Source organism: Amblyraja radiata, chromosome 11, assembly GCF_010909765.2.
Source record: "Amblyraja radiata isolate CabotCenter1 chromosome 11, sAmbRad1.1.pri, whole genome shotgun sequence".
Lineage (NCBI taxonomy): Eukaryota > Metazoa > Chordata > Chondrichthyes > Rajiformes > Rajidae > Amblyraja > Amblyraja radiata.
Window position 1 is genome coordinate 16,506,582 of NC_045966.1, and position 243,793 is coordinate 16,750,374.

The 243,793-nt window shown below is 41.8% G+C and overlaps 1 protein-coding gene and 1 long non-coding RNA gene across 2 annotated transcripts; one reads left to right on the forward strand and one right to left on the reverse strand.

The window, feature by feature from the left end:
• Positions 1–3,312: 3,312 nt before the first annotated feature.
• Positions 3,313–229,120, reverse strand: LOC116978330 (A disintegrin and metalloproteinase with thrombospondin motifs 2-like). Its single transcript, XM_033029419.1, has 22 exons — positions 228,675–229,120; positions 227,988–228,346; positions 167,949–168,108; positions 103,017–103,216; positions 70,301–70,384; positions 61,746–61,902; positions 60,467–60,572; positions 55,465–55,608; positions 52,239–52,371; positions 49,189–49,302; positions 45,947–46,092; positions 41,272–41,447; positions 31,642–31,775; positions 26,762–26,885; positions 23,881–23,961; positions 23,299–23,462; positions 21,116–21,275; positions 19,858–19,990; positions 13,525–13,732; positions 7,801–7,930; positions 7,180–7,284; positions 3,313–4,939 (listed from the first exon to the last, which is right to left on the reverse strand). The coding sequence occupies exons 1-22, from the start codon at positions 228,754–228,756 to the stop codon at positions 4,485–4,487; spliced, it is 3,555 nt and encodes a 1,184-aa protein (XP_032885310.1). The 5' UTR covers positions 228,757–229,120; the 3' UTR covers positions 3,313–4,484.
• Positions 49,406–68,613, forward strand: LOC116978331. Its single transcript, XR_004413437.1, has 3 exons — positions 49,406–49,455; positions 59,571–59,572; positions 68,602–68,613. It is a non-coding gene; the product is annotated as an uncharacterized LOC116978331 (long non-coding RNA).
• Positions 229,121–243,793: the final 14,673 nt, after the last annotated feature.

The following is a 243,793-nucleotide window of genomic DNA, read 5'->3' on the forward strand; positions in this document are numbered from 1 at the left end:
GACTATGTTGAAGACTAGCTTCGACTAGCTATGACTAACTTCGGGAAAATTGGACACCGAATAGTAGAGAGTGAAGACGACCTCCTTCGACCTCCTTTCGACTATGAAGACTATCTACGACTACCTTCGATTACCTTTGACTACCCTCAATTACCTACGACTAACATGCCGACCTACTACGACCTACTACGACTAAACCTACGAGTAATAAAAGCATCGATTTTTTCCATGGCGACCTTTTTTTACTCGCGGGCATCTTTCAACATTTTGAAAAATACGCCGCGACCTAGCTGAGTACACGGGGACTACTCTCGAACATGAAGGAGAGTTACAAAGACCTCCTATGACCTCGTGTCGACCAGGCTGCGAGTGTGAGTTGAGGGCAAACTCGCCAGAACTCGCGGATGTCAGGATGTCAGGACTTTCATATGAAGAAAGACTGGATAGACTCGGCTTGTACTCGCTGGAATTTAGAAGATTGAGGGGGGATCTTATAGAAACTTACAAAATTCTTAAGGGGTTGGGCAGGCTAGTTGCAGGAAGATTGTTCCCGATGTTGGGGAAGTCCAGAACAAGAGGTCACAGTTTAAGGATAAAGGGGAAATCTTTTAGGACTGAGATGAGAAAAACATTTTTTATACAGAGAGTGGTGAATTTCTGGAATTCTTTGCCACAGAATGTAGTTGAGGCCAGTTCTTTGGCTATATTTAAGAGGGAGTTAGATGTGGCTCTTGTGGCTAAAGAGATCAGGGGGTATGGAGAGAAAGCAGGTACAGGATACTGAGTTGGATGATCAGCCATGATCATATTGAATGGCAGTGCAGGCTCGAAGGGCCGAATGGCCTACTCCTGCACCTATTTTCTATGTTTCTATTAGGTCACCCAAGTGGGACAGCCTCTGAAGAAATAAGAAGTGTCATAATTTCCCAACTCTGACTTGAGCTCCATCAGTTGGTAGTAAAACAACAAATTAATCCCCAACAAAAGCTTTTTACTTTCCCCAACAAAAGCTTTTCACTGTACCTTGGTACACATGACAATAAACTAAATTGAAATGAAACTGAACTGAACTTGGCACAGCGCCTGCTATTATAACCTTCCATTATAGCTTGACTACAAGCACACGTAACCTGACAGTGCAATAGACAGCAGTTTTACTTCTTTTTCTGGGAATTGCAAATGAACAACTTATTCCTTCTTTCTATTGATGTGCGATGTCCTCGCCCTGAAATAAGGAGAAATAGCTGGACCAGGTTACCACACAGTGTCACAGGAGGATTACGAATCAATATCAAGTTGTAATTTGAGATGCCTCCCTCAGTTATCAATTGAAAATTGATAAATAGCTATTTATTCCAGTTCTTCCACTGAACCAGCTAAATTTACCTTGAAAGAAACGTATCTCGTACTCACCTGCATGCTTTGAGATAACTTACCAATTGCCGCATGTCCTTCAATCCCAACAAATTCCAATTATCAAGAAGCTTTTTATAATGAAGTACCAAATAAATGACAGGCACTGTAACATTGGGAAGGAACATTAGCAAATCAGTTACGGCTCTGAGACAAAAGGAACAAAATGCCACAAACGTTCAAGTTTAATAAATAGTAAAAATAAATATCTAACTCTTATATACAAATTATGTACAAAAGAGACTCTTCAGTGGAGCTGCTGTAGTAATTGTAAGTGTAATTGGTGCAGGTGATGCTATTGATACATACAGTTAAGGCCAGTAGTTAATGAGAAAATTAATATATGCAGTGAAGCACAAAGCATTGGATCACAACTTACAAATCATTTTTACACATTAAAGTACAATGTCTGCATTGAGTACACAACAGAACATTTAATGACACGGTGAACTCATTTTGTCAAATCTGTTTCCAGTTGGGAATAAGAGGGTTATGAATGTGACGTTAAGTACGTAACCCGAAAATTTTGAATGAGCTTTTTATGAAACTGAAAGCAACCTTTAATTAAACCAATGGATTTCAGTGAGCAACTGGGTTGTTTTCAGATGCTGCCCGTTTTTGGAAGTGATTTGCAAGGAGTTTGTTTTTTCTGGGATAATCTGACATTCATGTTGCTTTGAACTATAGAAAAGCACTTAAGCCTACATCTGGCACGTACATTGTGCTGTAAAGGTATATAGCAATCAGTACATGTCTGACAAAAATGGGTTTATCTTTCACGTGAGACGTGTAGAGATGTAGGGTCTCATCCTGAGATACAGACCCATTTTTTTTTAAAGACCCAGGCCCATCATATCAGTTTCATATCATCTTTGATGATGTTTCCACGATTTCCCAATAGCTGGAAAGATTGAATCATTTTTAGATGTTGACTAACTTCACCCCTTTCAGTAAATTCACCATTTTGACTTAGGTACAACATTTGTTTTTGTAAGAATGCAATTAAATGTAGAATCCAGATGGTGACAATTCTTGTATGTCTACCATGTGGCATAGTTATTTTTCAAATAATAGTCTTTAACATAAGAACAAGCCATCTGTAAAATATGTAATCGCTACTTCTTGATAATGATCATTTTGTTCTGAAACCAGTTGCCCTCAATTTAGAAGTGGTGGAAACATCACAAAGATGTAACTAACCTGGAGAAATCTAACGAGACTTGGAACTTATGGTGAGTGTGACTAACCAGGTGATCTAACATTTTGAGAAAAGATGCTTTGAGTATAGCCATAAGAAATATTACATCAGTTTATAAATGATGCAAAATATATGGTGAAAAGAGTAATGCTTTAAATACTGAAGTTTAGTCTATCTTAAAAATTTTTAGAAGATGAGAAGGGGTTAACAGGCTAACAGCTCTGAATTCAAATGGAATGACTGAAAATGCAAATCAATCGTGCAGTGTTTCTAGGCTATTTTAAACCTGAAGTTTTGACATTGCATAGAAACTTGCTAATTGTAATAATTATTGAGGACTTGCCTTCCATCTACCATCTTTTCTGTTGACATAAGGTGAAAGAATGGATCGACTGGGCTTATATTCACTGACATTTAGAAGGATGAGAGGGAATCTTATAGGAACATATAAAATTCTTAAGGGATTGGACAGGCTAGGCGCAGGAAAAATGTTTCCGATGTTGGGGAGGATCCAGAACCAGGGGTCACGTTTTAAGAATAAGTGGAAGGCCATTTTGGACTGAGATGAGAAAAAACGTTTTCACCCAGAGAGTTGTGAATCTGTGGAATTCTCTGCCACAGAAGGCAGTGGAGGTCACTGCACTGGATGTATTCAAGAGAGAGTTAGATATACCTCTAAGGGCTAAAGGAATCAAGGGCTATGGGGAGAAAGCAGGAACGGGGTACTGATTTTGGATGATCAGCCATGATCATATTGAATGGCGGTGCTGGCTCGAAGGGTCGAATGGCCTAGTCCTGCACCTATTATCTATGTTTCTAAGTGCTGTAGTTTGCTACAGCAATTCCTTTAGTCCCTTATAGCTTATTGGAATAATCTTTTTCTATCAAAAACAAATATTTAGAATTTTGTATAAAGTAGTGCAAATTATCATGTAATTTCATCCAAGCACAAACATTATTAAATAATTTTTTTAAACAGATTTTTCATGTTCTGCAATTTGTTCGGGTTGAAAAATACACATAAAACATTCAGCACCATATATTTTGAAATTTAGGAAGTGAATTTTCATCAGCAAAAGTATTCTCTGCACATATGTTTTCGATGTTAATATGCTTTCAATGTTAATAATACAAGTGATTTTTACCTTATGTAATCATACAGACACAATTTGAACAATTTGAATCTGAGAAAATATTCCATGTGGGTACCAAAGACCTGAGAAGACCCATCTTACATGTCAATAATACAGTATGTAGTGAATATTCAGCACCATTATTTGAGAAAATTGACTGCAATTTCAAAAAAATGCTGCAAATATGTTAAATACCACATCATGAAACACTGAGCTACAAAGAGGAAATTAGCACCAGGAATCCACAACTGATTTTGGGGAAAAAGATTATAAGATGAGGTGGGGAAAACAAACTGCTGGATGAACTCAGCGGGCCAGGCAGCATCTGTGGAGGGAAATTGTCAGAGTATTTTGCATTGGGGCCCTTTTTCAGTCTTAAACATTGTCTGTCCATTTCTTTCCACAGATGCTGCCTAACGCGCTGAGTTCCTCCAAGCTCAAGAATCCAAAATCTGCAATCTCTTGTATCTTAATTATAGAGGTTTACAAGGTGTTGTTGTGAGGATGGAAAGAGCACGCAGGTATGTGCGTATGCTGTGATTGCAGCCTGCCAAAGCTGTGAGACATATGCTCCATGCTGAACATTCTACAAGATTGATTACTAAAATTCGAAGTGTTTTCATTATAAATGTATTGATGAATAAAGTCTGCCATTCATTTCCAGTCCAGTTTTTGTCATAGAGCAGGTGAGGCACTTTATAATATTTCCCTTCCGTTGTTCATTGGCAAATGATCCATACTCAATTCTCCGCATGAGGTAAACGGTTGTCCTTTACGGATGAAACATCTTTGTCTGAGGAATTGTTCAGCATTTCCTTTCTATTCTGGTCAAGCAGAAATTGGAGTCTGTGGTTGCTGACTAAATTAGGACGTCTTGGAATTATAACTTTATTTCGTTGTATGTTACTGTTACCATTTTTTCTCTTGTGTGTCTGTCGAACTGCATTTTTCTCAGCACTGTCCTGAGTTGCATTTAATTTGTGAGAGGTAACAACCCTTGGCTTCCTTGTGGTCTCAGGCAATGTTGTTGGAACAGGACGCTGCAGAGTATCTGTGTTATTGGTCTTATTTGTAATCAGTTGAGACAGTGAATTGCAGGACTTGCAACAGAGCTTGTTGTAGTTAGGAAAGGAACAATACCGGGAGAGTATATCCATACTGCAGAAAATTGACTTGTCCCCGTGACAATTTGCTTCTGCAAAGATATTAAGATGAAAAAGAAAATTAGAACTGAAAAGAAGATGAAATCATCATTTGATAGGTTTAATTTTGTTTTGTAGCTGAATTCATTCAAAAACTGTCTTAGTTGAAACAGTTGATTTATTTGTTTTTTAAGCAGGTAGATATCTTAATATTAGTATCAGTATTAGTGTATTATTATAAGATGAGTTATATTAGAAAAGTAGATTCAAGTCATCAACATTGTAATGTTTAAAGCACACTCAGATTTTGTATATTTCTTAGTAGATTTGAGCTAAGCTCTAGACTGTGATGCAATTTTATAATATTAGTCTTGTAACTGGCCCACAGAAATTAAACTGAGTGCATGCATCACGTGCGGCCTTTCAATGACGTAAATCACCGCATTAAACCTTTTTTGAGATGACTTTCCTTTTAGATTCTAATATCCATTTTTTTCTGTTTGAACAATGTGAAAGCTACTGTTTTTTTTCCTTCACATTTTTACCTATATCCTCAAATTCCCATGAGAATATCTACTATTTGGTTAGAAAAATGCCTTTGACTTTCAGAATGTATGTGTTTGAATGTTTTCTGTCAGGAATATTTTCAGTAATCAATCTCTACAGATGATATTTCTGGGGCTTCTTGATCCAGTGTTAATATTTTTTTTATAACAGAATATGAGATTGTTTAATAGGTCAAGTTGGAATCGCAACACTATATTGGCATTTTCTAGCGACTAGCTGGTTTGGGTAAAAAAACTGAAAAATAGACGATGTTTTATTTCTTGACATGTTTTCATTTATTTGCACAAATCAATGACAAACTGGAGGTAACACAAGACCCCAGATCTCAATTGGTAAGAAAATGCATCTAAATGTACAGGATTACAGTTACCTTGGTAAACATTGCCACCAATCTCACAAAAGTAAACTAAAAATGAATGATAGAAACTGAAATGGCACATCCTCACGATTTATATTTTTAATTGGCAATAAATTATCCCTGATAAACCAAAGTGCATATGAATATAGTGCACATTACTGAGTACCCTGATTGTACTGTATGTGGCCACTGAACATGGTGAACCTGTTTTAAAACTTTCTAACTTTAAAGTAACATAATTAATAGTAGAGTATATCTGTACAAACACCAATTGGGTCACATGTAACACTTTCAGTGCAGCAACTGTGGCTTGTCAGTTCTCCTTGTTTATATGACTCATCACACCTCAAAATTTCCACTAAAAGGCTCACAAAAGCAGGTTATGTGATCACATTACAACGACATGGTCAAAGTGCTTTTCAATTTCCCCTCATAAGCTAAATAACTGCATTGTTTCTGGGCTTGTGTTTTCAGTAACACTACTTTCCAAAATAATTTAAAATGAACTTTTTTGACTGATTTTTGTGGACCATTTTCCATATTCCTAGCGCTGGTAACTGTTTACATCTACAACCATATGTGGCGATGACTTTTGTTGCTTGTGTTTAAGCAAAGAAATAGATAAGGCATTTTTCTAAGCAAAATAAACTTGAGGTATTGTATGGTAGTTTAGCTTTGTCAAACTTGTGTGGCTGACCACATTAACCATTTAACATACACACATACATTCACGCAAAATAATCAAACATGCAACAGATGAAAATGAGACCATTCACTTGCTACGTAGAAACAAAGTATAAGCCATTAATCTTCCCTCAGTACTGTGAAATGCAACAGCACAATCTAAAGCAGTAGAAACCTAACTTGGAATGCAAGAATGAAAACAACTATACCCACTAATCATTTAGGTTAGACTGTAAATTAGCATCAGAAATCCTAACACAAAGTACAATATATCTAGAAAGTAGGAAGTATTAGCACAAGAAGATGTCAGTATTGTGATGCGATCACATTCACAATACATTTCTCGGTCTCTGTCAAATTGAGACTGTTCCACTAGAGTCTGTTTTCAAGCAAACCAAAACAGTAAGCAAGCTGAAGACAGCTCCCATTCAGAGACTTGCAACGTACTGTGGGGTTCCTCCATCGATGTGTGAAGTCCTCACCTTTGGACCTCCACCACTAGTGCTGCACAAGCTCTGGAGAAGAGGCAGGCTCTGCACCAGACCCAGTAGAAGAATTAGAACCAGGATACAGTTGCTAATCAGAGAAATGCATTATGAAGAGAAAAGGTCACAGAGAAGGGTACAGCCCAGGTCAGAAATTGCATGCATTTACAGCCAGGATCAGAGTTATACTGCGATTTACTTGTCAAAATATTCCGAATGGGATATTCTGGATCTGGACGCGAGAGCCATTGGATTATGGATTTTCCATTGGTGGAAGTAAGTGATGTTTGCTGTGAGGAGTTTTCTGTAAGAAATGAAATATAAAGATCAAAACCAACATAATAACATATATAATCTGTTGGTTTGTACCAAAGATACACAGTAACATAACTTATTTTTAATTTTGATACAAAGTAAACAGGAAGATAATAAACAAATTTCAGTGGTACGAATATTGATTTCTCTAACTTAATATGACCCATGCTTTCCCTCTCTCTCCATCCGTCCCCCACCATAGTTCAACGTTTCACTGTCCTCCCGGTTAATTTTATTGTTCGTATGCCTCGTTGTCACCTTCTCCTCATCTAACAATGGACGATTAATACATTTCCTTAATCATCGTTTTGCTCTGATCTGTCCTTTTCACACCTTTACATGTTCTTTGTACCCTTCCATATCTCTCCCCTGAATCTCAGTCTGAAGATAGGTCTCGACCTGAAACGTCACCCATTCTTTCTCTCCAGAGATGCTGCCTGTCCCGCTGAGTTACTCCAGCATTATGTGTCTGTCTTTGATAAACATCGATACAGGAAGGACTTACTGTGACACAGGATCATTCTACATACACGTATTGTTTCTGGCTTTTCGTCTTCACATTGCCCGATCATATTGTCCCTTGTTCGGCACACGGCCAGTCTCTCTTGTGTCCCGTTTCCACAAGTCACTGTGCACTAACAAGACAACAGGTTCCACAATTGTGAATGTCAACGGGAAAGGCAGAGGCTATTCTACCTGCCATACAAGAAAATGTTAGTAAAATCCAAGCAGATTGCTTCAGTGTAAGTAGTATATGGGCGCAAAGAGGGTGAGCAGACATCTCCAATTAAGTATTATGATTGCACAGCATATTTAAAACATTGCCAGCACCAGACTGGATCCTATCACTGAGGCTATAACTTTAACTTTGATTAACCTTGATCTGGATTCCTTGCTGATTAAAATTATTGCTCAGAAATGGAAAAATAGATGCAAGCGCTTGGAACAAAAATGATCACTGTAATTGGTCCATGGCTTGATTCAATGGATGCAGTTACCTGCAAAGTTGGATTGTTGTTTTTCTCCCTTTGGTCGAAAGAAAAAAAAAGCCCAGATTTAAAATGGAAGTTGTTCTAGGAGCCAAGAACAAGTTGTTGCCCATCATTCTCTCACCAACACTGTGCCAGTAAACAGTAAGATTAAACGAGAACTTACCAGTTTGAAGTTTGATCTGTATTTTATGAGGAGTTACGATGAGGGATTACGTGAAGAAGCCCGCCAGGACGCATGCGTGTCATTCTTCAAAGCAGCGGTGTGAAATCACAGATAACTGTAATGACTAAACATAGTAAGATTAGAGAAGAGATACCAGTTAAGTATATGATCAAGGGTGGGAGCGGAGGGCACGTAATCCCTCATCGTAACTCCTCATAAAATACAGATCAAACTTCAAACTGGTAAGTTCTCGTTTAATCTTACTATTTTACTTCGGAGTCACGTGAGTGACTACGTGAAGATTTTAAAGCTCTGTGATTTCATGCCATGGAAACGAGTCCATGCATCACGTCTGCCTTGATGACTGTAGGAGGAATTGTGTTAACATAATTTGGACATGAATTCGACATTGAAATCATAAAATTTGTTAACACAAAATTATAACCCCTTTTTATGGGTTTAAATTAATTTACAGAACTTAAAATAGTTTCTGCAAACGTTCCAGGTTTCATTACTGGTTTGTTGTAAAATAATTGGAATGTGTTTTCCCCAGACCATCCTGCTGCCTTGAGGATTTGGTCCATTGGTACATCCAACTGTATCGCTGCCGATGTAGCTGCAGCCCTGGTGGAATGAGATTTAAAAATATTAGTATCCACCCCAGCCTGTGTTAGCACCTGTTTCAGCCATCTTGAGATGGTCTGGACCATCACTCTTTTGTGGTTGCTTGTGGCTGACCAAAAGTGCCTTCTCATTGCCTCTTAGGATTTTCGTTGTCTCCATGTATAACGACAGATGTCTTACTATACAGAGACGGTCATCTGTTGGGTATGACCTAAATTGTATATTGAGGCCTGCTGATCCCTGTCTGTTCTGCTTTACTAACTCATAGATATGAAACGTAATATTTTCTGTTGAGGAAGTCATGTTGTCCAGTCTTAGTTTATGCAGTGACTGTACCCTCTGTGCCGTGACCAATGCCATTAGCATGACTGTTTTTAATGTCAGTCTGTGTAGGGACAGAGCTGTTGCTGGAGACCAATTCCTGAGCATCTTCAGGACAATACTTACATCCCATATTTGGGAGTACCTGGTTCTTGGGGGATTAGTATTAAAAATTCCCCTCATAAGTTTTGTTACCAGTGGGTGAGTCCCAACAGAGTAACGCTCTGTCCCCTGCCATAGGTAAGTCGATAGGGCACTTCTGGCGCAGTTGATGGCACTGTAACTGAGCCTCTCATCATAGTGGAGGCCTGCCAGATATTCCAGAACAGACGGGATGTTCATGTCTCTGTAGGGGATGTTGTTTTTATGGCAGTACATCTCCCACTTCCTGATATAGACCAGATAGTGTTTTTTGGTTGACTGTCTTTGGGCCGCCAAGATCATGTTCACTGTTCGGTCCGTCAGTCCCAGTTGTAGTAGAGGTGTTTTTAAACTCTACAAATTAATAAGTTCAAATGTTTATGGCATGGATGGCTATCCCTTGTTACGGGATGTAGCAATAAATCTGGCCTATGTGGGATGGTGATACGTGGTTCTAATACCATGTTTAATACCACTGGGAACCATGGTTGAGTAGGCCAATCGGGTACTACCAAAATACCAGACGCAGAGTCTTGTTGTATTTTCCTTAATACCCGACTGATGAGGCAGAAAGGAGGGAATGCGTAAATAAACAATTTCCCCCCCAATGCAGCGAAAATGCATCTGTCGCCGCTGCCCCAGGGTCTGGTTCCCATGAAACATAATTTGATAACTGGTGGTTAAGTCTGGATGCGAATAGATCGATATCTGGTGTTCCATATTTTGCTGTAATATCAGCAAATACTTTTTTATTCATCATCCATTCGGTGTTTTCATTAAATTTGCGTGACCTGGTGTCTGCCACTAAATTTAGTCTTCCTGGTAGGTAAGTGGCTGATATCCAAATATCTCTCTGGATACACCATTGCCAAATTGTATTAGCCAGATTGTCACATGATGTCGATTTGTTTCCACCCATGTGGTTAATGTATGCTACCACGGTGGTATTGTCTATCTGTAGTCTAATCATGCTGGTGATATGACCCAGTACAATATGACTTTAGGCCATGGAATGCACCCAACATTTCCAGGTAGTTTATGCCCAGTGTGAGTAATAATTATGCCTCCTGAGCAGTCCATCTACCTCCACAGCTGGTGATGGTATTGGTGGCTCCCCACCCAAGTGCACTGGCATCAGTTTGTAGTACCATGGAAGGGTTACTGACAATGATTGGATTGGAACAAAGCCAGATCTATCCACCATTTTAGTTCCATTTTAGCTTTGATTGGTAGTTTCATAGGTCTGTCAAAGTGACCCGCATTAATTTTGAGTGCTTGTATTTTTGCTCTCTGTAAGTTTTGGTAATGTAGAGGTCCAAATTGTGTGGCTGGAAAGGCAGCCACCATTTTGCCAATTACTTTTGCTACCAATCTGATGGATGGTTTGCTGATGTCAATGAGGTTATTGCAAGCCTCTATTAAATCTCTAGCCTTTCCCTTAGGCAGAGTCACCGACATGTGAACTGAGTCAATGGTGAACCCCAAATAGTCCATAGTAGTGGAAGGCGTTAGTTTAGATTTAACTGGATGGATAATAAATCCCAGTTTTTCAAATAACTGTTTTGTGGCTGTTACAGTTTGTTTAGCCAATTCCAAAGTTTTGCCCACAATGAGTATGTCATCTAAATATGCCATGACCATGTGTTTACGTTTCCGTAGAAACGCTAGGGCTGGTTTCAAAATTTTTGTGAACAGCCTGGGGGCTGATGATGAACCATTTGGCAGTGCTTTATACTGCCAGCGTTGTCCCATCCAGTTGAATTTTAAGTAACATCTGTGGTCACCTCGTATAGGCACTGAATAGTAAGCATCTTTTAAATCGATGCTGGCCATGAAGTAACCTTTGGAAATTAATTGTTTAGCAGCAACAAAGGTTTCCATTTTGAAGTGAATATATTGTACAAATGTATTCAATTTTGTCAGATCTATGATGATGCGACAACCACCATCTTTTTTGTTTTTGGTAAATATATTGGACACAAATTCTAATGGTTCGTGTTGAGTTTTCTCAATTACACCTTTTACGTAAAGCCGCTCCAGTTCAGCTTGCGCTTTTGATTTTTCTTTATCAGAAAGCACGAACATTCGGTTCGGTATATGTTGAACTGGAGGGCTGTACTTGTGTATAAACTCTATTGTATATCCCTGGATACTGCTTAAGATGTAAGTATCGGTTGTTAACATGCTCCATGCATTCAGAAAAGAGTGTAATCTCCCCCCAACCTCCATGCTCCCTGTATTTTGTAGGGAACCAGACCCACCTACCTCCATAGTTACCAGTGGCAGGATTACTTCTTTTTTGTAGGTTCTTCGCTGCTGTTGTTGCGCTGGTGTCTGGATTTTCGGTTTGGTTGGCGTTGGAGGTCCCCGCATCTTCCAAGAAGGCCGGCCTGGGCCATGGCCTAAAAAGACTCATGTTTTGAGTACCGGGCCTTCGAGCTTTCACCAGTTCTGCTGGTGGGTGCGTAGGGGTGCTGTCTTTGGCTGTAGTGGGTTTTTGTTGGAGTCCCTTTTATTAGTCCCAGGGTTTTTGCTTCCTCATCGAGCTCCTTGACTTGCTTCGATAGGTTGCCTCCAAACAATAGTATTGGTGGTTTTGTGGTCCCAGGTTTGCACAGTCCCTGCACCCGTTGCACACTTGTCTTTCCTTCTGCGGACCCCTCTTCCAGGTCAGCCCAGAACTGACCCGCAGTGCTCCCCTCTGATGAGGTAAAAGCACTGTGCAGCCCTTCAAGAGGTACTGCTGTGGGTTTATCATAGGGCCCACAGTGACCCGACTCCATCTCCCGGAGTCTGTCACGTTGGAGCAAATGCTCCACATACCGTTCCATCCGGCTCCAGCGCTCTCGGTCGCTGGCCGCCCGCGGTTGTTCAAAGTCGGACTCCTCTGAGTCCACGACCTTGTTTGTTTTGTGTCTAGCCTTACCGCCCGGCTGCGTGGATCTGGCCGGTGCGGAGGCGACATCGGGCACAGCTGATCCCACTATCGGTGATCCGAGTGCCGCTGGCTGCTGCTGGCTGCCCGCTGCTCCGCGGTCCTCCCTCACCAGCTTTGTCGCAGCCCGTTGGTTTCTCCACCTGTAATCAGCATGGGAAAACACAAAAAGACCGCAGGTCCTGGTTTAAATTGTCGCTACGGGGGAACGTCGTTCCACCCCGCCTCCTCCGTTTTCGACTTGTCAAAAGTCGACGGCCCCATTCTGAATAGTCTCCCGCCCGGCCGTGGTGTTCTGGCCGGCACGGGACAAAAAGTCGGCACAGCTGATCCCTTACGGGGCTTGTGCCTTCAGCTGCTGCTGGCTCCCGCAACTTTGCGTTCCTCCCCAGCCAGCTTTACTCGCAGCACTTGTGGACACTATTTTGTCCAGCTTCCCCCCCTGTGTAAAAACAGCGCGGGGACAAAAACTACCACAGATTAAATTACTTACCTGCAGGTCGCGGTTTCAAACTTACCGCTGCGGGGGAACGTTCCACCCCGCCTGTCGTTTCGCAAGCGTGAAAGCGATATGACACACATGCGTCCTGGCGGGCTTCTTCACGTAGTCACTCACGTGACTCTGAAGTAAAATCTGTAGCAGATTCTGCATGGCTTGCAGGTGGCTTCAATTAGTTTAGTTTAGAGATACAGCACAGAAACAGGTCCTTGGGGCCCACCATGTTCACGCCGGCCAGCGATCTCCCCACACTAACACTATCCTACACACATTGGAGCCAATTTACAATTTTACCAAGCCAATTAACCTACAAACCTGTACGTCTTTAGAATGTGGGAGGAAACTGGAGCTCCAGGGGAAAACCCACAGGAGAAGGTACAACTTCCATACAGACAGCAGCCGTAGTCAGGATCGAACCCAGGTCCCTGGCACTATAAGGCAGCAACTCTACAGCTGCATCACCGCAGATGAAAAGGGTGATATCATTATCCACAGACAGATTTTCTGGATTGAGTAATTTGATGCAAAATAAAAAGCAGAATGTTTCAATATACCTGTGACCAATCTCCTATTCTCCACTGTGCAGGACAGAGCTCTCGATTACAAGGTTTTCTAGTATTAGGCCGATCCTCAATGCAATATTTGCTGTGCACTGAACGATTGGTGCCATCGTGCAGTGGTTGGACGCACCGCACAGACCGGATTGAATATCCAGATTTGCCACATGGTCTGGTACATGCCTCCCATTGCCCTGTAATCCACCTGTAAATCAGAAGATAAATAACCATGTAAAAGACAGCAATGTGTATTGTGAAATTAACAATTCTACCTGTTACCCTGAGCATCATTTTGGAAAATAACATTTTGAAGATGTATCAACGAAAATGGGACTCAATGGTGTTGCAACTCCTGTAAAAATAATGCCAAACTTTAACATTGACTCAATGGAAACCTCATGCTGCCTCGGCAAGGCCAGCAGCATAATCAATGATGTGTCACACCATGGCCACTTGCTCTCTCCCCTCTCCCATGGGGCAAAGAGTATCGAAGTGTGGAAAAACACCCCTCCAGTTTCAGGGATAGTTTCTTCCCAGCTATCAGGCAACTGGATCATCCTATCACAACTAAAGAGCAGTCCTAAACTACCCCATTGGAGCCCCTTGGTGTATGTTTGATCAGACTTTACTGACTTTATCTTGCACTAAACATTATTCATGTTGTTCCCTTTATCAATACAATACAATGCAATACAATACAATACAATACAATACAATTTATTTGTCACTTGAACCTCATAGAGGCTCAAATGAAATGTTGTTTCTGCAGTCATACACACAAGAAAAAAAGACCCAAGACACAACACAATTTACACAGACATCCATCACAGCGCATCTCCTCGCTGTGATGGAAGGCAAAAAAACTTATCTCTCCCCTGCACTCCCCATTCCCCTCCCAATGTCAGAGTCAAAGCCCCCGTCGGGCGATGGCAATTGTCCCGCGGCCATTAACGCCGCGCCGGGCGATGCAAGGCCGCGCTCCGGGTCTTGTTGTTAGAGACCCCGGCGGGCGCTAGCAAAGTCCCGCAGCCGTTGAAGCCACGCCGGGCGATGTCAGGCCCCGCTCCAAGTACTCCTTGACCCCGCGACTCGGGCGGGAGAAGTCGCCATTGCGGAAGCCCCGAAAAGCGGTCTCCCAGCAGGGACCCGCGGGCTCCCGATATTACTGTCCACCGGACCTGCGGTAAGCCTCCGAATCTCCGAGGGTCGGGTCGCAGCAGCGCGCCACCACCGCTCCACCCGCTCTGAACTCGGCCAGCTCCGTGATGGTGAGTAGGTCCGCAGCTCCGCGACTGGAGCCCCAGGTCGTTCCTGCTGGAGGCCGCTCCACGTTGCAGCCCCAATGACAACGGAGACCCGACAGGGAAAAGGTCGGGTTCTCCGTGCAGGGGAAAGATTTTAAAAGTTTCCCCCCCACCCCCCGCCCCCCACACACACACACACACATACCCCATCAAAAAAAAATAAAAACTACATTAAAACGGGACAAAAAATAACAAAAAGACAGACGGACTGCAGAGGCCGCTGCGACGTGAGTCGTGCCGCCCACTGGAGTATCTGTATCTGTACACCGTGGATGGCTTGATTGTAATCATGTATTGTTTTTCCGCTGACTGGTTAGCACGCAACAAAAGTTTTGGACTGTACCTCGGTAAACTTGACAAAGTAAAGTATCCTTTATTGTCATTCAAACTTGTTAGTTTGAATGAAATTAAATACCTTGCAGTCATAACAGAGAATAAAATAACAGAACACACAATGAACAATTTAACATCCACCACAGTGAGTCTACCAGGCACCTCCTCACTGTGATGGAAGGCAAAAGTCTTAAAGTCCTTGTCTCTTCCTTCCTTGTTCTCCCTCTGCGTTGAGGTGATCCAGGCTTTCGATGTTGGGCCCCCCGCTGGGAGATGGTAAGTCCCGCGGCCGAATACGGGCCGGTTCAAACTCCGCGGCCCGGGGCGGACGAAGCTGCCACCCTCCAGTCCAGCGGACGAAGCTGTTGTTGCGGGAGCTCCGGAGAATCGGTCACCAACCTGGGACCTGTGAGCTCCCTTCGCCCACTGGGCCCGCGGCCGAAGCCTCCGAGGCTCCGAAGTCGGGCCACCGCCATAGCGCCACCACAGCCCCGAAGCCGGCCAGCTTCGCGATGGTGAGTCCTGGCTCTGCCTCCGGAGCCTCGAGATCGGTTCCAGTTGGAGGCCGCCAGCTCCGCGATTAGGCCTCAGCGCAGACGGAGACGGAGACGGGGATACCACAAAGAAAAGGTCCCCAAAGGAAGAGACTAAGAAAAAGACAGACAGACGGACTGCAGGCGAGCCGCAGCTGTTGGGGAGCGCCACCACTGAAGTCAAACTAAACTGAAAATCATAATGACAATCAATTGTAAACACAACCCTAACAGCCATGGATGAGTGTACTACAAGATTGCTTTGAAGAGTCAACGATTTATAGGAAATACAACTGGAAGTAATCTCCATACACAATTTTTGCCAATTCAAAACATAGACACAAATTGCTGGATTAACTCAGCGGGTCAGGAGGCATCCCTGGAGAAAATAGATGTGATGTTACGGGTCAAGACCCTTCTTCAGATTGAGAGTCAGGGGAAAGGGAAACTAGAGGCATGAAAAGATACAGAACAAATCAGAGCTGGTACCCATGACCTTGGAGCCCACAATAGAGTCAGAGTCATAGAGTGTGGAAACAGGCACATCGGCCCAACTTGCCCACACCAGCCAACATGTCCCAGCTACACTGGTCCCTCCTGCCTGCGCTTGGTCCATATCCCTCCAAACCTGTCCTATCCATGTATGATCCATTATTGGCTGTGGAGGAGGTGACAACGAAGGGATGCGAGCAGTGAAACTTGTCGGATGATTGGGGTGGGGGAGGGACGGAGAGAGAAGGAATGCAAGGGTTAATTTGAAATGAGAGAAATCCAATCTTTATACCGCTGGGTTGTAAATTGCCCAAGCAAAATTCCAACTGCATAGAAACTGAGTGAGAATTTCACTGCAGTGATTCTCACATTTCTGAACCAAAAACCAAAATCAAAATCTGCTTATTTTGAATAGGGTGAAATTTGCAATCAACAAAGTGATAATTTTATCTTGACGTGTTTTATTTGGAAAGGCAGAACTAAATTGAAAGGAAGGAACATTTGCAAGATATTCAGATAAGCATTAAAGGTGCATTAGATTTGGAGAGTGAAAATCAGTGAGAAAGGTTGGAAGTGGGGAGGATTCCCAAAAGGTATTTGATAAGTTGCTGTATGAAAGGTTGCTGCACAAGATAAGATCACTGGTGATTGAAGCCAACATATTGGCTTGACGAGGGAACTGACAAATGAACAGACAACAGAGAGTTTGCATGAATGACTCAGTTTTGGATTGACAATCAGACAGTAGTGGAATGACACAGACATCAGTGCTAGGGTTGAATTATTTACAATCTATATATTGATGGCTTCAGTGATGGGATCAGGTGTACTGCATGCAAATTTGCTGTTGAAGCAAAAGTAGGAGGATTAGCAACTCGTAAAGGAGAGACAAAGAACCTGCAAAGTATTAAAGATGGTTAAGTGGGTCAGCTAGATGTTGGCAGATGGAGTATAATGGGGAAAATTGTTATTCCTTTTGGAAGAATGAATGAGAAAGCAAATTACTATTTAAATAGAGGGAGGCGACAAAACATTGGAGAAAAAGGAAATGAAATGAATGCATGAAATATAAGCAGATGTCACATTGGTGTAGCAGGTAATAAGAGCGGATAATGGGATGATTGCCTTTATTACAGAGTTTATTTGATGCAACCTTACAGAGTGCTGTTGAGACCACACCTGGAGTATTGCATTTCAATTTGGTCTCCATATTTAAGGAAGGGTGTTTCTACATTGGAGGCAGCACAGAGACGATTCAATAGGTTAAAAAAGCAGATAGCAACAAAAAATGTTAAAGGTAAAACCATGGCAATCTTTAATTGATACGTCAGACGGGAGTGGCAATAGATCTACAGGAAGATTGTTCCCGATGTTGGGGAAGTCCAGAACAAGGGGTCACAGTTTAAGGATAAAGGGAAAATCTTTTAGGACTGAGATGAGAAAAACATTTTTTACACAGAGAATGGTGAATCTCTGTAATTTTCTGCCACAGAATGTAGTTGAGGCCAGTTAATTGGCTATATTTAAGAGGGAGTTAGATGTGGCCCTTGTGGCTAAGGGGATCAGGGGGTATGGAGAGAAAGCAGGTACAGGATACTGAGTTGGATGATCACCAATGATCATATTGAATGGCGGTGCAGGTTCGAAGGGCCGAATGGCCTATTCCTGCACCTATTTTCTATGTTTCTATGAGCACAAACATTGCTCAGTGCTTCTCGGGCTCCCACTCACAGAATAAAGAAGAGTTAGTACAATTATACATTTTTCTTATCAGTAAAACACTCCTACCAAGTCTGAATATGGCATGACTGAAAGATTCTGCAGCCTTTCAGAAGATAGGAAGGCTGGGTCCAAATCAAGCTCATCCAATGACATTACTTATCTCTGGAGCGTCAGCTATTTTTTCAATCTTTTCAATTGTGGCTTCTTTATGGCCTTGAATGAAGCACATGTCATTACTGCAGGCTGCCATCTTGATGTCTTTATTGAAAAAACAACCAACCTGTCCTCCATATTGTGTTCATTCAATTTACAAAGTCATTCAGACTTGGCACCGAGCCATTCTTTTGTTCTACTAGATCATGCTTTTGAAGAAGAACGACTCCATTTTAGATTTGACTATTAGATTTGACTGTTAGCTCTTTCACTATTTCGGACAGAGATGAGGAGGGATTTCTCTTAAAGGGCTGTGATACTTTGTGGTACTCGATTCATTGACTGCATTCAAAATGTAGGTTAACAGACATTTGAACCATGAAGGTTAGAACTTTGGGAAAAGTGATGCAGAGGATTAAACTAGATCAGCCATCGTCTTGTTGAATGGTACATCATGCTCAAGGAGCTGACTGCTACACTGGTGCTCCTCTTTCTTATGCCCAGCATGTTAAAAGAAAGCCAATTATTGCAGAACAACTGGGAATTTAGCCTGAGCAATAACAATCTCTTAATCAAGCTCTTAACCACCAGATTGCCTGGATTTTTCCTCTCCGCTGGTTATATTTATTTTATTATTGGTTTATTGTCATATGTACCAGAGTGCAACGAAACACCTTGTTCACATGAAAGTCATAAACAGTGTTCATGGTAACGATGATACAACAATAAATGCAATGGCAAAATGGCAGATTATTGTGCAAGATTTTAGTGAAATCTGATCTAGTTCAAATAAAAGGAAAGTAAAATAACAGAATAAGGTTGAATTAAGTGTAAGAGTACATGGCAGCACCTCCGGGAAGTGGGTGGAAGAAGTGATTGTCGTGGGAGTCTGACACCAGTGGGAAGAACTGTGCTGCCTCGAAGGGCTGAATGGCCCACTCCTGCACCTATTGTCTATTGTCTACTTAAGATTGGTTGTCTAGGTTTTCAAGCTCCTGCATGTTTTTCCCAGAAGGTAGAAGAGAGAAAAGGGAATGGCCAGAGTGAAAGGCATTGACAATACTATCGGCCATTCATAAATTCGATTCATCAAATATTGATTAGATTTAATTCCATTAACCCACATCTATTCAAAAGGGATGTGAGTCATTCTACGATGTCCAGAAGTTATGAAAATCCATTTATTTCACAGCCGTGACGTGCTACATGGAAGAGAGACATTGATCTAACATTGCTGTCATGACTGATGGGGCAGATCTGTTGGGCAATGGGATCAGAACAGGGACTTTTCACAAACTTCCATGACTTGGCTTTGTTTTCTGTGTCAGCAGTAGTTGATTGTTTTTGTCAGACTTCCAGCCAGAATGTGCAAAACTACTAAGGGTCTCCCAGAAAATGAAGGCAGAGGTGTGATGAGAGGGTGAAGGGACTATTAACCAGGGAACAAACATACCAGTTTGTTTCATTGAAGGCTTGATGAGACCAAAGTGGGTGAAGAGAGCATTGGAATACCTGGCTCTGGAAGAAACATAAGAGTTTTAGTGGCAAAATGGGCTGAGGTGAGGGTGGAAACAACTGGCGATTATATCCTGCCCCTGAATGACGTGACTGAGGGGCACATGTAGGAGAGAAATGTGTAGAAAAGAACTGCAGATGCTGGTTTAAATCGAGATAGACTCAAAATGCTGGAGTAACTCAGCAGGACAGGCAGCATCTCTGGAGAGAAGGAATGGGAGACATCTTGGGTCGAGACCCTTCTTCAGGATAGATTGTAGGAGAGAAATGACACTTACACAGGCTGGGAGCACTCCTGCAAGTTGCACATTCGGCGAATCGCCTTCGGTTTTTTTCTTCCTTCACAGAAATTTCGGTGAATCATCTTGGAATCGGCCTTCCTGCGACAGCCGTATCGTGTAAACTGAGAACCTTAGCAAAATCAATCACTTCTATCAGAATAAATGTCAGAAATCAATCTTTTCTAGAATACTCATATTATATTGTGCTATTAATTGTTTAAATTAAATATTGAGTGCCTACTTATTTAGCTGACAATGTAAATATCATCTTTACTGTAAAACTAATATTTGAAATTGAATGTCTTGATCAAATATTACACCATTTTTCATCATAGTGTAACATTACATCAGTTGTATACAAGCTTACTGTATTTTACTAGTGCAAACAATGATTAAAGTTTACTAGCTTATTGTGATTTTTTTGCTCCACAAGTCAGGTAATACAAAGTCAGGTTTAGTTCTGTTTTGGGTTTGGCCTTGAAAAGGTGATGGTTGGGTCCCTTGAAAGGGAAGCTTGAATGTTAAAATGATATGCTAATTCTAAATGTTATCGTTACTACCTCTTGTAAATGTTAATGAAACGAGTTGAAAAAAAGTTCAATTTCAAATTGCAGTGCTATTCAGAGAGCTACTGAAGCACCTCCATGTTAAACTACCATTACTTAAATAACACAAGGTCATTGAGCACCACCCCCAATAAAGCAGAACCATTCAAACATAAGCTTTGCTGAAATTTCCTGAATTTGACCCAGCTTTGAAATTGTGTGCTTCCTCGTTATTTAATTAGGAACAAACTTAGTTTGAAGTGAGGAACGGCAAATTCTACAGAATTCTTTAAAACATCATCTATAAACTGATCTTTGTAATTCTTTACAAATCTTTTGTTAACGTAAAAAATATATATAAATGTACACGGGCATTTGTTGTAATAGAGTTAGTCACTGCATTTCCCAATATCAAATAAATTAACATTATTTCTAGAGTGTAAATAAAATCAGCGTCCGGTAAAGACCTGATCCTAAAATAGTTGTATAACAAATGGAAACACTAGGAACTGCAATGCTGGAATCTTGAACAAAGAAATAAAGTAAGGGAGTAACTCAGCAGGTCAGGCAGCATCTCTGCAGGACATGGATAGGCGACGTTTCTGGTTGGGAATGGACTTATTTATGAATGATTTATGAATGATAATTCACTACCAGTAATCATTCTTTGGTTCACTGTTATATTTGTACATTATTTAGCTGCAGATTACCTCCTCCACAGTGTTTGGAGCACTGGGACCATCTCTTCAAAGCCCATTCAAATGTAGCCATGTCTTCTTGCAAAACTTCATTGGTCATAGTAGCCAAATAGTCCTCATGAATTGTGTATTTATATGTCAGGGAAGTTTTGGCATTATCGCTAGGCATCATCTAGTTTTAGTAAAGAAAGGCACAAAGATGATTTAGTATTAAAATACAATCAAAATACTGTAGAAGCCTGAAATCTGAAATAAACCATAAAATGATTTTAAAATCTCAACAAGTTAATTAAAGAATAACAATGAAGAGGGAAAACATTTCAACTCAGTGACATAACCTTGAACTAATCATTTTTGAAACTTTGGGCCAAGCTTTGCTGATGAGCAAAGATCATTGCAACAATCTATAAAGGAATAGGAGTTCATAAGTGTCACTGGATTGTTTTTATACCGTTGTCCACCTTCTTCGAATGCTATTTGAATTTTGAGCTATTGTTTATCTCCTTCCTGAACGCCAACCTATGGTTACCAAAAGTTTAATAAATTAAGAGTTTTTAAGAGGAAATAGGAACAAAGGCCGAGAAATAGAGGTGTTTAGTCTGAAAATGGAGGGGCACAAAGTCTTGTCACACATAAAGACACAGCAGACTCTCAGCGCTCAAAGGAGGATAGGATATTCAAGGAGGTCGAGAGTTCTGGGATGCTTAAAGAGCTGAAGGATATCTCAGAGATCCTGAAACTATTCTAAAATAAGGACTAGAATTTGAATAATAATACCAATGGTGCCTGCAGTGTGAGACAATGTAGATAAAGAATGGGGGTATACATTGGAAAGATGTTAACAAAGAGTAGACTTTGGGCATAATGTTTTCAGATAAGCTGAAGCTTATACAGGATGGGAGGCATGCCACTTTAATTATAATTATAGGACCAATGATAGAAGCTAAGCAAGAGGAACAAGCTAAATGGAAGTGTAAATAAATTGCTGTGGATAAAAGGTGAAAGACTGGTTGAGAAGATCGACAGTGGCAGGAATACTGCAACAAATGGTAAGCCCATAGGTCAGCAGATGGGAGATTGCAATTTTAAGTGACTTGTTGGGGAGTTTCCTCCAGGAATTGATTCAAGAGGAATACAAGAGGTAGACAGAGCATGGATTCTGAAAATTACCAGGGAGTATCCCGACTCAAGCCTGGGGATCAAAGAAAGCATGTGACATGGTTAAAGGAATTTCTGTTAATATGGGCAGAGGAGATTGTTTAATGGGTTAGATGGGGCTATAAACTAAAACAAGTGCAACATGAGTTAAACAGAAGAATAAAACAACTTATGAAGAATTAGGTCTAATGGCCAACGCAGAATGAAGATTTTTTAAATGACTCGAGGCATTTAGAAAAGATTAAGTAGTTTAAAAAAGTCTTGGGACCAGGAAAGTACAGGAGGGTAGTCTGTGGCAGATTGTGGTGGTTAACAAAACTAATGCGAGAGGCAAAGGTAAGCAACACATTGACATGGGTGTATTTTTTGCGTTTCTGTTCTAGGCTGGAATGGTCATGCAAGAAAAAACAAGGTGTCCACACTCTTTACTAGAACTGTGGAGAAGCTGGTGCATTTTAATGGAGAGGAGCCATGTACAGCCCCTCTGATGGTGAGTTAGAGAAGGGGGGGCGGGGGGGGGGGATCAAGAGCATTTTTTCCAGGCACGTTGGAGTACAAAAGGCCTGGATCATCAAATGAATTAAGCACCACTTCATTAGTCATAATAGCTGAATAGTCCTCATGAATTACAATTGTATGTCAGGGAATGTTTGGTATTGTCATTGACAGACAGAGAGAGAGAGTGAGGGGGAGGGGGGGAGAGGATCAGAAGGAACAGGTGCAAATTGAAATGAACTACCTTTGGGGCCTTACATTGTTGCAGCTTACTTCCCAACTCCCTTTCATTTAGCAATCATGTACCAGCCTCCAGCAAACTATGCAACCACTGAACAATTACTTCATATTCACTGGTATCCTCAAAATCTATCTCTGTAATCTTGTCCCTGGCCACCTTTCCCAGATTTTCTCCCAATTCCTGTTTGGTGTCCATATTTTAGCTCCCTCTAGTGAAATGCTGTGGGATGTTTCATTATGTTAATACTTCTACGCAAATGTAAACTGCGACTCTGGGTGTGGTAACTGGAACGTAATCTTACCAGCACTACTATTCCATCGCGAAGGGGTCCAATAGTTTGTAAAGATTCCTTGTCATCATCATTGGTATACTCCCAAATTACACCCATTTCAATGAAAGTTTTAGAATCAGGAAAATCATTCTCTCCATTCAAAATAAAAAGTCCCGTGGCTTGGTTCTTGATGACTTAAAATAAACAAATATTTAATTTCTGGTAAGTATATGTTATAATTAGATTAACTTCCAATTATGAAAATGTAAAATCTGAACAGCATTTAAGTCACATGTTAAATTTCTCCTGTAATAGCTTTTAAATCATTACACTTTAAAAGTATTAAACACAGGACACTTTGAAGATATCCTTCAGCTGTTACAGCTGCATATTAAACAGGATGAAGTTTTTTATACTATACCGGTGATGTAAACTGCTCTTGACACTTTTAAATTCGGGAGAGAGGGTAATTATGCAAAAAAAAATTATTATATTCAGAGAGAATTATGTTTAAATAGCGAGGGCAACTCAAATCGTCTCTTTGGGCCGGATTACTTCTCGCAACAGTTCTTTGTACTTTCATACTTGAGGTTCATTTTGGAGAAGACTTACCAATAAAATGAGGAGATGCACTTAGTTCTTGAATGGACAAGTGATTTGCTCCAGCTGGTATTTCAAACATCTTCAGATAACCTGTCAGAGCAAATCAAAGACAACACTCTTAGGTATAAAGACTGGAGCAAACTTAAGTGGATTTGTGTTATACCATGAAATAAAATTGTAAGGAATTGTCAAAATGCCCTGGCTAATTTTAGGTAGATTTGAAGTTCAGATAGGGTTAAAGTTAACAGTTGATTTAACTAAGGACACAGATTCAAAGTGATGGCCAACAGATACTGGGGAACTTGGGAATGTACACATCGCAGTTAGGATCTGGAAATTACTGCACGTAAGTGTGATGGGAGCAGTGTTAATCAGGAGTTTAAAAAAGAAATTGAATAGGCACTGGGAGAAGGATAAATTGAAGGGCTGGTGGGAAAGAGGTGATGACTAAGATTGGATGTTTGTACAAAAGTTCAAGTTCAAGTTCAAGTTCAAGTTCAAGTGAGTTTATTGTCATGTGTCCCTGTATAGGACAATGAAATTCTTGCTTTGCTTAAGCACACAGAAAATAGTAGGCATTTACTACAAAACAGATAAATGTGTCCATATACCATGATATAAATATATACACACATGAATAAATAAACTGATAGTGCAAATAACAGAAAATGGTTGGTAATAATCAGAGTTTTGTCCGAGCCAGGTTTAATAGCCTGATGGCTGAGGGGAAGTAACTATTCCTGAACCTGGTTGTTGCAGTCTTCAGGCTCCTGTACCTTCTACCTGAAGGTAGCAGGGAGATGAGTGTGTGGCCAGGATGGTGTGGGTCTTTGATGATACTGCCAGCCTTTTTGAGGCAGCGACTGCGATAAATCCCCTCGATGGAAGGAAGGTCAGAGCCCACAATGAACTCAATGGGTTGAATGGCCTGTGTGATAGATTCTATAATTTTCTTTGAAGATATGGTGGAAACACTGCCCTGAATATCCACTTTCTTCATCTTTTTCAACACTATTACGCTGTTACTCAACATAAGGATGAAAGAGGGGAGAAGGGTAAAGTAGCATACCCTTGTGAGCCTGTTCCGTAATAAATCTTTGCTAATCTGATTTTTTGGCCTCAATTTTTCTTTCCTAGCTGATCCTCACAACCTTCAACATAAATAATTGAGAAAAAATAATTTAATTCTGTGTTTCTATGTAATTATTTAAGTGATTAGCCCGGTCTGGGCAAGCTTTCTTGGCCTTTTTAACTGTAGAAATATAACAAAATGCCTATGGCTAATTGACATAACTGTGCCAGCCAAACACACAGTAGTTTCCCAGATTTATTCCAGGCTTGGTCTTGGACAAATGATCCAAACTTCGGGAGATGACTCGCTGAAGATGGAACCAGTTCTTACTAATCAGAGGTTCCAATCATTATTTCATATTGTAGATTTGGGGGAAATTACATTTCTTTATTGGATTGATTGATTCTTCAATTCCAGGAATTGTTTCAAAACTACTCATTTCTAATATTTCCGAGCATAGTGCTTCCCCTCCGACCTAACCATAATTTCCTGCTTTCTAACGCAGTGCTTAGTCAGAGTTTCCCCAGCTGTTTCAGGATCTACAAGGAATAGTTTCTAAGAGAAAGCAAGTGTATCTTTGAAATACAGTCATGGGGAATTTGGCCACCATATACATGCAAAACACTCAGATTACAAAGAATGCAATCATGAAGAAGGTGTACCAACAGCTCTATTTTTTAGAAGTTTAATGAGATTCAGCAAGTCATTGCAATCACCAACTAATTTTTAAAGTTACTGTAGAAAGTATCCTGACTGGTTGCATCATGGCCTTGCCTGGCAATTGCAACATGTAGGAACACAAAGTCTGCAGAGAGCAGTGGATTCAGCACAATCCATCACAGGCACAGACCCCTTCCCATCTTCAAGAGCATCCACATGCGGCATGCCTCAAGAAGGGTGACATCTATCAACAAGTATCCTCACCATGCTCTCTTCCCACTGCTACCAGCGGGTAGGAGGTAAGAAACCTGCAGTCCCACACCACCAGGTTCATGGAACAGCTGCATCCCCACAACCATTACGTTCTTGAACTGACTTGCTGAACCCTAATCCAGCCTTGGCAACGGAACTGGATGGGCCACCTTTTGCACTACCATGGACTTGTTTTCAAATTATGTTTTGCACTAATGTCCTGCTTCTTGCATAGTCTCTTTCTTTTCACTGTTTTGTAGAATGTATGTATAATTTATGATTTGGGTGCTGTTTGAATCTATGCACCTGTGATGCTGCTGCGAGCAATATTTTAATTTACCTATACCTCACCATGTTTGTGCATGTGACAATAAACTGGACTTGGTTGGGTATATGCAATCCATTAAGCCCTATTATTAGAACTGCTTGCAGTGCCAACAGTGTGAAAGATACATCTTCTAGATGCGCTGGAATGCATCCTCAGTGATGTGACCTGGGGTCATCGGGTGTTTCGGGTCTCACAACATCAGACACCCTCGCCCATACGACCCAGCCGGGGTTGATCAAGCCCCGACTTGTGTCCCAGCAGCAACTGCCCACGGATCAGCCCTCTTAATCCAAAGCCACCTAGTGGCTTTCTGTGCGACTTCACTTGCGGATTGAATGGCCCTCTTCTCTGCCAGCCCAGTAATGCCCAACTGGTTGAGGACTTAAACATCCCTGTTGTATTCAGGAATCACCGTCTCCTGCTTCACAGAGAGGAACTGTAGGCAAGATGGACTGTTCCTGATTTAAAAAAAAGGTGGGACTAGCCTACAGATAAATGCAAGTGATTGCTTCTTTATCCAAAGTGATTTGGGACAGTGTGCTTGTTCTTTGTGCAAATTAACAATAACATGCACTAACCTGGTTTCTTCGCTGCTCTGGAGAACGTTCCCTTGATCACTTTGCATTGAGAATTTTCTCCACCACATACTCCACACTTGTCTTCCTGTTTACTGGAACCCAGTATTTTATCACAGCCCACTTTCTAAAACATTAAAATAGCACTATTTTTAATCCTCATGGCATTTTTGTGTTATATTAATAAATTCTTCATAAAGGTAGGAATTATTAAAGAAAGATTTAAAATAACCAAGATTCAGATAAAAATATATTTAATTAAGGGGTGTGCCCATACATATAAAGACCCTCCTCTGTTGTTTTGCAAAAGTATCCATTTCTTTTCTAATGTGTTTTACACAACATTAAATAAATCCTCTGACACCGCTGGGAATTAGCCATTTTGTCACATTACAAAGATGGCATAGGTGACTATCCTTGGATTGTGTTTCTTTAATAAATCTTTATCCTATTAAATTATTAAAACATTTTTTTTATCTGAATCAATGATCAGATTTTAATTTTGATTAGGGCAAATTCAAAATCTTTTAAAAACATTTCCAATTTCTATATATACAATTCTAAATTATCTACGGGTTTTGAAATGCACTCAACAATACACATCTCATTATAGCCATGGAAATCCTAAATGCATATTAAAAAAAACACAAACTGGTGTAAACGCAAACTACTGGATGAACTCAGCAGATTGAGCAGTATTGTGGGGACAAAGGGTTTGTCGGCATTTTAAGTCATGACCTTGTATCCAAGACAGAAGCATCGGCCATCTCATTGCCTCCACAGATAAAACTCGATTCACTGAGTTCTTCTAGCAGTTTGCTTTTTTGCCCCCGATTCCATTATCTGTTGCCTCACGTTTCCCCAATATTATGAATTATCCTTTGTTAAGGGAAACATGAACAATGTCTGATGTATTTTATTCACCTGTGAAACTGCCCAAATTGACATTGGTTATTTAAAAACAAACATTTTACAAGTTTAGAATGGGTGACACTGTACATCAACAAGATCTTAAATAATCCTTCCATCTCCCGTGGAGAAAGAGATAGCTTGAGTTTGCGCAGCAGTGTGAGAAAGATTTGGTATTTGCATGCGGCAGCATTACATTGATAAATTTCAGTGGGATTGTGTGGGCCTGTGATCTGTCACTTAAACAAGATCAATTTATATGATTTGCAAGAAGGAAAATTTAAATTGAAACTTGTTAAGAAAAGATTTGGATACCAATCAAACTAAGTTTGCTTGATGTTAAATTTTATGAAGTTAAACTGGACCAGTGAACATCGGAAAATAAATTTAAAATTAGTTCTATTGTTCTCCTCTTTAACTATTTCTCTTCAGCCTTCCTTTCATTCCAAGTAAGCCGAAAGTAACAGCGAACTGTCAATCTTCACAGGAACTGAGAGTTTCAATGGGTATGCATTGGTGTACTCAGCACCAGAACGCAATGCAATGGTGGGCTCAGCACGGTCCACCACAGGCACAGCTCTACCTACCATCTACATGCATCTACATGAGGCTCTTTCACAAGAAGGTGGTATATATATTGTCGGATCCCTACCATCTGAGCCATGCCCACTTTTTGCTGCTACCATTGGGCAGGAGGTGCAGGGCCTGAAGTCGCACGCCACCAGGTTCAGGAATAACTTGAAATTCGATTCACTTACACAACCCAAGTCTCACAGAACCCTACAGACCACCTCTTGCACTACGATGGACTTGGCTTAGTTTAGTTTAGTTTAGAGATACAGCATGGAAACAAGCCCTTCACCTAGCCTGTGCCGACCGAAGCTCCCCTCATATTAGGGACGATTTACAATTTTACCAAGCCAACTAACCTACAAACTTGTACGTCTTTGGTGTGTGGGAGGAAACCCTGGGCTCCCGGGGAAAACCCACGAAGGCCTCAGGGAGAACGTATAAACTCCACACAGACAAGCACCCATAGTCAGGATCGAACCAAGGTCTCTGGCGCTGTACGGCAGCAACTCTACCACTGCGACACCATGCCGCCATTATTTTCAAATTGTCTTTTTCACTAATGTCTTGCTTTTGCAGTCTTTTTCCTTTTCGCCATATTATATCTTACAGTATGTTTTTAATTCATATATAATTTATGTTTTGTGCATTTTCCTATCAACTGAGCCCAGGTTCCGGCATTCCTTGTCAACTCACCGGGGACTAGTTTTGTTCAGAGTTCCCACAATCTCTCTCAACTCACTGGAGCCCAGGTTCCTCAGCTCCCTTTAAACTTAATTGATACACTGGAAAATGTATCATAATACTATACTATACTACATTTAAAATAATTAGATGAAAAATCTGTTGGGTTATTATTAATCTGATAGTCCTGAAAATCTGCTTGTAAATTGAAAGTTCCGAGAATGCAGCATTTTCAGAGTTTTATTGTACATAACATTTTTAAAGATTGAGGCAATGTTGGAATCGTCCCACTCAGCTTCGGGGGCGCCAACAAATGATGCAAGTTTTTCAACATAAACTTGCCACAATTTTCACCATTGCCACAGTCAACATTTTTCCTGGAATTGATCAGGGCCACTGCCAGCAACCCATTGAGTTCTGTTGAGATGCGAGCTGGCCGGTGAGGTGTGACAGGTGCCATCTGCTCACCTCAGCAAGGAGATGAGGCCCAAAGCCAGCTTCACAATGGTCTCCATTGGCATTTCAGACTAAATGTAACACCCCTGGAATCTGGGGGAGAAGCACTACTGTGGTTGCAAAAGGTAGACATAAAAAGCTGGAGTAACTCAGCAGGACAGGCAGCATCTCTGGAGAGAAGGAATGGGTGACGTTTCGGGTCGAGACCCTTCTTCAGACTGATGTCAGGGGAGTGGGCGGGACAGAGATGGAATGTAGACAGAGACAGTAAGACTTGTGGGAGAACTTGGAAGGGGAAGGGGATGGAGAGAGAGGGAAAACAAGGGCTATTTGAAGTTAGAGAAGTCAATGTCCATACCACTGGGGTGTAAGCTACTCAAGCGAAATATGAGGTACTGTTCCACCAATTTACGCTGTCTTGACCTGAAACGTCACCCATTCCTTCTCTCCAGAGATGCTGCCTGTCCAGCTGAGTTACTCCAGCTTTTTATGTCTTTCTTGGGTTTAAACCAGCATCTGCAGTTCCGTATTACACAGTGGTTGCAAAGATACCTCAAACTGGATGGTAACTTTTAACAGACCAAACCCAATATTTGAAAATCTTTTATAGCTTAGGTGTAAACTTATGCCTGGATTTGAGAGTTATTTAAATTATTTTGTTTCCATCTTTAATTAGAGATGACAAGGTTTTCTCATTTTTCTATTTAGATTTAAATAGTTTTTCAGTTTTATTATTTGCAGATGGCAACGCGTGTGACAGGATGCTGAATATACCTGGCTGCAGGTGGAGGTTGCATGATAGTCAGTTTTCTTCTGACCCAGTGAATAAAGAATAATAATTTGAAATATATGTAGGATGCTAGATTTTGGTGACTGAAAATCTACTAACCCCCACGTTCCATTAATGCAAGACATTAACCTGACCAAATTAAATTGATAGCCCACTGCCCACAAATTAAACTCCACCTCTTCCTTTCTTCTTCCCGCCCCCCCCCCCCCCCCCCCCACCACCACCCTCACAGTCTGAAGAAGGGTCTCGACCCGAAACTTTGCCTATTTCCTTCGCTCCATAGATGCTGCCTCACCCGCTGAGTTTCTCCAGCATTTTTGTCTACCTTCGATTTTCCAGCATCTGCAGTTCCTTCTTAAACAAATTAAATTGATGTTTACTTTTCTCCCTTGGAAATTGCTAAATGGTGTCACTGACACAAGAGGAAAATGGGAGAAGATCTACAAGAGAGATGAGTATAGAACTTGTCTTTGGTATCCACCACTCAACAGGTGCAAGGATTAGCCTCTGTTAAGTTTTCATGGAACTGAATGTGTAATGTTGAGCGCAACTGATCGACAATAATCATTGATCGCAACCTCAAGTTAAATCAGAGCCTGAATGCACAACTAGTAGCAGTACATCATTTACTGACGGCTGAAGAAAATATCTGCCATTTTCCTAAGCTGAAAGAATTTTTGCCCTTGACACAGAAGGAAGACAAGGTTGTAATCTATTCCACCTTAAAAAGTATTGGAAATTAAAGCAGAGGTTCAGTGTGCTGCAGTGGTGGCTGCAGACACAGTCCTTCCCATAGGGAAAAAACATAGAAACATAGAAAATAGGTGCAGGAGTAGGCGATTCAGCCCCTTGAGCCAGCATCGCCACTCAATATGATCATGGCTGATCATCCAGAATCAGCACCCTGTTCCTGCTTTCTCCCTTTCTCCCTTCAATACCCTGAAGGAGGGTATTGGATGGACTGAAGGGGAATTCCCAACACATTTCTGTCAGGCTGTGATGGGGGTGGATAGTTAAAATTCTACTTGCAATGCTTTAACTTCTCTAATCAATCCCGCGCTTTCCTTGAATTCCACAAAATTGCTAAATATGCCCTTCAGACTTCAAGCTAATGGATCTATTATCGAGCAGAGTGAATACCTCTTAAAGACCAAAAGTTTGTACAAATAGAAATTTCCAATATTAAACTGGAATAGATTATGACCTTGTCTTCAGTCTGTACAAAAGGCAAAAATCGCTTTAGAGTAGGAAAATGTCAGATTTTAGAACTTAATCGTTTACTGCTACTGCTTGTGCATCCGTGCTTAGGCGAGCAGTAGCACAGAGCATATACAGAAGAAATCCATGATAAATTTTAATCAAGTCCTTGTCTGCGTTAATAGCATGCTCAAATAATAAATGCAACTGCTTAAAAAGTTATCTTCAGCAAGTTTTATAAAAGATGTGAAATGACAATAAAATTTGGTTTACTTACCACACAAGCACCTCGAACACAAATATCATAGCGATTTGTGTAGGAACAACGAGTTCCATCATGTACTAGTCTCTTCATGTAGACTATTTCCCGAGTTTCTTTTGATTCACAGGTGAGATAGCACCTCTGGGTAGCTGTTGGGAAACATATTTATCATTTCATTTCTAGCTTATCCTTGGATGTTATTCTTAAAATATCTTTTGTTACTGTAAGTACATTTTAGTTGGATTAGAGATCAATTCCTATTTGGACTGTTTTTCATAAGAATCCAAATATTTCTGCCAGAATATTTGATTTAGAACTAAAATGGTACAGATGGAAGTTCAAAAAAGTTTTAAGAATAGAGGACAAAAAATTCAAATCCATCAATCCCATTCTTTTGATCCTATGGGGCCCCATTTTAGCTCCAAAATGGCTGCAACATGCACCCTCATTTGTAGCGTGTGCTCATTGGATTTACTAGGTATTAGCGCACATTACTGCAAATAGCTGATTGTGACATCAATATGTGTGCAATGCTGGTTTGAAGCCAACTTTTCTATTACGAAGTTTAAGGTTCCAAATAATTATAAACTCTTAATATGAGGTTGCTGCAATAAGGACCCTCCGACCAGTTGTCGACTGATGTCGATTGATTATTGGTACAATGCTGCAAGTATCATTCATTCTACGCTCCAATTTCTTTCTATATTTCACACACTCAGTCCACCTTCGGCTACACAATCTTCTGGTTGTCAAGTATCTTAACTCTTCTTCCCATTCTCATTGTGACCTTTTGGTCCTAGGTCCCCTTCCTGCCAGAGTGATGCCTCATGCATATTGGAGGAACATCATTTCATATTTCACTTGGACATTTTACAGCCCAGCTGTATGAAAATTGATTTCTCCATTTCCTCCCCCCCCCCCCCCCCCTATCTGTTGTTTTCACACCTTACCCATCCACATATCTCTAGTCTCCCTCCCCCCTGACTCAGTCTAAATGAGGGTCTCGACCTGAAACATTACCCATCCCTCATCTCTAGAGATGCTGCCTGTCCCGCTGAGTTACTCCAGCATTTTGTGTCTATCTTCTGAGGAATGGTATTAGATGTCTGCCTTTCAGGCAAGAAGTCTGTTCAGGAATTTGACACTTGCGTCTGCAACAATGTACGTCTCTGCTGGCTTCAACTATTACTGGCCTTGACAATTTTGGGCATTGAGTTGAGCTGAGCAGTAGTCACTGAACAACATGGTTTGCACTTGCGATGCACTGCGATCGTGTTATTTAGAAAGCAGCAAGAAGTTGCCATGCTACCAGATGCAACAGTTATGTTAAATCTGCACTGTGATCATCCTGCTCATCTTCAAGTCAAATCGCTCACATAAAAATGATGTTAATGGGCATCAGGATGCATCATGTCAAGACCGCTGAGGCCTGGATTTCCTTGTGGCTGGGAGTATTTTACAACAGGCCTTCATCCTGTCCCTCAGCTTCCACTCTGACCTCAGTAAATCCCACACAGCAGACACATTTCTGGACTGTTGGCAACCTTCCAGCAGCATTTCAGGGCCCCTGATTAGCTGCCTCTGCCTGGGCAGAAAAAAACCCAGCTTAAGTTCTTCCTGCAACGTTGCATAACTTTGCTGGCAGAAGAAATGTTGTCTTAGAGTGATTTTGAATCCCTTGCGTTCCTGTATGTTATTAACTTCAGCCCTTTTGTTTCGGAATCCTCCTACCCTTAGTGCCGCTGTACATTGTTAATGGTGGCAAGGGTTCAATAACAGGAAACACATCAGATGATACTTTTTTCTCTATAAACCTATAATCTTCACATGCCTTCGGATGTGTTCAATCCCTGTTGTCATTTGAGCTAAACATCCCAGAAGCTCCAGAGCAACTGAGGATATCTGTGTCCATTTTCCACAGGAGAGTGAAGCTCCAGCTGTGGGTTTGGTTTGCCGGCTTAACGTTGGCTGAAAGACTAACTCTGGCAATTCTCACTGACGTGTTCAGTATTGTAACAGTGGGCTGAACTTGATTATATTTTCAGTAGAGGAAGGTTGTTGTGGCTCAGAACCTTCTGTGGGACAGGGAATGTGATTTCATTGATACTTTTTCCATGAGATCCATAGGAGCAGAATAAGGCCATTTGGCCCATCGAGTTTGTTCCGCCTTTCAATCATGGCTGATCTATTTTTCCCTCGCAACCCCATTCTCCTGCCTGATCCCCGTTACTTTTGACACCCTTACTAATCAAGAACTTAGCAATCTTTGTTTTTAAAATGCCCATGACTTGGCCTCCACTGGCACCTGTGGCAATGAATTCCATGCATTCACCGCCGTCTGGCTAAAGAAATTCCTTCTTTATCTCCATGCTAATGGTATCATCCTTTTATTATGAAGCTGTGCCTATTTGGAGAAGAACCAGGAACATTTCACCCTGTCTGCCTTCATTGAAAATTGTGGGATTCCTGTGTGTGAGCCAGTAATGCACATACCTGCATTGCACCTGCAGTAATGCACATAATGCATTGTACAGGGTATTGGTGAGACCACACCTGGAGTATTGTGTACAGTTTTGGTCTCCAAATCTGAGGAAAGACATTCTTGCCATAGAGGGAGTACAGAGAACGTTCACCAGACTGATTCCTGGGATGTCAGGACTTTCATATGAAGAAAGACTGGACAGACTTGGCTTGTACTCGCTAGAATTTAGAAAATTGAGGGGGGATATTATAGAAACTTACAAAATTCTTAAGGGGTTGGACAGGCTAGATGCAGGAAGATTGTTCCCGATGTTGGGGAAGTCCAGGACAAGGGGTCACAGTTTAAGGATAAAGGGGATATCCTTTAGGACCGAGATGAGAAAAACATTTTTCACACAGAGAGTGGTGAATCTCTGGAATTCTCTGCCACAGAAGGTAGTTGAGGCCAGTTAATTGGCTATATTTAAGAGGGAGTTAGATGTGGCCCTTGTGGCCAAAGGGATCAGGGGGTATGGAGAGAAAGCAGGTACAGGATACTGAGTTGGATGATCAGCCATGATCATATTGAATGGCGGTGCAGGCTCGAAGGGCCGAATGGCCTACTCCTGCACCTATTTTCTATGTTTCTATGTTTCTATGTTTCTTCATCTCCATGCTAATGGTATCATCCTTTTATTATGAAGCTGTGCCTATTTGGAGAAGAACCAGGAACATTTCACCCTGTCTGCCTTCATTGAAAATTGTGGGATTCCTGTGTGTGAGTCAGTAATGCACATACCCAGAATTGAAAGGCATGCTATATTCAAGGTATCAAGGTTTCAAGGTCAGTTTATTGTCACATGTACCAATTAAGGTACAGTGAAATTTGAGTTACTGATATTCTGATATAAGGTGGAGATACTATAAGCATAGCGAGCATGACACATTCAATGTTGCACGGGATCATTTATTCTCCTGCCTACATATGTGATGACAGTGGAATGGGAGAGGGGATAAGTTACCCCACTGAGAACGATGGGGGGACCTAGCAGGAGGTGGTCCCCAGAACAATGGGGGGACCCGGCACAGGGGAGGGGGTGCCTGCCGAGAACAAAGGAGGGACCCGGCATGGGGGTGGGGGCGCCGAGAATGAAGGAGGGGCCCAGCGGGGGGGGTCGCTTGTTCCAGCGTGCGGCGGTAGGCAGCAGATAGGACTGTTCGGTGAACTCTCGTAACTTTGTTAGCGCCAGAAACATGGCGACACTTGTGTACTGCCTAGGTGAGGTCTGCTACATGGGTTGTATGCAAAAGAAAGCATGTCACTGCAACTAGGCACATGTGACAAGTAGCATTGAATCATTGAGTGGCTGTGGGTGGAAAGGTAGCAGCCCCCAGCTCTGCAATTAATGTTGATGAGCCTCATAGTTGTCCAAACACCTCTGCATTGGGCCCCTAGAATGAATCCACTGGCATGAGGGATTAACTCCATCACACCCTACCCCATTTACACTTCAGACACTATAGAATTGGCATTCAACCCAAGGCGGAGGTTCAAAACACCAATATGCACCGAAAACAGGGTAAGTCGATGAAGCAATTGCTTGGTGCATTGTCAGCGCAAGGTTCTAGCACATTCTGTCTTGAACCATCCAGACGGAATTAAACTGGCCTGGCCTCTGGAATTTTCAATGAAAGCAAGAGGTGAAATACTTCAGGTCTGAACTCTTCCCCAAATGGTTGCAAAGAGAGCAGCAAGGTCAAAAGAATTTTCAGGGATATATCATTCATACTCTATTGAAAACACATTTCTTTCCTCATAAAATGGTTCCACTTTCAACATAAATCCTGTCAGAAATTCCCTTCTTGTCGTTTTAATTCAACAGGGTGCAGAACCATTTTACCAGAATGCTGTCTGGGTTAGACGGTGTTAGCTACAAAGAAAAACTGGACCGACTTGTATTGTTTTTTTCTGGAACCCTGGACGTTGAGAGGAGACCTGGTAGATGTATTTAAAAATATGAAAGGCATAGATATAGACAGCCAGAACCTTTTTCTCAGGATGGAAATATCAAAGTCAAGAGGGCATAACTTTAAGGTGAAAGGGGCAGTTTAATTGAGATGTGTGGGGCACGTTTTATACATGGGGTGGTTGTCTGGAACACGCTGCCAGTGGTGGTGGTGGAGGCAGATATGATAGTGGCATTTAAGGGACTTTTAGATAGGCACAAGGATATACAGGGAATGGAGGGACATGGATCGGGTGTAGGCAAATGAGATTAGTTTATCTCAGCATAATGTTTGGCACAGACATTGTGGGCCAAAGGGCCTATTCCTGTGCTGTACTTTTCTATATACCATAAAACGTCAAATTCAGTCCACTGTTCAATGCTTAACACTTAAAAATGAGTGTTAGTGGTCACTTAGGCATGGTAGGTTACATCCCAATTTTCAATAAATGATGTTCAATTACTTGTGATTTCAGGAAGTAGAAATGAGTACAAATATAAGTTCTCTTTTACACTGGATCCAACTTTTGGGGGCTCGCCAGGGGCTTTGTCTAGGAAAGAAGCCGTCCATGCGGTTCTCTAACCATTATTCCCAATGAATTAAGAGTTTTTAAGTTTACAGCCATGTGTTCACGTCCATCGCAGCTCACTAACTCAAGTATCATCAAAAGGTATGAAGTATAAAAGTGAATAATTTTCACAGGTACGGAATGTTCTAAAATCTGCTTTAAACTGTAATTGTGAATAAAAGTACGTGGTGCTAAATGAACATTATATCCAAACGTTTACGTTTTGTTTTTTTCATTCTGTGCCTGCGGGCTGCACGTGGAACTGATCTGGGTGCGGAGGCAGCATAGAAATTTGGGAGGGGTTGAATATCTGATGATGCATAATGGGGTTATTCCGTCTGCTTTTTCCCAGCCTGACTATGATGAGTTCACAGAGAGGTCACCCAGAACTTTTAAATTCCCTCCATGAAGGATATAAAAACCATGACGATTAAAGCAGGGCTCTGTACTGTCCCTGCTGCAATAGCACAGTGTGAAGTGTACATTTGCAGCTCCTTTTCAGACTTCTAACAACCTTTACTAATAATACCTTTGCCGTTAGTTGTTATTTTATTTAAGTTGATCAGCTCATTTGGAAGTGAACTCGCTTATACGGCAGATGTGCTGTGCTTTTATTTAGATTTGTTTGCATTGCCTTTTGATTTCTATGTGTTCTTCCTAAATTTTTCTCAATCAGTTTTACTCTTTAGCTCTGTTTTTTTAGGATTTTAACTATTTCATTTTCCACAAGAATGATTAAAAAAAAAGGTATTGGTTTGTGCTGTAAGGCAGTGTTCTCGAAGCCTGTATGTTACAGTCTTGATGGAGGGAAAAAACACAGGCAGACATAGAAAGCCAGCTGCTCTCTGCCTGAAACATGTGGATTTAAAATGACTACCAGAACCTAAATGTGCATAAGATTATGGGAAGTACTTTTCCATGAACCCTTGCAGTGACTTCATCTGATCCCAAGTCAATGATCTGAAGAGTAATTTCTTCAAGATAAATAACGGGTTTCAAATTAAGATGCTGCTCTGTAAGCAAGAACAAATATGCAGCACTAATATGGAGTTGCAGGAAACATGGGTGGGCCGATGATTCAGTGCTATTTTGTACCTTTGGACAGATCAGTGCTACATCAGACACCCAAACCTGAGGTAACAACATTTAATCCATCCGGTACAGGACATGTGGAGAAAGGGACAAGTTCTCAGTTAACACATAGAATACATTCCTTCCATTCCTGTCCTCATCGGTATGTGTGTCAGTCTAGACGAGAGACTACAACTCATTTCATTTTGTTTCTCTTGAGCTCTTTTCTCATATCTTTCGCATCCCAGTCACCTAAATATAAATGCTCATTTTCCAGTCTCTGTACTTTCCATCCAATCCCCACTCCAAACATTCATCACTCATCTGCCTTTCTGATTTCCTGTCAGGCTTCAGCTTGAATACCCTTACAATAAAATACTCATATGATACAGGCCACATCTCTGGAAAACATGGATAGGCGACGTTTCGGGTCGGGACCCTTCTGATGTAGTTGGGGGGGAGAAAGCGGGAAGAGAGGTCGGGTGGAATAAAGCCTGGCAAGTGATAGGTAGATATAGGTGAGAGTGGCTGTGATTGGCAAATGGGTGAACAAGTGTGAGACAAGTACATAAGTGGCATTAAACGTGGCATTAGCCAGAGGAAGGAATATAGGGGGAAGAGGGTGGGGGGAGAAGGAAAGGGAGAAATGGGTGCATATCCAGGTGGGTAGAGGAAAAGGCAAGGGGAAGATGTTTGTAGCCAAGTTACCTAAAATTGGAGAATTCAATGTTCACACTATTGGGTTGTAATCTACCCATGCGGAATATGAGGTGCTGTTCCTCCACTTTGCATGTAGCCTCTTGGTTCTTGGTTTCTTGGTCCTCCAAAATATTCCAAATGGAATTTAAACTGGAGGTGGTTAAGGGAGGACTTAAGCCAGAAAGGGTTTTGAAAGAAAGAGCTACTTTAAATTTAGTTGCATCTGGTTGGGTAACTATAGTAGGGTGGAGATTATTCCATGCTTTAATTGTGCGGGGGAAGAACGAATTGCTGTTTACATCTGTCTTTGTAGCTGGGATCACAAATTGGATCGAATGCCCTCGTCTACTCCTAATTGGTTTGGGATTGGTGTAGGTCTTGTAGTCTATGTCGAGCTGACCATTTAACATTTTGTAAAAACAGGTCAAACGGTGAGCTTCACATCTGTCTTGGAGAGGGTTCCACCCCAGAGAATCGCCTCACTCGGGCAATGGAGGAGGCCCAGGACAGTACGGATAGTATGGGAATGCGGAGGGGAGTTGAAATAGTTTGCAACCAGGAGATGCAGCCGGCCTTTATAACGTACAGTATGTTGTCTGACACCTATCATTGTTATTCATTTCCAACTAGAAAGTCCTTTGATGAAAGACCAGGATTTTCAGTAAAATATTATGTAAAACTATGAGTGTTTGCTGTCATTATCCAATGAAACAGACACATAAGCATAATATAATAACATGCCAACAATTATATAGGGAGTAGGCTGATGTGATGATGCCTAGTTTCATGGGCTGTTCCATTTGCTGCTTTATCTGATCAATAATGAGGACAGAATACCCCTGACATGCGTACTAATCATGAATCCATCAATCTCTGCCTTATAAATATCCATTGACTTGGCCTCCACAGCCGTCTGAGGCAAATTCCACAGATTCACCATGCCAGTCCTGGGGTAAAATGGCCTGAAAGTAGTTTGTTTTTATTGCAGGGCCATAGTAAGTTTTTAAATGCTTTGAAATAAAGGGATTTAGCATTTAATAGATCTTTCTATAATAAGAATTATCTTGATATTTCAACTTCAACACTAATCTACAATTATGCTCCAAATTCTATTCTGTAAAATATTCAAAATGTTAATTAAGAACTCTGCTTTTTCTACCTGGTTTGCTGTCCGTGAGAATTATTTACTGTAATTGGCTGCTCTGCTGACTGAATGACTTCGCAGCCAGAGGTTCTCTGATCTGATGCCTGGGAACAAAAGAGGTCAGAAAAGGAGAGCCTTATGCAGCATCAGCAAGTGCTGTTTCTTCACTGCCAAGTGCAATTTCTGAGCCATTGTCCAACCCGTTAAATCTTAAATTGTGATTGTGACTGGGCTTATATTTACTGGAATTTAGAAGGATGAGAGGGTATTTTATACAAACATATACAATTCTTAAGGGATTGGACAGGCTAGACGCAGGAAAAATGCTCCCAATGTTGGGGGAGTCCAGAACCAGGGGTTACAGTTTAAGAATAAAGGGTAGGCCATTTAGGACTGAGATGAGGAAAAATGTTTTCACCCAGAGAGTTGCGCATTTGTGGAATTCTCTGCCATAGAAGGCAGAGAAGGTCAATTCACTGGATGTTTTCAAGAGAGTTAGATTTAGCTCTTAGGGCTAATGGAATCAATGGGGGGAAAAGCAGGAACGGGGTACTGATTTTGGATGATCAGCCATGATCATATTGAATAGTGGTGCTGGCTTGAAGGGCCAAATGGCCTACTCCTGCACCTATTTTCTATGTTTCTATGATTTAAAGTGGAGTTTCAATTTCACTCTGCACCAGCATATTTCACAAACATTGACATATTAGGTTATAATAGGCTTGTTGCCGCAGGTGCTGCTGGATTCTTACCATGTTTGGATATTTTTTGGGTCTTGTGAGGTGCAGAATATTCATCAATTCCTGAGCAGGAAATCCAGAGAGTTCTAGACCTCTAGAAACTGAGAGATGAGCTCCCGAAGGACGCATATGATGAACAATGCTTCCCGGCATAGCAAACAGGTGCTGGATTTTCCAAGTGGCTGGCTGGCACTTGAAATATAGTCTTATGGACCTCCAGTGACCTTACATGATTTAGGTCCCTTGCACCAGAACCTGCAATTTTAAGATAGCCAGTGCTGAGGAACATTTGAGGATGTGATCAAGATTGCTACAAATCTTAAGGGACTGATTTTATTTAATGTTACTTCACAGAGTCATAGATAGAGTCATAGTCATACAGCATGGAAACAGGCCCTTTGGCCCAACATGTCCCATCTACATTAGTCCCACCTGCATTTGGCCCATATCCCCGTTCTATCCATGTACCTGTCCAAATGTTTCTTAAATGTTGTGATAGTACCTGCCTCAAATACCTCCTGTGGCAGTTTGTTCCATACACCCACAACCCTTTGTGTGAATAAGTTATTCCTCAGGTTCCTATTAAATATTTTCCCCCTCACCTTAAACCTATGTCCTCTAATTCTCAAATTCCCCCACTCTGGGCAAGAGATTCTGTGCGTCTACCCAAACTATTCCTCTCATGATTTTGTGCACCTCTATAAGATCATCCCTCATCCTCCTGTGCTCTAAGGATTAGAGTCCTATCCTGCACAACCTGCTCTCCCTATAGCCCAGGCCCTCGAGTCCTGGTAACATCCTTGTAAATCTTCTCTGCAACCTTTTGGGCTTCGTAGTTCTTTAAGTATATATATATATTTTTTGTTATGTTTCATACTGGCTGAGCAAATGTTATATTGTACATAAGCTGACCAGAAACACTATAGACACTGGATAACATTAAAAAGCTTCCTTACGGTCAGGGTGCTCATATGGCAACCACTCATGCTTGATGTTATTATATTCAAAGTTGCCATTCCACTGCCGGCACTGCCGTTCTCTGAAGTCTTCAAAATGCTCAGGGCAGTCTTCTGTGTTACAAAGCTGATAGTTGTAGCTTGATCCTGAGCATTCTCGGCCACCATTAGAGGGTCTAGGGGGATAAATGTTGATATCTAAGCTATTGCATTCATTAAATTACAATCAAAATGAATGATCGTTGATGTGAAGCATTGTGCAATATTTACAATAACACTTAAGCTATTTTCTCATGGAACACAAACCCTCGAATCATTGCTTAAAAGGCAGATACAAAAGACTGCAGATGCTGAAAGCTTGAGCAAAAACAAAGTGCTGGAGGAACTCAGTGGATCAGTGGCAGACAACATTTCAGTCTGAAGTAGGGTCCTGACCCGAAACATCGTCTGTTCATTTCCCCCCACAAATGCTGCCCAGCTGATTTGAGTTCATAGAACATAGAACATAGAACAGTACAGCACGGGAACGGGCACTTTGGCCTACAATGTTTGTGCCAAACATGATGCCAAGTTCCTCCAGGAGTTAGTTCATTGTTTTGAATGTTAACTGTTACAGAGTAATGGTTTAGTTGTAAGATACAGCGTGGAAACAGGCCCTTCGGCCCACCGAGTCAACGCACACCAGCAAGCCCCACACACACTAGGGACAATTTACATTTATACCAAGCCAATTAACCTACATACTTGTATGTCTTTGCAGTGTGGGAGGAAACCGAAGATCTCAGAGAAAACCCACGTAGGTCACGGGGAGAACGCACAAACTCCGTACAGACAAGCAACCAAAGTCAGGATCGAACCCGGGTCTCTGGCGCGGTACAGCAGTAGCTCTACCGCTGCGCCACTGTGTCACCCTAAAATGCTGTTAATGGGTTATTCTAGTGTGGTTCAAATTGTCAATCACTAATGTTAGAAGATGAAAGACTGTTAACAATAGTTGAACTAAATGTAAAATCTGCCATCAGTGAGAAGAGCATGATTTGTGTACCAAAGTTTTGCAAAATAAAATCTGAACTTTGGCGAACTGTATTTTCCTATTTGTCAAAACATACTGGAAGATTCAACAACTCCAATATTGTAGCAGTTGCCAGGAAGTGGAACATCTCACAGGCACAAAATGCAAACTTTAATTCGTATTGCCTGCATTTAACTGCATTCCCCACTGCCAAGCAATCTTGCAGTACGAGGCAGTTGTGGGGCAGGAGCATTGCATGGACTTGAACTCGGCAACAGTCATGTGGGTGAGTCAGACTGAGCCCCACCCAACAATCCCTCGGCAATTCTTTGTCAAGAGCAATCAATTTTTGTTTTTACCGCTGTTCTTCTGAATATCATTATCATTCCGAAATCTTTAAAGATTATTAAAAATAAAAATAAGATGTATTTACAAATATAAAGAATTATATACAAACATTAAATTACCTAAAAACTCTAGGATCTGTTTTAAATAGGGAAAATATAATATCGAGACCTACCCCTATTAATATAACTTACCATGTTCTTAATTTTAAAGGGCACAAAGTGCTAGAGTAACTCAGTGGGTCAGGCAGCATTTCTGGAGAACATGGATAGGTGACGCTTCGGGTCGGGACCCTTCTCCAGCCTTCCACTGTTACTCCAGCACTTTCTGCCCTTTTCTCTAAACCAGCATCTGCAGTTCTTTGTTTCTACTTTTTTCTTTGCAGCATTACAATTGTTATTGAAGAGATCAGGCTCATAGATTCAGTGACAGGTCTAACCAGGAGCAAGATCCAAAAGCAGATTCCTTGGCAGCAGTACTGGGAAATTCCAATGCTCCGGCTCCACTCCAGAGGCAGTGCAGAGCTGGAACTTTGAAAACTCAGCCAGCAAGATTGGGACTTCAACACTAGTAGCGGTGTTGGGAAACTAGCTTGTACATGTGTCTCCCAGGAAAATAGCCCATGGAAGCTTTCACGAGCACAAGTGATAGTGTCAGTTTCCATATACACGTTCAGGTTTGTAAGTTAATTGGCTTGGTAAATGTAAAAATTATCCCTAGTGTGTGTAGGATAATGTTAATGTGCGGGGATCGCTGGTCGGCACGGATCCGGTGGGCTGAAGGGCCTGTTTCCTCGCTGTATCTCTAAACAAAACTAAACTAAACTAAACATGCAGAATAAGGGAATCTCAGCGACTGCATTTTCTGATACAAGTTTATTCTGGTTAAGTCTCCTTCTGTCTGACAGGAAATTACAGGCAGCATTTTCACTTATAAATGGTATCGAAGTTCGAGTAAGGGTCCATCGTTATCAACAAATATTGGACTATATCGCACTCTGAGCTGCCCCATCTGTAGTATTTTAAAGGTCTTTGTAGTTTAGTTTAGCTTGCAGATACAGCATGCAAACGGGCCCTTCAGCCCATCAAGTCCATGCAGCCATCGATCACCCACACACTAGTTCCATGTTATCCACTATCGATTCCTTCACAATGGGGGCAATGTGCTGAAGCCAATTCATCTACAAATCTGCACGTCTTTGGAATGTGGGTGGAAAATGGGAGTGGAACCAGTATCTGGAGGAAATTCATGCAGTCACAGGGAGAATGTACAAACTGTGCATGTACAGCACCCGTAGTCAGGATCTAACCCGGGTCTCTGGCACTGTGAGGCAGCATCTCTACTGCTGCGCCACTGTGCCGATCCCTATACTTCTATTTTCTGACCTTATATATTTTATTTCTGCAATACCTGGGAATATGTTTTAAATTGTAAGACATGTGTGAAAGATATGAATACCTGACAAATATATCTAGCTGACCTTTCAGTATTCGGCAGAGTAACTTTCATCAGACAAGATGTTCGGAAACTAGTTTAAGGGTAATGCTAGTGGAATAAGGGGGAGGAGACACCTCACATCCCCCGCCCAACAACAGGCACACAGGACCTTCCTTGTGACCAACATTTTCATGCCGCTTTGGGTGACTGTGGAGCCGTTCTCATCTCCTCTGTGATCTCAGCGTCCTCCATGATAACCAACAAGTTCACAGGATATAGGAGTAGAATTAGGCCATTCGACCCATCGAGTCTATTCTGCCATTCAATCATGGCTGATCGCTGCCTCCTAATCCCATCTTCCTGCCTTCTCCCCCAGGCACAGAAATCACTATCAAAACATGTGGAGGACACGATTTCTTGGCGGCCGCGCGCGCACGCACACACACGCACGTGCACGCACAACGCGCGCATGCGCACACACGCGAGGCTTCGGCCGTGGGCCCTGTGGACGGTAACATTGGGAGCTGACTTAGTTGGTGACCGACTCCGAATTCCAGCAACAGCAGCTTCATCCGCCCCGAATCGTGGCGCTTGAATCGGCCCGTTCACGGGGTCTTTCATCGGCCGGCGAGGGCTTCAACATTGGGAGCCTCGATCGCCTCGATGCAGCAGTTTGATTTTAAGCCGCGCCGGGCGCTGAAAGGCCCCGCGAATGGGCCGATAAAGTCCGCATTACAAAACATGGGGGGGGGTGGGGGGGGGGGAAATCGTCCCCCACCTCTCAAAGCAGGGAGGGGACATCCTCCCCCCAGGATTTCCGCCCCTGTTCCTTGACACCCATTCTAATCAAGAGTTTGTCTATCTCTGCCTTAAAAATATCCATTGACCTCCACAGCCCTCTGTGGCAATGAGTTCCACAGATTAACTACCCTCTGTCTAAAGAAATTCCTCCTCACCTCCTTTATAAAAGAGCACCTTTTAATTCTGAGGCTATGGTCCAGTGGAAATATCCTTTGCACATCCACTCTATCTAAACCTTTCATTATTCGATAATTTTAATGAGGTCCCCCCCTCAAACTTCTAAACTCCAGCGAGTAAAGGTGGAGTGCTGGCATGGTGGGAGGGGTATACAAAGGAATTGTGCAGGTTCTGTGTTAGCGCTGTTCTGGGTGCAAACTATCCTGACAGCTTTTCGTCACAATTTTGGCCCATGTTGTGACTTTTTTTTATGGTAACACATTCAATCCAATTCGTAGGGAACTGAGTTGTAAAGGAATGCAAAAAGAACATAAACATTTGATTTGTTCTGAAGGTTGAAATTCTTTCATCTCACATGCTCGGTTTGGCCAAATTGCAACTGAAATGCTGATGGAATCTGAGCAGAACTGCAGGTCACTGGGACCTTAATTTATTAAATAGAGTATCGCAAGAGATCCATGAATTCTTTGTAACGTATACAGGCGCAGCTTATTTGGGGTTTTATTCTGTTTCATAACAGTTGTTTATTGTTTTTGATATCAGACTGTTGAAAGATAGGCTCCATGATCAATTAATTATTTGGACGGCTTTAAAACTATTTTGGATTTTGATCCTTGCAGAGAACATTTGGCAATATTTCACGAAGATGATACGTACGTATTTTTATTCTCGAACTGCCTGGAAATAGCATTGGAAATTATATGCGACTTACAAAATTCAAATGTTTCACTATCTTATACAGCCATTTCTATAACATATATTTTATGGATTTTATCAAAAATGTTGCTTGCAGCATTTCCAGAATGGATGATATATGCACTATATCTTTGCATTATATTTTGCCTCAAGCATCCTCAATGGTAATAAAATATAAAAGGTTACTTGTATCAAAAACCTACTTACAATGGGTCATCACACTGCCGGGTCCGGAATCGTACACCAACTCCACAGGTTCGAGAGCAGGAGCCAAACTTGCTCCATGATCCCCAATTTCCATCATGTCGCAGTATGTCAGGAGTTAGCCAAATACAGTGACCTTTGAAGCAATGCTGGGGAAGAAAAGGAAAAGATGTAATTTATGCCTAATTCTTAACTTCCTCAATTCACATCCATATATTCTTCATCTAAGATTATATTATGTTAGCTAATTGTGTTTAGCCTCTGGGATTACATAGAGTTTCGATTTATGATCTGTATAATGGGCTCACTGTATCCCAATGCAACCAGCCAGTGCAAGTAGGACAAAGCTTTGGCACAGAGTGAACATAATTAAGTTAGGGAGTCTGTTTCTAATCTGTGTAGGTTGCTATTCTGATATATGCTTAATAATTATTTGAACACTGAATGTTATTCATGGTTTTATACATCAATAAAGATAGCACTTGCTATCCCTATTGATACATAATATTTATATTGACTCTTCATAAACCAGTTGATTTTGTTTTCTGTGGCAGTGCTACTGACAGCAACCACTTTAGAGCATTGAACATGGCGCTCAGCATCATGTTCCTTGGGTCTACTAATAGAAAGAAAACTTCAGACAGTAGTACCGAACGGCACCTTAGGAACCAGTTCATATGGAGACTCATTTCACATCCCACATATTCGTTCGCATTCACAGTTAGGTTGTTGTTCCTGATGACGCTATTGTTTTTTTTGATTACTTCCTTTCTCTGGATAAAAGTTATCGAATGCAGGCCCGCAGTTTCCTGTAATGTGCTTCTGTTAGCAGAACATCCCCTCTGGGAGCAACATTTCACAAAATCTCATTTTACTTGTTATTCAGAGAGTACACCAAAGTATACCACTGATACCACTTTCAGCTATTGTCAATCCACCAGCATGAGGTGCTCCGCTCTTTAAATGAATATACACTCTCGATGCGCATAATAACAATATCCACTTGCTAGCAAAAGAGAAAAATAAATGGAAACGCAGAATGAAATTAGTATTACAATCGTATTAGATTATGGCAGTGCTGAATGAAATGAAGAGCAATTACTGACGGTACACAAAAAAGCTGGAGAAACTCAGCGGGTGCAGCAGCATCTATGGAGCGAAGGAAAAAGGCAACGTTTCGGGCCGAAACCCTTCTCCAGTCTGAAGAAGGGTTTCGGCCCGAAACGTTGCTTTTTTCCTTCGCTCCATAGATGCTGCTGCACCCGCTGAGTTTCTCCAGCTTTTTTGTGTACCTTCGATTTTCCAGCATCTGCAGTTCCTTCTTAAGCAATTACTGACATCCTGTTTTAGAGTAAATGTATGCCATGTGGACTGCATAAAGAGCATAAAGTCCAAACATAGATTTTGTTTTTAATAAAAAAGTAGTGTTGTCAAGAATTTGACCACCATCTGAATACTGGGCATGACTATTCACTAAAGCTTGTTATCTCTATGGAAACATAATATTTATATTGATTCCAATGCTACATTTTCCAAACCAAGCATTCAATATTTTTTCATAATCTTAATGAAATACAGCAGTATTTGGTCTTGAGTGTGCATGCTATTGTCAGGAAAAGTACCAAGAACTTTAAATAAAAGCAGTAAAAGCAGATCCACCATCTTATGTGGGTACGTGAATATTTATTCTTACTACATCTATATTACTAAAAGTCTGTTCTTGACCGGTTGTGGCCATCTGTGCTGCGATTTCCGAGAGAACGCCGCCACCTACGGCCATCATTTTTGGCCACCTCGCTCAGAGCCCCCCTCTGCTGCATGTGTGCTGAGGAATTTTCCCGTTGATGAAAAATGACAGAGATATTAATGATTTTACAAAATTCCCCATTCTCTCTGCTGCCCCTGCTGGCGGCATGGGAGAGGGACTATAAAACCAGGAAGTGGTGTGCCTCAATCAGTGTCTACAAGCTGGAGGAAGGCAGAGGGTCACGTTTCTCTGAGCTGTGAATAACACTGAATACATGTCTACTCAAATGTAAGTGTCCTTAGTGGTTCTAAAACCTTGCAGAATGTGTCTATTGGCTCTAAATGTTTGCAAAAAGTGTTTATTGGTTCTAAAATGTTTGCAAAAAGTGTCTCTTTTGGTTCTACAATGCTTGCAGAATGTGTCTTTTTTGGTCCTAAAATGTTTTTAGGTTCTCCCCCCCTTTCCTCTCTCCTCTCCCCCCCCCCCTCTCCTCTCTCCCCCCCCCCCTCTCCTCTCTCCCCCCTCTCCTCTCTCCCCCTCTCCTCTCTCCCCCCTCTCCTCTCTCCCCCCTCTCCTCTCTCCCCCCTCTCCTCTCTCCCCCCCTCTCCTCTCTCCCCCCCTCTCCTCTCTCCCCCCTCTCCTCTCTCCCCCCCTCTCCTCTCTCCCCCCCTCTCCTCCTTCCCCCTCTCTTCCCCCCTCTCCTCTCCCCCCTCTCCTCCTCTCACCTCTCCTCCTCCTCTCCCCCCTCTCCTCTCCCCCTCCTCTCCTCTCCCCCCTCTCCTCTCCCCCCTCTCCTCTCCCCCGCCTTTCCTCTCCTTTCCCCTCCTCCCCCCTCTCCTCTCCCATCCTCTCCCCTCCTCTCCTCTCCTCTCCCCACCTCACCCCTCCTCTCCCCCCCTCTCCTCCCCCCTCTCCTCTCCCCCCTCTCCTCTCCTCCCCCCCTCCTCTCCCCCCCTCCCCCCTCTCTCTCTCCCCTCTTTTTCTCCCCCCTCCCCTCCATCCCCTCCCCTACCATTCCTCCCCTAAACCCCCTCCCCTCCACACACCCCTACCCCCTTCCCTCCACCCTCCCTCCCCCTCCCCCTCCCTGCTCCCCACCTCTCCCCCCCTCTCCCCCCCCCCCCTCTCCCCCCTATCCCTCTTGCCCCTCTCTCTGTGTCTCTGTCTCTCTCTCTGCCTCTGCCTCTGCCTCTGCCTCTGCCTCTGCCTCTTCTCTCTCTGCCCTCACTCTCTACCCCCGCCCCCCCCCCCCCCCCATCTCTAGATGTGACTGCAAGTTGGGGGCTATGCGTCAGTAGATAGGGTGGTTATGGGGTAAAAGGAGCAAATTAATAATATTAATATAATATCAAGGGGGTAATTAGCGTGAGTGCGGGGGGGGGATAGTTAGTGTGTGTGATGCTGCGTGCCGCCTCCCCCCCCCCCCACAACCGCACGTTGGGGGAACAGACCCAACGGGTCTGCACTTGGTCTAGTATATATATATAAACCAACTAACCTTGCCAAGAGCACACATTGTTCCATCTAATGGAGGTCCTTTTTTAGTTTTGCAGAAGTATGGATTGTCAGGATGGTTACACCACAGTTGCTTGCAGGGGTCAAAGGTGCGGAACTGAAACCATGAAAATATAACAACTTTATTCAAATAAGATTTTTTCTAATATGGTTTCATATAAAGAAAATAGTGCACCATATACTGAAGAAGTACTGAAGGATTGCTGTCTCACTGTGCCAAAGACCTGGGCTTGATCATGACCTTGTGTGCGTGCGTGCGTGTGTGGTCTCCACATTCTCCGTGATCGTTTGTGTTTTATCTGGGTGCTCCGATTTTTTTTCCCACATTCAAAAGATGTGCGGGTTTGCAGGTAAGGCAGAGGTTCACATGCACCTCCTCTAACCCCATCTACTGCATTCAGTGCTCCCAATGTGGCCTCGTTTACATCGGCGAGACCAAGCATAGACTAGATGACTATTATTGCCGAACACTTGCGCTTCGTCTGAGAACTAACCATTTTAACTTCCCTCTGCATTTCCATACTGACCTTTCTGTCCTGGGCCTCCTTCTTTCCAGAGAGTGAGACCACATGCAAACTAGAGGAACATCCCCTCATATCCTGCTTGGATAACTTTCAACCCAATGGTATGAACATGGAATTCTCCAATTTTAGGTAACTAATTAAGAAACCCCTCTCCCCCTCCCCCTACTCCTCCCCCCCTCCCCCTACTCCTCTCTCTCTCCCTCCCCCCCCCCTCCCTCTTCCCTGTGCCCCACCTGGCCACACACCCATTTCTTCCACAATCCCACCCCCCCTCTTTTCTCTTCCTCCCACTCCCCCATCCCCTTCCATCTATAACCCTTCCTCTGGCCTTATCTCACGGACCTTTGTCTTTTCATCTCTGTCCTTTGCCCAACCATCTACCAATCAAACCTTCTCACCTGTATCTACCTATCACTTGTGGAGGAAGAAACTGCAGATGCTGGTTTACACTGAAAATAGGCACAAAAATCTGGAGTAACTAAGCGGGTCAGACAACATCTGAGTCTGAAGAAGGGTCTCGACCCGAAACATTACCTATTCCTTTTCTCCAGAGATGCTTACCTGACCCGTTGAGTTACCCCAGCTTTTTGTGACCACCTATCATTTGCCAGGCTTTGTCCTACCCCACCTCTCCTCCAGCTCTCTCCCTTCTCCCTCCCCACTATAATCAGTCTGAAGAAGGTTCCCAGCCCAAATGATTGCCTCTTCATGTCCTCCGAGGGATGTTGCCAGACCCGCTGAGTTATTCCAGCACTTTGCTGGCCTGCAGGCATGAAAGGTTACATCCTGTGAAGTTTCAAATGCACTGATGGTTTTACTTTCGTTATTTGGGAGGAATGTTAGGTGGAGAAGAGAATTGTGCAGTTTGAGGTAGTGTGTGGTGGTTAAACCTCTTCTGATGCATCATTTTCCAAATGAAACCAGTATAGGAGAGGCTAATTTTGGCATATTTACGTAATTTCATCCAGAAATTTACAAATTTCCAGAGTGTGTAGATTTTCTTTTTGGGCAACTGGCAGTAGAATTATTACAGTCATATGTATCACAGCTAAATTTAAAACAAGCACAGTGTTGGCTCTGAAAAATGCCACACATTTCTTCAAATCACATAGTGTGAATGTATCAAGTTTCTGTTCTTTTTCAGGTATTGAAATGTTAATACCAATAATTTTAATATTTCACAAAAGTGAAAGGTATAATTTCAAATTTATTTCCAAGGAGACCTCTAGCAAAGTGCCGCATCAATGCAGAATAGTTTTGAAAAATTAAATCAGGTAATTGTAATGTCTTGGTACATCATTTTGATCATTGCATATGTTCAGTTTAAACATGACTGACTAAAAATTGTTTAATAAAATGAATCATGATTACTCAGTAAAGACAATACAGAAATCTGTTTGTTGAATTTCAGTCATAGTGAATTTCTATTGTATATACCTTTGTAATAAAGTGTTTAATCACACTTATTATCGACCTAAATCAAACTTTCGGAAAGACGCAAAATGCTTGAGTAACTTAGCAGGTTAGGCAGCAGATTGAGTTCAGACTGGGTTCTGACTGCAGAAGGGTCCTGACCGGAAGCATCACCTATCCCTGTTCTCCAGGGATGTTGCCATGACCCACTGAGTAACTCCAGCACTTTGCGTCTTTCATTGGTGAACTAACATCTGCAATTCCTGTTCCTATTAAAAAACAGTTTAGTTTAGAGATACAGTGCAGAAACAGGCCCTTCGGCCCACCGAGTCGATGTTGACCAACAATCTAACGCTAGGGATAATTTACTATTATCCTACAACCAATTAACCTCCAAACCTTTAAGTCTTTGGACTGTGGGAGGAAACCAGAGCACCCGGAGAAAACCCACACGGTCACAGGGAGAACGTACAAACCCCGTACAGAGGGCACCCGTAGCCAGGATTAATCCCGGGTCTCTGGCACTTTAAGACTACAACTCTACTGCTGTGCCACAGTTCATTCCCCACAGAAGCCGTCTGACCACTGAGTATTTAGGTAAAGCAAAACCCACCCTCCCACATTGGCCGACGTAAGCTATTAATTAAACCTGACAGCTCATGAAAAACTTGAACATCTGGGTCTGTGCAACAACCTGTCATCTGAATATTCAGTCTCAGCAAACTGTGCATGGCCAAGTTTCCTCGAATGAGTTGTAGCTGGTATTCAACATGACCAATCGCAGAGAAAATAGTGCATTTCGCATATTTTAATAACTCTTGCTTGCTGAGTTTAGGCAGCTCTACAGCGCTTAATGGAAATGGGTATGATGCCAAAATATGTTTAATATAGGCCAAGATCAACCCCAAGCCATTTCTATTTAATTCAGCTGTTACTTCACTTGTATTCACGATGTAAATCATATTTACTTTGGAAATCAATCAGTTTGCGAGTATTAGCAATATACTATTGTCATATTGTCAAAATCCAAACCTTTGTATTTTATGTATTGTCTTAAAATGGTCTGTGGGTCTGAAACCACTCTGATCACACTTACTGCTGTACACATCATGTAGCCCACTCCAAAGTCAAAGCGGCATTGTTCATTCATAGAGTAGTTAATGCCGGGAAGTTGTGGAAGCAATGGCCAGTCGTGTTCAAATGGATCGTCACGAAGACAATCATAGGAACTGCAAAGAAAAGCGTAACTTAATATGAGGTACTTTCAAATTCACCGCTCCAGCGGACAAGATTCAAAATGTCAAAATAACTTTTTATGAATTTTATCTCAACAGAACCGGCCTGGATTCTCATAGCCTGCCCCACAATCCAGTGCCCTTGATCTATCTCCTAGGCCAGATAATCAGTGTTGGAGGACCAGTTTCTGGGAAGATCTTTCCTAACCCCTGGGAAATCTTAGCCATAACCAAGAGAAATGTCAGGAGTCCTGCAATGGAACAAGCTTGATGGACCTTTAGTTTAGTCTAGTTTAGAGATGCAGCACGGAAACAGGCCCTTCGGTCGACTGCACACGTTCCACGCACAATTTACAATTCACGCAGGTCACGGGGAGAACGCACAAATCCTGTACAGACAGCACCCGTAATCAGGATTGAACTGCCGCTGTAAGGCAGCAACTCTATCCCTGTGCCACCGTGCCGCCTACATGGCTTTACAATCAGAAACTCATCATCTTAGCATAATGGTTCTAAGGTAACGTAAGCATTTTTATTTTCCAGATTAAAATTTGATGCATTAGAAGCGTGAACTTCCGATTATTGCAAAGTTATTACTGTGACAAGTCTTTTTCTCTGAGCTTGCTTGACAGTAATCACATTTGGTGAGCTCACAGCAATAAAAGTGCCTGTCCCCATGAATTGCTATGAAAACTGTTTAATACGATGGCATTAGGAAGTGTGTTATTGATTATCGACCCCTCTTGTCTACAAATGGAGGCCATGTACTATTGTATGCACGTTTTGATTCATTAGATGAAAGCTACTCAAAATCCTTCCATATCCATAGTCAGGATCAAACCCAGTCTCTGGCACTAAAGGGCCTGTCCCACTGTGCGAGGTAATTCAAGAGTTCTCCTGAGTTTCCCCTGATTCTAACTCGGTAATAGCGGTTCGTCGGCACTCGGGGCTCTTCTGGACATTTTTCACAGTGCTGAAAAAACTTCACGAGCTTACCGCATTTCCCGAGTACCTGCCGTTAGAGCATTACGAGCCGCTACAAGACATCCACGAGCTCCGACGTAGCCGCTACGTACATTCTACATACTTACCAAGAGTTAGATTTTTTTTAAACTCGGGAGAGCTCTTGAATTACCTCGTACAGTGGGACAGGCCCTTTAGTGCCAGAGACCGGGTTTGATCCTGACTATGGATATGGAAGAATTTTCATAAGAATGGAAGAAAGGGACAGGCCCTTAAGGCAGCAACTCTACCACTGCGCCTCTGTGTTCTCCATCCTGAAAATCTACTAAGATCGGTGTATACTTCAACCTCTGGGCTGGTTTTACAGACTCTCTGACTAGCTGCCGTCCTTTCAGGCTCTCCCCAAAACCCTTCACCTTGCTACCTTTCCTTATTAGAATGTTCCTGACTTCTTTCTCCAAATTTAGCTTACCTGTGTGAATACCTCCATATTTTGGCCATTACTTGAATAAATAAAGAGCCTGAGCTAAAGATGTTCCCAGAGCAGACTTTGAAGTAGGAAATTTACCTGTTCAATTAAAGAACAATGTCCTGATTAAGCCAAGAGCTTTATTCCCATTAGGGCATAATAAGAAATTATAATTTCAGGAGTAGGGCTTATGAGGTCATATTCATAGCTTTCTTATATTATACTGCTCTCACATCTCAGAATCCTTTCACTGTTACTGCATCAGGATGGTTCAAACACCCTGAAGAAGGTTCTCGACCCAAAACGTCACCCATTCCTTCTCTCCAGAGATGCTGCCTGTCTTGCTGAGTTACTCCAGCATTTTGTGTCTATCTTTGGTTCAAAAATGCTCCTGTTGGATGTCCTCACAATTCACCTTGATCATCCACTCGTACCGTTCTTATTTCAAATGCACATGAACAGTCATCTGATAAGGGAGTTACAATAACCAGAGGGGGAAGAGGAAGATAACTACTGGTCACTCCCATTCCCAGCTCAGACACTGTATGGTAGAGGATAGTTTGGAGATTGCGCTCAAAATTGCTCTTTTGGTACTGAAGCAGAATTGTATCCTAATTCTGTGGAAGTTGCGGATCGAGAAGATCAAGAACTTCAATTACGAGGTTCTAAGACGTATGTTGTCAGGTTCCCTGTGTAACACATACTGAAACTGACGTGGTTGATATCAGTGCAAAATTCTGAATATCTGAACTCACTGAAACATACAGAATAGTGAAAGACTTGGATAGAGTGGGAATGGAGAGGATGTTTCCACTAGTGGGAGAGTCTAGGGCTAGAGGTCATAGCCTCAGAATGAAAGGACGTTCTTTTAGGACGGAGATGAGGAGAAATTTCTTTAGTCAGAGGGTGGTGAATCTGTGGAATTCTTTGCCACAGAAGGCTGTGGAGACCAAGTCAATGGATATTTTTGAGGCAGATATACATAGATTCTTGATTAGTACAGGTGTCAGAAGTTATGGGGAGAAGGCAGGAAAATGGGGTTAGGAGGGAGAGATAGATCAGTCATGGCGGAGTAGACTTGATGGGCTGAATGACCTAATTCTACTCCTATTCCTTGTGACCATATGACGGAAAAAGAGAGTGTTAGGGCAAACAGGGAACCCATCGAAAAATCAGAAGCTGGATTTCCCAATGGATGGCAAGATGCCAAGAAATGTGCACAAGTTGCAACATGCCAGACTGTCTATTTTCAGCAGCATAGTGCTGCCTGTTTTAGAGCTGTGTGAACCCATTTCTAACCCCGGGTTTCCAGGCAGTGAGTCACTAGACAAGAGGGAATATGATAAATAAGTAGCTCTGATCCTCTGTGGGTAAGCTCAGATGCCAACGGCTATTTATTTTTACAGGCCCTTTCGGGAGCACAACTAAAAAAACTAAATGGACATTTGAATACTTGCAGCTGTTTTTCTGTTGGGGGGGGGGGGGGGTAATGTTATTGTGCACAGGAAAGCAGATTTATCTGTAATATCTTTGAACACAGAAATACTTATTTTTGAGTAAAATAAAAATTGGGCAGCATTTAACTGTTGGGCTCTATATTGTTCGCTTGTAGACCAACTAAACGTATGCAACTGATTTTTAGCTCTCCCACTCACTGTAGGTATCGGTTCAGCTCCTGTTGACTGCAGCGTGACCAATGGAAACGATGAAATGCAGCTTGAACCAAAGGTGCCATGATGCTTCCCATTTTGATCTCATCTCCACAAAGATTGCCTTGGCCATCATGTTCCATGCCCAAACTAATGGATGGAAAAGAAATGAAAAGCATTCACCATATTACATTTGAACACAAATGTTGGCTTTTTAACCATATATGTTTGTACACTAAGTGCTTGAGCACAAAACAAATGTGTTGAGCATGAAGAGAGACCACAAGTCAGGATAGTAATGTTTACGTTTATGTTTATTATTGTCACGTGCACTGAGGTAGAGTGAAAAGTTTTGTTTTGCATGCAATCCAATTAAATCAGATAATAATCTACATCAATACAATGTCCTAATTTGATGACTATCTAGTTCAATGTTTTGGTATTTCATACTGTTGAATGTTGAATTTTCTATTTTTTTCTCATTACTTTGTTTAAAAACTGCAAGTTCGGCACTTAAAGTGCATCTAAATTACATGGTTAATGCATAAGGGAGGGCGATTTAAAGAATGATAAACTACCCGTGTTAGAATGGCAGGACGTTGTTTCTTGATATTTCAGATTTTATGCAAATGCTGAATTGTGGGGGGAGGACTCCTAACACAAATATTAACGTTCTTCTTCTTCTTCTTCTTCTTCTTGCGTATGGTGTGCACAGCCTAAAGTTGTAGGACAACTTGGTCTATTTGATCTTATGTTATGATCTTATTGAATGTTAAAGTTAAAAATAAGAGACTGGAGAGATGAAAATATGGCGTTGGGAGAACACATGGCAGATGAAGAACACATGAAAAAAAGTTTTAATATCAAAGTATGGAATAGATTTTAGTGCAAGTGAAGGAATTCTGCAGTCCCATCTCCTTGCATGATGTAGATATCAGGAACTGCAGATGCTGGCTTACAAAAAGAGACACAAAGTGCTGGACCCTTCTTCAGAAGATTCCAAATTGTCACCTATCCATGTTCTTTAGAGATGCTGCCTGACCTGCTGAGTTACTCCAGCACTTCGTGTCTTTCATTGTGTGATGGCTGGTGATGTGCTTATCACCTAGAATATCCTCCTGATAGGATAATAATTCTACTGTATCCAGTAGCAGGTGCTGAGCACCATGTACAACGGACAATGGAGATGAAGGGACAGCTATATGTTTTTGGTTATGTGTATTAAATGCAAATTTAGGAGTATATACATGTTGTACTCCAATTCAAGTCAAGTCAAGTTTATTTGTCACATACACATACGAGATGTGCAGTGAAATGAAAGTGGCAATGCTCGCGGACTTTTGTGCAAAAGACAAACAACCAAACAACCAAACAAACTATAAACACAATCATAACACACATATTCTTTTACATAATAAATAATGGAAGGAAAAACGTTCAGTAGAGTTAGTCCCTGGTGAGATAGGCGTTTACAGTCCGAATGGCCTCTGGGAAGAAACTCCTTCTCAACCTCTCCGTTCTCACCGCATGGCAACAGAGGCGTTTGCCTGACCGTAGCAGCTGGAACAGTCCGTTGCAGGGGTGGAAGGGGTCTCTCATGATATTGTTGGCTCTGGAGTTGCACCTCCTGATGTATAGTTCCTGCAGGGGGGCAAGTGAAGTTCCCATAGTGCGTTCGGCCGAACGCACTACTCTCTGCAGAGCCTTCTTGTCCTTGGCAGAGCAATTCCCAAACCAGATGGTAATGTTCCCGGACAAGATGCTTTCCACCGCCGCTGCGTAGAAGCACTGGAGGATCCTCGGAGCCACTCTGAATTTCCTCAATTGCCTGAGGTGGTAAAGGCACTGCCTTGCCTTCCTCACGAGTGTTGAGGCGTGTGATGCCCATGTCATATCCTCGGAGATGTGGACTCCCAGATATTTAAAACAGTTCACCCTATCCACAGGATCCCCATTTATCCTCAATGGAGTGTACGTCCTCGGATGATGTGCCCTCCTAAAGTCCATGATCAGCTCCTTCGTTTTTTTGATGTTCAAGAGGAGGCTGTTATCCTGGCACCAGAGTGCTAGACCAGCCACCTCCTCCCGGTAGGCCTTCTCGTCATTGTCTGAGATCAGGCCCACCACCACCAGTGTCATCAGCAAACTTAATTATTGAGTTGGAGCTGAACCTAGCCACACAGTCATGTGTGTACAGGGAGTACAATAGGGGGCTGAGGACGCAACCCTGGGGCGATCCTGTGCTCAGGGTGAGGGACTTCGATGTATTCCCTCCCATCTTGACTACCTGGGGCCTGGCGGTGAGAAAGTCCAGGACCCAGGCACACAGGGAGGTGTTGAGCCCCAATTCCATTAGCTTCCCGGCCAGTCTGGTGGGGACTATCGTGTTGAAGGCTGAACTGTAGTCTATGAACAGCATCCTCACGTAGCCCCCCCTTCTGGCTGTCCAGATGGGAGAGAGCGGTGTGCAAGACCTGGGAGACCGCATCGTCCGTGGATCTGTTCGGACGGTATGCGAACTGCAACGGGTCCATGTTCCGAGGGAGGAAGGCGCAGATGTGTTTCTTCACCAGCCTCTCAAAGCATTTCATGACTACCGAGGTAAGTCCAATTCAGTTTCATTGACTTCAATACCGGAATGAACACTTGTCAATTCATACCACTAAAAACACAGTTTTATTCCAGTATCTTCTGGTACAAAACCTGGCAATGTGAAACTCTGAACAAAATTATTTAAGTGTACAAAGCTGATGTAATATTGTGTATATTCGGTCTCACATAGACTGGTTTCCTATATCGTGTCACCACACTTTCTTTCTGCCATTATATTTCAGATATATTCAGCACTTAAATTTAAGCAACAATTTACAATGGAATGGCTTCTTGCGCTCAAATCGCCCACAAGTTTCATAAATCAACCCAATGTGTTCAAGTCAGGCAAGCATACTTTGTGAAGATTGCTAGTCATACTCAAGCTGGTAAATGATTGAAAAAAAAAAGGACACAAAATGCTAGAGTAACTCAGCGGGTCAGGCAGCATCTCTGGAGAACGTGGATAGGTAACGAAGAAGGGTCCCGACCCGCATCCCAGAGACGCTGCCTGACCCGCTGAGTTACTCCAGCACTTTGTGTCTTTTTGTGTAAATCAGCAACTTCAGTTCCTTGTTTCTAGTAATTGATTGACTGTCCCCATTTAACAGGTGTAAAATAGATGACTTAGCGTGCAATAAGATGCACATTCTGCAACTGAACTGGTCCCATAACCCATGGATCAAATCAAAGCTTGATGACATTGCCATATCCAGACACAAATGCAGATGTTAATTAACCAGCTTATCAGAAGAGGCTCCCTACTCTAAATGACGGCCTTGGTGATTGCCAGCCTGCCTTGTGTTTTCTGCTTTTATATCAATGTATTGCTTGTAAGGTATTTTCTGATGCTCGACAGAAATGTGACACATTTCCTCCAATCAAGTGTGATGTTTCTCAGAAGGAGAATAGATGTAAGTGTGGGATGTAGCTGTTCAAGCTATAGTTCTAGCCATATGCCTGTGGCACATTAGCTAATGTTAGCCAGTATCTGCCGCAAACACGATAGCTGCGATGCTACAGTTTGCCTGCGAGTGTGATAGATGGCAAAGCTCCACCACTGCTGACCGACGAGAAGTTGAAGCAGTTGTGCGCAGTGCTTTGCAGGTTGGCTGTTAATACCCTCAGGCACCTGCCGTCTGCCTAACATCCCCCATTCGTGTTGGAAAACCATGAGTGAAATACTGCAGTTCAAGACAATTTACAAATAATACTTAGCATAAAGCGAGGAAAAGATTAGTAGCCAAATCAGTTTCTTCAAACCTTAGTTTCTTCAAATATTGGTGTAAAACAAAATCAAATTTATGACGAAAATGTTAATAACAGAAATATTGCACAACATGTAATGTAAATGTTAAAGAAGTACAGATCTTTTGTTTCTTTAAGGACCTCTGCATCAATTGAGCTTGCCCTTCTTTCGCTATAAATGCTTCCATTTACAGAAACCTCTGCAAATGTTGTGTAATAGTCTTTCAATATACTTTTACAAATGATCAAGGCCCTTATAGAGGTTTGGCTATGAGTGGTGAGCAAGCCTCTTCTTCAGACATGGTTTCATTTTGTTTCAGAGAAGAACACATTCTTATGACCCTTACATCTCTTTATTAGGGGCAAAAGCAAATTGTGGGACCTTATAAAATGTTACAACAGATGTGTACATCTGAAGCATTAAATTATCACCAAAGCATCCAGGAACAATATACTCAACGGTTTAGTCTGTCTTTTGTTGAGCCAGTGTCTTAATGCCATTAATAGTGCACAACTTCACCCGTTGGACATGCTTTAGCAGCCAAAAGTGAGTAGATTCTGCCAGCCCTACACTTACTTTTGTCAAAACTCCATAAAACCTTACTCACTATCATCTTAAAATCTTAGCTCTTTCCGATATTCAACTCCATTTGCTCATCATCACAACTGGCCCCTGCCACAATTTCAAATCCATGTCCTTATTTCCAATCTGAAGAAGGGTCTTGACCCGAAACATTACCCATTCTCTCCAGAGATGCTGCCTGGCCCGCTGAGTTACTCCAGCATTTTGTGTCTACCTTTCTTATTTCCAATTCCAGCTTTGGAACTTGCTCTGATCGTTCTTCTCTGACATTTTCCAATTGTCTCACTCAATGCAACTTTGATCCCTCATTCTACTGTTCCAGGCAGAGCATGTAACTTGCCCCCCTCTTTTTGGAACACACCTGCCCTCCTTTCACCTGTAAGTGCCATCTGAAATACACCCCATTTTGATCAAAGTTCCACTCTGTATTTTTCCAATTGGCTTGGGTACTGTAAAATATACGTGACGTATACTGGTATCAAATTATTCAATTAGTGCAAGTTGCTGTTCTAATGCTTAACACTGTTAATCTTGCTCTTTGGATGAGCATTCTTTGTTTGCTCTGTAACTGCATGGATTAAGACTTACACATGTCCAGTCTCGTGAGCAACTACAAATGCTGATGAAAAGCCATCCTCATGATTCAGGGTGCAACTTCGCACTGGATGGCACATACCTGTAACTGGGGCATAACCTGCAATGACAGAACACCGTAAATATCATACAAGCACCAAAAATGACAATTGTGTTTCTTTTCAACCATGTTGGTGATAATTACCACATTTTTCTCTAAGTAAGATTATATGAATGCAAGTTTTTCTTAATTATCTCTACCAGCGATATTGTTATGGTTAGAATATGACCAAATATCTTTCATATTTCATTCTGCTTTAATTTGTAAAATATTCCACATCATGTAAGATGGTATTTGCTACACCAACTCTGAAAATAAACACAGAGGAAATTTAACTATTTATTGTGTCAGGCAGTTTAAAATCAGTAAGCTAACAAACGCATGCATGACAAGTCACCAATAATTAATAACTAGATTCCCTCTACCGAGCATAGAATATGACAATAAGCAAAATCTGTGCAACAATGCATTTATTTTTTCGAGTTAGACTATTTTCCAGAGGCTTATATTTTATGTCTATTATTACTATAAAATATCTAACAATGTTTGTGAATAGACTTCGCAAATTTGTCATTTTATAAGCATCAAACAGGCAGCAAAGTGCACACCAGTTTGCTATAAACATTTGATGATGGTGGTTACGTATCAGCTCAGATATCCTAGGCGGAATATATTTAATCAACATATTTAATTCTCTTTTTGCTCTCAATGCAACTTGCTTACTTTCTGGAAAACCTGATGTAGACGAGCTAGCTTGTGCTTTGTAACGTCAGACCACCACTGGACAGATGTTCTTGCTAAAAAAATAACTTATTTGAAATGCGGCTGGGAAATACAAATCACATTTCTACTCAGAGGATAATGGTGACTCTCCATCCTGATCATCACTCACACCTTACATCCACCCCCACAAAACCAACTTATCCACATCATTATATTCATCGTTTTCTTCCCTCTGATTGGTGACAGTAGCACAAAATTCAAACAGATGTGACTGGCTGATTGCCTGTGGATAAACTGTAAGGTCTGTGCTCATCAGGCTGAGACTCGAATTCAAATGGACCTCACATCCCCACCCTCTACTCCCCCTCAGCTCCTTTTTCATCAGAGCATGCACTACTTTTGAACTGGAATGCCGATGACTTTAAGGTGAATTATTTATCAACATGATACTCTATACTGTATCTGATCAAATAAATAAAAATCATTGCCAGTCTGAATGGAGTACAGTACCTTGCATTCCCGATGGCCCAAAATCTTGCCTTGTTAGAAAGATAGCATGATCGTGATATTCTGCGTGACTCGTATCAGACTTCAGCTGGGAATAGGCCCATCTGCACACGTTCTCCAGACTTTGAGTGGGATTTCCAACTTCAATCAGGCTAGCAGACTTTGAAAAATAATGATTTTCTTAAAGTGCAATTTCAACTGGGTTTCACCACAAGAACAGTTATCATTTTTCAATATGAGAGACAACTGGAAATGTGGTATTATTACACAATGTTTTCAAAACCAATTATTAACAACTTGTTTTTCACTTCCATCTAATACTTTTTGAGTGAGTTTGGACTGATTAAACATCTTCATTTATTTTTTATCGTTTCCACACACAATTTTTGCAGCTTGTCTCCCGCTCTCCAACACTCTTGGTATTCTATCTGTCACTGATTAGTGTTCCAGTCTGCCTGACTCCTTTTTCTTTCTCATATGGATTCCAGACATTTTGGCACTGAGGTTATGCTGCTGAATACTCACAAAGGAATCTCTGAAATTGTTTTCTTGCCCATTTTGGCACAGGTCTTAAACCAGTGGGCTCAATTTTCATTTTCAATTGATGACAATAATTGGAACAGTTTACCTGCCCAATGCAGAATTTATCAGAATAAATCAGGGCTCCTGGTCTGGAACTGTCTTCCTGCAGTGGGTATCAGGAACTTGGCATATACTCTCCCTGGCTCTTGAGCCAATAACTTAAATAATTGGAAAATCACAAGCAGTGTGTGCCTGAATTTCTAGTGTTTTCTTGGCAAAAATCCTCACTTGCAGATTAAAGTCGGAAAAACACAGTTTTAATTCTTTAGAAAATGTTTGTCATTGGAAGTTTTGTCGATGTTTCTCCTTATGGTGCAAGTGGTTTTGCACTAAGAACACCCAAGGGGCAATGTTAAGTTGACAGAGGTGAGGTGGTTTGAAGGAATGCTTGAATATAGGGGAAAATACATCTGCTTGGGGGTAGGATGTCAACTGCAATTATGCATTAAAGCACAGACAAGCAGCTGAACTATTTGTCACCGTGACATGAGTACAGATAAGGGAAGTAGTTGTAACACAGTTCTAATAGCTCTCACCAAGTACCTGCTCTTCAAATAACATCATCTTAAACTGCTCAAGCATTAACTATGTACAAAATCTAAACATAAAATCTCAGATGTAGATATACACATTTCACACTATTTCTATGCATTTTGTACACTTAACGACATGCCTCTTCTGATCACCAGTGTGTTGCTGCCAATATCCAACCGCCTAGTCCTGACCTTGGCACTCATGGAACATACGCAAGTTTTAACAGCTACTTTAGTGTTTGCTTTGATGCTAGACATAACATGCCTTCTGTCAGCATTCTCACTCTCTGCCACTATCAGCATCTGGTTCAGAGGTCTAGGTCCTAGGTAGTAAATTACCAAACCTGTAGTCTGGATTGTTAAGATGGGTCCTGGCAAGAGCTAGAAGATAAACACTGCTAAGAAATGAGAGAGATGGGAACCAAGGTCCCAGGGGTTGACATATACTCATGCCACCACTGTCCTCCTTGGCAATGTAGTCACACGTTTCCCACTTTCCTGCTCTTAGGCTCACATTAAGGGACCAGTCATCTCCCTTTTGACCCCTTGCACAAGATTAATCCAAATTTTCGAATGAATGTTAGTTTTATTTTGGGCAAGAATGTACAGGCTTCAAATTGATAGATGTAAAACAACCTGAATCTAATTGAATGATTCGTAGAAAAATAGTCTGCAAGTTTCGAGACCAGCAATGGGTGGGATGGCCCAAATTCTTTAACTGAACACTTTATGACCTATTTTGGCTTCTTGCTTAGATTCTTGGCTTGTTCATGTTTGAACACTCCAGGCTGAAAAGGAACTTAAAGGATTGGGAACATCTCTCCTAACATGTTGGCTTAGAATAAATGGGCCACACCTTTCAAAGACACAACAAACTCAACTCTACATCGCGAGGATGTGGAGAATAGAGGTTTGAGGCCTGCACGCCTTCCTGATCTTTGCTTTCAGAGAATGGACATTCGATAGGGAAAATATCAGGGAATTTTCCCACACAAACAGTGATATAGTAATAATTTTCTGTTAAATCTTTGTTGGAACCCTTTGAAGGTCCAATGATTATATTCCTAATTTTGGCAAAGAGCGCAAAATTAATGTGATCTCTCCTTTGTACACCTCATGTGCAGTGCTTTCAAAGTAAGTAAGTCAAGTAAGTGCAGGGCCTAGGAAATGTGGGGAACAGGGAGGGTGGTGGAGGGTGATAAAATGAAAGGGAACTGAGGCAGCCGTAAGCCGCCAACTATCTATAGTATTAGGGGATTGGTAGAGTGATTGTAGGTTAGGATGTGTGGATGGGAGTTAGGATTGGTGAATGAATGAATGAATGAATACGTTTATTGGCCAAGTATTCACATACAACGAATTTGCCTTGATGCTCTGCCCACAAGTGACAACATGACATACAGTGACAGTTACGAATGACACATAAAACACTAAACATTAATAATAAAACACCATTGATCAAACATGTGAACCAAACAAAATACCAGAACAAAAGGAGGCTCCAGATTTTTGGCTATTGAGTAGAGCTACTACTCGTGGGAAAAAAAGCTGTTTTTATGTCTGGCTGTGGCAGCTTTGACAGTCCGGAGTCGCCTTCCAGAGGGAAGTGATTCAAAGAGTTTGAGGCCAGGTTGAGAGGGGTCAGAGATGATCTTACCCGCTCGCTTCCTGGCCCTTGCAGTGTACAGTTTGTCAATGGAGGGAAGGTTGCAGCCAATAACCTTCTCAGCAGATCAGACGATTCGCTGCAGCCTCTGGGTGTCGTGCTTGGTGGCTGAGCCAAACCAGACCATGATGGAGAAGGTGAGGACAGATTCTACGATGGCCGTATAGAATTGGACCATCATTGCCTGTGGCAGATTGTGCTTTCTCAGCTGTCGTAGGAAGCACATCCTCTGTTGTGCCTTTTTGACTGTGGAGTCGATGGTAGCCCCCCCACTTAAATCATAGAAGAGATTCTGTAACTGCAAGTCAAAGGTAATGTTCGGTGAGTCAGGGTGCCACAATTGTTCAGCATGGCTGTGTTAGAAGACTGAGGGAGATAGCTGCCATTGGCAGTCAGTGGTGGGGGGTTAGTGATTGTGGGGGAGCACTTGACTTTCGGGGGGTACTGTCAGATCAGGCTGGGGTGGGTGTGGGCAGAGGGTGAGGGAGGTTGTTGGGCACAAGTGAGAGTTTGAAGATATGGGGTCTCCTACCATGAGAGTTGTGGGGGGAGAGCAGGGTAAGTAAGCAACTTGAAGAGGACCCACCTGGGTCAGGTTTTCAGTGCTGGGCTTGAGACCTGCTTTGGAAGGTCTCCTTTAAGCCAAGTAGAAGCTGACTATACAAGAATAGCGTGTGGATGGTGTGGGCCATTGAAGCTGGGCGTGGGATCCAGATGTGGGTTGCTCGTCATTGGACACCACTGCACGCCCGCGGTTCCTCACATGTTATGCATCAGAGCCAAGGTGGGGGACCTGGAACGGAAATCACAGATTTCGCGATCCATGCTGCAAGTCCCAGATTTTCATTCACCTTTTATTTTTCATTGGAATGGGATCAAATAGCACACACATAGCAGTCCGTGGTCCAATTTTCGAGACATGTATCCTTAAAACTACCCAAAAAAAAGAACACATTCCACAAGTGTCTTTTTCTTTGGTGAGTCAAGCACATTGTTGGAAGAAATGGATGGAGGATTTTGTATAATCCACACAGCTGCCCACACGTTTCCTGGTGCACCAGAAAGGAAATTGAGGAAGTACTTTGTTGGCATAGTCTCTGCCCACAGACCAAGGCGTTGTTGAAGTACTACCACTGCCTTAATACATTGCAGCAAACGGAAACTTCTTGAAAATAAATAAGTCGGGGAAGTTTATAGAAAATGAGGTATATTTTAAATATTTATTGGGAGAATTTAGGGATGAGCACATGGAGTTATGGATATATTTTATCAATTTCTCTTATTTCTCGTTACTGAAATCATTTGAGAATGCTAAGCTCTGAATTTCTCTTCTGGGAGTTCAGTTTAGTTTAAAGATATAGCATGGAACCTTGCCCTTCAGCCCACTGAGTCTACGCTGTTATCTCATCTTTCGCATCCTATGCACTAAGGGCACTATGTACAGAAGTTAATTAACTGAGCAGCTCTACCCGCTGCGCCACTGTGCCGCCTAAATGGGAGAATAAACTCCTTTCAGCTCAGTGCTAGTGCAAGGTTCAAAACTGTGAACATCATTCTGTCAACTTAAAATATCACGTTTCCCCTAAAATCCAGCCATGGTATGGGATGCTCATTACATTCCTAAAGATATCTAAGCTTCCCAGCTTAGCTGGTGGGAGCTCAGAAGTTGTCTGGCTTGAAAAATCCAGAGACGATAAATGTGGCTGCATTCAACAGGCATTGCATCACATTTGGAAAAAGGGATTCGGAATGACGAAAAGCGGAATATGATATGATCCAAAATACCAGATGGAGGATTTGCTGAATCTCTTTCATGGAAATGATTTGGAAACCGTCCATATGCCAGTTTAATTTTTAAACTGCTAAAAACCAAGCGTTTGGATTTTTTTCAAATTTTATCAAGGCTGCACCAAGAAAAAACATGTTATTTTCATTTCTAACACTGTCCGTTGAGAAAGAGAACCGAGAGCAAAAATTACACCAGGTGGAAGTATCAGGATCTCCATTAGATGTAATGTTCAAGCCAATCTAAAAGAAACTTTCTGAAAGTAGCAGGGGAATGCCGTAGCAGGGGAAAGTAGCAGGCTTTTGATTGCCGTATTTAATTCATTTAATTTATTTCACTGCCTAGTACAGGTATCCATCAGCAGGGCCATTTTTTAACCCTTATGCAATAAAGCATTTAAAGAGCTGAAGAATTTCCAACAATATTTGTTAATAATTGTTGACATTTTTCTTCACAACTATATTTATTAATGGATAATTAAGATTTCTTAACCTAGAAATTAAAATGCAGGCAAAGTGTGAATTGAATGCACTTCGAGCAAGACACCGGTGATCATTTTATCTACTGGCACCAACAACAACTGAACAGGCATTGTCATTAATGGGAAAAAGCCAGGGTTCCAACTGTGCCTGTAATTATGGAAGGTTGTGTGGAGATTTTCAGTTTAGTTTAGAGATACAGCGCGGAAACTGAGATCACACACAAATGTGACCTTTGTGACAGAGACTGTCACTCCCGTATTGGTCTCTTCTGTCACAAGCGACGCTGCTCTAGCTGAGGTTTTGAGCAAGCAGCCAACAACTAGGATGCATCACCCATGGTCAGTCATGACCGAGGGGGGCCTACTACTACTACAGCTTGGAAACAGGCCCTTTGGCCCACCAAATGCGCACCGACTAACAATCCCCATACATTAGCCCTATCCTACACACAGCAGAGACAAATTACATTTATACCAAGCCAATTAACCTGCAAAACTGCACGTCTTTAGAGTGTGGGAGGAAACCGAAGATCTCGGAGAGAACCCATGTGGTCACGGGGAGAACGTACAAACTCCAGATAGACAGCACCCGTAGTCGGGATCGAACCCAGGTCTCCGGCGCTGCAAGTGCTGTAAGGCAACAACTCTACCGCTGCGCCACCATGCCGCCGGAAATGGGGCAAGGATGAGATGGTGATGGTGGAGGAGCATTAAAGTTTGGATACTCTGCTAAGGAGTTGGTGAGAGACATTGGAATCCTCTATTTCATGGGGCACACTTTGAGAAGAGTTACGATCCAGTGCAGCTTTCCAAGTGAGCCTTGTTATGCTCACTGATTGGATCTTCAGGGACAGCATGGTCGAAACTACATCATTAAACTTCAAAGATACTGTTCCCTGGGGGATGACATAATCCTGTGCATGGCTGATTTGAAATCCGTCAGGGTTACAATGGTAACTCACACCTTGAAGTACCAAGTTCAATTTCTGGAGAAATGTAAAATGACTGGAAATGGTCAATATTGTGTTCACTGCAGGGAAGATCAATTTACAGTTGCAAACCGCTGAAAAACATTAGCAGCTTCATGCTTGAATTTCAGGGACTTCGGTTTCTACCAAAAATACAATATTTAAACAGTGGAACATTCTCTAACAATTCACTGGGAAGTTGACAATAATTAAGCATTTCAAAGCTTTACCAGAATATCAATTAAAATAGTGACAATATAAATATGCCAATGAAATCGATGTATAATAAGGCAATCAATAAACTTTGAATTAATTGGGAGCTGATGAAAAGTTAGGAAATATGGGCTTACAAATTCAAGCACCTTTTAGTGATCTTGTTCAGTGCCAACCAGAAGAAAATGGGTTATCTCCAGATTGGAGTGCTATTGCAGTTATATCCAGGTCAAACTACAAGCCTCTGTAAAGTTGATTGGGGTTTTCTGGGCCTGAATTCCTCTTGTACATGACTTTCATCTCCAAGGCATATGTATTGCTAAGGGAATTTGAGTCAAAGAATCTTAAAGCATGGAAACAGGCTCTCTGGTCCAACTCATCCATGCTGACCCAGATGGCCTAACTAAGCTAGTCCTATTTGCCCATACCCCTCTAAACCTTTCTATGCATGTACCTGTTCAAATGCATTTAAATATTTTTGTTATACCTGCTCCAACTATTTTCTCTGGCAGCTCCCTCCATATACACACCACCCTCTGTGTGAAAAATTTACCTCTCAGTTCTCTTTTAATTATTTCTCACTATAAACCTATGCCCTCTAGTTTCTGATTCCCCTTCCATGGGAAGAAGTCTATGTGCAGTCACCTTAACTATGCCTCTCATTATTTTATACACTTATATAAGGTCACCCCGCAGTCTCCTACACTCCAAGGAATAAAGTCCAAGCCTTCCCAAACTCTCCCTATAACACAGCCCCTGAATCCCGCCAACATTCTCGTAGATCTACTTTGCACTCTTTTTACCTTAAGGGGCTGTCCCACTTGGGCGACCTAATCTGCAAGTTTAGAAGAGTGTCTTCGACCTTCAAACTCGCAGCATGGTCGACACGTGGTCCTGGGAGGTTGTATGAGGTCGCTGAATGAAACTCTCCTTCATGCTCGAGGGAAGTTCCCGAATACACGTGGCCTCAGCTAGGTCGTGGAAAATGTTTCAGCATGTTGAAAATTTTTCCGCGAGTAAAATTTAGTCGGCATGGTTCTTTTGAACTCGTAGTGCAGTGGAGTGGGGTCGCTATTTAGTTACAGGCAGTCGAGGGCAGCCATAGCCAATCTCCTTCGCTGACCGGGCATTTTAATTGGCTCATTGGAGTTTTCAGGACCAAGGAAAACCTACCGGTAGTTAAAATGCCTGCTAAACTTTATTATACTTCCTAAAAGTGTCTCCACTCCTGCTCCCCCCCTTCAGCCCCCCCCCCCCCTTCAGCCTCCCCCCCCCCCCCCCCCCTTCAGCCCCCCCCCCCCCCCGCCCTCTGCGCTCTCTAAAGGACTTACCATTACTGTGCAACCATTTTACCCTCCACTTCCTCGTGGGTGTGAATTTCAGACAGCGATCCCCCGCTTTCCCTGGCCCCCTTCTTTGCGATGTGTTTGTGTGTGTGCGGTCGGTTGATCCAGCTCGCGGTTTCAATGCTGACGGTCGATCCAGCTCGAGGCTTTCCAGGTGAGTGCCCTCGAGCTTGAAGATCGAAGACACTCTTCTTAACTCGCAGATTAGGTCGCCCAAGTGGGACAGCCCCTAAAGAATCATAGTCATAGGGCATGGAAACAAGCCCTTCACCCTAGCTTGCCTATGCCAACCAAGGCACCCCATCTACACCGGTCCAACCTACCCGCATTTGGCCCATATCCCTCTAAACCTCTAAACTTTTTTATCCATGTAACTGTCATGAAAAAGTGGCTCTTCGTAGTCACAAAACATTCAGTTTTGCTTTATTATGGCCTGGTTTTTTCTTATTAAAGTTTTACTGATTATTGTAGGGCTCATGTTGCCGACCTCCCCGTGGTGAGCTCTGTCAACTGACCTCAGTCAGGCATACGGCAACAAACAGAGACAGCAGCAGTGCCGCAGCTTGGCGCCAAGGGCATGCGCCCTTTTTAGGGTGGGCACCTACAGATGTCGAACCGGATGGCATCACCCTGCTGCGGACTTCTGCTGCCTCAAACGCACAAAGAAGACTGATTATTGTATATTTATTTGTTGTTTATTGTGTTAATAGACTTGGAAAGTAGCAGTAAGTAAGAATTTCATTGTCCCGTTGTGGTACATAAGACAATGAAACATATTTAACACTCTTGTTCCACCAACCCCCGACCAAGATGACCTTCAGAGCATCTGTAATGCCATGAACCCCCCCACTGGCAACTGTGAAGAGACTCCTAGCTTCCAAGTATGAAAATAACTCGCTGATTTATAGGGACCATAAAAAAAGATCATTTCTTCTCTACTGAAGGCTACATAAATGCTCAGTTAGAAAGAGATTTTCAATTACCTTTCCATAACTCAGCATGATTATTCGCACCAGCACAACATTGACGTGAGCTCCCAGAGACTCATCGTGGTAAATCTCATTAACCTGTGAGAAAATAAAAACAGAATGTATTAGACAACACAAATGTTTATATGAAAGCATTTTACAACTATAAATTATTGTCCAAAGATCAGATTTATTTTTCAACTATTCCTTCAGGATCCAAAACTGAACAGCAATTTAAAGTTGATCATACCATTGTTAGGAATGTTACATAATTTTAAGATTAAAAAAATCAAGCTTGTAACTTATCCCATCAGATAAAGCATAGAAATAACTAATTTGATACCTAATTCACTTTCATATCTTCAGTATTAAAAAAGTTATGGCCATTTTCATTCTCAGAAATTAGCATCTTGTTCCCTATTGCTTTTCCATTGACTTAACACAAAAGCTGTGATTGAGGACAGTCAAAAGCCCATAACTTTCTTAAAAATTAAGAGAACTGAATGAAATTTTCAGTTATTATAGATTGAAGCATTCTGAAACAAATATGAAACATCTTAGTTGGATGACCTGAAATTTAAGCATAGAATTAGTTAGTTACCTAATTATAGCTAATTGCAAAATTGACCGTTGTGACAGAAATAGTAATAAACACCCAGACTGCCTTGAAAATTCAAAAATGTGATATTCTCAAGATCAGAACTTTAATATTATTGTATTATATGCTGTAAGTCCGCAACAGGTAAAGAAATTACAATTTCTAGCAAAAGACCAAGTCTTTATGGAGAAGATCAGTTGCTAGCTGGTACATTGGCATATCATAATCAGTAGCATCATCATACTCCTCAGATTGTAACCAATAAGCAACTTTGTACACCTTGTTTTTCCACAACTTTTCAATTTTGGCATTGTAAACTACAAGTTTTTGCTCTTCAAACCACGCATGACATGCCTTTCTGCCCACTACTTTCCCATGTCCTGTAGATCATCACATTTGGAGTAGTCCAAATTCGGATAATCTCTGCGAATGCTGTCTAAATCAGTCTCTTTTGCTGGGCATTTGGATTGACAATTTTGCATTTCTTCTTCAGAAACATCTGTTTAAAATGTAAAGGAAAAAAACACTGAACAGCATTAACAGAAACAAGTTAATATTTGCAGTTATAGAAAAAAAGGTAGCAATGATAAAGTTAAACGCTAAAACAAATAGTAATTATCCAAAAAAACATTTAAAAAAAAATCATATTCATCAGTTTCATCTAATCAATTAAATGAATCTAAATGCAATTACTAGATATAGACATCTATCAATTTCTTAAGAAAAGGCAATTTTTTTAAAGTAGCCTAAGTATCCAAATAACAAATAACAAACTGATCCCATTCACACAAGAATTCACAATATAACATGATTTTTAAATCTCACTTTATCATGAATTTATATGCCATATGGAAGGAATTTAACGTTTAATTTCCATAAATTAATCCAGAAACATCCACTCTCAAGATAATCAAAATCATTAGTTTTTTGCACAATGCATCTGACTAAAACTGTACTGTGAATATTTAGTATGAAAATATTGATGATTTAGATGTTCTTGTGACATGATTGTGCAAAAAAACAATGAATTTGATTACCTTGAGAGTGGATGTTTCTGGAATGTGATCGATTGGAATGTTGCTGTTGCCATAAATTTTAAGCCCATATCGGCAGACAAGACATGGCCGATTCGTATGGGGGCCTAAATAACATTTTTCGTGTCATTAGATTAAAATGAAGTCACACCAGAAAGCAAGATAATATGTGAAATAAACAACATACCTTTTGTTTTGTCCTGATATTGCGATCCGTGATGTTGAAGGCATTAGAAGTCGCGTTTAACTTCAATGCAGCGGCGCAATCGTCCAGCAAATTAAAAAAAAAACAGGAACAGAAGCGCGAACGATTTTTCTTCAACAGCTAGCAGCCCGAGGAAATCCCTCTCCGACAACCAATACAAACCTGCATTTTAATTCCCACCCCCCCCCACCCCCAAAGCCTCCGGAATCGCACGCACAGGCAGTGGCAGATCTGTAGCGCCGCTGATGGTAGGTTTTGTAACAATGCTACTATTGTCCCATTACAATTCTCAAAGGAAATTAATAAAATGTAAACTATGCAATTCACTAGCAATAATATGCCTGCATTAATCAATAGGAAAAACCCTGAAGGTTATTAAATTGAAATTTTGCTAAATGAGCAATCCATTTGCAACAAAATAAACTAAAAAAAAAGAAATGTCATTAAGTGTTCCTTATTACACTGACTTTATCCAAATATTTTGAGGATCACTGTAACGTTCAAAGAATTTTGTTATTTACTAATTCCATTATATCATAATTTAATGGCATTCTAAAAGTTTCAATCAAACCCTAGAAATGACTCTATAACGTATTAAAAGTGGCTTTGACTCACTAGTACTAGCAAACTGAAAATGTACTAAAAACCTACCACTGTTCTATGAGGTTGGGAGAGACCGGAGTTACAATGCCAATAGGGAGGAATGTTGGAAATATCATTAAATCTGCCTGTCACATTTGACAGCTTTGGTGTCAAAACTGTTCTTAGCTCTGGGCTACAAATTGGTAAAAAGTTCCACCTCCTTAAAATTGCTCAATGCTGATCGTTTGTCCAGCTCATCTGTACCTGAAATCCTTGGTGACTTCTTGATTGATCTTCATTAATTCTTCATTTTCATTGTTTATTCTCTGTACATCTGATGGCATCCAAAACCCCAACACCTTTGTCCGATTTCACACCGTTCACAATTACCTCTGCTTGTTGAACCATAATGATTCCTGGCTAAGCAATATATTAATATTAAATTTCTCATCTATATTTTAGCATCCTTTCATGGTTTTGCCTTCCCCATCCAAATAATCCCCTTCAGATTTAAACTCTCCAGGATATCCCTGTACTTCTAATGTGGTCTATTGGGAGAAAACACTTTTTATCACAGAGAGTTGTGAGCCTGTGGAATTCTCTGCCTCAGAGGACGGTGGAGGCAGGTTCTCTGGATGCTTTCAAGAGAGAGCTAGATAGGGCTCTTAAAAATAGCGGAGTCAGGGGATATGGGGAGAAGGCAGGAACGGGGTATTGATTGGGGATGATCAGCCATGATCACATTGAATGGCGGTGCTGGCTCGAAGGGCCAAATGGCCTACTCCTGCACCAATTGTCTATTGTCTATTATTCAGGCACTTCTTCAGTTACCAAGTTCCGATGCTCTGAAATCTTCTCTCTAAATCTCTCGATCTTTCCAGCTGTCTTTCCTCTTTTGAGACATTCTTTAAAACCTACCTAGGCGAGCATATCTTTTACCCTAACTCCTCATGTGACTTAGCCTCAGTTTAAATTTGACAGCTCTTCCATGGAACTCTTGGGACACTTTGGCGTGATAATGGCATTGAAGTTTTTCTTTTTAATATTTCCAAAAAATTTGGAATCTTCCTATTATCAGATTAATCACCATGAAACAAAGTATGATTTTAGCAATTATCTGCGTAACACTTTTTTAATGAGATTGTTTTAAAAATATCAGGAATTCACAGACAAATTCTAAATTCATGTCTGAAACATTCTGGAGTCAAGCATTGTAAACTGTTTGCATATTCTAGTCACATCTACAACACAGTGGATTATCTGCAAGCTTAAAGAACAGCCGTTTTTGATTAAATGACAAAACCATTGGGAAGCTTAGAACTGCACAATAAAATTACATTGCGTTAAGGACTTATGATCATAGCACCGAACTTTGCACTGAAATAATAGGCCTTTTTTCAAATAAATATTTAAAAATTCAGATCTCAGTTAAAAAGGTCACGGATTGCCCTTGAAAACATTCTTTAAATGTGGCAGATTGCTCAAGATGCTTCCATACTAAAACTTTAACAAGGATTTTAAGATTTACTATTTTGCTCAAATCACATTGTACTGAGCTAAACTTCACACGGGGAGGTTTAACCAAATACAATAGAATTGCAGTAAAAACATCTGCAATTCTATAAATTGTGTCCAGGTGCAGCTCCTGAATGAACATGTTAGGGAACTGGAGCAGCAGCTGCAAGACATCAGGACCATCCAGGAAAACGAGAGTTTCCTGGACAAGACCTACAGTGAGGTTGTCACACCGAGGATACAGGAAGAGCAAAGTGGTGTGGGCTCCTGAATGAACCTGGACTACAACCCTGGTGCTGAGGCTCAACGGGGAAGAGTGACGTCAGGCAGAACCAAAGTGGTGGTGGCTTGATAGTCAGAGGTGCGGACAGGAGATTCTGTGGCAGCAGGCGAGATCTCCAGGATGGTATGTTGCCTTGCTGGCGCCAGGGTTCAGGACCTCAGAGTCTCAGAGCGATGGCACGGCATCCTCAAGAGTGAGGGGGAGCAGCCGGAGGTTGTTGTGCATGTTGGCACGAACGATATAGGTAGAAAGAGGAAGGAGGTTCTGCAACACGAGTTTACGGAATTGGGTATAAGACTGAAAAGCAGGACCAGCTTGGTGGTGATCTCAGGATTGCTTCCAGTACCTCGTGGAAGTAAAGGTAAGAACAGGAAGATAGGGGAAATGAATGTGGGCTAAGGAGTTGGTGCAAGGGGCAGGGATTTACATTTCTAGAACATTGGGATCTCTCCTGGGGCAGGCGTGACCTGTACAAAAGGCATGGGTTGCACCTTAACTGGAGTGGGACCAACATCCTAGAGGGAAGGTTTGCTAATGCTACACGGGAGGGTTTAAACTAGAGTGGCAGGGGGATGGGATCTCGTACAGGACAGAGGTACGTGAGAGGCTAGAAGTTGGTACGGAGGGTAGTGTGGGACAAGTTAGTGGACAGAATAGGCAGGTGAAAGGCGGAGAGCGAGGAAGGAGGGTTGGTTTAAACTGCACAAATTCTAATGCAAGGGGCCTGACGGGTAAGGCAGATTAACTTAGGGCGTGGATAGGTACGAGCGACTGGGACGTTGCAGCCATGACTGAAACCTGGTTAATGTTCCGAGGTACAGGAGCTTCAGGAGAGACATGGGTGAGGGAAAAAGAGGAGGGGTTGCATTGTTGGTTAAGGAGAATATCACGGCAGTGATCAGAAGTGACATTATGGATGGTTCGTCTAGTGAGGCCATGTGGGTGGAGCGGAGGAACAAGAAAGGGATGATCAACTTGTTGGGTGTGGACTACAGACCCCCGGATGGTCAACAGGAATTAGAAGAACAAATATGCCGGGAGATTGCAGACAGCTGCAGGTCAAATAAGGCTGTTGTAGCAGCGGATTTTCACTTTCCCAATATAGACTGGGAAAATCATAGTGTGAAGGGTTTAAATAGGGTGCAATTCCTCAAAAGTGTTCAGGAGAGTTTTCTTAAGCACACGTGAGAGGGCAACGCTGGATCTAGTATTGGGAAATTGGGAAGGGCAAGTTATAGAAGTGTTTGTGGAGGAGCCTTTTGGGACCAATGATCACAGTTCGATTAGGTTTAAGATAGTTATGGATAGGGACGGAGATGGTCCACGTGTTAAAATGCTCAACTGGGGTGTTTTAATATTGTATTTCCTTACTGTAAACTCTTCCATTACAGCTTCACAACTAATTAACAGAGGCTTTACACTCGAGCCTTGGGTTCAGGATCCATCTTGGCAACTGCCTCATGGGTATTGCATCATCGGTACTGCACCACAGATGGCGCTATTCCCATTACATCCCCCTTTGTTTACAAACACATATGTACAGGCACGTTACATGTTTCGCAATAAATTAAATTTCTTCCATCGCATCTTACTACACTGAAGGGCCTGTCCCACGGGCATGCGACCTGCATGCGGCAAGCACGACCTAACGTGGTCACTTGAGCCGTATGGCATGCGACAAGCGCAACCAAACCAGAAGTGGGAGCTGCGTGGAGGTCGAGTGAGTGACACGGCGTCGAGGCGGCTGCGGGCCAGCAGGCCGTTGCCGCGCGGAATTTTTAAACACGGTCAGTTTTTCGGAGCCCAGGCGCGATGTCAGGACCAGCTCCGCACAACTCCATACGGCTCCAGCGATCGAAGTGGGACCGGCCCCTCGAGGCCGTACGGCTCAAGCGATCACGTTAGGTCGCGCTTGCCGCATGCAGGCGCATGCTGGTGGGACCGGCCCTTTAGGTCGCGCTTGCCGCATGCAGGTCGCATGCCCATGGGACGGGCCCTTGAGTCCAACATGTGTCCGACAGTCCATTTCCGTGGTAGCTTCCAAATTCTCATTCCTTGGATCTGCGACAGTTCAGTGCTCGGAATTATCTAAACTTTGAACAACACATGCCTGGTTACTCATTCCCTTTCCCCTTTCCATCTATCTATTTATTTATTTATTTATTTATTTACTCGTCTATTTATTTGTTTATTTATTTATTTATTTCGTTTTAAAATGGCCATTACCACTACTTCTAAATAAAACTATGCATATCAAACTATAAAAGAACAATATAACAATAACTTTTTTAACATAACCTAATCGCCTTTTAAATCTATAATCAACCACATGTATAAGCGCTATCCTTATTAGGGCACATAATCCTGCAGATAGTGGTTTTCGAACGCATCTACCAGATCTTGTTGTCAGGGTTTGATGCTCCCTGGGGACCGGTGGTTGGGTCATAGGTCGATTGTCTTGCTCAGGTTAAGGCGACGTCACCAGGTCATCCAGGTCAACATCAGCGCGATGAAATGGCTCTTTGGTCTTCCTCAGATGGGGCCGATTCCGACGATATATTACGCCGTCCCCAGTTCTGACTTCATAAAATCTGGGTTGCGCAACACGGCCTACAACCACAGCCTTCCTCCAGGGCTGATGTCAGTCACCAGTCGGCTTCACTCGAACTGGATCACCAGCTTTCAGGAGAATCAGATCTTGGGATCCTCTGTTGTTGAGTCTGCTTGTCTGTCTCTAGCTGCTCTCAACTCAGCTCCTACCTTTTTCTGAATTTCAGGTTTGAGCAGCCTCGGAGTAGTTGGTAGTATGGCCCCGGTACGTCTGTTCATCAATCTTTGTACTGGACTGCTACTCATGCCAGGTGTTGGTGTGTTGCGAAAAGCTAGTATGCTCAGGAAAGGGTCAGCTCCTGCAGCCTTAGCCTTCCTCAGCAATGACTTCGCAACTTTCACACTGCTCCCCGCCTTTCCATTACTCTGTGGATAATGGGGTGATGCGGTCGTATGTTCAAACTGCCACTTCTTGGCAAATCTTTCGAATTCCTCAGCTGTGAACTGTGGCCCATTGTCTGTGATGAGCTGATCGGGTATTCCATATCTTGTGAACTGGCCTTTGATTTTTTTGGATGACATTAACTGCCAGTGTTTTCTCTAGATAGTCCGTTTCCCAATATCCTGAAAAGTAGTCCACAGTGATCAAATAGTTCCTTCCATCCAAGTGGAACAAATCTGCACCCACCTTCACCCATGGCCTCTCTGGAATTTCATGGGAATGAAGTGTTTCTTTTTGTTGCTCTTTCCCTTGAGCTTGACGTCTCACATTTCTGTACAAAGTCCTTGATTTCTGCTCTAATTCTGGGCCAGTGCAGACATTCTCTTGCTCTTCTTAGACAACCATTCACACCAATGTGGGAGTCATGTACTCGTGTGATCATGTCTCGTCTCCTGGCTTTAGGGATGATTACTCTCTCTCCTCTGAATATGAGGTCATCTCCACACTCAGCTCGTCCATCACATGGAAATAGGAGATAGGTTCTGGGTCAACATCCTTCGTGATCTTTGGCCAGCCTCGTTTGATCACCTTTTGTAGTCTCATCTTTTTTCGTTGCATCCCTTATGCCATTTAGCAGAGGCTGTGATATTATGATGTGCCTTGCCAGGTTTACAGTCTTCAGTTCTCTCATGGTCACTGACGTCTTGCCAGTGTGAATATATGCTCTACTCAGCGTGTCCGCAAGTTGCATCTCCTTCCCTGGTCTGTATCTTATTGACACATCATAGGTCTGCATCCTCACCAGCATCCTCTGCAATCTCTTTGGTGCACGATGAAGTGGTTTTGTGGCGATTATCTCCAGTGGCTTATGGTCTGACTGCACATTCACTGGCCTTCCATATATGTACACATGGAACCTCTCTAGACCAACCACCACTTCCAGCAATTCTTTTTCTATTTGTGCATATCTGGTCTCCGCATCCATCAGGGCCCTGCTGGCATAGGCAACTGGATGGCCCTCCTGCATCAGCGCCGCACCAAGTCCAGTTTCTGACGCATCGGCCTGTAATGTCAGCTCCTTGGATGGATCATAGTATCTGAGTACTGGCTCTGCAGTTACTAGCTTCTTTATTTCCATCACCGCCCTGTCATGCACCTCTGCCCAACACCAAATTACATCCTTCTGTGTCATTTTGCGTAGCGGTTCACATAGGTCGCTTAGTGCAGGAAGGAATTTGCTCAAGTAGTTAACAAACCCAATAAATCGCTGAACTCCTTGGACATCTGTTGGGTTAGGCACCTGTAGCACTGCTTCTACCTTCCTTGGATCTGGTTTCAGTCCTGCAGCAGAAACTCTATGTCCTATGAAAGTGACTTCCTTCACCTTGAGCTTTGCCTTCTCTATGTTCAGCTTCTGGTTTCTGTCACGACATCTCTCTATCAGAGCTATGACCTTCCTGTCATGGTCTCTTTCTGCTTCCTGTGCAGTTTTTCCTTTCCCAAACACTAGGATGTCGTCAGCAACAGACCTCACTCCTTCCAGGCCCTCCAACACTTGGTAATGTCATCGCTGGAACTCTTCAGGGGGCATGGACAGACCAAATGGCATGCGTCTCCATCTACATCTGCCATATGGTGTGTTAAATGTCGTAAGCTGAGAACTCTCATCATCCAGTGCCACATGCCAAAGCCCATTCTTGGCGTCAAACGTGCTAAAGACCTTGGCGTCAATCAGATCTGTGAGGACATCTTCTTTTTTTTTTTCTTTTTTTTTTCTTTTTCTTTTTATTAGAAGTACGGTAAATTACAATAACACACAACACATATATCTTAATACATTTTTTGTACCGCTTCATTTTTTTTTTTTTTAAAGCTTTAAGAAAAAGATAGAAGTAAGGAAAGTAAAGAAGGTGCGCAAGAGTTGTGAAGTGCAAGAGAGTGTTGGGAAAAGAAAGCCCCTTAGAAAAGAAGTTAGAGAAGGAAGTAAAGTAAGAAAGTAGACCCTAGAAAAGAAAGAAAAAGAAAGTAAGGACAATCGCTCTATTATAACATCAAACTCCGCAGAAAGACTACCAACCAAGTCTGTTTTTGTTGTTTTATCTCCCAATGCCAGGTCCTGATACCATTTATTTATTTATTTATTTTTAAAGTTACTATTGCACCTCATGCTTGTAATAGGTCCATAAACGTAGACCACGTCTTTTGGAATTGGTTTGCTTTACCTGCTAAGAGGAATCTCATCTCTTCCAGATGTAATGTTTCAAACATATTTGATGTCCACATTTTTATTGTTGGTGTGGGCGCATTTTTCCAGAATTTAAGTATGAGCTTTTTTCCCATTATTAGCCCTTCTGTGAGGACATCTTCGATCGTCGTCATTGGGTAATGACTTCTTTTCAGCCCCTTGTTCAGATCCCTCGGGTCTAACCACACTCTCAACTTTCAATTGGGCTTTTCTACACACACAAGGCTGGATACCCATTGAGTGTGGGTCTCTACTGGGGCAATTATTTCAGCTCCTGTTGGTCTGCCTAACTCCTCTTTCAGCTTACTCCATCAGGCTACAGGGACTCTTCGTGGTGGATGGATCACCGGCGTTATGCTGTCATCTACCTGCAGATGGTACTTGCCCCCAAATTTACATGTCCCTTTAAACACATCAGCATACTCAGCCATCAGTCTTTCCTTGCTCAGAGGGATTTCACTGCCATTCAATGTCATTATGTTCTCTTTACACACTGAGATGAGCTCCATCTGCTGGGCTGCCCTGCTTCCCAGGATTGGAATGCAGTCTTCCTCCAGGACCACAAACTTTACTTTGTATTTCCTTCCATTCTTTGAGTTCACTAGTCTAACCTCGCTTGGTTTCATCCACATCCTTTGCATACATCTTGTGAATGATGTTACATGTGGCTCCACTGTCCACTTTTACTTCCTTCCCTTTCAGCATCATGGTCACAAAGATTTTCTTTGGGAATTGAGTCTCCTCTACACTGTGCACACTCTCTGCTTTTACTGCTTCTGGTTGCAGTTCCATTGTGTGAATTTCATCATCCTCTTGACTGTCATTATACTCATCACTGGAACTCTCCACTTCCTCCACTGCATGCACAGGTTTTTTTCCCTTTCTTTTCTTTCTTCTGGTTCTTCTGTTGCACCAGCTTTTCCGTGCATTGCGATGCGAAATGACCATTCTTATGGCATTTGAAACACTCCCGGCCATGTGCCGGATATTTCTCCTTCTTCCTCTCAAGTTTGTATCCGCAGTATTTGCACTGTGTGGTTGGCTGGTATCTTTTCCCCTCTTGTCTCACTGCACAAAACTCTTGTAGTTGGTCACCTACCAGGCCATCAACTCTGGCCTTGAAGCGCTGAAGCCTGCCATGCCTTCACACACTTTTCTAAGTCATGTGAGGTTTCACGGAGAAGTCTCTCCCACAGCATGTCATCTCATGTCCTGCATATTATTCTATCACGTATCAGTGAATCCTTCAACTCTCTGAAACCGCAATGAGCTGCAAATCACAAGTCAAAACAAATCAAATGTCTCCCCTCTTTCTTGGCTCCTCGTAAAGAATCTATACCTGTTGATGGTCTCATTCTTCAAGGGTTGACAATGCTGTTCGAAAGCATCGAGAGCTTGCTCTAGCGTAACTTCTTGTACGTTGCCCTCCGGCGTCCGTGTCTCTAGCGTTTGGTAGAGCTCTCTCCCTTGCGGTCCAACTAGGTACATAAGCAGTATCTTCATTGTCTTGTCGTCCTTCCCTTCCATGCTCAAATCAACATAGACGAACTTTGAGGGTATGAAAGAAGGTCTCGCTCAAGTTGACTGGAGCAGGTTATTTGAGGGAAAAGGAACATCGGCCAAGTGGAATGTTTTTAGAAGTGTGCTGTCACAAATCAGGATATGTGCGTCCCCTTTAGAGTGAAGGGCCACTGTGAGATGCCATTGTGACATCATCCCTACAACTGTCAGAAACCTCTCATAGCATAGCAACAGTTATTCTGAGAATTTGGCTTTTTGAAACATTTAAATATCAATAACTTGTGAAATATAACATCAAATCTGAAGGAAACCTGACAGAAACGACCACGGGACAAAGGTGCGTAAGGTGATGCAAAAATGTATGCGCTACCGTGTACCGTTTTGGCGTAGGTCCCCCCCTTTATTCCAAAATCTTGAGTTTTTAAGTTTAAAAATGTAACATTTCTTGTAAAACATAACATCAAATGTGAAGAAACTTGATACGAACGACCACGGGAATAAGCTGAGTAAGATTCTGCAAAAATGTTCGCGCTATTGTGTACTGTTTTGGCGTAGTTCCTTGATCTCACAGACAGACAGACAAACAAGACAATACTTTAGTTAGTACCTAGATAGATAGAGAAGGAGGGAAAGGGTGACTCGAGAGAGATTGGGACCACTCAGTAATCAAAGCGGTCACCCCTGTGTGCAGCCACAGGAGATGGGCAAAGTCCTCAATGAGTATTTCTCCTCTGTATTTACCGAGGAGAAAGGCAGTAGGACGGAGGAACTTGCGGCAGTCAATTGAAGTGTCTTGAGAGCAGTCAGTGTTACCATCGAAGAAGTACTGAAGATACTGTCGAGGTAGATAAATCTCCAGGGCCTGATCAGATATATCCAAGGACATTGCGGGAATCTAGAGAGGAAATTGCGGGAGCCCTGGTTGAAATTTACGAGTCGTCCTTAAATACAGGAGAGGTGTCGAAAGACTGGAGGTGGCAAATGCGTGCTTCTTTTCATGAAGGGCTGCAGGTAAAATGCTGGGAACTATAGGCCGGTGAGCTTAACATCTGGAGTTGGAATACTAGAGAGTATTCTGATGGATAGGTTATACAGGCATTTGGATGGGCAAGGGCCTATGAGGGATAGTCAGCATAGCTTTGTGCATGGGAGGTCGTGTCTCACAAATCTGATTGAATTTTTTGAAGACATGACCAAAAAGGTTGATGAGGGCAGAGCTGTAGATGTGTACATGGATTTCAGTAAGGCATTCAACAAGGTTCCGCATGGTAGGCTGCTCTGGAAGGTTAGATCGCATGGAATCCAAGGAGAGATAGCTGAATGGATAGCAAATTGGCTCCATGGAAGAAAGGAGAGGGTGATAGTGGAAGGTTGCTTATTGGACGGGCGGCCTGTGACTAGTGGTGTGCCTCAGGGTTCGGTGCTGGGCCTGTTATTGTTTGTCATCTACATCAATGATTTGGATGAGAACACACAGGGCAAGATTAGCAAGTTTGCTGATAATACAAAAGTTAGTGGTTTTGCAGATTGTGAAGATGGTTGTGAATGATTGCTGCAGGATCTGGATCGATTGGCCAGGTGGGCGGAGGAATGGTTGATGGAATTTAATACAGAGAAGTGTGAGGTGTTGCATTTTGGGATGTTGAACAAAGGCAGGACCTACACAGTAAATGGTAGGCCTCTGGGTAGTGTTGTAGACCAGAGGGATCTAGGACCACAGGTACATGGTTCTTTGAAGGTCGAGTCACAGGTGGATAAGGAGGCCAAAAAGCCTTTTGGCATTTTGGCCTTCATCAGTCAGAGTATTGAGTATAGAAGTTGGGAGGTCATGTTGCAGTTGTATAAGATGTTGGTGAGACTGCATTTAGAATATTGTGTTCAGTTCTGGGCACCATGTTACAGGAAAGATATTGCCAAGCTTGAAAGGGTTCAGAAAAGATTTACGAGGATGTTGCCAGGACTAGAGGGTGTGAGCTATAGAGAGAGGTTGAGTAGGCTGGGTCTTTATTCCATGGAGCGCAGGAGCATGAGGGGTGAGATCTTATTGAGGTGTACGAAATCATGAGAGGAATAGATCGGGTAGATGCACAGAGTCTCTTGCCCAGAGTAGGGGAATTGAGGACCAGAGGACATAGGTTTAAAGTGACGGAGAAAAGATTTAATAGGAATCCAAGGGGTAACTTTTTCACGCAAAGGATGGTGGGTGTATGGAACAAGCTGCCAGAGGAGGTAGTTGAGGCTGGGACTATCCCATCGTTTAAGAAACAGTTAGACAGATACATGGATAGGACAGGTTTGAGGGGATATGGACCAAGCGCAGCCAAGTGGGACTAGTATAGCTGGGACATTGTTGGCCGGTGTGGGCAAGTTGGGCCGAATGGCCTGTTTCCACACTGTATCAGTGGTCAGGATCATTGATTCCGATGTATCTATGACGATGGTCCACCTCATTACAACTGCTACTTTTGAAAATATGTTTATCTCTTGTTTGGATAAAGCATTGCCAAACCAAAACAATAAAGTTCTGTGGATGGATTGAGGCCGAGATGCAGTATTTACAGTGGGGGATTAAAATATATAATTGTTATTGTGAAGAAATCTGTGATGAATTAAAATAGGAATTTTGGCTTATATATAGTACATACAAACATATGACTAAAATATAGAATATACAATATCTAGGAAACATGTTGGCAAGCAACTGGTTATCTCATCTCCTCAAGCTCCAAGGAGGTCATAGACATAGACATAGAAAACAGGTGCAGGAGTAGGCCATTCGGCCCTTCGAGCCTGCACCGCCATTCAATATGATCATGGCTGATCATCCAACTCAGTATCCTGTACCTGCCTTCTCTCCATACCCCCTGATCCCTTTAGCCACAAGGGCCACATCTAACTCCCTCTTAAATATAGCCAATGAACTGGCCTCAATTACCTTCTGCGGGAGAGAATTCCAGAGATTCACCACTCTCTGTGTGAAAAAAGTTTTCCTCATCTCGGACCTAAAAGATTTCCCCCTTATCCTTAAACTGTGACCCCTTGTTCTGGACTTCCCCAACATCGGGAACAATCTTTTTGCATCTAGCCTGTCCAACCCCTTAAGAATTTTGTACGTTTCTATAAGATCCCCCCTCAATCTTCTAAATTCTAGCGAGTACAAACCGAGTCTATCCAGTCTTTCTTCATATGAAAGTCCTGACATCCCAGTAATCAGTCTGGTGAACCTTCTCTGTACTCCCTCTATGGCAAGAATGTCTTTCCTCAGATTAGGAGACCAAAACTGTACGCAATACTCCAGGTGTGGTCTCACCAAGACCCTGTACAACTGCAGTAGAACCTCCCTGCTCCTATACTCAAATCCTTTTGCTATGAATGCTAACATACCATTCGCCTTCTTCACTGCCTGCTGCACCTGCATGCCTACTTTTAATGACTGGTGTACCATGACACCCAGGTCTCGTTGCATCTCCCCCTTTCCTAATCGGCCACCATTCAGATAATAATCTACTTTCCTATTTTTGCCACCAAAGTGGATAACCTCACATTTATCCACATTATACTGCATCTGCCATGCATTTGCCCACTCACCCAGCCTATCCAAGTCACCTTGCAGCCTCCTAGCATCCTCTTCACAGCTAACACTGCCCCCCAGCTTCGTGTCATCCACAAACTTGGAGATGTTGCATTCAATTCCCTCATCCAAATCATTAATATATATCGTAAATAGCTGGGGTCCCAGAACTGAGCCTTGCGGTACCCCACTAGTCACTGCCTGCCATTGTGAAAAGGATCCGTTTACTCCTACTCTTTGCTTCCTGTCTGCCAGCCAGTTCTCTATCCACATCAATACTGAACCCCCAGGTCAAACGAAAATTAGAAAAATAATGAGTAATCTAGATAACGTGATTAAACTCAAGGGCATTTCATATTAAACATATTACCACTGTACTTTGTAAAGCAACTTTACCACACGATTATTTCCTTTGGCAACATTAGCAATCAATGTAACAGGCAACAATTGTAGCTGCAAACTTTTAATTGCAAAATATTACAATGGAAGGGTTTCTGATTTATGTTCCTCAACACATCTGGAGACAAATTATTTGGTAGTCATCCTACCGTTGCCTGTGAATATTTACCATGTACTAATTTACTGCCATATTCATTCCATTGCCACCCTGAATATGCTTCAGAAGTACATATTTCATTAGCTGTAAAATGCTTTGGACGTTTGCAAGACCAAAGCCAATGCATCTCTTTTTTTTGCTGGCACCTCTTTTAAAAATCGAGGTTGTGGGCGAGAAGGACCAGGGAATTCTCGTCTAGCCACTCATCCTGACCCTTGCAGTTCTCACAAAATATGTTGGAGCATGTCTGGTATTAAAAATAACTTAAATCCTCAGGATCAGGCCAGATTCAATTGAGCGGTGTTCATTGTGGGTAGGATTTGATTTAATTTTAGAGAATAGACAGTAGATAATAGGTGCCAACACCCCCATTCAATGTGATCATGGCTGATCATCCACAATCAGTACCCCGTTCCAGCCTTCGCTCCATATCCCTTAACTCCGCTATCCCTAAGAGGTCTATCTAACATATTTTTATACTTGAATAGTATAAAGAGCTCTATTTAATCCATACTTTTATACTTGAATAGATCTTGATAAGGGTTTCTTCGGCTTTTGACTGTAATTTCTCCAGTTAATTTTCTTCACTAGTTAGACAAAGTTCCTTAGTCTTATAATATGCTTGATTTGCCATTATTTCAGGGGGGTTTTCTGGTCAATTTCTAGGTCAATTTCTGTAAATGGGTGACTGGGGACCTGAAGAGAGACAATGTTTTGTTTAACTCTCTTAATTGAAGAGGACTATCCCAGGGAATGTTCTCAAAGCGGTCTCCACCTCCCACTATGCAGGTCCTTTTCTCCTTTAAGTAAAACACAAAGTGCTGGAGGAACTCAGTGGTTCAGCCAGCTCTGTGGAAGGAAATAGACAGACGACATTCCGGATTGGGACCCCTCTAAAGAATTTCAGGAAGCAAAGCTGTACACACACCCCTACATTGATGGTGCCGAAGTAGAGATTTTGAAAGATTCACGTTCTTTGGAACAAATATCATCAAGAAAGCAGCATGGTGGAAGAGTTACTGCATTACAGCGCCAGAGTCCCCGGTGTGATCCTGACTATGGGTGCTGTTTGTACGGAGTTTGTACGTTCTCCCCATGGCTGCATGGATTTTCCCAAGGGCGTTCAGGTTTCCTCCCACACTCCAAAGGCCTACAGGTTTGTAGGCTAATTTGACTTCGATAAAAATTGTAAATTGCACCTAGTGCATAGGATAGTGCTAGTGTTCGGGGATCGCTGGTAGGCGCAGATGGGCCAAAGGGCATGTTTCTGCACTATATCCCTAAAATAAAGTAACTAAACTGATCGTTACTGTGAAGAAAATCCCGACCCGAATCATTGTCTGTTCATTTCCTGCCACAGATGCTGCCGGACCGGTTGAGTTGTTCCAACACTTTTGCTCAGGATTTCAGTATCGGCAGGCTCTCGTGTCTCCTTTAAGTAACATTGAAGCAGGCCTCGCCTGCTTTCTGAAAGCTTGTCTCTGCATACTTGGTGTGGACCATTGTGAACCATCAATGTGGGATAAAAAATCCCAAGAGTTGCATGCGGTTGGATAATGAACGTGCCCAGGCTCTTCCATGGATTAGCACCACAAAGTCAGAGAGGACCTGGGATGTGAAACTCAATGTGTGCACCTTCCCTTTCAATCTACATTCTAGGGAAACCAAATGTCTTGTGGTACTCAGGAGAAATCATATTATAGTCAGGGAAGGGTGTGACAGTAATTGGATACCAATGGTGGTTGGAACAGTGATGGTGGTCAGGGGAGGGGGCTGCTGAAGCAAATAGGCAAATAATTGTTGACTTGCCAGGTGATGTATGATAAGTGTTAGCCGGGAAGTGGTTAGGTAAATTGAATGGATTAAAGGCCGATAAATCCCCAGGGCCAGATAGGCTGCATCCCAGAGTACTTAAGGAAGTAGCCCCAGAAATAGTGGGTGCATTAGTGATAATTTTTTTAAACTCTTTAGATTCTGGAGTAGTTCCTGAGGATTGGAGGGTAGCTAATGTAACCCCACTTTTTAAAAAGGGAGGGGGAGAGAAAACGGGGAATTACAGACCAGTTAGTCTAACATCGGTAGTGGGGAAACTGCTAGAATCAGTTATTAAAGATGGGATAGCAGCACATTTGGAAAGTGGTGAAATCATTGGACAAAGTCAGCATGGATTTATGAAAGGTAAATCATGTCTGACGAATCTTATAGAATTTTTCGAGGATGTAACTAGTAGAGTGGATAAGGGAGAACCAGTGGATGTGTTATATCTGGACTTTCAGAAGGCTATCGACAAGGTCCCACATAAGAGATTAGTATGCAAACTTAAAGCACACGGTATTGGGGGTTCAGTATTGATGTGGATAGAGAACTGGCTGGCAGACAGGAAGCAAAGAGTAGGAGTAAACGGGTCCTTTTCACAATGGCGGGCAGTGACTAGTGGGGTACCGCAAGGCTCAGTGCTGGGACCCCAGCTATTTACAATATATATTAATGATTTGGACGAGGGAATTGAATGCAACATCTCCAAGTTTGCGGATGACACGAAGCTGGAGGGCAGTGTTAGCTGTGAGGAGGATGCTATGAGGCTGGAAGGTGACTTGGATAGGCTGAGTGAGTGGGTAAATGCATGGCAGATGCAGTATAATGTGGATAAATGTGGCAAAAACAGGAAAGTAGACTATTATCTGAATGGTGGCCGATTAGGAAAAGGGGAGATGCAACGAGACCTGGGTGTCATGGTACACCAGTCATTGAAAGTAGGCATGCAGGTGCAGCGGGCAGTGAAGAAAGCGAATGGTATGTTAGCATTCATAGCAAAAGGATTTGAGTATAGGAGCATGGAGGTTCTACTGCAGTTGTACAGGGTCTTGGTGAGACCACACCTGGAGTATTGCGTACAGTTTTGGTCTCCTAATCTGAGGAAGGACATTCTTGCCATAGAGGGAGTACAGAGAAGGTTCACCAGACTGATTCCTGGGATGTCAGGACTTTCATATGAAGAAAGACTGGATAGACTCGGCTTGTACTCGCTAGAATTTAGAAGATTGAGGGGGGATCTTATAGAAACTTACAACATTCTTAAGGGGTTGGACAGGCTAGATGCAGGAAGATTGTTCCCGATGTTGGGGAAGTCCAGAACAAGGGGGTCACAGTTTAAGGATAAGGGGGAAATCTTTTAGGACCGAGATGAGGAAAACATTTTTCACACAGAGAGTGGTGAATCTCTGGAATTCTCTGCCACAGAAGGTAGTTGAGGCCAGTTCATTGACTATATTTAAGAGGGAGTTAGATGTGGCCCTTGTGGCTAAAGGGATCAGGGGGTATGGAGAGAAGGCAGGTACAGGATACTGAGTTGGATGATCAGCCATGATCATATTGAATGGCGGTGCAGGCTCGAAGGGCCGAATGGCCTACTCCTGCACCTATTCTCTATGTTTCTATGTTTCTATGTTAAGTGAGTTAAAGGGCCTATAGAAAACAATCCTTCTTAGATATAGATCACAACTAATGCATCAAGCCACTCATCTAACAAGAAGAGTAGGTGACATGCTTCAATGACTACTGACCATTATGGGCCTGTCCCACTTAGGCGGTTTTTTAGGCGACCGTCAAGTTGCCAGCAGTCGCCTGAAAAACTGGCAACTGGAACGGCGACTGTGAGAGTGGAACACACACACACACACATCACTTCTTAGCGGACCTGCAGGAGTGGGGCGCCGTTGTGTATGGCTGCTCTGCCTGCAGTCCGTCCTTTCACCCTTTTTTATTTTTATTTTTAGTCCTGTTACTACAAAATGTTTGTTGGAGGTCTTCTTTTATGTGGTGGGTGGGGGGAGGGGAAGGGGGAAACTTTTCCTGGTCCCTACCTGGTCGGAGAGGCGGTTTCCCTCCGAGCTGCTTCTTTGCCCCTTCCTCGCGGCCTACCATCAGACTGTTGCAGCGTTTCCTGTCGGGATCGGCCGGGACTACAGCTTCGGTGGTGGTGCAGCGCTGGGACACCAACACGGAGTGGGTGATGCCTTACCAGGTCACCGTGCGGTAAGCTCCGGAGTACTGTGACCGCCGACCAACATCCGAGGAGCTGTGGCTGCGGAGCGTCCAGTCGCAGGCGGCGCTAGATTTAAACACCGCGGAGCCTGGGATTCGAGATCACCAGAGTCGGAGCTCCAACCAGCGCGGTCTGAAGACTTTGGGTGCCGCGGTCTCCGGGGAGGAAGCGGTCGCTCCAGACATTTCCAAGCCGCCGAGGAGTGTTCACCCGATGCCGGCATTCCAGCTTTCTGGCAAGAGGGCCTGAAAACATCGGACTGGCTGCGGAGGCCACAAATAGGCCCCGACCTCGGGTGATCACAGAGGGAGAGGACTGAACTTTCTGATGCCTTTCCCCACAGTGGAAATTTTTTATTCTGTTGTGGGGGGCCGTTTGTGTTGAATTATACAATATGTTGTGTCAATTTTCTTAATTTTAATTTTTCTATGGATGTACGGAAGCTTAATTATTTTTTTTCTATGTAAAGCACTTTGGTCTCAACCATATAACCATATAACAATTACAGCACGGAAACAGGCCATCTCGGCCCTACAAGTCCGTGCCGAACAACTTTTTCCCCTTAGTCCCACCTGCCTGCACTCATACCATAACCCTCCATTCCCTTCTCATCCAACGCGAGTTGATTTAAACGTGCTATATAAATAAATTTACTTTTACTACTTTACTTCCTTTACCAGCACGTTATGCAGGCGGGGGACAGGTCAAGCGTGAGGCGTGCTGTCTGAGTGAAATTCCCATGGTGCAAACCCAAGGTGATACAGACACACACCGAGATAAACAGGAAGGTTGGCATTGTAATTAAGACGGCTAAAGCACAGTGTACGGTAAGTCTTTTAAAAGGGGGGGGGGGGAAGAGGGGGGAGAAGGAGGGAGGAGGAGTGGAGACAACTTTTAAGAAGCCAGAGATACACGGCTGTGAAGCTCGGCAGACATTAACATTACCGGTCGGTTATCCTTGGTTCTGAAAACTGCTTACGTTTGTTTTTCCAATGAGCCGATGAAATTCACCGGTCAGCACCGGCTAGAACCTACGAGAACCTTCGACCTCCTGGCAACCCACTAGGACCTCCTAACGACCCACCTGCAGCACGAGAATTCTCGCTACTCTCCATGGCGGCTTCATTCTAGTCGCTGCTAATTTTTCAACATGTTAAAAAATTTGAGGCGACTATAATGAGGCTGGCTAGTTCCCAGAATACGGGAACTCCTCATGACCATGAAGGCGACTCCCTGGCAACCACCTGCGAACATGTGGCGACTGCATAGTCTCCTGCAGTCGCCTAAGTGGGACAGGCCCATTAGGCACAAACGTCCATGTTGATGAAGTTCTTTGAGAGTTTGGTTATGATGCATATCGACTCCTACCTTAGCAAGGACCCGTACCTACTACAACCTCCAACTGAAGATAGACACAAAATGCTGGAGCAACTCAGCGGGCCAGGCAGCATCTCTGGAGAGAATGAATGGGTGACGTTTCGGGTCGAGACACTTCAGACTACAAGCATACTTTGTCCCACTTTGATGTTCTGGATTTCAGCATCTGATACTAACCTAACCCACCATTTTTTGGCAATTAAGATTCAGCCCAACCTACTGGATTTGGCTCAAACCACTGCCCTGTTCAATTGCATAGACTTTTCTCAGCTTGTAAATGTAGCCTACTTACACCATTCCCCCTACTTATTACTTCAAATTATATTCCACATTTACTCTTTGGTACGCCAACAATTCCCTGATTTTATCTCAGCGGAGAATCACTGAAGGTGTAATCTCTTTTTTCAAGAATTGCACTTAAATCAACAGTCTATATTTTGTTGCAATAATAGTAGTTGTGATTCAATATTTCTTCAGCTTGAAGCCAGTCTTCAATAATGGTTCGTATTCAAGGCCACGGTAAATTCTATGACATTTCTATGTCCTTTCACTGTAATTCTCCTGAGGTTTTCAGTCCTCTTCGAGGTCAGTGCCAATCTTTCTGTTTTTTTCGCTATTGACAGCACTTGTGAGGAAGGCTTTGATGAAAAGTGCACTGCGTCACCTTGGATCTGCAGAAGCTGTTATTCTTCCTCGCTCCCCCCCCCCCCCCCCCTCCATTTTCTCTATCTTTATCTGTGGTACTTAGTTTCCATGTCCAAATCTGCATTTTAAATTCATTTGATGGTAAATTCTCCCCTTCCAGTACATCCAAGGCTTCTTCTTTAACAAGCAAAATGTTGGTGATGGGGGGGGCAATATTAATTGATAAATACGTTAATCAAACAGGTTAAACTACCCAGAGGATGTTTTTCAGATTCTGATACAGTTATCAGAACACAACAGAGACATTTCTTACCTGAAGTTATGCCCCATAATTTGCCACGAGCAGAAGTGTTAACAATTATTTCTGAGACTTTATTGGATCCAAAATGAAATGAACTGTCAACTTGCTACGATGAACTCTAGTGCTAATGTTACGATTTAAAGAAATCAAGCTAAATGACTTGCTAAACTATATGGCTGCACTTGATTTGAAAAGCCAGTTAGCGTTGCACATGTAATTTCTTGAAATTTAGGTATACATATTGCATTAACTGTTTACATTGAAACATACTTAAAAGGCAATCCAATCTAAACATTGATTTAAAAAAATGGCTCTCAAACTGGCAATACCAAATCAAATTGAGTCATCTATGAATTGAACATTAGGATGATAAACTGGGCACTGAAGATGGAGGACAAAGAAAATTAATAGTCAGAGACAGAAGTTTAGGGGTAACATGAGGGGTAATATGAGGGGGAACCTCTTTACTCAGAGAGTGGTAGCGGTGTGGAATGAGCTTACAGTGGAAGTGGTGGAGGCAGGTTCGTTGGTATCATTTAAAATAAATTGGATAGGCATATGGATGAGAAGGGAATGGAGGGTTATGGTATGAGTGCAGGCAGGTGGGACTAAGGGGAAAAAGTTGTTCGGCACGGACTTGTAGGGCCGAGATGGCCTGTTTCCGTGCTGTAATTGTTATATGGTTATATGGTTATATGGTCACCTCGGGCATTATCCTGGTGCAAACCATGAAATATAAACCATCCAACCAGTATATAGGCAGAATTTTATAACATGATTCACTAACTGACAAAGTATCAGTAATTTTAATATCGCATAATTTTTATGTGCTTATCAGTGTAAGCTTCAGATTTTGTTTGAGTTTTCTGTGTTCTACAAAAGGGAGAGAACAACAATGAGAATGACTTTGCGCAATCTCTGATCATTAATAAAATAAGTGATTTACAATTCAGAGTTGGCTTTGGTAAGTTTGATAATATGGCTTAATGTCAACAGCAATTATTTCAGCACCACCGTGTATGTACATTTAACAATTAAATGTATTTTCCCCTACTTTGCTCGATTTGTTACATCACATAGTTATGTGAAGGGTTTATATTTATTGAGCCATGAAAACATTGGTAAGGTACAAGGCTGTGCCAACAATACCGTGAACTAAAAGCTTTGATCAGGCTGTGGCATGGAGTTAAGCACTTTCCAGGTTGGAGGATGGTAAACTTTCTGAGTCACTCTCAGCAGTTGCCAAGCAGTTAGTGGTCAATTTTCCAACCACATTGGCAGAAATCTGGAAATGCAAGGGCTGATTATTTTAGTTTAGTTTAGTTTAGCAATACAGCAAGGAAACAGGCCCTTCGGCCCACTGAGTCCGCGCTGACCAGCATTCACACCAGATACTAACACTATCCTACACACACGAGGAACAATTTACAATTATACCAAGCCAATTTGTCTACACACCTATATGTTTTTGGAGTGTGGGAGGAAACCTTAGCACCCAGAAAAAACTCATGTGGTCACAGGGAGAATGAACAAACTGTACAGACAACACCCATAGTCAGGTTTGAACCAGGGTCTCTGGCGCTGTTAGGTAGCAACTCTACTGCTGCGCCACCGTGCCGCCTCAAACTTACTTTTAAATGGTATCAGAGCACTGCAGGAGAAAGATATAACACCCTTACTCAAGTTACAAATGTCCAACTCAGGTGACTTTTTAGGCGACTGCAGGAGACTATGCAGTCGCCACATGGTCACCACATGTTCGCGGGTGGTTGCCGGGCAGTCGCCTTCATGGTCGTGAGGAGATCCCGCAATCTGGGAACTAGTCGCCGCCTAATTATGGTCGCTGTGAAGTTGAAAAATAAGCGGCGACCGGAATGAAGCTGCCATGGAAAGTAGTGAGAATTTTCGAGTAGTGGGTGGGTCGCCAGGAGGTCTTAATGGGTTTTCAGGAGGTCGAAGGTTCTCGGAAGTTCTCGTAGGTTGCAGCCGGTGCTGACCGGTGAATTTCATTAGCTCATTGGGAAAAAAAAGGTAAGCAGTGGTTTTCAGAACCAAGGGTACATTAAATGTCCGCCAAGCTTCACAGCCGTGTATCTCTGGCTTCTTAAAAATTGTCTCCACTCCTTCTCCCCCCTCTCTTCCCCTCTTTTAAAAGACTTACTACTGTGTTTTAGCTGCCTTAATTACAGCGCCAACCTTCCTGTTCTTCACGGTGTGTGTCTGTATCACCTTGGCTTTGCACCATGTGAATTTTCTAGACGGGGCAAGCGGGGGAAGCGCTGTCTAAAAAATTCACACGGGCTGGTGAAGGAAGCGATGTGTTTGTGTGTGTGTTCCACTCTGACAGTCGCCGTTCCAGTTGCCGATTTTTCAGGTGACTGCCGGCAGCTTGACAGTCGCAGGCAGTCCGCTGAAAAATCGCCTAAGAGGAACAGGCCCGTAAAGTAGGATGCCACTTCTCAAGATCTTATCACCAACATAAACCTGAAGCAATACTCGCCAATGGCCATCAGGCTTTACAATTATAATAATGAGCACATAAACAGTGCTGGAGGAACTCAGCAGGTCAGGCAGCATCTGTAGAGCGAAAGGCCTGCAACGTTTCAGGTCGGGACCCTTCTTCAGCATATCATTTTCCAACAGCGATTCCTATTATGAATTATGTGATAGGTAAAGTCCACAAATGGTCCAGAGCTAATTTTATAATAATTTTTAAGTACTGCATATGATAATCACTTACATTTATTTATATTTATGTTCCATATTTTCATTGTGATTGCTTCACAGAATTATTTCTAATTAACATACCATTGGCCCAACATCAAGCGGGCAGAGGAATGACAACTGCTGAGTTCAGGCGCAAGAAAGCTTGTGTTAAAATTATTTAATATTTCAAACAAATTTTGTAAGGCAGTAATTTTTGAAATTTCACTAGGTGTGGCCTGAAATAAGGATTATATAATGAAATGGTGAGCTTTGACATTTGCTGACTTCTTTTCCATCTTGCTGTTCAATGTGTAGACAGCTGACTTGTCTTCCAAGTTTCCAAGAGGTAACAGTATTCCAAGTTTCCAGGGGCCAAATTGCTCTGGTTTAAGCTAATTAAAATGAACTGCACCAACTGATGGTCCAGAGATCCCTTTAGGTCAGAATTTCCTGCCAACACATTGGAGGAGATTGCCATTAAACCACTGTAAAATAAATTAAATTACCCACGGGGCACGAGAAATAGAACATAACCTTTAAAAAGACAGAATGCTGCAGCAGCAACTGGCTAAGTAAGGGAGCAGCAAGTGATTAAGGAAATGATTCTGTCATCTAATTGACTAGATGTCAATTGGGATCCCTTGAGAATTTGTAAATGCTTAACTAGAGGTCAATCCTGACTCAGTTGAACTTAGTGACGAGGGTAATGATTGATTTGTGGATTCATAAAGCATGTAGGTCACAAAAGTAAGTTCTGTACCCATCTGCTCTAAATATAGCATAATGGTTACATTTCCAGTCTAGTAGTCAGATGCCTGGATTATTGATTGGAGGACATGAGTTCAATTCCAACCATGTCAGCTGGGAAATCTCAATTCAGACGATAAATCTTGAATAAAATAGTTGTGCCTGTAATAGCTATATGAAGCTACTAGCTTGTTGTTAAAATGTGCCTGGTTCACCTACTGCTCACTGGGAAGCAAATCTTTCACCATTACCTGACCTGATCTAAATGTAACCTCAGCCTCACCAAAGTATTGGACTCGTAACTAAAAAGGCCCATCAAACAGCACATTTTAAAGACAAATTAGGTATAGATAGTGTGATATCCGTACACATAGGCATTTTTTCTGAACCTACAATGAATCATGTCTCCATCCACTCTCCCATTCTGCAGCCTTGGGCCTACATCACTGCATGGCTATCATATGGTGGGAATTGTCCCTAGCCAACAGCAACAGGCCAGATTAGTCCATCTTAAAACATATCAACTTATTCGCACTTTAAACATATTTCTGTTTGTTACCTATATTCTTCAGTTAAGGTTCGTATCACCACAGATATTTTTACCTCGCAACTTGAAAAGCGTCAAAGTGGATAAGTCCATTGGGCCTGATGGGATTTCTCTCAGGTTATTGAGAGAGAGAGATATGGCAGATGGAGTTTAATCCAAGCAATTGTGAAGTAGTTGCACTTTGCAAATTTGAATATAAGGAGAGTGTATAGAGTTAATGGCAAGTCCCTTAATAGCATTGGTGTACAGAGGGAACTTGGAGTCCAAGTCCATAGTTCCCTGAAAGTGGCAACACAAGGAGATAGAGTGGAAAAGAAGGTATATGATATGTTTGCTTACATTGGTCGGGGTAGTGAGTAGTCAGGAAGTCATGATGCAGTTTTATAAAACTTTGGTTTGAACTGTATTTAAAGTATTGTGTGCAATACTAGTTTTCCATTGCAGGAAGGATGCGGAGGCTTTGAAGCGGGTGCAGAAGAGGTTGTCGATTAGAGCATTTCAACTATGAGAGGTTGGACAAACTTGGAATGTTTTCTTTGGAGTGTAGGAGTTTGAGGGGAGACCTAATATAGAAGAATAGTATGCCTTTTATTGTCATTCAAACAGACAAAGTTTGAACAAAATTTCATTCCTACAGTCATTTCGTTGCATTTCGTTGTCTCTGTACTGTACACTGACAATGACAATTAAAATTGAATCTGAATCTGAATCTGAATCATGACATTACAAAAAAAAACCAAGACACACACTTAACACAATTAACACAAACGTCCATCACAGTGAATCTCCAACACCTCCTCACTGTGATGGAAGGCAAAAGTCTTATCTCTTCCCTTTGTTCTTCTCCCGTGGTCCAGCAGTCCAACTGCAGCATCGAGGTGACTGGGGCTCATGATGTTAAAACCCCCGGCGGGCGATGGTAAGTCCCGCGGCCGTTTAATCCGCGCTGCGTGATGTTAGGCCCCGCTCCGAGTCATTTAAACCCCGCTATTCCGGCGGGAGAAATTGTCGTTGCAGGAGCTCCGAAAAGTGGTCTCCCACCAGGGACCTGCGAGCTCCCGTTGTTCCTGTCCACCGGGCCTGTGGCCGGAGCCTCCGAAGCTCTGAAGTCGGGTTGCAGCCGCACGCCACCACAGCTCTCCCCATCCCGAAGTTGGTCAGCTCCGCGATGGCGAGTCCGCTGGCTCCGTGACTAGAGCCCTCAGGTTGGTTCCGGTTGGAGGCCGGCGCCGGCTCCACGATGTTAGGCTCAACGACACCGGAGACCCGACAGGGAAAAAGTCGGGTCCCCGTATGGGGAAGAGATCAAACGGTTCCTCCCCCCTCCACATATACACAGCTAAAAAATAATATGTATATGAAATTATGAGAACTCTAGGTAGGGATGACAGTCAGAACCTTTTTTCCCCAGAGTGGAATGTCAAACAGTAATGTGCATGGCATTAAGGTCAGAAAGGGGGAAGTTTAATGGAGATGCGTCAGGTTATTCTTTTTATATAGTGAGTAGTGTGACCCTGGAAAGCGCTGCCAGTAGTTGTGGTCAAAGGAGAGACAATAGGTTAAGTAGCACTCGGGCATAGAGTGAATGGAAGGATTTGGATCACATGCAATTAGTGAAGATTAGATTAAGTTGCCATCATGTTCGGCACAGGCATTGTTGTCCGGAGGGGGCTATTCCTGTGCTGCACTGTTATATGTTGTCCAAACTGATCAATCCAGCATTCCACTCATGACCAACATTCCTCAGAACCTTAACAATTCCATTTCTGAAAATCCAGCTGTAGACACGACTGTCAATCTCCTCGAGCCCAACAATGCTCATCAACCTTTCGTGCAACACTTCACTAGAGACTTTAAAAAAAATGAAATGCACACTCTCAGTGGGATTTACCATTTGACAACCCTTTTACTTCTTCAAACAATTCAACAGTTGGTGAGATGGGACCTACTTATGCAGGATCCATGCTGAGATTTCCTAATAAGCAGTCTTCCTTCAAGGTGATGTATCACCACAAGCAATGTGCTAACGGCTCAATGAAAACTGCCTTGGAATTTTCAAAAAGTGCTTCATTGGGTTTGTTAAAAGAGAAAAAAACAGAGCAGCACCCCATATTAATAACAGCAAAGAGTTTATGGACAATATTAACAGTAAACATTGCGCGTCTTGAAGTTTGCTGCAGATAAATCTGTTGCAAATACAAATAAAACAATAGATTCTGTAGAAATGATTAATAAATAGGATTTACATGTTAAATATATTCATTGTTGAGATGTAAGCAGTCCGTAGAAGGATCCTAACCCGAAACATCCAGTCTGAAGTAGGATCCCAACCCGAAATGTCACCTATTCATGTTCTCCAGGGATGCAGCCTAACCTGCTGAGTTACTCCAGTAGCTTGTGTCTTTTTCTGTGAACCAGCCTCTGCAGTTCGTCATGCCTCCAAGTGTAATAGCCATTATTTTTATACGGTACAGCTTAATTCTTCTTATTTACAGTGATAAAGGGCTTCATGAGAGTGTTTAGAATATGCTGAATATCTAACCAATAAAATAGTTAAAAACAAACTCACTGAAGGAAAAATGAACTATTAACATGAGGAAGAAAACACAATCAGAGAATTCAGGTCATTTACGCAGTATATTTCAATGAATACATTTGTGTTTTTACTTTTGCGCTTTTACGCTTTTACTAATGCTTTTGTGTAGAAGAAGAAAAAGCAGCCTTCATTTCTAAAGCACTTGACCTCAAGTTCTAAAATACTTCAGAACCAATGAATTCCTTCTGTAGCATGGTTCCTGCTGTTGTACCAGGTAAATATCTATGTGAATGGTTGAGGTGATTTCCATGCAACCTAACATTTAAGAATAGGATGATATGTGGTCAGGTATGCATCAGTGTGTCAGATGAGGGATAATTATTAGCCTGAATATTAGAACTTCCTGATCTTCTTAGAATGTGGTGGCACAGTCGATCCTAACTATGGGTGTTTTCTGTATGGAGTTTGCACATTCTCCACGTGACCTGAATGTGTTTTCTCCGGCTGCTCTGGATTACTCCTACTCTTCAAAGATGTGGAGGTTTGTAGGTTAATTGGCTTGGTTAAAAACATTTCAAATTGTCCCTTGTGTGTAGGATGGTGTTAATGCTCAGGGATCACTGGTTGGCACAGACTCGGTAGGCCGAAGGGCCTTTTTCCACGCAGTATCTCTAAACTAAAGTTAAACAAAACTAAAATAATGCTTTAGGTCTATTCCAAGTCACAGGCAATCCTAATCTTTTATCCTTTCACATTGCAAGACTCTATACTGCAATGAAGTGTTTAAATATTGTGAAGAAAATATTGTAAAGAAAATAGACCCAGATCCAAGGAGGCATAGATTCCAATAAGAGCCAGAGATGAAGAGAAGAGAACTAGTCTATCTCCCACTCTCCTAACCTCCATTGCTTGTTTTTTGACTGTTTCTGGGTATCTTGTGCTATCCTGAGATTTCCATCCAATATCATATCCTTAGGTTCAACGTGAATCAAATCTGCTAAGATTAACTATCCTTTGGCATCAAATAAGTCAAGGAAAATTAATTAATCTTAGAAGGCAGGCCCTGGTTTCCTTCAAGAAATAGTTCACAATTTTGACCTCACTATTTTGGTACATAAACGACTTCTACCACCCTGCTCCCATCCCGTAAGTGTAGCTTGGCGATCCTTCAATTTTAATGTATTTTCTTCAGGCAGATATCTTTTGTATTCTTTACACATCATGTATCCTGTGTATTGTTATTATGCTACATGAAACAGAGTAAATTAACACATATAGCTGGGATCCCTTTTCTATGACCTCTAGCAGCGGAGCTAGAACCTTTCCAGAGAGCTGACAGCATCCTTTATCTGGTGACTATGCATACCTTGGGTTTGCAAGCAAAGAATTTGTGACTTGTCATATGTGACAATAAAGTATTCAATTCAATTCAATTAACTTTTGCCCCATATCTTTTTGATTCAACTTAATTTCACCCATATTTAACTGAATTAAAAGAGATGACACAGATTAATAGGTCTAAATGGAGAAAATTAGAACATTGTCTTTTAGACAATCCAACATTAATAGCATATGCATTGTTTGACTGAGCTTATCACTAAAGTCTGAGAGATTTCAACTTATTAAAATGGTATTAGGGTGACTTCCACTGAGAAACAAGCACTAAAGCGGGGCTTGATGAATTCCTGACGGGCCATCACCAAGTTTAGCTCATCTCCCAATGCTTTATTGTGCAACATTTGGAAAAGGGTGCCAGCTCTTAAACACTTTCCCCCACAGCAGTTACACCTTGTTACCATGGTGGGGACAAAGGTTATTGAGAATATGGAGGTGCTCCCACAATTTCCCAAAGTCCTGATCAATGAAATATAACTAGAAACAGCTGAAAATATTCAGCAGCCTAGGCAACAGCTACCGTGAGAGATACCAAGTTCATGTCTTAGATCGATGACCTTTGCAGTAGAGCAAGGCAAAGTTAAAAATGAAAGTGTGTTTTAAGTTGCAGAAAAGGAGGAAGGTTGTGGACGAAAGGAATGTCTGTGATACGATGGAGACCAAATGGTCATGGCATTGGATGTAAGGAGATGGTGATCAGAGTGGAGGAGATGCAAATGGATGGAGATGAATGAGGACAGAAGAGAGAGGAAAGAAATGATACTGGAACTGGGCGGGACAGCAGTTGGAAATCTGAAACGAAAGGGGAGCCGGACAAGAAATTGACTCGATGTTACAAGCTGATGACATCCATCATCAGGAGGTTTTTGATTTAAATACATTTCAGGCAAAAGGTCCTATGCTTTTCACTGTACCTCGGTACATGTGACAATAAACTAAAATAAACTAAACTGTTTCAGAAATGCAAGAGGGCTGTCTGGTCCACCATAACAGCCAGGCACAAGATGGCTACAGTCGTCTCCTCCAGGAATATCAATTCCCACACAAAGTCCTTTTGTTCAATTGAACAATGTATAAATAAGTTACATTATCTCGCATCATTTGTGAAAATAATCTAAAAGGCACTGTTTACACCCGGAGAGTGGAGATAATGTTTTTATGTGATTCCCTGAAGTCATTTAATTGAGCGCATCAGGAAACACAGAAGTATTGTAGCAAAGACTAATAGGAGCTGAGATTCATTAATTTACATCTTACATTCACTGTCAGTGGATCTGCACAGCTGGATGTTTGAGGGTATCATCTGTGTTCTCAGTGTCGATCATTAGTGTGCTATATATACTACGATAAAGTTATGGATTGTTGTGTGAAGAGGCTCACTTGCTTTGCATTGCGGAATTTCATTTTTCAGTCTGCATCATATCTCATGAAATCAGATGAAAATCATCCCTCCTGGGAAGTCTCTGTGGCTAATGCCTGCCTGCCTCTGCTCAGCTGAAAGACAAGACGGTGGATACTGAGCTGAGAGATTACATGGTACCCATCTTGTTCCTACTGTTCTCAAGCCCTGTTCGCAGGTCCTTGTCACACTTATTCTATTGTGTACATTTGTGAGATTGTGCAGCATGCAACTCAAAGGTTTTTCACTGTACCTCGGTACGTGACAATAAACGAAACTAAATTAAAACAATGGAGACTACACACTGGCTCGTCAGGTACTGCAGGATGACCACATACTTAACAAAATCTAATTTGAAGACACAAAGTACTGGTGTACCGCCTGGCCCGCTGAGTTACTCCAGCACTTTGCGTCATTTTTTGGAAACCAGCATCTGCAATTCCTTGTGTCGATCCATGTCTTCCAAAGATGCTGCCTGACCCGTTGAGTTGCTCCAGCATTCTGTCTTCTTTGTAAACCAACTGCTTGTGTCTCCAAAATCTAATTTCAACTTGAAGCTGTCGACTATCTCTCCAGCAGCTGTTGTTGAGGCCAGGTTGTGTTCACAGCGCTCCCCGCCCCAACTTTCCTTCCGTCAATAACTAAAGGGCCTGTCCCACTTGGGCGTCATTTGCGCTTCATTTACGCGAAATCCTTCACGCGTCACAAAGCACGCGTGGTGTGCATTCTGCGCGCATTCTGCATGGTGACGTACGCAGTGACGCGCGTGGCGCCCGAGGATTTTGGGTTTCACGAAATCTTCGCCACCTACGGACGCGCAAATGACGCCCAAGTGGGACGGGCCCTTAACTCTTTCATCTTGCTGACGTCGAGGGCTACGTTGTGGTTCCAACACCATGCCGCAAGGTCCTGACCTCTTTCCTGTAATCGGTCTCATTGTTGTTGATTCGACCAACAACAGCAGTACCACACCGAACAAAGATTGAGTTTACTTGGCCACGTGACCACGAGTGTACAGAGAGTAGAACGGGGGCACTGAACGCACAATCCTCAGGAGTACCAGTGTTGTGGGGAAAAAGGGAGAGAAAATGTTATGAAAAATTCTAACTGACTGAGGTCTGCTGGATAGATGGTCCAGAAGCCAAAGGCACAAAGCATTGTGGATGCTAGAAGTTTGAGCATCTTCAGTCTGAAGAAGGGTCCCCAGCCCTAGTTCAGGGATGAGTGTATGTGGTATTATGGTGTTGAAGGCCGAGTTGTAGTCAATGAACAGCATCCTGAAATAGATGTTTTTAATGCTGTGGTGATCCAGAGCTGAATGTCGTGCAAGGGTTAGATTCTCTAGTGTTTGAGATCATCACTCCCTGTGATTTTTTTGGTTTTACTGCATGAAGACATGGGCTCCTTCATTTGTGGATTGAATAAGACACAGTGCAATCATATCAAACATTCTTGCTCTCACCTTTTGATGAAGGTTATTGATCAAGCAGCCGAAACACTGCCCTGAAAAGCTACTGCAGCCTTTGGGTGGGATGACTAGTCTCCAACGATCATACCTATATTCCCTTGTATGAGCTACTCGTCCAGTTTAATTTTGTCTGAAGCCCTCTAACCAGATTTACCAGGGTTCCTTGATGCCATGTTCTGTTCAATTTTGCCTTAATGTCAAGGGCAGTCATTCTGAAATTCAGGTTCAGGTTTGGATCATGGCTGTGATGAGATGTGGTGCCAAGTGGTCCCGGTGGCATATCTCATTCCAGATAAGTAACAAGTAATACTCCTGCACAATAGGTATCGGCAATGACTATCTCGAAGGGATTCTCCTACACAAAAAAATGTAACCATTTACCTTTGTTATTCCTGATTCCTGCAACCACTGAGGTGTTGATAATAAACGCTCACGTAAGAAATGAACAAAAACTACCACTTACTATGTTCATTAGGGTCAGGAGATACTCCTGCACATGCTCTTTCCCATGGAATTGTACCACGTTGTCATCAACCCCAAGAAGAACTTCTATATTGTAATCATCGTCTCTGTCATGTCTTCGCACTCTCCTGGTTCTGTTCTTCTGCTGCTCAATGCCTTGGTATAAGGCCTCCAGATCACGTAGTCCACTCAGCGTAGGGTCTGTCAGAGAGAATTTGCTTCATTAGGCAATGTAGAAGGGCAATACCAAAGTAAATACTTCTTGATACAGTCATTGCTAATTGTACCATATAACAATGGTTACTTTTTATTAGTTTTTTAGTTTAGTTTAGTTTATTGTCACGGTTACTGAGGTACAGTGAAAAGCTTTTGTTACATGCTAACCAGTCAGCGGAAAGACAATACATGATGACAATCGAGTCATTCACTGTGTACAGATACATAATAAAGGGAATAAGGTGAAAAATGTTTAATGCAAGATAAAGCCATTAAAGTCCGATCAAAGATAGTCCAAGCGTTTCCAATGATGGTTTTATGGTAACATCACTACTTTTTGCCCATCTTTCATTCATTTGTTCTATCTCTTTCTACATCACCGTCTATATCTCCCATTTCCCTTTCCCGACTCTCATTCTGAAGAAGGGTCTTGACAGGGGGGGGGGGGGGGAGGGAGGAGGGGAGGGGGGGGGGGAGGGAGGAGGGGAGGGAGGGGGGGGGAGGGAGGAGGGGAGGGGGGGGGGGAGGGAGGAGGGGAGGGGGGGGGGAGGGAGGAGGGGAGGGGGGAGGGGGGGGGGGAGGAGGGGGGGGGGGGGGGGGGGGGAGAGGGAGGGGGGGGGGGGAGGGAGGAGGGGGGGGAGGGAGGAGGGGGGGAGAGGAAGGAGGGGGGGGGAGGGAGGAGGGGGGGGGAGGAAGGAGGGGGGGGGGGGGAAGGGGGGGGGGGGAGGGAGGAGGGGGGGGGGGGAAGGGGAGGGGGGGGGGAGTTGTTACCGAACTAAACTCACTGTGGAATGAATGTGTTAACGGAGCCAGTCTGCTGCTGAATCCAAAGTTGTCCCTGCCGCTGACGGTAAAGTCTGTGAAAGCGGCCCCATCTGAGACTGTGAGGCATTCTGACACGCCGGCTCTGTCATGCTGGCTGTTTCCCCTCGGGCGAAAAGCAGCAGTTGAACATCCGATGTTTGGCTTGAGGCAGCGTGACAGAGCCGGGCCGGGCACCAGCGGTAGGGAAAAATGTCGGCGGCCGTTATGGTCGCTGGCGAGCAGGAGGCGACAAAATGCTTCAGACCCCGAGTACTGAGTTATGGTGGGTGGCCAGCAGGCGACGACAAAATGAGTGAATGGGGGGGAGGATTTTATTTTAAAAATGTGTACATCAAAATGTCCAAATATTTTGAGGAGTGCATGAGTGAATGTAAAAGTTAATTCGCTAGCGAAATGGAAACAATCATGGGGTTTCAGCCTGTGGTTTTGGCGGACCAAGGAATCAAAGGCCGACTCTGCCACTCTGACACTCGGATGGACACACACACACACACACACACACACACACACACACACACACACACACAGTTTTAATAGTATATAGATATATATGATATGACATATGATATGATATGATATATGATATGATTTGATATATGATATGATTGAAGTGAGGAAGGCTGAAGTTGAGAAGTGGATGCCTTTCTGTTTGGATTTTCCCTGAGCCCAACTCACAGAGTGTTAGTTTTAGCTTTCCTTTTAGAGATATTGGCCCTTCAGCCCATCGAGTCCATGCTGACCAACGATCACCCATTCGCACTAGTTCTATGCCACCCCATTTTCTCATCCATTCCCTACACACTCGGGCGATTTACAGATGAAATTAACCTACAAACTCGCGCAGGCGGGAGGTGGGAGGAAACCGGAGCACCGGAGGAAACCGACACGGCCACAGGGAGAACATGCAAACTCCACACAGGCAGAATGCAAGTTCAGGATCAAACCCAGGTCTCTGGTGCTGTGAGGCTAACCTTCTGACTACTGACTTAACTGCATCTTGGCCTGACCCAAAACCTTTACCAGAAAATAACTTTAGCTCCTCCACTCTAAACTTGTGGAGAAAATGACTCATTCCTGGAGCCATTGTAATAAACCTTCAAAATAATCTTCCTGCTTTTGTATTCTATATTTCCATTTAAGAAGCCCAGAATCCAATTTCCTTTATTAACCATTCTCTCAACATGTCCTGCCACTTTCAAAGATTTATGTAATTTATACCCATTTGTTCCTGTGCACCTTTGGAACTGTGTAATTTAGTCCATATTGCCTCACCTTGATCATTCTGGTAAAATGTATCAACATGAACAAGGAACACAGTAAATCCATTCTCACTTGCCCCAAGCACAAAGCTAGTATCAATAGAAGCAAGCAAATTAGATTGGAGATAATGAAATAAAACCATCTCATAAATTTTGCACCATTCTGTCCCCTTTAGGAAATCACAGTACTTTGAAATAACGAGTCAAAAGTGTTTAATTGTCATAAGGTATACAATGGTATACTGAAAATTCTTACTTGTACAGGCCTGTAAACACAATACACAATACACAAAGATAACACACACACAGATATATATATGTATCATTCCATTTCCTTTATCAACCGTAAGAATTTTGAGTATACCATTATTCAGTATAGATACATAGAAAATAGGTGCAGGAGTAGGCCATTCGGCCCTTCGAGCCTGCACCGCCATTCAATATGATCATGGCTGATCATCCAACTCAGTATCCTGTACCTGCCTTCTCTCCATCCCTTTAGCCACAAGGGCCACATCTAACTCCCTCTTAAACCTTATGACAATTAAACACACACACATACATATATATATATATATATATATATATATATATACACACACATGTGTACGCATACATATATGTGTGTCTAGTGTAGGATAGTACTAATGTGCGGGGATCGCTAGTCGGTGTGGACTCGGTGGGCCGAAGGGCCTGTTTCCGAGTTGTATCTCTAAACCAAATGAAACTTTAGCTGAACCAATATAAACACTACATAATTCCAACGAAACAACGCCACAACATTTTATCAGTTCCAATTAACCCCTCTATGATCTCTTCAAGCAAGAATATTGCATGCTGAATTAAGGGCAATTTCCATGGTATAACTAACTAGAATATGGTGTAAACAGTTAAAATGTAGTCATATTTATTCAGTACTCTATGATTTGAAATAACAAAGAATAATCTCTCACATGTCAGCTCACCGTTATTTTCCTAAAAGTGATGTGCGAAACATTAAATAGATTGATGATTTCCTGTAACATGGGTAAAAATCCACCGCCTGATACACATTATGAAATTGTGTTGCCGAAATAAAGTTGTCCATCATTCACCTCTGAATGTCAATTTTGTTCCGAGGCCACAATTATAAATCAGCATCATTTCACAATGCGTGGATTCTTAACTACTTTCAGCTTATATTTTCAGATGGCTTTCTTTTTTTGGAGCATCTAAGATTCTTTTGCTCTTGTTGTGATACTATATATAAAGTAAAGATGGATCCGTGGTCAGGTGTGGTTTATGCCTCAATTATGTTCCATTCCTCATGGTCATAAGCAGTGATCAGGCCAACATCACTCACAACACACAGCTCCAACTCAGGCGGAGGAGTGTATGTGGAATCAGCAGTCTCAGCACAAGATGCATGATATAACTGCTTCTTGCGTTAAAACAGGTCAATCTCAGCACCAAATTGCATTTATAGTGCACCTTTAATTGGATAAAACATCCCAAGGCACTTCAAGGGGCATTGTCAAACGACATAAGGCGTTAGAGCAAGTGACCTTACCTCTTGTCACAGAAAGGGGTTTGAAGGAACTTTCTTGATTCACATTTCAAATCCCCTATTCCCAAGGATCTCGGCCTCTCTAAACACCTGAGAGGCACAGATTTAATTTAGAGAATCTGAATGCAAATTGAAAGAAACACAGCAAATGACATTATTCCTGGTGCACTGCAGTGCAAATTATACCAGTTCCGTTCAGTTCAGTTTAGTTTATTGTCACGAGTATCAAGGTACGGTGAAAAGCTTTTGTTGCATGCTATCCAGTCAGCAGAAAGACAAAACATGATTGCAATCGAGCCATTTACAGTGTATAGACACATGACAAGGAACCACAATGTTCTGGGAGCATCCATCATTGGAAACTTCCGCAACAAGATCTTTGTGTAGTGCAGAGTAGGATCCCACTACGGTATATCTCATCCTTCAGCCTTCCCAATCCACAGTACAAAGATCCCCATTACATTCCCTGTTGGCCTAACCCTCCATTATCTCACTGCTCTAGATCCCACCCGTTTTCCCGGTTGTAAAACAATAATCCCCAATGTCCCCCAAAGTAACTCCATTCTCCCATCACCCATGGCATCCCCTACCTGACCCCTAGCTCCTCCACCTTCCAACCCTAACACCTGATTGATGAATCCCCATCCAGACCCACTTGATCAATGATCCTCCGCCAAACCCTTTAAATGTGTTGGTTCCAGCGATTCCCTCATCCACCCCAGCTGAAGCCATCCACTCCTTCAGACTTCTTACCTAATCCATCATTCCATGTCCCAAGGGTCAAGGAATGAACGTTCACGTCGCGGTCCTGTTTCCACCTATCTTTCCACCACTATGCACAAGAAGTGGCAAGACAGACACCATTGTATGCAAATGCCGAGAAGTGTGTTCATAGAGGGAGTAGAGAGAAGGTTCACCAGACTGATTCCTGGGATGGCAGGACTTTCATATGAAGAATGACTGGATAGACTCGGCTTGTACTCGCTAGAATTTAGAAGTTTGAGGGGGGATCTTTTGAAACTTACAAAATTCTTAAGGGGTTGGACAGGCTAGATGCAGGAAGATTATTGGCTGATGGTGGGGGAGTCCAGAACAAGGGGTCACAGTTAAGGAAAAGGGGGAAGTCTTTTAGGACCGAAATGAGAAAATCATTTTTTACACAGAGAGTGGTGAATCTCTGGAATTCTCTGCCACAGAAGGTAGTTGAGGCCAGTTCATTGGCTATATTTAAGAGGGAGTTAGATGTGGCCCTTGTGGCTAAATGAATCAGGGGTTATGGAGAGAAGGCAGGTACAGGATACTGAGTTGGATGATCAGCCATGATCATATTGAATGGCGGTGCAGGCTCGAAGGGCTGAATGGCCTACTCCTGCACCTATTTTCTATGTTTCTATGTTTCTATGTTTCAGCTCTGGCTGAACAACTTCTAATCTTGTGTGTGGACTTGATAAGAAGAATCCATGTCCCTTACATGATCTACATTCTCACTCTCTAACCTTGATGCTGATTAACAATCCCAAATTCATGGTCCTGATCTTGATCAATGATCAAACCTGCACCACTCTCCCTCCTTCTTCCTCCGCTCCCAACTGATTGATAATATCTTCACCAAGCTGGTTCCAAGCACTGATCATGCCTGGGATCTCTCTACACACTCCATTATCCCGGGTCCCTATGTTGGTTCAGATGGCAGATCTCTGTTGGGAAAAACATGCAATAAACATTCAGTTCTTAGATGTTCTTGAGTTCTTAGATTTTACACCTAATAAAATTAGCCACAGCAGGCCCATGAAAGAAACACCTGCTAGTGTGCTGCACACTGATCAGCTTGCTATCATGACTATCAGGATGCACAAAGATTTCTTGATTAAAGAATCTTCATTAACTTTGGATTTACAACCATCTCATATCCTATTCCCAAGGAAGCAGCTTTCAATATTTCGCACAAAGCACAATGTTTCCTTTACAATTCAGCAGGATAAAAACATTTATTTGATTGTCTGTTTTTTTGTTGTTCCTCTGGGTTTCTGCCACAAGAGAAAGGTTATGCAAAATAATCCTGCTGAAAGCAACTGGAGACATATTCATCAGGCCTCCATCTCACAACTTGTAGTTATAATGGTTAAAATATCATCTTCATTAGTTGCAAACATCACCAGTTGAAATAATCATATTAATTATCAAAAACCTACCAAAATCTCCCTCACCTGCATCCACCCATCACCTGTCAGGCTTTGTCCTGCACCCCTCCTGTCTGCCAGCTTCCTCTCCCACACCCCCATCACAATCAGTCTGAAGGTCACAACCTGAAATGGTGTCACCGTGTTCTCTAGAGATGCTACCTGACCCTCTGAATTACTACAGCACATTGTGTCTATTTTCCGTAATCCAGCATCTGCATTTTCTTGTGTCTCCATATTCATGACCTTGCCTGATTCTATGCAGAGCATGAATGCATCAATTAATAAAGAAACTATACACATAACTCAGTGATCAACAGGTAAGGGAATGCTGAATTGAAATTTTGAAGAGATGCAAAGACCAGGAGACAGGAGGGAGATAAAAGGACATATTCCCTTGACAATGTTAGCATTCTAAGTGCCAATGTAGGTTTTGCCATATATAGAACTAAAACTAAATTATGCATGAGTTCATAAATGTTCAATGCCACATGATAAAATCTATGTGTAAGAGAGAACTGCAGATGCTGGTTTAAATCGAAGGTATAATGTCGCCCATTCCTTCACTCCAGAGATGCTGCCTCACCAGCTGAGTTACTCCAGCATTTTGTGTCTACCCATGATAAAATCTATGGTGGGCTCAAAGCAATCTCCTTCAAAAAAATGTCCTGGGAAAGGCATTTGGTAAAATTGAAAACTAATTCAACTGTGACAGGATATCTCATGTAAACCAAAAACTTTAATGCTTCATAGCTGCACAATTGATTTAAAGCTCTAATCTCTGTAGATTTATTTAATCATAAATTAGTCAATCTTCTTAAGTCAGAAGTGTTGTTGATGCCAGAAAGCAGAAAGGCATCTATTGGGTTAAAGGAATGATGCTTGAATGTTGCATCTCGTAACTGTATGTGTACATTGGGTTGAGTCCTGTATTCCAGAGGAAAATGATTGGGCTTATCAAGCTGCAGTTCACCTTAGCCCCACTGACCTTAAAAAGAAAGGAATATTGAATGAATGATTGATATTCTGCAGTGGCAAGGGGAAAACTGATTCATCTTATTGTAGCCATTAGCAGAGAAAGCTCCTCGGGCCAGCTTATCCATTTTTAAGAGAAGCGAAGTTAAAAGAAATCACTCAATTAAGAAATCTATCAAAGCATATTAAATTATTAAAGTCATAATTCAAGGTCTCTAACATGCTTATTTCCAGAATGATTTAAAATGTGGATTTTCAGAAGGGCTGGACTGTTTGAAATGTTGGTGAATTCTGTTGGTATATTTTAAGTAACACATTTTAAATAGCAATGATGTCAAACTTAAGGAATGTTTACAGATGTAAAATGTTGAGGCGAATCCTCCCTTTCGTTCATCTCGGGAGGGCTGAGCAATGCCACAACATGGGAAATTTATTCACATCAGATTTGAAATCAAATACCTTAAACATTTCATAATGAACAAATCAACTGGGTATATCTGATAATATCGATTTCACTTCTGAATCAATGTGTTAGGGCTTTCAAGGTTGATGAACTAACAGTTGGATGTTTAGTTGTATGAAGAGTGGGTTCTCTCTGATCTAAGGATCTAACATGAGAGCTCCCCAACCTAAAAAAGCTCAGAAAAAAGTGTTTTATTTTACAGTAAGATATTTGTTATGAGCACCATGAATATAAAATACAGCAAATCTGTAGTTTGGCTGTTGTACTTTCAAAGGAAAATTGTTTTTGCAGTGAATCTAGATTTTCCATTAGACCAGTGTGTAGTTTGGAATGGAATGAGATTCCTGTATGTTCCTCCTATTAGTTAAATTGAATGGAAAGATATTCATTGCTTCTCACTATATGTGGGAATGTAACACTCATATATAAATAATAGTGTGACATTATATATGTAGCAACTGTTCACATAGAATATTTGCCTGAAATTTAATCTTTCTGTGCAAATGAAAATCAACTTAACTCAGAGTAAATGGTTACCGTATCCAAGTTGTGATGTTCAGCTGGGCACTCCAGGCCATGCCCTGCTTGTGACCCCGATGCAATTTCCGCATCAGGCATTGACATGATGATGAAATTCCTTGTACAACCTTAGGGCATCAATACCAGGGAATTCCTAGGAGAACATGATCTCAGTCTAACAGTGATGAGAGCGTACAACATAGTACTGTACAATTTCAATACCAAACAAGATGCCAAATTAAACCAGTCTCCTCTCCATATCTCACTCTTCCCATCAATGTGCCCATCTAAAGGTCTCTTAAATGCTACTCTCATATCTGCTTCCACTACCAATCCTGACAGCGCAATCCAGGCACCCACCACTCTCTGAAAAAAATTTGCCTTGCCGGGCATCTCCTTTAAACTTTCCCTCCCTCACCTTAAGTGTATGCCCTCTAGCCTTTGACATTTCCACCCTGGGAAAAAAGTTCTGTCAACCTTATCTATGCTTCACATAATTTTATATACAGTACTTCTAGCAGGTCTCTCCTCAGTGTTCGACACTCCAGATAAAATAATTCAAGTTCATCCATCCTCCCCTTGGATGGATGGGTATTAGAGGGTATTAGCTATAAATAAGTTCAAGTTCAAGCTCAAGTTACATTTATTGTCACTTGCACCAATTGGTACAGTGAGATTTGAGTAACCACATAGCCATACAAATAAAAGAACACGATACACAATAGGATTTAACATAAACATCCCCCACAGCGGAATCAACATTTCCCACTGTGAGGGAAGGCAATAAAGTTCAGCCAGCTTCCTCTTTCCCCTCTAATCTGGGCAGTATTGTGGTAAATCTCTTCTGCACCCTCTTCAAATGCTCCACATCCTTCCTGTACTGGGGCATCTAGAATTGCACACAATACTCCATGTGTGGCTCAACCAAACTTTTCAATAGCTGCAACATGACTTCCTGACATACTCCATGAAACCACAAGAGTCTGCAGATTGACGAAGACAAGTAAGCTTTCTTTACCACTCTGTCCAATTGTGTTGCCACTTTCAGGGAGCTATGGATTTGGAGCCTAAGACCTCGCTGTACATCAATCATCAATCCTGTTAAGGATCTTTCCATTAACTGTGTCCATTCAACATCCCAAAGTGTCACCATCTCACACTTTTGATGGATTAAACTCCATCTGTCAATTCTTTGCCCATATTCCACCATATCCTTTGACAGCATTCCTCACTGTCCACAACTTCACCAATTCTGATGTCATCTGCAAACTTACTAACCAACCCCTTACATTTACATCCAGGTTGCTTATTAACAACAGAGTCCATGCGGAACACCACTGGTCACAGGCCTCCAGCCAGAATGATACCTTTCCACCACTAGCTGCTCTCTTGTATGAGTAAGCTAGTTCTGAATCCAAAGTACCAACTCACCATGGCTCCCATGCATTTCACACTTCTGGATCAGCCTGCCATGAGGAACCTCGTTAAATACCTGACTAAAATCCATGTAGACAACATCCACTGTACTACACTCATCAATCAGCTCTGTCACCTCCTCAAGCTCCTCAATGAAGCTGGGAGGCATGAAATTAAAAAGAACTTCTACCTAAATTGTCACATCCTACTCCCACCACCAGCATCCCTCACTCTGAACAGCTCATGCAGTACTACCAACCACATGGGAAATAAATTAAATTAATGCTGGAATCTGGAACATAAACAGAAATGCTGGAAAAACTCAGCTAAACAATAAGCATCTGTGAAAAGAGAAGTCTGCAGCATTAACTGGTTTATCTTTCCACAGATACTGGTTGAATGGGTGAGTTCTTCCAGTATTTCAGTTTCTGCTACCCTATGATCACATGCCCCCAACTAAACCTGCTGTAAAGAAACCTCACACTATTCAAGTGAAAAGGTTCGAAAATGGAGACTTCAGCTGTGTTATTTAACAATTTGCAGTCTTCTTTTTGATTTTGTAGCCCAAATATTTATCACTAAAAATTAATGCTGAAATAAAGCAGCCATTTTTCAGCTTCAATATTTTGATGATTTGATTTGACATCAACCTCGCAAATGTAAATTATCTAGTGAAAGGATCAGTATGGATAATGGATATTTATGTTGAATTAATACACAATGCTGGTACACTGTTTTTAATTACTTGATTACTTTTAATTATCCCCACATCTACCAAAATTATTAAGTGAATCAAGATATTGCTCATTCAGGAGCACTTTTGATGGTGCAAAATCCTTGGCGTAGGAAGATGGTTGGTTCCAAAATGATATTAGATATAAATATGGTTATTTTGATTAGGGAGGGTGTCAGGAGTAATGGGGCGAAGGCAAGAGAATGAGGTTGAGAGGGAAAGATAAATCAGTCATGATTGAATGGCGGGTAGGATTGATGGGCTGACTGGCCGAATTCTGCTTCTAGAACTTATAAATGAAATAAATGCATAAAATTGTCAGTTGCACATAATTTAGAGCTGATCCTAAAGGGCCTGTTCCACTTAGGCGATTTTTCAGTGGACTGCCGGCGACTGTCAAGTTCGCGGCACTCTCCTGAAAAACCGGGCACTGGAATGGCGACTGTCAGAGTGGAACACACACACAAACACATCGCAAAGGCGGGTGCCAGGGATAGCAGGGGGAGCGCTGTCTGAAATTCACACGGTGCAGAGCCAAGGTGATACAGACATACACCGTGATGAACAGGAAGGTTAAGACAGTTAGCACAGTGTACGGTAAGTCCTTTAAAAGGGGGGGGGGAGAAGGGGGGAGAAGGGGGGGAGAAGGGGAGAGAAGGCGTGGAGACACTTTTAAAAAGCCAGACATCTTTTAATAAGCCAGAGATACACAGCTGTGAAGTTTGGTGGGTATTTAACATTACCGGTCGGTTATCCTTGGTTCTGAAAACTCGTGCTTGCGTTTTTTTCCCCCAATAAGCGAATGAAAATGTCCGGTCAGCAAAGGCGATTAACTAAAACTACCTACGACTACCCCGACTACCTGTAACTACATGGCGACCCCACTACAACTGCACCTACGACTACAAAAGTATCGATTTTCACCATGGGGACCAATGTTTGGTCACAGAACATTTTTCAACATGTTGAAAAATTTGCAGCGATCATACTGAGGCCGCGACTAGTTCCCAGAATGCGGGAACGCCTTGCGACCATGAAGGAGACGCACCAGAGACCACCAGCGAACATGTGGCGACCATGTGGCGATCATGTGGCGAGTGCAGAGTCTCCTTCACTCACCTAAAAAGTTGCCTAAGTGGGACAGGCCCTTAAATCTGCTCTATTTCCAGCCCTACAATCTATCTTGGATCAAAACGTCTTCTGCCAGTGGCCGGTATATCTAAGGATAACTTTGGTTGTTGTGTTTGGGAGGTATTTCTAGGCTTCTCTGAGAATTCTAACCAGCACAACCAGCACACGAATCACATCTGCTAAAACTAGTCTTGGTCCTAATCCGAGATTCAAAGAAAGAAAACAGCAACAATAAATGACCCTGGAGAAATTGATTGCCTTTCTAAAAAAAAACTCTGCCCTTTGCCCTCGGTAGGAAGCGTAAATTCTGTGTGACCATTTATCTTCAGCCCTTTCACTGCCCCGTGTCTCCTTCTTACTTCCACCTTCTCAACAGTGGAATATTGCAGTGACAATAAACCTGAGAGTTGAGCTGAGGTCTAGAAAAGGGCAAATTACCAGGTAAAGTTGCCATTCAATTATGCTACAGATCTTATCCACTTCTAAACCTAATCCAACATAATACCAGCCTGTATAACTCTCGCATCTCTCTATTACTTCCTAAATACCAAACAGCCGCTTTTCTTAATTTGTTATGTACCTTATAGCACAATATTCTGAAGGAAGGAGAAACTGTTTATATTACCGAGTTCCATTAGCTTAAGTGTCATTAGTTTAAGTACATTTTCTGAGCACCATGATTTATAATTTGTAGCATTCATGACAATTCATCAACAAGCATCTCCCCAGTGAGTTTCCCTGTGATTAATTACAAAACACAAAGCACATTTCCCTGAAATATAGGTTGTATTGATTAGGCTCTGCCATTTGTAGCGAGATTAGGGCTGTGAAACGAACAATATGATCCTTTCATTTGTACAATAACAGCGAGGGGAACCCAATGCTCAGGATTTATTCGGGCCAATGTCAGGTTTCTCCTCACCTCAGTCTGGAAACTAGTACCAAAGATCAGTAGAGAAAGCAGACACACTTCAGCATTCCTACATTGCCTGATATTGATAAAACATGTAATGCATGACTAGAAATAATTTCAGAGGATGTTACTTGGTGCTTCAGTGCACTCACATTTAGATTGCTTACAAGCAACTTTGTTAAGGATTCCCAAAGTTGTGTTAGGTATTGTAAGACATCAAGATCATCAGCATTCACAATGTGACATTTCTTTCTACAGAAACTTAAAAGAGATAATGCCGTGCTCAATTAGTCAGGTACAAACAATCTGTTGCACTATATTTATTAAACTGCAAACTAAACAGGTAGTTGTTATAAATGTAACAGTCCAATAATCAGATTGGACTACATCACAAACCATTTGTGTCCATTTTAAGGGTTGGTGGAGGCGCTTCTAACACAGAGATTTTATGGTTTTGAACAGTCTGCTGACAGTCTGTTCTATAATTCTCTGTAACATAACTTGAGCTAATCAGTTACATAGGTGGACAACAGACTTATTTCCTCCCACTGGTAGACTCCCTCGCTATTTAGATTAGCTTACTCTGCCACCAGTAAAACAGATCATTGTTTATTTACAGAATGCAGGTTACAAAGCCACATACACCATGTGACTGAGGGCACATTTGTACGCTACCATTTAATACATCATTAGATGACAAAATAGATCAAACCAAAACCAATAATCTAGATAAAAGGCTTATTCTTTGTTGCTTCGATTGCTTTAATCAGTTTTCGTGCTTTTATAACACCTCTAATTTCAACTATTAATTAGAGAGTTGTTAATTCTAAATCCCATTTTCCAAGCCGTAGTTGTAGCACTTAGTAGGATCAAGTACAAGCAGAGATTAGTTCAACCTGGAATAATGTTCCACATGGACATTGTGGGCCACAGAGCCTGTTCCTGTGCTGTTCTATGTCGCTCCATGTTCACTGATGGATCATGTGGGGAAATTGCAAATGTATGGTAACAATATTTGTGCTGCCAGTCAAGACTCACGTGTGCACCACTCACTGGCTATACAGTCTGAAGAAGGGTCTCGACCTGAAACGTCAACAATTCCTTTTCTCCAGAGATGTTGCCTGGCCCACAGTTACTCCAGGATTTTGTGTCTGTCACTGGCTATACACCATTGATGGGTGGTACGTTTAGATACCTCTGACAAATTGTAAACGTAGAACTTAATAAAAAACTACATTCCGTCTGCAAAGAACAGGGGGACGTTCTCTAGAAAAAAATGGCCACAAAATCAGTCTTCAGTTTATCAGATGCTGCTTTGGATGGCTTGTTTTGGAGGACAGCAAACTGGAGCCAAGCTGTTAGCATTTACATAGGAACATATGGCTTCTGCTTCCCAAATCCTAGCGATGGCTCTCTGCAATTGTCAGAAGGTCATAAGGTCATAAGGGATAGGAGTAGAATTAGGCCATTCAGTCCATCAAGTCTACTCCGCCATTCAATCATAGCTGATCTATCGCTCCCTCCTAACCCCATTCTCCTGCCTTCTCCCCATAGCCTCTGACACCTGTAATAATCAAAAATCTATCTATCTCTGCCTTTAAAATATCCACTGATGGCCTTTCCAGCCTTCTGTGGCAAAGAAATCCACAGGTTCACTACCCTCTGACTAAAGACATTTCTCCTCATCTCCTTCCTAAAAGAGAGTCTAAATTGTGTGTCTAAGCTCTAAGTTAAATAGAAAATGCAGCAAAATCTCAGACCAGGCAGCACCTGGAGAAAGAGAAACAGTCAGTTTTGGGATTGTGACCTTTGTTTTTCTTTTCCTTTGTGTGTCTGGGCTATGGTTCTTTAGACTAGGCCATCTTTACTGTGGGCAAATGTTTACTCTTCAAAAATAAAAATCCTCACAATTGTCACTAGGAATAGTCAGTCATTAAAGGTCATTGGTCAAGTTTAAAGTACCAGGGAAAACGGTTGTGTATTGCAGACTGACGGAAAGAAGGAGTGTGTACTTATCAGAGGATTTATAACTGGCAGGGGAGATGTACCGAGGAGCTAGCTAACTATATCTGGATTTAGAAACCATGTTAAATACTTTCAGACACAAAACTGAATTTAAGGAGGGTGGGTGATGGCAGGAAGAAGCAGTGCCTAATAACGTAGCTAATTTATCTAAAATATCTTGAAAGACCCTGTAGTGTGCAAGTTGGCTGAACAAGTCATGCGAGAATGGGTGCTGTGTATATGAAAATAATCTTGGTGTGTTCGTAACTCAACACCAATAATAGTAATTCAATCCAAGGCAGTAATTAACTCAGTAAAGAAGACGCTGAAGTATATTGTCACTCATTTCCATTTTAATGTCTAACTTCCAAAAATACATTGCCAAAGGGTGATGGTTATGATCCACAAGCTCAGAAAATCAGCCTAGTAATCCAAAGCTGACATGCTGGAGCTGTACGTTGCTCTGATCAGATTTCACCTTGGATATAACATTTATTTCTGGACACCAAGTCACAAGAGACATATCATCTCCTTGGAAAGGACAGAGCACACTATTGCAGGGTGAGAATTCAACTTGGATGATGAACACTAAATGAAAGTGAGAGTATCAATAGCAAATGGTGATAAACTGCAAGATGGCGGCCAAGCCTGGTGACTCTCTGCTTGCTGGTCCCAGAAGTGGAACTGCAATAATTCATTATTCATCTCTGCACAGCCTCTTGCTTTACTTCAATGGATCAGAATGTGCTCAAGAGAAGTACGATGTGCGGCTAAAATTCAGCATTATTCAGTGCTGGAGATTCTTGGTTCCCTTGATGGTAACAAAGCTAGAAATAAAATTTTAAAAAGTACGCTACTCTACTTTCGATAGGGATCAATATAGAAGATCTGGGAGGTATATGAAAGATGAAATAATGAGTGAAGTTTAATTCTAAATGTTACTTCAAGTTAAAATGTCACTGTCATCAAAGACAATCATACAAAATTTAGGGAAAGAATCATACTGAAGGATGGAGCACAATGTCAAGAAGCATATAGTTACTGGACAAATGGTCTATTTTGCCTGGATCTATCTTTCTGACCAGCAATTTTCGAAAGGTAAAATGTAAAGCCCCAGAGATGCCCATCGTCAGAAATTTGCAGTTCAAATAATGGCGAGCACACTAATTGTTGCCGTTTTCAGCAGGTGACATTGGCAGCAATTTCTGCTGTGCAGATGTGACAATTAAAAACAGAAGCTCCTGTCACTGATACCTTTGAACATCCAAAGAAAGACACAAAATTATGGAGTTATTCAGCGGGTCAGGCAGCATCTCTGGAGAACACGGATTGGTGACCTTTCTGGTCAGTACCCTTCCTCAGACTGGCTGCAAGGGGATGGGATAGAAAGCTGGAAACAGACCTTTCAGCCCACAATGTCTGTGCCCAACATGAGGCCAAGACCAACTTTTATCAGCCTGCACATAATCCAAATCCCTCCACTCACTGCATATCCATGTGCCTATCCAGAAGTCTCTTAAATGCCACTATTGTATCTTCCTCCACGCCCACCCCTGGCAGCATGTTTCCAGGCATTCACCGCCTTCTGCATTGGAAAATTGCCCCACACATGTCCTTTAAACTTTGCTGCTTTCACCTTAAACCTATGATATTTCTATCCCGGAAATTGGCTTTAACTGATCACCCTATTCATTATTATTGAAATATTAATGTCATATTTCAATATATGATGAAATATCATCCTAATTTTATATACCTATCAGATTTTTCAGGGAAAATAAACCGTCTGTCCAACCTCTCCCTGTAGCTAATACCCTCTAATCCAGGCATCATTCTGGTTAGCCTCCTCTTCACCCTCTCCACATCCTTCCTGTAACAGGCGACCAAAACTGCATGCAACACTCCGAATGTGGCCTAACCAAATTCTGATAAATCTGCAGCATGACTTATAACTCTTGCACTCAGGAATGCAATCTGAAAATTTGCTAATCGACGCATCTACATTTCTAACTAAGTCATTTATATACATCACGGACAACAGAGGTCCCAGCACAGATCCCTGCAGAACTCGCTTGGTCACGGACCACCAGCCTGAATATTGTCCTGCCATCACAACCATCTGTCTTCTATCAGTTGGGAATAGAGGCAGGAATGGAGGAAACCTGAGTAATAATCAACCCTCCATTCTGCCTACTTTGTACATAAGTGCATCGTAAGGAAAGCTGACAATTTAGCAATCGATACATGATATTTCTGATTTCATACACTGATTGTGCGGTTTTAGATATTCAATTTTCTTACCAAGAAAACAAAATATTAGGGACAATGTAATGAAAATGTTCAAAATAATGAAAGGGTGGACTGAGCAACTATTTCCAACAGCTGAAAAATCAATGACAAGGGATGAAAAATTAATTTGTCTGGAACAGGAACAGATAAAGCATCTTTACACAGAGGGTTTAATGCCATGAAAATATTGTCCTGAGTTTCTGGCTGGGGCAGAAATAATGTCAGTATTCATGATTGGCTGTTGAAGAAAGAAGTGAAAGAGGAAAGAAAAGGGGTGCTTAAATATAATTATCGTAATTTGCTGTATGGCAGTATGGACTGGCTGGACCAATGCTCCTCAGGCTGAAGAAGGCTCTCGACCCAAAACGTCACCCATTCCTTCTGTCCAGAGATGCTGCCTGACCCGCTGAGTTACTCCAGCATTTTGTGTCTACCTTCGATTTAAACCAGCATCTCCAGTTCTTTCCTACACAAAGCTTTGTAGCTTATGTCTATGTCAGTGACAGATGCTGCCTAGCTTTTAAACTCAAGAAATAACAATCACTGCTATTGAGTCTGAAGAAGGATTTAGAACCCAAAACATCACCTATTCCTTTTCTTCAGAGATGCTGCCTGACCCACTGAGTTACTCCAGCTTTTTGTGTCAGTCATTAGTCCAGCATCTGCAGTTCCTTCCTACACATTTTGACTGCTATTGACATCAGACGTTTGAATTTTGAACAAAAAACAAAGTACTGGAGGAACTCAGCAGGTCACACAGCGTCTGTGAAGGGAAATGGACAGATGACAATTTGGGTCAGGACTTTCATCAGACTGATTCAATCACTGCAAATGGCCTTCAGAAGAGTCCTTGACACAGGTAGGGCCAGAGGCAAGGATGAAGGATACATGAATGTAAATCATCCCTCTATTGGGATGAAACCCAGGCCATCACACAAACCAACCTCCCTTCCATTAACTTAATGTATACCTCATGCTGCCTCGGCAAGGCCAGCAGTATAATCAAGGACGAGTCGCATCCTGGCCACTCCCTCTTCTTCCCTCTCCCATTGGGCAAAAGGTATAGAACTGTGAAAACACATCCCTCCAGAATCAGGAACACTTTCTTCCCAGCTGTTATCAGGCAACTGAACAATTCTACCACAACTAGAGAGCAGTCCTGAACTACTATCTACCTCATTGGAGACCCTCGGACTATCTTTGATCGGACTTTACTGACTTTATCTTGCACTGAACACATTATTCCCTTATCATGCATCTGTATGCTGTGAATGGCTCGATTGTAATCATGTATTGCCTTTCCACTGACTGGATAGCAAGCAACAAATGCTATTCACTGTACCTCGGTACACGTGGCAATAAACTAAACTAAATGAAACTAAACTATTGCAGTCTGCTGCTGTGGGAGCTTTATTTTGGAGTTTGTTACCCACTGCTATTACAATTACCTGGGAGCTTCTGATTCGCATCTAAGGAAAAGGTTATTCCACTGTCTCCAGAGTATTTACTGAGGTTAGCTCTGCAGATCCCAGGGAAGTAATTTGGCTCCCCGATAAAATATTACGATATACACACAAACCAAAGCTGATCACAGGATTTATCGCTGGTCTCAGATTTAAACACCAGACATCAACAGGATGGAACAAGAAAGGGGATAAATTAGGGAAAAACAAAACAGATGTTTTGCTGGATTATGCTCTTATTTTATTCTCGTGCCAAGAATTTCTTCCACATGTTGCATATTCAACAATATGTTAACCATTTGTCTATCACGTATGGAGTGAAGAAGAAGGTTGTGATATGTTAGGGTATAACAGGAAGGTGGGGAGTAATGTTGGGAGGGGGACAGGAGGAGTACAGTAGGATGGGACTTTGGGAAACAGGGAGGGATCCAGGGGAAGGTGAATGAAGAGTGAGTGGGTGGTAAGGAGGAGGCAGTGGGAAAGGATAATCTAATTAACTATTAATACAGGCACCAATGCTCCTCAAGGAAAAGAAAGAGTTCGAAAGGACCTTAATATTTTTTTTAAACTGATTGACGAACTCAGGGGGTCAGGCAGCATCTCTGGAGGGAAGTGGACAAATGACATCTCAGCAACACCCACTCTTTACCTCACATCTACCTACCAGATGTCTCCCCTCTACTCCATCAGTCTGAAAAAGGGTCCCGACCCAAAACATCCTCTGTCCATTTACTCCCACATATGCCGTCTGACCCGCTGTGTTCCTCCAGCAGTTTGTTTACTTTTAAGACTTTAGCATCTGCAGTTTCTTGTATCTCCTCGCAAAAGGCACCTGAAGACTGAGCTCCAACTAAAGACACAAAACGTTGTCAGTCCCGGGATGCTGCCTGACCCATTGCATTGAGTACCTCTAGCATTTTGTGTTTTGCTCAAGATTCCAGCATCTGCAGTTCCTTGTATCTCTACCTTATCTTAGCGCAAGCTTTGGTCATTGAAGGCTGCATCTTTGCCCCAATATCTCTTGTAATCTTTCTGCAACACGGACTATCAAAAGATATGTTAAAATGCTGACGATGTATCACCAATGTGATCAATCAAAATCACCAATGTTGTCTCTGCAAAATCCTTCAAATCTATTTACGGGAAAAGCATCACCAACATCACGGTTCCTTTCTAACTTTGAGGCTCTCATTTTATATAGACTGCCCCAATGGTCTGCCCAACGCCAGACTCTCAGTTGTGGCACTCCACTCCATGCACCATTATGATAGACAAATACCAGGAAGACATAAGAAATGTTCTCAGCCTCCATGAAAAAGATTAACATCCTCAATGATTAGTGAATATTCCAGTTTTGAGAAAAAAAGTTCAGGATGGCACTGGGAACCTCAGGTCTCTTCATTGGGTGCATGTGGAAGCACACTGTAAATAGTAGAAAGAACATGCCACCCTCCCACCTTCCTGCGCCAGTAAGCTGCGACTGCACTATTTGTGGCAGCATCTGAAGGCTCCGTATTAACCTGATGAGCCATCACAGAACCCGCACAACTGGAGTGGAAATAATTAATGTATGACCGTGAAAGGTGGCCAAAGAAGAAGGCCTATTTCAATTTCCAATATATAGCCAGCCTACAGACTGGTTGTATATCTTTCCGAATGGAAACATTTCCGAGCTTTAGAAATCAGATAATACTGCTTAATCAATATGTCCAAACTCGGCAATTTGGTCCTATTTTTGAATATGGTTGGAACACACAGGAACAAGTTTAACATAATTTAGCTGACTTCAACTCTTTGATAGGAATTCAATTCATTTCTGGCACTGATTAAATAACAAAGCATTTAATGGTCTATTTGCCCAATCTTTGTCTGGGGAAAAGTTTGGAGCTTTCTAACTTGCTCGTGTGTTTCTGCGATGCAATTGGGAACAATCCAACATCTGCTTTTCAACTGGCATGGTAACTTCCTTTTCAATGTTGTGTTGCAGTCCTTTGAGAATTGATGCTTAGATTGATCTTATACCCCCAGAGTGCTTGAGACCAAAGTATGCTCTTTTTTTAGTGATGATAACATATCCAAATGGGATTTTCTAAACTCTCCAAACTACCTGCCCCATTAAACACCTCCTGCCCCATTTGTCTTCCATGACCTTGAGAAGCTGCTCAAAGAAAGAAACACGTTTCCAATTAGATGCAAGATCTGTTTATAAGCTGCTGAAAACACTTGCCAATTATGCTTATGAGTTTAGCTTCTTATATTGAAAATGTGTTTGACTCTAATTATTAATTCCGTCAATAATATTGGGGGCATAGCTGTAAGGTAAGAGGGGCAAGTTCACAGGAGATGTGGGGGGCAAGTTTTTTACACAGAGAGTGCTGTGTGCCCAGAACACACTACTGACAGTGGTGATTGAGGCAGGTACAATGTGGCATTTAATTCCGTAATATTTGAATATCGAACATAAAGTTTCCGTGAGAAGATAAATATAAAATAAAATCACTTAAACTACATTGCATGCTGACTCATTTGGTGGCTGTTTCAAGAATTGTTCTTGCAAAATTAACAAATGCTTCTAAAGCCTTAACAATATATCATGGATCTAATAATCAGGTTTCAGAGTAACAAAAACAATCAATTATTTCAAAGTCACGTCCTGAAAATGAATATTTACCTTGAGATCGAGTTAATACTTGTACAAATCAATAGAAGCTGACCGAAAACTATAATATCATTGCCATCGTACACCAGTGCCCGAATCACTCGCATCTATCCCAGTGAAGCAAATGAAACAGTGGCCAAGAAACTCTTCATTTTTACTTCCAAGCTCAGCTAAGGTCTCTGTTCATCCCTTTACAATTGGATCCTCCACTTCCTCATTAACAGAACACAATCGGTACAAAGTGGCAACAGCACTTCTTCCTCTATAACAATCAGCGCAGTGGCACCTCAATGCTGTGCGCTTAGCTCCCTGGTCTACACACTTTATACCCATGATTGTGCATCTGGATATAGTTCCAACTCCATTTAAAAATTTGCTGGTAACAGCAGCATTATTGGATGAATTACGTACAATGATGATGTCAGGGTATAGGAGGGAGATCAATCATCTGATTGAATAGTTTCAGAACAACAGCCTTGCTCTCAACAATAGTAACACCAAGGAGCTGATTGTTGACTTTAGAAGAGGAAGGCCAAGGATCCATAAACTTGTCTTCATCAACAGATCAATGGTGGAGAGAGTCAACAATGGTGGAGAGAGTGCATATCTCTGAAGATTTGTCCTGGACCCAGCACATTGATGCAATCATAAAGAATGCCCAGCAGTGCCTCTACATCCTTAGAAGGAGGTTCGGTGTGTTGATAAATACTCTCTTAAACTTCTATAGGTGTACGATAGAGAGCATATTGATTTGTTCAGCAATTCGAATGCCCAGGAACAAAGGAGATTACAAAAAGTGGTGAACACTGCCCAGTCCATCATGGTGCGGACGTACACCCACTATCGAAGAGATCTATTGGAGGCACGATCTCAAAGAGGCAGCCAGCATCATCAAGGACCCACCCCACCCTGCCATGCTCTCATTTCACTCCTGCCTTCAGGAAGAAGATATAGCGCTCTGAAACTGTGACCTCCAGGTTCAGGAACAGCTTCTTCCCCACCACCATCAGGCTATTGAACACTATGACCTCCAACTACAAACTTTCTTAGTTGCACTAAGGAACTTCGGGCTTTACAGCCATAGAGTCATACAACATGGAAGCAGGCGATTCAGTCCAACTGGCCCATGTCAACCAAGATGCCCCATCTAAACGAATGCCACCAGCCCACATATGTTGCATATCCCCCTAAACCTTTCCTATCCATGTACCTGTCCAAATGTCTTAAAAAAAAAAATTTACGCGATTGTTTTTTTATTTGTGTTTGTTGATTGTATTATTCATTGAGTTCTGTTTTTGCAAACCTGCTGCAAGTAAGAATTTTAATTGGTTCCATTTCGATATATATGACAATAAAACACTCTTGACTCAGACTGGGTGAATTACTGCACCAGAGTTGTGATGGAAATCCCATTTATGCATGCTAAATGGAGTCTGATGCACTTACAATTTATAGATTTGGAGCAACCAGGAGAAATAACACTTTCTCAATGGATGCAAGTACAGTTCGAAATATTATTCTTACTTTCTAGGATGCTAATAGTTCCTCGTAACATACACCAAACTAATTTTCAGGCCATTGCAGCCATTTAAAATACTGAAAATATATCAAATCATTGTTTTGGGAAAAATAAGTGTTCGGCACGGACTTGTAGGGCCGAGATGGCCTGTTTCCGTGCTGTAATTGTTATATGGTTATATGGTTATATTGTGTGCTTTTAACTGCTGGCTAGTTTTTATCGTGGAACCAGCACGTAATTTGTGTTCTATTACACATCATAAGAACAGTTTTGCCACGCTGCAAAAATCTCCCAATTATTAAGCAAATATTTAAGTTTATTGCAGCTGGCACAAATACAAGGGAAAATAACCACAAAAGTCATCTTGCTCAAAATACACTGTAGGAGGTGATGCAATGACCTTTCTCTGGATAAGTGAACTCATTTCATATATCACATGTTGGATCACTTTACAATTTAACATCAGAAGACCCGGCAAATACAACACAGCTTCTACATTGCAAGCACACTTTGTAAAATAGATTTCAATCTTGGAACAATTTTCCTTTTGACTTTTAACTACATTTCTGTTACTTTTATCTCTTTAGTAAAACAAAGCTATTACATATGTTACAAAACAGCTTTTGCAGTTTATAGAATCTTTTCTTGAAAAGATTGTCCATATGAACCCACATCTCCAGTGGAACAGAGCAATCATTTATACACAGCATCAGATGCATAATTTCTCTCTAATCTCTCCTACATAAAGTCATATCCCATATAAAAATTAATCTCATACCATGTCATATGTAACGTTTAACCAGTGGAAGGAAGCCTAAGTAACCATTCTCACACGGCTGTGTTTCACTTGGGTAATTCAACAGGAATACCGAAATCTTGGAAACTGCTTCATACTATTTTCCCCAAAACCTTGGTAGCTCAAGAATTAGTCTTTAACTACTGTACAGTGAATGAAAAGTTCATTTCCAGATTTATTAAATGGGATTCCATCTCCAATGCTCCAGACTTAATGTACTTCAGACTGTCTGGAGAACTGAAACAAAATCCAGGTGAGAAGAAACCGTTACATTGAATATATATGGGCAAACTCAATATTTTATTGCCTTTCTTGCAAAACAAAAATTAAAGTACCGGAAGTTCATTTCCCATAACTTAGAGTCAGTAAGTTCTCAAAGGGCTGGGTGACTTAACTCTGCAACTGACATCATGGTATTCGAAACTTTAGTAAACTGTCCTTCATAATCATATTCTCATGGGCAAGTCAGAGCTAGCGAATATATTTGTCAATATCTAATATCAATATATTTGTCAGTATAAGATTGTTAAGGGCTTGGACACGCTAGAGGCAGGAAACATGTTCCCGATGTTGGGGGAGTCCAGAACCAGGGGCCACAGTTTAAGAATAAGGAGTAAGCCATTTAGAACGGAGACGAGAAAACACTTTTTCTCACAGAGAGTGGTGAGTCTGTGGAATTATCTGGCTCAGAGGGCAGTTAAGGCGGGTTCTCTGGATGCTTTCAAGAGAGAGCTAGATAGGGCTCTTAAAAATAGCAGAGTCAGGCGATATGGGGAGAAGGCAGGAACAGGGTACTGATTGGGGATGATCAGCCGTGATCACATTGAATGGCGGTGCTGGCTCGAAGGGCCGAATGGCCTACTCCTGCACCTATCGCCTATTGTCTATTGTCTATTGTCTATCTGGACAGTCCCGGACTAGTTATTCATATACGATTTTGTGTACTGTGATGAGGATCTTTTTGAAAAACTAAATAACATTTCAACTATTTGTTCTTATATGTGGTGGTTGATTGTGGTATCCCAACATGCATTGTGAAAAAAAGGTTCCATATGTGCAAATCCTGACCTAAAACGTCACCTATCCATATTCTCCAGAGATGCTACATGACCCACCGAGTTATTCCAGCAATTTGTGCCTTTTTTTGATAAACCAGCATGTGCAGTTGCTTATATATTAAATGTGCACAAATCATTTGCCAAAGTGATACATGTTCACCTCTGTCTACAGATACAAGGGTTCATTTACTGTATAAAAGTATGAGAACAAATCCCTTCTTATGCAGCCTAATCTCTCTGATTCTAAATACTATATATGGAAGATTCCTTCTGGTGAATAAGTTAGTGCCCAGTTGTACCATGGTGGATGTGGAGTGTGGGTTTGGGTTTGAAGAAAACAAACACAATAAAATATTTGAAAAATGTTTGTGGCTGTGTGTTCTTTCGTGTAAACCAGCATCTGCAGTTTCTTGTTTCTACATTTGAACAATAATCTCTGTCTTAACATTAGTATATTGTTTCATTGAGCTTCAGGGAACTTATTGCTGCTCAGCAGAATAGGCACCCAATGCACATGGTAGTGATTTGCAACAGGAAATATTTCTGGACATCTCCACCCTCCCTTAAAAACCATGGTGTGGAGCACAGTCCATGCAGTTCCAACAAAATAGGTCTCCTGCCAATGTTTTACTCCAAGCCACTTGATTTACCCTAGTGGAACAGCCGCCAGATGTCAAAAACACAGTATTTTCCATTATGCATGATTTATGATTTATATAAAGTATCCAGAAAGCTATTTGATTAGGGCAATGTTTATGCAAAATAGAAAAGAGGATTATTTCATTGTTTATTCATTCACAAATGTGTATGTCACTAGGAGGGCAGCACTGTGGCGCAGCTGGTAGGGTTGCTGCCTCAGAGCACCAGAGACCCACGTTCGATCCTGACCTCGAGTGCTGTCTGTGTGGAGTTTGCAGGTTCTCCCTGTGACCGCATGAGTTTCTACCAGGTGTTCAGGTTTCCTCCCACATCCCGAAGACATGCGGGTTTGTATGTGAATGGGTCTCTGTAAATTGCCTCTAGCGTGTAGGGAGTGGATGAGAAACTGGGTTAACATGGAACTAGTGTGAACAGGTGATCAATGGTTGACATGGGCTCGGTATACCAAAGGGCCTATTTCCATACTGTATCCCTAAATCCTAAAATAAGGGGTGGAATTCAATACCCTTTGCTAATTGTTCAAGCCAAGCCGTGTTTCTTTCTTGAACGGTTGTAGTGTGATAAATGTATCCCCACATTTTTGTTACATAGCAGGTTCTAGCATTTTGGGTTGATGAATAACAATATATTTCCAAGGCAGGATGGCGTGCAACTGGTAGCTGGAGGGGTTCCCATGCACATGGAGATTCTGGAAACAGAGCTTTGTGAGTGTTGTAAAACCCACACCGATCCAGCCAAGTGAAGAATGCTTCATTGCAGTACTGATCTATCTTAGGTGCAGCGAGAAGACTTTGACGAGTCAGGAGAGGTATTTGCATCTGGATATGCAGATCCGAAACTGCTTTTTTTGGTAGAAGCAAGTTACAAGACTGGTCCTGTTAAGGATCTGGTGACAGGCAATTAAGGGACATTGCTGGTATATAATTCAATAGCAATAAAGATGTGAAATAACAAGGGTCTGTGATTGGAGGTGTGTGTGATTGAGACAGTGGTTTAAATGATGAAACTTAGTGTACATTACAAGAAAACTGATTCTGACTTTTAAAGTTAGTTGCATGTTATTATTTCAGCTGTTTTATGGTTTGAGATGTAGTCAGCAACCCTAGAGAATTTAGAGAATCCTGACATTGTTGCTGTTCATATTTCTAAAACCGTCTTGGCGTTATTGATACAGGAGACAAAAGGTGCTCACCTGCATTCTACTAGCCGAATTAGCATCGATGTGGGATGTAAACATCGCAAACTATTTTGTTATCAAAGAAGAAAGTTGAGTTCCTCGCTGACTAAAAGTGAAAGGTCTTGCCAAAAGGCGGATTGCAAAACCATGAAACCTCATGAACTGAAATGCCTGCAGTAAGGCTCCGGGAATTCTATCCCTTAAGTGAATGCAATTTGTCAAAACTGCTGAAAATAAAGAATTGCTGAGCATTCAAATGATTTTCTCTTAGATATCTCTATGATCTTATTTTTTTGCAGCTATGAAGCTCTGATCACACTTTCTGCCTATTCAAAACAATGCTGTGTATCCCCAAATGTTTGGAAAGGGGTTTTGTTATTGTTCTGCAGGATGAGATACCAAGGGATAAGGATTTACATTAGTAAGTTATATATCTTGGCACATTCACTGAACATACAGATCAAGAAGAGGGCAAAGCACAGCACAAATGAGAAGTCTATCATTTCACTCTATTTCCCTATGAAAACCAATATCGCTAGTTTTATCTGACTGCCCCAGACCAAGTTCAACCCACATTCCCAACCCTCTCCTTCCATCTCAGGTTTCCATCCATCTCCTGGGATTATTAATACCATCTTCCTCCTCTGTTAACATATCTTGGGATCAAAGATGCCTTGCTTCCACTTTAATTTGTTGGATCTGAGATGACTGAATAGATCAATGAGGAACTTGAAGACCATAGAAGATTCTGGTGATGCTTGATGGGATAGGCTGATAAGTAGTTCATGAAATAGTTATTTGATTTGCTTTGACAATGGATCCAGGACGATTCAAATGAAATCTCTCCCTTTAGAATGGCTCCTTTGTTCCTTTGCCTCTGAATGATCCTTCCACAAGCTAGGATACTATTCAATTCACCTCAATCCCATTGAGGATGCTGGACTTTGTCTATGGAACTGATGTGCAACAATGCACCAGAATGCTGAGATCTCTCTTCTGTATTCTATTTCTTCCCATCTATTGTACTTGAGACTGAACTGATTGTACATATGTATGGCATATTAGATCGGTTTGGATAGCATGCAAAACAAAGCTTTTCATTGTACGTTGATACAAGCGATAATAATTAACGTAAACCTAAATCACTTTCAAGGAAATATGTACTTGTACCTTGGAGTACATAGTTCCCTGAAAGTAGTTTATATTTATGTAGAGATGTATATATCCACAGTTCAATGTATCAATCAACAGTCCCTGCAAGTTACCCACAATGTTTCCCCACAATCACTCCTTTTTCTAATACTCAAATCACTCCCACGACCTGGTCCAAATGCCTTAGTAGAACTATTTGTGTCAAAATACACCCGTATATGTCTATTTAGGGCAACTTGGTGGCACAGCAGGTTCCCAGCTTTGAATTCTTGTTTCCTCCCACATCCCAAAGTGCTGATGGGTTAATGGCTTATGTTATGTAGCTTATTGGCAAAATAAAATCAAAGGGAAATTGATGGGCACGTGTGAGAGAGAATAAGGTGCAGGGATAGAGGTGAAAATGAAGAGGGGAAGTGGGATTGAAGGAGTTGCTCCCTGTAAGACAGCATGGACTGTCAGGCCAAATGATCACTTGATATAATTAGTCCTTGTGTTCAATTATTTTGGAGGGACTAGGATGAACTTTGAGTACATCATCGTCCAGTAAAGTTCTTACTGCTGAGCATTGCATTGATGACTTGGAAATTCTGTGGACAGTCATGCCATAGAAGCTCTGGTGGAAATAGCAGACCATATTGTTCCTTGGGTTCATTTTGTTTGTGCCCTTGTAACAATTACTTCTTTTATAGATTCTTCAGCTCAGTTCTAAACCTTTCTTTAAGAAACTCCAAGACTTCTCATGGCATGCTGAGATGGAATTTTTTGTCATTTTTTTAACCAGGATTGGTTCACCAATAGAGTTGATTTGGCTCTACCAGTGTTATGAAATTAGAGAATCTTTGGTGGTGAACAGTTTGGTTCAGAAACAATAGAAATTTAGATTGGAAATTTTGCCCCATGTATTTTGGCCAACTTGGTTCCAATATGGTGAGCATCATATAAGCATAGATTTGGAGCCTAACTCCCAGATTTGGAACGGCAGCATCTCTCATTTTGGAAGAAGGATGAAGACAGGATCTGACAATGATTTGATTGATCATCACCTAATCCACTCTATTAGCATTGACCTGGCTCCAAAATCACAACTGACAACAGAAACTTTGCTGCAGAAAAATCAATGCTGAGGCTCTCAAGGACCCTGCAAAAATAGCTTTTCTTAGATAGCGCCTCAGCAGGAGGTGCAACATATCCACAATGCATTCACAGCCCTAAAGTCCTGCACAAGCAGCAACCACGAAGAAACTATTGGATTATCTACCACAAATAACCGGATGGTTTGACCAGAGATCCAGGAGCTGATCAAACGCAAAGTTTTCCTGGATTGGAATGGCCACCAGGTAAAAATAGTGGAAAGAAAAACAATTCTACTGGTAGCCGAAAACTAAAGTCCAGCAGAAAGCCCTATACTTAAAGCACAGAGGATGGGTAGAAAAAGCACTGAAGATTCAGCAACTCATTGACAGGCAAGGCATGGACAAATTCTGCAGCAGTATTAGGCCAAAGAAAATATCAGATCAACAGAAAATGCTTGTAACATTGCCAAAAAACAGTAAAATTACAGAATTCAGCAAAGGAGTACCGTAGAAAGGGAAAGTACAAAAAGTAAAATACAAAAATAGATTAGCAAGAAACATGCAGATTCGATGAGTTTCTGCAGACATGCAAAGGAAAGACTGGCACACGTTACTCTGGGTTCCTTACAGACTGGCACAAGAAAAATTATATTGGGGGGGATAAGGAAATGGCAGAAAAATATTTTCTGTCAATCAGAATAAGATACTGAAAACCTCCTGGAAACCCAGGAGAATTATGGGTCAAAAGTGAGTGAATAGTGGAAAGAAATGAGGATTGTTGACATTCTCATATAAATATAATTCTCATGTAAAACATAATCCCACTTAGAGGAATTTTCAAAAAAGGGAGCCTTAGATGATAGTCTATAGTGGATAGTGATGGGATAATGGATAATGATATGGCTGATGGAATATAAAGTGGAACAATGTGAAGTTGTCCACTTTAGTACAAAAATAGGAATGTGGAGTTTTTACTGAATGGTGAGAGATTGAAAGGGTTTGGTGTTCAGATGGACTGGGTGTCCTTGTATATGAATCACTGCCACTTAATATGCAGGTGCAGCAGGCAAATAATAAATTTGCCTTTCTTGCAAGAGGATAATAGTACAAAAATGCTACCTTGTTTCAATTGTATGGATGTCTTACTTCAAAGCCCTGATGAGACCACATATGGAATACTGCATTCAAATCTGATCATAGACAAATAATGCTGGAGTAACTCAGGAGGGTAATCTCGGGAGAGAAGGAATGGGTGACGTTTCGGGTTGAGACTCTTCTTCAGACGGTCTGAAAAAAGGATTTGACCTAAACGTCACCCATTCTTTCTCTCCAGAGATATTGCCTGTCCCATTGAGTTACTCCAGCATTTTGTGTCTATTTTCGGTGTAAACCAGCATCTGCAGCTCCTTCCTATACATTCAGATCTGATCAGCTGATTTACAAAAATATAATAGAGGGAGTAGTGAAGGTTCATGTGAGGTGAGGACTGGCAGCAGGGGGTTGTGGTAGAAGGATAGAATAAGTCGATATTCGGAGTTTAGAAGAATTAATTGTTACAAATGTTGTATAGGGTTTAACAGGGTAGATGAGGGGTTGATATTTCCCTGGTTAGGATGTTGACAGCCACGAGTAAGCAAGCAATCGTTCAAGATTGAAGTGAGAAGCAGTTTCTCACCTAGTTGTGGCAAAATTGTAGAATTCACTATGTGGGTTCTGGAAACCTGTGTGGCCTATCCATTAGAGTTGAATGAGTGTAATAGCGTACTTTGGCCCTCAAAACTAAAATGCTGATCTGGGAGAAGATGCTAAGGTAATTCACACCTTGCCAGAGAGTGGTAAAACTGTAGAATTCATCCCACGGGCTATGGAAACCAGTGTGGCCCAATTGTCAGAGTTGATCGAGTGTAATTTGGCCCTCAAAGCTAGGATATTGATTTGGGAGTAAATTATAAAGTTAATCCACTTACCCTGCCAATGGATTAATAGAGTGTTTCAAGAGACAGCATTTATGGCATTTCTCCTGCATTTTGAACAGTTTTCTGCAAGTATCAGAGGCATGTATGAAGGCAGAAACAACAACTCCCCCTTAGACCATGTGCTTTATGTCGGGTTTGAGGTCTTGAATTTCAAACATTCTATCACTGCCACGCCTGCTTTCGCCAAGAGATGGCTGCAAGATAAAAGTATTGTCTCTATCTTTTCTATGTCTTTGAACTTTATTGTCAGAAGATAGTGTTGCACAGTGGGGTCCGGTTGGTGAAAGGCATTTGTTTTGCAGATTCCAAGTACAAGTACAAAATAGTTCTGACCTCGACATGAAAACACTCGATTCCATTCTACAGCAAACTATTTGGTTCAGTCTCTCCATTCCTGGCCTACAAGGCTGAAATGGACACGTCCTTCAAGGATTGAAAGTAAACTACAAAACTGGAAGCTTGTGTTTAGCTAAAGGGAATCAAGGGATATGGAATTAAACCTCATTTCCAGTTTAGTGAAAAGTGATGCTGGAGGCCATGATTTTATTGAAAAGTAGAGTTGGTACAAGGAGCTGGATAGCACATTTCTGCTTCTTTTTCTTGGGTTCTGACTGTGACTTAGTGACTTTGCAATTCTAGAACTTGACAAAGGATTGAAAAAATGGCCATTTCCTTAAAACTGGTTTGCTATTGTTTTCTCTCTGCTATACCCCATCCTCCCTTATAACTGGGTTAAAGTGCACATTGTAATGACTTTTCCAGTTGAATATACTTCACAGAAAACGAGTATGATGCAAAGCTGAGCTTCAAACCCAACTGTCTGTAAAATCTAGAAACTTCCCTCATCATTCATTTCATTAAAATATCCCTTAGGTAAATTTACTTAATTCCTTTATGTTAACTTATTGACAAAAAACTGATTTTTTCAATAATCAACCTTCTTGAACAGAAGTTGTTTCTTGAACAGAAAAAAAATCAATTTATTTAAATTCAATCATGCGCTCAGCAGCACAATTCATTGTATATTCTTTTCTTCAATCATTACTGAACAATATTTAGACTGCAGAAAATACTTAACTGTTATTGAATATATTTAGATATAATTCAATCAATTTTCTCATTCGAGTTTTATAAAATTAAATTATGTTGTAAAAGTATTTGAAGAAAATCCCATGCTGATCTAATTAAACATCTTGCTCTGAGGCACAAAATAATTTTTTCCTCTTGGCCTGCCAGTCCAGAGGCCACTTTTTTATTTTGACCTTTAGCCAGGAAGTAAATTGGTATAGAACAATTTGCTTACGTGGTATGTTTCATGTTTGCTAAATAATCCAATCCTGCAATTTGACTACCGCATTTTCTTACAGTCATTAACTTTTTGGCCTAATAGTTTTTAAAATAATATTACAAGTTCTCTTCTTTAAAAGAACAAATCGCAATTTGCTGTTGCAACTCGACCTTACTCCCTTAAAAGTCATTGTCAAATTAGTTTTGGCGACAACATTTTGTTCCAACATTCACACATACATCTGCAGCCAATATCGGAGGACAGACTTGTTGGAATGAATCAGAGCCTATTTTTTTAATCTCAATTATCCAGTAATTCTAACTATTTACCAACCCCCTTCTGCTAAAGAGATGCTACTCTGTTTTTCTTTGCATTAATTAAAAAGAGCAGATGGGACTGTCTGGCTTTCTTCATTCCTCTGTTTATACTACATGTTCACTGATATCAGTAACACTGTTTTATTTTTATTCTGCATCTGCACGTAAAGGGATAAAATGGAATATACAGAACTAAATTAAACATAGAAACATAGAAACATAGAAAATAGGTGCAGGAGTAGGCCATTCGGCCCTTCGAGCCTGCACCGCCATTCGATATGATCATGGCTGATCATCCAACTCAGTATCCCATCCCTGCCTTCTCTCCATACCCCCTGATCCCTTTAGCCACAAGGGCCACATCTAACTCCCTCTTAAATATAGCCAATTAACTGGCCTCAACTACCTTCTGTGGCAGAGAATTCCACAGATTCACCACTCTCTGTGTAAAAAATGATTTTCTCACCTCGGTCCTAAAAGACTTCCCTCTTATCCTTAAACTGTGACCCCTTGTTCTGGACTTCCCCAACATCGGGAATAATCTTCCTGCATCTAGCCTGTCCAACCCCTTAAGAAGTTTGTAAGTTTCTATAAGATCCCCCCTCAATCTTCTAAATTCTAGCGTGTACAAGCCGAGCTTACAAATATGTAAGAAGACACTGAAGTAAAAATTGGCAAATTGTGGCTATCATGGCAATCAACGATTTCTGAAACACACTCATTTTCAAATATTTAGGCAGAGTAAAATTCATAAAGACAAGAAAGACTGACACAGCAGATTAAAATTATAGATCTGTTGCTGAAAATTGTGTGAACTTCGTGCAGGTGTTGAAAGGGTAGAGAATAGACATTGATGATGACAGGGCATTAAAAATTGATGTTCCTGAATAAGGCAATGGGGCAGAGGTGATTCTTCAGAAAGTACAGTACCTTAGATAAAAAGTGTAGAAACAAGGGAGGTAATGGTCGCAGTTTGCATGTTTCATGCATCATTGCACAGGAAAATAAATTATATTCTAAAGTTGCACACATTTAAAGTCATGATTGTACTGATTCTGGACATTTGCTTGCCTTCATTACAGGTACTACAAGAGAATGAAACATCTCAACCATATATCCATTCTACATATGTCAGCTTGTAAAGTGTTGTAGTCCTCTACAGTATTGATGTTCCTTCCCAACTTGCAATATATGCACATGTTTAAAAACTGTATGTTAGATTCAAAAGTGGGTTGACATTGTGAACACGAACAATCCTAGATAAATCACATTTTGCGCACTCAGCCACACTAAATCATTCTCCTTTCCCCTACTCAGTGCCAGCTAGCTATCAATCTGCTGATCTTCTGTCGTCTTATCTGTCTATAATGCAGCAGGTTTTCACATACCGTTGAGAATTCCAGTCAAATATTACATCTACAGTATTATCCTTGTTTCATCAATGAGGCTGGTCAGGGAAAACCTTTCCAAAACTCTGATATTCTCTTTATTCATTATTTTATTTTTTGCATTCTTAATATTTTCCCATTACCTTTTCCATTTACCCAGCTGCCCAATTGCTTCCATGATATGTTTAATTTCCATTTTTAAATATACCTTGAAATTCTCTCCTAATATGACTTCCAGTGTATTATTATGCTTAAGTATTTCTGCCATCAGTTGCTTGGAATCTTTCAAATTGTGAGGTGCAATCAATTTTAACCAGGACTTTTAGCTGCCTTGAGTTTGTTACTTTATTCTTTTCTTTTCTTTTTAAAATATAGTTTTTTCTCTTTTCTTTCTATATTGTTTGTTCCAAAATGGACAAGAGACAATAGACAATAGGTGCAGGAGTAGGCCATTCGGCCCTTCGAGCCAGCACCGCCATTCAATGTGATCATGGCTGATCATCCCCAATCAGTACCCCGTTCCTGCCTTCTCCCCATGTCCCCTGACTCAGCTATTTTTAAGAGCCCTATCTAGCTCTCTCTTGAAAGCATCCAGAGAACCCGCCTCCACCGCCCTCTGAGGCAGAGAATTCCACAGACTCACCACTATCTGTGAGAAAAAGTGTTTCCTCGTCACCGTTCTAAATGGCTTAATCCTTATTCTTAAACTGTGGCCCCTAGTTCTGGACTCCCCCAACATCGGGAACATGTTTCCTGCCTCTAGCGTGTCAAAACCCTTAACAATCTTATATGTGCTCACCAATGCTCACCAGATTTCCGCACTCTTTTGCTGAACTCCTCTCTACTGCAAGATATCTCTCACCATGGCACACAACAGCAACATACACTTTGGGACTCTCATGCATGACGTCAGAGGTTGGTGGCTCTCCTCATTACAGAATTATCATTGCCACATTTCTTCCTGTTGTACTTACGTTTGGCTTGATTGTATTCATCTGATTTGAATGGATGGCACACAAACAAAAGTTTTTCACTGTGTCCAGGTGCATGTGACAATAATAAACTTAAACCTATTTGCTCCTCCCTCCACCCCTAAACCTAACTACAATCTGAACATGCTCCTAGGACACAGCCATAACTGTGATAATGCACACCAACTTCACAGTGGTAAATACATCATACACGATGGGCAAGACAAATGCCTTCAGGACCTCCGTGTCAATCTCAAAATCATTGTAATCCCTGGCAGTCTTTCCTCAATTTGTGCTTCTCTTTCAAACAAGACTACTCTGTTAAAACAAGGACACAAAAGAGAGTTACATTTGTCATCAGCATTTGCATATATACTTTATTCAACAAAATAGGGACTGGATGAAGAGTAAATGGATATTCCAGAACCAACGGTATTTTCTGCAGCGTTCCTTATTTTCCATATTTACCTGGAACCTTTTTTTTCAGCCCTGTCAGTCAGGCGCTATTTCAGTTTAGTTTTCTACTCCTTGGGCTTTTAACTTCATTACTGTCCTGGGGTACTTTTTCATTTGTATTCTGCCTCTTTGATGTTTTCAGTTGCACATGTATAGCTCTCTAACTTCATGCTTTACCAGCGCATTTGCTTTCAAGGCACAGCTTCTAATGAGGCTATTTTGCACTATCAGTGAGCATCTGTTTATTGGAAATGTATGGTATTTGAGGGCTTCACTTGTAACAGCTTTTATTGTATTCCATTTACACCAGATATATATTCATAACGAAGCAATTACACGGAAACCACTCGGAGAGACTAGTGAATAAGAGGGCAAATGGTCTATTAGCCTTTATTATGAGAGGATTTGAATGCAGGACTGATGAAGTGTTACTGCAATTGAATAGGATCTCTGTAAGACCGCAACTGGAGTACTGTGTACAGTTTTGACCTCCGTATTTAAAAGAGAATACTCTTGCCACAGACGAGGTGTAGTGTGACTGAACTAATTCTAGGCATGGTGAGATTGCCAACTGTGGACAATAGACAATAGACAATGGGTGCAGAAGTAGGCCATTCGGCCCTTCCAGCCAGTCAGGAATGATTGAGTAGAATGGAACTGTGTGCTCTAGAGTTAATATAAATGAAAGGAGATCGCATTGAAACACTCAGCATTTTCACAATGCTTGACAGGCTAAATACAGAGAGATATCAGGGGCAATATTTTAGAATAAGAGTTAGGCTGGAGCCCCAAGAGACTACACATGCCAGGACAGTACAACACAGGGACAGGCTCCTTGGTCCTGCATGTTTGTAGCATGTTGTCTAGTATTTGACATTTGCACCCGGGAAAAATACTCTGTTGACCCTATTTATGCCTCTTTAATAGTGACAATCTCAGACCTAAATAGGTCATCACGCGATTGACACCCTTTTCCGGAGGGGTTACGTGGTCCATCCACGTGTCTTGTTCGGTGGTGCACAAATGCCCGGGTTCAATGGACCCCCCTGTCAGGCCTTTGGTCTTAAAAAGGAAAGAACGACAGTTCCCAATTCATAGCAAGGAACCACTCTGTCTTAAGCCGTGAAGCACGTATCACAAGGCCGGAAAACCACCACTCTGATCAGCTGAAGCCCACTGCCAAGCCAACTGCTGGGGTCATCCTGAGATGTTAAAGGTATGGTGCAGCACACCGCTCACATAAATGCCTGCGGCCAGCATATATGGGGGTTGTTAGTAACCCGATATGCCATTCCGGAGGTCTGCCATGGGCGCCTACCGCTCTGGACATGTGCAGAACCTCGAATGTTCCATGCTCAGAGCCGAAAGCTTTTGCACGGCTTCCCCAGGTTGGGTTCTCGACCAACCACCTTCGCCGACTCACACAGAGACATTTCCAGCAGGGATCTTGCAAGGAGGCACAGCTCACTGCATGCTAGAATCCAGATATAATGCAGCTACATGTGGCCCATGACCTACAGCTGTGGAACTACATCCTCAAACATGCTGGCACGACAGACACACCACAGCACATTCGTCTCCTTTGTGACTGTGAGTAACAGCACCCAATCCTGCCGAGGATTGGCCAGGGAGTGATGGCTAGCACCCCAAGATCCTTCTGTACATCAATGTGTCTAAGTATCCTGCCATTTACCGCATACTTTCATCTTCATTTGCTTCTCAAAATGCGTGATTCTATTTCTCATGTTCCTCATCTTCCCCACTTTTTTTTTGTCATTATGAGTTACAGTAAATACACCACTATCTAGAATGACATGGAAGTAATATAGGCGTTATGAAAACACTGTACATAATGATCAATTAATAAGTTTGATTAAGCACTAATATTGACATGATAACCAGATTGCAGGTGACATCAAAATTGGCGTTATAGTGACAGTGTGGAACAATATCTAATTTGCAACAGGTCTGGGTCAGTTGGGAAAGAGGGCAATTGGTATTTAACTCTGACAAGTGTGAGATGTTGCATTTTGGTATGTCAAATCAGTGTCGGGCTTATACAGTAAAGGGTAGAGCCCCGGAGAATGTTATCAAACAGAAAGATCTGGGAGTGCAGGTGCATCACTCTCTGAAAATTGCAGTTTTGATGGGAAGGGTGGTGAAGAATGCATTTGGCACACTTGTCTTCATTGGGAAAAGCATTGAATATAAAAATTGGGACATTCCAATCTTGCTGCACATGATATTGGTGAGAACACACTTGGAATATTGTGTGTAGTTCTGGTCACCAAGCATTAGGTTGGAAAGGGTACAGAAAAGATTCTTCAAGCCATTACCTGGTTTGCAGGTGTGAGTTACAGGGACAGGTTGGGTTGGATGTGACTTTTCTCTTTGGGGCATTGGAGGTAGAATTGATTGAAGTGTCCTCAATGAGTGCACAACATCATGAGGAGCAGTAACGTCTAAATTGATTATGCGGTTTGGATGCTTTAATTAAATTTATCTATTTCAATTTTACAAGTATTTGATTTATTGAAGATTCTTTTATTTTAATAGTTTTTAAATTATCTCAATGTCAGAGATACTGAGGGATATTTAAAACCTTTGCAACTTTTACGAACGGTCGTTTTTGGCTGTGCTATTGAAGGCATTGCTCCAGCTAAAACCATGTGGTATTGAAGTCTAGGATACTTCAAGCCAGCAAAATAGTCCTCTGTAGAAAAAGGAACTGCAGATGCTGGTTTACAGACAAGGAGACAAAGTGCTGGAGTAACTCAGAGGGAAAGGCAGCATTCCTGGAAAACATGGATAGGTAATGCTTTGAGTCAGGACCTTTCATCAGACTATTCAGATCTGCATCTGTACCAGACAAGTTCAGGAGTGTGAAGAAGGGTTTAAATGAAACATCACCTATTCCTTTTCTCCAGAGATGCTGACTAACCCGCTGAGTTACTCCAGCATTTTGTTTCTATCTTCGGTGTAAACCAGCATCTGCAGTTCCTTCCCACACAGTTCAGGAGTGTGATGGCTGTGGGCAATGGATGCATGGTAGTCAGATCTGCCCCAAGATGTTTAGTCATGTAAAATCAGAAAGGAAAGTTGCCAGGAAAATCTTGATATAATAACCTCTATAATTCATGATTCAATATCATATCATATAAATTCACAAATATTTTTGATAAAATTCACCTAATAGTCAAGCCATTTTTAGCAGTAAAACTTTATTTTGGAAGAATAACTGTGTTAATACAGTGACATTTTATACTGGAGCTACTTATAGAAACATTATCAAACAAATGGCATGGAACCATGCTAAGAGTTATTAGAGCAAAGATCGACACGAAAAGCTGGAGTAACTCTGCGGGACAGGCAGCATCTATGGAGAGAAGGAATGGGTGACGTTTCGGATTGAGACCCTTCTTTGGACTGGACAGTTATTAGGGCAGTTGGCCAAAAGCTTGGCGAAAGAGCTAAGTTATAAGGAGAACCTTAATGGTAAAACAAGGGGTTAAAAAATAGGGCAGGTTTAAAAAGGGAATTTTCAATGTTTAATGATTTGGCAGCAGAGGACATGGCTGCCATGGGTGAAATGATTGAGTTCAGAGATGTCTAAATTTGCTGGAAACGCTAACTTTTCAAAGAGTTGCAGGTGCTGGAGGCAGAAATAAAACAATGAACAAAGCTGCTGGGAGAGGTGAAATCAAGATAGCAGCTTCCGGCAATCCTTCATTTACAAATATATTTACAGAAACCTAGCAGCAAAGCAAATTCACAATTTTCCAATACTCAGTCATTTTTGATAGAATCAGATAAAATCTTGGATCATGCATGGCTCGTTTGATTGCACAAGTCTTTTGGCTGACAAACTGTTTGGGATTTGAAATTCATGTTGCACTGTGTGTATGTAAAACAGGTTCAGGTCAAATTGTGTCCTAACACAATTATGTCTATTGCCAAAATCTTAACCATAACAAAGGAGGCTGAATAGCTATTTAATCTTTGCTGAATTTTCTATAAACTCTGGATGCTTGGTAAGAAATAAAGCATGAAGTCAATTTTCTAATATTTAAGTTCATTTCCTTCATGAGGATTTCTTTAACATTAATTTTTAAAGATTTTACTTTTTCCCCCCTTTAGAAATACAATGAAATAGTGAGACACAATTTGAAGTCCAACCTTAAGATAAACTGCTGTTTTCTTCTTTCAGAGTGTGAGCATTGGAAGGGGTGGTGTCTTGAATGATATACTTCACACGTAATTTTCCCACATAATCTTCCAGGATGTTAGACCAGAAATACAAAGGATATCAGTTTTTTTTGCATGATTTTCATAATTATTTATTCAGGAATTTAACAGAAATTGATTATAGAGGAAGGTGAGGGGTGATTTTGTAGAGGTGTACAAAATCATGAAAGAATTAGATAGGGTAAATGCATAAAACCTTTGCAAAAGTAGGGAAATGGAGAACCAGAGGACATAGGTTTAAGGTGAGGGAGGAAAGAAGCTTTTACTATCCTGCTTTATATTCTTGGCTAGCTTACCTTCGTACCTCATCTTTTCTCCCTCTATTGTCTTTTTGGTTATCATCTGTTGTTCTTTAAACATTACCCAATCCTCTTGCTTCCCGCTCATCTTTGCTACGTTGTACTTCTTCGCTTTAATTTTTATACTGTCCCTGACGTCCCTTGTCAGCCATGGTCGTCCCTTTCTCCCCTTGGAATCTTTCTTCCTCCTAGGAATGAACTGATCCTGCACCTTCTGTATTATTCCTAGAAACACCTGCCATTTTTGTTCCACTGTCCTCCCTGCTAATGTTATCTTTCCAGTCAACTTTGGCCAGCTCCTACCTCATGGCCCCATAGTCCCCTTTATTCAACTGCAACACTGACACCTCCGATCTACTCTTCTCCCTCTCCAATTGTAGATGAAACCTGACCATGTTATGGTCACTGCCTACTAATGACTCATTAACCTCGAGGTCCTTTATTAAATCCGGTTCATTACATAACACTAAATCCAGAATTGCCTTCTCCCTGGTAGGCTCCAATACAAGCTGTTCAAAGAATCCATCATGAAGGCACTCTACAAAGTCCCTTTCTTGGGGTCCAGTACCAACCTGATTTTCCCAGTCTACCTGCATGTTGAAATCTCCCATAACAACCATGTTGTGGGAGGATTATACCAGAGGGATAGTCTCTGAGTAGTGATTGTGAGCACAAACAATATATCTCACAAGTGTGTCCAGCTGCAGCTGCTGCTTTAAAATGAAAAAGGATGCTGCCTGTCCTACTGATTTACTCACTTTTTGTGTCAGACCTCACGAAGGAACTGGAAGTAGAAATGGATGTACTGAGGATCATAATAAGACCATAAGACATCAGAGCAGAATTATGCCATTCTCCTGCATCTCCCTGTAAGCTTTGACACCCTTACTAATCAAGAACCTATTCCACTTTAAAAATACCCAATATCTTGGCCTCCACAGCCATTTGTGGCAATGAATTCCTCAGATTCACTACCCTCTAGCTAATCAAATTACTCCTCATATCATCTGCAATGTTGAAGGCTTCTTTGGTAAGAGGTTGGCACATTGGCACAAATTATATTAGGAAAAGAGATGAGGTCCTGTAGAGTGAGTATGTAGGGAATTGGTAAAAGGTTAAATAGCATGACCTCAAGAATAGTCATCCCTGGATTACTCACAAAGCCACTTGCTAAAGAAGGCAGGAATATCAGAATAGAACAGATGAACATTTAGCTAATTGGCTGTACATGGCTTGCATGCAACAAAAGCTTTTCACTGTACCTCAGTACACGTGACAATAAACTAAACCGAGCTGAGGAGTTAGTCCAGAGGGCAGTGATTCAGATTTTTGGACCATTTGGGATCTATTCTGGGACAGAGATGACCTGTACAAGAGGGGTGGGTTGCACTTGGGCTGCAGGGAGATCAGTGAGGGCCAGTTTTCATGCTGTGACTCTTATGATTACTTTTTTGACAATTAATATTATAAGTTGAAAACAAATTGGCTCAAATTCCATAAATTTTGAAAATGATGAAATACTGTGGAATTTCCTTCCAGAAAAGGTATTGCAGCAGCAACTATGTTAACATTCAGGATTATATGGGGTAAGAAAATGAAGGAAAACGACTGAAGGGATAGGGGAACAGGATAATGTGAATGGAATTATTGATGTAGTTAGAGCATATGCACTGACATGGACTGGCTGATGAGGTCAAATGGCCTGTTTCATTTTGTAGTTTTCTTGTAGTACCTGTACTATGTACTTACTGGTCTTGGGCTGTTGCAAAGTGGTTCAACAGTTAATGAGTTATTTTTAAGTCTTATCACTCCTGTGATATGGGATGGATAGTAGTTAAATTTCAAGCATCAAAAGTACAAAAGAAGCACACAGATCCTTTTATTTAGATAATGTTTGTTGAGAGATTAAATGCCCAGGACAGAAGGTCAACCTTAAAGGTTCCCTTTGTTTCCATCACAAGTGCCTGATAAGGAAGATCAGATAAAATCTTCAACCAAACCTTTGGCCCCTCTAATTCTGCAATTCTCCTACAATATAGCCCTGATGTGCCAGAGTAGAATGGGCATTTGAGTCTCCAGAGTGGGGGTAGAAATTATAACCTCTCAGTTTATAACAGTGTTATCACTGAGTCAAGGCCAACCGTATATATCAGCAATGAATCGATTGTTTGCTTATTAATTAGATACATTTTCAAAGCATTTGTTTGGTTTTGAATTCTTGCAGCAGAGTTTGTGAGCAGGGTGGTTAACTAACTAGACTAGCAGACGCCATTCCACCATTGAGCCAGTGATCCAAATTTGAATCCTATAAAGACAGCTGGGGAATTTAATTTAAGCAAATAAATAAGTCTGTGTGCAAGTGTCAATGATGGTAACCACAAGCCACCAGAGTGTAGTAAAAATCTTTGATTCACAAATGTCCTTCAGGGAGGGAAATCTAATATGGTTTATAAATTTCTCCAGACGCACCAATGTGGTTGACTTTCTACTGGTTCCTCTAAGCAATAACAATTTGGGATGTATAAAGAATGACAACACTGCCAGCAACATGCACATCCCATATGTGAATATGAAAGTGTAGTACTACCTCACAGCGCCAGAGATCCGGGTTTGATCCGGACCTCGGGTGCTGCATGTGTGGAGTTTACATATTCTCCCTGTCATCACGTGGACTTCCTCTGGGTGCCCCATTTTCCTCCCACATCCCAATGGCATGCTGGTTTGCAGGCTAATTGGCCTCCAAAATAGCCCCCAGTGTGTAACAGCTATGTGTGAAAATGGGACAACATAGAATTAGTATGAATAGGTGATTGATGGTGATGATGACTCGGTTCCATGCTACATCACTAAACTAAACTAGAGAGTAAAAATAAAATTATATTCAGAATTAATATAAATGTAAATATAACAGGTGGAATATTAGTAATTATGTATATAATTTACATACAAATGCTTATATAAAGTGATAATTTATATACAAATGCTTGTACTACTCTACTAGAAAGTAAATGACATGGGGAAAATAAATGACTTCCATTTGTATTGTGCCTTGTGGAGCCAAATAATTCTGAATTGTAGTCTCACTTGCAATGCTGTAATTAATTGGGGAGAATATACATTCAACGTGTATTGATTGCTTTTGGTGAAAATTGCTATTTTCTTATTGCAAAAAAAACGGACTGTTTATTTCAAACAGAATTGGCAAGGCATCAGACTGCAGCAGGCCTGTCTTTATAGACACCAATTGCATTTCAAATAGGTTGAGATGAACAATGTGTGAAAATAAGGAAGGAAAAAATCAAAGGGTGAAAGTTCTTTTAAAGTTATAACTAAAGCCAGGATGTTTCGGCACTAAAAAACTGAAATAGGCAGGCAAAAAGGCATAATAAAATCACAAAAAAGGCACGAAAAAGGCATTTATTGACAAAAAAAAGCATAAAAAGGCATGTATTTCCGCTACCAAAATATGGTATAAAATGATAATACAAAGGTATACTACATTAAATGACCAAAGTTGCCTGGTTGCACATAATTACTAACATTTTTTTCAAATTATCTGGTGTTAAACTATGCCGTCTGACAGGCAGAATATGCTTCAGTTGTGAAAAACTTATTTCTACCTCAGCCTAGGTCACTGGTGCATACCCGAAACAAGCTACAGACTCTATATTCATGTCGATATTTTGTGCATTACAACTACCTTTGCGAACTTTAGCTATGTTTTGTATTTTTTCAAGAAGTTTAGCTTTGTTAGCTAAAAGCACTCTCACACATTTTCCTTGTATGTCTTTAATAATAATAATAATAATACATTTTATTTATGGGCGCCTTTCAAGAGTCTCAAGGACACCTTACAAAAATTTAGCAGGTAGAGGAAAAACATGTAAGGGGAATGAAATAAATAGTAGAGACATGACTAGTACACAAAGTAAAGACAGAATTCAATTCAAAACACAATATGAGGCAGTTAATGCACAGATGAAAAGGGAGGGGGACGTGGGGCTAAGGATAGGCAGAGGTGAAGAGATGGGTCTTGAGGCGGGACTGGAAGATGGTGAGGGACACGGTATTGCGGCTCAGTTGGGGGAGGGAGTTCCAGAGCCTGGGAGCTGCCCTGGAGAAGGCTCTGTCCCCAAAACTGCGGAGGTTGGATTTGTGGATGGAGAGGAGACCGGCTGATGTGGATCTGAGGGACCGTGAGGGTTGGTAGGGGGAGAGGAGGTCAGTGAGATATGGGGGGGCCAGATGGTGGAGGGCTTTGTAGGTGAGGACCAGGATTTTGTAGGTGATCCGGTGGGAGATGGGAAGCCAGTGAAGTTGTTTGAGGACTGGAGTGATGTGATGCCAGGATTTGGTGTGGGTGATGAGTCGGGCGGCTGCGTTCTGGCCCAGTTGGAGTCGGTTGATGTAGGTGGAGCTGATGCCAAGGAGAAGTGAGTTGCAATAGTCCAGTTGGGAGGAGATGAAGGCATGGATGAGTCTTTCAGCAGCGGGAGGTGTGAGAGAGGGTCTGAGTTTGGCGATGTTGCGGAGATGAAAGAAGGAGGTTTTAATGACATGGCGGATGTGAGGCTCAAGGGAGAGGGTGGAATCAAAGATCACGCCAAGGTTGCCGGCCTGGGGAGATGGGGAGACAGTGGTGCCGTTGATGGTGAGAGTGGGGTTATTGATTTTGCTGAGTGTGGCTTTGGAGCCTATGAGGAGGAATTCTGTCATCGCTGTTGAGCTTGAGGAAGTTATGTTGCATCCAGGTTTTTATAGCTGACAAACAGGAGTTGATATGGGAGAGGGGGGGGTGGGTTGTGGGGGGATTTGGTGCCGAGGTAGATCTGGGTGTCATCGGCGTAACAGTGGAAGTCCAGGTTGAAGTGGCGGAGTATCAGACCAAGGGGGAGGATGTAGATGATGAAGAGGAGGGGGCCGAGTACGGAGCCTTGGGGAACGCCTTGAGTGACTGTGGCTGTAGCAGGGGTGTGGTTGTGGAGAGAGATATATCTTTACCTATATCGCCAAGAATTTTACAAATATCGTCAGTTATTTTGTTGAAAACAAAGTTATTCACTAATGTTTCGCAATGTTTCTCAAGGGAAGTGATAGCTTGTTGGAAGTTTGCAAAATTGGAAGCAATAAACACAAGATCGCGATGGAGGGACTTTTTCTGCATGATTTCACTGACGATCCTGACTGCAGCAGATTCTTCTTCAAAACAGTTGATGATTTATTTTATCTTTTCAAAATTTGCAGCATTGTAGAGTTCAGCAGAGAACCATGTACCACCACCTAGTCAAAATGGGCTGATGAGGTAGTGGAATCTCTGGTGCCATTTCCTTGAACAACTGGACACGTGACGGTGCTTTGAGGAAGATTTTCTTGACATTGGAAACTAGGCGATCGACATTTGGAAACAAGCTATGTATGTGCTTGGCAATTCAATGAAGTCCTTGAGTTAAGCATATCAAGTGCAACATTTTGTGAATAAAACTTTAAGAGCACGAGCAGCTTTTTTCATGTACGGAGCAGCATCAGTCACAAACAGAAGAACATTCTTGTGTTTTATACCTTCTGGCCAAAGTACAGCAAGTGAAGATGTAAACAACTGAGCAATAGTTGAGCTGTTTGACTTCTCCAATACTTCCGATGTCAACAAATACTCCTTTGATGGTTGACCTGCCTCCAATGTACCAATGACCACATTGGCAACATATCTCCCCACAGGTGGACAAAAATGCTGGAGAAACTCAGCGGGTGAGGCAGCATCTATGGAGCGAAGGAAATAGACGACGTTTCGGGTCGAGACTCTTCTTCAGACTCCATAGATGCTGCCTCACCCACTGAGTTTCACCAGCATTTTTGTCTACCTTTGATTATCCAGCATCTGCAGTTCCTTCTTAAATATCTCCCCACAGCATCAGTTTTCTCATCTATTGAGATACATATTTTGTTGCATGCAACTTCATCTCCAATTTTCTGCACAACAATGTTGAAGTTGCTGTCAACATAATTTTTCCATAATGATGATTCGCTTGGTAGACTCTGTGTATTTCTTTAAAAAAACTTCTGAGAGATTTGTTTTCGAATTTCCAGTGGAATTCCAGCATCAATGAATGCCTTGCACAGATCACTCGAAAACTCCGATTTGCGACTGGAGCCAGCAGTAAATGTAGTGAGGAGACAACCTTTGGTAATTTGCTTGGGTAGTCTACACCCCAGCAGTATCAACATTGACTTCTCTAATTTTAGATAGCCCTTGTCATCTCCCTCCTCCCCCTCTGCCTTCCCAGCTCTCCATCTAGTCCTATTGCCTTCACAGCTTCCTTTCTTTTTCCCACCCCCCCCCCCCCCCACATCAGTCTGAAGAAGGGTCTCGACCCGAAATGTTGCCTATTCCTCCGCTGAGTTTCTCCAGCATTTTTTGTCTACCTTCGATTTTCCAGCATCTGCAGTTCTTTCTTAAATACATCTTGGAGAAGAGTTAACCAGCGGGCAGCGGCATGAACGAATGAACGACCGACGGTGGCACCCCCGGTTTCGCCCCGGTGGTGGAAATTTTCTTGTAACTTATACTATGTTAACACATTAATAAAAACGTATTCATATTAACGTGTTATAGAAAACTTCATTGTAATCATGATACAACTAGAGAAAATAACACAACCTTTTAGCAAAACGGCAAAAAAAGGCTGATTTAGGCACTCGATCATGAAAAAGGCATTATCCCGGTGAAATCATCAAAAAAGGCATGAAAAGGCACATGGTATTTATGGCAAAATCCTGGTTCGAGTTATAACACACACCTTTGACAGTAAACAGCAACAGGTAACAGTCAGTTGGATTATGCTCACTAAATCGATATTGTCTGGAATTTCTCCCTCCCACCACCATTCTTGTTACCGTGGCAAATTTGATGGATTTTAACTAAATACATTGGAGAAATGCTATAGAGCCTGGTGTATAAATAATTAAAACTCAGCTTTCACTGGTCTACAGAATATTTCTTCCATTCAAAGTTACAAAGTGAGAGAACAGCAATGTTCTAAGTTGCAAAGACAGGGAAGTGTGCAGAGAACAATGGAGGAGACACAATTATTTCAAATGCTAACTTGTTAATCAATGACTGCATTCAGTCAGAGAGAGAATTAAAAAACAAAGAATATGCTGGAATTGTGAGGTGCAGAACTCAGCAGTTCCTGAACATTTGAATTTAAGGAGAAAATGGTAAAATCCAGCAGACTGTAGCAATACTAAACAGTATTTAAAAGACACTTGGACAGGTGCATGGACATGAAAGGTTTAGCGGGATATGGGCCAAACATGGGTAAATGGGGCCAGCTTGGTTGGGGCATCTTGGTTAGCATGGATGTTGGGCTGAAGGGCCTGTTTCTCTGCTGTATGAGTCTATGACTCAATAATGAGACACAAGATACTGCAGATGCTAGAATCTGGAGGGAAAAAACAACGGCTGGAGGAACTCAGTAGGTGGGGCAATTTCTGTGGAGGGAAAGGAAGTGTTGATGTTTCAGGTGGAGACCCTGCACCGGGACTGAGAGTAGAGAGGGAAGGTAGCCGGTATAAAGAGGAGAGGGGAAGGGTGGGGTGAAGAGCAAAGTGCATACAGAGCCACGTGGGATAGAGGGAGCGATGGAGTTGGAAGACAGAGGCAGGTGGGTGATGGGTTGAAAAAGAAAAATGCGGCAAACTGAGCCATGTGGGGAGACGGGCGGGCAACGTTGAAGACAGAGGCTAGAGGATGAGCAGTGATACAAAGGCTGCAAGTGTTGCAATCCAATAAATAAGGAAGATGACAATGGAACCATGCATACATGAGAGGCAGATGGTACCAGATAGAGGAGAGGATCCATTGGGTAAAGTGTGTAGGTAGTAGGAGAACGGAATCAGGAGGGAATGGGACAGAAATAGTGATGTGCAGTTGGGGAAATGGGAAAAATAAACTAAAATTGGAGAACAAAGGTGAATTCATTACACCTGTACCTCGACAACTTGAAATTCCGAGCAATTACACACACAGAATGAAAGACTTTAAAACCATGAATTCATCATTCCAGTTTCTCTGCTCGTCTAAAAACTTGGTAATAAAAGTATCTAAGTGGGTGATACTTAGATTCAGTTAGTATCTGAATCTAAGATACTAAGATTCAATATCTTAGTATCTGAATCTCAGGATGTAAGATATATTTGGATATTTTAGGTATACACTGAAATGTTTGAAGTTGTTGTGCTCATATGCTGGGAACCATCAACTACATCAGAGAAATATGGGACGCCTATTTTTGTATACATATACTTTTAATGGTACGATAACTCTTCATTATTTTCAAACTCTGTACAAGCAGGAGTTACAAAACATTTGGTCTCCAAATTTCAGTTTTGGTCTCCAAATTTGAGGAAGGACATTCTTGCTATTGAGAGAGTGCAGCGTAGGTTCATGAGGTTAATTCCCGGGATGGCGAGACTGTCATATGTTAATAGAATGGAGCGACTGGGCTTGTATGTTCTGGAATTTAGAAGGATGAGAGGGCACTTATTAAAACATAATTATAATAATAATAAATTTTATTTATGGGTGCCTTTCAAGAGTCTCAAGGACACCTTACAAAAATTTAGCGGGTAGAGGAAAAACATGTAAGGGGAATGAAATAAGTAGTAGAGACATGACTAGTACACAAAGTAAAGACAGAATTCAATTCAAAACACAATATGAGGCAATTAATGCACAGATGAAAAGGGAGGGGGACGTGGGGCTAAGGATAGGCAGAGGTGAAGAGATGGGTCTTGAGGTGGGACTGGAAGATGGTGAGGGACACGGAATTGTGGATCAGTTGGGGGAGGGAGTTCCAGAGCCTGGGAGCTGCCCTGGAGAAGGCTCTGTCCCCAAAACTGTGGAGGTTGGACTTGTGGATGGAGAGGAGGCCGGCTGATGTGGATCTGAGGGACCGTGAGGGTTGGTAGGGGGAGAGTAGGTCAGTGAGATATGGGGGGGGGGGCAGATGGTGGAGGGCTTTGTAGGTGAGGACCAGGATTTTGTAGGTGATCCTGTGGGAGATGGGAAGCCAGTGAAGTTGTTTGAGGACTGGAGTGATGTGATGCCATGATTTGGTGTGGGTGATGAGTCGGGCGGCTGCGTTCTGGACCAGTTGGAGTCGGCTGATGTAGGTGGAGCTAATGCCAAGGAGAAGTGAGTTGCAATAGTCCAGTCGGGAGGAGATGAAGGCATGGATGAGTCTTTCAGCAGCGGGAGGTGTGAGAGAGGGTCTGAGTTTGGCGATGTTGCGGAGATGAAAGAAGGAGGTTTTAATGACATGGCGGATGTGAGGCTCAAGGGAGAGGGTGGAATCAAAGATCACGCCAAGGTTGCAAGCCGGGGGCGATGGGGAGACAGTGGTGCCGTCGATGGTGAGAGTGGGGTTATTGATTTTGCTGAGTGTGGCTTTGGAGCCTATGAGGAGGAATTCTGTCTTATCGCTGTTGAGTTTGAGGAAGTTATGTTGACAAACAGGAGTTGATATGGGAGAGGGGGGGGTGGGTTGTGGGGGGATTTGGTGCCGAGGTAGATCTGGGTGTCATCGGCGTAACAGTGGAAGTCCAGGTTGAAGTGGCCGAGTATCTGACCAAGGGGGAGGATGTAGATGATGAAGAGGAGGGGGCCGAGTACGGAGCCTTGGGGAACGCCTTGAGTGACTGTGGCTGTAGCAGAGGTGTGGTTGTGGAGAGAGATGAAGTGGGATCTGTTGGAAAGGTAGGAACGGAGCCAGCTGAGTGCATAGCCTTCAATGCCGAGGTCTTTGAGTCTGGTGAGCAGGATGTTATGGTTCACTGTATCGAAAGCTGCGCTCAGGTCGAGGAGGATGAGGATGTTGAGGGAACCAGTGTCAGCAGAGATGAGGAGGTCGTTGAGGACTTTGAGGAGAGCAGTTTCTGTGCTATGGAGGGGGCGAAAGCCAGATTGGAGGGGTTCAAGTAGGTTATACGCAAGGAGGTGGGAATGAAGTTGCGACGCAACGATATGCTCCAGGGTTTTTGAAAGAAAGGGGAGGTTTGAGATTGGGCGGTAGTTAATGAGAGAGGAGGGATCAAGACCAGGTTTCTTTAAGATTGGTGTGACAGCAGCAGTTTTGAAAGCGGAGGGTTTCATAAGATTATTGAGGGATTGGACACACTGGAGGCAGGAAACATGTTCACAATGTTGGGGGAGTCCAGAACCAGGGACCACAGTTTAAGAATAAGGAGTAGGCCATTTAGAACAGGGATGAAGAAAAACCTTTTCACCCAGAGAGTTCTGAATCTGTGGAATTCTCTGCCTCAGAAGGCAGTGGAGGCCAATTCTCTGGATGCTTTCAAGAGAGAGTTAGATAGAGCTCTTAAAGATAGTGGAGTCACGGGATATGGGGTGAAGGCAGGAACGGGGTACAGATTGTGGATGATCAGCCATGATCACAGTGAATGGTGGTGCTGGCTCGAAGGGCCGAATAGCCAACTCCTGCACCTATTGTCTATTGTCTATTATCTATTGTCTATAACATTTTCCCAGTCTCCTCAAAATTACCCAAAAGCACCTTGAAGAACATGCTCAATGTACCAAGTCACCGCTCTTTAAATGTGATGAAAGTTTCTACCGCCTTCACTTTTTAAGAAATTGAATTTCAGAATCCTAACCCACTGTGATTCCAAATCTGTATCCCTAATTTTTAAAACCCTCTGCCTTTTAGACCCTACTTATTCAAGTCAGTCAGATTGAGTTTTGGTCACATGTGCAAGTTCAGTGAGGTACAGGCACATCCAAAATCTTGCTTGTAATAGCATCACAAGCACACAGACTTAGAAAACACACACAACAAAATGATACATAAATTACATGTACATTATACAACGCAGTGCAAATAAAAAATCTATTGTGAAAAACATGGAAAACAGATGATAGTGTGGTCATAGCATCCCATTGTCCAGGTAGGATTTGGGTTGTGCAGGTCAGTTCAAGAACCATTTAGTTGGAGGAAACTTTCTGTTACTGAACTTAGTGGTTCTTGTGCATTCTGCCCAAAGGTAGCAGTGTGAAGAGGGCATGGGGATCTTTGATGACAGATGCCCATTCTTGAGGCAGCACTGCAGGTGGATGCTTTCGAGGGCTGAGAGGTCAGTGCCAGTGATGGACTGATAGTGTTACATATCTCAGGTAAATGTCTTCTCAGCCTCCCTCATTCCAAAGAAAACAACCCCAATCTATTGGGTCTTTCCTCATAGCTACAATTTTGCAGTGGCAAACATTTCATAAATCTCCTCTGCAACCTCTAAAGAGCAATTAAATCTTTCCTATAATGTGGTTGCCAGAATTATTCAAAGTACGCAAGCTGCGGTCTAATTAGTGTTATGCCTAAGAATTTGCGATGTACACTCCAAGATCCCTTCCTCTTCATATTCAATATCCTCCCAAATCCAATATCTAGACATAGACAATAGACAATAGGTGCAGGTGTAGGCCATTCGACCCTTCGAGCCAGCACCGCCATTCACTGTGGTCATGGCTGATCATCCTGCCTTCGCCCCATATCCCTTGACTCTGCTGTCTTTAAGAGCTCTATCTAACTCTCGCTTGAAAGCATCCAGAGAATTGGCCTCCACTGACTTCTGAGGCAGAGAATTCCACAGATTCACAACCCTCTGTGTGAAAAAGTATTTCCTCATCTCCGTTCTAAATGGCTTACCCCTTATTCTTAAAACTGTGGCCCCTGGTTCTGGACTGCCCCAACATCGGGAACATGTTTCCTGCCTCTAGCGTGTCCAAACCCTTAATAATCTTATTTGTTTCAATAAGATAGCCTCTCATCCTTCTAAATTACAGAGTATACAAGCCCAGCCGCTCCATTCTATCAACATATGACAGTCCTGCCATCCCGGTTTCTCAGGATTAAATTTCATTTTGTTTTCCGTCCAACTAACAAACCATCTTTAGTTTTCTACTTACCATCAACCAAATGGCCAGTTGTTGTTGCATCTGCAAACTTCTCTTTATTGTTCCCCACACATAAGTCTCAACCATTTATATATATTACAAAAAGCAAGCACCCAAATACTGAGCCATGTGGAAGCCCACAGGTAACAGCAAAGAGTCTCGTTCTTTCAGATTTTAGTCCATATTTACATTTTAAAAATAATTAATACCTTTTGTGTTTCCAGACCTATCCTTTTTTTTATTTTTCTCTCTGAATCCTATTTTCCTCTCTTTATATTTTGCACTTCTCTAATAATGGATGAAACGTTTTATTGTTCACTTCTCGGTTTGAACTGCACATTCATTAATCATTTTCCATTAGGTGTGGCATTGTACCATTAGTTTTTCCGTTCCCCACAGTGCCAGATGCCCTGTAGATGGTGCTATGTCAAAATGGCTTCAGCAACCTCCAGTGCTAAACCCCACTGGAAGAAGTCTGTGGACACATGAGTACAGCCTGATGTCTTCATGGCCACTCACCTGCTTCCTTAGGAGGAACCTAACAGGAGCACCGAATTGACCATCAATGCATTGCACATGCTTAGAACCTATATAGCAATGAGTAAATTGAGAATGACCTTAAAGACTCGATCACAGAAAAAGTCTTTATTCCAACTAAATAATTTCATAATGCTTTTCATTTCATTTGGAACACGTTGTATTAATATGTCAAAATTAGAATAAAGGTTATCAATCACTATGAATGTGTTACTGCAAGTAAATTTCATATTAAAATATAACAAAAATTAATAGTCTGCTGTAAGTCATAAAATCATACCGCATGCAAACAGGCCCTTTGGCTCAACTTGCCTACACCGACCAACATGTCCCATCTACACTAGTCCCACCTCCCTGTGTGTGGTCCATATCCCTCAAACCCTTTCCTGTCCAAATATTTCTAGTAATAGCAATAACTGCTTCAACCAGCTCATTCATTCACCGGCTACCATTTGTATGAAAAAGTTAGCTTTCAGGTTCCAATGAAATCCTTTCCTCCTCACCTGAAAGTTATATCCTCTGGTTCTCAATTCAAATTATCTGGAAAAGGACAGAGCTATTGAATCACTAATTCATGTCTTTAAATGGAACCTGCAGAAATATTGCTGAGGCCCAAGAAAGACGAGGACTTAAAAAAAAATATCAGCTCATCTACAAGTACTAATAAGATATTGCTGAATGCAGATTACTTTATTTAAATGATCTTCATAATTTTGGTTTTGCCTGTTCAGATAACAGATGATAGCAAAGTGGCAGATACCAAATGTCCATATTAAGTGCTGTCAGATTCCAGGTCAAACATAGAACAGTCAGATGTAGAGTAATCCTCCCCCTGCCCACACCAAAAAATATGCCTCAATTGAAGAGATTTCCATATCAACCATTCTAGTATCTTTCTGATTGAAAGTAGTACAAAATACTACAGATTTTGGAAAGTTCAAATGAATGCAGAAAATTCTGGGGATATTCAATGGAATTGGATAACACATCTGTGGAGAGAAACAGTGTTAACTTTCATTTCAAGGTCACTGCTCTGAAACATAGAGGCATGATAGTACCTGCCTCAACTACCTCCTCCAGCAGCTCATTCCATATACCCACCAATTGTGTAAAAAGTTGTCTTCTGAAATCTTTCCTCCTCCCCCCCTCACCTTAAACCTATGTCCTCTGGTACTTGATTCCCCTTCTTCAGTTAAAAGGCTCTGTACATTTGCCCTATCTATTCCTCTCATTAACTTGTACACCTCTATAAGATCACCCCTCATCCTCCCGCACTCCAAGGAATAAAGCCTAGCTTGTTCAATCTCTCCCTATATATAGTTCAGGCCCTCGAGTCCAGGCAACAGTAAATCTTCTCTGCACCCTTTCCAGTTTAACAATATTTTTTCTATAACAGGGTGATCAAAACTGAATACAATACTCAAAATGTGGCCTCACCAATATCTTGTACAATTGTATGCAGAACTCAATTTAGAGCATTTGGGTAGTTTTTTGATCTTTACTATTGACCACTTTTAAAATTGCATATTATTAAACTAATTCTAATTCCACAGCTACAGTGGGGGATTGTTAGTCCTGTCCCCAAATAACCTGTAAATTGATTGCGTACGAGCAACATATTACCTTGCTAATTGGACGTTGCTGGGGAATGAGGAGAGGTATAGAGTGCAGCATTCAGTGGCTGGGCCAGGATGTGAGCTCAGAAAGAGGAGACTGGCTCAGGTGGCGTGAAGGGATTGGGCATGGTCTATAGGTAACGATAGGTACATCAACGATAGGTTGTCTCTTCAATACAGCCCAAGCCTCTGCATGGTTCAAGAGTAATTAAGGAATAGCAATAAAGACTGACTATACCAAGAAGGCCACACCCTGAAAATGGATAAATTTGTAAAAACGACAATTGTAATGATTTGCTCTTTGAGCCAAGATAGACTTGATGGGCTGAATGGCCTCCATCTATGTCATAGGGAAATGTGGTACTTCTCCATCTTGACCATGGAAGTGCACTTTCAGCAAATAACTAATGACCAATGCAGTTGTTGAGTTATTCATCTGCACGCTGACAGATCCACATGTTCCGGAGGGAAATTGGGTGCTTGAGGTAAGTAGGGAAGCTTGCAGCAGAAGGAAACTAGGTAAGGTGGCACCAATGGAAATACAGTAAATATTGCCACAGATAGAATTAAGCCAACAGATGGAGACACATAGAACTGCAGATGCTGGACTCTTAAGCAAAACACAAAGTGCTGGAGTAACTCAGCAGATCAAGGCAGCATCTGTGAAGGGAATGGAAAGGTGATGCTTCGGGATGCTGCTTGATCCGCCGGGTTACTCCAGCACTGTATTAAAGCCAAGAGATGCTTCTGCACTGATTCATTAAATGACTAATTGCTTTCATAAGGGTGTAGATCACTGCTAAGATGGTAAAACAGATCACCAATTCATAGCAGAATTCATTTGATTTGCATCTCAATTATTGCAATAGGTTGAAATTCTTTTGATGGCAAGCTCAGCACATTACCTCCCAGGTGTCAAAATGGAAAATGATCCCCCTCTGTGCCAGCAGTGGTTTGCAGCAATGATTTCCACATTCTAGCTACTTACTCCATTCAGAAAGCATCCAAACCTCTCCTATAATCCCTTTGGGAGTATTTGAAAATGCCAGTAGCTTGTTACCATGTTACTTATTAATGTTTACTTTCCAAACCTTATTAACCCAATGACATGCCTTTGTAATCTTTAAATTAATGTACCAGTGAAGAATGCCCTGACTTCACAAGTGTCTTTCTACACAGTTTTCTACACAGTCTTGAAACCTCGATACGCTGTGTATTTCACAGCCAAGCTGCACTGCTCCAAATATAAGAATAGTATTTATTGTGTATTTACCCTTCTTCATTCTTATTTATAGAGATGCATTCCATATTCTCATTGCTTATTTAACTGAAGAGGTTCAGCTTTCTCTTTGCATATCACCAAGTCATAGATCGTGATCCAGATTTAACGTTTTTAATTTTTGCAATGATGTTACTCACTTGTTAAATATCTTGAGCCAAAATGATTAATTTGCACATTCTTCATTCGCTTCACTTTCAATTTAGAAATGGCTGACACGATTTTTGCCTCTCTCTTGGTTAATCTCTTATTGCAACCTTCACGTGGTCCGCCCTGTTTCGACGAATGCAATCAACCCAGCGTGCACAATCAAATAAGATCAAATAGAACAAGTTATCCTACAACTTTAGGCTGCGCACGCCATACTTTATTTATTTATTTTATTTAACCTTTATTTAACCAGGAGAAGTCTCATACGCAAGAAGAAGAAGCAGAAGGTTAATCTCCACAATTAACTTTCCATTGTTCTTCTAACCTAGATCATTTTCTGCAGCTTTTCACATTAGTACACTTTACACCACCCGCTTATTTCTTCAGCTTATTTAAAATAATGCACTTCTTTAATTTTTGTCTCATCTCCTAACTCAGAGGCCTGAAATTCCAACTAAGACTGGATGACAGACAAACAAGCAGTGGCCAGATTATTGAGCAAATCTTGTTGCTCCAAACATTTTCCTGCTTCATTGATTTCCTGCATTCCAGTGAGGATGGGAGGCGAGATTCCTTCCTTATCTCCCTGCGTCAAATGGGAGTGGAAGAGAAAGTTTCCACATTAGCCCTCACATTGTTGTCTTTTATGCATTTGACAAAATATCATTATACAATGACAATTCCTCTGGCAGAGAGCGGATATTATTCATTTCTCAGGATATGGGCTCACTGACAAAGTCAGAGTTCATTGCCCATTCCCTAATTATTCTCAAAATGAAATATTCCTGTACTCTTTAATGGAAATTAGTTCCTGTACTTCCTATGGGGAGACTGTTTCAGGATTTAGGTCCAGCAATGATGAAATGTTGGTGACACATATTTCAAAGTCAGGTTGAGGTGCAACCTGGAGTGGAATCTAGAGGTGCTTCTGCTTAGATAGTAAGAAAAACATAGAAAAATGGGGAAGAATGATTTGCCCCTTCAAGCCTGTCTCAACATTCAAGATGATCTTGAACAATCTGCTCCAGGCCTCAAATCCTCCTTTGCACCAGTTCCGAATAGCTCTAATTCCCTAATCTTTCAAGATGTATCTACCTCACTTTTAAATACTTATCTTGGTCTTGTCTCCAAAACCATCTGAAGTAGTGAATTCCAAGAAATCCTCAAACTCTGAGGGAAGAAATTCTTATCCATGCGTTTAAAAAAATAGCCCTCTTATTTTGTAACCTTGTCCATAATTTGAGATTCTTCTACTAATGTAAGTATCTCAACATCAAACATTCTCCCTTCAAATCTTTTATCTCTCTACCTATAAAAGTCTCATCTTGTGTGCGTGTATCTTCCTCAAAGCTAGCGCTTACATTTTTACATATTCTAACTCACATTTCTCCTGTCCATGCCATACTCATGTTCACTTAACATTGCGTCCTATATTTCACAAGTTATTCCCGATTAAAGCTTTTTAAAAAGCCAAAAACCGCTTCTCACAGACAGCCTTTTTCCAGCAGGTTCCAATGATGATGTCACAATGCCATTCTCAGTGCACCAATCACAATGCGCTCTCAAGCTGCCGAGAGCCACACACCTCTGCCCCCCCCCCCCCCCCCCCGGTTAATCACACACACCCCCTGCCTCCTTCCCCCCGCTGCTCAAAAAGGCAGCCAACAGCATCAAAGACCCACACCATTCTAGCCACACACTCATTTCACCATTGCCATAGGGAGGAAGGTACAGGAGCCTGTAAACTAATGTCCAGGATCAGGAACAGCTTCTTCCCTACAGCCAAAGAATTTCCTATCTAGGACATATGACAATAAAACACTCTTGACTCCGCCCCCCCACCACGGAGAAGCCATGAAGGAGGAGTATCTGTTCTCAGAGCCATTGGCCACAACCACTTGGGGAGAAGATGTGTTCAGAATGCTGGAAGCTTTCCTCATCAAACATGAGCTTGGCTGGGAACGACTTGTCAGGGTGTGTACAGATGGGGCGCCTTCCATGGTCAGATGCAGATCTGGCTTCAAAGCTTTTGTGAACGATGTCACTCCCCATGTCTCCTTCGTCCACTGCATGATACATCACCATGCTTTAGTGATGAAGACTCTCCCTCCTGGTCTTCGAGAAGTGCTTTCAGATGTGGTGAAGATTGTGAACCGCATCCGAGGGAGCGTAACAAACTCAAGAATTCAAAGCGATGTGTGAAGAAATGGGAGTCGATTGCACTGTTTTGATATTCCCCACAGAGGTGCGCTGGCTTTGGCGTGGTAAAGTTCTCAATCATGTGATTCAACTTCGAGAGGAAATAGCGCTGTTCTTGGAGAGAGGGTGTACCGAGAAGGAGAATCAGCTTCATGAAAAGATGCAGGATGAACTGTTCGTGATGAAGCTTGCTAACTTGGCTCTCTTCTTCGCCGAGGTGAATTCCTTAAACCTCACAATGCTACACACTGCTCGTGACAAAGTGGCAGCGTTCAGGAGGAAGATTCAACTTTACCAGAGAAGAGTCCAGGACACAACTATCTTCCCTGAGATGACGACTCTCCAGATGCTGAATGCCACTTCCACGAGGAGATCTCAACCCACCGTCTGGCAATTAGTGAAGCCATCGAACGTTACTTCCCTGGACTGGATGACCGCTCTCGTGAGGAGTGGATCGTCCGACCCTTTTCCGTCGAAGATGGTGCCATCAGCGATTCTGACGCGGCTGAATTTTACCGAATTCGTGAAGATGCGCAGCTCAAGAATGACTTCATGGAACAAGAGCTCGCCACGTATTGGCTGAAAGTGAATGACTGTCCTGTTCTTTCGAAGAGGGCCCTGAGCCTATTGGTCCAGTCTCCCTCAACCTATCGCTGTGAGGCTGGATTCTCAACCATGGTAACTCTGAAAACGAAGGCACGCGATGGGCTTGTGATCAATGCTGCCTGTCGAGCATTCGTCCTCATTTTGATCGCCTGATCATCCCATTGACTGAGTATTGGCAGACTTTTTAAAATAAATCGGGCTTTCTTTTTTTTCAATTTTTGTTTCGGGGGTCACGGTACTGACCAAGAATGTCTGATGGGGTCGTGGGGCCAAAAAGGTTAAAAAACACTGTTCTAAACTCTATCTGTTGAAACTGCTTGTGATAGGAAAACCCTCTCAACCTAAATTTAGTGAATCTCCTCAGAGCTATTTCCAATACTAGTATATCCTTCCTTAAATAAGGAGCTATAATTGTGCATAGTGATTTCACCAATACTCTATAGAACTGTAATAATCCTTCTTTGTCTCTGAACTCCAACCCCCAAGCAAATAAAGCATGATTAGAAAGTTTGCAGATTGCACCAAAATAGACAGTGAAGATGGTTCAATCAAGAATGGGTTCATGATCAACTGAGTAAATAGGCTGAGGAAAGGTTGCAGACCAAGATTTATGAGGATGTTGCCAGGACTTGAGGCCTGAGATATAGGGAGAACATTTAGAGGCTAGCATTTTATTTCTTGGAGTGCATGAGGCTGAGGAGTGATCTTATAGAGGTGTATAAAGGCATGAGGGGAACAGCTAGGGTGAATGCACACAATCATTTTCCCAGGGTAGGGGAATCAAGAATTAGAGTGCATAGGTTTAAGGTGAGAGGGGAAAGAATGAATAAGAACATGTGGGCCAAGTTTTTCACAGAGCGTGGTGGGTATATTGAACGAGCTGCCAGAGGAAGTAGTTGAAAGACATTTGCTCAGGTGCATGGATAGGAAAGGTTGGTGGGATATGGGTCAGGTGGGAAAATTGGACCAGATTAGATGGGGTATCTTGGTCAACACAAACAAGTTGGGATGAATGATCTGTTTCTGTACTGTATGAATCTATGACTAACCATCCTTTCACTCTATCCTCCAAGCCAATTTTTAATCCAATTAGCGAGCTCATCTTAGATTCTATGCACTCTAACCCTCTTGACTAGTCTACCATGCAGGACTTTGTCAAAGGCCATGCGAACATTCATGTGGCCAACATCTACCACCCTCATCCTCATCAATCTTCTCGGTGACCTCTTTAAAACATGCTATCGGATTTGTGAGACAGATTTTATTGCATTATCTAAAGAGGTGTATGCCAATGAATTATACACAAAAAGCTGGAAGAATTCAACGGGTCAGACAGCATCTCTGGAGAAAAGGAATAGACTCTTGAATCTGAAACATAGAAACATAGAAACATAGAAAGTAGGTGCGAGAGTAGACCACCAGGTCCGTCGAGCCCGCACCGCCATTCGCTCATGGCTGAACACTAAACAGACACACTTACCCACAAACAGTAGACACAAGACACAGAACACAAGACACTACCCTCCCCTTTATACCGCTATCACCCCTCTCCACCCCTCTCCACCCCAAAAACCTGAAGAAGGCTCTTGACCCGAAACGTCACTTATTCCTTTTCTCCAGAGATGCTGTCTGACCCGCTCAGTTACTCCAGCTATTTGCGTCTATCGTCGGTTTAAACCAGCATCAGCAGTTCCTTCCTATGCAACCGAATTGCTGCAATTCCCCATTGTGACTCCTGAACTAGACATGAAAGTTTCCAAGGAGCAAGTATCAAAAGGTGAACACTTCCATATTTGATCTAGTGCTGGATGGATTATATGTAGTGCGAGAATAAACTATTTTCCTTTAACTGCTCAATCAAAATATTTTTTCATTGGCCATAATAAGACATCATCATACCCACAGGCCACAATATTACAGGGGGAATTAGATTTCCTTTGCAGAATCTGGGTAGGTGGTCGAGGTCAGTCGGGTAATTTAACTATTGATCAGCCTTGCATCTTCAGAGAAGAAGTATTCTGTTTCAGTTCACTCCACGTTATTGAGAAATTCAAAACCTGCCTGGTTACTATGGTGACAGAACGTTATTTTCAGTGAATTCATGTTATTCTGTCAGACATGTGGTCAGTCTCACTTCACAACAACTTGCAATTGAATCTCCCTTCAGAGCTGTGCCAGGGCAGATTCAGTCTCCAAAAAGAGCCTCAAGTTACTACATTGTTATCACTGCAAATATTTAGGAGTTTTGGCTGCAGTTCACTCAACTGCAGAGGAATTTTGAACCTTAAACTTTGTCCGTTTCTGTTAACCATAATTATAAATACATTTCTATCATGCAAATGTGTACAGACTTTTCTTTATCAAATCAATCTTAATTTAAACAATTGCTTGGAAAAGATAGTTCACACAACCCAAGATCGAGTGAAACTTGACCAAGAAAAACATGTGGCTCTTAAAATTATATTTAAAAGTATGTGACTCTCACTGAACTGCAGGCATGCATTAAATGCCTGAAATTTTTCTGCTCCAGTAATACAGATGGCTGAAGTATTGAACTGAAATCATATCTATTCAAATCCAACCTTGAGGAGTGGGGGATTTAGGTAATTCAATAAAATCTGAAATCGAAAAGGTAGTCTCAGTAGGCATTATTCTAATGTTTGGTTTTCTGAATACTGGACCTTTTAATCTATAATACGTGGTTTTTTTTCTGGTTAATCTTTAAATGTTTATTAAATTCCTCTGTGCTTCTGGTAATTCTTGTTTTTTTTTTAATTTTATGTTTCCTATATGTTTAGTTTTATGGTCATGATCATTTCAAGGGATATATCTCTACAAATGCTTGATTTAAGAAATTGGAACTTTTGAAAATATGGATTCTCATTTAGCCCCCTCAGCTAAGAGCTTTCAACACATGTGGAGTTTAAAAGGTTTAATCATGTATGTGGCATCAAGTTCTGCTAGGTTTCACTGTTCAATCACAATTCTCTCCTCAATGGGAAGGATCCTTTAAAGGGACAAAGATAGAATTTGATTTCTTACCACACTTACCACATTTAATATAGCCATCACCAAACACCATTTTTGCTAGATTATAAACTGTTTATAACTTCATATCTGCTTTCTTGCAATGTCGGGTGCACTTTCACCTTAGTAAAGTCATTCATTCATAACCTTCCACAACCTCTAGACTGCTGAAACCTTTGTAGTCTTTTGAACAAATTCTTCAATACTCTCCAGTCATCCTGTTCTTCCTATACCAACACCCCAACCCTTCTCCACCACTGCTCACATCATCTATCAACCACAAACATCAGCACATCCAAAACAACGATGCGCATATATCCCAAAGCCCTTGTCCTTTGCTGATGTACCTGATTACTCGATTCAAACTGCCACAAATTGTATTTGGGTTCTTTCATGATTCCCCTCTATACTGTACCTTAATTTTGAGGATTCCTAGATGTGTCTAAAAATCTGTTGTACTGGCTTCACAACATCATGTCCAACAGAGGTCCATCACTGAGAGAACACACAAAAATACTTCACAGGTTTTGGGGGAAGCTCCAGCAACCTGGGTTCAATTGTGACCCCTGGTGCTGCCTGTGTACATTTTGCATGATCTCTCTTTGGGGCGGAGGGGGAGGGTGTCTCCCCTGGGCGCTCCAATTTCCCGCCCCATCCCAAAAGATGTGCAGTATGGTAAGTTAATGCCCTCAATGTCTATGTGAATGGTGAAATCTAATGGCAGTTGTTGGGAATGTGAGCAGTATAAGATAAGAAAAGAGTGTAAATGGTAAATGTATATGGAGGGTTGGTCAGAATAGTTGGGCCCAAGGGCCTATTTTTGTGCTGTGTGACTCTAAGTGCCTCCTCAGGTCTGTTGAGTGGGTGCTCCTAATATATAAATAAATTCACTCTAGAGTTTGGGGTTAATGCACTGGGGGGAGATAATTAAATGGTTGAGCTATTAAGAGTGTATATATTTCATTGCTCTTTATGTAATTGTGTTCCAATTCGTTGGCATGTCAAAACATAACACTGACTACAGTTTGGCTGGTCCATAGTTTCTGACATTACAGAGCAAAATAGTATATAAGCAATTTTCTTTAATCAAATGTAAAAATTGTAATCATTTGCACTTCATCCTTGACTTTATGACCCATAGATCACACTCAGTGAGGAAAGGCAACAACACATCCTCCACAACAATCCGCAACACTGATGCAGACTTAGTCTACTACTATAGCCCCTATGTACTCACTAATCTACAGCCAAACTCTGCTCTAAACCATCTACAGGTTTGCAGATTACACCATTGTGGTGGGCCAGATCACAAACAATGATGAACGGAGTACAAGGAGATAGAGGGCATAGTAATATAATACCCAGACAACAACCTCTCCCCCAATGTCAGCAAGGGGAAGGAGCTAGTTATTGACTTCAGAAAGCCTGGTGGAGTACATGCCCCAATCAATGGTGCTGAAGTGGAAAAGGTTGACAGTTTCAAGTTCCTTGCCAAAAATTTACCCATGATCTTTCATGGGCCAACCACACTGAAACGACAATCAAGAAGGCACACCAATGCCTCAACTTTCTCAGGAATGAGGAAATTCAGCATGTATCCAACGACTCTTACCAATTTCTACAGATGAAAGCATGTTGTCGCGTAGCATCATAGCTTGATTTTGGAACAGCTCTGCCCAACACCACAAGAAACCCAGTCCATCACACAGACCAAGACTCCCCACCATTTACTCCCCACCATTCTACACTTCATGCAGCTAACATAATTAAAGACTTTTCCTCTCTCGGTTATTTCTTCTCCCGACTCCTGTCGGGAAGGTGATAAACAAGTTTGAAAGCACTCAACACCAGACTCAGGAACAGCTTCTTCTGCTCTGTCATTGGGCATCTGAACATCTATGAGCGAGGGTACAGTCGTGACCTACCTTTCCAAGACGTTGTTCTTTTTCTCTGGAACAGTTACGCTCAATGTAGAGAACTATATTCTGCACACTGTATCTTTCTCTTCACTTTACTTGTTGTATTTGAGTTTGGTTTGATTGTATTCGTGTATGGTAATATCTGATTTGATCAGATAGAGAGCACATAAAACAAAGCTTATAACTGTACCTTGGTATATGTGATAACAATAAACCCAAACCTACCTAAACCTTCTCACCAATGTTTGGACCATTACCATCACTCAAATAGGAAAAGGTTACCAACAGTTTCATGTTGTTATTCATTTAAATTGGTGGAATGATACAATTGACTTTAAATGAAAAAAAGTGTTTGAACAAAGGACTAATTCAAAAATAAAATTTAAGCTTTATAGAATATAGGCAAAGAATTAATGCGTGATCTGTAAAAGCAACATCTGTCCAGAAAGCTAGAAATGCACTTGTACATGTTCACTGAAACAAATCCACTCCATATTGATGCTACTTACCTTGAATATTCTAATCTTGTGCTTTTTTTTTTACAGAAACACCCAACAGGCAAAATGTTTCAGTCACCGACATTTTGATGGATGCAATGATCAGAAACTTAGATGCCTACAAACTGGTTTAGGTAATGTCATCGTTTCATGCTCTACACAAGGTCCCATTGAAATGAAAAATGAAACAATATTGAAAATCAGATGCTTCATATAAATTGTGCAAAATCTGTAATCTTTGCTCTGGGCCCTCCACACTTCTGATGCATTAGTAGAAATAAGTCTGAGCACGCACAATGGCATCAAATACACGCCTACACGCCACGTCAATAAAATTCAATTGCACATACATAGTCTGTGCCTTCTGTCGACCATTTATGTAGAAGTTTGCTTTCATGATACCAGTGAGCACTTGCCTGAGCGAGTCCCAAGTCAGCACTGGAAAACCAATTCAGCTAAGTCTTGGTAAAGAAAAATCATCCCTTTAAAGCTTAAAATAGAATTGCTAAGGTAAAAGATTTAAAGAAAGCATTTCAATGAAGAACAGGGATGTTGTCAGTCAATATTTATCCTTCAATTAACATCGCGAATAAACATTCCATTGGTCCAATTACATTCGTCAAATATGACATTATTTTTTATGGGAATATCCAACACACAATATGGCTTTCCAACATTACAAGAATAACTTGTTTTTTAATTCATTGCTGTAAATCGCTGAAAAAATGTGCATTAAAGCACAACTTATTTTTATCTTTCAACTTGAAGGTATCAATGACACCGAAAAACCTTATTTCACTACTAGAGTTAAGTTTGACCATTAACAGATATTAAATGGTGCAGCCGCTCAGATATTTTAAACCCTGGTTTCATTCCAATCTTTTCAAAGGGAACGAATCACTATAAAGGTAAAGACTGGCAATAAAGGGGGCTTTTTCTGGTTGGCTGCCAGTGACTAGCGGAGTTCCGCAAGGCTAGGTTCTGGGGTATAGTAATGATTTTGATGTGGGGATTGGCTTTGTGGCCAAGTTTGCAGATAAAACAAAAATAGGTGGAGGGGCAGGTAGTGTAGAGAATGCAGGGACACTGCAGAAGGACTTGGACAGGTTGGGAGAGTGGGCAGAGAAGTGGCAGATGGAATATAGTGTAGCAAAGTGTGGAGTCATGCATTTTGGTAGTAGGAATAAAGGCATCGATTCATTTCTAAATGGGGAGATAATCCAGAAATCAGAGGTGCAAAGGGACTTGGGAGTACTAGTACAAGATTCCCAAAATGTTTATCTGCAAAAGATACAGACAAAAAGCTGGAGTAACTCAGCGGGACAGGCAGCATCTCTGGAGAGAAGGAATGGGTGACGTTTCGGGTCGAGACCCTTCTCTCCAGAGATGCTGCCAGTCCAGCTGTTACTCCAGCTTTTTGTGTCTTTCTTCGGTTTCAACCAACATCTGCAGTTCCTTCTTACACGTTAATCTGCAAATTGAATTGGTAGTAAAGAAAGCAAACGCAATGCTAGCTTTATTTCGAGAGGGCTTGTATACAAAAATAGGGATATAGTGCTGAGGTTCTACAAGGTGTTGGTTAGGGTGCAGTTGGAATATTGTGAGCAATTTTGGGCACCAAATCTGAGGAAAGATTTGCTGGCTCTGGAGAGGGTCCAGAGAAGGTTTACAATAATGATCCCAGGAATGAGTAGGTTAACATATGATGAGAGTTTGTTGGCACTGGGCCTGTACTCTCTAGAGTTTAGAAGAATGAGGGGGGGACCTCATTGAAACATACAGAATAGTGAAAGGCTTGGATAGAGTGGATGTGGAGAGGATGTTTCTGCTAGTGGGAGAGTCTGAGGTCATAGCCTCAGACGTTCTTTTTGGAAGGAGATGAGGGGAAATTTATTTAGTCAGAGGATGGTGAATTTGTGGAATTCATTTCCACAGAAGGCTGTAGAGGCCAAGTCAGTGGATATATTTAAGGCAAAGATAGACAGATTCTTGATTAGTACGGGTGTCAGAGGTTATGGGGAGAAGGCAGGAGAATGGGGTTAGGAGAGATAGATCAGCCATGATTGAATGGTGGAGTAGACCTGATGGGCCGAACGGCCTAATTCTGCTCCTATCACTTATGATCTCATGATCATATGAGTCTTTCAGAAAATTAATCTTACATTTACTGACCTTTTAAATGGACATCACTGATTGACGGAGGAAGTGTTTTTTTGGTAGCTGAGCTCCGATACACCACGTGAACTCTCCCATTTTCTCCTTCTTCCTCCACTTTGCTTCTCTCCAGTGGTTCAATAAAGAATTCATCCTTGTCTGTACGGATCATGCCAGCCTGAAGTGATAGGACCAGAGGTTACACCCTCTTAATTGTCAGTAAAATGCTCATCCCGATCTACTACCCCTGCCAGGTATTCATACACAGATATGCCCACAGGATTTCTGTCAATTTTGAATAGCTTAATTTTTTTTTTACCTTTCTTGTACATCAGTGGAGCTGCACACTAAATCTCGTTGCACTGACGTGCAATGACAATAAAAGATATATTATTATTATTATTATTATTATTATTATATTAAATACTTTATGGGGAATAATACAGCTGCCTTTCTTTTGACTGACATTGAAAGTAACATAAAAGCAAAAGCACTTATTTCATTATAGATGCCATCCCGTAAAGGATGGAAAAGTTGATGGAAAGCTTCGACCACACAAAGGCATCAAATACATTGTTGAGGAGACCTACGGTCAAGGCCATATTTATTTTATTTATTTTTATTTTTATTATTTATTTCGAACAGAATAAAAGAATAAAAAGCAAGTGTGAAACAGCATACAAAAAACAAAACAAAAATATTTATAAAGTGTCATAAACAATATCTATAGACTTCCAGTGGCGTCATGGAGTATTAAGGCGCGGAATTGAGCTTCTCCCCCGTACAAAATTGTAAAAAGCCGTTTTAAAGTCAGCACCGATTTCAAAAAAACTCACCGGAGTCGCCTGGTGTTGTGTAAGGGTGATATCATCAGAAGGTGACGTGAAAATCGGGGAGATTAATGGTGAAATCGGGAGTTTAAATGAGCAGCGATAATCGTTCAAGGGCGCCAGAGAAAAACACTATCAGTCTTCAGCTCGAGAAAGTATTGGATACTCTGCAAATGACAGAAGAAGGTTCAGAAGAAGAAGAATCTTACAGCCAAGGGTCTCTGCTTGAAATGGCAACAAAAGGAGACAAGAAGGAGAAGGAGAAGGAGAAGGAGGTAAAGCAAATGCTTTTAGATATGACTGCTACAATCAACATTACACTGGAGAAGATGCAAAGTGTGGAGTCTCATATGGAGAGTAACAAGCAGAGTATGGAGACTAGCATGGAGAGAATTTCTCAAAAAATTGATGATACTTGCAGTGAGTTAAAAGAACTGAAAAAGCAGTATAAGGAATTTGATAAGAGATTAAAATCAGAGTGTGTCAGAATTGAAAATGATTACAACAAGAAATTTAAAGGTGTGAAGGATGATATCGGAAAGCTGGATGAGATAATGGAAGAGATGGAGAATGAGATAAAAGAGATTGTCTCGGAAATAAAGAGTTTGAAACAATCACAGAAAACTGAAGAGGAAAAACTTGGAAGAATGACTGATAAATGTCTGAACCTGGAAGCAAGAGCTCGAAGACATAACCTGAGGATTCTCGGAGTAGAGGAAGGACGAGAGGGACATGAATCTCAAGCATGTACTTTCGTTACTGATTTACTCAAAGATGTCTTTGAACTGTCGGAAGAACCAAGAATAGACGTCGCTCACTGAGTTGGGTATGTTGCAAGAGGAACAAATTATTCAAGACAGATAATTGTGAAATTCCGTGACATCTCTTCAGTGGAATTTATATTGAAAAAGATCACTCATGGGAAGAAGCTGACATACCGTGGGGATAATGTGCGAATATTTCGCGATTACTCTCCCGAGGTAGTCCAGAAAATGAGATTGTTTACACCGGCAAGACACACTTTGAGGGATGTCCCGGGAGTAAGATATGGAATTTACTTTCCCGGAAAAATGAAGGTATCTTATAACGGCGTTGAACGCTCATTTGCAGATCCCGGAAAAGCTTTGAAGTATGCAGAGGATATCGTTAAGAAAACACCGGGGCAAGCTGCCGACAAGGAAGAAGATTGAACTTTTTACAGAGTTTTGAACTGATTAAAATGGCTGAGCTACCCAGACAATTATAAAGCTTATCTCGCTGGAATGTGTTATTCAGAGAACTTGGTTATATTCAACCTTGGATGAAAAGCTCAAAGTTTAACCCCTTGGCACCTGCTTGTACGGTAGTTAACCCTTTGGTACCTGCTTGTATGATTGGTACGCTTGTATGGTAGTTATAGAATGGGATATTATGTAAGAATCCTGGGTGGATATATATGGGAAAGTTTAGATTAGATTAAGATTGGATAAATTGGAAGGACATATATACTTATATAATCGTGTATATGTTGTGTTCTATATTTGGTTTTTTTTTACTCCTTGTGTCTCTTCCTGATTATTTTTTTATTTTTTTATTTTTTCTCTCGGCTTTCACTGGCGCTGGTTTGATAAACTCATATAAGAAAAGACAAAATATGAAACGGTATGTAACTTTTTATGAGGCTTCACCAAGGGGGAGGAGCTCAATGTATAACAACATCATGGAAGTCTATACATTTTTTGTCATCATTGATGGCTATTCGTCTTTAAGGTATCTTTCCTTAGATACCTTAATAGCACCTTTTTTTTTTAAGCACAATCACGATTTTAATCTGTTTATTTTTTTTTAAAGTAATTGTATATCACATTTTTTCTTTCTTTTTCTAAAGCACTTTACAAGAAGGAGATGCAATATAAATCTAATAACCCAGGATGACCACCCAACTCCTAAAATTCTGAGGTATTTGGTTGCACCATATGATTCAGGAATATTACCTTGATTTACAATGCAAGACGATAGACAAATAAAGAATGGAGGAATTACATTTTGTAGTTGGAATATAAGGGGTGCCAACGAACCAATTAAGAGGGGTAAAATTTTTGCCCAACTAAAATCGTTGAAAAGCGACATAATGTTTTTGCAGGAAACACACATGAAACAGCAAACACAAATGAGATTAAAGGCGAATTGGATAGGCCAGACATACTACTCCTCATTTACTTCTAAATCTAGGGGTACGGCTATTCTTATTAGAAAAGGTATTCCTTTTAAATTAAAGAATACTGTATCAGATAAAGAGGGAAGGTATATTATAGTTTCGGGAGAAATTTATGCAACCCCACTAACTTTGATAAATATTTATGCTCCAAATTTTGACAACCCCCAATTTTTTGATAAAATTATAGACATAATATCAGAGTTTAATTACCAAAATGTGATAATAGGGGGGGGACTTTAACTGTGTTTTAGATTCATATCTAGATAAATCAGCAAAACAAAGGAAGAGTAATTTAAAATCTAAGACTAGCGAACTTCTAAATACATATATAAAAAATACTACCGCCTGGGGTGTGCAGTAGCAAGGTTCGTTTGATTTAACGGACGTGAGCACACAGTTAGCTGCAGACTCCGCCCAGGACAGGAAGGCTCTGCAGGAACGGAAGGGACGTCACGACCGCGGTGCCACAGGTGCTGTCGCCGAGGGAGGACGGACGGAGCCGCGGCTCGAGAGACTAACAGAGACTAACAGAGGCAAAGAGGTTTGCCTCGCACTGCAAGGGAGCAGTGGACCAGACAGGAAGAGCGGACGGAATTACCACTAGACAGCCAAACCAGTAGGTAATTTACGGCTGGGGTGAGTACTTTCCCATTTATAGGAGGTAGGATTATATAAATAAGGGGTGTATCAATACAGTAGGGGATTCTTAAACAGGACCAGTTAATTACCTATATAAGATGGGCGGTCAGGAGATGTGCCAATACTGCGAGATGTGGGAATTTGTCGACACCATTGATGTAGAAGATCCCTACAGCTGCAGTAAGTGTTTGAGGCTAGAGGAACTCCAGCTCCGCATTGATGAGCTGGAGACCCAACTTCATACGCTGCGGTACATCAGGGAGGGGGAGTATTACCTGGATGTTTTGTGCCAGGGGATGGTCACACCGACCAGTTTAACTAATTCAGTAGGCAGTGAGCAAGGAAAGGAAGGTGTGGCCATAAGCGAGGCAGGTAGGGGGAACCAGGAGGAGATGCGGCAGGAGCCACAGCCCTTGTCCCTGACGAGCATGACCGAGGCTCTTACTCAATGTAAGGACGGGATCAGGGGCTGTGGGAGGGATGAGCAACATGGCTGCAGCACCGTGGATCAGGAGGCCATTCAAGAGGGGGGAGTTAGAAGAAATGCCGTAGTGATAGGGGATAGTATTATTCGGGGGGTAGATAAGGTTCTCTGCGGCCAGCAGAACATGTCCCGAAGGCTGTGTTGCCTACCCGGTGCTAGGGTTAAGGATATCTCTGCGATGCTGGAGAGAAATTTGCAGAGGGAGGGGGAGGATCCAGTGGTCGTGGTCCATGTGGGGACCAATGACATAGGAAGGACGAGGAAGGAGGATCTGCTGAAGGAGTTTGAGCAGTTAGGGAATAAATTAAAAAGCAGAACCTCGAGGGTACTGATCTCTGGATTGCTACCTGAGCCACGGGCCAAATCGGCGAGGGTACGTAAAATTAAAAAGCTAAATGCGTGGCTCAAAGACTGGTGTGGGAATAATGGGTTTGGTTTCTTGGGCCACTGGCACCAGTACTGGGACAGGGGGGATCTGTTCTGTAAGGACGGACTTCACCTGAACGGTGCTGGGACTGGGGTCCTGGCAAATCATATAACTAGGGCAGTAGAGAGGTCTTTAAACTAAGTAGCGGGGGGGGGGTATCAAGGGGGGTAATAACGGCAGGGGTAGAGGAAATAGAGCAGGGTATCAGTGGGGAAGCGGAAATTCAAAATGTGACAGGAGACAGAATTTGTGAAGATAAAGATCTAGATGTAAAAGGGGCAAAAACGGAAAGGAAGGGTAGTAAAAATCATCTGAAAGTGCTTTATCTAAATGCACGGAGTATTCGTAATAAGATAAATGAATTAACGGTGCAATTAAGTATATATAGTTATGATATCGTGGCCATTACGGAGACATGGCTGCAAGGAGATCAGGACTGGGAGTTAAATATAGAGGGGTACTCGACAATTAGGAAAGATAGACAGGAAAGAAAGGGAGGAGGGGTGGCCCTTTTAATAAGGGAGGGAATAACGGCAATAGAGAGGAAGGATATTGCGTTGAAGGATCAGGATAGTGAAACAGCTTGGGTACAGATAGAGAATAATAAGGGGAAAAAAACACTAGTGGGTGTAATTTATAGACCTCCAAATAGCTGTGACGCTGTTAGTCAGAACATAAATCTGCAAATAGTTGACGCATGTAAAAAGGGAACTGCTGTAATCATGGGGGACTTCAATTTTCATATTAATTGGGCAAACCAAACTGGGCAGGGTAGACTAGAGGAAGAGTTTATAGAATGTATTAGAGACGGGTTCCTAGAACAGTATGTCACCGAACCGACAAGGGGGGAGGCAATCTTGGATCTGGTCCTGTGTAATGAAGCAGGATTAATTAAAAATGTCATAGTTAGGGACTCGTTGGGAACAAGTGACCACAATATGGTCGAATTCCATATTCAAATAGAAGGGGAGCAGGTTGAAACTCAGGCTAGGGTGCTTAGTCTAAATAAGGGGGATTATGAAGGTATGAGGACTGAGCTGATCAAAGTTGACTGGGATAGCAGACTCAAGAATAAGACGGTACATGAGCAGTGGTGTACGTTTAAGGGTATACTGTATAACCTTCAAGAAAAATTTATTCCTATGAAGAAAAAAAGGGGTAAGGGTAAGAACAGTCAGCCATGGCTCAGTAAAACTATAAAGGATAGTATTCGGCTGAAGGCAAGGGCATATAAGGTAGCCAGAGATAGTGGGAGGGTAGAGGATTGGGAAGCATTTAAAGGTCAGCAAAAAATAACTAAGAGATTAATTAAGACGGGGAAAATAGACTATGAAAGGAATTTAGCGAACAACATAAAAACTAATAGTAAGAGTTTTTATAGCTATATAAAAAGAAAAAGGGTGGCTAAGGTGAACGTTGGTCCATTGGAGGGTGAGACTGGAGAGTTGTTGGTGGGGAACATGGAAATGGCAAAGGCATTAAACGAGTATTTTGTATCAGTCTTCACCATAGAAGACACAAAAAATATTCCAACGCTGGATAAACAGGGGGCGGTAGGAATGGAGGAGCTAAATACTATTAAGATCACCAAGGAGGTGGTATTAGGGAAATTAATGAGACTGAAGGAGGATAAATCCCCTGGGCCTGATGGATTACATCCAAGGGTCTTGAGGGAGATAGCGGTGGGGATTGTGGATGCATTGGTGATAATTTTCCAAAACTCCCTGGAGGCAGGAACGGTCCCAGTGGATTGGAAAATGGCCAATGTAACACCTATATTTAAAAAAGGAAGTAAACAGAAGGCGGGTAACTATAGACCGGTTAGTCTAACATCGGTGGTGGGTAAAATGTTAGAGACAATTATTAAAGAAACACTAACGGGGCACTTGGATAAACATGACTTCATCGGACAGAACCAGCATGGTTTTGTGAAGGGGAAGTCCTGTTTAACGAATCTGCTCGAATTCTTTGAGGAAGTAACAACCCGGGTGGATAAAGGGGAACCGGTGGATGTGGTATACTTGGACTTCCAAAAGGCTTTTGACAAGGTGCCACATAAGAGACTATTGCTAAAAATAAAAAATTATGGGATTGGGGGTAATATATTAGCATGGGTAGAGGATTGGCTAACAAATAGGAAGCAGAGAGTGGGGATAAATGGTTCATACTCGGGATGGCAACCGGTAACTAGCGGGGTTCCGCAAGGGTCGGTGCTGGGACCCCAGTTGTTCACAATTTATATAAATGATTTGGAGGAGGGAACCAAGTGTAATATATCAAAATTTGCGGACGATACAAAAATGGGAGGAAAAGTAGGGGATGAGGAGGATAGGAAGAGTCTGCAAAAGGATATAGATAAGCTAGGTGAGTGGGCAACAACTTGGCAGATGAAATTTAATACTAATAAATGTGAAGTCATTCACTTTGGGAAAAAAAATGATAGGGCAAGTTATTTTCTAAATGAGGAGGAGCTGCGTTGTAATGCAACGCAAAGGGATCTAGGGGTATTAGTACATGAATCACTAAAAGTTAGTATGCAGGTGCAGCAAGCAATCAGGAAGGCCAATGGAGTTTTGGCCTTTATTGCTAGGGGGATTGAGTATAAAAACACGGAGGTCTTGCTGCAGCTGTACACAGTATTAGTGAGACCACATTTGGAATACTGTGTACAGTTCTGGGGTCCATACTTAAGAAAGGATGTACTAGCCCTGGAGGCAGTGCAGCGAAGGTTTACAAGATTAATTCCTGCAATGAGGGGATTGACATATGAGGAAAGGTTAAATAGGCTGGAACTCTACTCTTTGGAGTTTAGAAGAATGAGAGGCGATCTCATTGAAACATATAAGATCGTGAGGGGCCTTGATCGGGTGGATGCACCGAGGATGTTCCCAATGATCGGGGAAACTAGAACTAGGGGACATAGTTGCAGAATAAGGGGGGGCTCTTTTAAAACTGAGATGAGGAAGAACTTCTTCACCCAGAGGGTGGTTAATTTATGGAATTCACTGCCCCAGGGAGCAGTGGAAGCAGAAACTTTAAATATATTTAAGACTAAAATAGATGGTTTTTTAGCTGCCAAGGGGATAAGGGGCTACGGGGAGAGGGCAGGGATATGGACCTAGGTATGGTTAGTATAGTAAGACCTGAGTGATCTCCTGGACAAGTGTCGATCGCCTGGATTGGGGTCGGAGAGGAATTTCCCGGATTTTTTTCCCGAATTGGACCTGGGTTTTTATCCGGTTTTTTGCCTCCCCCAGGAGATCGCGAGGTTCTTGGGGTGGAGAGGGGTGATAGCGGTATAAAGGGGAGGGTAGTGTCTTGTGTTCTGTGTCTTGTGTCTACTGTTTGTGGGTAAGTGTGTCTGTTTAGTGTTCAGCCATGAGCGAATGGCGGTGCGGGCTCGACGGACCTGGTGGTCTACTCTCGCACCTACTTTCTATGTTTCTATGTTTCTAATAGATGTATGGAGATCTGCTAATCCAGTTGGAAGGGAATACTCGTTTTACTCTTCGGTACATAAAACTTATTCAAGAATTGATTATTTTTTAGTGGATATGAAATTAATGCCATATACAAACAACCCAACATACCACATTAGTAGTATCTCAGATCACTCTCCGTTGACATTTTCAGTAAAATTTGAGGGAATGCCGGGTAAAAATTTTTTTGGAGGTTTAATACACATATTTTAAATGACGTGCAAGGCTATCAATATTTAAAACAACAAATGAAACTTTTTTTCGATACAAATGATATACCAGGTACTTTGCCTTCTTTATTATGGGAAACTTTTAAGGCATTTATGAGAGGAATTATAATTTCATATCAAAGTTTTCAAAATAAAAAGAATAAGACAGAACAAATGTTGTTAGAACAAGAAATCAGGGAGTTAGAGTTAGATAATGCTAAAGATTCCACGACAGATGAACACAATAAGATAATATTACTGAAATTTAAACTTAATCGAATTTTATCGGCAAGAGTAATAAGACTATTCCAAATTACAAAACAGGAACATTTTGAGTTTGGTGACAATCCACATAAGCTTTTATCTCGCCAATTGAAAAAACAAGAAAAGGAAAATACTATAACCAAAATTAAATCAGAGAAAGGTGAATTACTAATACTACCTAAAGATATTAATAATAGATTTGCTCAATTTTACCAAAACTTATATACATCTAAAATTAAAATAGAAGATAGTAAAATAATTTTTTTTCTAGATAACTGTAATCTTCCAATACTGGACCTTTTAGAACAAGAGGAACTAGGAGATCAAATTACAATCAAAGAAATAAGTGAAACAATAAAATCGCTGAAAAATGGTACCAGATGGTTTTAATAATGAATTTTATAAAAAATTTCAGGAGATAACAACCCCTTATTTATTTAATTTATACTCCCATGCTTTTAAAGAAAACAAACTACCTGAAACACTAACAGAATCAACTATTACGCTTATTCCAAAAAAAGATAAAGATTTAGAAGATCCGGGCTCACACAGAGCTATATCACTTTTAAATACAGATCAGAACATTTTAGCAAAGATTTTAGCAAGAAGATTAAGCAAATATATTAGTAAATTTGATAAACCCTGATCAAACGGGGTTTATACCTAAAAGATACTCATTTAATAATCTGAGACGTCTATTTAATATAATGTACTCGCATAAAGTAGAGGAAGAAGATATATCAATTATTTCTTTGGATGCAGAGAAAGCATTTGATCAGGTAGAGTGGCAATACTTATATAAAGTACTACAAAAATTTAATATGGGAGAGAATTTTATAACATGGGTAAAATTATTATATGATAAACCGATGGCAAGAATTTTAACTAATAACATGTTATCTCAAAATTTTCAACTATCAAGGGGTAATAGGCAGGGATGTGCACTATCACCCCTGCTATTTGCCCTTATGATAGAACCCCTGGCTGAAAGTATAAGAATTCATCCGAATATTCAGGGCTATAATACCAGGGACTCAAAGAATAAAATCTCATTATATGCAGACGATATACTTTTATATATTACAAAGTCACAAACGAGCATACCAAATTTATTAAATTTAATAGAGGAATTTGGGTCTTTTTCTGGATATAGAATAAACTGGAATAAAAGTGAAATCATGACATTAAAACCTCAAGAACCTACACACTTATTGAAGTTCCCCTTTAAAATCGCAAAGGAAAAATTTAAATATTTGGGTATTCAGATTACTAGAAAATATAAAGCATTATTCAACGCTAATTTCATACCTTTATTAAATAAACTTAATACGCTGATTAAATTTTGGAAAACACTTCCCTTATCATTATTAGGTAGAATAAATGCAATAAAAATGATCTTCCTACCACAATTACTATACCTATTTCAGTCTATACCGATATATATACCAAAATAATTTTATTTGGGACTATAGATCACATAGAATCACAAAAAAACACTTATGTAAATCAAAAGAGGTCGGGGGACTTTCACTTCCGAATTTTATGTATTATTACTGGGCAGTGCATATTAAGAATATGATTTATTGGTTGGATAGTTCTACCCAACAGACAGAATGGATAAAAATGGAGAAGGAGGATTGCCATCCTTGTAATATAGGAACGATCCTCTTCTCCCCAAAAAAACGGAATAACACAATATATAAGAAGAACCCAATTATATATGGTACAATAAGAATTTGGAAACAAATAAAATTATCTTTAAAATTAAGAAATCTATCATTGTTAATGCCAATAGCGAATAACCCTTTATTTAAACCATCTCTTATTGATAAGACATATAACCAATGGGAAAGTCTCGGAATTAGAAGGATCGGGGATATGTACGAAATGGGAAACCTACTATCATTCCAACAATTACAATTAAAATTTAAATTGAAAAACAACCAATATTTTAAATATCTTCAGATTTGCGATTTCATGAAAAAAAATATATACAAGGATATCAAAAAATAACCTCTGAAGTATTGGAAGAAGCAATGAATATTGAAGCTGACTCACAAAATATAGACCTACCATCGACAGAGGTACTTAGAGATGTGGGAACGGGAACTAATGATAAAAATCACGAAGGTTACATGGGAAAAATACTTGATATATATTCACAAATGTTCAATTAATGTAAGACATAATCTAATTCAATTTAAAATTGTACATAGATTATATTATTCAAAAACAAGATTGAACAAATTTTATCCAAATATATCCGCCACTTGTGATAAATGTCTAGCCCAAAATGCAACTATAACACACTCCTTAGTTTCCTGCATAAAACTTTATAGATTTTGGAATGATATTTTTGAAATATTTACAAAATTATTCAAGACAAGAATGGAACCTAATACTGAAATGATTATATTTGGCGTAATGGAAGATGGGAATAAATTGAACACATCTCAAAATCTATTCTTTAACTATGGTTTAATAATAGCAAAAAAATTAATACTTAAATTTTGGAAGGGTACATCAATACCAACGCTTAAAATGTGGATTGCAAGTATGTTGGACACCGCTCATCTTGAGGAAATGCGATTCCTCCTAATGGATAAATCAGACCAATTCATAACGAGTTGGTCTCCATTCGTCGTTTTTTTGGAATCATATGGTGCAACACAATTGTAAAAAATAACTGTTTCAGGACTGGACGAGGGTTGGTCAAGATTATAAATAATGATCTCCTTTTTTAATTTAATTTTATTTTTTCTATTTTCTCTTTCTCAACTTTCTTCATTTACTCGTTTTCTTTCTTCACACACTATATATCTCACATCTTTCTATCCTTTATTATCTAACTTCTTTTTCTTATTCTAATCTTTTTTCAATGTAACAAAAAATAAAAGAAGTTGTACATAAAATGTATTATGAAAATATATATTAGGCACTTTGGTGCCATACGATTGTACTTACTTCTAATAAAATAATTTATTTTTTTTTTAAAACAAAAAAAACAATATCTATAAATAAATGAAATCATATGTGTCCGAAAAGGAGCAGGAAGAAGATAGATTCAAGGTGTAGAAGAAGTTTCATTCCTTTTCATTAATTCTGTTTTCAGGACTTTAGTTACCAATTGGGTACCACGTTCTAACAAATTCATCTTGTTTCACCATAGAAGCTAAAATTTAATTGACCTCATCTCTGACAATAAACTTTCACAGAAAAATCAATGGAATGTGAATTTTTCATGGCAAAAGCTGCATATAAATAAATTACATTGTGATAAAAAAAAAAAACAATTGAAAGAAATTACATTTTTTATAGTGATAACTGATAAACCTAATTTTCAAAGAGCTATTAATTTTTAAACACGGGCCAGAAATTTTACAAGATACGCTGAATGGGAGTGCAATGGGTACGGTACCAGACCATATTGAGTGAGGCCCTTGCACAACAATGTTTTATCTTAACCAAGTTCCAAAGCATGTTTCATTTGATTCAATCATTCAACTAAATTAAATTGCAACTGCTCTATTACTAGCCCCTGATAATTTATTATGACTATATTGTACTAACTAACCTAACTAACATTCTGTACTAACCAGGATGATTGAGCTTATATACGGGGATAGTCTTGCTGAGCTGTATGGAAGCAATGTGCCTGCTACAAATGACAATAAAGAAATAACCATATAACCATATAACAATTACAGCTCGGAAACAGGCCATCTCGACCCTTCTAGTCCGTGCCGAACACATAATCTCCCCTAGTCCCATATACCTGCGCTCAGACCATAACCCTCCATTCCTTTCCCATCCATATAACTATCCAATTTATTTTTAAATGATAAAAACGAACCTGCCTCCACCACCTTCACTGGAAGCTCATTCCACACAGCTACCACTCTCTGAGTAAAGAAGTTCCCCCTCATGTTACCCCTAAACTTCAGTCCCTTAATTCTCAAGTCATGTCCCCTTGTTTGAATCTTCCCTACTCTCAGTGGGAAAAGCTTTTCCACGTCAACTCTGTCTATCCCTCTCATCATTTAAAAAACCTCTATCAAGTCCCCCCTTAACCTTCTGCGCTCCAAAGAATAAAGCCCTAACTTGTTCAACCTTTCTCTGTAACTTAGTTGCTGAAACCCAGGCAACATTCTAGTAAATCTCCTCTGTACTCTCTCTATTTTGTTGACATCCTTCCTATAATTAGGCGACCAAAATTGTACACCATACTCCAGAATTGGCCTCACCAATGCCTTGTACAATTTTAACATTACATCCCAACTTCTATACTCAATGCTCTGATTTATAAAGGCCAGCACACCAAAAGCTTTCTTTACCACCCTATCTACATGAGATTCCACTTTCAGGGAACTGTGCACAGTTATTCCCAGATCCCTCTGTTCACCTACATTCTTCAATTCCCTACCATTTACCATGTATCTTTGATTCATATACATATTTATATATATATATGATCAATGAAAGAGAGAATAGCCTTGAATGACAAGTCTTGAAGATTATTGTGGTTATCTGTTCTGTATTAATATTAATTACTAGACCCAAAGCAATATTCCACCACTCACCCGTTCCCCCAACGCAATATTACACCACTTACTCATAGCCCCCAACTACGCAGGCATGGCTCATTTCCCCTTATCCCCCAGCACTCCCTCCCCTTCCTTTTCACCCTCCCTCTTCTTTCCCCTCTCCCAACCCTCCTTCACCTCTCCCTCCCTCTCCTTTCCCCTACCCTCAGTCACTCCCTCCCCCATAACTCCTCTCCCCTCCCTACCCCCTCCTATTCCTCTATTCCCCATTCCTCACCTTCCCCTATCCTCCCCATTATCCCTCCTGACCTCCCCCACTGCCATCCTCTCCCTTTATTCCCCATTCCCTACCTCCCCCACTCCCCCCTCCTCTCCCCCTATTCCCCCTCCTCCCCCACTCTCCCTCCTCACCTCCCCCACTTTCCTCCCTCTCCCTCCCTGCCCCCTCCTTTCCCTCCTCACCTCCCCAGGATCTATCCCCTCTCCTCCTCCCCTTCCCCAATCCTTCCCTCACCTCTCCCTCCATCTCCTTTCCCCTATCCTCAGTCACTCCCTCCCACCATCCATAAAAAGCAACATCAGCAGTTCCTTCCTCCACAGGTCATTCATTGTTAGCTGTGGTTTAGATCCCGTTGACTTGACAATTGGACCCGTTTGCATCATGTGTTTGTGTGTGTGTGTTACTCAAACTCCGCCCACTGTTGCCGCTCATCCCGTCCCCGCCCTGCCCACCTGCCCACCCGTCCACCTACCTGCCTGCTCGCTGCCGCTGCCGGGCCACGGGGGGGGGGGGGGGGATGGAGTTGGTGTGCATCACAGTGGGCACCACGAGTTTCGACGAGCTGGTGGAGAAGATCTCCTCCGAGAGGGCCGTGAGGGTGAGTTACCGTGGCGGCAGCGGAGGAGACGGACAGTCGCAGCCATTCACCCATTGGGACGGGTAGACGGGACTGCCATTGCCGCAGAGGGCAGGCAGGGAGAGGGGTGAGTGAGGGAGAGTGAGACGGGACCAGGGCCTCCACTGAACCCCTTGTGATCGCCGCCAGTGGTGGGGGAGACGGTGGACAAGTTACTATGTGGAGGGGAGAGAGGAGTTTGTGAGTAAAGCGTCGCCATCCCGGCCGGGGCGTTGACAGACAGGAGAGGAGACCAATCTGTGCGGCATTGACTGACAGGAGAGGAGACCAATCTGCGCAGCGTTGACTGACAGGAGAGGAGACCAATCTGCGCATGCGGGGTTTTAAGATCTTTAAACCTTAATAACTTTTAAAATATACCATTGATCGGAACAACAGGGGAATGGTGAGTAAGGTGGCAAAAAACGTAGCGCTATCGCCTACCATTTTTGCACAAATAGAAAAACCACACAGATCCGGAAGAGCACAAGATCAGAGTTTAAGTTATGTATAGATATCTGTGCATGTCTGCAGTTTTAACATATGATTAATGTTAAATGTGGTATTACCAATACTGCAAATAGGTTGCCACATTCTGTACTACAACATCATAAAATATGCAGAGAAAACCTGGTCCCCATCTTCACCTGGCTAAATAGTTATCAAATACATTACTGTCAATTGCTAATTGCCTCCCACTCACTCACCCTGTGCAGCCATTTGTTGGCCTACCTGTCATCTCCAGGAACTATCTATAGGCTGGCTCAGGGTTCATACCAGTAAATTTTACAAAGGCCCCAAACATAGCCTGCATTGGGATGCACAATGGAGATCTATTGTTCACTGGTATCATGATGAGATTGTATCCAAATCTAGAACAAACCAGAAGCTTTCTTGATACTCCATCCAATAATCTCTTTGCCTTGAAACATAATGGATGTCAAGTACAAATAATTTGACCATCAAAATAACAATAAGGCGAGTAGCTTCAGATGCAAGACAAATGGACAACTGAATGACAATAGCCAAACGTTGATGTCTGTGTTCCACTATTCTGCCATGAGCCAGAAATGTAACTTTGTTATCTACCATACACTGAATGGTGTGAGGTTTCTGTGGGTGCAAACTCTATTCACCACAAAATGGTTTTTAAGTGGAAGTATCTTTTGTGAGATACTTGTTAAATATTGTTCATCTGTTACACTCTCATGAGAAGTTAATTATTGTAGTGCAAAGTCCTAGTAGATCTAGTATTCATTGTTAGTAACTTTAGAAGAACAATAATTTTAACATGTAGAAACAAAGAACTGCAGATGCTGGTTTATACCAAAGATAGACACAAAGTGCTCGGGTAACATAATGGGTCAAGCAGCATCTCTGGAGAAAAAGGATTAGTGACGTTTCGAGTCGGGACACTTCTTCTGACTCTTCAGACAGGATTTTTAACATATTCTTTTCTTAAAAGTTTTCATTTTGTCTTTTTTTTTCTCTGTTAATCCTTCCATTTATTATCCTTTCTGACCTCAGCAACATTGAATTCACCCATACTGATTTATTCTTAATCCTGTCTTTCCGTTGTTATTTCACAATGTTTCAATCTTACAGTTCAATCTTAAGTCAGTCACTTGGATCATTTCTTCAAGTTCCAGATGCACCATATCATTATCAGCTGACACGTTTGGTAAGTTGGTACAAAAAACAAAGACTCCTATAGCAAGTCAGAAATATGGATGACAAAATAAATTTGATTGACTGTGCACACACAATATTTAGTAAAGAAGCAGTTTGTCTCTGTAAAAGAAACTGTCTCTGTATTTCTCTTTCTCCAAGATAGTGGAAAGCAGCCAGTATTTTAGACTAACAAGCGCATTAACTGAGAGACCAATAGTTGATTGTAATTTTCCTAGGCCTGTTGCCAGGTTGCTCGCTATCTGCAGGGTAAATAATGTGTATCTCTGTTTCTGCATCTGTCAAGCAAGCCTCCTTTGTGGTCTTTCTACAATGGTGTGCCATTGCCCTTGATGTGCCATGCCTTCTCCCATCATTACTTCATATGATCTGGCATCTGGTGTGAATTGAGTCAACCTCGCCTTCTGTTACGTCTGGCATCAGCCTAATGTAGGTTTGCTCTGTCTCCGCTTAGAACGCAATTCTTTGATGCGTTTATGATTATAGAGAACCTTTCCCTTTTATTGGCCATCTCACTCCTGCACTTCTAGATTCCCTGTTGTGTGTGTTTTTAATCAGTGAGATGCACGGGAAGTGATTGCTTGCATTCAACCTTCAAGGTGCAGTTAAAACTAACAAATCATGTGCTATCCATGCCCAGCAAGACCAGATTAAAGCAGCTGGGAGAAACTCTTAGATTTGCTAAAAATAAATCAAAGGGTTGTCCCTGCTCCAACTTCATACATATGTCCAGTAACATTGCGCTTTCATTTCTAGGCTGGAAGTAATTTGCTTGTACTGCAGCAAATACATTCTACAAGGTTTCACTTAAGGTCAGGATGGATGATTCAACTCTCTCCCCTTGTGATCTATAATATAAAATATTATATTTGGAGGACAGATTCTACAAGTTGTGGAGGAAATAAAATGTGTGTTGAGAGTGGACAAATTGATCCACTTATTTATCATGGGTATGGGCCATAAGAGTGCACCAACTACAATGGCTATTGCCTGCACTGAGTTATTGGATTAAGGGACTCCTGTAACAGAGGGTACTGAGGAGATCCAGAACCCACTCATGCTTTGGGATGCACTTGCCCCACCCAAATCGACCACTGTCAGGTACCTTCAAACGAACTAAGGAAGGTCCAACAGCCAGAACAGAGCCACCCTGCGCAGCACAAAGAGAAGGGTCATAGTGAGGGAGCAGTCAATGATTAATGTTCCCTTCCCTGAGAAAACGAAACAAAATATAACTCAGACAAGAGGATGGAGAAAATAGGCAGCTCCCTCCATAAGGCCATGAGTCGTGCTCAGGCATGTACTGCAATTCAATGGCATCACTGCAGATAGAGTTAGATGAGGGTGTGATGGGTGAACAAAATGGTGAGCTAACTATCTGCTTGTCCCATTGAGTTATTCCAGCTTTTTGTGTCTAACTAAATATTAAACCTTCCTGATAGGAAGCAAGCCATAATTGAGCTAATGCAGGCAATAGCAGTGTGCCAAAAAGGTTGAAAAAGTTTGAATACCAAGCGCAGCAGTGAAATTAGATCGGAAATTTTATTAATCTCACAGGTGGTGCTGTGCTGCAAGTCGGTAACATGAATGATGAATTTTGAAAGGCATGGATATGTAGTATTACTTGCTCAGGCATCCACCAGCAAGAGCTACACACATGTTTGTTTTTACTACGGAGCAACGTGCAAAACAAATGGTGTGTTACAATGATTGTTAATTATTGCAGAGGTTGCCCAATGCAGAGGCAGATGGAAAGGCAAATCTGAGGAACAAGCATCAAGCCAGCCAAAGGTAGATCATAGTGATATGGCCCAAAGTGGAGGGTAGCCTATTTTCAACAGCTTGTTCGGTATTTTTTGGGCAGCAGCATGTGAACCACTAGGGTGGTCCAGTGGCACAGCCCATGGAGCTACTACCTCACAGCTCCTGGGACCCGAGTTCAATCCTGACCTCGGGTGCTGTCTTTGTTGAGTTTGCACATTCTCCCTGTGACTGTGTTGGGTTTGCTCCGGGTGCTCTGGTGTCCTCCCACATCTTGGGTGTCAGGACTTTCTTATGAAGAAAGACTGGATAGACTAGGATTGTACTCGCTAGAATTTAGGAGATTGAGGGGGGGATCTTATAGAAACTTACAAAATTCCTAAGGGATTGGACAGGATAGATGCAGGAAGATTGTTCCCGATGTTGGGGAAGTCCAGGACAAGGGGTCACAGCTTAAGGATAGAGGGGAAATCCTTTAGGACCGAGATGAGAAAAACATTTTTCACGCAGAGAGTGGTGAATCTCTGGAACTCTCTGCCACAGAAGGTAGTTGAGGCCAGTTCATTGGCTATATTTAAGAGGGAGTTAGATGTGGCCCTTGTGGCTAAAGGGATCAGGGGGTATGGAGAGAAGGCTCGAAGGGCCGAATGGCCTACTCCTGTACCTATTTTCTATGTTTCTATGTCTATGTTTCTATCTCAAAGCTGTGTGGGTTTGTAGGCTAATTCACCTCTGTAGATTTCCCCAAGTGAGTAAGAAGTGGATGACAAAGTGAGATAACATACTGGAGAACTAGTGTGAACTGGTCATCATCGATGGTTGGCATCGACTCGTTGGGCCCAATGCCCTGTTTCCATTCTACATCTCTAAATCATCTCTACACAGTGCAGCATTCCCAGAGTAATTAAAGCATTCAAAGTCCTTGACAGCAAGCGGCTTGAATGAAGATCTCACACTCTGTATGGACAGTACATTGCAACCAGTTCATTGGGATGTCAGGGAGAAAGCAGTGACATTGCAGCAAATCACAAACAGATGGAAAGTAAGAAATTCATCCAAAATGTTACTGTTTGGTCCTTTCAATTAGGTTGGTTGCAGTGATTACATTGTTTGAGTCTTGGGAAAGCAATTTAATGACGACAAAGCTCCTAACATTTATGGTGTTACTGAAAGGGCTGAATTGAGTTTATATTGACCTAGATATTGTGAGGTAGCATGAATTACACTTTGATTCTAGCATTCTGTAGATTCCATTTTAGCTTTTGTCCTTTAGTCACAAACCTCCATTTTATCTATGTGTTTTTGTTGGGGTTTCTTTATTTAATAAATCATCCAAAGAGTTAAATTAAAATGTCATAATTCTGATCCAGGATCCATGCCAGTCTCTGCAATGCCCATCAGTCCTGGAAGGCCTACAGTGACCCAACAAACTCTACACAGGGAATAGCAAGACAGAGTTTAATGTTTAAAGGTCAATGTTTAAAATCAAGATGTAAGATACAGAAAGCTGAAGAGCCATGAAAAGTTAATAAAATAGGTTTATTGCATTTAGTGATTATGTGTGTTAAGTTTAGTGTTACAGTTGGTTTTGTATAATAAAATCATGAGGTCATGCTGTAATAATTACAGTATGGTTTGTGAAAATAGTTATGCTCGGTTTATTTGGAGAAGTGATTTATGGAAATGTTCAACATTGGAAACGTAAAATGTGGAGATGTTAAGTATATTAAGGTTATCTTCTAAAATTCATGGTCAAGAATACTATAGCAATTAGTACATTTATGTATAGTTATATATGTAGATGATGGTTTGCATATGCATTGTTTCTGAAGGGAATGCAATGCGTGTATCATGTGATATAACGTTTGATGTACCAGCCACCCAGCAGTTGAGTTTTGACTGCTTTCAATAAAGGATGTCTTACTTGTAGTTCTAACCTTGTTTCTTGCCTCGGTGAACAGTAAAACAGCATGCCTAAATGTTGCGCAATCCTGCTGCCCTTGGAAATAATTCATTTTCTCAAGGGATAATAAAGAAGGACATTGTACTGGTCTGATGAATGGTTAAATTCTATGTTAAATTGCCAATTTGTAGGTCCCCCTCTTCCATGGCACCATTCGTCCAAAGTTACAGCTCTATCTATAAAATTGAAGAGGACTTTTGAAAGGATTATCCATATTTTATCCATTTTGGAGCAATGCCTTCTTATTATTTAGGTTGGATTATTTCACAAAATTCCTATATCTTTCACAATCTTGTTTCCTGCCAATATTTGTCACCAGAAGCAAGCAAAACAAATAGGATGAGAACTCTCTGTGGTCTCCAATGGCAGTCCAACGTTAAGACAAGCTCCATGGCATTACTTTACTTTGATCTACTGGCAGTGTTGGCAGGCTGCTCTAACGTTTCAATCACTGTTCTAATTCCAAGCCACTGTTTTCACTTTGAATGTTTTTGTTTTTAAAATCTGTGTGCCTTCCTCCAAACCACTGGCATGTTGATCTGAGACAGCTGAGCACACCACCCTTCATCTCCTGACACCTTCCTCAAGACTACTGACATCCTCCTGATCATAAATCACCAACTGCCCCAGATTATTATCCTCATCCACAAAGCACCATCCACACATCCTGATTCCCAAACTGCCAACTGCCAATTACAAACCTCACTCCCTGACTCCTATCAATCCTACTGATCCCAGCCATCAGTAACCAACAGAGGACTTGACAACCCTGGGGCTTGTGCACTGTTCAATTTACCCCTTTAGCAAGGCAATCATTTGCCCAGCTTGAACCTGCTTAACATGTCAACACTGGTAGAATCCGATTTCTAGGAATATCTTTCTTCGTGTAATATTAACACTGAAGTACCAAAGCTATTGATACCAAGTTGTTCTTTGGTGAGGAGAAAGAATTGTTATTGCGCTGTTATTTACTGTGATGATATGATTACCAGAGTCAGCCAATAACCAAATATAATAAGATTATCCTTGGATCACAGCCTAAAATATGTCACTTCCATTTTTAAATATTTCAGTGGAATTGTGGACAGTTCTTGAGGCCAGCTATTGTGTCCATTTGAATGGCCAGAACTAATTGCATTGCAATATCTGGTTAAAGACTGGGGGACCCCTCTTCAACGTCTGATACTCTTTGTACTAAGCGGCGTACAAGCCACACACAATAATCATATTTTCCACTCCCTAAGGTATAACTCGGGGCTAAGATCATGTTACTCGCACATATGTTCAGCAGACGCTAGATTAATGCTTCCTTGCCACAATTATTCTAAATTCCTGCATTACATTTGATGTATCATAGTTCTTTAATATGGTATTTACCTTAAAGAACTAACTACAAATGCACAGAATTACACAAAACTGCACCTAAAAAATTCTATGCATCCAACATTCAGTCGTAAAACAATTGTAATCAAACAGCTATAAAACTCCAAACCTGTTTTGTTTAATTTTGTTTTGGATAGAAGACAAACTCCATAAACCAAACGAGTGAAGACTGATGTTATGCCAAATGAAACATATGGTTCAAATGAAGCAGCAGCTTTCAACCACATCACATGCTACGAAGGATTTGAGATTTGGGGGGGGGGGGGGGGGGGGACGGCTATAAAAGATTCATTTGCACATACATGGAAATAGTAGTGGTCTTGGGGGAATTTTAAGTTTTCACTGTATGAAGGGTAGCAAAAAAAGCAACAGTTGGTCCCTGTCTCAGTGATGTTATTTGGCAATGAATATCACATCTGAAAATATAAAGTGAGGCTGGACAGGCTGCAATCTCAAAAGGGACAAGACTGAGAAGCAAGAGAAAGGATGCCAAATTCTGCTGTCGTAATGGACACAGTAGTGTAAAGAGCCCATGCATTCGTATAAACATCCCATAAATCACAATGCAAAAGATGTTTTCATAATGATGCCCCGTACTTTTAGTACCAACCTTCCTGAATTTACAGCAAAAGATGGTTTCAATTATTTTGTTTTTAAAGTGCTAGTCAGCCAAACCGCAATATTACACGTCATGATAAAAAAGGCAGAGTACTGGACCACGACTGCAAATAACATACTGGGAAGGGAAAAATAGATCTCTGCTGCTCATTAGAGCTCATATTTTAAAAGCCCTATAACATGAAAGCACACGAGCTGTGCCAGAAATTCTATTAAGTGGCAAAACGAATTTGTGGAATCCACAAATAAATCTAACCTAAAACTGATCAGCTAACCACGCCATTCCAAAGCTTCATCCTCAGTGCACATGGCTGATATACGTAGTGAGTGGAGATCGCCAGGCATGGACAATGATGTCAAACTGCAAGCACTCACATTTATTTATTTGTATAATCATGATCCATGATTCTCATGTAAAAACCCCCTAACTGGAGAATTTAGGGCTGCTCGTCCTTCGTTAATGGGGACCTTGCCTTGTTGGCTACCATGAAGTCCAATGTGTTTATGAATTCACAGTGTAATCTTTCGTTAAGTATTTTTGTTGCGTTGGTTCCCATGACCTTACTTCACCCCATCACTGCCATAAAGCTCTTCTCACATAGTCAGCCCAGACACCCAATTACAATACGATACGATAGAACTTTATTTATCCCAGGAGGGAAATTAGTCAGGACCCACCCAAACACATGACTAACACCACCGTCACATTTGACACTTACCCACCTCATTCTGTGTTTGGCACATCCAAACTATTGCCCCATGTCTCAAACCATCCCTAGATCACCATCCCTTAATGATCCATCTTTCAAATGTTCATCTCCTTCACCCTCCACCTCAACCTCCATCCCTTCCATCTCTTCCTTGGTCTTCCAACCCTCAATCCTTCATGCTGTATCGCCCTATTCCTCAAACCACCATCCCCTAATACCCCATCCTACAATACTCCACCTCTCACTTTCAAAGGACAACAGAAGGTGATAAAAAGGGCAATACGGAGTGAAAAGATGAAGTACGAGGGTAAGCTGGCCAAGAATATAAAGAAGGATAGTAAAAGCTTCTTTAGGTATGTTAAGAGGAAAAGATTAGTAAACACAAATGTGGGTCCCATGAAGGCAGAAACAGGTGAAATTATTATGGGGAACAAGGAAATGGTAGAGGAGTTGAACAGGTACTTTGGTTCTGTCTTCACTATGGAAGACACAAATAATCTTCCAGATGTACTAGAGGACAGAGGATCTAAGGAGACAGAGGAACTGGAAGAAATTTGCATTAGGCAAGAAATAGTATTGGGTAGACTAATAGGACTGAAAGCTGATAAATCCCCAGGGTCTGATGGTCTGCATCCCAGGGTACTCAAGGAGGTGGCTCTAGAAATCGTGGACGCATTAGTGATCATTTTCCAATATTCTATAGATTTAAGATCAGTTTCTGTGGATTGGAGAGTAGCTAATGTTATCCCACTTTTCAGGAAAGGAGCGAGAGAGAGAAAATGGGGAATTATAGACCAGTTAGCCTGACATCGGTGGTGGGGAAGATGCTGGAGTCAATTATTAAAGAAGTAATAACGGCGCATTTGGATATCAGTAAAAGGATTGCTCCAAGTCAGCATGGATTTATGAAGGGGAAATCCTGCTTGACTAATCTTCTGGAATTTTTTGAGAATGTGACAAGTAAAATGGATGAAGGAGAGCCAGTGGATGTAGTGTATCTGGACTTTCAGAAAACCTTTGATAAGGTCCCACACAGAACATTAGTGGGCAAAATGAGTGCACATGGTATTAGGGGTAGTGTATTGACATGGATAGAGAATTAGTTGGCAGACAGGAAACAAAGAGTAGGAATAAACGGGTCCCTGTCAAAATGTCAGGCAGTGGTGAGTGGAGTGCCGCAAGGCTCTGTGCCGGGACTGCAACTATTTAGAAAAGATATTAATGATTTTGATGATGGAATTAAAAGTAACACTAGCAAATTTGCAGATGACACAAAGCTGGGTGGCAGTGTGAATTGCAAAGAGGATGCTAGGATGTTTCAGGATGACTTGGACAGGTTGAGTGAGTGGGCAGATGCATGGCAGATACAGTATAATGTAGATAAATGTGAGGTTATCCACTTTGGCGGCAAGAACAAGGAGGCAGATTATTATCTCAATGGTGTCAGATTAGGAAAAAGGGAAGTGCAACGAGACCTGTGTATCCTTGTACACCAAATCACTGAAAGTAAACATGCAGGTACAGCAGGCAATGAAGAAAGCTAATGGCATGTTGGCCTTCATAACAAGAGGATTTGAGTATAGGAGTATTAGAGGTCCTTCTGCAGTTGTACAGGGCCCTGTTGAGACCACATCTGGAGTATCGTGTGCAGTTTTGGTCTCCTAATTTGAGGAAGGACATCCTCGTTATTGAGGCAGTTCAGCGTAGGTTCATGAGGTTAATCCCTGGAATGGCGGGACTGTCATATGAGGAAAGATTGGAAAGACTGGGCTTGTATTCACTGGAATTTAGAAGGATGAGAGGGGATCTTATAGAAACATATAAAATTATAAAAAGACTGGACAAGCTAGATGCAGGAAAAAATATTCCCAATGTTGGGGGAGCAGAACCAGGGGCCACAGTCTAAGAATAAAGGGGAGGCCATTTAACACTGAGATGAGAAAAAACTTGTTCACCCAGAGAGTTATGAATTTGTGGAATTCTGTGCCACAGAAGGCAGTAGAGGCCAATTCACGGGATGAATTTAGACAATAGACAATAGACAATAGGTGCAGGAGTAGGCCATTCAGCCCTTCTAGCCAGCACCGCCATTGAATGTCATCATGGCTGATCATCCCCAATCAGTACCTCGTTTCTGCCTTCTCCCCATATCCCCTGACTCCGCTATTTTTAAGAGCCCTATCGAGCTCTCTCTTGAAAGCATCCAGAGAACCTGCCTCCACTGCCCTCTGAGGCAGAGAATTCCACAGACTCACCACTCTCTGTGAGAAAAAGTGTTTCCTCGTCTCCGTTCTAAATGGCTTACTCCTTATTCTTAAACTGGTTCTGGACTCCCCCAACATCGGGAACATGTTTCCTGCCTCTAGCGTGTCCAAGCCCTTAACAATCTTATATGTTTCAATGAGATCCCCTCTCATCAGTCTAAACTCCAGTGTGTACTAGCCCAGCTGCTCCATTCTCTCAGCATATGACAGTCCCGCAATCCCAGGAATTAACCTTGTAAACCTACGCTACACTCCCTCAATAACAAGAATGTCCTTCCTCAAATTAGGAGACCAAAACTGCACACAATATTCCAGGTGAGGTCTCACTAGGGCTCTGTACAACTGCAGAAGGACCTCTTTGCTCCTATATTCGATTCCTCTTGTTATAAAGGCCAACATGCCATTCGCTTTCTTCACTTAAAAGAGAGTTAGATAGAGCTCTAGGGACTAGTGGAATCAAGGGATATGGGGAGAAGGCAGGCACGGGTTACTGAGTGTGGATGATCAGCCATGATCACAAATGGCCTCCTCCTGCACCTATTTTCCATATTCCTATGTTTCTCTGCTGCAATGTGCATTTATCCATCAGAAGGTTGAGGAGATTCGTCTGTCGATTAATACTTTCTTGAGCTTCTACAGAGCCCGGTCCATCACAGGTCCTGACCTCCCAAACATTGAAGGGATTCATAGGAGGCACAGCCTCAGAAAGACGGCCAGCATGATCAAGACCCATGCCATCCTGGCCATGGTTCACTTCTGCCATAGGGAAGAAGGTACAGGAGTCCAAAAACTGGGACGCCCAGGTTCGGAAACTGCTTCTTCACAACAACCATCAGGCTATTGAACACTGCAAACACCAACCTATCATGGTTGCACTAAGGACTTTGGGCTTTATTATATTTTGCACTACATTGAGTTTAGTATTCACTGACCTTTTTCTTTGTTTGTTTGTTATGTTATGTATTAAGTACTGTGTTTACAAACCAGTTGTGCTATTGCAAGTAAGAACTTCATTGTTCCATTTCAGTTTGTATGATGATTAAGCACTCTTGACTTTCTTGACTCCATTGATTCTTCATCTCCCAATTCCCATCCCTTGCCTCACTACTCACTGATCCTTGTTCTCTGCGAAGACCAATCCTTCAAGCCTACATTCCTGTTCATCTGTGTCCTATTGGCTCTTTACTCAATCTTCCAACACAAAGTGCCACACCCTCGAATCCTTTATCCCACAATATCTCATCCATGGTCGTCACATCCTTTGGTGCTTCATCCCACAATGCCCTATCCCTTTATCCTCCATGGCATACTGCCTTTCTCATTAACCCTTCATATAAATATATAATAATATATGAATTAAGAACAGAAAACAATCCAGTATGTCTCTCACAATTAGGCCTGCATCCCACAGCCTTGCATCCTTCAAATGCTTAGTCTTCTATCCCCCTACTCCAAACCATAATGCTCCATTGTCTATTGCCTTACTCAATGATCTTCCATTACTATTGCCTGCTTGACCACTTCTTCTGGTCGATCCTTCCACATACCCATGTGAAAAAGCTACCTCTTGGGTCTCATTTAAGTCTTTACCCTCATATCTTAAATCCATGCCCTTTCGTTTTACACCCCTACCATAGGAAAATACTGTGACCATTTATTCTGCCTTGAGTATTAGAACGGCACTATATAAATCCCATCCATTATTATTATTATTATTATCTATATCCCTTATGATTTTATATATCTCAATAAGGTCAACCCTTAGCCTCCTAGCAGGGAGGTTCTACTGCAGTTGTACAGGGTATTGGTGAGACCACACCTGGAGTATTGTGTACAGCTTTGGTCTCCAAATCTGAGGAAAGACATTCTTGCCATAGAGGGAGTACAGAGAAGGTTCACCAGACTGATTCCTGGGATGTTAGGACTTTCATATGAAGAAAGACTGGATAGACTCGGCTTGTACTCGCTAGAATTTAGAAGATTGAGGGGGGATCTTATAGAAACTTACAAAATTCTTAAGGGGATGGACAGGCTAGATGCAGGAAGATTGTTCCCGATGTTGGGGAAGTCGAGGACAAGGGGTCACAGTTTAAGGATAAAGGGGAAATCCTTTAGGACCGAGATGAGGAAAACATTTTTCACACAGAGAGTGGTGAATCTCTGGAACTCTCTGCCACAGAAGGTAGTTGAGGCCAGTTCATTGGCTATATTTAAGAGGGAGTTAGATGTGGCCCTTGTGGCTAAAGGGATCAGGGGGTATGGAGAGAAGGCAGGTACAGGATACTGAGTTGGATGATCAGCCATGATCATATTGAATGGCGGTGCAGGCTCGAAGGGCCGAATGGCCTACTCCTGCACCTATTTTCTATGTTTCTATGTTTCTATATTCCAAGGAAAACAGTCTCAGCCTATCCAGTCTCTCTTTATAATTAACTCTCAGTGCCGGCAACGTCCTTTTAACAAATTTATTTCAAATGATTTATCTAAAACAGTATGATCAAAGTAAACCAATTCTGATTCATGAACAAGGTTTCCTGATTTTATGGGGACTGAATCATAGTGTATATGAATGGGCAGATAAGAGCGATCAAATACAAACAAACTTTTAAAAGTTATCTGATGAATACTAACCAAACTAACAAATAAAGAAGACAGTCCAGCAGAAAAGTGAGAGATTCTCACCCATAGGACAGAAATAAAATGATTTTCTGCAAAGTGTGTTGAGCGTCAAGTATCATAACTCATGTTAGATAATATGTAACATTTTGTACCATTCATTGGCTCTTTCTTTCAGTATTTTAGGTATTAAGTTTTAGTTATAGAGATACAGTGTGGATACAGGCCTTTTTGGCCCACTGAGTCAATGCCAATCAAGAATCTCCCTGTTCACTAGTTCTATGTTATCCCACTTTTGCATCCGACACACTAGGGGCAATTTACAGAAGCTAATTAACCTACGAACCAGCACTTCTTTGAAATATAGGTGGCAACCAGAGCACCTACCGAAAACCCATGTGGTACAAATTCTGCACAGACAGCACTGATAACCAAGATTGATCTATACCTTGGCGCTGAAGGCAGCATCTCTACAGCATTAGTTTATTGAATATGAAATTTTAGAATTTGGTTCGTAACTGAAACTACCAAGATATAAATGAAAGGACATTAAGAGCCACCATTGTGCAGTTCTAAAATTACAACTTATAGAAATCAGTAATCAATAATTAGTAAGTTCCCACTATGAAGGGAGTGAAGGAAGAAAATAAATTACTCAAGTATTTTCTCAGAATCCTTGTCCTCAGACAAGTGGCATACTTACTGTATGAGCCATTTATGTTTAGGCTACCTACTGTTGGCATATTATATTATTTTGTCTAGCTATTTCTAGCAGTATTATTTTGGACACTTGGGGGCGGTCATTTGAGGCATAGAGGGGCTTAACATAGGGGCTTGGGGGACAGGCAGTGATTCAGACCAGGCACAAGAGATGGAGAGTAGACAGTTCTCACCAGATCGGGGAGAACAAAATGCTATAACTTGTATGAGAATAAGGAGAACCTGGTATGTTCATCTCTTTGTTTGTACAACTACTTCAATAAAGAACTAATTAAACTGGAAATAACAACTGGAAGATCTGTTCTTTTTGGTCTGCATAAGATCACTCCTACTTACACGTGTAGTAATGGCAACGGAAAAGAAGACACTAGACAAGTTAGAAATTGCCATTACACTTACAATTGGATTGACTACAAAAATACATTTTCAAAACATCATTAAGTTTGTCCTTGACAGAAGAATCTAGGTTATTTTTCAAGTGTGCTCATGGGTCGCTCGCCGATAAAACATATTAAAAATATGGGCATGTGCTCTGAACATTAATTGCCTCTATAAAGATGAGACTTCATATAAGAAGTATCAAGTCGGGTGATTATCCTTACAATTATTTTTGCTACCTTAAGGTTTCCATTTAAAGACTGGGGGATTAAGTTTGGTTAAATTTGGCCAGTCACCATAATCACAATTGAAAATATACTACCTGCAAATTGGTATGGAAACACTTATACACCATAAAGCTACACCCATATTTGGCAGAGTCTAGGGTTTTCCATGGTGCAGATGCCAATGCTTTCTAGCACTCTGGTTGAGTGACTGCCATTAAAGAACAGTAGCATCAAAGTGGTTGGAAGCCAGGACATTCCTGCCAGATGCACCAGCAACTTGCTGATTTATAATGATCTGTTGCAGTATTCACTGCTCACATTCCCATCAGAAGGCTGGAAGTGCCTATGTCAGGAAGCCAGGACACTAGTTGATGGTCACCGGTATTTTGTAAAGGAAATATACATTTTGGGTGTTAAAGAAAAGGCTGAAAAGGGATAGAACTGAACCCAAGGTTCAAGTCAAGTTGGGTTTATTGTTATGTGCACAAGTACGATGAAATACAGGTACAATTCAAATCTGGATGCAGCAGTATCACAGACACATTGACTCAACCAACAAAAGCTTAGATTCTACGTACATTCTACAAGATGGTGAAAAGAAAATGAATGCACAAAAAACAAGACATTGGTGCAAAAAGTACACAAATAGAAAACGTCATATTAGTGCAAGAGGAGTCCATTGATGCGGTAGGGTTAGAGTAATTCAAGTTGAATCAAGAGTCTGATAGTTGTGGGAAAGCAGTTGGTCCTGAACTTGATGTGCAGAACTTCAAGCTTCTCTACCTCCTACCCATCGGTAGCAACAAGAGGAGGGCATGGCCTGAATGAGGGCCCTTGATTCCACATTAGGGAAAAGGAGGAACACCTTTATATCCCAGCACCAGGGAGCTTTCCATGCCAAAAACATTACTGCCCGGAACATTGCCAAAAGGACACTGATGCAGTGCCAAAAGAAAACTCAATAATCAAAGTAGAACAGTCACGATAAGACAATTCGTCTTCATATTCCAGGGTCCAGCATATCCCATTGTTGGTGGCTGAGCTTTCATTATCTTGATCCTAATCCTGGCATTTCCTTCTGACTCTTTTCTTTTTAGGTCACATGCCACATTTTGGTTGGTAAGTCTTCTCTGGAAACATTTGGATGTTTTACCATGTTAAACATGCTTTGTGAATGCCAGTGCTATCTGCACCACTCAAAGCCTCATTAATTGGTGGATTATTTATTTAAATAAGTTATTGGAGTCAAATATTGTATCTCACTGTTCTATTTCACTTTCACTGCAGATCAACTGCTCCTACATTGTATGTTTAGTGCAACTGAGAGAAATGTTCCACTCCATTTTTGCAGCCAAAATACTTCTCAGGCAATTCCTGATATTCTTTAGTTTACTTTGATCCCACTTCACACTCATTCGTGCATTAGCATTTAAGTAATTGTGATGTCAAATAAATCAATGTTAATGCATCTGATTAATCCCATTGAAAATTAACACCTTTTCGACATGTTAAACGTGCACATTAACAGCAAATAAAAGCTGTTAAAAAATTAAAAAGTAAATTTACTGCACTGTTGTCACATAGGGATTTTAGCCAAGCAATTCAGTTTTGATCACATCTGCAACCAGCAGCTGGCACAGATAGCTACTGGATTATTGGGAGTGTGCAGGGCTCCTGAAATATGCACTTCGGCTGCGATCTTGTGTCGCGGTTTGCACAGAGCCCCAGCCTTGATTTCAGGTAGCCAAGATAAAGGTTTTTGGCAACTGGTACTCAGCTACACGGCTGTACCATGCCCCTCCTCTTCCTAGTCAAGAAATGAGGCACAGCTGGACTCAAAGCTGAGACAGAAATAAATGTAGCTGCAGGAAGATGAAAGGGTGGAAATCCGCAGTGTGACACGTTGCTCTTACCCCAACGTCAACGAGCTGGAGAATTTGACATTCAATGACAATGAACTTAACCTAACTGCTATATCTCAGACAAGAGGTGGGGATGGTGAGAAACTTCTGTTTCTAAGTTTCATTCTTAAGTACTGGTCATTAAGTAGAACCCTTGGTATTTGGACTTTTTGTTAAGACTGAATGATTTGCCTACATTGCTTAACCTGACCTTTTCAGGAAGACAAATTCCTCTTTCTTCAAGAAAAAAACCTACACACCTTAACAACTGTGGAGTTTCAGCTCTCTTAAACCATCTCAAATTATACATATTTGATCATCATTGGTAACGCTTGTCCTCCCTGGGTAGTGAACAATATTTATTTGCTATTTGACAAGTTATAGATTGTTCGAAGTTATAAAAAGATAAGAACTTTATAACTGAAACATTCAAACTTAAAGGCAAAGAATTTCCACTGGGACCATTCAAGTATGTTGCCATTTTATAATTTAATTACAGAACGATTAAAGCAACATTGAACTCAATTAATTATCTTTATAAATAAATAATGAAAAATAAAGAATCCATAATTACTGCAGTATTTTTCTACAGTACAGCTACTTTTGTGGGTCCTACAGAGGACTCCCACTAGTGACTCCTTAGAATTGTTTTTTATGTAACTCCACCCAAATTGATTCCCCAATACCATTGTGGTCTCTTCATTGAATATTCAGATCCTAGCCTTACCTCTGTAATAGCTATCAAATCACACCCATTTATTTATATTTGTGCTGGCAACCTATTTATCCTGGAGTGAATGTTGCATGCATTCAGACAAAGAGCTTTCAATGTCATCATTTATCTTTACCCTGACGCTTTAATGCTCATACCCTCTCTTTTCTTGATACACTCTAGTTTTTGTCCCAATCTATCATTGCTTGCATTATTGCTTTCCCCTTTCTCTTTACTTTCCTCAAAATGGCTTTATTTCAACCTCTTTTTAGCATTTCCAGTTTAACTTTTCTCTCTTCTGATTCTATGGTTAAGTATCCACTCCCTTGCCAAGGTAGATTACCACCATTTTAAATGGGTCATCATAGAGTTAAAGAAGGAGACAAGACCAGTCTGACTGCCCACCTGCCTATTTTTTATCTCTGTATGCTTCTTTGTCACCTTCTTCTAGCTAACAATGATGTATTCTACAGTTTCCTTGATCTACATCCCCTTTGACATCTCATTTTCACACCTGATACTTCCTTATCTCGGTGTCTCCCTCTCCCCTGACTCTCAGTCTGAAGAACGGTCTTGACGCATCACCCATTCCTTCTATCCTGATATGCTGCCTGTTCCGTTACTACCTGTGACTTAACTTTGAGTCTATCTTCGGCGTAAATCAGCATCTGCAGTTCCTTCCTACACAGAAATCAACACCAGCTAGACTATAATAACTTTATGAATGGAATTCTGTATTAGTTCTGGTTCTATGTTAGATTTACAGACACGTGGCACTACTGTCAATTGTGATCACAAACCCAAACCAAGAGTAGTGACTTACGTATTATAAACAGTTAATGATTCCACTGAGCACAAATGGAATGCCAACCTCATGCAGGGCAAGCAGACCATCCTGGGCAATGTGCTATTGTGTAAATAAGGTCTCATTCCAGGCAAAAATGATGTTGAAATGGGCCAGTAAATGAAAATTTCCTCAATCCACCAGCTGCTCTTCATTCAGCAAGAAGAATTTTAAATGTTAATAACAGCTGAAGTCTTATTTAAATTGGATGGGTAGGGCTCTTATAGATAGCGGAGTCAAGGGATATGGGGAGAAGGTAGGAACGGGGTACGGATTGGGGATGATCAGCCATGATCACATTGAATGGTGGTGCTGGCTCGAAGGTCCGAATGGCCTACTCCTGCATCTATTGTCTATTGTCGAAAATATCACATGTAATCCATGTATCTACCATAGGTAATGTACAACAAGCAGAATTGTGTCATAGGAGTCTTCTCCTCCTTATCTAATGCCTAAAAGAAAGGGCTCAACTCAAGAGAACAAAGTGACCCAAGAAATAAATGTCTATATTACTAAATCTCTGATCTTGACCGCTTTTTGCCGACTGTGCTGCGATTTCCGAGAGAATGCCGCCACCTATGGCCGTCATTTTTGGCCACCTCGCTCAGAGCCCCCCTCCGCCGTATGAGTGCGGAGGATTTTTTCCGTTGATGAAAAATGAGAGAGATATTAATGTTTTTACAAAATTCCCCATTCTCTCTGCTGCCCTCGCTGGCGGTAGGGGGAGGGACTATAAAACCAGGAAGTGCCTCACTTCTCTGCCAGAACCAGGAAGCGAGAGGGTCACGGCTCACTGAGCTGCGGATAACACTGAAGGCACGTCTACTCCACGGTGAGTCCCCTTGATGTGGCTGTAAAGTGGCTGCAGCCCTTTTTTTAAAGTTTGTGTTCACAAAATGAATTTTGGTTGTCGGGTGGCTGCAGCCCAATTGTTTGCCTTGCCTTTTTAACAAGTTTGTGTTCACAAAATGAATTTTGGTTGTCGGGTGGCTGCAGCCCAATTGTTTGCCTCGCCTTTTTTTTAACAAGTTTGTGTTCACAAAGTGAATTTTGGTTGTCGGGTGTCTGCAGCCCAATTGTTTGCCTCGCCTTTTTAACAAGTTTGCGTTCCCAAAATGAAATTTGGTTGTTGGGTGGCTGCAGTCCAATTGTTTGCCTTGGCTTGGCTTATAAAATCGTTGCAACAGTTGGATGCCTGCCCAAGCATCCATACGGCCCACAATGTCTATACTAGCCCTCTGGAAACCAGTACATTCGGCCCGCAACACCCATACTAGCGCAACAGACAGCCCCCCCCACTGGCGAGCAGTATTGGAATTGGTGGAGAGGTGGAATATTGCATTGGTGACCAGCCCTCCCGTGTGATGCTGGGACCCAACGGGTCCCACTTAGTCTAGTATATAATTATAAGTCTCATCTTGACCACTTCCTGTTTGCACTGTGCTTTGATTTTAGAAACAAATCTACCACATATGGCTGTGATTATTTGGCCATCTTACTCAGAGTCCTCCTCAGTTGCGCAGGCCCTGAGGACTTTTCCCATCGATGAAAAATAAAAGACTTATTAGTGTTTAAAAAATCTTGAGATTCGCTCTCCTGTCAATCACTGCCATGAAGGCCACGCCCCTTCCGGTGGGAGGGGGGAGGGACTATAAAACCCGGAAGTGTGGCCGTGGCTCAGTCTGTCTGCAAGATGGCGAGTGAGAGGTCACGACTCTCTGTCTGAGCTGGGAAACTACAGAACACTGTGAGTATGCAATGTACTTGAATAAATGATTTGTTAGCTCTTAATGAAAATTAAATTAGTTGGCTGGCCTGCCCTATGCTTGAAACTGCAATGGCAATGGAAATGAAGTGAAAATGCAATGAGCTGTTTGGCTTGGGCCTGCCCTGTGCTTGAAACTGCAATGGCAATGGAAATGAAGTGAAAATGCAATGAGCTGTTTGGCTTGACCCTGCCATGTGCTTGAAACTGCAATGACAATAGAAATGAAGTGAAAATGCAATGACCTGTTTGGGTTGAGCCTGTCCTGTGCTTGAAGGTGTAATGGCAATGGAAATGAAGTGAAAATGCAGTCAGCTGTTTGGCTTGAGCCTGCCCTGTGCTTGAAAATGCAAACAGCTGTTTGGCTTGGCCTGCCCTGTGCTTGAAACTGCAATGGCAATGGAAGTGAAATGAAAATGCAATGAGCTATTCGGCCTGCCCCGTGCTTGAAACTGCAATGCAATTGGAAATGAAATAAAATTAGTTCTTTGGCCTGCCTGAAACCACTAATTTCGGCCCACAGAGCCCCTATTAGCCGAGAAACCAGTCTCGGTTTATTTTGCCCAAAATGCCCATTTTAGCCCAGGAGGAGCATTTTGGCCCAAAAGGCCCGTGCCAGTTCCGGAAAAATCCAGAAAAAGGGCCTTTCACTGGGATTTCACTCAGATTTTTTATTAAAGAGCCCATTCGGCCCATCAGGCCTGTACTAGGCCAGGATTCCCTTCGGCTCATCAGTAAGTATTCCCCCTGCAAGTATTAAACCTCACCCCAGTATTTTTCTCCCTCACATCATTTGCTCCCTGTGAGATCCAGGATAGATATTGCTGTGATCTGCAGAAAAAGATGAAAAATGTCTAAAATTGATTCTCCACCCTCTCCCCCTTCTCTCTCTCACAGAGTCTCTCACCTGTTTTGGGCAGAATTTCTGGCAGTTTCCGAGCTGCCAGCCCACCAGGCCTGAGTGGCTGAGCTGCCAGCCCACCAACCCTGAGTGACTGAGTTGCCAGCTCACCAGGCCTGAGTGACTGAGCTGCCAGGCCAAGAATCCATTTGGCCCACGTCCATACAAGCCCTCTGGAAACCAGTCTCTTCGGTCCACAACATCCATACTAGCGCTCCAGAAAGCCCCCCCCCACTGGCCAGCAATATTAGAATTCATGGAGAGGTGGAATATTGCGTTGGGGAACCAGCCCTCCCGTGTGAACATGGGACCCAACAGGTCCCACTTAGTCTAGTAAGGTCTAATATCTGTTTGTTACAACTCAAAAATTTAAAAAAAGGCCAGTGATTCCAACAAAAGCACAAAAACAATTCATACCAGACTTTGCCAATGGTCTGTCAACTTGCAGGCAAGAAATTTAGCACAATGTAGTTCTTGCACAACATATGTGCTAGTGAGCATTCCTGGCAGGAAACCCGATACATACCAATGAGCAAGTGCACAACAGAAGGGCTTACAATACTGGTGAGGTTTGGAACCTATTATTTTCTTGCTCTTGCTTACTCAATGCTTACTGAAAAAGTTTACTCTATTGACCGCAATTTTTACTCTACCGTAACTGAGTGTTAAGATTTTTTTTAAATCATATTTTAGAGCAAGAGGAGATCCAGTAATACTTGCACTAGAAATTTGTGTGCCCTGCATCTTTCACACAGACCTTGAAATTCTGATGTGTGCTCACTTGTGAGGACAATATACATGGTTCAGGTTGCAGCAAGCCGTTGGCTGTAAATTGGTTTGTTTACCTGGTCCTGAAGAATATTGACAATGATAAAAAAAACACTGGAATATACCTTTACGAGGATGTTGCCAGGAGTAGAAGGTCTGAGCTATAGGGAGAGGTTGAGTAGGCTGGGACTCTATTCCTTGGAGTGCAGGAGGATGAGGGGTGATCTTATAGAGGTGTATGAAATCATGAGAGGAATAGATCGGGTAAATGCACAGAGTCTCTTGCCCAGAGTAGGTGGCAGAGGCCAGAACTCTGAACAAACTGGGTTCAATAATGACCAACCCCACTCACCCACTCCATGCCCTGAAGGTGATCAAGAGCAGCATCTTCAGTCAGAGACTGATGGCACCAATGTGCAAAACTGAGAGACATAGGAAGTCTTGTATACCAACTGCTATAAGGTTATATAATGCGCATAAATAACTGCACTTTTTTTTCATTCATTGTATTTTAACTTGTATTTTAACTTGTATTTTAACTTGTTAAGTATGGAAGCTATTTGAGGAAATGTGTGGTGTTATGTCTGTCTTGAAGCTGTCGTGGCACTGTAATTTCCTGTAAAGGATTATTAAAGGTATAATCAATCAATCGAGGACCAGAGGACATAGGTTTAAGCTGAAGGGGAAACAATTTAATAGGAATCTGAGGGGTAACTTTTTCACACAAAGAGTGGTGGGCATATTGAATAAGCTACCAGAGGAGGTAGTTGAGGCAGGAACTATCCCAACATTTGAGAAACAGTTAGACAGGTACATGGGCAGGATAGGTTTGGAGGGATATGGACCAAATGCGGGCAGGTGGGACTAGTGTAGCTGGGCCATGTAGGCAGGTGTGGGCAAGTTGGGCCAAAGGGCCTGTTTTCATGCTGTATCACTCTGTGACTCTCAATAATACTTTAATATACAAGTACATTATGAACAAGGCGAAATTCACCACAATTACAGTAAACTAACAAATTAAATAACTTTTGCTCTTTTTCATTCACTATGTATAGGGAACATTGCTATATGTAGACCTTCATCAGATATACTTCAATTAAGGCTTTGACAGTTCAAATACACTTTCTGAGGAAATCTTGCCTAAAAGCCAGTTTAATCTATCAGAAAGGACATTCCATTTGAACTTTAATTGATTGTTTTTGTCCACCTTGAACAAGGATTGAAGTTCATCTTCCCATTTCAACATTTGCTATCAGCATTTAACACTCACAGGCTCTGCTCAGTTTCCAATCAGTTTCAACTTTAATCTTCGGAATGCATCCTTACTTCTGCAACATAACATCAATATCAGTCTTTTTTTGTACATTTTGAGTTTTTTTATTGCTCATCTATGGAAAACAACTGGAAAAAGTCTCACCAATTGAGGAATTTAGCCTTTTCTGTCCCCTGATGTTTCTGCTGCATCCAGTGTGGAACAGGTTGCACCACATGATCTACAGCCTTCCCAGAGACGGATGAAGATGGAGTACAACTGTGCCGAGGTACTGACATCATATTCTGGTGACACAGATGATCGAGGAGTTTTGGGGCAGAACACATACCCCAACATGTTGCGCCCCAAATATTTTCATAATCTCAAAAATTCCACAGATTTAAATTGGTATTCTGTCAGTTGTTAAATTATGATATAAAATGTTTGTTAAATGCATTTTTAGGTATGTTCTAATAAGCACCATCCCATGAGCCAAGCTCAAAAGACTCAGGGTTTCAAATATAATTATGACTCCAGATAACACTGGAACAGGTCTATGTATTTTCTGTCAAGTACATCACTGTTAAGAGCTGTGGGTAATGCAGCTGTCTCACACCCCATGACCCAGGTTCCATCCTGACCTCTGGTACTGCAGTGTAGAATCAGCAAGACTATCCTCTGGGTCTTCAGTTTCCTTCCACAACCCCGAGAGTGGGCTGGTTGTGAGATTAATTGATAACTGAAAACCAGTTCTATCGAACGCTGGTTGAATAGCAAAGGAGGGGAAGAAATGGGCATGACTAGAGAGAATGGGTACAGGGGAAGTAAGGGAGAGAATGAAATCAATGGGAAGTGGGAAAAGGAGCTTCAAGAGCTGGCATAGACCCAACGTACCAAATGGCCATCCTCTATAAAGAGATACGAATTACATAGAAACATAGAAATTAGGTGCAGGAGTAGGCCATTCAGCCCTTCGAGCCTGCACCGCCATTCAATATGATCATGGCTGATCATCCAACTCAGTATCCCGTACCTGCCTTCTCTCCATACCCTCTGATCCCCTTAGCCACAAGGGCCACATCTAACTCCCTCTTAAATATAGCCAATGAACTGGCCTCAACTACCCTCTGTGGCAGAGAGTTCCAGAGATTCACCACTCTCTGTGTGAAAAAGGTTTTTCTCATCTCGGTTTTAAAGGATTTCCCCCTTATCCTTAAGCTGTGACCCCTTGTCCTGGACTTCCCCAACATCGGGAACAATCTTCCTGCATCTAGCCTGTCCAACCTCTTAAGAATTTTGTAAGTTTCTATAAGATCCCCTCTCAATCTCCTAAATTCTAGAGAGTATAAACCAAGTCTATCCAGTCTTTCTTCATAAGACAGTCCTGACATCCCAGGAATCAGTCTGGTGAACCTTCTCTGCACTCCCTCTATGGCAATAATGTCCTTCCTCAGATTTGGAGACCAAAACTGTACTGCAATACTCCAGGTGTGGTCTCACCAAGACCCTGTACAACTGCAGTAGAACCTCCCTGCTCCTATACTCAAATCCTTTTGCTATGAAAGCTAACATACCATTCGCTTTCTTCACTGCCTGCTGCACCTGCATGCCTACTGTCAATGACTGGTGTACCATGACACCCAGGTCTCGCTGCATCTCCCCTTTTCCTAATCGGCCACCATTTAGATAATAGTCTGCTTTCCTGTTTTTGCCACCAAAATGGATAACCTCACATTTATCCACATTATACTGCATCTGCCAAACATTTGCCCACTCACCCAGCCTATCCAAGTCACCTTGCAGTCTCCTAGCATCCTCCTCACAGCTAACACTGCCCCCCAGCTTAGTGTCATCCGCAAACTTGGAGATATTGCCTTCAATTCCCTCATCCAGATCATTAATATATATTGTAAATAGCTGGGGTCCCAGCACTGAGCCTTGCGGTACCCCACTAGTCACTGCCTGCCATTGTGAAAAGGACCCGTTTACTCCTACACTTTGCTTCCTGTTTGCCAGCCAGTTCTCTATCCACATCAATACTGAACCCCCAATGCCGTGTGCTTTAAGTTTGTATACTAATCTCTTATGTGGGACCTTGTCGAAAGCCTTCTGGAAGTCCAGATACACCACATCCACTGGTTCTCCCCTATCCACGCTACTAGTTACATCCTCGAAAAATTCTATAAGATTCGTCAGACATGATTTACCTTTCGTAAATCCATGCTGACTTTGTCCAATGATTTCACCACTTTCCAAATGTGCTGCTATCCCATCTTTAATAACTGACTCTAGCAGTTTCCCCACTACCGATGTTAGACTAACTGGTCTGTAATTCCCCGTTTTCTCTCTCCCTCCCTTCTTAAAAAGTGGGGTTACGTTTGCTACCCGCCAATCCTCAGGAACTACTCCAGAATCTAAAGAGTTTTGAAAGATTATTACTAATGCATCCACTATTTCTGGAGCTACTTCCTTAAGTACTCTGGGATGCAGCCTATCTGGCCCTGGGGATTTATCGGCCTTTAATCCATTCAATTTACCCAACACCACTTCCCGACTAACCTGGATTTCACTCAATTCCTCCAACTCCTTTGACCCGCGGTCCCCTGCTATTTCCGGCAGATTATTTATGTCTTCCTTAGTGAAGACGGAACCAAAGTAGTTATTCAATTGGTCCGCCATATCCTTGTTCCCCATGATCAACTCACCTGTTTCTGACTGCAAGGGACCTACATTTGTTTTAACTAATCTCTTTCTTTTCACATATCTATAAAAACTTTTGCAGTCAGTTTTTATGTTCTCTGCCAGTTTTCTTTCATAATCTATTTTTCCTTTCCTAATTAAGCCCTTTGTCCTCCTCTGCTGGTCTCTGAATTTCTCCCAGTCCTCTGGTATGCTGCTTTTTCTGGCTAATTTGTACGCATCATCCTTCGCTTTGATACTATCCCTGATTTCCCTTGTTATCCACGGATGCACTACCTTCCCTGATTTATTCTTTTGCCAAACTGGGATGAACAATTTTTGTAGTTCATCCATGCAGTCTTTAAATGTCTTCCATTGCATATCCACCGTCAACCCTTTTAGAATTAATTGCCAGTCAATCTTGGCCAATTCACGTCTCATACCCTCAAAGTTACCTTTCTTTAAGTTCAGAACCATTGTTTCTGAATTAACAATGTCACTCTCCATCCTAATGAAGAACTCAACCATATTATGGTCACTCTCGCCCAAGGGGGCACGTACAACAAGTCTGCTAACTAACCCTTCCTATTACATTTTATGGAGGTTCTTACCAGCAAACTAACATCATGCTGATCATCCCTTTATTCCCAAAATGACTACTGTACCATACAACTCAGTTTAGTTTAGTTTATTGTCACGTGTACCGAGGTACAGTGAAAAGCTTTTTGTTGCATGCTAACCAGTCAGCAGAAAGACAATACACGATTACAATAATTTACAGTGTATAGATGCATGATAAGGGAATCGCGTTTAGTGCAAGGTAAAGCCACCATAGTCCGGTCAAGGATAGTCCGAAGGACATCAGAGTGGTATATAATCGTTCAGCACTGCGCTCTGGCTGAACTAGCCACACCATGTCCCAGAATTTGCTTATTTGGTCAACAGATTATCTCTGCCTGCAGCAACAAAAGATGCACAGATCTGACTATTTAAATTAATTAGTGCATATCTCTAAAGATAAGAACATTTTCAATTTATGTTGCCTCTATGCAGAGTAGGAAGGTGACCAAATTAAAAAAAAATCATAGCTGTCATATCTAACCTTACATTTGTGGGCAGAATGTGACCAGTTTGTGACTAAATGTGATCAGAATGTGACCATGTGTTGATTTTTAAAACAAAGAACAAATGTATTTAGTCATCTAGCTATAGATGCAAATCTCTTTTGACTGAAAAATGCCTCAGAGGTTCTGTAATTCTGGAATCTCAGAATACCTGACCACATATGAGCTGAAGATAGACACAAAAAGCTGGAATAACTCAGCGGGACAGGCAGCATCTCTGGAGAGAAGGAATGGGTGACGTTTCGGGTCGAGACCCTTCCCCAACGTCACCCATTCCTTCTCTCCAGAGGTGCTGCCTGGCAAAAGTATTACATATAGTTTGCAGGGAATTGCCAGTATTTGGGATTTGTGTGTGAATTAGTTGTTAACTGAGTGCCAGCAGTTTCCAAACAGTGCTCTGTTTTGCATTGTGTGAAATTACAGCAATTCCTCAGCAATTATGCTGCATGTCTAGAAATTAAAGAACCAACTAATTTGCCCCATTTATTTTAATGGCACGAAATGGTGGCAAAGAATTATGGCATCAATATCTGATAAAGCCACAAAGTGCTGGAGTAGCTCAGCGGGTCAGGCAGCATCTCTAGAGAAAGGTTTGGGTCTGAAAAAGCGTCCTGACCCGAAATGTCATCTATCCATATTTTCCAGAGCTGCTGCCTGACCCACTGAGTAACTCCAGCACTTTGTGTCTTTATTTTTTTGTAAACAAATCTGCAGTTCCTTGCTTCTCCATTAATATATCTAGATTTTTTTTAATTTTAAGTGTTTTTATTTTATTTTTAACTATTTTAAAACATTATAATAGCTTGAGCATTTAAAATAGTTTTGGAATGTTTTGAGTGTTTCATAATGTATGAAATATTCAAGACACATTGACAGCTTTTGACAACTTGCTGAGCCAAAGGAATATCACATTTTGTTCAGCATTTTCAAGGGAGAAGCTTGTTTCATTGCCCCAGCCAAGATATGTCAGGATTTAGCAGTGAAAGGTTCTGATGCATTTCAGGCTTCTCAGCCAAGGTTGAAGCTAGCACTCAGTTAGTTTCGTTTATTGTCACGTGAAAAGTTTTTTTGTTATGTGCTATCCAGTCAGTGGAAAGACTATACTGATTACAATCAAGTCATCCACAATGTACAGATACTGGATAAATAGGAATAATGTTTAGTGCAAGATAAAATCCAGTATAATCCCATTAAAAAATAGTCCAAAGATCTCCAATGAGGTAGATGGGAGGTCAGGATTGTTCTCTAGTTGGTGATAGGATGCAGTTGCCTGATAACAGCTGATAGGAAACTGCCCCTGAACCTGGAGTTGTGCGTTTTCACACTTCTGCACACTTGCCTGATGTGAGGGGAGAAGAAGGAGTGTCTGGGTTGAGACTCGTCCTTGAATGTGCTGGTGACCTTACCAAGACAACATGAAGTGTAAATGGAATCATGGAAGGGATGTTGGTTTGTATGATGGTCTGGGCTGCATCTACAATTCTCTGCAATTTCTTGTGGTCTTGGATGGAGCTGTTCCCAAACCATGCTGTGATGCATCCCGATAAAGTGTTTTCTATGACACATCTGTAGTTGATGAGAAATGTTGGGGATATGCCGAACTTCCTAAGCCTTCTATAGAAGTAGAGGCATTGGTGTGCTTTCTTGGCAATTGCTTCCATATAAACAGGCAGTCAGATGACCAAAGTAAGATCTTTTTTTGTAAATCAGCAGCAAGCATGAACACTGACCACAAATTCTAGGTCATAGTGTAAATGTCAAATATTTTATTTTGAGTTAGACTGATTCACAGTAACTTAGGGCAATGTTTATAGACGGCTAGACAGCTTGGTTTATTATAGCAACCTTGAAAAGAAATGTTCACTGATTGTTGGGATTCTCTTCACTCAGGTCCAAGTTACCGCTAGAGAAAGCCTCAATACAATGAACTGAGAGCTAGCAGGGGTACATAACCAGAGAAATGCAATGAATTGGGATACACCAGTTTGAAATGAGATGGCTAAACACTTCAATGGGGTTCAAAAGACCAGAAGGCCCTCAAACTCTTTGAATATTGGCAGAAAGTAAGTAACCAACTCATCAGGATTAAGCTCTGAACATAATACAAAATTTAAAGTGTTAATCAAAGAAAATAGGATGTCAGGTGCAGGACAACAGACCCCCTTCCTCAAAATTTCTTACATTTTTAACAAGAACACGTGCAAAATATGACGTTTGTTACCTGCATGATGCAGGGTCTGATCTTACTGTAAAGTGGAACTGACCAAAGGACAGATAGTCAGTATTATAAGAGGCCTAAAAATCAAAAAGTCACCCTGTTTTGTTCACCTCAGATTTTACATCATGCTTTATCTGCTGAAGAATGTTTACAGGGGTAACAATGTCAAAAGGGGGGAAATAAAATTAATAAATCACTAAACCAAAAAGAAGGCAGCAAGTATTTTATCACTCGCAGGTTAGACATCTATTCAATCATTCATCTTTCTTTAACCCTACTGTGATAAAGTTGAGTAATACCCCTATTTACTGTATTTCTGATCATATATTTCCACTCAAATTAAGAAAGATGTGTTTCATTTGTGCATGAAATTACCTCATGTTTTGTTCTGGCCACTCAGGCAAACTTCTGTGCTACCATCATATAAAGTATTTCTTGCTTTTGCAGCACATCATACTTTTTATGCTAACAGAATATGCAGACCAAGCAGACAGGCCGGACAGTAGAAAAGAACCAATCGCAGCTACATACAGATATTTCACTCTTTATATCTTGATCAGAAAGCAAAGTTATAAATTACTCTATGGTATGGGCGTTTAATATATGATGGTAATGGCCAAATCCTTGACTAATTAGTTCACAGCTTGACAGTTTCTGCTGCTATATGAATTAATGGCACTTCCAACCCGATCAGTAACAACCAAATAGCACCGCAATCTCCTGTAGCCCTACACTAATAACACAGCCTACTCAGACCTCCCACAAAGCAGCCAGCTGAAACTGGAATCACTGCACTGGTATTTAAATACACTTAAAAGTATCTCAACCAAGATAAAAGGGAGAGAGCAATCATTTTTCTGCAATTCTCGATTATTAATGTTGATCTTCCATATCTGGTTATTATTAATATGCTCCCAACTTTATATTATTAAACTTGATCTTACTTTTTTCAGATTAGTTTGTGGTACAATTTATTCGTGTAAGCGGCATTTTAAACGTTATTTATATTTAATATATAGTTTAAAATATCTGACACAACAAAAAACTGTACCACAAATTAACCTGAAGAAATAAGGTCTTCAATATAAGTTCAAGTTCACATTTATTGCCACATGCACCAATTAGGGTACAGTGGAATTTGAGTTACCATGCAGCCATACAAACAAAAGAGCACAATACACAATAGAATAAAACATGAACATCCACCGCAGTCGAATCAACATTCTTTACTGTGGTGGAAGGCAATAACGTTCAGTCAGTCCTCCTCCTTTGTTCATCCGTGGTCGGGGCTATGAACCCTCGGAAGTCGCCGCTAGGGAAGGCCCGATGTACAGGCCCTCTCATCAGGATGCTCGAAACTCCGACGTCGGGACGGACGGACACTCCGCGGCTTGGAGATCCCGAATCGGCCGCTTCCTACCGGAGACCGGGGCTTCACGATGTTGTTGGTCGCAGGCCGGCGGTCAGAGCTCTTCTCCAGCGATCCCGGGCAAGGGATCACAGGCTCTGCTATGGACAGTCCACATCGCGCCCGCGGCTAGAAGCTCCGCAGACCGCGGCTTCAGGATGTTATAGGCCACAATAAAAGTACCTAATCTATACTATGGACTATACTATGTATCCGCTTACTCCTTCTGGATGTGGTGAAGTTGGTAAGCAACTCTGCATATACTCCCGAGGGTATTAAAGTATATTGGGAGTAACTGAGTAGTGACAGATTCAGATTCCATTATGGAATAAGGCTGTTTGACCAGTGGCCTGATATCCCATTTGGAGAAGAAGTTGCTGCTGCTGGCCCTCAGTGCTGGGTCTATGCCAGGAAGCAATAGATCTAAACCAGAGGCAAACCACTGAGCTTTCAGGCCTGTCCAGGCATAAGAACTGCTTGCTCCTTCCGGATGTGGTCCGGAAGGAGCAAGCAACTCTCCTCCCCATGCCCGTACTCCCAATGCTCATGTCTCCCAGGGTGGGATCTTGAGCTGGTATGTCAGGTAGTCACCAGGCAATGTCAGTGGCAACTTCTTGCTCCGATCCTAGCAGTGGGTTCGACGATGGCCCTGGAAGATTGGCTCTCCAGAAAGCTGCCACGATCCATGACTCTTCCCACCTCAACATCTGTGGGACCTGATTTTCATTCTGCCTGCACAACCAGAATGTTTTGTGTGGCTTCTCAGGGTCCTTTTGTGTGCCTGTTCCTGACTATTATTGATGCTGTCGATGCCCTTCTACTTGCTAACCCAGAGTGCAGGATTTGTTGGTAAATCTGGAAGCAGGCAGGTAATAAGTCCAAGAACGTTGCATTTAATAATGCAAACTGAAAAAGGAAGAAATTCGTGAAAAACGGTAATACTGCACTGGCCTCACTTATTATTTATTTATTTATTTATTTATTTATTAGAAGTACAATACAGTGGTACAAAATTTATGTTAACATATTACATTCTCTGTACAACTTCCTTTTTTTTTTTTTTAAAGAGAAAAGTAAGAAGAGAAAAAGGAAAAAGTGGTTGTAGAAAGTAAATAATAGACTAGTGAGCGTGAGTGAAAAACAGATAAAGAAAATAGTGACAAAAAGGAATAAGTGAAGAAGGAGAGCAGGAGGGAGTTTATTCAATCGCCACAAGGAGATGAATTTTTTATATTCTAAATCGTCTTTCACCCATACCTGAAACTTTTAATTTTCATGAGACTATGGCACCACATGAATCCAGGAAATCAATAAATGGGGACCAACTCATTAAGAATTGATCTCGTTTGTCTATTAGGAGGAGTCTCATTTCTTCCAGATGTGCTGTGTCCAACATATTACTGATCCACATTTTAAATGTTGGTATATTAGCATTTTTCCAAAATTTAAGTATGAGTTTTTTTTCTGTTATTAACCCATAATTGAAAAATGAGTTTTGGTGTGTATTTAATTTGTTCCCATCTCCACTTACTCCAAATATAATCATTTCAGTATTAGGTTCCATTTTTATCTTAAATAGCTTCATTTATATATAAATCATATTGCACAGTGCAAGCATATTACTGATTTGCATTAAATCCTAGCATTTAACAAAAACATTTTCAAATTCAGAATGGCAAGCAGTAATTAAGAACTAAGCAGAGTGAACAACAGCTAACTCCGAGTGACATAATTAGCATTTCAGTTTTGATTTCTTGCTTTGCTTGTCACAATTATTAGTGGCTTCACACAAAAACTTCACTTAGGTGATTACCCACCTTTCAAATGTTAAGCCATAGCTGGCTTCTACTCAGAGTCGCATAGCACAGAAACAGGCCCTTTATCCCACCATGCTGGCCTTTTTATCCTTTGCCCATTTATTATCCCACACTAGGTCCAGATCTTCCTCTGTCTTGTCCATTCATAGGATTACTCCACACAAAGCCATTCTGAATATCCCAGATCAGCCCTGCCTTTCCAAATATACATAAATGCCATCACTTTGAACTTCTTCCAGTAAATTGTCTCTTAGTGACACAAGGCTCTGAGGCTTGTGGTTACAGTTTATCCCCGTTGCCCTTCTTGAACAAAGGAATACTGTTAGCACTAACATCCAGCCTTCTGGCACTTCACCTCACCCAGCTATCCAATCCCTTGCTTCCCACAGCAACCTGGTATACATCTCATCCCACTCTGGGGATTTATCAACCTTAAAACATCTTACCCTACCTTCTTAATGCTGACCTGCTCCAGATTATCTACTTACCCCTGTCTGAACTCACTATCTTTCATGTTCTTGCCCTTGCTGGATACAGATGAGAAATAGTCATATACAATCTTGCCAACATCACCTGGCTCCACACATCAATTACCCTTTTGGTCCCTAATGAGGTCCACTCTTTACCCGGCTATGCTCTTGCTGATGATGTACTTGTAGGTTTCTTGGGATTTTTTAATCCCAAGGGTTCTGACTTGAAATGTTACCTATCCTATTCTCCAGGGATGCTGCCTACCTGCCTGCCTGCCTGATTCATTCAAGTATGTTGTGTAATTCCTTGGTAAATCAGCATCTACAGTTCCTTGTTTCTACATGTTGGGATCTAATTTGATCATACTTCTCAAGGATGTTTCATGGTGCCACTTTGCCTTCCCAATTTCTTTCTTATGTTCTCTCCAACATACTCTCTCTATATATATCACTATATCGTTCCAACTTTGTCTTTCACGCTTTCCAGAATGTGCTGGCCCTGAACTTCTCATACCTCTCTTTTAATAGTAAAGCTTCTTCGAAATTGAATAGCGGATTAACAGTCAGCTGAAGGGATATGACCACGCGGGTAGGTGGGATTAGTATAGCTGGGACATGTTGGCTGGAGTGGGAAAATTGGGCCAATGGGCCTTTTGCAAACCTTATGACTCTATGACTCAATGACTCTATCCAGTCTAACTGTTTACCACCTTAACAAATGGAAAACAAGAATCTTGACGTTTTGAAACAGTTTAGCCGGTGTATCCATATATGCTTATCTTTGCTCATGTCTGAGGGAAATATTTTGATCAGGAACTATTTCTATTTCGCTCTATGAAGCCCTTACCACCACAGTCATGACTAAGAGGATGATCATGTTAAATGGTGGAATACAATCAAAGAACTGAATGGCCTATTCCTAATTGATATGTTTCCAGCAGGGACACAACTGTGTCTGAGCCCTTCTTGTTTATGATGACTTGTCTTTCAGGATTGGCAGGGTGATTCAGGAGGTGCAACTCCAGAGCCAATAAAATCATGAGAGACCCCTTCCACCCCTGCAACAGACTGTTCCAGCTGCTACGGTCAGGCAAACGCCTCAATTGCTATGCTGTGAGAATGGAGAGGTTGAGAAGAAGCTTCTTCCCAGAGGCCATTAGGACTGTAAATTCCTATCTCACCAGGGACTAACTTTACTGTACCAGTCTACTGCTTTTTTTTTTTTTAAATTGCTGTTTTTTCCCCTTTTTCCTTCCGCCCACAATATTTAATATGGAAAAGAATATGTGATTCTGTTACATTCTGTTTGTAGTTTGTTTGGTTGTTTGTTTGTTTGTATTTTTGCACAAAGTCCGCGAGCATTGCCACTTTTCATTTCACTGCACAGCTCGTATGTGTATGTGACGAATAAACTTGACTTGAATCATTTAATTTGATGTGGGATGGAGTCAATGGCACTCATAACAAGATCAAATTCACAGTTAAAGAGTTCTTCAAAGTGTTCTTTCCAGTAGTCTCGGTTGCTTCTTTGCCCTTGATTAATTCACCTAGTACCTGGTTTACAGTTGAATGGGCCTTGGTTGTTTCAGCTGCAGATTGCCATGACAGCACTGAAGAATCAGCACGTCATGGCTGTCAGTCAGTTGCTACATATCTAATGCTCTTTCCATCTACCATCTGTTTTACGTTATGGGTTTGACCTCAGCCTTCAAGTGGCTGTAGAGTTGTTTCTTCCCTCGAGGCTTGATGGCATTTCCAAATTAAAAACATCTTACTTTATTCCTGGATCTCCTTATTCACAAAAAATTAGTTCTTGTGTTTTCTGGTACAGAATCTGAGCTCCTCAAATGTGCTCATCGTGTGGGGCCTTGAGGTGCCTGAGATGTTGTGGACTGTCTGCACTTCCAGTTGGATGGGAATGGTCAGGTTGTCGTTAAGCCACTTGCTAAGGAGCTTTCTTTACATTGTTCGCGAGACGTTCATCATTGATTTTTATGCGGCAACAAGGTTGCGGCTGCCACTGGTTTGAGGTCAAGCTGATACAGATAACAGGGAGAATTAAGCAATGGTCAGTCCAAGAGGCACGGTGGCACAGCCCCAGAGATCTGGGTTCGATCCTGACTATGGGTGCTTTTTGTAGGGAGTTTGTACATTCTCCCCGTGACCGCATGGGTTTTCCCCAGGTGCTCCGGATTCCTCCCACACTCCAAAGATGTACAGGTCTGTAGGTTAATTTGGCTTCTGTAAATTGTAAATTGTCCCTAGTGAGTAGGATAGTGTTAGTGTACAGGGATCGCTGGTCGGTGTGGACGAAGGGCCTGTTTCCGTGCTAAATCTCTAAACTATAAACTAAACTAGATACTGATATATGTCCTGCCTTGGGTGAGGAGGAAATTATCGCAGTCACTTGATTGCTGCCAAGAGAATCTTGCGCTTAGCTAGCCAGCAAAACAGGATGTCAGTTATAACAATTCTGCGTTGCAAGCATTTTGTCAGGATAATCCTCCCTACTGAGCAACCTGCCGTTTGTTAATGATCCCCTGGTTCTTATCCATTATAAATATTCATGGATAACCTTTTCCATGCTCGTAAGATGTTTGCCCTGACCTCCTGGTGCCATAGTCAGGATTGTGTTCACATGACAGCCTTGAAAATATACCTCTCAAGTTTGACTTTCCGGAATCCGCAGTGAGTTGCAACCCAAGACTGGATATACAGTTAAATAGTCAGAAAGACTGTTCAATCTCAGCAAACCTCCAGAATGCCATAAGCAATACAAAACTAACAAACAAAACCAAGCTGTTTGCATACACAGCCTGCGAGCACTGTGTCCTTGTGTAGAGTAGTGACAAGGACAAAATATACATGTCAAAATAAAAGCCAAAAAGCTTCCTCCAAAGTTGCTAGTGTTGCATTTTTGACATCTAGCAGCAAGATTCACCAGCGTGAAGGTCAAGGTGAATGCTGACCATCGCTGCACAACTCAAATAGCAGACACCAGGCACCCTTTGCCATCCAGGTAGAAACATAGAAACATAGAAAATAGGTGCAGGAGTAGGCCATTCGGCCCTTCGAGCCTGGACCGCCATTCAATATGATCATGGCTGATCATCCAACTCAGTATCCCGTACCTGCCTTCTCTCCATACCCCCTGATCCCTTTAGCCACAAGGGCCACAACTAACTCCCTCTTAAATATAGCCAATGAACTGGCCTCAACTACCTTCTGTGGCAGAGAATTCCAGAGATTCACCACTCCCTGTGTGAAAAATGTTTTTCTCATCTCGGTCCTAAAAGATTTCCCCCTTATCCTTAAACTGTGACCTCTTGTTCTGGACTTCCCCAACATCGGGAACAAGGTAGAATGGAAGATGGAAACATCTCAAAGGACTAATTCAATATGCACTTCAAAGATATCTTCATGCAAGGAATGGAGGCTTTTGAAATTAACCAGAATCTTTCTAAGGCCACAGCAGAAAAAATGAGCATGCAATGCTTCCTCCTCAAATATATATGCACGGTGGCGCAGCAGTAGAGTTGCTGCCTTACAGCGCCAGAGACCCGGGTTTGATCCTAACTATGGGTGCTGTCTATAGGGAGGTTGTACATTCTCCCCATGACTGCGTGGGCTTTCTCTAGGTGTTCCGGTTTCTCCCACACTCCAAAGGCGTACAGGTTTGTAGGCTAATTGGCTATGGTAAAATTGCAAATTATCCCTAGTGTGTAAGATAGTGCGAGTGTACGAGGTGATCACTGGTTGGCGCAGTCTCAGTGGGCTGAAGGGCATATTTGCGTGCTGTATCTCCAAACTAAACTAATATGGTCAAAAATCATGATGAGAAATAGTAACTCAAGTTTTGTTTCTACCGCCATGCATGCCCAAAATCATTGCTGAAAGACTAATATTCATCTTAATAGTCGCAAGGCAAATTATACTACAAATGAGTGGATTCCACTGTCCCTCATTGACAATGCCAATAACAGCAACAATATAACACTGACATCTGAACTTAAAGTGTTAAATATTCATAATGTAGCTTGTATCAATATTGTATTAATGTAGTTCATCACCTTGTGATGATTGCAAATCCAAGCACGATATTGTCAAAAATTATCATCAGTAGTTTTTCCAACTAGATAACATATCCAGTTGGTCAGTCATAAGGAGTGCTGCTATTGCTGCAAAGTGCCTAAACCTGCATTTTAGAAGTACGAATTGGGCAACAGACAACCTGCTGGAGGAAGTTAGGAGGTTCAGCAGCATTTGTGGGGGTAAAATAAATGTCAATGTTTTGGGTTGAGGCCCAGCATCAGGATACAATATGGAGATGCTAGAGACTGCAGTCAGGAATCTCAAGCAAAAAAACAATCATAGTCGTGCAACACAGAAACAGGCCCTTCGGCCCAACTTCTGCATGCTAACCATCTACACTAGTCCCAACTACCCGTGTTTGACCCATATCCTTCAAAATTTTTCCTATCCATGTGCCTGCCCAAACGCCTTTTAAATGTTCCTATAGTACTTGCCCCAACTCCCTCTTCTGGCTGCTCATTCTACATACCCACCATGTAGAATGATGGGTAGAAAAGGTTGCCCCTTAGGTTCCGATTAAATCTTTCCACTCTCACAAAGCTATGTCCTCTGTTTCCTGATACCCCTATTCTATGTAAAAGACTGTGGATTTACCCTATTTATTTCCCTCATGGTCTTAAACACAACTATAAGATCACCTCTCAATTGCTGGAGGAACTAATCTGAGGAAGAGCCCCGACCCAAAATGTTGTCTGTCCATTTCCCTCCACAAATGCTACTTGATCTGCTGACTTCCACCAGCAGTTTGGTTTTTGCTCAGGACACAGTGTGGCGGATGTGCACTGCAGTTAGTTCACATTGCATCATGCAATCAAAACAGAAAAGTGACAAGTGGATGAACTTTAGAATTACTATGAAAATCCCATTTAGCTGTTTCAAGAACAGCTACATGTTCCCCTTACACCAGGGCCTTCTAGCAAGAGCAGAACTCGCTATCAAAACATGGAGGGGACGGGAGACACAATTTTTTGGCGGCCACTCGCGCATGCGCGAGCGCACACTCACACACACACGCGCGAGGCTTCGGAGGCTCAATCCAGCGCTAAAAGTGGAGATTTTAAAATCGGGATCACTAAAACTTGGGGGGGATGTCCCCACACCTCTCAAAACATGGGGGGGACGTGTCCCCTCTGGCTCCCCTGGGTTTTCCGCCCCTGCCTTCTAGCAGTAAATAAATGCTGAAAACATTTTCTTAAACTGAAAGCCTGGCAAAAAAACAAATTTGCTTCTGTGGATATTTGTTCCAACATGAAAATATGCTCATTGATTTCTACATGATCTACAGATGCTCTCCATGGATTCAGTATTGGGTCTTCATATGTATTTTTTTTGCAGACCTTTCAGATAATTTAGAATTTCTAATATGGATCCATCATTGGTAGGTTAGATAGCAGTGTGAAACATGAATTTATGTTCTCTCAATAATCTGAGTTTATGATGACAAAGACTTGGATTGTTTTCTCTGAAACACCATTAGTTGTGGGGAGCTCTGATAAATGTGTATAAAATTATGAATTGAATACTTTATACTTTATTCACTGATCTGGTTAAATTTAAGACTGCGCAAATCATGTACAAAGCAAGAAATAATTTACTTACAAGAAATATACAAAAACTGTTTATGGAAAGACAGGGTGGGTATAATTTGAGAGGGGAACATAATTTTAAAAAACTCAATGTCAGAACAACTCTTAAAAGTATGTGCATAGCAATCTGTGGTGTGAATTTGTGGAATGGTCTGGAACAGGAGATAAAACTTAGCACAAGCATAATTCAGTTAAAAAAGATGTATAAAAACATTTGTTTAAAAGGATATTGGGATGAGGATAGGTGATTGTGAGTGGGCTATTTGTTATACTGATTGTATTGGGAAGGGTGATTATAGAGTGATGGGTTGTATATATGACTAAGATACTGTATAGTATATGAGGGGTTTTTCTTTTCTTTTTATTTTTTTATTTTTTGTATGGCTTTGTAAATATTTGATTAGTGTATAAATGTAAATAATTTGGTGTACATATAGTGGCTGGTGTACATATGGTGTACATATAGCTGCTAAATTTGTATAAGATAATTACAAGTAGTTGAATAAGGGGTGGGAATTAATAAGCTTTGGCTTCTTCCTGCTCCTTTTCGGACACATACGATTTCATTTATTTATAGATATTGTTTATGACACTTTATAAATACTTTTGATTTGTTTTTTGTATGTTGTTTCACACTTGCTTTTTATTCTTTTATTCTGTTCGAAACAAATAATAAAATAAATAAATAAATAAATACAGTGAAATTCTTTACTCTCACACCCAAGGTATGCAAATAGTCACCCATGAAGGGCGCTTACAAAAGGGAGGCGTAGATAAGGTAGACAGTCAGAATCTTTATCCAGGGATGGTTAAAAATCCAATACTAGCTTGAAAGGTGAAAGGGGCAACATTTAACGAAGATGTGTGGAGCAAGTTTTTTTTTTAATGCAGAGGGTGGAGAGTGCCTGGAATGCACTGCCGGGGTAGAGGTTCCGGCAGATACACTGGCATTTAAGAGACTTTTGGATCGGCATATAGATATGCAAGGAATGGAGGGATATAGATTATCTGCAAGAGTTGGTCTTGGCATCTTGTTTGACACAGACATTGTGGGCTCTTGTGCTTTACTGTTCTATGTTTTACAGCTTGTGAGTAGATGTTTTATTTCAGAAGTAAATACAATAATCGAACTTGTAAATGATAACAAGCATCATTGTAGTTGCTTTTATACAATGCAGGAAAATATTGTCTTTCTCATCTGAAATTTTGATATTCAGTCCCCAGGGCAATCAAGTGAGACAAACGATTTTGATGGCAGAAATCAGAGATACAGAGAAGTTGTGATTATCCACAAGCTGGTAATATCCAATGTTTCAGAAATCCCGATACCCTCCCATCCCCCACCTCCAATTCTCCCGACAGCCTTCTTAGTGCAACTGACTCCAACTATAACTGCTGGAATGCCACAGTTGGTTAAACAACAAAAATAGCAGACAAATGCACTGGCAATTTTGACAAAATGACTACAATTTGAATGTCAGCTTTGCTATTTTTGTTTAAATGATACTATAGTTATTGCAGGGAAATTATCATTGTCACTTCTTTATCTGAATCGTGATATTTACTTTTTGACAGAAACTTCTCCCTTCATGATTGAATAATGCTAATCTTAGAATAGTGTCAGTCAGTTTCATGAAATAAACTATTAAGGGACTTCTTGTGCTTGCGTGAAGACCCTTTCCAAGTGTTGGTGTTTCACTTCTGCTGAAAGGTTATCTCCAGTTAATTGATTTCACCAATCTGGATGAGTGGATTTCGCTCTTCAAGGCGGCTGCCTGGCATGCTAGGTGTTTCCATCAATTTTATTTAACATCTGCTTTGTTGCACTAAAAAAAAGTATAAGATTGGTGAAGGTGCCTAAAATAAGTTTAAAGTACACTAGGAAGCACTACATATGGAATACAAGGTGTTGTAATATGCTGCTCGCCGGAATAAGACAAGATGTGATATTCCCATTCAATTATATTTGTCACAAAACCCTTCAATTATTTTCCTTCTACAATGATTTTGGCAGTAAAGGAATATGTTGCCAATATGATGTGGTTGTTTAAAAGCTTGGGGTTAGCTAGAGTCTGGTCTTAATTGCTGTATACCCCAAATTTAACTTGTCTAGAATGCTGAAACAGACTACTGAATTTAGCACTCTAGCGTTGAGAGGATGAAGTTTCCTGTGTAGACAACACGTACCCGCTTCATTCATTGATGTGTGAATTGAGGCTGCACCACAAAATCTTTCTGTAAGTTCATGGTCCAAGGGAGAGAGTGCACAGTTCTCAGATGTGACACGGGGGGCTCTGGTGGAGGTTCACAGGAGAGGTACCCTGAAACCAGAACAGGGAAGGAATCCATCTCACTCTCCCTCCTTCTTCCCTCCAACAGCTGGCCCTCCCCTGCCTAGCCTCATGTCCCCTCTCATATTCCTTCTCCAGATCAAATAAGCTCCCTTGACCAAGGTTTCCCTTTTTCCTTTTGTTATTGTATAGATGTGCAATGAAAAGGATCAGTGCAGAACTTTTACTCATTCGTTTTGTGAATTCCTGGGAGAACTTCTAAAATAAATGTTCAGTGTTGGCAAGGTCTTGATGAAATCTCCTTGAATATCTCCTGATATTTTCCAGATCTCCCCTCCAAAACTGCAGCAGTAAGTAAACAATAAAAGGTGATAAACATATAAAGGTTTATTTAAATCTCAAAGGTCTCTGCAATGACTTGTTAATGTAAAAAACTACTGTTTACTATTTGGAGAAGGCACAGGAACAGCGCTTGCCACCTGAATAGTGTCCTGACTTTTTATTGACTGTCAGCAGAGAAAAAAAATATTAACCTGTCATTCACATAGCACCGGCCACAGTTCAAGTGGGAACACTTTTCCCCATGGTGGTCTTGTGATAAATGTAGCATACCACACCAGTCTCACCAGAATTTATAACTCCCTTTTTGGTTGAGAGGAAATTACAAATTGATTCTACCAAAAGCATCAGAAAGTTCTGCAAAGTTGCAATAGGTAAGAATTCCATTGTTCCAGTTTATGTCCGGTACTTACGACAAATAAACACACTCTCTCAAATATTAGAGATATGCTTTAAAAGCATAAACATCGCACAGGTTTGCAAAAACTTTATTGTATTATTACGAATTACATCACTCATGTCATGAATTGTTATGAAAATGATTGAAATTGTTCCCAGTTTGATCATTATCGCATTCCCTCATATATTCACCACTGGAACGTTTCATTCCTTCTTAACACAGTCTTGTATCTCTAGAGCATCACCCACAACTATGCAGATATAATCCACAACCACGCCTAAGCACTCTGTAACTTTTTGATTTATGAAGTGGATTCTTTTGGATTTTAAACCATCACAAACTAAAAGCAGCTGTTTAAATGAAATTAATCTTTCAAATTCCTGCCACATTTCAGAGTGTTAAAGTTAAACTAAGGAATGAACTAGGATCCATGTAATCAAACAAAAGCCATGCTTGTACCGTGTATTGATTATCTCAGTTTAACTCAAATATAATTTTGATAGATTTGGTATTTAACTATATTTTCTCCAAATCTAATTATTGAATATGGTCTAATAAAATATTGCCAGACAGTTGTTGAGTTAAAGAGCCAGTAATCCAAATGACTGAAATTCCACATCTTCCAGAGATGGCAGATGTGGAATTGCAATTCAGTGAATTATATCAGTTTAAAAAAAAACTAATCTTGATAATGGTAAGCATAAAATAAATAGATTGTAAAAGCCCATTGTATTTAATATAAATCCTTTCAGGGTCCTTTCTGATATGGCCCATATATGACTAAATGCAGTTGGTTCTTAACTGCCCTCTGAAATAGTTCAGCAAGCCATTCACTTGCATAACCACCACGTTAATACAGAATAAACAGTATCTTTCCAAAATGGGTTCAGCAGTTCAGAAGGGTAATTAGAATTGGACAGAGGGGATAAATGCTGCCTTACCAGCAACACTAAAACCATGACAAACAAATAAATGAAAAGAAACGCAACTCCATACTCTAGTTGGGTCAGGCACCATCACTGGGGTACATGGATAGGTGACGTTTCAGGTTGGGACCCTTCTTTAAACTGAATGTTGGAGAAGGAAGAAAGCTGGCAGAGAAGAGGGGCAGGACAAAGACTGGCAGGTTACAAGTTGATACAGCAGATTACAGGTCTGCTTTTTTTGATAGGCAGATGGTAGGACAAAGGGAAGAGATGAAAAGGTAGGTGTGAGACAAAAGGATTGAAGAGTTGCGAATTGTGAAGCTAGAGGAAGGAATGTAGATGGATGAAAGAGGTGCGAAATAGGTGTGAGTCCAGGTGGAGTACAGGGTGGGGAAGGGGGGGGGAGGAGAAAGAAGGGCAGGAGAGGGGGAACAAGGTGGGGGGGAATGTGTGTAGATACCTAAAATTGGAGAATTCCATGCTCATACTGTTGGGCTGTAAACTATGCATTTGGAATACGAGGTGTTGTTCCTCCAATTTGTGTGTGGCCTCACCCTGGTAATAAAGTAGGCCCAGGATAGAAACGTCAGTATGAGAATGGGAAGAAGAGTTGAAATACAAGTGTTCGGCAAAACAATCGCCAAGTCGACACTTGGTCTCGCCAATGTATAAGAGGCCACTTCGGGACCCCTACATGCAGTAGACGAGGTTAAAGGAGTTGCACAAGAGCCTCTGTCTCACCTGGAAGGACTGCTGGGGTCCCTGGGTGGAGTTGCTGGGAGGAGTATAGAGACCCACATTCCTTCTTCTAGCTTCACAATTCTCAACTCTTCAAACCTTTTGTCTCACACCTTCTGTCTTTTCATCTTTGGCCTTTAACCAACCATCTCCCTATCAAACCCTCCCTCACTTGTATCAACCAATTACCTGCCAGGCTTTGTCTTCCCCTCTGCTCTTCCAGCCATCTCTCTCCACCCCTCTCCCCACAGTCAATCTAAAGAAGGGTCCCAACCCAAAACAATGCCCCCCTCCATTGCCATAGTGAGGCTAAACGCAAATTGGAGGAACAGCATCTCATATTTCGCTTGGGTAGCTAACAAATCTTCTGGAATTTTTAGAGGATGTAACTGGGAAAATGGGCAAGGGAGAGCCAGTGGATGTAGTGTACCTGGACTTTCAGAGTGCATTTGATAAGGTCCCACATAGGAAATTAGTGGGCAAAATTAGAGCATATGGTATTAGGGTTAGGGTGCTGACATGGATAGAAAATTGGTTAGCAGACAGGAAACAAAGGGTAGGGATTAACAGGTCCCTTTCAGAAGGGAAGGCAGTGACTAGTAGGGTACCGCAAGACTCGGTGCTGGGACCTCAACTATTTACAATATATATTAATGATTTAGATGAAGCGATTAAAAGTAACATTAGCAAATTTGCAGATGACACAAAGCTGGGTGGCAGTGTGAACTGTGAAGAGGATGCTATGAGGATGCAGGGTGACTTGGACAGGTTGGGAGAGTGGGCAGATGCATGGCAGATGCAGTTTAATGTGGATAAATGTGAGGGTATCCACTTTAGTGGCAAAAACAGGAAGGCAGATTATTATCTAAATGGTGTCAAATTGGGAAAAGAGGCAGTACAACGGGATCTGGGGGGTCCTTGTTCATCTGTCACTGAAAATAAGCATGCAGGTACTTACAGCAGGCAGTGAAGAAAGTGAATGGCATGTTGGCCTTCATAACAAGGGAAGTTGAGTATAGGAGTAAAGAGGTCCTTCTACAGTTGTACAGGTCCCTAGCGAGACCACACCTGGAGTATTGTATGCAGTTTTGGTCTCCAAATTTGAGGAAGGACATTCGTGCTATTGAGGGAGTGCAGCGTAGGTTCACAAGGTTAATTCCCGGGATGGCAGGACTGTCATATGTTAATAGAATGGAGTGGCTGTGCTTGTACACTGCAATTTAGAAGGATGAGAAGGGATCTTGTTGAAACATGTAAGATTATTAAGGGTTTGGACATGCTAGTGGCAGGAAACATGTTCCCGATGTTGGACGTGTCTAGAAACAGGGGCCACAGTTTAAGAATAAGAGGTAAGCCATTTAGAATGGAGATGAGGAAATACTTTTTCACACAGAGAGTTGTGAGTCTGGAATTCTCTGCCTCAGGTGGAGGCCGGTTCTCTGGATGCTTTCAAGAGAGAGTTATATAGAGCTCTTAAAGATAGCGGAGTCAAGGGATATGGGGAGAAGGCAGGAACGGGGTACTGATTGTGGATGATCAGCCATGATCACATTGAATGGCGGTGCTGGCTCGAAGGGCCGAATGGCCTACTCCTGCACCTATTGTCTCAACCAGTGGTATGAGTATTGATTTCTCTAACTTCAAGTAATCCCTGCATTCCCCCTCTCCATCCATCTCTCCAAGTGCACCAGCTTCTCGTTCTCACCGAGCAAATGGCTAACAATGACCTGTTTCCTTTATCATCATTACTTTTCTGCATATCTTTCATTAATTTGTTCTATCTCTCACTATATCACCATCTATAATCTCTTGTTTCCCTTTCCCCTGACTCTGTCTGAAGAAGGGTCTCAAACCGAAACGTCACCCATTCCTTTTCTAGAGATTCTGTCCTGCTGAGTTACTCCAGCATTTTGTGTCGATCTTCGGTTTAAACCAGCATCTGCAGTTCCTTCCAACACATCGCCTATTCATGGTCTCCAAACCCACAGTTACTCCAGCGCTTTGTGTCTTTTTTTTGCAGTCCCTTGTTTACACACTGTGAAACATGTGGTGCAGGACAACAGTACTGTCTGCAGTAACCATTAACCCATGACAGAACAAGCAATCCAGAGATTACTACCTCTGATATGATTGAAGATGATCAAGAGATCTAGAGTTAAATGGAGTTTGAGAACTGAGAAAAGAGCAACAAATACACACAGAGAAAAAAATCAAAACGCTACTATAATACAGCGAGCTGAACACCTTTGGTTAGGCTGCATTTGGAGCACGGTGTGCAGTTTGGACTCCCCCGTCCCCCATTATAGGAAGGATGTGGTGGCTTTGGAAAGGATGCAGAGGAGGTTTACCAGAATGATGTTTGGATTAAGAAGTTGGGCAGACTTGGATTGTTTTCTCTGGAATGCCGGAGGTTGCTGGAAGGCCTCCGGCGTTCCAGACTATATAAAATTATCAGATGCATAGATAGGGTAGACAGTCAGAATATTTTTTCCAAGTTGAAAATATTAAATACTAGAGGTCTTAGCTTTAATGTGAAAGGGAAAAAGTTTAAAGGAGATGTGTGGGACAAGTGTTTTACACATAGGTTGGTAAGTGCTGGAACGTGATGCCAGGTATGGTGGTGGAGGCAGATAGAAGAGACTTCGGGATAGGCATATAGATATGTTGGGAATGAAGGGATAAGGATTGTGTGCAGGCAGATTAATGTTAGTTGTGGCCTCACCTTCGACATCGAAGGGGCTTCTCTTGTGCTGCACTGTTCTATATTAGATATGCTGCTAAAGAATCTTAATATTGTATTTTAAATGCATATTTCATTAACAGTTCACTAACATGAACTGGCAGTTAAATACTGATAGGAAAAAGATGCAAAGATGCGAGATTAACAGAATACATCTATCAAAGAGTCTCTGGAATTCTATGATTATGGATGATGGACACCATTTCGGAATATTCATAAAATTGGAAAATGTTGTGAAAATTGTGAAATGGTCATCCTTTGGCAAGATAATTCAGGCAGAGACAGAGCAGTTACATTAGGCCAGTGGGAATCCCTCAGAGTATGGCATTTAATATTATATCCCCTCGAAGGGAATGGATACGCCTTCCAAAATATACTACATTCAATTGTTTTACAATTTAAAACTCACATCAATATTATCGATTGAGAATCAAAGTAATTCCTTTATTGTGTAAGTATATCCTAGACAGGCCGACACTTTCTTTGAATAAATAAACCTTATCTTATTTAATACACGTTAAATATTGCAAGAATACTTGTTAGGAGTGGTGCAAGTTGAAGGTACCAGCGTCTATAATTCCGAATAAAAATATATAATTTCAGATATCTTCCATGAGTATTACCAGTAATCAATTAATATCCGAACTGTTATTTTAATCATGCATCATTGCCTATCATGCAAGTTGAATTTTATGCTGCAAAATTGACAGAAGATTCAGTGCTGAGAGGGTTAACGTGCGAATAAGTGAAGTAGGTTGCTGAGGAAGGCGTGCCGGAATGTTGCTTACCAGCCCATCGCAGTTGCTGATGGCGACCGAAGTCCCTGGTACATCAATGATATCTCCGGAGTAGACGCAGTCTCCGCGCAGAGGCTCCTTGCGTGTGACATTGGCGTCTTGCCACTCCACGGTAGCCCCGGGTGCCACCAGCTTCGAGTTCAGCTTCAACCGGAGGTGAAAACTCTGCCCCAAAAGCGTGACATTGTAGTACAAGCGCCCGTCAGCCGGAGCTTGCTGACAACTCCCGCTGTCCCTCTTTGACCGTCGTTTGCCGGCTCCTGACACGGCCAGGGACAGAAACCTGCCCTGCACATCTGTGCTGCTCGGAGTCACCAACTCATAGCTCTTAAATTTCTCCTGAAGTCGATCTGCAACAAACAAACGCTGTGAAACGTCTAAAACCACGCGTGTAAATTAAACCATCGGGGGGCGGGGGGCATGGAGTTATTATCTTACAGTAAGTAGCGTTGGCGTTTGCAGCGACACAGTCTTATTGGTACCATACATCCCCAACAGCATTCTTCGATAATGCGTAAAATAAATAAATACTGTGCATTTCCCGGTAGCAAAAGATCCAGAGAGCGGAGACACACTAACACACTGTCCGCGCCAAATTCCCATGGAAATCCGCTCTGTTCACTCTTATGAAAGTATCTGTGATCAGATATGAAACCAAGGGCACCCGCCCATACATACCTGTATGCTGGGCTAGAGAGAGGCCGTCCGCACGGAGAAAAAATAAAAAGACACAGTAAAATGCTCCACGTAAGTAATCCATTGCACGCTTCCAAGTGTGAGAAACTTGTTCGGTTTCTGCATTAAAGTTGAGCGGCTGTGGACTGCGGCTCCGCGCTGTGCCAGCGCATTGGCGCGCCGCTGCCAGGGAAGGTGCGGGCAGCGCTTGCCTTTTACTCTCAAGCTGGTCCTCACTCCGTGTCACTGGATCGGAGACGGCGAACCAGGGTCCGGGAGGTTGGGAAAAATCATTGAAAAACACGGGACGTATCTCATGAAGTCACTGTGATTGGCAGCTCGCTGCCACTGCACTCAGAGGAAGAAACTGACGGGAGGAGACTGTTGGGTCCCACCACGTGTACATGTGGGTCGTGCCAAGAGTGAGCAGCAGATTGGGATGATCTGGTGTTAAAAGTTGATAATTCCGTCTCTCATGCCTTCCGACTACTGAGCAAGGGCTCCCTCTAGGTTTCAATGGAACTCCCAGAAGCAACAAAAGAACTACAAACAAAAAGTTACATTTCAACCCTGATCGGAAACCTAGAGGCACAAGCGACTGCAGATGCTGGAATCTTGAGCAAAGAGCTTACTGCCAGATTGAGATAGCATGTGTGGACTGTGGAGGGAATGGACAGTCGATGTTTCAAGTAGGGACCCTTCTTCAGACTGATGAGGAAGAGTCCCGACCCGAAATGTCGTCTTGTCTATTTCACTCCACAGATACTACCTGACCCGCTGAGTTCCAGCGGCGATTTACATTCTGCTCGAAAAATTAGATGCTTAGCGACGGCGTCAAAAGCAGAACTTAAATATCTCCGGTGTAAACCTTCGAAATGCTTATGAGAATTCAATACTTCTTCGGAAACAGCAAATTAAACGTTTGGCATGTGATGGAATAAATTTAAATTTCCAAAACTAAACTAGCCTGGTATGTGTCTGAAGATGGGTCCCAAACCCAAAACGGTCGCCTGTCTGTCTATGTCCTCAAGAGATGCTGCCTGGCCCACTGAGTTCCTTCAGCACTTCGTGGGGGGGGGGGGGGGGGGGGGGGGCTAATGGTAGAAATGGTACCCATCAGGATAGGATAAATAAAATAAAAGACACAGAAACAAAATATTTTGAATTTCAAAAAAGATATGCATTTTCAGAAGCATTGAATCAACATTTCAAGTCATTAACCTTCCATCAAAACAGTTGGGATGAGTTTTCATTTGATTCCATTGTAGTCTAAAAATCTATACTTCTCAGTCATCTAAATTCTCAAAGAACTAAAGCTTTAAGTGGGCATATCCTCAGACGTTTGCTCTATTCATTTATGGTTTGGAACCTTTACTGTACGTTAATTACTTTTCAACCGAGCTGTTAAAATAACAACAAAACACACGCACACACTCAGGCTGCATCTCTTGAGGAAATGGATAGGCAACCATTTTGGGTTGGGACCTTTCTTCAGACTGAAACTAAATAGAGAGAAAGCTGAACAAAGCCTTGAACATGATAGGTGGATACAGGTGAGGGGGGCTTTGATTGTCAGATGGGCAGACAATGTTTAGAGATGAAAAAGAGACAAAAGGGTGTAAGACAAGAAGAGGATTGAAATGTGGTCAGGAAAATGGAGATAAGTGGAAAGGGATGAAGGGACGAGGAAAGGGGAGCGGGATTGTGTGAGAAAAAGATGTGCACCTGAGTGGGACACAGGAAAAAGCGGGGGAGAAAAAGGGAGCGGGTGTTAACTAATATTGGAAAATTAAAAAATAACAAACTTTTATACATATTTCACCAAATATCCTTGGAAAACATGGCATATTTTTTCCCCCCAAATTTAGGTTTCACAAACAGTTAATAAACAGATTAACTAAATTTTTTGGGTGAGAGAAATTTGACCAGGGCAGATGGTGAATTCACTGCTTTTCTTTGTAATGTATCATTGGAATATTTACAGTAAGAGGTCACTGCGAATAATCTCACTCTTATTTCTCTGATAATGCAATAATAATCTCTGAACATAATTCAGTTCATTTATCGAAGATACTGCCAATGTCCTTAATAGAATTTGAATCAGTGTTATTGTGCTAGCAAGTAATACATACGAAAAACACAAACTGCAATCTCTCTTCAATGGGATCTACTATGCTAATGTATATGAGATAATTAATTTCACTGCAGTTTAAGACATTGAAGACAGTGTATAGGAATAGATTATTAACTCTGGTTTGAAAACCAGCAGTAAGGGATTATCTATTTGAAATCACCATTACGAGAGTGGGGAAAGAGATTAAGAGAAGGAGCTGTTGTGCAGAAACCTGTCAGAGCATGAAATACCTCTGCAGGGAGTAAGTGAGTTGGGGACCATTTCATATTAATGGAGAAATTAGATAAATAATTCAAGCAGAGAGAGCCACAGAGTTGTGGATAGAAAATGGGACTGTGGAATTAAATCATAACGCTTTCTATGATATAGTCAACATGGGCACAGCTGATAGAGGAGTATCCTAATAGATGTATGGTTTATTTTTAGCTGGAATCTGAACACAGTAAGACAGTTGAAGCTATAAAGAATGTTATAATAAAAGCAGAACGCTGGAAAAATTCAGTGGGTCAAGCAGCACCTGTGGAGGTGAGAGATGTAAATCAGTTTCACGTCAAGTACCTGCAGCAGACCATATGTAGGATGTGCCCTAATGCAGGGTCATGACCCAAAATGTTAACTTACAGCTTTTCTCCCCAAATATGCTGCTAGATCCGTTGAGTTCTTCCAGCAACCTGTTTTTGTTCTAGATTTCAGCATCTGCAGTCTCATTTGGCTTCAAAGGATGTTATAGTTTCCTCCTTCTCCTCCTCCACCCCCCCCCCCCCCAGCTATCAGGTTGAAGACCAGACGATGTGAGAAAAATAGTTCAAGAATAAGCTCCACAACTATTAGCATTTCTAAGGCAATCCTTTATATTAGTAGATCAAGCAGCATACAGTGGCATGGAAATACTGAGAGTGTTATCTATGTATATATTACTAAAACTCATCTTGCTTGTAAGATTATATCTGTCTGTGTGCCTGTGATGTCCTGAATTACGCCAAAATTATACACGACAGCGCTACAATTTTGGCCCACCTTATTCACCATTGTCCTGTGGTGTGTTGTATCAACTTTGATTCAGATTGATGGTATATTTTACAAATTATTGACATTGTAAACTTTACAAAACCCCACTGAAAACAATCTTTCATCTGCACTGGCAGTTACAATGGGATATGATGTCACAATGGGATCTTATTTACATAAACTGCCCATCAGCAGTGTTCCACCACATAATGACATCACAATGGGATATCATTTACATTTTTTAAAAGTCTGTTTTAAAAAACACAGCAGCATTCCATTCAGATTGATGTTATATTTTACAAGTTATTCACATTTTAAACTTTCAAAAATTAACTTTTCACTTTAAAAATCAAACTTTTCACTTTGAACTTGCTCTGCCTGTTACAATGTTACCAAATGACAGAACACCCAGTGCAATGAAAGATTTGTTACATTGTGGTAAGGAGAGGGAGGGAGTGGGGGAGGGGAGGGGAGGAGGAGAAATGTAATTTAAACATTGTGTTTAGTGGGGAGTGGGTAGGGGAGAGGTGAGGAGTGGGGGAACAGGGAGATAGAGGGAGAGGAGGGGGTAGGGAGTGGAGAGGGGTTATGGAGGGAGGGAGGGAGTGACTGTAAGGGAAAGGAGAGTGAGTGGGGTGAGGGAGGGAGTGGGGGAGGGGTGGAGGAGAGAGGAAAGAAGAGGGAAGTGAAAAGGAGGGGGAGGGAGTGCTGGGGATGAGGGGAAATGAGCTGCGCCTGCGCAGTTGGGGGCTATGGATGAGTGGTGGAATGTTGCGTTGGGGAAATGGGTTGCATTGGGGGAAGGGGTGAGTGGTGGAATATTGCCATGTGCGGACGGGACATCGAAGGACGAGAAGCCAAAGCGAAGAAGTGTAAGCCAAGATACCAGAAACGACACCGAAAAGCCAAATAACTGAACGGACACAACGACAAAAAGCCAAATAACCGAACTGACATGACGCCGAAAAGCCAAATAACCGAACGGACACGATGCCAACAAGCCAAATAACTGAATGGACACGACGGCGAAAAGCCTAATAACCAAACGGACATGACGCTGAAATTCGAAATAACCTAACGGACACGACTCCGAAAAGCCAAATAACCGAACAGACACGACGCCTAAAAGCCAAATAGCTGAAAGGGCACGGAGCCTAAAAGCCAAATAACCGAAAGGGCACGACACCTAAAAGCCAAATAACAGAAAGGGCACGACGCCGAAAGGATACGAACCCGAGCGGACTGCACGCCGAAAGGACAAAACGCAGAATGGACATGACGTCCAAAAACCGGCGAACAGTCATGGTGTCTCCGGGGACGGGATTTGTCCAAGACCTTGTCAGCGATTGGTCCAGACCCCCGCGTCCATCACATCACTGGCTGGGGGGAGACAGACGTCATGTCCGTCTGTATATTATCCTTTTGGCGTGGAGTCCATTCTGGTTCGTATCTTTTCGGCATCATGCCCTTTCGATTATTTGGCTTTTAGGCGTCATGCCCTTTCGGTTATTTTACTTTTAGGTGTCATGTCTGTTCGGTTATTTGGCTTTTCGGCGTCGTTTCCGGTCGGTGTCTTGGCTTCAACTTCTTCGCTTCGGCTTCTCGGCCTTCAACGTCCCGTCCGGGTACCGAATGTTGCGCTGCAGGAATGGGGCCTAACGGGTCACACATGGTCTAGTCCAGGGGTCGGCAACCTTGTTCTGCATAGGGGCCGTTCGCATGTCTGTGAGCGGATGGCGGGCCACATCTATCACGTGCACACATGGATCCTGTACCCATCCCGCCCCGGATGGCAGGCAACATATCACCTGTCACATAGATCCCACCCCTTCAAGGACGCAACCCGGACCACTGACTAAAGATCATAGAGCGGATCAAGATACTCCACTATGCAGTATATGCACTATGCAAAATATGCAGTATCAACAATGCCAACCATTTGCACAGGTTTGTAACTGAAGGTGCTGGGTACAAAGGGAAGGAGGTTGTGTTGAACTTCGTTAAAACATTGGTTTCATTAAAGCGGGGATATTGGGCACTGCACTGTACAGCGCGAAAGCACGGCAGAGAATGCAGACAAGATTTACTAGAACAATGTAGGAAGGAACTGCAGATGCTGGTTTACAGCGAAGGTAAATTGCTGGAGTGATTCAGCGGGACAGGTAGCATCTCTGGAGCGAAGGAATGGGTGACGTTTCGGATCGAGCCCCTTCTTCGATTTTACATACATAAACAATGAAAGTAAATTGACTGCTCTTACAGAAAGCATATGGTCAGCAGACACTCCACCTCACCCATCCCATCATCTGTCCAAACCAGCTATATAATTCCATACAATGCCTCCACGGCGTCTATATTCCAGAGATAAAAAGAGTACTTGTGAATAGACACAAATTGCTGGAGTAGCTCAGCGGGACAGGCAGCGACTCTGGAGAGAAGGAATGGGTGACGTTTTGGGTCGAGACCCTTCTTCAGACTGAACTGAACTCTCGTCGGTGAGAATACGTGATTGTCTGAAGAAAGGTCTCTACCCGAAACGTCACCCATTCCTTCTATCCAGAGATGCTGCCTGTTCTGCTGAGTTGCTCCAGCATTTTGTGTCTATCTTTGGTATAAACCAGTTCCTTCCCACACAGGAGTACTGGTGACTTGTTGCTGGGTACTTTACAATTTGAGTCTCGTGATAAATTACTTTCCCATTACACAATTGGGTATTTCTTCAGGAGACCCGTTTATTTCATGTATATGAATATTGGATGCATATCGGCAGTACATTTCATATGATTCATTATTAAAGCAGACTTCCGTCAGTTAATGGCTATTGTTTCCTCGCGTTTTTAGTTCATTTCGTAATACACCTGATAATGAGACCAAACAACTAATGTCCAGTTTATAAAATAATGTGAAGATTTATACATCAACAGGTCAGAAAGAGTGGGGCGTACATTCATTATTTTTAAAAGTGTCTTTCGTTGAAGATAAATGAGTTGTTCGTTGCTTGCGGATTCCCTCAAGTTTTTTATGTAGATTTGTATCAAATTGCATCGTTTCAGGTTTCACATTTGGAATTTATTTTGGAGCTGGGTTCAGCTGGGGGTCCACGGAAGTTGGAAGAATTCTGCTTACTGGGAATAAAGACCAGAGGCAGAGCAGCGCGGACACTTCCCGTCTCTAGGGCGTGCACGCTGGCAGTAACTCACGCCGATTCACACTTACTCATACAAGTTCAAGTTCAAGTTCAAGTGAGTTTATTGTCATGTGTCCCTGTATAGGACAATGAAATTCTTGCTTTGCTTAAGCACACAGAAAAATAGTAAGGCATTTACTACAGTACAGATAAATGTGTCCATATACCATGATATAAATATATACACACATGAATAAATAAACTGCAAATAAAGTGCAAATAACAGAAAGTGGTTGTTAATATTCAGAGTTTTGTCCGAGCCAGGTTTAATAGCCTGATGGCTGAGGGGAAGTAGCTATTCCTGAACCTGGTTGTTGCAGTCTTCAGGCTCCTGTACCTTCTACCTGAAGGTAGCAGGGAGATGAGTGTGTGGCCAGGGTGGTGTGGGTCTTTGATGATACTGCCAGCCTTTTTGAGGCAGCGACTGCGATAAATCCCCTCGATGGAAGGAAGGTCAGAGCCGATGATGGACTGGGCAGTGTTTACTACTTTTTGTAGTCTTTTCCCCTCCAGGGCGCTCAAATTGCCGAACCAAGCCACGATGCAACCGGTCAGCATGCTCTCGACTGTGCACCTGTAGAAGTTAGAGAGAGTCTTCCTTGACAATCCGACTCTCCGTAATCTTCTCAGGAAGTAGAGGCTCTGATGTGCTTTTTTGATGATTGCATTAGTGTTCTCGGACCAGGAAAGATCTTCAGAGATGTGCACGCCCAGGAATTTGAAGCTCTTGACCCTTTCAACCATCGACCCGTTGATATAAATGGGGCTGTGGGTCCCCCTCCTACTCCTTCCAAAGTCCACAATCAGTTCCTTGGTTGTGCTGGTGTTGAGGGCCAGGTTATTGCGCTGGCACCATATGGACAGTTGCTCGATCTCTCTTCTATATTCTGACTCATCCCCATCAGTGATACGCCCCACGATGGTGGTGTCATCAGCGAGCTTGATGATGGAGTTCGCACTGTGGTTCGCTACGCAGTCATGGGTATAGAGTGAGTACAGCAGGGGGCTGAGCACGCAGCCTTGAGGTGCTCCCGTGCTAATTGTTATCGAGGCTGACACATTTCCACCAATACGAACAGACTGTGGTCTGTGGACGAGGAAGTCGAGGATCCAGTTGCAGAGGGATGCGCAGAGACCCAGTTCTGCGAGTTTGGTAACCAGTTTGGAGGGGATGATTGTGTTAAATGCCGAGCTGTAATCAATGAATAACAGCCTGACATATGAGTTTTTGTTGTCCAAGTGGTCCAGTGCGGAGTGGAGGGCCAGCGAGATCGCATCCACTGTTGATCTGTTGTGGCGGTACGCGAACTGTAGTGGGTCCAGGTTTTTGTCGAGGTAGGAGTTGATTTGCTCCATAATCAACCTCTCAAAGCACTTCATCACCACCGGCGTTAGTGCCACTGGTCGATAGTCATTGAGGCACGTCACCTTACTCTTCTTGGGCACCGGTATAATTGATGCCCTTTTAAAGCAGGTCGGGACCTCAGACCTCAGAAGTGAGAGGTTGAAAATGTCCGTAAAAACTGCCGCCAGTTGGTCCGCGCAGGTTTTTAGAACACGACCGGGTATACCATCAGGACCAGGTGCTTTTCGTGGGTTCACCCCTCAGAAGGATTTCCTGACATCGGCCTCTGTGACTGAGACTGAAATGCCATCACAGCGAATGGGGAATCGGGAAGGCACATCAGTATTCTCCCTATCAAAGCGTGCGTAAAACGCATTGAGCTCGTCAGGGAGTGATGTTTCGCCGATATTCGAGCTGCCTCCTGTTTTCGCCTTGTAGGAGGTGATTGCATTCAGGCCCCGCCACAGCTGCCGAACATCTGTCTCTACCTCCAGCTTGGAGCAGAAGTCCCTTTTGGCCTTTTTGATGGCCTTACCAAGGTCGTATCCAGTCTTCTTGTAGACCACTGTATCATCAGACATGAATGCCAGGTATCTGGTCTTCAGAAGAGTGCGGATCTCAAAGTTCATCCAAGGTTTCTGATTGGGAAACACTCGGAAGATTTTTGTAGGGATGCAGACCTCCACACATTTCTTAATGAAGTATATGACGACTGTGGCGTATTCGTTCAGGTCCGTTGCCGAGTCCCTGAACATTGCCCAGTCTACAGACTCCAAAGTATTGGCAATTACAAAGGACACCTTTATGATATTACCAGTAACGATGGTAGCCTTCATCAGTGACATTTCACAACACTCAATTTACATATGCTGCAATGTTAGCTGTATATAAATATCAGCAGCAGCTTGCATCACTCCATCATTAGTACTCAGCAATAGACAATAGACAATAGGTGCAGGAGTAGGCCATTCGGCCCGTCGAGCCAGCACCGCCATTCAATGTGATCATGGCTGATCATCCCCAATCAGTACCCCGTTCCTGCCATCTCCCCATATCCCCTGACTCCGCTATTTTTAAGAGCCCTATCTAGCAGAAATTGTAACATACTGCATACTCTCAGATCATCATATGGCAACACCTGCTGTAGTTGTTGGAAAGACAGCAGTAGGTTTGTTCATCATTTCCTCAAGCAGGAGACGATAACCTTTGACGGCATCCAAGGTTTCTGATTGGGAAACACTCGGAAGGTTTTTGTAGGGATGCAGTCCTCCACACATTTCTTTATGAAGTCTGTAACGACTGTGGCATATTCGTTCAAGTCCGTTGCCGAGTCCTTGAACATTTCCCAGTCTACAGACTCCAAACAGTCCTGGAGTTGTTCTTCTGCCCCCCCCCCCCGACCAGCTCTGTGCTGTCCTCACTTCTGGGGGTGCGCTCTTTAATTGCTGCTTGTAGGCAGGAAGAAGCAGCACCGTGGTATGGTCGGACTTGCCGAAGTGAGGGCTAGGGATAGAACGATTGGCATTTTTGATGGTGGTGTAGCAGTGGTCAAGGGTGTTAGGTCCTCTGGTGCAGCAGGAGACATGTTGGTGGAAGTTGGGGAGTGATTTCTTGAGGTTCGCCTTATTGAAGTCCCCGGCAATGGTGGTAAATGCCTCAGGGTAAGACGTCTGGTGTTTGTTGACCACGGCGTGCAGCTCCTCCAGTGCCAGACGGACGTCTGCCTGGGGTGGGATGTAGACCGTGGTCAGGATAACGGAGGTGAATTCTCTTGGGAGGTAGAAGGGACGGCACTTCACCGTCAGATGTTCGAGGTGTGGAGAGCAGGAGTTGGACAGGACTGCCACGTCTGAACACCACGCAGAGTTGACCATGAGGCAGACGCCCCCTCCTCTCCCTTTCCCAGATGCCAGGGTACGGTCCATGCGGTGGATGGAGAACCCTTCAGGCTGGACCGCTGAGTCTGGGGAGCTGGGGGTGAGCCATGTCTCTGTGAAACAGAACACAGAGCATTCCCTCAGCTCCCTTTGATAAAGCAGTCTTGCCCTCAAGTCTTCCACTTTGTTTTCAAGGGACTGTACATTAGCCAGTAGGATAGTAGGGAGAGGGGGCCGAAGTCCCCTGCGCTTCATTCTGACCTGAAGTCCTGCCCGTCGGCCACGTTTCCGGACACAATGGAGGCTTCCCCTTTGTTTCCAGGTGTTGTACTTGCTGTACCTGCTGTTTCTGCGAACCTGCGCTGGAACGGGGATTCCCTCACAGACGGCAGCTCCAGCTCTGTAACGAACAGGGGTTCCCTCAAAGTCGGCAGCTCCAGCTCCGTTGTTCCTGGAAGATCCAGCCCGTCGGCTCTGGGGGTCATCCCGGGGTTTCAAGGTACAGTACCTGTGATCACACGCGGACATACGCAGGTGCGATCAAATTTTATGCATGGGCAGGAACTCAGTTCTGGAGAAGTGCTGGAGGAACTCAGCGGGCTAGACGGCATCTGTGGAGGGAATGGTTCTGGGGCACACTGAGCAGCAGGCACCGCAGCCGCTGCAACTACACTTTTAGATGCGGGAGGAAAAAATTACGACCATGAATGCAAAAAAAAATCCGCCAGCTGGCCGGATGATTTCAGGGGGTAGGTTGCCAACCCCTGGTCTAGTCCATTACTAAATATATTTACGTCTTCTTCCTCTTCCTTAGGTGATATAGTTTGATAACAAATCTTGTAGGTTTTTACAAGAAATTAATACCGATAGGTTTTTAGGCCACCAGCATTGTATTTTAAGGAGCATCATAACAGTTATAGAATTTTACTTGCATAATACCTACATTAACAATGAATCATATTTCTTACTTGAAATTATTTCCATCAAATTAATCATACGCTTAAGAACCTTCAGAATATGGCATCGCTATTTCATAATACACATTCTATGGGATATGTCTGAATCATCAAAAACTTTGGTAAGAGTTTAAAATGTTGAACATATTTGGCACCAGAATGTGTACTACAGTCATATGTGTTCATTACATAGTGACATCAGCAGTTGAAAATGGCTTTTCAAACTTAAATTCAGGTTTTTCCAAAATTAGTCAGATTGCGATAACAAAAAAAATCACATTTGCTCAGCAGTATTGTAATATATCTGAATATCTGAAGAAGGGTTTCGGCCCGAAACGTCGCCTATTTCCTTCGCTCCATAGATGCTGCTGCACCCGCTGAGTTTCCCCAGCAATTTTGTGTACCTTTGTAATATATGAAAACTGGGCAACGAGCATTTAAAATATAAAATTAGTTTAATTACAGATTGAGGTATCAGATTGTAGCCACACTTCATCTCACAATGAAGTTGCATAATTTCAGCCAATATTTTTAATATTAAACTTTGGTCCCAATCAATACGACATGTTAAAAGTAAAATTCCATTCTAGCATGTAGAAAATTCCATTTTTGCTATCGTGTAATAGTTCATATCCATTTACTGATACCAGAGATTACCTTGCTAATCTCACTCTGAGCATGTGTGGTACTAGCTTTGCCGCTTCATAGTTGTAAAAAGGAAGTTCTTAATTCTAATTAAGTTGAAATTATAAATCCTTAGTCATGGTCTCTGATCTTTTCCATCAACTGTAGTCCTTAAAATACCCATAAAACAAATATTTCAAAAGAAGCAAAAATGGAGGTAACGATGACAACAGCTCCGGTCTCTCTCAAATTGTCTGTGAAAAGGTGGAAATAATTCAGAGCAACTGAGTGCATTTTCAGAAGAGTTAAGAATGAATCACATTACCAATGGGCTTGGAGTTATGTATACGACTTTCCCTAAGATACATTGGTAATCAGATTGCTCGGATTAATTTTAATTTTAGTTATATAGAATATATTCTTAACAGTGTTCATGGCAGTAAAAATCAATAGTAGCCTCCAACAACTCGCAGTCCAAACATTACAAAATATTACCTTAATCATGGTACGTGTCTCAAGGCATTGCACGGAATCATCACTGAACACATTAAATTGTGCAAAATGTTAGGATATGTAACTGAAAAGCTTAGTCAAAGAAATAAAGAAAAAGATGATCTTAAAATCATTGTTGAGCCATATACAGACTAAAACAGAGAGTAACATTTCATATAAAGATGGAATGGAAACTCTTCTCTAAAAGGTTGTGTTGCTTCAAATGAAGCTTTCAAGATGGAGAACATTTTTTTGCTGGGAAAGGGAACAAAGGATTTGAAACAAAGACAGACAAACGGAGCTTCAGATTAGCCATAATCTAATTGAATGCATCATCAGGCTCATGGGCGAAATGTTTTGTCTTGTTAATTTTACAATATTTCTATTTTTGCAACATTCAAACAATAGTTTTATACTCTAGGACCAGCCTAAAATTAACAAACAATAGGAATTTGAACCATTTTAAACAGAGATCTTTATATGCCCTTTAGCCACAGATGAGGTGCCAGGCACTGGACAATTGCCAGTGCTGGTGTTTTGTTTAAGAACGGCATACAAATAAAGAAATTGTAGGCCAGTGAGCCTTCCATTAGTGGTAGGGAAATTACTGCAGAAGATTCTCAGGGATAGGATTTAGTCGCAACTAGAAAAGCATGGACTTATTTGAGGTAATCAGCATGGCTTTGTGCAGGGGAGGTCATGTCCCACAAATTCGATTTAGTTTTTTGAATTGACAAAGATGATTGATGAGGGTAGGGCAATGGATGTGGTCAACATGGACTTTAGTAAAGAATTCAACAAGGTCCTCAAGACAGGCTCCTTCATCCTATTTTCGGCACATGGCATCCATGCAGTGTTGGTAGATCGGAAGCAAAATTGGCTTGGCCATAGAAGATAGTGGATAATGGTGGATGACTGCTATCCTGATTGGGATTAAGGATAGTAAGGGTGGTAGTCAAAGGATACAACAGTATATGGATCAGTTGGAAATATGGGCAGATAAATGGTAGCGTTTAATCTGGATCAGTGCGAGGTATTAACACTTTTGGCATTCAAATGTAGGAGGAAAGTGCACAGTGAATGGCAAGACCCTGAGAAGCACTGATCTGCATACAGATCTTGGACTCAAGTCTATAACTCCTTGAACGTGACAACTAAAGTAGATATGGTGGTAATGGAGGAAAATAGCAGACTTGGCTTTATAGGCCGGAGCATTGAATATAAGTTGGCAAGTAATGTTGCAGCTGTATAAACTTTGGTTGGGCCACATTATGAGAATCATGTGCCATTCTGATCACTACATTATAGATTAGATGCAGAAACTTTGAAGAGGATGCAGAAGAGGGTCACCAGGATGTTGCCCAGAATAAAGAATATTCATTGCACGAAGAAGATGGACAAACTTGATTGTTTTCTCTGGACTGTCAGAAGCTGAGGGGCGATCTAATAGAAGTTTATAAAATTATGAGAGCCATTGAAATGTTAAATCATCGAGGGCATACATTTAAGGTTTTGGGGGAAGGCGGACAGTTAAAGGAAATTTGCATGGTGTTTTTTGCATAGGTGCCTGGAATGTACTGCCAGGATGGAAGAGAAAAGATAGTAACGCCATATGCATTTAGACATGCACGTGAACAGGTATGGAATGGAGTGATATAGAGTATGTGCAGGCAGCTAGGATTAGTTCAAATTGGCATCATGGTCAGCACAGACATTATGGGCTAAAGGGCCTGTTTCTGTCCTGCACTGTTCTCTGTTCTACCAGAAAAGTGAAAGGAACCAGAACAATAATGTACATTGATTTGCGACTATTTCCTACAACTTTTTAGAGAGCGATTAGGCAAAAGCTGCAACCCAGTCAAAGAAGGTGGTGGTAAAAACAGTGCTCTATAAGGCGCTGGTCAGGCTGCCTTTGGGGCACTGTGAGCAAAACTGGGCCCCATATCTGAGGAAGGATGTGCTGGCTAAGGAGAGGAGGTTCAAAAGAATGATCCCAGGAATGAGTGGGTTAGCATATGAGGAGCATTTGACAGCACTGGGCTGGAGTTTAGAAGATTGAGGGGGGACCTCATTGAAACTTACAGAATAATGAAAGGCATAGATCGAGTGGATGTGGAAACGATGTTTCCACTGGTGGGAGAGTCTAGGACCAGAGGGTCATAGCCTCAGAATTAAAGGGGACTGTCTTTTAGAAAGGAGGTGAGGAGGAACTTCTTTAGTCAGAGGTAGTCAATCTATGGAACTATTACCACAGAGGGCTGTGGACGCCACAGGTCAGTGGATATTTTTAAGGCAGAGATGGACACATTCTTGATTAGAACGGGTGTCAAGGGTTATGGGTCGAAAGGTAGGAAAATGGGATTAGGAGGCAGAGATCAGCCATGATTGAATGGCAGAGTGCACTCGATGGGCCGAATGGCCTAATTCTATTGCTATAAATTGTGAACTTGTGTGGTGTAGGAGTTCTTAAAAATTCACGAGAAGAGGAATACCTGGGTATCATTCAAAACATAGAGCCTGGATGGTGAAAGAAGTGGCCGTCAATGTTAATCATAAGAAAGATATCTAAATAGCTTGAGCAGGAAGAAATAGGGTGGGCTTATGTAGCTACACAGATAAGCAGTGTTGAATTGAAATGACAAGATTTGAATACGAGAATGAAAATTAAAAATTAGGTTTTATTGGAAGAGGAATCATTGTGAATCAACAAGCACAGAGCCAAAATATGAGTGGTACTTGGTACTATTTAGGAAACAGACAGTATTCAAGGCAAAAAGTTGAAGTTTATGGAAGATGGAAATGTGAAATGAGTGGAGAGAGTAATGAAGAAGTCACTCTAGAAATAACAAAAGTTGGATGAGAGTTTCAGCAGTTGATTGGCTGAGACAGGGCGGGAATGAATGATGTTACTGTAACATGGAAACAGCATGTCTTTGTGGTGGTACACGAAAATGCTGTAGAAACTCAGCGGGTGCAGCAGCATCAATGGAGCGAAGAAAATAGGCAACGTTTCGGGCCGATGGAGCAAGTTTAAAGCTGGAGGCTCAGTTCTGTTTCAAATCAGATGTACAGGACATGGTCAAAGGGTACAGGGTTAGGGAACACAATTAATAACAGACCTAAACTAATGCAAGTTCTCTTCCCAACACTAACTGGATGTTGGCGAAGCAATCTGAAAATTGAGCACAGTTGGGGTGATTACGCTTGGTTGTCACCAGCTGACACACCAACACCAACATCATAATTTTAAATGAGAATGCGGGAGTAACGTGGTAGAGTAGTTAGCACTGCTACCTTATCGCTCCAAGGACATGTTGAAACTAACTGCCATGGGATTGCTTCCCTGTAAATCCCTTCTGAATGTCTTGTATTTCTCTACGCTGATGATGGATGATCTTTGTTGGCAAGTTCCTTTGGTAAGTTATTAATTATGAAAGGCAGGCATTGCCTAATTAATAATTATAGCCAGAGTTGTGATTAGTTCAATGAAAAAGTGACA

Coding starts and splice junctions, on each gene's coding strand:
- LOC116978330 (XM_033029419.1), bottom strand. CDS start 228,756: ATGGATTACTTACGTGGAGCATTTTACTGTGTCTTTTTATTTTTTCTC. Junction 103,217..167,948: donor CAGTGATGTCCATTTAAAAG/GTCAGTAAATGT, acceptor TCTCTCTGACAG/ACCCTACGCTGAGTGGACTA. Junction 13,733..19,857: donor CAGGAGTGCTCCCAGCCTGT/GTAAGTGTCATT, acceptor TCTGATTTACAG/GTGGATTACAGGGCAATGGG.